Source organism: Balaenoptera acutorostrata, chromosome 15 (genome assembly GCF_949987535.1).
Source record: "Balaenoptera acutorostrata chromosome 15, mBalAcu1.1, whole genome shotgun sequence".
NCBI classification, from domain to species: Eukaryota; Metazoa; Chordata; class Mammalia; order Artiodactyla; family Balaenopteridae; genus Balaenoptera; species Balaenoptera acutorostrata.
The window spans coordinates 64,150,722-64,439,079 of NC_080078.1; the positions used below are offsets into that span (position 1 = coordinate 64,150,722).

The 288,358-nt window shown below is 43.5% G+C and overlaps 5 protein-coding genes and 1 pseudogene across 13 annotated transcripts; 3 read left to right on the plus strand and 3 right to left on the minus strand.

Moving 5' to 3' along the window:
* The first annotated feature begins 34,587 nt into the window (after window positions 1-34,587).
* CBFA2T2 (CBFA2/RUNX1 partner transcriptional co-repressor 2) lies at window positions 34,588-218,928 on the plus strand. 4 transcript variants are annotated; one of them, XM_057529427.1, is made up of 12 exons: window positions 34,595-34,769; window positions 40,689-40,791; window positions 164,020-164,163; window positions 167,643-167,884; window positions 187,217-187,306; window positions 191,531-191,712; window positions 192,616-192,869; window positions 195,740-195,825; window positions 196,764-196,959; window positions 206,758-206,826; window positions 209,728-209,918; window positions 214,188-218,928. In XM_057529427.1, exons 2-12 carry the CDS (start codon window positions 40,731-40,733, stop codon window positions 214,485-214,487), a joined length of 1,815 nt encoding a protein of 604 aa, XP_057385410.1. In that variant the 5' UTR covers window positions 34,595-34,769; window positions 40,689-40,730; the 3' UTR covers window positions 214,488-218,928. The 4 variants fall into 4 exon arrangements, with proteins under 4 accessions (XP_057385412.1, XP_057385410.1, XP_057385413.1 ...); XM_057529428.1 differs by having other exon boundaries at window positions 34,610-34,769; window positions 209,731-209,918; XM_057529429.1 differs by lacking the exon at window positions 40,689-40,791 and having other exon boundaries at window positions 34,588-34,769.
* A 1,892-nt stretch (window positions 218,929-220,820) lies between these two features.
* LOC103016112 (ATP synthase subunit O, mitochondrial-like) lies at window positions 220,821-221,858 on the plus strand (annotated as a pseudogene).
* A 4,957-nt stretch (window positions 221,859-226,815) lies between these two features.
* Window positions 226,816-243,720, minus strand: NECAB3 (N-terminal EF-hand calcium binding protein 3). 6 transcript variants are annotated; one of them, XM_057530059.1, is made up of 14 exons: window positions 243,503-243,720; window positions 241,442-241,466; window positions 239,768-239,876; window positions 239,427-239,483; window positions 238,764-238,789; window positions 238,471-238,568; window positions 230,321-230,457; window positions 229,597-229,715; window positions 229,395-229,474; window positions 229,237-229,290; window positions 228,593-228,730; window positions 228,347-228,480; window positions 227,739-227,830; window positions 226,816-227,641 (listed from the first exon to the last, which is right to left on the minus strand). In XM_057530059.1, exons 1-14 carry the CDS (start codon window positions 243,617-243,619, stop codon window positions 227,613-227,615), a joined length of 1,215 nt encoding a protein of 404 aa, XP_057386042.1. In that variant the 5' UTR covers window positions 243,620-243,720; the 3' UTR covers window positions 226,816-227,612. The 6 variants fall into 6 exon arrangements, 4 of the variants coding, with proteins under 4 accessions (XP_057386042.1, XP_057386043.1, XP_057386045.1 ...); XM_057530060.1 differs by having other exon boundaries at window positions 228,593-228,705; window positions 243,503-243,719; XR_009005519.1 differs by having other exon boundaries at window positions 227,596-227,641; window positions 228,347-228,424; window positions 243,503-243,719.
* Window positions 235,947-237,238, plus strand: ACTL10 (actin like 10). The gene has a single exon (XM_057528730.1). It carries the CDS (start codon window positions 235,947-235,949, stop codon window positions 237,204-237,206), a length of 1,260 nt encoding a protein of 419 aa, XP_057384713.1. The 3' UTR covers window positions 237,207-237,238.
* Window positions 243,721-245,127: 1,407 nt separating the features above from the next.
* Window positions 245,128-254,604, minus strand: E2F1 (E2F transcription factor 1). The gene is made up of 7 exons (XM_057530137.1): window positions 254,189-254,604; window positions 249,334-249,424; window positions 248,733-248,952; window positions 247,732-247,884; window positions 246,898-247,012; window positions 246,575-246,803; window positions 245,128-246,443 (listed from the first exon to the last, which is right to left on the minus strand). Exons 1-7 carry the CDS (start codon window positions 254,447-254,449, stop codon window positions 246,196-246,198), a joined length of 1,317 nt encoding a protein of 438 aa, XP_057386120.1. The 5' UTR covers window positions 254,450-254,604; the 3' UTR covers window positions 245,128-246,195.
* A 13,310-nt stretch (window positions 254,605-267,914) lies between these two features.
* Window positions 267,915-281,278, minus strand: PXMP4 (peroxisomal membrane protein 4). Its single transcript, XM_007193270.2, has 4 exons — window positions 281,058-281,278; window positions 276,729-276,791; window positions 272,363-272,561; window positions 267,915-269,006 (listed from the first exon to the last, which is right to left on the minus strand). Exons 1-4 carry the CDS (start codon window positions 281,168-281,170, stop codon window positions 268,743-268,745), a joined length of 639 nt encoding a protein of 212 aa, XP_007193332.1. The 5' UTR covers window positions 281,171-281,278; the 3' UTR covers window positions 267,915-268,742.
* Window positions 281,279-288,358: the final 7,080 nt, after the last annotated feature.

A 288,358-nucleotide genomic window follows, 5' to 3' on the forward strand; every position in this document is an offset into this window, starting at 1 on the left:
TGTGGCTCACGGGCTCTAGAGCACAGGCTCAGTAGTTGTGGAGCATGGGCTTTGTTGCTCTGCAGCATGTGGGATCTTCCCGGACCAGGGATCGAACCCGTGTCCCCTGCATTGGCAGGCGGTTCTCAACCACTGCGCAACAGGGAAGCCCCAGCTTCCATTTCATAATCTATAAAATGGGGATATTAAAATTACTATCCATGGGATTATTATGAGGAATAAATAATATTGGTAAACTGCTTAACACAATTCCTGTACTACATAATTAGCATTTAAAAATACGAGTTGTGGGGCTTCCCTGGTGGTGCAGTGGTTGAGAGTCTGCCTGCCAATGCAGGGGACACGGGTTCGAGCCCTGGTCTGGGAAGATCCCACATGCCGCGGAGCAACTGGGCCCGTGAGCCACAATTACTGAGCCTGCGTATCTGGAGCCTGTGCTCCGCAACAAGAGAGGCCGCGATAGTGAGAGGCCCGCGCACCGCGGTGAAGAGTGGCCCCCGCTTGCTACAACTAGAGAAATCCCTCGCACAGAAACGAAGACCCAACACAGCCATAAATAAGTAAACTTTTTTTTAAAATGTTTAAAAAAAATATATGAGTTGTGGAACTTCCCTGGTGGCGCAGTGGTTAAGAATCCGCCTGCCAATGCAGGGGACACGGGTTCGATCCCTGGTCCAGGAAGATCCCACATGCCTCGGAGCAACTAAGCCCGTGTGCCACAACTACTGAGCCTGCGCTCTAGAGCCTGAGAGCCACAACTACTGAGCTCACGTGCTGCAACTTATGAAGCCCATGTGCTCTAGGGCCCACATGCTGCAACTACCGAAGCCCTTGCGCCTAGAGCCCATGCTCCACAATAAGAGGAGCCACTGCAATGAGAAACCCACGCACCACGACGAAGAGTAGGCCCTGCTCACCGCAACTAGAGAAAACCCGCGCACAGCAACGAAGACCCAATGCAGCCAAAAAAAGCTAAGGAAAGAAATGAACCCATTTGTGAACCTTACCATCTAATAATGTTAGTCTGTGTCTTCTAAATAAACAGAAACCTTTTTTAAAAAATAAAAAATTAAAAAAAAATATGAGTTGTAATTATCTTGGAAAACAGGCATCAATCAAATAGCTTTAATTTAGAATGATAAGTATCAAAACAGGGTAGACACAAGTAAAACAAACCAAGCAACCATCTGACATATACATGACACTCGATAAATATATAGAAGAAAGAGACAAGGTGAGAAAGGAAGGAAGGAAAGAAGGAAGAAAGAAGGAAATACAGAATTATATATATGCATTGATATTTTTAAAATATGTGCTTGAAGATTGTAGGGCAACATGAGAAAACTGACGATAAACACTTAATAATAAATGAGAACTGCATTTTACTTGACTTTTGGAAGCTTCATTCTGAAGGTAGCGGGGCGGGCAGTGGGGATCAGGAGGGAAGCAAGAGACCACAGGGGAGATGAGACTCCTTTCCCAGAACCAAAGCCTGAAACCGGATCCTTAAAAGTCCCCCCACGTACTGCCCTGCTTTAAAAAGACTTAATAAGCCCCAGACAAACTTGGTGAGAAAAAGCCCTGAAACAGAGTTCCTGCCCTGGGAGACTGTTTTCTGTGGTTATAATGGGAAAGGAGGAAGAAGAGGGATGATGTGTGCAGAATAAGAGGAGGCTAGCAGAGAAGGAAGAAGGATGTAGAGTCAGAGAAAACAGTGGTGTATGCATGTACATATGTATATGTGTACATGTGTATATAGAGATGTGTATGTGTATTTTATGTGCGTATCTGTGAGAGAGACAGAGTGTGTGTGTGTGTCCATGGTCACACAGTATGGGCAATGCCAACCAGCTGTGCCCCTGTCAGTCCACCCCCAGGAACCCTGTAGCTGGAGGAATGCATTACCCCTCCACTGTGGTCAGCTGATGCCTCTCTGCTGTGGCTCAGAAATTGGCCTTCCAGACACATACACACAGGCCTGGCTCCCCACAAAACCCCAGGGCAGAGCTCCCAGAGGAAACCAGTTCACTCTCAAGGGATAGAAGAGGGGGGAAGGGAAAAGGAAGAAGAGAGGAGCCGATCAGCTCACCAGTCTCCAATTCCCACTGAAGGCCCTGCAGGCTCAGGCCCTTGGACCAGCAGTCTCAGGCCCTCATCTGAGATAAGGAGGCCTCCACGCTCGGGCTCCAAGGCAGGTAGCAGAGTTTTCAACACTCCTGGCCTCCGAGACCCAATGATGGAAGTAATAATGAGAGTTTACATGACCAACTGCTTAACATAACTGCTTTCGGTGGATCATCTCATTTAACTTTCAAGATAATCCTAGGAAGTAGGTCCTGTTATTATCTCTATTAGGCAGATGAGGAAACTGAGGTCCAGAGACATTTGGTACTAAGCCCAAGCAGTCTGGCACCAGAGCTCGCTGTGACACCGTACTGCACCCGAGGAGAAGTTTGGATCTTAGTGGAAGAGGTTTCCAAAATATAAGACTTGGGAATTCCCTGGCAGTTCAGTGGTTAAGACTCTGTTCTTCCACTGCAGGTGGCACAGATTCGATCCCTGGTGGGGGAACTAGGATCCTGCAAGCCACATGGCGTGGTCAGGAAAAAAAAAAATTATAAAAAAAATTTAAAATAGGGACTTCCTTGGTGGCGCAGTGGTTAAGAATCCGCCTGCCAATGCAGGGGACACGGGTTCGAGCCCTGGTCCGGGAAGATCCCACATGCCGCAGAGCGACTAAGCCCGTGCGCCACAACTACTGAGCTCGCGCGCCTAGAGCCCATGCTCCGCAACAAAAGAAGCCACCGCAATGAGAAGCCCGTGCACCACAATGAAGAGTAGCCCTTGCTCGCCGCAACTAGAGAAAGCCCGCGCACAGCAACAAAGACCCAACGCAGCCATAAATAAATAAATAACAAAATATAAGACTCTGTGGCGTCTTATGGGATGGAAACCAAACCAGGTGCTACCCTTATACACCATCTTTTATTTTTCCTTGCAGCCTTGTGAGGCAAGCGTTATCATCTCCATTCCGCAGGGGACGAAACCATGGATGAGAGAGGGAAAGCAATTTGTCCAAGGTCATACAGCTAATAAATGGCAGAGCCTGAATATGAACCAGATTATTTCTGATTCCAAAGCTTTGGCCTCTTCTGGGCTACCCTAAGATCCTAGTTAAAATCAGACTCTCAGGGGAATTCCCTGGAGTTCCAGTTGTTAGGACTCCATACTTCCACTGACGGGGCCCAGGTTCATTCTGTGGTCCAATCCCTGGTCAGGGAACTAAGATCCCACAAGCTGCAAGGCACAGCCAAAAAAAAAAAAATCAGACTCTCAGAATGTTTAGAGAATTCAAATTGTAGGCTTGTGGAATTTAGAATAAAGGAATGTTAGCAACCAAAAATCTTGGTGTTTAGGAGGGGCAACCCATCACATGTCACCAAGTCCAATTCCCCCACTTCACCCCAAGCAAGAAGTTCCTTTATAGCATCCCCAAGAGCTCCCCCTCTAGCCCATGCTTAGGTGCCTCCAGTAGTAGGGACCTCACATTTCCACAAGGTAACCCATTCCAGTTAAGAGGGCTCTCCCCGCCACCCAAGCCAAGTCAGGGAGAGGGGACCTCCTCACACTTTGTAATCTTGCTGTCTCTGTGCTGGAGACTCAAGGCTGCCTTTTTTAAAATGCCTGTTAAAATGAAAGCTGAGAGGACGTCTAATAATTCTCCCATAACCATCCTATTCATTTCCTTCACAGGACTCATAACAATTTGTACTTCATGCTTCATATGTTTGTTTAGTTGATTATCACCTGTCTCCCCAGTAGACTGGGCACCCACTGAGGGCAGGAACTCTGTCTACCTGGTTTATTGCTGTAACCCCAGCACCTAGCATACTGCCCAGCTCAAAGTAGATGCTCAATAAATATCTATTAAATGGATGAATGAATGAATGCATACTTCCTGAGGGAGTATAATAGGAGCTTGGGTCTGTGAAAGGTAAGTAGAGGGATGGCCTTCCAGGCTGAAGGCTGGGAGAGGGACTGAGCTCAGCACTTCATACCTTCAGGCAGGGCTCAATGATCTCCATCTGCTAGGGCAGGCACAGTATTACACACCATCAAAGCCCCAGCACAAGACCTGGTAAATGGTAAAAGTCCAGTAATGTTTGATGAATGAATACTGAATAGCAGAAAAGGGTTCTGGTTTCCACTTAAAAGGATGCCACCCACAGCTGGAATTCTTTCCTTCTTTCATTTATTCAACAAATTTTGTTTAGTGAGGCTGGGGTAGGTGTGAAAAATCACATCTTTTCTGATCAAACAGACTATTCCTGGGCCTCCTCTCTCAATCTGTCTGACATTAGTTCATTTATTTATTCATTCAAAAATATTTATTAAGTCTCTTGGGAATTCCCTGGTGGTCCAGTGGTTAGGACTCCATGCTCTCATTACCGATGGCCAGGGCTCGATCCCTGGTCAGGGAACTAAGATCCTGCAAGCCGTGCGGCACGAACGGGAAAAAAATATATATATTAGTAAGTCTCAGCCAGTCACTGTGCTAGGTGCTGGGGATAGTCCATGAACAAGATGTATGCAGTCCCTGCCCTAATGGAATCTACAGTCTAGTGGAGGAGTTCTTTATTAAGCAAGAAAACAAATCAAATAATTGCCAAATCTGATGTGTGCCTGAAAAAACTAGCAGGGGATAATGATGGAGAATAACAAGAAGGACCTATTGGAGAGTAGTCAGGGGAAGAGGTGTATTCAAGCTAAGACCTAAAAGTTAATGAGGAGCCAATAATGCTGAGAGGAAACAGCCTGTTGCAAAGGCCCTGAGGTATGAAAGACCTTGGCTTCTTTGGGTGGCTGTAGTTTAATGACCAAGGGAGAAAGTGCAGAGAGGTCACAAGAGCCAGATAATGCAGACCGCATGAGGCCAGGAAAGACAGCCAGATTTTATTCCAAGCTGGAGGGCACTAGAGGGTTTCAGTGGAGAAATAACATGGTTTGTTTTATGGAGTTACCTTTAATTTTTATTAAGTATTTAAAATATTTAAAATAATTAAGACATCTAGCTAATGTGTAAAGAATAAGAAAATAAGTAATTATATACTTAGCACCCAGTTTAAAGAAGAGAACATGATGGGGAGTTCCCTGGCGGTCCAGTGATTAGGACTCGGCACTTTCACTGCCATGGCCTGGGCACGGCCAAAAAATAAAAAGGACATGATCAATTCATCTGAGTCCCTCTGGCCCCCCTCCCTTATCACATTCCCTCTTCCCACATCCAGAGATTACCAATATGTGAATTTTGCTATAATCATGTCCTTATATTTCATTATAGTATTAATATATTCACATATGTATGAATACTAAACAGTCTATTGTTCAGTTTTACTATTTTTTAAACATTTCCCCTTCTACTATTTGGAAGTTATGTTCTCTAATCATACTAACTCCAATCTATGATCTTCAGTTACTCGCTCCCAAATTATTTGCTGTGTTTGTCTAGTATTTTAGTGCTCATTTTTCCTTAATCCCACAAATTAGATATCATGGTTGCTTTATAAAGTCAATGTCGATTCAGAGGTACCTACGTGTTCACCATCTTCTTTGCTCTTCACTCTCTTGCATCTCAGAATTTTCTTCTGGGATTATTTTCCTATTCTCTGAATTACATCCTTGAGAATTTCCCTTAGTGAGAGAGGGTATGCTAATGGTAAACTCTTTGTTTTTCTTTATCTGAAAGTGATTTTATTTTATTCTTTTCTTGAAAAAGAGTCTCATTGAGTAGAAATTCTAGGTTGGCAGGGTTTTTTTCCTCAGCGTTTTGTGGATATTCTATCTCTGTCTTCTGGCTTCCACTGAAGCTATTGAGAAGTCTGCTGTCAGTCAAATACTTCTCTTTGTAGATCATCTGTCTTTTGGGCTTCCTTCCGAAAACCAGTAACCCAAGTCTAATCGTGAGAAAAACATCAGACAAATCTCTATAGAGAGACATTCTACAAAATAGCTGACCAGTTCTCAAAACTGTCAAGGTCATCAAAAATACGGAAAGTCTGGGCTTCCCTGGTGGCGCAGTGGTTGAGAATCCGCCTGCCAATGCAGGGGACACGGGTTCGAGCCCTGGTCTGGGAAGATCTCACATGCCGCGGAGCAGCTGGGCCGGTGAGCCACAATTACTGAGCCTGCGTGTCTGGAGCCTGTGCTCCGCGACAAGAGAGGCCATGATAGTGAGAGGCCCGCGCACCGCGATGAAGAGTGGCCCCCACTTGCCACAACTGGAGAAAGCCCTCGCACAGAAACGAAGACCCAACACAGCCATAAATAAATAAATTAATTAAAAAAAAAAAAATACGGAAAGTCTGAGAAACTTTCACAGCTAAGAGGAGCCTACGGAGACATGACAACTAAAGGAAATGTGGCATCCTGGATGGGATACTGGAACAGAAAAAGGACATTAGGCAAAACTAAGGAAATCTGATTAAAGTATGAATTTTAGGTAATAATAATGTATCTACATCGGTTCATTAATTGTGTACCATAATAATATAAGATGTTAATAATAAGGGAAACTTGGTGTGGGATGTATAGGAACTCTCTGTACTATCTTCACAATTTTTTGGTAAATCTAAAACTTTTAAAATTAAAAGTTTATTTCATCAAAATTGATAGTAACCTTTTGATACATCATCTTCATATATATTAGTTCAATCAACATACCATTACAGCACTCATTTAAAGAAAAATAGAAGAATATTTTACCGGACATGGTTGAAGTAAAACTCTAAAAAGAGCCTTTGTGTGTCTTCAATAATAAAAGAAAAGGAGAGATAAAAATAACCTCTAGCTTATGTCAACATCAAACAAAAACAGTCAATTTATCCAATAAATATGTGTTAAGGTCTACTCTTATGGTTTAAGGAACTGCACCCTCAGATCACAAGGCAGAAAAATGCAAAACTTATATTTAAAAAAATTAAAAGTTTGTTTGAAAAAATAAACAATTCCAGTTTTATAGTTAGGCAATTCCTCAAGTGTTATAAAACATAGAGTTATCATATGATCCAGCAAGTCTACTCTTAGGTATATGCCTGAGAGAAATGAAAACATTTGCCCATGCAAAAACTCGTACATAATGTTCATAGTATTTTATTATTATTATTGTTACCAAAAGATGGAAATAATCCAAATGTCCATCAACTGATGAAATGGATAATCAAAATGTGATATATTCATACAATAGATTGTTATTAAGCAATAAAAAAAAGAATGAGGCACTGATACAGGCTACAACATGAAAGAACCTCAGAAACATTGTGCTAAGTGAAAGAAGCCAGTCACAAAAGACCACATATTGAATGATTCCATTTATATGAAAGGAATAAGCAAATCTATATCAATAGGCAAATTTTTAGAGACTGAAAATAGATGGGTGTTGCCCAGAGTGGGAGGCAGGGTGGGAAGATGAAGAGTGTCTATCAAAGGGTAAAGGGTTTCTTTTGGGAGTGATAAATGTAATGAAAATGTAAAATGAAAATCCAGTTAGATTATGGTGATGGTCACACAACTCTGTAAATATACTAAAAACCATTGAATTGTATACAAGTGAACTTTGTGATATATAACTTGTATTTCAGTAAAACAGTATTTATACAATTCCAGTTTTATTACAATTAAAGATTTACAATTTTCAGAACCAAAGATTCCACTGTCATACTTGACTCATGTCCTTCAATATGATAGAAAAGGTCTAAAATGGATGATACAATTACTCTTGTGCAATCATGTTTGAGATTTACATGTAGCAAGACTTCATGAATTGATAATCTCCTTTATTTTCAGAAGCTGTATGACTCAGATGTTGCAGAAATACTCGTGTATCAAAATAGGTTTTGCTATGGACTTCCCTGGTGGCTCAGTGGTTGAGAATCTGCCTGTCAGTGCAGGGGACACGGGTTCGAGCCCTGGTCCGGGAAGATCCCACATGCCGCAGAGCAACTAAGCCCATGCACCAAAACTACTGAGCCTGCGCTCTAGAGCCCACGAGCCACAACTACGGAAGCCCGTGCACCTAGGGCCGATGCTCTGCAACAAGAGAAGCCACCACAGTGAGAAGCCCGCGCACCGCAACTATGAGTAGTCCCCACTCTCCACAACTAGAGAAAGCCGTGCGCAGCAATGAAGACCCAACGCAGCCAAAAAGAAAAGAAAAGAAATAGGTTTTGCTATATCCCTTTCATTCTTAGCAGCTCAGTAGTGTATTTTTATATTTTACCTAGCACTTTTAGATTTTTTTCAGCAAAAGAGGTGTTCAGAAAAAAAAAAATTCAGAGTTACCTAATCCACTAAACTGCTCACTGATATGTTTTTTTTTTTTAATTATTATTTATTTATTTATTTATTTATTTTTGGCTGTGTTGGGTCTTCGTTTCTGTGCAAGGGCTTCCTCTAGCTGCGGCAAGTGGGGGCCACTCTTCATCGCGGTGCACGGGCCTCACTATCGTGGCCTTTCGTTGCGGAGCACAGGCTCCAGACGCGCAGGCTCAGTAGTTGTGGTGCACGGGCCTAGTTGCTCTGCGGCATGTGGGATCTTCCCAGACCAGGGCTCGAACCCATGTCCCCTGCATTAGCAGGCAGATTCTCAACCACTGCGCCACCAGGGAAGCCCGTCACTGATATGTTTTTAAAGGAACCTTCTGGCCACCAGATAGAATATGGACAATGTGCGGTGGGAGGTGAATTGGAAGCAAGGAGAGTATTTCACGAGGGAGGCCCTAGAGAGCCTCACTAGCCCTGTCTCCCCAGCCCAGTACTGGTCACTCACAAACAACCCTGTCAGTGAGCTGATGCTGGGGCCATATGGATTTCACATCCTAGTGCCACATCTGACAGGTGCCAGCAGAGGGCAGCAGAAAGCCAGGGCTGTAGTGTCCTGGGCAGGTTGGCCATCCAGCTCTGGTAGAAAAAAGATGGGAACCCACTGGGCTGGCCAAAAGGTTCATTCTTTTTTTCCATAAGATGGCTCTAGTAGCACTTAGCTGTCTTTAATTTCATTGGAAACAATTTTGTTAGATTGTATTGTGACAGCTGTCATATCAGCATGCATTAAAAAGGAAAAACATCAAAATTTGGTGAATTTTTGTGTAGTCATTTTTTTTTTTTTTTTTTTTTTAAGGATTTTCTTATTTATTTATTTATTTTTTATTTTTGGCTGTGTTGGGTCTTCGGTTCGTGCGAGGGCTTTCTCCAGTTGCGGCAAGCGGGGGCCACTCTTCATCGCGGTGCGGGGACCGCTCTTCATCGCGGTGCGCGGGCCTTTCTCTATCGCGGCCCCTCCCGTCGCGGGGCACAGGCTCCAGACGCGCAGGCTCAGCAATTGTGGCTCACGGGCCCAGCTGCTCCGCGGCATGTGGGATCCTCCCAGACCAGGGCTCGAACCCGTGTCCCCTGCACTAGCAGGCAGATTCTCAACCACTGCGCCACCAGGGAAGCCCTGTGTAGTCATTTTAATATTGAAGATGGAAGAAGAAAAGCAACATTTTCGACATATTATGCTTTATTATTTCAAGAATGGTAAAAACACAACTGAAACGCAAAAAAGATTTGTGCAGTGTATGGAGAAGGTGCTGTGACTGATCAAAGTGTCAAAAGTGGTTTGCGAAGTTTCACGCTAGAGATTTCTCGCTGGATGATGCTCCACGGTCGGATAGACCTGTTGAAGTTGATAGCAATCAAATTAAGACATGAATTGAGAACAATCAACGTTTTACCATGAGGGAAATAGCAGACATACTCAAAATATTCAAATCAAACGTTGAAAATCATTTGCCCCAGCTTAGTTATGTTAATTGCTTTGATGTTTGGGTTCCACATAAATTAAGCAGAAAAAAACCTTCTTAACCATATTTCTGCATGAGATTCTCTACTGAAACATAATGAAAACTTTCCTTTTTTAAAACAAATTGTGACAGGCGAAGAAAAGTGGATACTGTACAATAATGTGGAACGGAAGAGATCACGGGGCAAGCGAAATGAACCGCCACCAACCACACCAAAGGCCGGTCTTCATCCAAAGAAGGTGACGTTGTGTATACCGTGGGATTGGAAGGGGAGGGCTCTATTATGAACTCCTTCCCAAAAACCAAATGATTAATTCCAACAAGTACTGCTCCCAATTAGACCAACTGAAAGCATAACTCGACGAAAAGCATCCGGAATTAGTCAGCAAAAAATGCATAACCTTCCATCAGGATAACGCAAGACCCACATGTTTCTTTGATGACCAGGCAAAAACTGTTACAGCTTGGCTGGGAAGTTCTGATTCATCTGCCGTATTCACCAGACATTGCACTTTCGGATTTCCATTTATCTCAGTCTTTACAAAATTCTCTTAATGGAAAAATTTTCAATTCCCTGTAAGACTGTAAAAGACACCTGAAACAGTTCTTTGCTCAAAAAGATAAAAAGTTTTGGGAATATGGAATTATGAAGTTGCCTGAAAAATGGCAGAAGGTAGTGGAACAAAAGGGTGAATACGTTGTTCAATAAAGTTCTTGGTGAAAATGAAAAATGTGTCTTTTATTTTTACTTAAAAACCAAAGGAATCTTTTGGCCAACCCAATAGAATGGGGTGGGAATAGGGCATCCTTGAGATTGCCACTTCTGAAGCACTTTCTTCCCTTCCTCATGTCAGGATTACACATCCACTTTACAGATGATGATAATAATAATAATTATTGTTACCATATTATACCAGTAGCCGTTTATTGAACCCACCCTCCCTGCACACTCCTAACCTCCAGTCACAGACCCCACCAGTGGAAAGAGAACCAGTTTGGGGGTCAGGCAGACTGGGCTTCAACCCTGGCTCTTCCATTAACATCATGCTTCCTCTTTGAGTCTACTTTCCTCATCTATAAAACGGAGATAATAAAACCAAAGGCAGGAGGGCTCTGAGAGAATTAAATGTGCCTTGTATAAGGTGCCTGGCACATGGGAGAGACTCCATAAATTTTAATTCCTTCTTCTGGTTTCTGTAGATTGTTTTATTTAGACAAATGTTATTAATGTCACTTAATGGACATTCACTCTGTGCATACTCTGTGCCTGGATCTATCCTAGGTGCTTGAGGACACAAGGGTGGACATCCCAGATTGGCAGAAGCCAGGAAGGCACCCCTGTGTTAGAGTGGGTCCCCACCAAGTCCATCTGGATTAAGAGCAAGGGTTCCAAATTCCTGTTGCCTTGCGTTAAATTTGTGTTGCACCACTCAGTTTATGACGTTGGGCAGGTGACCCTGTCTCTTTGAGCCTCAATTGCATCATCTGTAAAATGGGGGATAGTTACAGTACCTAGAGGATCAAAGTGACATTTAAATGTGACAATGTACAGCAAATACACACAGTAAGTGCTCAGCATATTTAAAAACAGAATAGTGTCTAGAATTCCCTGGCAGTCCAATGGTTAGGACTCGGCATTTTCACTGCTGGGGGCCCAGGTTCGATCCCTGCTCCAGGAAATAAGATCCTGCGCAGAAGAAAAAACAAAAACAAAAAACAGTGTTAGACTGCCTTAAAATTACTTCTCCCCTGAGCAGTCCTTACTGCTCACTTTGGTCACCAACCACCTGCTCGGATTTACCAAAGCAGGCTGGTATCAGAGAGGAAGCAAAAACCCAGCACCTGAAGACTGGTTCCACCACCTACCCACTATGTGACCTAGGGCATTCATATGGCCTCTCTGTCCTTCAGTTTCCTTTCCAAAGAGTTGGGATTATAATAGTACCTACCTATTAGGGGTTTTGTGAGGGTTAAATGAAGATAATACTTAGAAACACAGTGTCAGACAGAGTAAGGGCACAATACATGTTCAATTACTGTTGCTGCTGCTGCTGTTGTTGTTATTATTACTGTGACTACTACTACCATGCTGTCTTCCACATCCACTCTGGCATCAACTCCTATGGATTCAACCTCCTCAAAGCCTCTCACAGCAGTCCCCATCCTCCATTCCTAGGTCTGGCCCTGCCTATCATTTCAGGCCTCTAATAGGGGTTTGTTAAAACACAGATTGCTGGGACTTCCCCGGTAGTCCAGTGGTTAAGAATCTGCCTTCCAATTCAGGGGACGTGGGTTCGATCCCTGGTCGGGGAACTAAGATCCCACATGCAGCGGGGCAACTACGCCCGCATGCCACAACTACTGAGCCCACTCACCACAATTAGAAGCCCGAGCACTGCGACAGAGATCTCACGTGCCACAACTAAGACCCGATGCAGCCAAATAAATAAATGAATATTTTTTAAAAACACACTGATTGCTGGGCCCCATTCAGTCATTAATAAATCCAGGGTTGATGAGGTGGGTCAGCAATAACCTAGTTTTCATTTTTAGCAAGTTCCCAGGTGATGATGATGCTGTGGTCCAAGAATTGCCCTTTGACAACCTTTGCTTCTGAGCTCTTCTCAGCCTCTCTGATTCAGGAGTCCCCCACCTAACCCTTCTCCCGGCAGGTGGCCTCAGATATGGGGTGACTTGGGGTGGAGATCATTCAATGAAGGTCAGAGGCTACAGGCTGGGGTATGAAAAGGAGATTGACCTCTGGTTCCAGGGTTTGTTCTTCACCCAGGAATCTGCTAGGGTAATCTGAAGGCCTGAAAATCCCACCCTCTGGTTCCTCTCCCACCCGCCTCCCCAACACAGACACACACAGAGCTTTCCCCTTGCTCCTCCTAATCATTCACTCCAGGAAGAGTCCCAAGCTGTGGAGGGGGCCCCCCTGGGCTCAGAGCTCACACACCCTCATGCTGTATCCAGAATAACCCTTCCTTCCTTTCCTCACAGATGTTTCATTCACCCTCCTCTCTGGTCTGAAATTCCCTCAAAAGCGTTCACTAGTAATTTTTCCAAATCACAGTAATTACCTCATTACTTTGATATTAATAGACTTCATTGGCATCAAGGAGCCAGTTGAAACATGCCCAGACCCTGTGTGGGGAGATGGATTCCAGAAGGCAGCCCCGCAGGAGGGCTGGCCCGGCTGCAGCCCTGTGCCTCAGCTCTGTTCACCTCCCCCACTCCTGCTCTTACCCACATCAGAGAGTATCCTGGAACCACAGATTCATGAGAAACAGCAGAGGCCAAACCATCCACTCCCCAGAGGCCTAGAGTCACCCAGCAAAGTAGAGGCAGCACCCAGAAGGAAACCCAGGGCTCTTGACCACCCAGAGCAGCCTTACTCCTTTCCTCCCCTCAGCTATGCCCCAAGACAGATCTGACTTGGGGACCCTCTGAAGCCCAGCCTGGATGAGGAGTCAGGGGTGACTCCTTACCTCCCCAAAATAATTAATACTTATTGAGTATAGCTCATAAACTCTCCAGGCGATAGCTTACTTAATCCTCACAGCCTCCTAGGAGGTAGCTGCAGTCATTTATTTAACCCATTTTACAAATAAGGAAACTGAGTCATGGCCCAGAAAAAGGATACACAGTTGTAATTGGGGGAGTGTTTGGGGAGGACTCTGGGCATGAATCAATCACCTACAGATGCCCTGGGGTCCTCCTCTCCCCACCTGAGGCTTTCTTGTCTCTAGCAGCACCTGCAACCTCTTTCTAGATTCCAGGACAATAATGAGATTTAGCTCAAATGTATTGAGGGCTAACTCTGTACCAGATGCTTTGCTTGTATTATCTTCCCTCTCCCTCAGGACTGTTCTCTATGATAAAGATTTAACTAGCCCCATTTCAGATGAGGAATGAGAGCTTAGGTGATCTGCCCAAGGACCCACTCTCAGTAACAGATCTGGGATTAATTCAGGTAGACTCCCAAGCTTATTCTCCTAACCATGAGACTCTTCAGCAAGCACCCTCCTCTGTAGGCTTCGGTTTCCCCATCTGTAGTAATCAGAGGGACCATCGGTTGAGGGTTCCCTGAGTACCAGGCACCAGTTTGCCACAATCCCTACATGGTCCATTGCACTTGATCTTATTAGTGCATTTGAATCTGTGACCTGTTATAACCACAGAGCAATACCTGCCTCGGTCATATCTGCCCACCCTCAGGTGGATGCTAAGTGGGTTTCCAAGTTCAAGGCTCTCCAGGAACATTGCTTGGGAAACTTCCTCCACAAATAGCATGGGGGAAGGGACAGTTTCGGCAGAAAGGCTACCCCGGGCAAGGCAGGCCAAGGCTGAGAGTGACTGGGCAGCCAGAGACTAGACTCGCCAAGCTGGTCAGGGCAGGGGTGTAGTATAGAGGATCCTTTGTCAGGCCAGAAGCTGCAAGGCTGCCCCATCCCCACCATCTGGCTCCAGCTCCAACCCAGTGATGCATGATGGGGAAAATGGGGGTGGGGTGCTGAGGGCTGCCCACCTGCTCTGCCTCCTGGGATAAACCAACCCAAGACATCCCAGGCCCATCTGGCCAACATATCCCTGAGCCCTGACTACCCCTGGGGACTCCTTTTGACAGGCTGAAATTGGCCGGGAGTGCGGCCAGTCTGTCAGGGTCACAGGTCACTGTTAATCTGCCAGAACAAGGGAGGGCGGGCAGGTGGGCAGGCAGCCAGTGTGGGCAAAACCCTGGCAGTTTCTGTCTTCTGCTCTGGTGGCCTTAGAGGGAGATTTTCCTCTTTTGGAGTCAGGGAGGTGGGCTAGAAAGAATACAGACTCTAGGAAAATTGCAAATGCTCATACCTCGCTACCTAGCAAATCCTCCTCTAGGTGCGGACTCCAGAGAAACTCTCACCCGTACGCTTAAGATGTCATTGCAGCTCTGTGTGTAATAGCTGAACATTGTCAATAACCTAAATGCCCATCAGTAGGGGACTGGATAAATATAAGAACCTAGACCATCTTCCTCACTGTTACTCAACTATTGAGTCTGAGAACTGAGACTCCCGTATGTCAATATGACTTGTTCCAGGAAATTCTTGCCTGAAAAGATAAGAATGTAAACTGGTAAATAACTCTGCTATTTGCCTCAGGAAATTCTTGCAAACCAATTTGTTTGGGCAAACAGTTTGCTCATCTTGGCAAATACCTCTCTTATCAGACGACAGACAGTTCTCTTCTCAAAGTTTCCAGAGCCTCTTAGGTGTCCACCAACTCTAAACTGTTGTGCCACAAACTTTGCCCAATTTCAATCTGTTTTCCACCTTAAAAGATTCACACTTGAGGGGACTTCCCTGGCGGTCTAGTCGTTAAGACTCTGCGCTTCCACTGCAGGGGGCGCAGGTTTGTTCCCTGGTTAGGGAAATGAGATTCCCGCATGCCTCCGGGCCAAAAAAAAAGATTCATACTTGAGCCCAGACCACCCCCCAACCCTATAAATATTCTTCCCTGATCACCCCCCTTTTGAGGCACTGCTAAGATTTCCTGAAGATAATATTCCCCCTTGCTAGAGCAGATTTCATAAACTCAGCTTTGCTTAATCAACAGTTTTTCCTGGTGGTCTTTCTGGATGAGCTGACAATAGACAAATAAAATGTGGTCTCTATAGGACAGAAAACTTTACAGCAGGTAAAGGGAATGAACTAGAAATGGATGGATCTTGAAAACATATGATGAAAACATATGTTTATGAAACATATGAAAACATAAGGCTAAGTGAAAATTCAAATTGCAGAAAGATGTGGGAAAAAATATGATGAATTATGTAACATTTTAAAACCCCACAAATAGGGAATTCCCTGGCGGTTCCGTGGTTAGAACTCTGAGCTTTCACTGCTGAGGGCCTGGGTTCAATTCCTGATCAGGGAACTAAGATTCTACAAGCCCGCGGCATGGCCAAAAAAACCCAAAAAACCCCACAAATAATATTGTGTATGATTTTAGGACAGACTCATATAAAAACAAGTACAAGTATAAAAACATGCACGGTGTCTATGGAAACCCAAAATTCAAGGCGTTTATGAAAACCAAACTCCCCTATGAGGAGGCAAGAAGGGCAGTGGGATAGAGGAGTAAACAGAGGGTTTAAATGGAAACTATAATATTTTATCACTTCTGTCTAAAAGGAAAACAAAGATTTAAAGAAACATGATTAAAAAGGGTAGTATTTGATTATTTGGAGAAATAGGTAATCAGGTGATTTTTCCTAAAATTGCTTTAAAAAATTTTTTTGTCTATTGGCCAGAAGCTTATTCTGTTTTATTTTTGGGCTGCACGGTGCAGCATACGCGATGTTAGTTCCCTGACCGGGAATTGAGCCCCTGTCCCCTGCAATAGAAGCACAGAATCTTAACCACTGGACTGCCACGAAAGTCTCTTTTTTTTCTTCCACAAGCTTATTCTTTTTTTAACAAAATTCTAGTAAATTATACATAACATGAAATTTACCAATTTAACCATTTTCAAGTGTGCAGATCTGTGGCTTTAAGTTCATTCACATTGTTACGCAACATCGCCACTATCTATCTCCAGAACTTTTTCATCTTTCCAAACTGAAACCCCACCTATTAAATAATAACTCCCCATTGATTGTCCCCTCCCCCCAGTCCCTGGCAACCACCATTCTACTTTCTGCCTCTATGAATTTGACTACTTTGTGTACCTCATATAAGTGATATACCATATTTGTCTTTTTGTGACTGGTTTATTTCATTTAGAGTAATGTCTTCAAGATTCATCCATGTTGTAGCATGTGCTAGAATTTCCTTCCTTTGAAAATAATAATATTCTATTGTATGTATAGATAACATTTTGTTTATCCATCCATCCATCAGTGGACACTTAGCTTGCTTCCACCTTTTCACTATACTGGACAATGCTGCTATGAACGTGGGTGTACAAATATCTGTTTGAGATCATGCTTTTAGTTCCTTTGAGTATATACCCAGAAGTGAAATTGCTGTATCATTGGTAATTCTATGTTTAACTTTTCAAGAAATTACCATGGCATTTTCCATAGCAGCTACATCATTTTCCATCCCCAACAGCAGTGAGTGCATGAAGGTTTCAATTCCATGTCCTCACCAGTCCTTGTTATTCTCTGTTTTTTGATAACAGCCATCCTAATGGGTGCAAAGTGGGATTTTTTTTTTTTTTTTTTTTGGCCGCCCCGCGTGGCATGCAGGATCCTAGTTCCCTGACCAGGGATGGAACCTGCACCCCCTGCAGTAGAAGCACAGATTCTTAACCATTGGACGCCAAGGAAGTCCCTGGGCTTTTTTTTTTTTTTTTAATGCAAATAATCTTGTATGCTATTCTGTATGAAAAGAAAGAAAGAAAGAAAGGGAGAAAGGAAGGGAGAAAGGAAGGAAGAAAGGGAGAGAGGGAAAGAAAGGGAGGGAGGAAGGACGGGAGGGAGGGAGGGAAGGAGGGAGGAAGGAAGAGAGAAAGAAAACATTTCCAGGAATTCCCTGGCGGTCCAGTGGTTAGGACTCTGCGCTCTCACTGCCAGGGACCGGGTTCAATCCCTGGTCAGGGAACTAAGATCCTGCAAGCCCCACAGAGCAGCCAAAAAAAAAAAAAAAGAAAACATTTCCAAATTTAAAGGAAGGAGGGCAGGTCAGTGCAGCATTGAACAAATCACTTCACCTCTCTGAGCCCCAATTCTGTCACCTCTGTCACCCAGGAAAATGGTGGAGTAGTAATCCCATTTCCAGAATTAAGGAAGTAACAGTTGTGCAGATGTTTGTGCAAAGAAAGGAATTTGGCCAGAAAGTCAATATGTCACCCTGAAAAACTCGGGGGACAGAATCTGCGTGAAGGAAATGGAGCCTCAGTAGCCCTCTACTGAGGACCAGGCACTTCCAAACTTTAAAGTCCTCCGCATTGTACAGAAAAGGAAGTGGAGGTGCAGCGGGTCCAGGGACTTGCCCATAGTCACACATGGCAAAGCTGGGATCTGACCCCAGAGCTGAAACTCTCAGCCCCTGCAATTCACTGCCTTGCGTGTGACTTTATCCTGATCCCAAGAGTTCAGTGAAATAGGGCCCTGTAGATCAGAAAGTCTGAGTACCTCCATGATAACAGTAACTAATATTTAATGAGCACTAGCCATGTGCCAGGCACCACACTACGCTCTGAATCCTCACAACCCCCATGAGTTGGTATATTTCCTGCTCGCTGATTTGCAAAAGGAGTCTCAGATAAGTCAGGGGATTTGCCCGAAGTCACATAGCTAATAATAGTGTCTGGTCTATATGGCTGTAAAGTCTCAACTGCCCCATCTAAGTGGAAGACTCAGGATTCGAACCCAGAACATCAAGGGCTCTAGCCATCAGGCTAGAACCCAGAACCCAGAACCCAGAACATCAGGACTCTAAGCCAGTGCACGTTCTTGGCACCCTCTGTCTCCCAGGGAATGAAGGGGCTCCTCAGACCATCTTTCCTGCTGTCCCCTCTTGTGGCCCTTCCTTCCTCCCAGCCCTGGGAGAATGCAGGGAGGGGCTTTGACTTTGAGGCTGGACCTGCTGAAGGTGCTCGGGCATGTGGGGGACCCACAGGGCCATGATTTCTAGGCCATCTCTGAGCCTCGGTGGCACCTTTCCAGGTTACAGATGCTTCTGCAGCTGTGTGACCTTCATCTTGGTCTTCTTGACCCCCAAAGCCTCCTCCAAGGCCCAGCCAGCCCCAAGCCAGGTAGGCTCTTGCTCAGGACCAGGTGCCCAAGTGGGGCACAGAAAGAGCCAAGTCTGCCCCCACCCCCCACCACGCACACACACCAAGAAGCGGCCCTGGGACATCCCCCCTCCAGACTCCCAGCTTCTGCTCCTGTCCCCTGCCTCTTTATCACCTCCTCCTTCTGTAATCAGCTCACACTCCAGAGAGGAATGAAGGCCAGTTTACGTCTTAGAACCAGGCTTTAGGCCACGAACCATTCTTTAAAAGCAGGGGAAAGAGCCCTGGGCTGGAATAATTATGAATAATTATTATTATAGTTTAAATAATTAAAATAAGGAGAGAACAACAATAATACCTGACCTTGAGAGGTTATCAGTGTGCTAAGCACACATTGTCTTATTTAAGCATTTAATTCTCTCAAGAATGCCGTGAGGTAAGACTGATCTGCTTCTGCTTTGAAAAAGTGAAAACCAAGCTCAGAGAGGTAAGGGAACTTGCCGAAGGTCACATACCTGCCAGGTGGTGAAGCCTAGAGGAAAGAGAACTGGTGACCTAAACCTTACCCTGCCTGATGCTTCCTTGGGGAAGTTAAACCCTCTCAGAGCCTCATCTTGCCCAGATGCAGAGGGGAAGAAAAGACAGAGAGGACAGAACAGGACCAAAGAAGCATGGGACCACACAGTTTGGTAGTTTGGTGTAGAGGGAAGCAGTATGCTAAGGACCGTAAGTGGAATCTAATTAATTAAGCCTAGAGGTAGGCACTCTTCTTCATCCCATTTCACAGATGAGGACTTAGAGGCATAGAGAGGTTAAATAAATGCCCAATGCCACATAGCTAATGGACATAGACTTCCATCGGGATCTGTCAGACTCCAAAGCCCTCACTCTGTGACTGTTACACCAGAGGTCAGTCAGCAAGTTCCTGATCCCAAACTGAAGGCCTTGAACTCTGTGTGAGGTTTGGATTTCTTCTCTCTAGATCGGCACTATCCAATACAGTAACAATTAGCTACATGTAGTTATGCATAAGGAAATAAAATTAACAATTCAGTTCCTCTGTCGCATTAGCCACGTTTCAAGTGCTCCATAGCCACATGTGGCTACTGACTACTGTGCATATATAGACCATCCCATCAGCCCAGAGGCTTCTATTGGCGAGCGCTGATCTAATTGTTGGGGAGGGAAGCCATCTAAGGGTACGAGCAGCAGGAATGTCACCAGGGCAGGTCTTTGTGCTGCCATCACTCAGGATTCAGGGAGGGAAACAGGTGGGTACCCAGCAGGTTGAAGTGAACAGGTTATGGTGAAGAGGTTGAACCCAGACGGCAGTGGGGGCAGAGAGGTGGAGGCAGTGAGGGAGCAGGGAGGTGGAGGCAGTGAGGGAGCAGGGAGGTATTCCCAAGAGTTTGGCTTTCCTGGAATCCCCTCCCCACCACTTGCTGTGTGGCTTTGGGCAGTGTGTGCATGCCACTTCTCTGAGCCACAGTTCTTCAACTATAAAATGGAAATAATAAAAGTACCAGCTGGGAATTCCTTGGCGGCCCAGTGGTTAGGGCTCCGAGCTTCCACTGCAGGGGGCACGGGTTCAACCCCTGGTCGGGGAGCTAAGATCCCTGCAAGCTGTATGGCACAGCCAAAAAAAAAAAGTACCAGCTGCACAAGTGTGAGTTTTAAAGGGATAATGTGGGTACAGCAGAGCTTCTCCTGTCTGTGATAAGGGACCAGATTACTGTTTCCAATCCATCCATCGACTGACATTAGGTAAAATACAATGAAAATGAATTATTCGAAAAATAAACACGTTTGGATGTCATAGCAATGTCGAATTGCCATGTAATTTTCTAGACATCCTGGGACTTCCCTGGTAGCGCAGTGGTTAAGAATCTGCCTCCCAATGCAGGGGACACGGGTTCGAGCCCTGCTTCAGGAAGATCCCACGTGCCGCGTGGGGAGCCACTAAGCCCGTGTGCCACAACTACTGAAGCCCGTGTGCCTAGAGCCCATGCTCCGCAACAAGGTTAGCCACTGCAGTGAGAAGCCCGCTCACCGCACGGAGAGCCTTCACTCGCCACGACTAGAGAATGCCTGCGTGCAGCAATAAAGACCCAACGCGGCCAAAATTAAATTTTAAAAATTAAAAAAAAAAAAGTTTCTAGACATTCTTCATTTCTTACTTATTTTGTTGTAACAAACACTTTAGGGACTAACACTACCCACACTTTGAGTAACAGTGATTATAGGTCACTTGGTTTCATGCCTGGCACGGTCAGTGGCAGCCACTGCTATTATTAATAGTAATATTGGATGGAACAATGAATAATAAATGTGGTGGGTGCAGAGAAGAAGGAGTCTTGATACCGTATTGTGGCTAATACTCACAAGGGGGAGAGGCAGGACCGAAGCCCAGATACAGTCACTCCAGAGTCCTCTCATTCAATGCAGTAGGGAGAAGGCTATAGGCTACAGGATTGATTGGAGGTAGACCTGGAATTGGGGCCTAGCTCAGCCCAGGTGTACTTCTGGGCTTGTTATTTTTAACCAGCCTCTCTGCTGATGAAACTGGTGTTATGACTCAAAGGTGGAGAAATGGATCCTTTTGCAATAGATTGTCTTACCAATTGAATGGCTGGGTGAGGGGCAGGTTCCAGATCCCAACCTCTCCACCTTCCTGCCACAGGACACTTGTACATGCTACGTGTCCTGCTCTCCTAGGCATTCTTCCTCCCTTCACCTGGTTAACTCCCATTAATCACTAAGATTTTTGCCACTCCCCCTCCCCAGCTGCTTTTGCAGGGAAGTTTCCCAACCATTAGAATTTCATGGCTTCAGAGTTCTATTAGTTAGAATTTCACAACCAGAGAATTCTATTGATTAGAATTTTATGGCACCAGAGAAGTACTGATTAGCATTCCATGGCCCCGGAATTCTATTACTTAGAATTTCATGACTTGAGAATGCCACTGATTCAAATTTCATGCTTAGTGTTCCAGTAATGAATATTTCCCCCAGATACCAACGCAGACTGCTCAGCCCTCCGCTCAAACTGTCACCTGCTCAGGGGGAGCCTTCCTTCACTTCCTTATTTCAAATTGTCTGTCTGCCACCTGCTCCTGTTTTATTTTTCTCCATGGCGGTGATCACGACTTAACAAATCAAATACATTACTTACTGCCCCCTGTAATAGAATGTAAGAAGATCCACAAGGGTGGGGATTTTTATCTGTCTGGTTCACTGTAGCATCCCCAGGGCCTAGAACAGTGCCTGACACACAGTAGATGCTCAATAAATATTTGTTGAATGTTTATAAGTGAATCAACTGCAGAATTAATAAACTGTTTCAATTATTACACCAAGTTATCACATAATAATTTTTAAAAGAGTGACCGCCCATTTATCCAACTACCTCTTCCAGCATGTTGCCTCTCACTCAATGCTTCAACTCACAATGGAGAAAAGAGTGCCTCTCCTTTCTCTGTCTTTCTCCCTATGACAGGGGTCTCAACTGAGTCAAGATCCAGGGTCTTAGGAGAGGGAAAGGAATTGAAATGAAGGGGAGACAGGGATGAGCTTAAAAGGGGATATCCTAACATCTGGAATCTATCAGTACTAATTTTCAGCCTCAGATGTTACTATCACCTCCTCCAGGAAGCTCCCCCTGACGGCCAGATTAACTTGGCTCTCCTTTGAAATGCTCTTCAACTTTCATGCACCCTGTCCACAGCACTCTGTACTATTTGTATTTAGAGACGAGCTGGGTGATTGACATCTGCAGATAAGGACCACATCTGCTTTGTACCTCATGCCAGGGCAAGTGCCTGGCACACAGTAGGTGCTCCAGACTTACTTGTGAAATGAATGTATGAACACCATATCACACTCCTGCTGGCAGAATGGAAAAGGACACGCTAAGGTCAAGGGGGTGCCAGAGGGAGAAAGACCCTCAGGAGACTGGAGTTCGGGTACCCAGCCTCCCTCTGGAGTCATCTCCAGGGTTAAGAGTAGGATAAGGGTGGGCAAATTTCTTGTATAACTGGATAGATAGTAAAACATAGCCTGCTGTTGTAGCAGTCGTAAACAATATGTTAACAATAAGCACGGATGTGTTTCCGAAAACCTTAGGGATGCCAGAATTTATAAACTTAATATGTCTCAGGTGTCACAGCAACAGTCTTACTTTGGCCTTTTCAACAGTTAAAAGGTGTAAACACTACATAAACAGTACAAAACAGCAAGCAGTCAAGGGCTATAATGTGCAGAACTCCAAAATAAAGTTTTAAGTAGAAAGTAAGGGTGAGAGATGGAAGTGAAGAAGGGACGTTTTTTGTTTAAATCTGCGAGGTTGGGCAAGTCACTTAACCACTCAGCCTCCTGCTCCTCCTTTGGAAAAGGGCAATAATGAAAGTCCTTGGTTCCCAAGGCAGACTTGAGGATTAACTGAGATAATGCCTTCAACTCCAGCCAGGCGGGCTCAGCGTGAGCCAGTGGGTTGCTATTGTTAATAATAATCATTATTATTACTACCAAGGGGACTTTGGGAGGAGCAAAGGGAAGGACATATGCAAATCCCACAGCATAAAGTCTGGCACCCAGAAGACCTCCATAGAAGCTCCTAACCTCCCCTGTCCTCCACCCCGCCTCCACCCACCCTAGGTCACAGGAGATAGACCTCCCCAGCATCCTCCACCAGACTCCCAGGCTCTCCTGCTCCCCACAGGCCGCTTCTGAGACAGAAAATGTGCCCACTGGCAGCTGGTGGGGTGCGGGGAGGAGGGTTCTGACCAGGTCCCCTGCCCATTGTCTGAGCATGCCGGCCCGCCAGCCAGCTGATGTCCTGTGTCCCGACACCAGCTGGCCCACCCCACCCCCACCCAACACTCTCTCCTCCCAGGTCCCTCCTTGTCACTCATCCTCCCCACCCCCCAACCCTCAGCCTAGAAAGAATCAGAATGTGACCAGAGAGTCTGAGCTTTTGTGCCCCAAATCGTAGGCTGATTTGCATTCCTTTAGCAATTTGCACACCCCATTCATTTGCAGAGGCTAGACTGCTGCAAAGCCAGCAGGGTTCTCGGGTTTATTTCATTTGCGAGGGGTTTTGAAAGGTGACTTTGGGTGTTCCCTTTTAGCCTTCAGCACTTCCTCATTCTGGGACTTTGGCCACTCAGATCCTTAGTTTCCACATCTGTAAAATGGGTACAATAACACCTTTCCTACTGAGTGGTTGTGGGGAGTGAATAAGGGAATGCATGCTGTGTACCTGGCACACAGTATGTGCTCAACAGATGACAGCTTCTTATTACTTAAACAGAGTAGCATCCTCATGTCCTCCAGAGCCAACTGTTAAACCTGTGCTGTCCCATAAGGTAACCACTAGTCGTGCGTGGCTATTTAAAATTAATTATAATTAAATTAAATTAGAACTTTAGTTCCTCAGTCTCACTAGCCACATGTTCTGGTGGCTGTCGTCCTGAGCAGCACAGATATCAAACATCCCCATTAGTGAAGGAAGTTGTATTAGACTGTGGTGATTCAAACCCTCTAATTCGCCCGAGCTTTTCTCCCTTTCCCTGGTAGGGCTCTCCCTTCTGCAGCCCTTCTCCCCTCCCCATCAAGGTAATGACCTTGGTGAATGGGTGTTCTTTTGTTCTCTGCACCTGGGCTAGAGGGTGGAGAACAGGTGTGGTGCTGTGCCCTGGAGCACCGAGGGGGTGGGCACAAATTGTCTGCGTGGTAAAGCAAACAGCTGCACCCAGCTCTGTCCCAGCCACCAGCAGGAGCGTTCATGGGCCCGGATGTGAATGAGGGAGGGGAGGCACAGGGAGTTTCTGTCCTCACCATCTCCCAGAGGCAGTTTAAGGTCACACAACACATCTGAGCCTCGGATGTGCAGTTTCCAGCACAGCTGACACCTGGGGAAGGTGCGCCAGATGGGAGGCCCGGAGTGCGCGGGGGAGGGGAAGATTAGCAACTTCTCAATGCCAAGGCTCAGCTGTATCAGAGACTGAATGGCATAAATAGGTCACATTCAGACTATTTCAAACTAGGTGCATCCGCTGTGGTCCCATGTCACCCCTGGAGTTTAACAACCATAGCAAGAAATGTGTATCTCCATGTAACTGTCTATTGGCATCCCCAAATTAACATCCCTAAACCAGAACTCACTTTTGTCTCCAGGATGTGTCTGTTCATCCCACAGCTGTCTCCATCTTAGGGGATGGCTGCCCCATCCTTCCAGCTGTCCCACCCCCAAACCTTCAAATCAGCCTTGGCCCTTCTCTTTCCTGTGCCCTACAAAGGAGCTGTCAGCAAATCCTGTTGGCTCTACCTTCAAAATATACCTTGAATCCAACCCCTTCTCACCATCCCCACTGCTTGGCAGCACCCTGGTCTGAGCCACCACTGTCTCCCTGTGGCGGCTTCCACCTTTGCTTTCCCCAGTATACCCATCACCCCAGAGGCATGAAGATCAAATCACTTGTCTGTACAAAACTGTCTAGTGGCTCTGAAATTCACTCAGAACAAAGTCTAATTCCTTACTGTGGCCTACTGGGGCCCCATTTGTCTGGCCCTAGTCCGCTTGCCCAGCCGTATACTACTGTCTTCTGTGCCATGCACACTCCTCCCTCAGGGCCTTTGCTCCTGCTACCCTCCACCAGGAGCTTCTGGCAGCTCTCTTACCTTCTCAGGTCTCAGGAATATAAATACCCTATTTGAAGAAGACTTTCTTTGTTACCTTCTATAAAACAGCACTCACACTACCACACACCTCCTCCCCACCCCACCTTTGACTTCTTTTCTTCTTCTTAGAGTAACTATCATGGTATCTCTTTATTTACTTGCTCACTGTCCAGCCATTGTCAGCATCCCCTCATAAGAATGGCAGCTTCATGGGGCAGGAATTTTGTCTGTCTTCTTCACTGCTGTATCCCCAGTGCTCAGGACAGTGCTTGGCACATAGTAGGTGTTCAGTGAAGGAAAGAAGGAAGCAAAGGCTCTGTGCTAGGAACCATGCTAAGCACCTATAATATGGTTACCTCATCTAAGAGCCATAGCCCTTAAGGTGGATACTGTTATCTCTGACTTTGCAAAGGTGGATACTGTTATCTCTGACTTTGCAGATGGGAAAATGAGGCTCAGAGGCAATGACTTGCCCCAAATCAGTAACAGTCTAAAAGTGTGTCTCTTGCACCACTCCCCAACCTACAATCAGAATTGACAGGGAGCTGTAAGAGATCAAATTCGTTTTTTTTTTTCCTGAACAATAGTTGAGGGAGGGACTTCCCTGGTGGTGCAATGGTTAAGAATCTGCCTGCCAATGCAGGGGACACAAGTTCGAGCCCTGGTCTGGAAAGATCCCACATGCCGTGGAGCAACTAAGCCCAAGCGCCACAACTACTGAGCCTGTGCTCTAAAGCCCGCGAGCCACAACTACTGAGCCCGTGTGCCACAACTACTGAAGCCCGCGCGCCTAGAGCCCGTGCGCCTAGAGCCCGTGCTCGGCAACAAGAAAAGCAACCACAATGAGAAGCCCGCGCACCACAACGAAGAGTAGCCCCCGCTCGCTGCAACGAGAGAAAGCCCGTGTGCAGCAGCAAAGTTCCAACACAGCCAAAAAAAAAAAAAAAAAAAAAAAATGTTGAGGGAGTTTGCCTGGTGGTCTAGTGGTTAGGATTCCAGGCTTTCACTGCCATGGCCCAGGTTCAATCCCTGGTCGGGGAATTGAGATCCTGCAAGCCATGCAGAGCGGACAAAAAAAAAAGAATAGTTGATTTACAATATTGTGTTAGTTTCAGGTGTACAGCAAAGTGATTTGGTTATACATATATATGTATATATCTATATCTTTTTTTCCAATTATTTTCCATTGCATTTTATTACAAGATATTGAATATAGTTCCCAGTGCTACACAGTAAATCCTTTTTGTTTATCTATTTTATATGTGGTAGTGTGTATCTGCTAATCCAAACTCCCAATTTATCTCTCCCCATCTCCCCGGACAGGATACTAAATTCTGAGTGCCCCAGGGGATTCCGTTGCAGAGGCAGGATGTCTGAGATCCTCTGCTCTGTGAGTGGGCAGCTTTCAATAGATGAATCTTTTACACATTCTCAGAGAAGGCTCTAAATCTCTAGATTTCTCTTCACTTTTAGTATGGCTTGTGGCCAATTGTTTAAAGGGGAAAAAAAAAAGCGAATCAGAGCCCTCTAGGGCATACTTGAAACATTTTATTTGCGTTCCCTTGCCTCAGGCTGGACATCCCTTCCCAGGGTCTCCAAGCAGCAGGCCAGCCCTCCCCACTCAGATCACTCACCCCACCCCCAACCAGCTGAAAGAGTAGAGAAGCGGTGAGAGGGAGGGGGCCACACGACATAGGACTTTACAGGTTCTGGTTGGAAGTTTGAATTTTATTTTAAGCACATCGATGAGTCTTGGAGACGTTTGTTTTAATTTTTTTTTGGCCACACTGTGCGCGGCATGTGGGATCTTAGTTCCCCCGACTAGACCAAGGATTGAACTCACACCCCCTGCAGTGGAAGTGCAGAGTCTTAACCACTGGACCACCAGAGAAGTCTTTGTTTTTAATTTTTGTTTTTAATTTTCGTTTTTAATTTTCAATTGAGGAAGAACATATAGAGCACAAATAAATCATGAAGGTGAATTTTCTCAAGCTGAGCACACCCATGTGACTGTGAGCACCCAGACTGAGAATCAGAATATCACCACCCCCAGAAGCCCTCCTGGAGTGCCAGCCCAGTCACTGCCCTTTCCCCACCCCACGGGTCACCACTTTCCTGACTTCTAACAGCATAGATTAGTTTCACTTATTCTTGGGATTTTATGTATAAATGGAATCACACAGTATATACTCTTTTGTGTCTGGCTTCTTTCACTCCACATTTTTTTTTTTTTTTTTGGCTGCATTGGGTCTTTGTTGCGCTCGGGCTTTCTCTAGTTGCTGCGAGTGGGGGCTACTCTTCATTGCGGTGCGCGGGCTTCTCATTGCGGAGCACGGGCTCCAGGCGCGCGGGCTTCAGTAGTTGTGGCACGCGGGCTCAGTAGTTGTGGCAGTCGGGCTTAGTTGCTCCGCGGCATGTGGGATCTTCTCAGACCAGGGCTCGAACCCGTGTCCCCTGCATTGGCAGGCGGATTCTTAACCACTGCGCAACCAGGGAAGTCCCTTTCACTTAACATTAAGTGAGATTCATCTGTGTTGTCTTTATAGCAATATTTTATTCATTGTCATTGCTATGTAGTACTCCATTGTGTGAACATATCACAATTTATCCTTCTGTTGACAGACACTTGGGAACTTACTGGTTTGGGCTTTTGTAAATAATGCTCCTATAAACAACTGTGTACATGGCTTTTCATGCATGCACATAAGCATTCCTCTCCAGTATCTACCTAGGTGTGGAAATGCTGGGTCACTGAACAGGCATACACTTAGCTTTAGCAGGTACTGTTTTCCTGAGTGGTTGTACCACTTAGACTTCCACCACTAGAATTCATGAGGGTTTTAGGTAGGCAGTGGCACAATCTGTATCCTAGTCTACCATCTATGCTATCAAATGTTTGTCACACTACTAAGTGAGCAAGTAGACCAGCACATGCCGAAAAGGAGGACAGTTCTGTCTGGGCCTGGCTGAACTCTCCTGAGAGGCATTTTCTTATCACACACTCTCCTGGGACCAAAGACCAGCCATAAACAAGAAAAGATCCCTGTCCCTAAAGAACTCACAGCCTATATGGGGGGTTTAAAACTGTGCTCCATGAGATCTTATGGGGTCTGTATTCAGTACAGAGACCTGTATTGTCTGGAGGGACCAGAGTACCTGGAGAAATGGAGGTAGAGAAACATGACAACAGTTAGACAGGACTTTGAGGCTATTCATCTCTAGGCCTAAAGAAGTCCCGGGGATCAATTTGGCCAAAAGCCTGGAGGACAGAGTGTTGTCTGGAGAAGACCAAGTGTGGCGACCTGAGATAAAAACAGGGATTCTGGAATCAGTGACTCCCAAGCTGTGTACAGGAATCACTCAACCCTGTTGAACCTCAGTGTTCTCATCTGTTAAAAGGGATAATGTGATAGCATTCAACCTAGCAGGACTGTTAGCTATGCTTTTTTTTTTAATATGTATTTATTTATTTGGTTGTACTGGGTCTTAGTTACAGCAGGCAGGCTCCTTAGTTGCAGGATGCGGGCTCCTTAGTTGGGGCATGAGAACTCTTAGTTGCAGCATGCATGTGGGATCTAGTTCCCTGAACTGGGATGGAACCAGGGCCCCCTGCGTTGGGAGCGTGGAGTCTTATCCACTGCACCACCAGGGAAGTCCCTGGTAGCTATGCTTTGAACTTTGCACTAGTACCTGGTACATAGGAAGCACTCAAGGCAGATCTTATAAAGTATTTCTGTGTGGCTGGAGGGGAAGGCATGGCAGGCAAGTTTAGAATGTGCACAGTCTTGAATACCATGATGAGTTTGAATAGTTTCTGTAAGGCAGTGACGAGCCAGTGAGGATATGAAGGATGCTAGAGAGTGAGCAGGGAAACTAAATAAGAGGTGACCTGTGGTCAGATCTTCTGACTCAAAGGACAGCTAGTGAAGGGAGAACTTAGAGGCAGGGAAGCTAATTAGGAGAACGTTGCAATATGCACTGTGCATTTTTGCAGGTATGACATATTTCATAATAAAATGTCTAAGAAGAGACCAAAATAAATAAATAAAGAGGTGATGAGAACCTCACCTTGGACAGGGAAGCGAGTATGAGGAGGAAGGCGTGGACTTAGGGGCATTTACTAGTGAAGTCAATGGGATGGTGGTTGGTTGTGGGGGTTGAGAGCAGCAAGCCTCTGTCTCATTGCCTGCAGGGCATGAGGTGCACTGCTTTGGGGTGGCATTCACTTCTCCTGTTGGGCACTTCTGAGTCTCGTAAATTTACTTACCCATCAGGGAGGGATATTGGCCATTAGCAATCTACCGTATTTTCATCTACAAATTTGGAAATGTTGTAAAATAATTGTAATACCCATTGTTAGGAGATGAGCATGCTCAACCACTACTGGTGGAAAAATGATTTGGTAAAACTGAAAATGTTGCTATTATTTGATTCAATAATTCCACTCTGAAAAACCTACTTTAAGAATCAGAAAAGAGGAAAGACTAATGCACAGTGATGTTCAATAAGGCATAATTTGTAATAGAAAAAGTAAAAAGAAAGAAGCAGCCCTAATGACAATTCACATTAGATTCTACCAAAAGTAGAATGACACCATTAAAGTGATGTTTATGAATAAATTTTAGTGACATGAAAAAATACTGATAGAAAAAATAATAGTGAAAAAAGGCTGGATACAGAAATGTATTAACAGTATGATCTCAATTATGTAAATATACCCATGAATAGAAAAAAGTTGAGAAGGATATGCAGTGAAATGGTGAGAACAATTTATTTCTCAGTGTTAAGAACTGAGTGGTTTTCCTTTTCTTCCTGATCTTGTTATGTAGTATACAAATTCCTCACCATGAGTTTCCTCACATTCCTCTCAATCATAAACAATAATGAATTTTAAATAATATAACTCGACTTGTTCATCTCTCCTTCTGGGAGCTCTTGGGCTCTTCAGCCTCCTATGGAGAAAAAGCCTTGCTTATTAGAAGAGTCCCAGCCATGCCAAATATTTCTCTGGTGCACAGATAGGCTTTCTAAAGTGTCATGACCATTTCAGGCTCCTGTTTACCCAACAAGGATCATATACCTTTAAATCGCTTCCCCTCACTGACTGTCATCTGGCCAGGCCTTGTGTTTATCCTACATTAGCGGAAGGGCATGGCCAGGGCAGATGGCAGGCAGCGAGCACTTCTCCCTGCCACCCATCTTTATCCTCCTTGTCACTAGTTAAAGAAAAACAATCCACTTGGTTTGGACAAGAAACAGCCAGGGTCCCCAGTAAATTTCCTTAGGTCTACTGAGTCTATGAATCCTTTAGAAAGTTGTGATAAGAATGTCAGAATTCAATTCAGTCACTTGAAACTAAGTTTCTGACTCAGGCAAACATTATGGTAAGTCTCTTAACCTCTCTGAGCCTCAGTTCTCTTGGCTGGAAAATGGAGCTGTTGCAAACTGAGCTCAAATTCAGTGTCTAAGGCACCTGGCCCTGTCTCTGCCTCTTAAATGTTAGTGTCCTTGACCCTGTAGGCCTTAGGTAACTGAAGGATGCTGATGCTTTGTGGCTCTGATCTGTTCCGAGAGGGCCTCTCTTCCCCACCTCAACACACATACACACTCCACCATGAACTAAGCAAGAATGATAAAGAAATAGAAAAGGTGGTGAGCTTGTGGAGAATGATTTATTATCTCTATATCTGAAACCCAACAAACTTAAGAAATCTATATGTTTGAAGCCAGACCTGCCCAGGTCTTCAGTAAGAAAGTTTTGTTTTCAAAAACAGTAGAATGTAGTATATCTCAAACAATGGAGTGCCTGGCAATAAAAAGGAAGGCAAACTACCAATAGATGCAACACAGATGAATCTTGAAATCATAATGCTGAGTGAAAGAAGCCAGAGAGTAGAGTACATGCTGCATGAGTCCATTTACATGCAATTCTAGAAAATGTAAACTAATGCATAGTGACAGAAAGCAGACCAACGGTTCCCTGGGCCCAGGTGCAGATGGAAGGATGGATTGCAAAGGAACAGGAGGAATCATAGAGGGGTGATAAAAGTGTTCTTTATCTTGTTAGTGCTGGTGATTTCTCAGATATATACAACTGTCAAAATTCATCAAACTGGACCCTTGAAATTGATGTGGTTCATTGTACATATAGTACAACTCAGAAAGTTGATTTTGTTTTTTTTTTGGGCTGTGCTGTGTGGCATGCGGGATCTTAGTTTCCCGACCAGGGATTAAACCTGTGCCCCCTGCAATGGAAGCAGAGTCCTAACCACTGGATTGCCAGGGAATTCCCAGAAAGTTGATTTTTAAAAGAGCAATCATAAGCGCTGGAGAGTGCAGGATGGGGAGTGACTGCTATTAAGTATGGGGGGTTTTCTTTGGGATGATGAAAATGTTCTAAAGTCAGGTTCTGGTGATGGTTGCACAACTCTGTGAATATACTAAAACCACTGAACTGTACACTTTATTTTATTTATTTATTTACTTATTTTGAATATTTGAATTTTATTTAATTTATTTTTTTATACAGCAGGTTCTTATTAGTTATTTGTTTTATACATATTAGTGTATATATGTCAATCTCAATCTCCCAATTCATCCCACCACCACCCCCCACCGCCACTTTCCCCCCTTGGTGTCCATACGTTTTGAACTGTACACTTTAAATGGGTGAATGTATGGTATATGAATCATACCTCAATAAAGCTGTTAAACAAAAAACAATCATATAGCTATAGTGATAGAAGTCAGAATAGTGGTGACCTCTGGGAGGAGTATTAACTGAAAAGGGACATTACAGAGCCTTCTAGGGTGGTAGAAAATGAGCTTTATCTTGATATGAGTGGTGGTTACAGGGTGTTAAGCCTGAAACAAGTCATCAAACTGTATGCTTGAGATTTGTGCATTTTGCTATATATGTACCTTACGCTTCAATTTTTTCACTTAAATTCACTTTTAAAAATTACATAAAATAACTTTCATTTTTAAAAATGTGCAGTTCTGTGAGTTTTGACAAATGCATACAATCATGTAACCATCATGACAATCAAGATGTAAAACAGTTTCATCAACTCTAGAATTTCCCCCTGCTCTTTTAAATTCATCCTTTACCCCACCATAAGATCTGGCAACCACTGATCTGTTTTCTGTTCCTATAATTTGCATTAAAAAAATATTCTATAAAGAAGATAATAGAATATGTAGCCTTTTGAGTCTGGCTTCTTTGAAAATCATTTGCTTTGTTGTGCCTGTCAGAAATGTGTCCCCTTTTATTGCTGAATAACGTTTGTATGATGAATGTACCACAGTTTGTTTATCCATTCACTAGATGAGGGACATTTAGATTATTTCCAGTTTTTGGTAATTTTGAATAAAGTTGTTATGAACAGCCATGTACAGGTTTTTGTGTGAACATAAGTTGTTTTTTTTTTAATTAATAAAATTAGTTAATTTAGATGTTCATATATTAGGCTTTAAAGAAATCTCCCCCCTAAAAAAAAAAGGGAACTTCCCTGGCAGTCCAGTGGTTAAGACTCCATGCTTCCCCTGCAGGGGGCACGGGTTTGATCCCTGGTCAGGGAACTAAGATCCTGTAGGCCATGGCCTAATTAAGAAAGTACTTAAACATAAGGTTTTGTTTTGGCTGCATTGGGTCTTCGTTGCTGCGCCCAGGCTTTCTCTAGTTGCAGTGAGCCGGGGTTACTCTTTGTTGCGGTGCGCGGGCTTCTCATTGCGGTGGCTTCTCTTGTTGTGGAGCACAGGCTCTAGATGCGAGGGCTTCAGTAGCTGTGGCACACAGGCTCAGTAGTTGTGGCGCACGGGCTTAGTTGCTCCGCGGCATGTGGGATCTTCCCGCACCAGGGTTTGAACCCGTGTCCCCTGCATTGGCAGGTGGATTCTCAACCACTGCGCCAGCAGGGAAGCCCCTGAGCATCTTTTTAAAATGTTTATTAGCTATTCAGATTTTCTGTGTATTGTCTATTCATTCTCTTTGTCCATTTTTCTATTAAATTATCTTATTTTTCTTATTGGTTTCACAGAGTTCTTCATTTATTTTGAATACTGGTTTTTTGTTGAATATGTTGCAACTGTTTTATCCCAGTCTTTTGCTTAGAAAAGACAAAGTTAAAAAAAAAAAAACTTTGGGACTTCCCTGGTGGCACAGTGGTTAAGAATCCGCCTGCCAATGCAGGGGACATGGGTTCAAGCCCTGGTTCCTGGTCTGGGAAGATCCCACATGCCGCGGAGCAACTAAGCCCCTGCGCCACAACTACTGAGCCTGTGCTCTAGAGCCCACAAACTACAACTACTGAGCCCGCAAACTACAACTATTGAGCCCGCAAACTACAACTACTGAGCCCGCATGCCACAACTATTGAAGTCCGCGCACCTAGAGCCCGTGCTCCGCAACAGGAGAAGGCACCGCAATGAGAAGCCCGCGCACCGCAATGAAGAGTAGCACCCGCTCGCCACAACTAGAGAAAGCGCCCGCGCAGCAACAAAAACCCAACGCAGCCAAAAATAAATAAATAAATAATTAATTTATATATTTAAAAAACCCTACAGCTAGTGTCAATCTTATTTAAAAAAACTTTATGGTATCTTTGTATATAGAAGAGTTTAGACATTTTAATCTCTTGTTTTAATTTTCATCCCTGTTTTTGAGACTTTGGGAGGCAGGATAGTTCAGAGTAGCTCAAATTACTGGGTCTGAAATCAGAAGCTCCTAGCTTCCAATCCCACCTCTGCTATTTGCTAACAGTAACCAGTGGGCAATGTGGTTGGTGGGAAAGCCCTTTCCGCATGTGTAGAGAAGGGAGAATAACTTCTCACCCTCATTGTGAGGATTAACTGGATGGAGTGTATAAAAATGGCTCAATAATAATAATTACAGCTACAGTTATTAATATTATGAGCATGACATTTTAGACATTTGGAAAACTGTAGGCCAGAAAGGGGAAGTGACTTGCCCAAAGACACACGCAAAGGCGACCAGATCTTAACCTGTACGACTCAGGTGAGGCATTGTGCCCTGCCCGCTAGGCCCCGCCCCCTAGGGCCTATGGGCCCAGGCAGCTGCCCTGGCCACAGCTGGAATCCTTGCGTACGAAGAGTGGGCCGTGCACGTGATGGGCGCGCGTGACGCAGAGGGGCGGGACTGAGAAGCAGGATGCGCCGGGATAGGGTGGTAGGTTCGCGCGGAAGGGGCGGGGCAGGTCAGGGGGCGGGGTTTAGTGGGAACCGATCCTGGGGCCGGGCTTCCGCGTGCGTTTGTCTGGAGGGCGAGAGCGCGCGGCGGGGGCGTGCCCAGCGGGTGGGGCGGGGCCAACTGGGGGGCGGGGCGGCGCGCGGCCTAACGGCGGCGGCTGTGGTGGCGGCGGCAGTAGCGGTGGCGTTGGGGTCGGCGAGCTTGGCTGTTACAGGTCCCGCAGCGGCGCCCGCGAGGGACCCGGGCCGCGGGTGGAGGAGGAGGTGCGGGGCGGCGGCGCTTGGCGATGGTGGGCGTCCCCGGAGCGGCCGCCTTCCAGCGTAAGCGGGGCGGGAAGGCGGGCGGCTGAGGGGGGCGTGTAAAGGCCTGCGGCTCCACAGGCGCGAGCTCCCGAGAGGCAGCCGGCGCGAGGCCAGGGTGGTAAACTGAGGCCCCAAGAAGGGCGGCGGATCCAAGGTCACGCGGCGGGCCGGGCCTTCCCGGGCTCCCGCGGCCGCCAGAGCGCTTCCTGCGCTGCTCGAGGGTTCGGAGCTCATGGCGTGCGCGAGTCTGTCGGGACCGCGGCCTCGGAGCCCCGGCCGGGCCGGCGTCCATCTAACTTGCCCGCGGACAAGGATTGTTTTGTTCTCCCTGTGCCGGGGCCCCTAAGTCCGGCCCTGGAGAAATATTCCACACGCCCAATTTCGACAGATGTGTGGCGGATGGTGGAGGAGGCGAGGATGGCCCCTTTGAGGGGCCTGTTGAGTGCAGGCTCAGGGGTCTGCCTTGGTTCACAGTCCGGCTCTTCTACTTACAGGCTGTGACCTTGGGTCTCTCTGAGCCTCAGTTTCCTCTTCTGCAAAATGAGGGTGTGAAGAGCATCTCCAACCCCTCCCCACCCTGGTTCTGGGTTTTGTGGGGCCCGTTAGGAGGCTTGACACGGACTCTGGCACATACACAAGCGTGAAAACTGTCATTATTGTAGTCGCTGATAAACCTCAACCAGGGTGAACCTCACTCGAAAAAGCTCGAAATTGGGCTCTGGTTGTGTGTGTGTTTGAGATTTTAATTTTATCTTAGATTAGTCCTGCTTTATGATCCAGTTGTTCTTCTTACCCCCATTTCTCCTTTTCAGCATTTATCTACTGTTCCGCCTAAAATTGTGAGATCCTTGGAGGAGGGGTGGGTCTCTTAATAATAACAATAGAATTTTAATTGTTTCTTGTTACAAGAGCCATAATAGCCAATATTTTTTGAGCAGCAGGCATTTTGCATTCTATTCATTTAATATTTATTAAATCACCTATTAAGTAAAAAGTACCATTTTGGCCCTGGGAGTATAGCAACAAACTAGATAGACCAAACTCAAGCTTTGAGTTTAGTTGGGGGGAGGGGAGAGAGACCTTAAATGAGGAAACAGATAAAACCATTTTGCATGTTTTCTCTCATTTAACTCTGGTAATGTAATTAAGAGTTAAGTATTTGCGTATGCCCATTTTGCAGAGGATGAAACTGAGGAACAGGAGCTTCCACACATAAAGGGGAGGCTTTACACAGCCTCTCTTCTTTGTTTGATGCCCCTTAAATGTTGGATTGAAGAAATGCAAAGTAGGTGCACCCAGCTAATGCCTCTTCATGGTCAAGTTTGCAGTTGCTGTTTTTAATGGTTTGATCCATTCCTCTTGGAGCTTATAACTAAAGAGAGGCAGACAGAGGTGACCCTTAGGTCTGACAAAGGTACACTATCTCTGTATACTGAAAGGACCTTTTATCTGAAGTTAAATTTTTTATGCCCAAATCTCTTTTATGCAGTTTTCAGTTTAAAATAAGCCCTGAAGTCCAATTTTTTTGGTTCTGTTATGTAACTAAGGTTTGTTTGTTTGTTTATTTATAGTGTTCCTAAGAGAATTCTTTATTACATTCCTAAGCAATGTGCTCAGTATGCTTTTTCTTTTAATTTGGAAGTAATAGTAAGTTGCATTAAAATGTTGAGAGACTTTTTAAAAATGAGGTTCTCATGATACAGTTAGATTCAACATTGACCATCTGCTAAGCACCAAGCCCTGTGCTGATGTAGGGCTTCCGTAGATGAGTAAGAGCAGACTCTTGCCTCTAGAAGCTTACCTATAGTCTTGACTGGCTGATGTTTTTAACTGAAACTAGGTAGAGAGAATGCAGGAGCTCAGAGTCCCTTGGGGAAATAGTCTAGAGTAGGGCCTCAGATGTTTTTAGTGTTCTTTGTATCAGTAAATATGGTTGAGTATGCACACATATTATGTGAATGTTTGTTTTAAATTACAGTGTAGACTGTATTATGTATCTTTTATAACGTGCAAAAATAGACATTTTACAAAAGGATGAACTAAAACAAATATAAGTAGAAGTTACAGTATTGTCTTTCCACCCCCAAGTGTGTGAATGGTAACAATGCCCCCTATGGTGGAGACCGTTGATCTTGTAGTCGGACCTTCCCCTCAACCCATGATGTCTGTTGAAATTAGTTCTGGAGTTGTGCTTAGGTTGAAATCTTGGGGTCCAGTCCTTACTAGCTTTGAGACCTTCAGCACTGCCTATCCTTTCTGTGCACTTTTATTTTCCTCATCTGTAAAATCGAGATGATGAGATTTCCTATCTTGTTTGCAGTTTTATTGTGAAGATTGATAATATGTACATATTGGTATAATGTATATCTTAATATATGTGAAGTAGTTACACTGGGCTTGACACACTAGTTTGGGTGCTGTTAGTGGCTGAGGATACAAAGATGACTTGGAATCTCACAATTTAGTAGGGGTCCTGCACAAGTACATGGGTAATGATACAGTGCTTTAAGTTCTCAAAGGCTTTTGGGAATGTAGAGTAGGCACAACTAAATGTTCTTCGAGGGTCCAAGTAAGGTTCAGGTAAGGAGGTGACATTTGAACCAGGCCTAAGAAGGAGAAGGGCTTTTTCCAGAAGGATGAGGCTTGAACCTTATTGGCTGAGGGTATAGAGTGGAAACTGGGAGGCTGTTGAGGGCTTGGTGGAGTAGTTCTCCAGATCTGGACCTGCAGGGAACCTGACTGAAGCTTGTATACCTTGTTAATAGATAAGTGATTTCGGGCTGGAGTTGTGCCTAGCGGTTGTGATGGCAAGGAAGCCTGTTCTAGAACTTTTCATTTTCAACGCACAACAGCTCTTTCGTCTCTGGTGGCACTCATTCTGCCTTCTTAAGTTATCTAAGAATGTAAACCCCTAAATATAAACTCCTTGAGGGTTATGATAGTATCTGCATTTTTGTGATTTTATTTTGCCTAGCAAGGTAAGTGCGAAGTCCATAAATGTGGAGAAAGGTATGTAAATCCTTGAACCTACAAAGAATTCTGAACAGTTACAAGTGGAATTATAAATGACCATACTCATTAATGAAAAGCTCACAAATATTTTACGGTAGATAAGCATCACTATTCAAAAGGGGTGAGAACTGTCATGTTCAGTAACTCTCTCTTTATCTGGCACTTACCCATTAGAATGAAAGAAGAGATGAGAAAGTGCACCAGAAAGACTTCTCTGAGGTTGAATTAGATGCCTTCTATTTGTTCCTCTAGGTCCACTCTCCGTCCTTTCCCACCCTGGGAAGCTGACTTACTTAGACGACATCAACTTGTTTCCTTCCCACCTGAGGTTATGGAATTTAATTACCCTGCTGCCTTCCTATGGATGTTGTCTCTGACTAAATGTGTCCCTTGATTGAAGATTGCTATTCTAAAGGTGGTTCTCTCTATGTGCATGATCGCTCCTTCTAGGTTTGGAAAGTGTGTCTTTACTTTGTTCCTCAGGCTTAGAGGTACTGTCACTAGTCTCAGGGTACTTATCCGAGCCCAACTCAGCAGATTTAAAGCAACAAATGCACTTGGAGAGGAGAGAGCCTACCCCAGGTAAGGATACTACCCCCAACGAGAGACAGGGTCTCATCCTTTCCTGTGGTCATTACCTGCTATGCCACATTGATGTGTTCAGTCATTTTCCTCCTAAACTATTGCATATGAAAAAAATGGAATAAGATTAAAAACACCCATAATCTGTGACCACACAATCAAGACTAGTTAAATTGCAGTTAGTAGCCTGTTTAAAAAGGCAGGGATGTACATGAGGTAGGTTGTTTGGCATAATGGAAAAAGCAGAATTTGGAGGCAGACTTTGAGTTTGAGGCCCCGTTCTACTGGGAAGTTATTCAACCTCTGAGACTCAGTTTGTTTGTTTGATCTGTAAATGAGGATAACTCCTGCCTAATAATAATAATAATAATAATAATAACTAGTATTGAATGTTTATTTTGGGCCAGATACCATGCCAGGCTTATACTCACTTTTGCCTTTTAATCCTTCACTCTTTTAGTTAGATATATATCCTCATTTTACAAATTTTATAGATTAGGAAATTGACTCAGATGTCATAGAGCTAATAAGTGACCAAGCCCAGATTAAAATCTAGATCTTTTGTGACTGCAGAGCCAGAGTTCTTAACATTAAGGTAGCTGCTGAAAGCTTTTAGACAGGAAGAGTGGTTTATTTATTTATTTGTTTTTAATTATTAGCGTTTTCCTTTAAGGGACATTTATTAGTTTTTAGGATGGATTTTTATTTATTTATTTGGCTGCGTCAGGTCTTAGTTGCAGCACATGGGATCTTTCTTTGCTGTGTGCGGGCTTCTCTCTAGTTGTGGTGCGCAGGCTCTAGAGTGCATGGGCTCAGTAGTTGCGGCGCGTGAGCTTAGTTGCCCCGCCGCATGTGGGATATTAGTTCCCTAACCAGGGATTGAACCCATGTCCTCTGCATTGGATGGCAGATTCTTAACCGCTGGACCACCAGGGAAGTCTCAGGAAGGGTGGTTTAAATGATAGTATACTGAATGTAGCACTAGGATAAAGATGAATTAATTCACTAAGTTCATACTTCCTCCAGGGTAAGGAAAACAGGAGGAAAGAGGTGGGGAAGTAAGATTTCTCACCTGCCGGTTTTAGCTTCAATCCTTAGTTTTTTTTTTAATTAATTATTTTATTTATTTAATTTTTTTTTTTTTTGGCTGCGTTGGGTCTTCGTTGCTGTGCGCGCAGGCTTTCTCTAGTTGCGGCGAGCGGGGGCTACTCTTCGTTGTGGAGCACGGGCTCCAGGTGCGTGGGCTTCAGTAGTTGTGGCTCACAGGCTCTAGAGCGCAGGCTCAGTAGTTGCGGCATGCGGGCTTAGTTGCTCCGCGGCCCGTGGGATCTTCCCAGACCAGGGCTCAAACCTGTGTCCCCTGCATTGGCAGGCAGATTCTTAACCACTGCGCTACCAGGGAAGCCCAATTCTTAGTTTTAGAGTATTGTTTTGAACCTCATTATAGAAAGTGATCACTCAATTGTAAAGATTTACTTAAAATCGCTGAAAGTTTGAAGGCTGAGGGAGAATCTCTGCCCTAGTTATAGTTTCTGCTTGAGTAAGATTAGGGCCTTACTAGCACTGTATTGACTGGCCCCATGTGCAATATGAGCTAGTACAGCCTGTCTCTGGGTTTTATTATGGCTGGTTAAGTAGCTTTTGCTTCTGTCTCTGGTTTCTCTCTCTGGCCCCTCAAAGGCCTTGAGGCTATCTGAAATTATAGGAGCTGGGGTATCATAAATTAAACTTGTAAAATGAGTCTGTAGCAGATATGTCAACTGAATCTGACTTTAAGTCCAGTTTAATTCTTTAAAAAAAAGTTTTTGCTAGATTTTCTGCTGGGCACTTTTCATGTATGTTATCTCATGTAATTCTTAGAACATCCTTGAGAGGGAGTTAGTATCTGTGTTTTACAGACGAGGAAATAAGGCTCAGAGAAGTTAAATAAATTCCCCTAGGTCACACAGTTAACCAGTAGCAGATAACACTATTACCACGTAGTTCAGTCCTGATATTGAATTCATTGAGATCTGAGTCCAAAACCCACTAGTTTTTACCTTCTATCACGTGGCTCCTTGTTTTTACTAGGTCAGCTAGAGGTTTTTAGACATGTGTTCCTGAGGATACCAGTGCTCCCTGAAGATACTTGATTTCCCATCATTTTTCTTCAACAACTTTCTTTCCCTAACATCTAAAATGTTCTGTGGATGGATATGATTTAAAGATTGCTGAATTAGATCTTGGTCTTGTTTAGAGGTATCCTGAATTGGCCTTGGTGATGAATTAAAAACAAAAAACAAAAAGGCAGCAGAAACTCTCAGCATATTTTACCAATTCATTCCATATGTTTCCTGATTTTAGCAGTGAAGCAGATGATGGCAATGAACATCAAAAGCCCAAGAAATGTCCGTGCTAATTTTACGTGGCCCTGTGAGGAGCTGTCAAATATGGATCATCAAATATGGTATATGGACTATGCAGTGAACCTTTACTTTGGAATGTGGCTCTTTAAAATATGATTCTACCCCTCTATTTTGTATTGCTGTAATTAAATGCAGAAATCAAAGTAAAATTCAGAGTTAACTCAGAGCTAGGTATCCTTCTGTCTGAATTGATAGCTTTGGAGTTGGCTAGACCTTTCAATTAAATTAGCTGATGGCAACAAATATGTAATCTGACCTCTGGAGCAACTCAAGTGAAATGTTAATACCAGGCATAGCACAGCTCCCTTGACACACTACTTTGACCTTTTCCTCTCTTACAGATGTTTCCCTTATTCCTTTGTTAACTTAGCCATCTTCATGCAGAGGTCCTGCCTGCTTTTAATTTTTCAAAGCCACATGAGAACAGACATTGAAATAGCACAGATTTATTCATTTTTACCTTATATCCCTAGAGCTCCACTAATCAAAATCACCATTTCCTCTAATTCACATATAATTTTTAGCTAGTTTACTGTCTGCTTACCACTATCCATCCTCTCCCCCTCCCCAACCCCCCATAAAAGCTAAAATACTAGTGTTTTTTTTTTTTTGGCTGCCTTGGGTCTTTGTTGCTGCGCGCAGGCTTTCTCTAGTTGCAGCGAGCGGGGACTACTCTTGGTTGCAGTGTGCGGGCTTCTCATTGCAGTGGCTTCTCCTATTGCGGAGCATGGACTCTAGGCATGTGAGCTTCAGTAGCTGCAGCACACGGGCTCAGTAGTTGTGGCTCACAGGCTCCAGAGTGCAAGTTCAGTAGTTGTGGCGCATGGGCTTAGTTGCTCCGCAGCATGTGGGATCTTCCCGGACCAGGGATCGAACCCGTGTCCCCTGCATTGGCAGGCGGATTCTTAACCACTGCGCCACCAGGGAAGTCCACGAGTGACATTTTTATCCACCAAAAATGTGGCAGGATTTTTTTGTCCTTAATATTGAGAAAGTATGATTCATTTTGTTTCCCTCTTGGGAAGTGGAGTCAACTTCACAGGGAGGAGGCAGGCAGAAAGCAAGTCCTCTTTATGGCCGAGATTAAAGGTAGAGGTGGCTTAGGAGAGGCAAGTTGAGTGGTGAAGGAGAGGTAGGGGGTGAGGTGATGATGGTCTTAGCTCCCCTGGTATTCATCCAATAGCTGCCTGGAGCTGCTAGGAGCTCAGGAGCTATAGTTTTCATAAGCTCCTCAATTTTCCCTGGATGGGTTGGTCTGCCTCAGTGGTTTAAACTATACTCTCATCTCTTCTTAAATATATATTACACCATACTGTGTTAGAAAAACACAAACATATTCAAGGATGGTGATCACATTATTTAAAAAACCACTTTTTTTTTTTACTCCTTTTTCTTTTTTTTTCAAACTTTGTATTTTGACATAATTTCAAACTTAGGAAAAAGTTGCAAGAATGTTATTAAAATTCCTGTATGCCATTCACTTTGATTCCCCAAATGTCAGCATTTTACTATATTTTCTATATTCTTTTTATACATGCATAGTATTTTTTTGAACTGTATTTTAGAGTAAGTTACAAATGTGATACTTCTTTACCATAAATAAGGTAATGTATATTTCCAATAAACTAGGACATTCTCTTATGTAACCACAGCAATATACTTACCAAAATCAGGAAATACAGGTTTGATACAACATTATTATCTAATATACTGACTTTATTCAAATTTTGCCATTTGTTCCAATAATGTTCTTCTTTAAAAATTTATTTATTTATGTATTTATATTTTATTTTTGGCTGTGTTGGGTCTTCGTTGTGGCGAGTGGGGTCTACTCTTTGTTGCAGTGTGTGGGCTTCTCACTGCGGTGGCTTCTCTTGTTGTGGAGCACGGGCTCTAGGCGCGCAGGCTTCAGTAGTTGTGGCACGCAGGCTCGGTAGTTGTGGCTCGCGAGCTTAGTTGCTCTGCAGCATGTGGGATCTTCCTGGACCAGGGCTCGAACCCGTGTCCCCTGCATTGGCAGGCGGATTCTTAGCCTCTTAACCACTGCACCACCAGGGAAGTCCCCCAATAATGTTCTTTTTAAAAAAATTTTTAATAAATTTATTTTTATTTTTGGCTGTGTTGGTTCTTCGTTGCTGCACGCGGGCTCTGTCTAGTTGCAGTGAGTGGGGGCTACTCTTTGTTGCGGTGCGCGGGCTTCTCACTGTGGTGACTTCTCTTGTGGCGGAGCATGGGCTCCAGGTGCGCAGGCTTCAGTAGGTGTGGCTGGTGGGCTCTAGAGTGCAGGCTCAGTAGTTGTGGCACACGAGGTTAGTTGCTCCGCAGCATGTGGGATCTTCCCGGACCAGGGCTCGAACCTGTGTCCCCTGCATTGGCAGGCAGATTCTTAACCACTGTGCCGCCAGGGAAGTCCCTTCATCAAACTTTTATCCATTGGTTGTAGCATCTATTGATGATGTTTGCCTGAGTCAGTTAATTACTCTGATAGTTGTGCTGTGGTTTTCTATCAGTCATTCTTCGCTTTTTAGTTAATATTCTACTGCAGAGCATTTTCTAACCCTTATTTGTATGTATTGGGTTGGCCAAAAATTGCCTTCGGTTTTTAAGTAAAAATAAAAGATACATTTTTCATTTTCACGAAGAACTTTATTGAACAACATGTTCACCCTTTTGTTCCACTACCTTCTGCCATTTTTCAGGCAACTTTATAATTCCATATTCCCAAAACTTTTTATCTTTTTGAGCAAAGAACTGTCCAGGTGCCTTTTACAGTTTTCCAGGGAATTGAAATTTTTCCATTAAGAGAATTTTGTAAAGATCAAAAGAAATGGAAATCCAAAGGTGCAATGTCTGGTGAATACGGCAGATGAATCAGGACTTCCCAGCCAAGCTGTAACAGTTTTTGCCTGGTCATCAAAGAAACATGCAGTCTTGCATTATCTCGATGGAAGATTATGTGTTTTCTGTTGACTCATTCTGGATGCTTGTCGTTGAGTTATGCTTTCAGTTGGTCTAATTGGGAGCAGTACTTGTTGGAATTAATCATTTGGTTTTTGGGAAGGAGCTCATAATGGAGAACTCCCTTCCAGTCCCACCATATACACAACATCACCTTCTTTGGATGAAGGCTGGCCTTTGGTGTGGTTGGTGGTGGTTCATTTTGCTTGCCCCACGGTCTCTTCCGTTCCACATTATTGTATTGTATCCACTTTTCATTGCCTGTCACAATTTTGTTTTAAAAACGGAACGTTTTCATTACGTTTCAGTAGAGAATCGCATGCAGAAATAAGGTCAAGGTTTTTTTCATTTAACTTATCTGGAACCCACACATCAAAGTAATGAACATAACCAAGCTGGTGGAAATGATTTTCAATGCTTGATATGGATATTTGGGTATGTCAGCTGTCTCTCGCGTCATATAACGTTGATTGTTCTCAATTAATGTCTCGATTTGATCGCTATCAACTTCATCTGGCCTACTCGACCATGGAGCATCCTCCAGCGAGAAATCTCCAGCACAAAACTTTGCAAACCACTTTTGACGCGTTCGATCAGTCGCAGCACCTTCGCCATACATTGCACAAATCTTTTTTTGCCTTTTGGTTGCATTTTTACCTTTCTTGAAATAATAAAGCATAATATGCCAAAAATGTTGCTTTTTTTTTTCCATCTTCAATATTAAAATGGCTACACAAAAATTCACCAACTTTGATAAGTTATTTTAAATATATACTGATATGACAGCTGTCACATACAATCTAATAAATTGTTTGGAATGAAGTTAAAGACAACTAAGTGCTACTAGACCCATCTTAGGGAAAAAACCGAATGAACCTTTTTGCCAACTCAATATTAATATGGATTCTTATTTTATGTAGCAGGTTATAATCTGTTACCATCATTATTTATTGTGTTTTTCACATTGTCCCAGATTTGGCAGTGGGAACCCCTTCAAGCTAGCTTTTGACAAGTTCCCAACATTCTTGGACCACTTCCTTACTTTTTGGCGCAAAAAAGATATTCCAGGCTTATCTTCCTACCTGAGCATTGGAATCAGCCATTTCTCCAAGGTGTTTCTCTCCTAATTCCGGTTAGTGGAGAAAATTATTTAGAAATCAAGATGTGGTTGTTGTGTGTGCTCATTGCTATGGGATGTCATTGCTTCCAGATCCTTTTAATGGGCAGAGCTAAAAAATCTATGTATATATGTACACATACATATATACACACGCATATATCTAAATTTCTATTTTTATCTATATGTAATAAAAACTGAAACTGAGCAAAGGGCTTCTGTGCCCATGGTGCAGAAAGCCAAACTCTGACAGTGGTAGTTTGCAGCAAAGTAAGGACTTATTGCAGGGCGCCAAGCAAGGGAGTCGGATCCAAACCCACCTGGTCTTTGAGTTAGGGTTTTTTCTTTTAAAGGGGAAGAACAAAGAGGCTGGGACTAATGTTCATTTTGTGACATTTCTTAATTGTAGTTTTGGGAGTCAGGATGTCTCTGGTTTACGATTCTCCAGCCAAAGTGATCCGTGGCTCGGGAGTCTGTTAGCTCAACTTGTGCTGGAGGAACAACCTGAGTTTGTATGTTTTTTTTTTTTTTTTTAATATTCCTGCATTTTATATTTATTTTTGGCTGTGTTGGGTCTTCGTTTCTGTGCGAGGGCTTTCTCTAGTTGTGGCAAGCGGGGACCACTCTTCATCGCGGTGCGCGGGCCTCTCACTATCGCGACCTCTCGTTGTGGAGCACAGGCTCCAGACGCGCAGGCTCAGTAGTTGTGGCTCACGGGCCTAGTTGCTCCACGGCATGTGGGATTCCCAGACCAGGGCTCGAACCCGTGTCCCCTGCATTGGCAGGCAGATTCTCAACCACTGCGCCACCAGGGAAGCCCTGTATGTTAATGATGATGTTTATAACAGCAGTTTTAGTTAATGCTGTTATCAACAATAGCAGTTTTACTCATCTGACTATGGTTGATTAGTGTTCAGTTAGCACAGGATTGAGGTCAGAGGGGACAAGAAAGGGAATAAATTTTGGATAGATTAATCATAATCTTGATAAGGGTACTTGGTTTCAGAACTGTGTGTTCAGACTAATACCTCCAATACCACAAACTTCGTTTAGCCTTTATCCTTTCCATATTTTTAAGTCCCTTCTCTTACCTAGGGATTGTAAGCCTGACTCACATAATCCACAATATATTTTACTTATTCGCCCAAACCTAGAATATACAGAAAATAGCTCCAAGATTGCTAACCCATGTTACCATGAAGTGCAGTTTGTAAACCTCTTTGATTACAGGTTTGTTTGTTTGTTTTTAGTCTGAGGGTATATGGTCAATATATTGTGTACAGAAGTTACTTTGGGGTAGCTCCTCAATGATTTAAGATGTAATTCAACCTACAGAAATTTGATGTATACTTTTTTTTTAGGCCATGCGGTGCCTTGCGTTACTTTAGTTCCCTGACAAGGGATTGAACCTGGGCCAGGGCAGTGAAAGCGCTGAGTCCTAACCACTGGACTGCCAGGGAATTCCCAATAAGTCTCAGTATTTCTGTTCACCTTTTGGAAGCGCATTTGATTGACTCTCAGCCATGGAGTGTCTTCCTTACCCTGGGTGAATAGTTTTTAAATTTTATATGGTTGTAGTAATTTGCAGCTGTTGACTTGCTGGTTTTGGCACATAGTGAAAATTTTCCTTTTTTTTTTCTTTCATGTAAAAAAGGCAGAGTGATTTGCTACTGAGTGGTTTGCCTTTCAAACTCTGAGTGTGCTCATTTCTCAGATATATTTGTAGGTGAGAACTATAGGTTTCCCTGTTTGGGGTTTTGGAACGGGGAGAACAGGAGGAATGAAGTAGGGGATGATGAATGAAAGTCAAATAATGGTGACTACCAGAGTGAGCACTGTCAAAATAATACTGATTCCTTAGAAAAGAGAAGTACCCCGTCTTTTGATGTTACCAACGAGCTTCTCCCAATACTGACTGAAAAAAAAAGAATGGTTTCTCTGAAAACATGGCATCCCTGTAAAACCTCCACAGAGAGGTTTAACCTAGCAGTTGTTAGGTGGTTTAGCTAAAATTTCTTAAGCAAATACTGACCCAAATTGAGTATAAATATTGTGATAATTAAGTATTCCTTTTTTTCTCCAGATGTGTAAATGGAGTAGTTTCTTTTTTCTTTCTCTTTTAGTCAAGTTTTTGAGCTGTAAGTTACGTACAGTAAAATTTACTCTTTTTAAGGGAACAGTTCTATGAGTTTTGACAAATGTATGCAGTTGTAATCACCACACCAATCAAGATATAGATTATTTCCATCATCCCCAAAAGATCCTTTGTGCTCCTTTCCCCTCATTTAGCAGCCCCTGGTAACTAGTATACTGGTTTTTGTCCCTCTAGTGGTTTCTCTCTCTTTCTCTCTCTCTCTCGCTCTTGCTCCTTTTTTCCCTTTTCCATGTCACATAAATGACACCATACAATATATAGCCTTTGTATCTGATATCTTTCACTTACACTAATTGTTTTGAGAATTGTCCATGTTGTATCTGTAGTAACCTTTTATTGCTGAGTAACATTTCACTTTGTGGATGTACCATGATTTTTTTTAAAAAATTAATTAATTTAATTTATTTTATTTTAGCTGCGTTGGGTCTTCGTTGCGGTGCGCGGGGTTCTCATTCCAGTAGCTTCTCTTGTTGCGGAGCACAGGCTCTAGGCACGCGGGCTTCAGTAGTTGTGGCACATGGGCTCTAGAGCGCAGGCTCAGTAGTTGTGACGCATGGGTTTATTAGTTGCTCCACGGCATACGGGATCTTCCTGGACCAGGGCTCACACCCATGTCCCCTGCATTGGCAGGTGGATTCCTAACCACTGCACCACCAGGGAAGCTCTTTACCATGATTTTTAAAAAATCTGTCTACCGGTTAGTGGACATTTGGGTTGTTTCCTTTCCTGTTTTGATGATTTTGAATGAAGCTCTAAATATTTATGCACAGGTCTCTTGTAGACATATGTCTTTATTTCTCTTGGGTAAACAGGAGTGGGATTGCTGGGTTCTATGGTAATTTCATGTTTAAGTTTTTAAGAAACCCTCAGAGTGTTTTTCAGAGTGGCTGCACCGTACCATTTTGCATTTCTAACCAGTAATGTATGAGAGTTCCATTTGCTTGTTGGGTGTTTCATTTTGTTTTGTTTTAGAATTAGGTGTTAAGGAAACAGTGTATCTGGGTGAAATCAATTTTGGTTGTCTAGTTGCTACTTATGAAAGGCATATTCTCTGTTTTATAATGTAGAGTCTCACACTGTTTGTCTTCTGTTGGAGTCAGCATGTTCATTTTTTAAAATAATTAATTAATTAATTTTTGGCTGCGTTTGGTCTTCGTTGCTGCGGGTGGGCTTTCTCTAGTTGGCGCGAGCAGGGGCTACTCTTAGTTGCGGTGTGCGGGCTTCTCATTGCAGTAGCTTCTCTTGTTGCGGAGCATGGGCTCTAGGCGCACGGGCTCAGTAGTTGTGGTGCTTAGTTGTGGGCTTAGTTGCTTCACAGCATGTGGGATCTTCCTGGACCAGGGCTCTAACCTGTGTCCCCTGCATTGGCAGGCAGATTCTTAACCACTGCACCACCAGGGAAGTCCTGGTCATTTCTTATTTATATATCATTAACAGAAATAATATCAACCAACACATATATGAGAACAATTTTCACACATTATCTAATTTTTACAGCAATCAAGTGAGGTAGGTGGTAGTATTCTCATCGTCTTATTTCATATAAGGTTCAGAAGCCAGGTGGTTTGCTCACTGTCACACAGCTAGAATGCCAGGGTGTGGGTTTTTGAGAGTTGGAGCTGTGAGGGGACATTCTGTTTCTCTTTAGTTAGAAGTGTAGTAGTTAGAAGACGTGGGTGCTTCCCAGTTCTTCCTTCTACCTTCAACTCACAAGCAGTGCAGCTTTGGACAATTCATATTTGGATTTTGAGTGTCTTATCATCTGTGAAATGGGGATAGCCGTACCGTCTCTGTCTACCTGACAGGTAATCACCTGACAAGACAAGAATCAATTGAGGGACTGTAAAAGCATGTTCTGGACACTATTTGTTATTACATGAGTGATTTTGTAATGCATGAATATATTTTAGAAACTTAAACAATACAGATAAAGTAAAAATCCCCTTCCTAGTCTAAGTGAAGCTGTTCATTTAACAACTGTATTGTGCTGCTGTTAGATGCAGGGATGGTGCTAACTGCTGTGGGGCTGCCAAGGTGGTTAAGATTCAGTCCCTGTCCTCAGAGATCTTCCAGCTTGTCTTTCCTTCTTTGTCCTAACACTTTGTTGATTGCTCTTGTAATGAAAGCTTTGACAACTGGATTTTAATTAAGTTTGGACAATGATTGTCCATCTTTTCCCCTTATAATTGATGCTGTTGGGGAGAGTTGTACTGGGAAATAGTGAAGCAAAGATTCTGGTTCAATTGGTGGAGGCAGTGAATTTCTTGGGAAGGAGATGGGATGCCAAACATGCCTCAGAGCCACTGAGCACATAGCTGTAGCTGTGGACATCAACACTTGGCTTGCTGTGAGCTTTCTATAGGTCTCTAAATAGTACATGCTAATTTTGGATTCTGAGGAGTGATTTGGTAAATAAGGAGAGTTTCCATTAAAACCATAGTTTTTAAATAGTAATTTGAAATCCTGAAATCAATTCCTGATTATTTTTACGTGAATGTTCCTTTTTTTGGTGTATTGTTTTAGTTTACTTGCCATTTCCACTTTGGTCTCTTTGTTCTCTTTACTTTGGTAATTGAGTTCAATGAATCATTTTTTTGAGGGACCTAATATTTGTATTCTACTGGAAAGAAGACGAACAGCTAATTATACTAGAAGGTGGACTATTAATGAATTATCATTACAGTGACTAAAAGTCATTGATTTTCTAAGATACTTTTGATTTCAAATACTCATTTACTTTCACATATATTTATTGAGCCCTTAGTACTGGATTCTGGGGAATATAAAGAGAATTCTAAGGCACTGGAGAAATTTAAATGTAGTTCAATGGTGGAGGGAGGAGCAGATTGATGTTTCAGTACCGAATGGTAAGCAGTAATAATAGCATGGTAAGAACCACCAAGGATAGGCATCTGACCTAATGCATGTGCATGTACGTATGGATGTGTTTCAAAAAAAGGCTTCTTAAAGAAGATGATGCCTGTCTTGAACCAAGTCTGTTTTTCCTTTCCAACAACTTTTTTTTTTTTTTTCAACTTTTTTTTAAAAATAAATTTATTTATTTATTTATTTATGGCTGTGTTGGGTCTTCGTTTCTGTGCGAGGGCTTTCTCTAGTTGTGGCGAGCAGGGACCACTCTTCATCGCGGTGCGCGGGCCTCTCACTGTCGCGGCCTCTCTTGTTGCGGAGCACAGGCTCCAGACGCGCAGGCTCAGTAGTTGTGGCTCACGGGCCCAGTTGCTCCGTGACATGTGGGATCTTCCCAGACCAGGGCTCAAACCCGTGTCCCCTGCATTGGCAGGCAGATTCTCAACCACTGCGCCACCAGGGAAGCCCTCCAACAACTTTTTTTTTTTTTTTTTTTTAACAGCCTGCTGTTTGACAGTATTTTATAGCTACTTTATTTATTTATTTATTTATTTTTGGCTGTGTTGGGTCTTCGGTTCGTGCGAGGGCTTTCTCTAGTTATGGCAAGTGGGGGCCACTCTTCATCGCGGTGCAGGGACCGCTCTTCATCGCGGTGCGCGGGCCCCCCACCACCGCAGCCCCTCCCGTTGCGGGGCACAGGCTCCAGACGCGCAGGCTCAGTAGTTGTGGCTCACGGGCCCAGCCGCTCCGCGGCACGTGGGATCTTCCCAGGCCAGGGCCCGAACCCGTGCCCCCTGCATTGGCAGGCAGACTCTCAACCACTGCGCCACCAGGGAAGCCCCATCCAACAACTTTTAAAAAAATTATTTTTGGACTGGCAGTGTATTTACATAATTGAACAACTAAAAGGTACAAAGGTTATTTACTGAACTGTCTGCCTGACCTCTGTGCTCCAGCCACACTTCCCCTCCTTGGAGGCAACTAGCATTACCAATTTCTACTGTATCCTTGCAGATATATTCCTGTGGGCCATATAATATCATAGATAAAAGAACTTCCTCATTCTGCATTGTATTTCATTGTATGGGTGCATAATACTTTTTTTTCCCCTACGGTCCACTACTGATGGACATTTACATGCCAGTCTTTTGCTGTTAGAAACAATGCTGCATAGCTTTGTAAAAAATGTCATTTCATAAATCTGTAGACTAAATTCCTAGAAGCAGAATTGCTTGGGCAAGGGGTACAATTTGTATAATTTTGATAGATGTTGCCAGATTACTCTCCATAGATGATATGTCAGTTTTTATACTTCTGCCAACAAAGTGAGTGACCCAAGTAAAAAAGGGGTAAGAGATGGGGAAAGCTAAGTCTGGGCCAGGTTTGGGGGGGATTAAAAATACGTATGTTATTAGGGACTTCCCTGGTGGTGCAGTGGTTAAGAATCTGCCTGCCAATGCACGGGACACGGGTTCGAGCCCTGGTCCGGGAAGATCCCACATGCTGTGGAGCAACTAAGCCTGTGCACCACAACTACTGAGCCTGCGTTCTAGAGCCTGCGAGCCACAACTACTGAGGCTGCATGCCCTAGAGCCTGCGTTCCACAACAACAGAAGCCACTGCAATGAGAAGCCCGCGCACTGCAATGGAGAGTAGCCCCTGCTCGCTGCAACTAGAGAAAGCCCGCGTGCAGCAATGAAGACCCAATGCAACCAAAATAAAATAATAATAATAATAAATTTTAAAAATGGAGGTGTGTTATTAAAGTATAAGTGCTCGGTGGAGAATGGCAGGAAATGAGACTAGAGAAGCAGACTGGGCAGGTTTATGCTTGGATTTTATTCTGTAGGTAATGCAGAGCAATAGAAAGGATGAGGGAATGACATAGTTAAGATTGTGTTCTAACTAGAGCACTCTGGTGGCCCTGTGCAGATGGATTTGAAGGGGGCAAGGCAAGAAGCAGTAAAAATAATTAGGTTAATGCAGTAGCTTTGTCAGATCATGTGTCTGAATTTTGGGTTTGGAAACTAAAGGGAAACAAGTGTGCTAAGGGAGAAAGAGGAGATAGATTTAAAAGAGGAAGAGCATATCTCACTGAAAGTAGCAAGAAAGGCTTCACTGAATAATAGTTGCATTTTGATGGATGGGTCCATCTTGGATTGGTAGATATGGAGAAATGGGATAAAGGAAATCATTCCAGGTCCTGATACTGGAATAAGCCAGGAGTAGGCAAACTTTTTCTATAAAGAGCCTAATAGTAGATATTTTAGGCTTTATGGAACATGTAATGGATTCTGTCACATATCCTCTTCCTCCCCTTTTTTTTTTCAACCCTTTAAAAATATAAAAACTGTTAGCCCATAGCCCTTACTGAAACAGGCAATGGGCAGGGCTTGTACAGGGGTGGGATGGGAAATGGCCTTAGTTACTGACTCTTGGAATAAGCAAAGGCCTCCAGGCTGGAAGGTGCAGGGCAAGCAAGAGTAAAGGCAGGTTCAGGCAGAGCTGTGGGAAACTTTGAATGTTAGGCTAAAGAATTTGTCCCCAGGTTAGACACATTGAGGAGTCACCTATCATATTGACTCTGGAGATGGTGACATTTTGCCTAGTACTATAAGCTTACTGTATTATCAGCTATAAAAGGCCTGGCTGGGAGAACTGCCTTGTGTAGACATTTGTATTACATGTAGTACTGCTGATGGAATGCCCAATACTAGCATGAAATACTGAGGTCTAACCCACTGACTAGGACTTTAGAGTGTTTTAGTGAGTAGCTTAACTCAGAAAGAATCAATCAAGTTAAGTAAGTAGTCAAAATTTCAGGAATTCTGTAGATACTGCTGAACATTTCTCAATTTTTTTTTTTATTCCAAGTTTTGAAGACTAGGAAATAAAATGTATAATTTAGCTGATTGTTTCATTAAACAGCTCCCCAACTCTATATAATCTCCAGGTGAGCTTCCCATTATTTTAAGCCTCTGGTTCTAGACAACTGGAAAACTGGTTTTCCTCGAAATGGGTGGATTGGTGGTGTGCTATCAGAAATACCTTGGGGAGTTATTAGAATATCAGTGTGATAGCCATATTATGATATATTCAGGGGGAGGATGTCTGGTATGTTTTTTGAAATGGCCTCTCAGGTGATTCTTTACCACGTCCACCCCATTAAGAGCCACTGTTTGAACCAGTTTCTGTCCTTACCTTATATCCAGTGATACTTGTAGGACTCCATCCCTCTATCTACCATCTATTATGAAGGAAGAGTTGAGATGTAACTTTGCTATCTCATAAAGACTGCTGTGGGAATTCCCTGGCAGTCCAGTGGTTAGGACTGTGTGCTTTCAGTGCCTTGGGCTGGGGTTCGATCCCTGGTTAGGGAACTAAAAATCCCGGAAGCTGTGTGGTGCAGCCAAAAAAAAAAAAAAAAAGACTGCTGACCTCTGTATATCTTTTGGCAGTGAGCATTACTAACTCATATTGTCAGTTTGCTGATCAGATTTTCCTAATGAACTCTGGCTTTATCTTATTTTCAGTTATTTTTTATTATATTTTGCCTTGGTGTCTTATAAGCTTTGTGCCTGTGTTAATAGAAAGTCAACTTCCTTCTTTTTGTGAAACTGCTTTTTATCAGCACAAAAACATAGACCATGATTAGGTACTCTGCTCTTGCTGCCCCTATGTTCTTGTACTTATTTTGAGCACTTTATGTACACGTAGTGGGTATGCAGATTTTTGTTGAGGCAAAGGAATGCTCTAAATATAGGAAAGCCAAAAGATAAAGGATCTCTGAGTTCCTTCTCATTCCACAGTCTGTGGGTCCATGAATTAAAAGGCAGTAAATCCTGAGGGAACCCTGATAAAATCCTCAGACCAGATTCTACCATACATGGTGTCTGACAATCTTTAACAATTGCTTGTTTGTTCCTTTTGGTGGCTATAGGTGAATAAGGTAACTATGCAGATTATTAGGACATGCAAAGTTTGGAGACAACAGTTGGGTCAAATTTATTTATCAGTCATCTTTTCTAATTAAGGCTATCATTTGCATTTTGAAGCAATTGAAATTCCCCAATTTTTTTTAAATTAATTTATTTATTTTTATTTATTTATTTATTTTTGGCTGTGTTGGGTCTTCATTTCTGTGCGAGGGCTTTCTCCAGTTGCGGAGAGCGGGGGCCACTCTTCATCGCAGTGCGCGGGCCTCTCACTGTCACGGCCTCTCCCGTTGCAGAGCACAAGCTCCAGACGCGCAGGCTCAGTAGTTGTAGCTCACAGGCCTAGCCGCTCCGCGGCATGTGGGATCTTCCCAGACCAGGGCTCGAACCTATGTCCCCTGCATTGGCAGGTGGATTCTTAACCACTGCGCCACCAGGGAAGCCCTCCCCAATTTTTTAAAGCACGTGTTGGTTGTGACAGTGAAAGCTGTAATGTGCAGTAATCAAAGATTTTTGATTGTAGCACATCTTCATATATGCAGATTTGGAACTAAGTGTGACAGGATTATCTGGGTGGTTGATAAAGGTTTATAAACTTAGAGGGGTCTATTTAAACTTCTGCTATCAGAAATAGGAAATTGGGATCCCATTAGGGCTTAATTGGTTTGACTCCAGTTTTTTAGCTTGAGGCTGCTGAAGAGTTAATTTATTGTGCAAGGGTTTGACCGTGTGTGGATCACAAATTTATTTTAAGGAAAGGATCTCTTTGTATGTTTATGCATTTGCCAGATCAGTCCTGTTTACATGTGAACCCTCTTCTCGATTACAGGGAAAACAGGCAGACAATCCATGCCAATTAAATACGAGAACATGACAGACTGATTTTGATCCTACAGATTAAGGGAGGAAACAGGGCTAAAGGTTTTATTAAATTTACCCTGAATGATGACATTGAAAAAAGAAACCTTTGGGGAAAGGTCTGTCGGTAACAAATGAGTAAATTTTTTTGCATTTAAATAGATCCTTTATGGACTTCCCTGGTGGCATGGTGGTTAATAATCTATCTGCCAAAGCAGGGGGCACGGGTTCGAGCCCTGGTCCAGGAAGATTCCACGTGCCGCGGAGCACCTAATCCTGTGCGCCACAACTACCGAGCCTGCGTGCCACAACTACTGAAGCCTGCGTGCCTAGAGCCTGTGCTCCTCAACAAGAGAAGCCACCGCAATGAGAAGCCCATGCACCGCAACGAAGAGTAGCCCCCTCTCGCCGCAACTAGAGAAAGCCTGCGTGCAGCAACGAAGACCCAACGCAGCCAAAAATAAAATGAAATAAATAAGTAAATAAGTAAATAAATAAATAAATAAATAGGTCCTTTGTCTAGGTAGGTAGTATTACATAGTGAAAAAGGATCTTTCGGTTGATTTTCTCAACACTTGGATTCCAGTTTATAGGTGACTGAAGATGTGGCTTTAACTAATCACCTAATCTTGAATTGTATTTTGTTTTTTAAAGAAATATTTATTTATTTATTTATTTATTTGGCTGCATCAGGTCTTAGTTGCGGCACACAGGTTTTTCTCTAGTTGTGGCAGGTGGGTTGAATTATATTCTAAATGAAAATAAATTTTGCTTATGGCTATTTATAGAAGGATGTTTAAAATAAATGGAATCGTGGCTTCCCTGGTGGCGCAGTGGTTAAGAATCTGCCTGCCAATGCAGGGGACATGGGTTCGAGCCCTGGTCTGGGAAGATCCCACATGCCGCAGAGCGGCTAGGCCCGTGAGCCACAACTACTGAGCCTGCGCGTCTGGAGCCTGTGCTCCGCAATGGGAGAGGCTGCGACAGTGAGAGGCCCGCGCACCGCGACGAAGAGTGGCCCCCGCTCGCCGGAACTGGAGAAAGCCCTCACACAGAAACGAAGACCCAACACAGCCAAAAATAATAAATAAATAAATTTAAAAAAAAAATTAAAATAAATGGAATCATTAGCTGTTTGGAAGGTAGCTTAATAGTGTTTCTTTTTCTCTGTAACTTTTTTTTTGGTAAACTTTTTATTAAACAAAAAATTCATAAACCATAAATGTACAGCTCAATGAATTCTCTCAAAGTGATCATACTTGTGTAACTGCTATCCAGATCAAAAAATAGAACATTAAGAGCAACTACTTCAGAAGCCCACCTCTCACCTGCCAGTTACTATCCCTCCCTGTCCACCAGGGTAACCAGTATGCTGACCTCTATCACCATTTGAACCTTTGGCTTAAAAAAAAATGAACGTTATATAAATAGAGTCATATACTATATTTTCTTCTATCTGGCTTCTTTTGTTCAACAATGACACATGTTCTTGTGTCAATATTTCATTCTTATTGCTGTATAGAATTCCACTATAAAAATATACTGCAATTTATCCATTCTGTTGTTGATGGACATTTTGATTGTTTCCAGTTTTTGGCTGTTAGGAATAATGCTCCAAAGAACATTCTTCTATGTCTTTGGGTATACATGCGTATGACTTTTTGTTGGGGATATACCTAGGAGTGGAATTGGAAGGTCATTGAGTGTGTATACTGCCAAAAGGTTTTCTAGAGACGTTGTACCATTTATACTTGTATCAGCAATCTGTGTGAATTTCATTTGTTTTACATCCTCACCAGTCTTAACATTTTGCTGAGTCCCTCTACTTTGTATAGGTATCAGGGATACAATAGTGAACAAAAGGAAGTCTCCTCTCATAGAGTTTGAAATTTAATGTGATGAAAAATATATTTTATACACACATGTTTAATATATTCAAGTGATGATAAAGTGTTAAGCAGGTATGTTGGACAGAGAGAGGAGGGTGGTAGGGAGTGCTGTTAGACACAGTAGTTAAGAAAGACTTCTCTGATCAAGTGACATTTGAGCAAAGACCTGGAGAAAATAAGCTAGCCATGTGGATATCTGGGAGAGGAACAGTCCAGGCAAAGGGAATAGCAAGTGTCAGAGCCCTGAGGTGGGAGCATGCTTGATGTATTCATAAAACAGCAAGGAGGCTAGGAAAACTGAAGACATTGTGAGTAAGGGCAATAATGGTAGAATCTCAGAAGGTAAACAGGGACAGAGCATGTGGGATTTTAAGAGTCAAGGAAAGGATTTTGGATTTTCTAAATGACGTGGGAGACCATTGGAGGGTTTTGAGCAGAGGGAGTGACATTATCTCCTTTACCTTTTGTTTTGTTTTTTTATTTGGCTGCGCCAGGTCTTAGTTGTGGCACGTGGAATCTTTATTGCGGCATGCATGTGGGATCTAGTTCCCTGACCAGGGATTGAACCTGGGCCCCCTGCATTGGGGGGAAGTCCCTATCTCCTTTACTTTTTAAAGAGGTCACTCTGCTCTTGGAGAAAACACTGGTGGGGCAAGGGTGGAAGCAGGAATGTGAATTCAGAAACTATTATAAATAAAAGTAAGACAAAAAAAAAGAAATTATTGGTGTGGGCCAAAGAGGGAGGTTGGTGGTTTGGATCAAATATTAATGGTGGAGGTAAGGAGAAATAGTTGGATTCAGGATGTTTTGAAGGTGCAGTGGATAGGATTTGCCCCAGTGGATTGGCTGTTGGCAGGGGGAAGGTTGTGTGTCAAGGATTACTCCAAGATTATTGACTTAAATTGCTAATTTACTGATTTGAGAAAGACTGGGGAGAGGGTAGAAGTCACCAGGTAGGTTTGGGCTGGGATGGAGAACCAGGAATTTGATATGGGACATTTTGTATATGAGATATCTATTAAATATCCAACTAGAGATGTTGAGTAGACAGTAGGATATATAAATAACATGGTGGGTGGGACATCCCTGGTGGTCCAATGGTTAAGAATCTGCCTTCCAATGCAGGGGACGCAGGTTCGATCCCTGGTTGGGGAACTAAGAGCCCACATGCTGTGGACAACTAAGCCTGCGTGCTGCAACTACTGAGCCTGCACGCCGCAACTACTGAGCCTGTGTGCTGTGGAGCCTGCACGCCACAACTAGAGAGAAGCCCGCGTGCCGCAACTAAGACCCTATGCAGCCAAATAAATTAAAATAAATAAATAAATAAATAAATAACATAGTGGGTGAATTCCCTGGCGGTCCAGTGGTTAGGACTCTGAGCTTTCACTGCCAGGGCCCAGGTTCAATCCCTGGTTGGGGAACTAAGATCCTGCAGGTCGCATGGCATGGCCAAAAAAGTAAAAAATAAATAACTTGGTGAGTGAAAATAGAGGTTGGACCTAACATGGCCTTTGGAGTGATGTAGAGGGAACATATAAATTCTCTTTATCATATGAATACTTGTAAAGCTCATTATTTGGAATTTAGGTTATGCAGCCTTCTGTTTTTGTGAGAGCTATTTGACAAGGAAGTAAAATATCAGGAAGTTTAAAAAAATTTTTTTTTAAATTCATGTATTTATTTATTTATTGGCTGTGCTGGGTGTTCGCTGCTGCTCGCGGGTTTTCTCTAGTTGCGGCGAGTGGGGGCTACTCTTCATTGCTGTGCGCGGGCTTCTCATTGCGGTGGCTTCTCTTGTTGCGGAGCACCGGCTCTAGACAAGCGGGCTTCAGTAGTTGTGGCTCGCGGGCTCTAGCGCGCAGGCTCAGTAGTTGTGGCTTGCGGGCTCTAGAGTGCAGGCTCAGTAGTTGTGGCGCACGGGCTTAGTTGCTCTCCGGCATGTGGGATCTTCCCGGACCAGGGCTCAAACCCGTGTCCTCTGCATTGGTAGGCGGATTCTTAACCACTGCGCCACCAGGAAAGTCCCAAAATATTAGGAATTTATTGAAAAGGTTCTTGGGTACTTCTTTGAAAGATCTGTGACTGAAATTTAGTAGACTTTGTATAGATTTAATCTGGTCTACCATAGTTTTTATTGTCTGTTATTCTTGTGTAAAATGATCATTGCCATAGTGACCTTAGAAGCTCTATATGACTGTTAAGTACATTGTGAATTATCTGAAGAAAGAAAGCTTTACGCACAGTGTTTCACATTATATTTATAGCATATTTGTAATATGTACCTAATTTGAAAAATAATGTTTTACATGGGGATTTCACGTAGATTATTTTATTCAGTGCTCACAATAGGCTATGAATTGTACTATTGCCATCTCCCATTTTACAGCTGAGGAAACAGAGGCTGCATGGATAATGAATTGACACTCAGGGCATGTCTCTCTGGTTAGATAGTAGAAACAAGACCTGAACCCAAGTCCTAACACCACAGAACCATACAGACTAACTCTGTTAGCTACCATGTTCCATTTCTCTGCTATGCTGAATCTATGATAATTTATTATATAGTATTCTGCTTCAACACTATAATTTTTGAAAGATATTTTACAAAAGTAATATAAGACATTCTCATAAAAAAATTTATAGCAAACTACAGTAAAAAGTAAAAATTCCATTTCACCTCATCACTGAAAGTTTGTGTGTATTTCCATACTTCTTGGAATACCTTTACAGACATCTGTAATATGCAAATGTATAATGTTTTTTATAAATGGAATCATAATATTTTGCAGAGGCTTTGTAATTTCCAGTCAGATGAGAAGTCCTCAAAACCATTCTGTCAGATCTTTGCTTTAAAGATGAGCAAAGACATTTATCTCTTCTGTTATTTTAAGTACCTTGGAACAGGTTTTATGAACGACTGCAACATTCAATATTGATTTGTTCAGTGTTAGTAGTGAGATGCCTTTAAAGGGATCACACCTTTCATTTCAGAGAACTTTCCAAATGCTCTTTAAAAAAGGCAGATATATGATCAACTGCTTCATGAGGTTGCCAGGAATCATTCAAATCCTTTTCCCGTTCTCAGAAAGTGCATGGTCGTCCATTTTGGAGCAGTTGGCTCTTGCAGATGCACCTATTACCTATAGTTGTAGGAGATAATGTCTCTCCATGTGTCTGATGGTAGAAAAAGGAATTAATGAACCTGTAGCTAGACAGAACTGTGCTGGAAGTGAAAATAGGTCCTTTCTGCTATTGATGACATAGAAAAGAAAAGCTTCAGGTGGATCAAACTCCAGGCCTAAGTCATAGAAGTCTTGCCAGTTTTCAGCTCATTAATGCCATAAGATATTTTGGTGATTATTTCCACCAGTGTAAACTATTACATACGACAGATTATGCATTTTGCTTTTATTTATTTATTTATTGGTTTTTTTAAAAAAATTGAAGCATAGGTGATTTACAATGTTGTGTTAGTTTCTTGTGTACAGTAAAGCGATTCAGTTATATATATATTCTTTTTCATATTCTCTTCCATTATAGTTTATTACAAGATATTGAATATAGTTCCCTGTGCTAACAGTAGGACCTTGTTTTTTTATCTATTTTATGTATAGTAGTTTGTATCTGCTTATCCCAAACTCCTAATTTATCCCACTCCCACCCCCTTTCCCCTTTGGTAACCATAAGTTTGTTTTCTGTGTCTGTGAGTCTGTTTCTGTTTTGTAAATAAGCTCATTTGTATCATATTTTAGATTCTGCATAAAAGTGGTATCATATGATATTTGTCTTTCTCTGTCTGACTTACTTCACTTGGTGTGATAATCTCTAGGTCCATCCATGTTGCTGCAGCATTTTGCTTTTAATATCTAACTTTTAATGATGTACTCACTAAATTCCCATTTTGTTAATATTTGCATAAGACCTTCTCTGGGCCAGTCAGTAGACTAGGTAGACATATTGGGGAGATAATGAAGTAGGCTCTTCTTGGAGACAGGACAAACCAAACAGGAAATGAATTTGTATGTATCTCAGAATTCCAGAGTAATGAAGGTGAATTAATACCAAATAACTGGTAAACATAGGCTTATAAAATAACGATTAAGAAGGGAAAAATAACTATGCCGTGTACACTTCGGTGTGCATCCAGAGCATCTGGGAAGCTTGTTAAATGCAGCTTCTGGGACTTCACCTCCCAGAAACTTAAATGCTGGAGTTTGGGGTCGGGTCAGGAATCTGCGTTTTCACCAAGCCTCCTAAGTAATTCTCTTTTAGGTGGTCTAAAGACTACTTTCAGAAACAGTGCTTCCGAGTGTCTAAACCTGACAAAGATCGTCTAAATCTAAATGGAGAAAGCATTACAGGGAGGAAAAATTATTTTGATATAGGACACTTTGTGGTAAAAGTGATAAATGCTAATGTCTGAGAAAGTACTAGGAGAGAGATTAGTTATTAACTGACTAAGGTAGGGAGGAGGAGGGACTGATGTTTGACTTTACTTTTTGCTCAAGGAATACATCTTTACTTTGACTGCCTTTTATTTTATATACCAGGTAATGCTATGTTGTCTTTGCGTAACCAAGCTCTCATATCTGTAGTTCTCTATATTCCTGGGACATCCCTAATTTTCACTATTTCATACCATTTTGTCCATAAGTTATCAAAATATTCTAAAAAGTATAACTTGCAACATTCAAACAAACTCAGGACTGTGACATAAAATCATTTATCACCTCATGAGTGTTTATTTATTTGTTCAGGAAATAATCAGTGTTTTTAGTTTACCAATATTGATGAATCTTCCTTAATGGGGAGAAAATTCCTTTGAGGATTTAAGTAGAGGTTGAGTTAATTTAAGGTCCCGTGGGGAAAATAAAAAAAATCTCTAAATTGTAAAGTTTCTTAAGCATAAAACTAGGAAGAAATTCTCATTTTTCACATGCTGTTTATTTGGCATTATCCGTCATTCAGTACATTTACTGTTATTGACACTACCATTCTTAATATGAAGCACTGACTGCTGGGAGATGATGAGCTCATTTTACTAGGATTATCTTCCTATAAATGTTCTTTCTTAAAAATTATAAATTAATTAATTTTTGGCTGCGTTGGGTCTTTGTTGCTGCACGCCGGCTTTCTCTAGTTGCGGTGACCGGGGGCTACTATTTGTTGCAGTGTGTGGGCTTGTCATTGCGGTGGCTTCTCTTGTTGTGGAGCACGGGCTCTAGGCGCGCGGGCTTCAGTAGTTGTGGCTCAGGGACTCAGTAGTGGTAGCACGGGCTCTAGAGCTCAAGCTCAGTAGTTGTGGCGCATGGGCTTAATTGCTCTGTGGCAAGTGGGATCTTCCCGGACCAGGGCTTGAACCCATGTCCCCTGCATTGGCAGGCAGATTCTTAACCATTGTGCCACCAGGGAAGTCCCTAAATGTTCTAAATTAAGTAGTTTGGGAAGTGGTTATTGATAACCAAATTTGTAATCTAGGTTTGTCACACTTTTTAACAGTTCTTTGGCATTATTACTGTAACTTCTTTAACATTGTTGTATTTGTGTTTTGGAGATGAAAGGCATATTTTAACATCCTATAGTTGAATGACAGTCTTAATTTGGGCAATTAGATGAAAATGCTGACCTGGGCTTGCCTGATCGGCAGCTAGGATTGTTTTAACCAGCTGCATGGAATAATAGATGTATAGAACCAGGTGTTTTACTTTAACTGAGGCTGTGCCATCTGTGGGAGCAGGTGGACAGATTCTGTGTCATCAGGGAAACACAGCTGGTGAGACTTAGGAGAAGAGCTAATTGATTGCTTTTCCTCAGCTCCGGCTCTCTCCAGTCACGTACATTTAAGCACAGGTTTTACCTGTGCACAGGTGTTGCCTTTGGTCAGTACAACAGCAACAGCAAAAGTAAACAAAAAAAGTGTACATTTGACTGCTTGTGTATTTTTTGGGTTGGCACTGAGAAAGATAATTTAAGGCTTTTAAAAATACATTTATTTATTTATTTATTTGGCTGCATTGGGTCTTCATTGCTGCACATGGACTTTCTCTGGTTGTGGAGAGCGGGGGTTACTCTTTGTTGAGGTACACCGGCTTCTCATTGCAGTGGCTTCTCTTGTTGTGGAGCACAGGCTCTAGGCGCATGGGCTTCAGTAATTGGAGCCCACGGGCTCAGTAGTTGTGGCACGTGGGCTTAGTTGCTCCGCAGCATGTGGGATCTTCCCAGACCAGGGCTCGAACCTATGTCCCCTGCGTTGGCAGGTGGATTCTTAACCACTGCACCACCAGGGAAGCCCAATCCAGTGGTATTTCACAAAGAAATAGCGAAGTGAGTGAGCCAATTGAATATAGGGAGCAACCAGTTATGTACATAATTTCAGCTCATCTGGGACTGCAAACTAAAAATGAACCTGTATTACAGGGTTGTTTCAGAAACAATCATTATACCACTGGGCTGCATGAAGGGAGCTAGGAGTTTGCTCTATCCTACTTAAGGTTCAACTTAATATTTATGTACCTCAGTTTAAGAGATATATGTGAACAGCATTTGAGAGGGTTCAAAGAAGATCCCCAAATATGATTAAGCAAAAGAAACTCCAGTTGAAAGGTTCATGAAGCTGTGCCTGATGAAGAGAATACATAGTGGATTGATAAGCCTTTAAGGATTGTTTTGCAGAAGTTGGCTATTTGTATACCTCCCCACTTTAGAACTAGACAGGAGCAGACAGGCAACATCAAATTTACCTTAGCCATGAGAAAAGTTAAATACACTTTGTCTATTCTGGGACTAGCAGGATCATTGTCACTCAGGAGCTTGTTAAAAACGCAGAATCTCAGGCTATGTCACGGACCTACTGAATTTGCATTTTAATAAGATTTCCCCAACTGATTCATATGTACATTAATGTTTGAGATGTACTAGGTTAAACCATAGACTTTATTTTATTTATTTTTATAAATTTATTTATTTATTTATTTTTGGCTGCATTGGGTCTTCACTACTGCGCATGGGCCTTCTCTAGTTGCAGCGAGCAGGGGCTACTCTTCGTTGCGGTGTGTGGGCTTCTCACTGCGGTCGCTTCTCTTATTGCAGAACACAGGCTCTAGGCGCGCGGGCCTCAGTAGTTGTGGCATGCGGGCTTCAGCAGTTGTGGCTCGCGGGCTCTAGAGTGCAGGCTCAGCAGTTGTGGCACTCGGGCTTAGTTGCTCCATGGCATGTGTTGCTCCGTGGCATGTGGGATCTTCTCGGACCAGGGCTGAAACCCGTGTCCCCTGCATTGGCAGGCGGATTCATTTGTTTATTTATTTATTTATTTATTTGGCTGCGTTAGGTCTTTGTTGCTGCGTGTAGGCTTTCTCTAGTTGTGGCGAGCTGGGGCTACTCTTCGTTGCAGTGCATGGGCTTCTCATTGCAGTGGCTTCTCTTATTGCGGAGCAGGGGCTCTAGGTGCGTAGACTTCAGTAGTTGTGGCACACGGGCTCTAGAGCTCAGGCTCAGTGTTTGTGGCGCACGGGCTTAGTTGCTCCGTGGTATGTGGGATCTTCCCGACCAGGGCTTGAACCCGAGTCTCCTGCACTGGCAGGTGGATTCTCAACCACTGCGCCACCAGGGAAGCCCCTGTACAGGTATATTTAATTTTTTTGATTCAGAGAATTATGTGTAGTTCTGTGCCTGGCACATAGTTGGCATTTAATGGAAAGTGGAATGTTTCCTAATAAACCTCAAGTAAGATCTTTTATTAAGAAAATCAAAACTGTCCTGCCATGAGTTATGTGGGCTGAATTCTTGGTTGGGTAGGAAAGAAGGATGTGGAACCTAGGTAGGCTAGGTGACCTTTAGATGACTTTTTTTTTTTTTTAATTTTATTTTTATTTATTAATTTATTTTTGGCTGTGTTGGGTCTTCGTTTCTGTGTGAGGGCTTTCTCCAGTTGCGGCAAGTGGGGGCCACTCTTCATCACGGTGCGCGGGCCTCTCACTATCGCGGCCTCTCTTGTTGCGGAGCACGGGCTCCAGACGCGCAGGCTCAGCAATTGTGGCTCACGGGCCTAGCTGCTTCGCGGCATGTGGGATCCTCCCAGACCAGGGCTCGAACCCGTGTCCCCTGCATTGGCAGGCAGATTCTCAACCACTGCGCCACCAGGGAAGACCCTAGATGACTTTTTAAAAGTTCCTTCTTTTGTTCCCTTTTTCATAATATTGTGACTTTTGGATCCTTGAAGGCTTGCTGGAATTCAGAATCAGGATTTGAACAGAGAGGTGGGTTCCTCACTCTGTTGATTATGTAACCATCTACATGGGTACGGCTTTGGAATCTAAAGGGTTTTCAGACTGGGTTTTTGAGTGATTGATAACATTTCTCTCCCTTCGTTGTTGTTGTTTCTTCTGGAACTTGTTTAGATGGGCATGCTACAAACTTGCAAATGTTCTCATTTTCAAATTTAAAAATTTTGTTGCAAATTCATTTTAAGTTTTTTTTTTTTTTCTTATCCAAATGTTCCATTACACACTTAAAAAAATAAGGCTCTGTCTTAATAGGAGAGAATTGCGCGCTTAGAGGAGGGCTGACTTTATGCTTGCTTTGCTAGAAGTGAACTGGTTAAGTTACACCCAGGTAATAGTATGATAAGGCACAATTTTTTTTTTGTATTAATTTGAAAAGAAAGTCATAAGTATGATTGCTGTGCATAAGTCAGAAACTAATGTAGAAAATAATGTTTTTTTGTAAACAGCTTTATAATAGATATAATTCAAAGATATAATTCACATACTATACTCTTTTAAAGTGTACAATTTAATGAATTTTAGTATACATACAGGGTTGTGCAACCAGTGCCACTGTATACCAGGACATTTTCATCATCCCCAGAAGAAACCCCATACCCATTAACAATCACTCTGCATTTTCCCCTTTCCCATCCCCTAATCTATTTTCTGTCACTGGATTTGTCTGTCTGGACATTGCATATAAAGTGTTAGAAACACTCTTTGTTTGGCTTTCATTATAACTCTTTTCTGAATTACTTGTCAATATTTAAAATTGGGAAAAATACAATATTTTGTGACTTTGTAATAAGCCTTTTGTGACTGACTTCTTTCACTTAGCATAATGTTTTTGAGGTTTATCCATGTTGTAGTATATATCAGTGCTTCATTCCTTTTTGACTGAATAATATACACTGTATGGTACAGAGTCAGTCCTCATTATTCACAGATTTCTGTATCTGTGAAACTGCCTACTTGCTAAAATTTATGTATCCCCAAAACAATACGAGGTGGTCTTTTGTGGACATGAGCAGAGTAGTGAAAATTTTGAGTTGCCCAGCACTCACATTCCCATCTGAAGTTGTACACGGTAACTCTCTGCCTTCTTGCTTCAGCTCTCATACTGCAAACAGGTTCTTTTCGTGGTCTGTATAGTGCCACATTTTTGTATTTTTCTGCTTTCTGCTTTTTGTTGGTGATTTTACTGTTTAAAATGGCCCCCAAGTGTAGCACTGAAGCGCTAAGATAAGAAGACTGTAATGTGCCTTAAGGAGAATATATGTATGTAAAATAAGCTTTGTTCCGGCATGAATCATATTGCTCTTGGCAGTGAGTTCAGTGTTAATGAGTCAACAGTATATATTGAATAAGATGTCTTTAAACTGAAACACATAAAGCAAGGCTATATATTGATCCATTGATGGAAATGTTGTGACCAGAGGCTTGAAGGAACCTAACCCTGTATTTATTTCCCCTAGGAGCAATGGTTTAATATTTGCTCATTCAGTGATTGCAGCAGCTTTATGGAACACAACTGCCGAGAATAATAAGTATCTGGTATGCCACATTTTTACTTAAATATTTATCAGTTGGTGGATATTTGGCTTGTTTCAACTTTCTGGCTATTAAGAATAATGCTGCTATAAACATTGTGTATAAGTTTTTATATGGACATACATTTTCTGTTCTCTTGGGTATATACCTAGGAGTGAAATTGCTGGGTTATATGGTAATTATGTTTAACTTTTTGAGGAACTGCCAGATCACTTTGGAAGAGTGGCTGACTATCTTACATTCCCATTAGCAGTATATTTGGATTCCAGTTTCTCCACATCCTCCTCAATACTTGTTATTATCTATCTTTTTTTTTTTATTATAGCCATCTGGTGGGTTGGAAGTGGTGTCACATTGTGGTTTGATTTGTATTTCCCTAATGGCTAATAATGTTGAACATCCTTTCATGTGTTTATTTATTTACTTATTTTTTAAACTATTTATTTGGTTGCACTGGGTCTTAGTTGCGGCAGCTGGTCTCTTTAGTTGCAGCAGGCAGGCTAGTTGCAGCTTGAGGGCTTCTTAGTTGTGGCTCGCTGGCTCCTTAGTTGTGGCATGCAACCTCTTAGTTGTGGCATGCGATCTCTTAGTTGCGGCATGTGACCTCTTAGTTGCGGCATGCATGTGGGATCTAGTTCCCTGACCAGGGATCGAACCTGGGCTCCCTGCATTGGGAGCACGGAGTCTTAACTACTGCGCCACCAGGGAAGTCCCTCATGTTTATTGTCCATTCGTATATCTCCTTTGGAGAATTTCTAGTCTTTGCCCCAAGGATAGCTTTATATATATATATATATATATATATATATATATATATATATATATATATATATACATATTTTGGCTGTGCCACACAGCTTGCGGGATCGCAGTTCCCTGACCAGGGATTGAACCCAGGCCATGGCAGTGACAGTGCCGAATCCTAACCACTAGGCCACCACAGAACTCCCAAAGATAGCTTTTAATGAAACCAAAACATCTATTTGATGAATAAATTTATTTTACGGCAAAACTAAAAGTTTTAAATTGTCAAGAAACCAAATTCAGAGTTATAAATTAGCTTCTTACAGGATATTGATAGATTATTGTGGATACTCCTGCCTTTTTTCTATAAGGTCAAATAAAAATTTCAAATTGAGTGTACTAAAGGAAGTATACATCTTAAAGCTATATTTCCATGTGAAGGAGGACTGTTCTCTGAATACAGTTTTTTTTTTTTTTTTTTAAAGCTGTTTTGGTTTTTTTTTTTTTTTTTTTTAAATTTTATAGCTACTTGATTTATTTATTTATTTATTTTTGGCTGTGTTGGGTCTTCGGTTCGTGCGAGGGCTTTCTCTGGTTACGGCAAGTGGGGGCCACTCTTCATCGCGGTGCGGGGACCGCTCTTCATCGCGGTGCGCGGGCCTTTCACTATCGCGGCCCCTCCCGTTGCGGGGCACAGGCTCCAGACGCGCAGGCTCAGTAGTTGTGGCTCACGGGCCCAGCTGCTCCGTGGCATGTGGGATCTTCCCAGACCAGGGCTCGAACCCGTGTCCCCTGCATTAGCAGGCAGATTCTCAACCACTGCGCCACCAGGGAAGCCCTGAATACAGTTTTGAGAGGAATTTAGCTCAGTCTGCTTCTTTGTGGTTGGAAGGCTTAGAAAGTTCTCCCATCTTACTCATCTAGCTTGCATTGCAATATTTAGGATAAGAGTTGGGCCACAAAGCCACATACTCAAGTGAGTGCAGGTGTGCATTTGAATGATGCACATCTCCACGCTTGAATAAAGCAGATCTCCACACTTGTCATTATCTGAGTGTGTGATCATTCCAGTGTTTCCTAATTTTATAGGATCAATTGACAGTAAGCTGCTTTTTTGTTCAAGTCGTCAGCTATATTACAAGACTTGTGGGATCATGTTGAGCTAGCTTGTATGTATATTTGGTAAAGTTTGCTAAATCCAGGAGCCTTACTAATAAAATTGTTCTCTTTTATCTTCTAGATACAATTATTATACCTCATGTAATTTGTACATGTTGTATTAGTGTGTGTTTTCTGGTAATTTCAATTTTATTCCTCTGAGTTTGGGATATTGTGATTTGTCCAGATTTTAAAAACCAAACAGGGCTTCCCTGGTGGCGCGGTGGTTGAGAATCCGCCTGCCAATGCAGGGGACACGGGTTCGAGCCCTGGTCTGGGAAGATCCCACATGCCGCGGAGCAGCTAAGCCCATGAGCCACAACTACTGAGCCTGCGCGTCTGGAGCCTGTGCTCCGCAACAAGAGAGGCCACGATAGTGAGAGGCCCATGCACCGCGATGAAGAGTGGCCCCCGCTCGCCGCAACTAGAGAAAGCCCTTGCACAGAAACGAAGACCCAACACAGCCAAAAATAGATAAATAAGTAAATAAATTTATAAAAAACAAACAAACAAACAAAATATATTTATATTTTTCATGAAAGGCAGAGAGCTAGGAGTTCTTCGGAAGACAAGGTTCTCATATCTTAAGAAGCTTTATACCTTTTGAGAGGTGTACGGCCTGTGCACTTAAGTAATTGAGACAGGTTAAGATGAGGACATATGAATGGAATAAAAGAGATGATCAGTAGAGGTTGAATGTGGAAAATGTCATCTGAATCAGGCCTTGAAGGATAGCTTTCAAAGAGCAGATTATGAGTGGAATCCAGACTTTTTTGATTGGCTTGATTTGTTCGGTTGGCTGCTTTTCCCTCTGCTTTGAATCAAAGGCTCCCAGATGAGGACTTTATTATCAACCTTTGACTCAAGTGTAAGTTATATTTCTGCCCCCAATTCTTGTGTGTAGAATTAGGACCTTATGACTTATAAGTGGCTTCTTAAGCTGCTCTTATACCTTTTTGCCAGGGTTGTGTGTATAACTATGTTCAGTCTTCCTTAACATGTCCACTCTTGGGGAATTTGCCCAGGAACTAACTTAATCAGTCTGTTCCATCCAATAATACCAAGGTATATCCATACTTGGGCTCATGGTGCCACCAGTTGGCTGGTGGGAGGAAGTGTTTTAATCTTTTCTTTATCCCACTGGGAGTTTGCACTGCCCTCGGCCTAGTTATTTTCACATTATGACGTTTCTCTCACATTCATGTTCTTTTTAGTAACCTTCTATTCCTCTTTCAACTTTAGTTTTATTACTGTAGGACATCTTCCCATCTCTCCTGTTTACTTTGTTCTCTTTGTGAGTTAAGAAAAAGTAAAAGAAAAAAACTAGGCATAAGATTACTCCCAGTATCTTTGTATCAAGAAAGAAGAAAGCAGTCATATTAAAAAACATTTTTTTTTAATGAAAATAGAGAGTCACATATGACCTAGGCCATAGTTCCTAGTATAGGGGAGAATGTTAGCAAAAGCTCAGAGGTGGGAAAGCGCAAGATATGCGTACAAAATGACAAATGCTCTAATTTAGGCCAAAATGTATCTCACATACTGCACATACTTTTATTGTGTAACCTCCTGATCTTGTGTCTGGGGATTTTGAAAATGCATTTTTGTTGGATTATTGCCCCACTAGGAAAAAATTTCAGTCTGTTGCAGTTCCACATTTAAACTGTTTCATTCTGGATTCCTCATCTTTGGACCTTTCTAATAATTTCTGTGGTCACACTGGGTCTGTTCTGTTCCTGTGCTAAGTGAAAGCACACAATCACAAAACTGTGTAGGCATAAATGAGAGGCATATGGGAGTGGTGTAAAAGGAACTCTAGGAGCCTTCATATGCCTGGGTGGGCAAGCTAAACTAATAGCTCCCAGCAGTTCTTCTGAATCAGACATCGTGGAGCCAAGAGTCTAGCATTTGGAATTCCACTGCCTGTGCAAAGTGTCTGTCTTTTATCCTCCAAACCACCATTTGTTAAATGGCTAATGACCCAGTGGACCTGTTGACAACAGAGGGGGGAAGCTGGCAAAGATCAAGTTTAAAGGGAAAAGCAAAGAAAAGTTCAAAGGTAGAAAAGTCAGAGCAAAAAGGGGGTTTGATCATATCTTCACCTACCCTTTATTATTATTTTTAACAATTTATTGTGCAGTATTTTGAACATACACAAAGTAGACAGAATAATGTAGTAAACTTCCATTTATCTATCCCCACAGCCCCAGTAAGATGCAATTACCACACTTAATTAAGGGAAACCAGAAAGAACTCTGGTGAGCCTTGGGTTTGGTCTCCAGGCCTCTTTAGGTCTTGTCACCTTTGGCCTTATGCCATCAGACTCCTCTTTCCCCTGTTGTAGCACCTGCTATGTATAGAACACTGCTGAGTAGGAAAGTACTTAACTTCTAATAGCTTAAGAAACTAAGTGCTGTTGTTCAAGTATAGTTATGAGGGCAGAAAAGTATAATTAATTCTATCAAGGGAGTGCAGTGGAGAGGACTTAGGAGGGTTTTATTGAGAAGGTGGCATTTGAATTTACTACAGAAGGGTGGGGCATGGGGGTGTGGACTGGATCCCTGATCCAGATAGCAATGTAAGCAGTCTGTTAGTTCTTTTCACTGGGCTATTTAGAACATGACATTTTTGTTACATTTCTAACACAAGATATATTTTAGGTGAGCTTTTCCTCCTTGCTTTAAGCAGTTTAGAAATATAAGTCAATTTCAGATATTTTTGGCTAAACTGTGTGTCTCCTTGAATGCTTATTAAGATGAATTATACAAGGTGTGTTAGATTCTTTTTAGAAATACCATTCAAAGCAAGCTGAGCCAAGTTTGATTGTCTGGACAGGACCTATGAGAGGATGTGGGCTTTGTCTGGGTCTCTTGTTTCAGTTGTATTTATCAGTGAAATAAGCCAGGAGAGCAGTCTGACTTTTGCATTTTGAAAAGCTGACAGGCCAAGGGGAATGCACCATAAATAGTGTGTTATAGATTAATGAGGTATTGAGGTAACCCAGCACCTTATTCTGCCTTGTGCTTTGTCTTCTGTTGTTTCTCAAGGAATGATTCCTCTTTGTGTTTCAGATCCATGTTTCTCACTGCCTATAGATGATGTTTGGCTTGTTTCACTGTCTTCTCATATCCAACTTTTTCTAACTGCTTGGAATCATCAGGGATCTACTCACTCACTCCTGAACAAACAGTGCTTCTGCCTGACTCTTTCTTCTTAAACTTTTATCACTTTTTTCCTTACATATACCTTGTTTTGTTCTTTTACTTTTTAAGCAATTAAGGTATAATGGACATACAATCAACTATAACATATTTATTTTTATTTTTTTAAAAGTTTTATTGCAATTTTTTTACTCCTTTTTTTTTTTATTCAAACAGAAAGTCACAAAAATTATAATCATCCTCATCAGTTCACTCAGTCCCATGTAATTAATTTTTTTTTCATCTTGATCTTTTGTTAGCACTTTTATGAATTCATCAGTTTTCCATTAGAGTTCGGAAAATGCTTATTCATTCAGTGCAGCAGTATAGTCAGTTACCAGAAACCTGTGCTTGTCAGAGTCTTTTCCATGAATTCCTTGCAGATGAAACCCTTTTATAGGAACATTTTTGCAAAAGCATCAGAGTACACCCAGAACTGTCTGTAAATGACAAAAGACTTAAAAATGACCACGGTTAAAGATTTGATGAAAGTTCATAATAATGCAATTGACAAGGAAATTTAGTTATTTCTGAGATATACATTTTAAAGTAATAAATAGAATTATGACTTATAACATTATACCAGAACATATAAGATTTTTAGGAATTTCATGTAATGTCTGAAACATTTATATTAACATATTTCCATACAAATAACCCAAAGAAAGTTTAGTATTAGTTTTTTTTTTAATTTTTAAATTTTATTTTATTTATTTTTTTATACAGCAGGTTCTTATTAGTCATCAATTTTACACACATCAGTGTATACATGTCAATCCCAATTGCCCAATTCATCACACCACCATCCCCACCCCACCCCCCGGCTTTCCCCCCTTGGTGTCCATATGTTTGTTCTCTACATCTGTGTCTCAACTTCTGCCCTGCAAACTGGTTCATCTGTACCTTTTCCTAGGTTCCACATACATGCGTTAATATACGAAATTTGTTTTTCTCTTTCTGACTTCACTCTGTATGACAGTCTCTAGATCCATCCACATCTCAACAAATGACCCAATTTCGTTCCTTTTTATGGCTGAGTAATATTCCATTGTATATATGTACCACAACTTCTTTATCCATTTGTCTGTTGATGTGCATTTAGGTTGCTTCCATGACCTGGCTATTGTATAGTGCTGCAATGAACATTGGGGTGCATGCGTCTTTTTGAATTATGGTTTTCTCAGGGTATATGCCCAGTAGTGGGATTGCTGGGTCATATGATAGTTCTATTTTTAGTTTTTTAAGGAACCTCCATACTGTTCTCCATAGTGGCTGTATCAATTTACATTCCCACCAACAGTGCAAGAGGGTTCCCTTTTCTCCACACCCTCTCCAGCATTTGTTGTTTGTAGTTTGATTTGTTGTTTGATTTTCTGATGATGCCCATTCTAACTGGTGTGAGGTGATACCTCATTGAAGTTTTGATTTGCATTTCTCTAATAATCAGTGATGTTGAGCAGCTTTTCATGTGCTTCTTGGCCATCTGTATGTCTTCCTTGGAGAAATGTCTATTTAGGTCTTCTGCCCATTTTTGGATTGGGTTGTTTGTTTTCTTAATATTGAGCTGCATGAGCTGTTTATATATTTTGGAGATTAATCCTTTGTCCGTTGATTCGTTTGCAAATATTTTCTCCCATTCTGAGGGTTGTCTTTTCGTCTTGTTTATGGTTTCCTTTGCTGTGCAAAAGCTTTGAAGTTTCATTAGGTCCCATTTGTTTATTTTTGTTTTTAGTTCCATTACTCTAGGAGGTGGATCAAAAAAGATCTTGCTGTGATTTATGTCAAAGAGTGTTCTTCCTATGTTTTCCTCTAAGAGTTTTATAGTGTCCAGTCTTACATTTAGGTCTCTAATCCATTTTGAGTTTATTTTTGTGTATGGTGTTAGGGAGTGTTCTAATTTCATTCTTTTACATGTAGCTGTCCAGTTTTCCCAGCACCACTTATTGAAGAGACTGTCTTTTCTCCATTGTATAGCCTTGCCTCCTTTGTCATAGATAGTTGACCATAGGTGTGTGGGTTTATCTCTGGGCTTTCTATCTTGTTCCATTGATCTATGTTTCTGTTTTTGTGCCAGTACCATATTGTCTTGATGACTGTAGCTTTGTAGTATAGTCTGAAGTCAGGGAGTCTGATTCCTCCAGCTCCGTTTTTTTCCCTCAAGACTGCTTTGGCTATTCGGGGTCTTTTGTGTCTCCATACAAATTTTAAGATGATTTGTTCTAGTTCTGTAAAAAATGCCGCTGGTAATTTGATAGGGATTGCATTGAATCTGTAGATTGCTTTGGGTAGTATAGTCATTTTCACAATATTGATTCTTCCAATCCAAGAACATGGTATATCTCTGCATCTGTTGGTATCATCTTTAATTTCTTTCATCAGTGTCTTATAGTTTTCTGCATACAGGTCTTTTGTTTCCCTAGGTAGGTTTATTCCTAGGCATTTTATTCTTTTTGTTGCAATGGTAAATGGGAGTGTTTCCTTAATTTCTCTTTCAAGTTTTTTCATCATTAGTGTATAGGAACGCAAGAGATTTCTGTGCATTGATTTTGTATCCTGCAACTTTACCAAATTCATTGATTAGCTCTAGTAGTTTTCTGGTGGCATTTTTAGGATTCTCTATGTACAGTATCATGTCATCTGCAAACAGTGACAGTTTTACTTCTTCTTTTCCAATTTGTATTCCTTTTATTTCTTTTTCTTCTCTGATTGCCGAGGCTAGGACTTCCAAAACTATGTTGAATAATAGCGGTGAGAGTGGACATCCTTGTCTTGTTCCTGATCTTAGAGGAAATGCTTTCAGTTTTTCACCATTGAGAATGATGTTTGCCGTAGGTTTGTCATATATGGCCTTTATTATGTTGAGGTAGATTCCCTCTCTGCCCACTTTCTGGAGAGTTTTTATCATAAATGGGTGTTGAATTTTCTCAAAAGCTTCTTCTGCATCTACTGAGGTGATCATATGGTTTTTATTCTTCAATTTGTTAATGTGGTGTATCACATTGATTGATTTGTGTATAATGAAGAATCCTTGCATCCCTGGGATAAATTCCACTTGATCATGGTGTATGATCCTTTTAATGTATTGTTGGATTCTGTTTGCTAGTCTTTTGTTGAGGATTTTTGCATCTATATTCATCAGTGATATTGGTCTGTAATTTTCTTTTTTTATAGTATCTTTGTCTGGTTGTGGTATCAGGGTGATGGTGGCCTCATAGAATGAGTTTGGGAGTGTTCCCTCCTCTGCAATTTTATGGAAGAATTTGAGAAGGATGGGTGTTAGCTCTTCTCTAAATGTTTGATAGAATTCACCTGTGAAACCATCTGGTCCTGGACTTTTGTTTGTTGGAAGATTTTTAATCACAGTTTCAATTTCATTACTTGTGATTGGTCTGTTCATATTTTCTATTTCTTCCTGGTTCAGTCTTGGAAGGTTATACCTTTCTAAGAATTTGTCCATTTCTTCCAGGTTGTCCATTTTATTGGCATAGAGTTGCTTGTAGGTTGTCCATTTTATTAGCATAGAGTTGCTTGTAGTAGTCTCTTAGGATGCTTTGTATTTCTGTGGTGTCTGTTGTAACTTCTCCTTTTTCATTTCTAATTTTATTGATTTGAGTCCTCTTCCCCTTTTTCTTGATGAGTCTGGCTAATGGTTTATCAATTTTGTTTATCTTCTCAAAGAAATAGGTTTTCGTTTTATTGATCTTTGCTATTGTTTTCTTTGTTTCTATTTCATTTATTTCTGCTCTGATCTTTATGATTTCTTTCCTTCTGCTAACTTTGGGTTTTGTTTGTTCTTCTTTCTCTAGTTTCTTTAGGTGTCAGGTTAGATTGTTTATTTGAGATTTATTTTTTAAAGTTTTTTCTATGTATCTTTTTTAAAAAATTTATTTATTTACTTTTGGCTGTGTTGGGTCTTCATTTCCTTGCGAGGGCTCTTCTCTAGTTGCGGCAAGTGGGGGCCACTCTTCATCGCAGTGCACGGGCCTCTCACTATCATGGCCTCTCTTGTTGCGGAGCACAGGCTCCAGATGTGCAGGTTCAGTAATTGTGGCTCACGGGCCTAATTGCTCCGCGGCATGTGGGATCTTCCCAGACCAGGGCTTGAACCCATGTCTCTCCTGCATTGGCAGACAGATTCTCAACCACTGGGCCACCAGGGAAGCCCCTTTTTGAGATTTTTCTTGTTTCTTGAGGTAGGCTTGTATAGCTATAAACTTCCCTCTTAGAACTGCTTTTGCTGCATCCCATAGATTTGGATTGTCGTGTTTTCTTTGTCATTTGTCTCTAGGTATTTTTTGATTTCCTCTTGAGTTCTTCAGTGATCTCTTGGGTATTTAGTAACGTATTGTTTAGCCTCCATGTGTTTGTGTTTTTTACGGTTTTTTCCCTGTAATTCGTTTCTAATTTCACAGCGTCGTGGTCAGAAATGGTGCTTGATATGATTTCAATTTTCTTAAATTTACTGAGGCTTGATTTGCGACCCAAGATGTGATCTATCCTGGAGAATGTTCCGTGCGCACTTGAGAAGAAAGTGTAATCTGCTGTTTTTGGATGGAATGTCCTATAAATATCAATTAAATCTATCTGGTCTATCGTGTCATTTAAAGCTTCTGTTCTTTATTTATTTTCATTTCGGATGATCTGTCCGTTGGTGTAAGTGAAGTGTTAAAGTCCCCCACTATTACTGTGTTACTGTTGATTTCCTCTTTTATAGCTGTTAGCAGTTGCCTTATGTATTGAGATGCTCCTATGTTGGGTGCATATATATTTATAATTGTTGTATCTTCTTCTTGGATTGATTCCTTGATCATTATGTAGTGTCCTTCCTTGTCTCTTGTAACATTCTTTATTTTAAAGTCTATTTTATCTGATATGAGTATTGCTACTCCAGCTTTCTTTTGATTTCCATTTGCATGGAATATCTTTTTCCATCCCCTCACTTTCAGTCTGTATGTGTCCCTAGGTCTCTTCTAGACAGCATATATATGGGTGTTGTTTTTGTATCCATTCTGCAAGCCTGTGTCTCTTGGTTGGAGCATTTAATCCATTCACGTTTAAGGTAATTATCCATATGTATGTTCCTATGACCATTTTCTTAATTGTTTTGGGTTTGTTTTTGTAGGTCCTTTTCTTCTCTTGTGTTTCCCACTTTGAGAAGTTCCTTTAGCATTTGTTGTAGAGCTGGTTTGGTGGTGCTGAATTCTCCTAGCTTTTGCTTGTCTGTAAAGCTTTTGATTTCTCCATCGAATCTGAATGAGATCCTTGCCGGGTAGAGTACTCTTGGTTGTGTTTCTTCCCTTTCATCACTTTAAGTATATCATGCCACTCCCTTCTGGCTTGTAGAGTTTCTGCTGAGAAACAGCTGTTACCCTTATGGGAGTTCCCTTGTATGTTATTTGTTGTTTCTCTCTTGGTGCTTTCAATAATTTTTCTTCGTCTTTAATTTTTGCCAATTTGATTACTATGTGTCTTGGCGTGTTTCTCCTTGCATTTATCCTGTATGGGATGCTCTGTGCTTCCTGGACTTGGGTGGCTATTTCCTTTCCCATGTTAGGGAAGTTTTAGACTATAATCTCTTCAAATATTTTCTCTGGTCCTTTCTCTCTCTCTTCTCCTTCTGGGACTCCTATAATGTGAATGTTGTTGCGTTTAATGTTGTCCCAGAGGTCTCTTAGGCTGTCTTCGTTTCTTTTCATTCTTTTTTCTTTAGTCTGTTCTGCCGCAGTGAATTCTACCATTCTGTCTTCCAGGTCACTTATCCGTTCTTCTACCTCAGTTATTCTGCTATTGATTCCTTCTAGTGTAGTTTTCATTTCAGTTATTGTATTGTTCATCTCTGTTTGTTTGTTCTTTAATTCTTCTAGGTATTTGTTACGCATTTCTTGCATCTTCTTGATCTTTGCCTCCATTCTTTTTTCCGAGGTCCTGGATCATCTTCACTATCATTATTCTGAATTCTTTTTCTTGAAGGTTGCCTATCTCCACTTCATTTAGTTGTTTTTCTGGTGTTTTATCTTGTTCCTTCATCTGGTACATAGCCCTCTGCCTTTTCATCTTGTCTGTGTTTCTGTGAATGTGGTTTTTGTTCCACAGGCTGCAGGATTGTAGTTCTTCTTGCTTCTGCTGTCTGCCCTCCTTACTGAAATTTTTTGACATTTAAAAAATTTTATGTATTTGGTTGCACTGGGTCTTTTTTTTTAAAATAAATTTATTTATTTTATTTATTTATTTTTGGCTGTGTTGGGTCTTCCTTGCTGCACGCGGGCCTTCTCTAGTTGCGGCAGGCAAGCGGGGCTACTCTTTGTTGTGGTGCACGTGCTTCTCATTGCATTGGCTTCTCTTGTTGCAGAGCATGGTCTCTAGGCGTGCGGGTTCCAGTAGTTGTGGCTCGCGGGCTTTAGAGTGCAGGCTCAGTAGTTGTGGTGCCCGGGCTTAGTTGCTCTGCGGTATGTGGGATCTTCTCCGACCAGGGCTGAAACCCGTGTCCCCTGCATTGGCAGGTGGATTCTTAACCACTGTGCCACCAGGGAAGTCCCTGCACCGGGTCTTGGTTGCAGCAGGTGGGCTCTTTAGTTGTGGCATGCGAACTCTTAGTTGTGGCATGCATGTGGGATCTAGTTCCCTGACCAGGGATCAAACCCCGGCCCCCTGCATTGGGAACACAGTCTTAAGCATTGTGCCACCAGGGAAGTCCCCCAACTATACATATTTAAAGTGTACAGTTTGGTGAGTTTTGACATGGATATACCTGTGAAATCATCACCACAATCAAGATAGTGAACATGTCAATCACTCCCCAAAGTTTTCTTGTGCCCCTTTAATACCTCCCTCTCCAAGCAAATCTGCTTCTAGCAAATCTGCTTCTAGTAAATCTGCTTATAGATTAGTTTGCATTTTCAAGGATTTTACATATATATTTATATTTTATATAAATGAAATCATACTGAGTATATACCCTCCCTCTCTTCCTTTCTTTCTTCGTTTGTCAGGCTTCTTTCATTCAGCATAACTATTTTAAGATATTGTTGTATGTATCAATATTTTATTCCTTTTTATTGTTGTAGTATTCCCTTGTATGGATATATCACATTTGTTTATTTATTCACCTCTTAATAGATGCTTGAGTTGTTTCCACTTTTTTGCTATTATAAATAAGGCTACCTTTGTAAATATATAGGAGTGGCATGGCTGGATCAGATGATAGATGTATAACTATAAGAAATTGCCAAACTATTTTTCCAAAATATTTTCAAGTGTATTTGCCATCCATATTTCTTCTGTGGGGAAATGTCTGTTTAAATCTTTTACCCAGTTAAACAAATTGAGTTGTTTATTTTCTTATTATTGAGTTTTCAGAGTTCTTTATATTTCTGGGTGTAAGTCCTTTATTGGCTATATGGTTTGCAGATATTTTTTCCCAATATGTGGCTTGTCTTTTTATTCTATTAGTGGTGTTTTTTGAAGAGTAGAAGCTTAAGAATTTTTTTGAAGTACAATTTATTAATTTATTTCTTTTATGGGCTGGGCTGTGCTTTTGTTGTCATATCTAAGAAATATTGGCCTAACCCAAGGTTGCAAAGATTTCCTTTTATGCTTTCTCCTAGCAGTTGTGTAGTTTTTGTTTTTACATTTAGGTCTATTATCCATTTTTAGGTCATTTGTCATGTGGTATGAGGTATACATCAAAGTTCAGTTTTTTTGCAATGAATATGTAGTTGTTCCAGCAGCAGTTTGTTAAAAGACTATTCTTTCTCCAGTGGATTGCCCTTATACTTCTGTCAAAAATCAGTTGTCCATATTTGTGTGGGTCTATTTCTGGACTCAGTATTCTATTGATATGCTTGTCTTTATGCCTCTTCCACATGATTTGATTTACCATAACTTAAAATCTGGTAGTGTTAGTCCTCCAACTGTACTTTTCTTTTTCAAAGTTGTTTTGGCTATTCTAGGTCCTTTGCATTTCCAGATAAATTTTAGGTTTTTTGTTTTTGGCTGCACTGTGCAGTATGTGGGATCCTAGTTCCCCAACCAGGGATTGAACCCACGTCCCCTGCATTGGAAGGTGGAGTCTTAACCACTGGACCACCAGAGAAGTCCCCTCCAAATAAATTTTAGAACCAGTGTGTCAGTTTCTACAAAAAAAAGCAAGCTGGGATTTTGCTTGGGACTACATTGAATTTTTTTTGGGTGTGTGGGGGAGAATTGACATCTTAACTATATTGAATCTTCCCATCTGTGAACACAGTATATCTCTCTTTATTTAGGTCTTTGTTAGTTTTTCTTAGCAATGTTTTGAAGTTTTGAAGTATAGGTCTTATACATCTTTGTCAAATTTATCTCTTCACAATTTTTGAGAACATTGTAATTTTTTTTTAATTTCAACTTTTGATTGCTTATTGCTACTATGCAGAAATAATTGATTTTTGTATGTTGATCTTGTATCCTACAACTTTGCTAAATAAATTCACTTATCTTAATTGTAGATTTCATTGGATTGTCTACACCATCTGCAACTAAAGACAGTTTTACATCTTTCCAAGTATCACTTATTTTACTTCTTTACTTCTTACCAACATTTTCTATGTTGTCACCATCTCAGAGTCTGTCCTATTCTCTCTTGTTATCTTTTTCATCCTAGCCATTATCATATATCTTTTTTTCTTTTTAAATTACTTGGACTTCCCTGGTGGCGCAGTGGTTAAGAATCTGCCTGCCAATGCAGGGGACACGGGTTCGAGCTTTGGTCTGGGAAGATCCCACATGCAGCGAAGCAACTCAGCTCGTGCGCCACAAATACTGAGCCTGCGCTCTAGAGCCCACGGGCCACAAGTACTGAGCCTGCGTGCCACAACTACTGAAGCCTGTGTGCCTAGAGCCTGTGCTCCACAGCAAGAGAAGCCACCGTGCACCGCAATGAAGAGTAGCCCCCGCTCACCACAACTAGAGAAAGCCCGCGCGCAGCAACAAAGACCTAATGCAGCAAAAATAAAATATAAAATAAATAAATAAATAAATCTTAAAAAAAATATCACTTAATGGCAAGTTGCCCTAATACCAGACATTCTTCTCTCAACAGCTATCTTGCTTGTGGCTGTGAAAACTTATCCTCAGAAAACACTGGTTTCATTCTGTTCAAGGCCATAGGTATCACTTACATGAAGTCCTAACTTACTTATCCCTCCACACTGGGATCTTTCCCATACTGCTAATAATTGACATCTGTGTTCACCAGTCTGACTTATTCCAGTCCATTTTCCACCTAAAATAATAGATGGGGGTAGTGAGCGTCAGAGCTGAGACTGAGAGATTTGGTTTGAATCCCTGCATTGCCACTTAATATCCATGTAATCTTGTGCAGGGTCCTTATGTACTATGTGATTGTCTGTAGGAAGAGAATTAATACAAGGTCCTCACAGTGTGTTCGAGGATTAAAAGAGCATAGTAATCCTAGCTGTGTGCTTGGAGCACACAGCTAAAATATGTGAGCACTGAGTGAATGACTGCTTGCTTGCTTGTTCTATTTCTGTACTGCTGTTGATGCTGTTTTCCCATCTTGGGGTACCCTCATCGCTTTTCAGGTCCTCTGAATCCTTCCTCATGTTTCAGGGTCAGTTAAGTCTGATTTAGTTATTCATTTCCCTCCGTTCTTTTTTTTTCTTTTTTCTTTTTTTTCTTATTTATTTATTTGGCTGCACCAGGTCTTAGTTGCAGCACACAGGATCTTCGTTGTCATATGCAGGATCTTCATTGCGGCATGTGGGATCTAGTTCCCTGACCAGAGATTGAACCCAGGCCCCCTGCATTGGGAGCATGGAGTCTTAACCACTGGACCGCCAGGGCAGTCCCTCCGTCCATTTTTTACATCCCTGTTGAGTTGACTTCTTACTAAACTTAAGGACTGGCACTCTTTTGAGCAGCTTTGTATTCCTCAAAATGCCTTGCACAGATGTATCATAGGTGCAAAAATAATTAGTTGATTATATGGTTAATTTAAGAACAGTGCAACAAAAATACTTCATAAAGTTTGTTGATTTTTTGGGGGGCGGTATGTGGTTAAAGTTTCAGGGGGAAATAAAGTGAATTTTATATGATATAATGGAAATGGTAGAAATATTTTTATCTGATTAAAGGTAGCTTTAAAAGAAATAACTTTTTTCTTTTTTAATTTTGATTTTGTTCATCAAACAGGGTCATTCATGCATCAGAATGGAAGTTTGGATAACTAAACCATTTTTCTCTTTGTGCGACTTCATAAACATTTTAAAAAATCACATTGTTTCAGCTGAAGTAGACTGTTTAGTACTTCTTCAAGGATAACATATATGTGTATATAGATACAGGTTAAAAATGATAACTGATTAATGTGCATGGAGAAACAGCCCCTATAACACATGTTAGTTGAAAAACAGCTTAAGACTTTGCAGGTTCCATTAAGAAGTTCTGTGGTGAGATTATGCTTATCAGAAAAAGATTTCTTGGGCTATTGAACATTTTAATTTTAAAATAAGGGGATTCAAAACCAGAAGATGATACAGTTACTTTTGTCTTGTTAAATATCCACAGTAGTCATTCTAAGCCATTAGACCTTTCCTTAGTGTTTCGTGTGTTAATAAATAAAATCTTGATATGCAGAATACCTGTTGAAACACCTAACTGGTATAAGGCTGACCAGTAACTCCTGATCACCATTCACATTGTATCCTAGAGTTGTGCTCTAGGGGGTGCTATTCACATAGAATATAATGTAAAAAGAAACCCCTAGAGTTGTGCAAGTAGGAGGTATTAGCTTAATGCCTTTGGCTCTAATAAGTGAATAAAACAATTTGAACACTGCTGTGAGCTAGAGTTTAAGATGCACTGTGGGACACTGGAAAGAGTAATTTGTTGGCAGCCAGGAGATCTGGGTTCTGGAACTGGTCACCGGTTGACACCTAGCCTTCCCCATGGTACCACAAAGAACTCTGATTAGGTATCTCTTTAGTGGCAAATATTTTGGATTTAGGTGATGGGTTGAAGTCAGGAATGAGGTCCAGCACCGAGGATACTAAAGGTGGCAGAGACATGTGGTTGTTGAGAGGTGAAGTGATTAGAAACAGTTTAGGGCAAAGTTAGGCTCATGATTTTGGTGTGGAATGTGAATGGAAATCCAAACACCTGCTCCATCTCCGTTGGCTGGAGACTGACTGGTTGTCATCATTCTTAGATTATACTACAGGTACATGAAAAGGACTTTACTAATAGCTGAGCAAGGAAAGAAGAGAAGCAGGGCTCAATTACCTTAGGTCTAGGCCTTCCTAAGGCTGAGGATGAGTTCCTGCTCCTGCCCATTGCTCAAGCAGTGGCTTGACCGTGGTAGACAGTATGGCCTATATGTTCCAGCCTAGGTTTATGCCCAACCGCTTTGATATATTCACTGCATGAAACCCCTTTTTTTCTGCTTGTTCTTTCCATTTCCCTCGGTTATAGGTGCATTTCTCCCTACTCATCTGAACTTAGAACCCATCTGTATTCTCCATGAAGCATTTCTTGTTCTTTGTTTAGTGGGAAGAGACTTTTCTTGTCATTTTTGGTAATTTTTACATTATATCAGATTATTATATGTGGTGCTGTGTATATGTTTATTCCCTACTGTATTGTCATATTGAAGGCAGGGACTTGGACTTAAATATCTTTGCATCTCTCAGTGCCATGATTTTCTCAAATTTAGTGTACAGAAGAATCATCTTGAGAACTTGTTAAAGTTTGGATTCCTGACCTCCTCCTTCCCATTCTGATTCATTGGATTTGTTATGGGCCTGGGAACATGCATATTAACAAGCTCCTTGGGAGAGTTTAGGCAGGTGGGCTAGGGGCCCATATGGTTTACAGCATCTAGCCCAGTACATTGTCTTGCTCTTCACAGAGCATAGTATGATCAGTTGATTAACTAAATCAGTGGTCAGTCAGAACGAGTACTCATTGGTATGTCTGCTAGAAGTGATCTTAAAACCTGTCAAGAACTAGATTTATTTTTTCCTGGCTACCTAATATCCTGTAGATTTTTGTGAGTTATATGAACTCTTCTACCCTCAGTTTAAGCTGCCCGTTGACTTTATTTTTTAAATTTCTGATTAGTCTTTCAATTATCCTATGCAAAAAACTAATTGTAGACATATATGCATTTGAGTTTTGTCTTTAATCCTATACGTCTTTTAAAAATAAACTATCTATGGGACTTCCCTGGTGGTCCAGTGGTTAAGACTCCGCGCTTCCACTGCAGGGGGTGTGGATTTGATCCCTGGTCGGGTAACTAAGATCCCACATGCCGCGAGGTGTGGCCAACAATAAATAAATAAACAAACAAACAATCTATAGCATGACTGTCTTACAGAAAGCAATACTTTCAGTCTTTGTAGGAACTAACAGAAGAAGTCTTTCTTACTAATTCTTAATTTGCCCCATTAAATTGTTAATTTCTATGGATACATTGTTGTATTAGATGTATGGGAAAACAAGTATATACTTAAGATTTTTTGGTGCAGTGTGGGTGCTTAAGGTAAACACATAAAATAGGTAAGAGAACACTTAAGGCAGTATGTGATATAGGACCAAATGAATAGTCTGTGAATAGTAAAAGTAAGTGATTACTGGAGTTCAGAGAAGAGGGAGAACCTGGGAAAGGACTAAACCTAGGACGTCTCCAAGGAGAAGGTAACAGGGGCTGAACCTGAAGGTGTTTTGGAATTTGATCAGAGGAGTAGGGCATTCTTAGAGGGAAGAACATATGAAGATTCATTTTATAGATGAAAAAAACGGAGGCTCAGAAAGGGAAGTGAGTTTCAGATGAGGTACTGGTTCCTGGACCACTGTCTTTCTCTTTGTTCAGCACTGGGAGGTTTCCACTGTTACCAAGTAAAAGACAGCTAGTATTAAGATAACCAAGTGTCAAAGCACTGATAATTTCCAATTTTAATTGTGAGAATCTGAAAGTTTAGAACCAAATTTTTTTTTGTACAAGAATTATGAATTTGACAGAGTTCATCTTTCATTAGTACATATCTAGTTTGATGCATTTTCAACAGTATATTTTCAGAAGTAAAAGAGAATTTGAAATAATGATTAAATATAATATTTTGCATTGTATATTCCTTGAAAACATTTATTGTGATGAGTACATGTCTGACTTTCCTAGGAGGTGAGGATATCCAGTAGTCAATTCTTAGTTCTCATCTTACTACAGGAATTAACCCAATTGATCACTCTTCTTGAAACACTGTTCATTTGGTTTCTAGAGTACCACCACACTCTGTTGTTTTCCTCCTATCTCATTGGGAGGCTGTTTCTTCTCAGTTTCCTTTGGTGGTTCTTTCTTTTCTTTCTGATCCCTTTATGGGCTACCCACTGCCCAGTGTTCAGGCCTTGAATCTCTGTCTTTATCTATACTTAATTCCCTTCATGAACTCATGGCTTTAAATACTATGCTGACAACTCCCAGATTTATATCTCCAGCCCAGATCCCTTCCCAGAACTCTTGATTGGTTTGTCCACTTGCCTACATGACATCTTCACTTGGATACCTAACAGATATCTCAAACTAAAAAATGTCTAAATCTGAACTTCTGATCTTCCTCCTCAAGCCATGTCTTCCTTCAATCTTCCCTGGCCTTTAACCAAAAACTTTGGAGTTATTCCTGGCTTTTTGTGTGTGTGTATTAAAATACATTTAACATAAAATTTACCATCTTAACCAATTTTAAGTTCAGTGGTATTATATACATTCATATTGTTGTTCTGCCTTCACCACAATCCATCCACATAACTCTTTTCATCTTGTAAACTGAAACTCTATACCTTTTAAACAATAACTCCCGATTCTCTCTGCCCCCTAGCTCCTGGCAACCACAATTATACTTTCTGTCTCTGTGATTTTAACTACTCTAAGTTCCTCATATAAGTGGAAGCATATAGTATCTGTCTTTTTGTGAGTGGCTTATTTCTCTTAGCATAATGTCCTTAAGAGTCTTCCATGTAGCATATTGCATAATTTTCTTCCTTTTTAAGGCTAAATAGTATTCCATTGCATGTGTATACCACATTTTGTTTATCCATTCATCTGTCAATGGACACTTGGGTTGCTTCCATGTTTTTTAGCTATTGTGAGTAATGCTGCTATGAACATGGGATACACATATCTCTTCAAAAGACTCTGCTTTTAATTCTCTTGGGTATATAACCCCAAAGTAGAATTAATTGCTGGATCATATGGTAATTCTCTTTAATTTTTTGAGGAACCTTTACAGTTCTCCACAGTACCATTTTACATTCCCACCAATAGTGCACGAGAATTTTGTATATCCTCTTTGGAGAAACGTCAGTTCAAGTCCTTTGCCCTTTTTTGGATTGGGTGGTTTGTTTTGTTGTTGTTGAGTGTTAGGAGTTCTATATATATATTCTGGATATTAATCCCATATCACATATTTGCATTCTCCCATGCTGTGAGTTGCCTTTTTACTCTGTGGATAGCGTCTTATGATGTACAAAATTTTAAATTTTTATGAAGTCCAACTTGTCTATTTTTTCATTTTGTTACCTAGCCTTTCCTTTACCCAAAAACCTTGGAATTTTCCTTGACTTTTTTTTTTAACATTGAATCTGTTAGGAGATAATGTTTACTTTACCTTAAGAATATATACAGAATCTAAATAACATCTTAACTTCACTCCTCCCATTCTGGTCCAAACCACCAACACCTCTGACCTGGCTTATTGGAGTTACATGCTAGTTGTTTTCCCTGCTTCCATTCTTGCCCCTCCATCTGTTTTGAACATAGCAGCCAGAGTGATCCAATTTAGTCAGGTCTTGTAAATTCTCTGCTTAGAACCCTGTTAATGACTCCCATTTTACTCAAGATAAAACCAGAGATTTTAAAAAGACTTTCAAGCTTTCTGTGATCTACACCCCTACCTTACTACTCCCCCTTGACCTCTGAACTCATATCCTACTACTTTCCCAGCTCCAGCCACACAGATCTTCTTGCAGTTCCGTTTGTTTTTTAAAAACTGGGTGTGAGGCCCAGCAGTCTTTTTTATTTTTAAATTTATTTAAATCTATTTTTATTTTTTAAAAATATTTATTTAATTTATTTATTTGGCTGCGCTGGGTCTCAGTTGCGGCACGTGGGATCTTTGTTGTGGCATGCTGGATCTTTAGTTGTGGCATGCGGAATCTTTAGTTGCAGCATGTGGGCTCTTAGTTGTGGCATGGGGGATCTAGTTCTCTGACCAGAGGTCGAACCTGGGCCCCCTGCATTGGGAGCACAGAGTCTAAACCACTGGACCACGAGGGAAGTCCCTTGCAGTTCCTTTTGAATACTCTAATCCCCATCTTATGTCAGGACCTTTACCTAGACTGCTTTTTGTTCACCTATCCTATGGTTCATTTCTTTACTTCCCTTCTCAATGAGGCTAACCAGGCAACCCTATTTAAAACTGCACTCCTGGGGCTTCCCTGGTGGCGCAGTGGTTGAGAGTCTGCCTGCCAATGCGGGGGACACGGGTTCGAGCCCTGGTCTGGGAGGATCCCACATGCCGCGGAGCAACTAAGCCCGTGAGCCACAGCTGCTGAGCCTGCGCGTCTGGAGCCTGTGCTCCGAAACAAGAGAGGCCGCGATAGTGAGAGGCCCGCGCACCGCGATGAAGAGTGGCCCCCGCTTGCCGCAACTAGAGAAAGCCCTCGCACAGAAACGAAGACCCAACACAGCCATAAATAAATAAATTTATAAAAAAAAAAAAAACTGCACTCCTTTCCCCATTCCCCATTGCCAGCTTATCACCTTCTAACATACTATATGTTTTACTTATTTTATTGTCTGTTTTCTCTTCCTAGAATGTAAGTTCCAAAGGGGACAGGGATTTTTGTCTCTTTTGTTTATTGATGTGTTTCCATTGCCTAGAACATTGTCAGGCACATGGTAGATGTTCAGTGAATATTTGTTGAATGAATGAATGAGTAAATGAATAGAATAGGAAGCAAAGTAGACATGTGGTCTCTGCTCTCATGCAGATTTCAGTTTGTGGTTTGCTTTCTCCACATGAAGTTATCCACAATTTCTGTATTTTTTTGTTTGGCTTAAATATTTGTAATTCAAAATCTTTGTGAAATTATAGACATTTAAGCTTTGGGAAGCAGTGTTTGTTACAAAGAATGATATCTTGAGTTATGTTTTGAATGAAATGAAAACTATAAAGCATTAAAATACAAAAGCCATGTGCCAGAAAAGGTGATGACGTGATTAATTTTTGAAAAATACTGTTAAGTCACTTTGGATCTTAATTCATTGCTGTGGACTTAATTACATAATGTTCAATTTCCTTGCAATGAAAAGCAAATTCTTTGGCTTATAAAGGGGACTCACAAACCAAATGATTTTTAGCTCTCATTAGGGTTATTTCTTTATCTTTTTGTAATCTACCATTAAAAATCCTAAATTTCATTTAAACCCAAAATCCTATGGTAGAAATTAAATATGCAAGACTTTTGAACAAATATCTAGTGTTGAAGCAAACGTAAATAGTAGATATCAAATTGATGCCAACTGAGGAAATATGATTAGACTTAGTCAATAAATAAATCTGTTAACATAGTCTGCCATGTGCCAATTTAAATAATGAAAGCATTACTGTAGGAGGATGTTTTGTTAAATGTCCTACGAAGGCCTGTGTCTTCTGTGTAAGCCTACCATGTGGTAGACACTTAATAATAATTGGGAAATAATAAGACCGAACTTTTTGTCTCTTAACTTTTTTATCTGAGGGAAGAGGTATTTACTTGTACATAAAACTTTAATGGGACGGCTAACATATCTTGCCTGTTAGTGACTGACACACTTTCTTTCCTTTGTCCTGAATATTTGCTGTGGTTTCATAATAGAACAAACATTTCTATTTTGACGGTTTTTATACTTAAAAAATTACGAGAAATAGTGAAGGTTATAAAACCTGGCATTAGCAGCCATACCCTAAAAACTAAAGGAAAAGGAATTTTCGGTTGATACGAATTTTGAATTTCTGTTTGTTTACTCTGAAAAATTACTTTAGCTCACCACTACCTGTTTCAGTGTATTTTCTTTGCAATTAAAAGTTTACCACTTGTGGGCTTCCCTGGTGGCGCAGTGGGTAAGAATCCACCTGCCAATGTAGGGGACATAGATTCGAGCCCTGGTCCTGGAAGATTCCACATGCCGCGGAGCAACAAAGCCTGTGCACCACAACTACTGAGCCTGCGCTCTAGAGCCCGCAAACCACAACTACTGAGCCTGAGTGCCACAGCTACTGAAGCCCAGGCGCCTAGAGCCTGTGCTCTGCAACAAGACAAGCCACATGATGAGAAGCCCGTGCACCACGAGGAAGAGTAGCCCCCACTCACCACAACTAGAGAAAAGCCCGCACGCAGCAACAAACACCCAACGCAGCCAAAAATAAATAAATAAATAAATTAATTAATTAAAAATAAAAAGTTTACCACTTGTAATAGTAAAGGAAACTAAGGCTTACATTTTCTCTCTGTTTAGTTTCGTTTCAGAGCCAGAATTTGTTAAAAGTATGAAATCCCAGACCTTATTAAGTGAGTTTTCAGGGAATGTGATAAAAGTCAAATTTTATATGAAAATGTGGAAGAATAAATGGCATGAACTGAAGAATGTGTAGGGTTTTCCAGCAGGATGTATGAATTATATATTTATCTCTATATTCTATAGTTACTTTATAAAAGTAGAAACTATTATTAACCGTAATATTTTGTGTCTCCAACTGAGGTGTTGATTGTGTGCTTGAAATACTGAATGATTCAGTTTTTCTTATGTGTCATGTTTCCTAAGCTGTCAAAGACAGGAAATAAAAAAGACTACTTGGCAGAAATTTGATTTAGGTGTATGTAAAAATCTGTATGGTCACTCCGACATTTGAGTGAAGGAATTCCAACAAAACTAGTTGTAAAAAATTTCTTTGAAGTGAATATTTTCCCACTAACTTTTTAAAAAAATTAATTAATTAATTTATTTTTGTCTGTGTTTGGTCTTCGTTGCTGCGGGTGGGCTTTCTCTAGTCACAGCGAGTGGGGGCTACTCTTCATTGCGGTGTGCGGGCTTCTCGTTGCGGTGGCTTCTCTTGTTGCGGAGCACAGGCTCTAGGCGCGTGTGCTTCAGTAGTTGTGGCGCACGGGCTTAGTTGCTCCACAGCATGTGGGATCTTCCTGGACCAGGGCTTGAACCCGTGTCCCCTGCATTGGCAGGCAGATTCTTAACCACTGTGCCACCAGGGAAGTCCCCTCCCACTAACTTCTGATATAAAACCAGAAACACTTTCCTGAAGGGTAAAAAGCAGAAATAATCCCAATATATAAAGTGGGAAATTTATAAGGAATGTAGCATCTCTGGATTATTCTGCTTGTTGTATAAGTGCTAGACTTATTGTGAGTTTTTAAAAAATTTTTTTAATTATTATTATTTTTTTGGCCCTGCTGCACTGCACGCGGGATCTTAGTTCCCCAACCAGGGATCGAACCCGTGCCCCCTGCAGTGGACGTGCAGAGCCCTAACCACTGGACCGCCAGGGAATCCCACCCCCACCCCCACCCCCGTCGTGAGGTGTGTTTTTTTGTTTCTTTTTTGTTTTTTTTTCTTACCATTGTGAGTTTTAATCTTTACCTGTATGCTCGCTTTTACCTTGAGAACTGGGAGTTTAGATCTCTTTAAATACTTGTGTGGTCTTTGGACTTTAATTTCCTCTAGGTAATAATAGACAGGCTTCCACAATAGGTATACTTATCTTAATAAAACTCATATTTTAGGCTTTTCAACCTTAAATTTGAATACATGAATATATAGATGTATTTTTTTAAAGTCTTTCTAAACATGACATCAAAATCAGGCAAACTTGTTTAGGGTAGAACTTCTGAATGGTGGAGTAAGGAGCTTGGCAAATCCCTTCCCTCCAAATTTTTGCAGTTAAAACTGGGCAGAGGGACTTCCCTGGTGGCGCAGTGGTTAAGAATCCGCCTGCCAGTGCAGGGGGCATGGGTTCAAGCCCTGGTCTGGGAAGATACCACATGCTGTGGAGCAACTAAGCCCATGCGCCACAACTACTGAGCCTGTGCTCTGGAGCCTGCGTGCCACAACTACTGAACCCCGCGCACCTAGAGCCCGTGCTCCGCAAGAGAAGCCACCGCAATGAGAAGCCTGCACACCACAATGAAGAGTAGCCCCTGCTCGCCGCAACTAGAGAAGGCCCGCGTGCAGCAATGAAGACCCAATGCAGCCAAATAAGTAAATAAATAATTAAAAAAAAAAAACTGGGCAGAATTGTTTAAAACAACTATTTTAAACTTGTACTTGTTCCCAGCAGCATTACTCAACCAAAAATTGGAAACAATCCAAATGTCCATCAGCTGGTAAATAAACAGAATGTGGTACATCCATCAATAGCAGTAAAAAGGAATGAATATTGATACATGGATAAACCTCAGAAGCATTGTACTTGAGTTAACAACAGTCAGATACAAAAGACCATATTATGATTTCCATTTATGTGAAATGTCCAGGAATGGTTAATTTATAGGGATAGGAGGAGCAGATAGTGGTTGCCTGGGGCTGTGGGTGTTAAATGGGATTTCCTGTAAAGGGACAGAAGGGATCTTTGGGGAACAATTGAAATGTTCTAAAATGGAATTGTGGTGATGGTTGTACAACTGTATAAATTTACTAAAAATCATTGAATTGTATGTTTAAAGCAGGTGAATTTTATGGTATGTATACTACTATACCTCAATAAAACTCTTATTTTTAAATGTTGGCTTTTTCCCCCCATTCCAAAGGAGTGGCCCAAGTATAGCACATCTCTGCAGATGGCATTTACTTAGATGGTTGCTTTCAGCTTATTTAATTCAGGTGTTCTGAGAGCTTGGGGCCAGCAGGAGATAGAGCACTGGCTTTGTTAGTTACGGTTCATATTACGATCTTAGGCACATCAAAGCCACCAACTTTGTTTTTTTTTTTTTTTTTTAAGCTTTTTTTTTTTTTTTATAGCTACTTTATTTATTTATTTATTATTTATTTTTGGCTGTGTTGGGTCTTCGGTTCGTGCGAGGGCTTTCTCTAGTTGCGGCAAGTGGGGGCCACTCTTCATCGCGGCGCGGGGACCGCTCTTCATCGCGGTGCGCGGGCCTTTCACTACCGCGGCCCCTCCCGTTGCGGGGCACAGGCTCCAGACGCGCAGGCTCAGCAATTGTGGCTCACGGGCCCAGCTGCTCCGTGGCATGTGGGATCTTCCCAGACCAGGGCTCGAACCCGTGTCCCCTGCATTAGCAGGCAGATTCTCAACCACTGCGCCACCAGGGAAGCCCTGTTTGTTTTTAAATTTGTAAAATGGGATTCAATAAATACCTGACTTAAAACCTGGCAAGAATTTGGACATTCAGTTTTGTTATTCACGTAAGCCTGCTGAAAGATAGTAAGAGGTGCAGACCTAATAATTTGACAAGTGTAATGTTCCACCTTCTTGCAAATAGGTATATACCCCTAGGATGAATGATACCTTATTTAGGACAGGGCAAGGGTAGCAAAAATGGTCAAAATGTTTGGGAAAACCAGATCTAAGCTAGTAATTTTTAATAGTTATTAGCAAAGTAGTCTTGAAATTATAAAAAGTTCTTATCATTTCAAAAAACAGTAGCTTTCCCATAAAAATTCTTGAAGAGAACATAATTTGATTTGACTACATCATATTTAATAGGAATTTAATCCAACTTTTCAGACCTTATCCTCCCTTTGTCCTATTTTAATTAAATGAAGGGATTGGATTTTTTTTTTTTTTTTTTTTTTTTGGCCGCACCACATGGCTAGCAGCATCTTAGTTCCCGGGATTGAACCAGGGCCCGAGGTGGTGAAAGCACCGAGTCCTAACTGCTGGACCGCCAGGGAACTCCCAAAGGGGTTGGATTACATTCTTTTTAAAGTTAATACTCTGTGCTTCAATCTTGTTACATTATTTTTGAAGCAAATAGGATATTTCAGTTCATCTAACAAATAAACATTGAGTATGTTGATCAAGACATACCCCTTGCCCTCAGAGAATAGTAATAGAGACTCGAGTCAACAAATCACTGAAAATCTTAAGTACTAGTGTCATATTAGGTACTCTCAAGCTACATGGACAGCACTACGAGGCATCCATTTTCAACTCTGCTTGCTTGAGAATCATTTCTCCTAAAGGGAAAGCCCTTGAGATAAGTCTTCAAAGACGAATCCTTTTCTAGGTATTTAGTGAAGAGTTTATTTGAAGTGTTCTTAGTGAAGGAAATCGGTTGGTAGTCTGATTTGAGTAGAATACCTGGGTATCATCCCTCATGCCTTAAAATATAGGGTTATATGTTGGTTTATTCTAGCAAATGAAAATTCCTGCTTCATTTATTTTCTGTTCCTCTGATCCATCAACTTTAAAAAATCTGCTATCACAATTAAATTGAATTCTTGATTTTAAATGATGATACACAGCTGCTGCAGTCTGACTTGTGTAGCATGAGGGCTGATGACTCAAACGTCAAGAGAATTGTTTGTTTTGTTTTCAAGATCACTTGTGAATTTGATTGCTTCCCTGTTTTTTTTTTTAAGTTGACACAAAATTCTTCCAAGCTTTGTAATGGTAACTATGTAAAGCAAATAATCAGCAAATTACGAAGTCTTTAATAACTAGTAAAACAGGAATCTATCTATACGTAGTCACGTGAACTGGAAAGTTAGACTATCTTGTTTCTGGAGAGCTTCCAAACCTCTCTTTCATTTTCAGGTGATTTAACTTAATGATGTTACTAGACTACATGGAAGATCAGTTTAAATAAGAAATAGAAACAAAAAGAAGTTTAAATAAGAAACAAAGATATAAGGGACCTCATAACACCTAGTCCCATCCTCTGATTTGACAGATGGAGAGGGTTAATGATTTAGATAATATACTTAGTAGTTGAATTGGAACAGTTACTCCAGGCTTTTTCTATAGTATTGTAAGAGAAAATTAGTATCTTTTAAAATGTTTGCTGTAAATGACCTAAAAAGGAGGACACTTCATAGTCTGATCAGCTGTATATTTCAAACTTTAAACATTTGTTGTCGGAACTTCCTTGGTGGTCCAGTGGTAAAGAATCCGCCTTCCAATGCAGGGTTTTTTCTTTTTTTAGATGATTTTATTTTTGTATGGTAGATGTTAAAGAGGTGATTTTTAAAAAGACTGGTGTTAAAATATTTTTTCATTCAAGATATAATCTTTAAGATTGTTAATTTTCTTATTATTTAATAGTATATGTTTTTAATTTCCCCAATTTAACAAGTACACTTGTACTTTTTTTTTTTTATAAATTTATTTTATTTTTTTTTATTTTTGGCTACGTTGGGTCTTTGTTGCTGTGCATGGGCTTTCTCCAGTTGCAGCTAGCGGGGGCTACTCTTCGTTGCAGTGCCCGGGCTTCTCATTGCGGTGGCTTTTCTTGTTGTGGAGCACGGGCTCTAAGTGTGCGGGCTCAGTAGTTGTGGCTTGCAGGCTCTAGAGTGCAGGCTCAGTAGTTGTGGCGCATGGGCTTAGTTGCTCCGCAGCATGTAGGGTCTTCCCGGACTAGGGCTTGAACCTGTGTCCCCTGAGTTGGCAGGTGTATTCTTAACCACTGTGCTACCAGGGAAGTCCCTGTTTTTGTTTTTAAATGAGAAGTTCAAGAAGATTCCAAATATGCAAGTAAAGACTATCCACGATGGGGCATTCCCTGGCTGTCCAGTGGTTAGGACACCGCGCTTTCACTGCTGATCCCTGGGCAGGGAACTAAAAATCCCAAAAGCCTCGCGGCATGGCCAAAAAAAAAAAGACTGTCCATGATGAAAAGCAAGTTGACTGTAAGCATCAGTGTTTATTAATTTTGTTATTTTTTTGACATCATCGTTTGAAGGTCTAGAGTCATCTTTATGTGCTGGATAAGAGATTTGATCTGATGAATCCAACTCAGAGGTCTGGATCTCAAGCATATTTGTAGAATCATTTTTATGCTTCTCAATTTTATATTATATATTTACTTTATATTTAGGTTTCTTATACTTTGTCTTTTAGCAGTGGCCCATTGTCAGTATGAAATAAACATTATTACATGACTAAAAATAACAATTTAAAATAACTTAACGTCGGGACTTCCCTGGTGGTCCAGTGGTAAAGAATCTGCCTTACAGTGTGGAGGATATGAGTTCGATCCCTGGTCAGGGAACTAAGATCCCACATACCAAGGGGAAGTAAGCTTGAGCGCCTCAACTAGAAAGCCCATGTGCCGCAAACTACAGAGACCACGCGCTCTGGAACCCGAGCACCACAACTGCAGAGGCCACGTGCCCTGGATCCTGCACGCCACAACTAGAGAAGAGAGAAGAACCTGCATGCCACAAGTAGAGAGAAGCCCGAGTGCCGCAATGAAAGATCCCGCGTGCCGCAACTAAGACCCAATGCAGCCAAAAATAAATAAATAATAAATCTTTAAAAAAATAAATAAATAAAATAACTTAATGTTCAGCACCACCATGGCAGTAGTTGTGATCATCAGAGTAAGAAACCAAAGGAGAAACTGTCATGAGCATCTTCATTAGAAATCCACGGACTGCTACACATGTTCACCTAATACCCACAACAGAGTTTTCAAACTTTTTTGTTGTGAATGGGGACTTTTTTTCTTTTTGATAAGTGCTTATTTGATATAATAGAAAACTTACAGTAAGTTGGAAGAATCATAAAAGAAACACTTGTTCACCAGTTGTTTACATTTTGCCCCATTTGTTTTATCATTGTGTATTATATGTATATAATTTTTTTAAACCACTCTGAGAGTAAGTGGAAGAATGCCCCTTTTGCCCTTGAATACTTAAATGTATATTTCTGAAAAACATTCATTCTCTTACATAGCCACATTGTCAAAATTAGGAAATTTAATATTGATGCAGTTCACAGACTATATTCAGATGTTATCAGTTATCTCAGTAATGCCCTTTAAGCTCCTGTACCCCAATCCAATCCAGTCCAATCCAGGATCACACACTATACTTGTCATTGTCTTGTTAATCTTTTCTTATTCTGAAACAGTTCCTCAAGGCTGCTGCCTCCGCCTCCCCACTTTTTTTTTAAACTTTCTCCCTTTTCTCACCTTCCCTCCCTCCCCCTCTCTTTCTTTCTGTGTTTCCATCTTTTCAGTCTTTCTTGACCTTGGCAGTTTTGAAGAGTACAGAATGTCCCTTAGTGGTCTGATGTTTCCTTATGATTAGATTTGGATTATGAATTTGGAGCTGAAATGCTCTAGGAGTAAATACTTCATTTAGGGAGGTGTATGTTGTCAGTTTGTCCTAATATTGGTGATTGATGTTAAATATTAACCTTGTTCATTTTGTTAAAGAGAGTGTCTGCCAGGTAGCTGCATTGCAAGTTACTATTTCCTCTTTGTGAACAATAAGTAACTTGTAGGATATAACTTGAGACAATGTGTATATATCCTGTTTTTCATCAACTTTCTATTCACTAGTCTACCATGGTGATTTTCTACTTCCATCATTCTTTCTGTATTTATAAGTTGGCATCTACTAGAAGGAATAGCTTTCTTCTTGATTGATTGATTGATCTTTTAAATTCAATTTTTATTTCACATATTATGCTTTTTTAAAAAATATTTATTTATTTTTAATTTATTTTTGGCTGCATTGGGTCTTCGTTGCTGTGCATGGGCTTTCTCTAGTTGCGGTGAGCGGGGGCTACTCTTCGTTGCAGCGCACGGGCGTCTCATTGCGGTGGCTTCTCTTGTTGCGGAGCACGGGCTCTAGGTGAGCGGGCTTCAGTAGTTGTAGCACGTGGACTCAGTAGTTGTGGTGCACGGGCTTAGTTGCTCCGTGGCATGTGGGATCTTCCCGGACCAGGGATCGAACCCATTGCATTGGCAGGTGGATACTTAACCGCTGCACCACCAGGGAAGTCCCCACATATTACACTTTAATCCATTATTCCCATTTATTTTGATGCTCAAATTGTCTCACAGTTGACCATGGTAGCCCCTTCTAACTGGCATCAATATCTTTTTGACATGTCCCCATCATTTCTGAGTAGTCTTTTATTTTCTTCTACAAGGTGTTGCCTGCATATCTTGTATTTTCCCTGCCCTATCCATTTCTCCAAGGAGCCCTGGTTTTAGTAGAAAATGTGGTTTAGAAATCAGGATCTGGATATAAGATGTGGTCATTGCTTCTAGACCCTCTCAGCAAACAGCCAGGAAGAATATGTATGAATTTGTTTGTGTGTGTATTTCTATGTCTATATGTTTTTACTATAAAAATATATAATGTAGTATAATAAAAAAATATAATAACCATGGGTTCATATTGATACCTTCAATTCAAATCTAACACCCAGGGGCATATTCTAATTTTCCTATATAGGAGGACATTAAAATTAAATTAAATTAAAAAATCAACCCCTTTACAAATTTTGTTGTAAAGCAACCAACTGAGCATCTGTGTTCACTATTCCTGGTAGATTGCACTGTCATCCTTTATTTTTAAAAATTGATGGTGTATCAACTCATGATGTAGTCAGTGAGATAGATGAATATGTTGGTACCACATTAAACCTCGTGTCAGACTTTAATTTGTTTTGTCTGAGATACTTTAAAAAACTGTCCCAATCAGTCTGCCAACTTCACCCATAATTTGGCACAGTGTTTAAAGAAATCGCTGTCTTTTTTTTTTTCCACTTTGTATCATGGAAAATATAAAACAGACCTAAAAATGGACCCTCATGTACGTAAACACCATGCTACAATAATCACCAACTCAGCTTCTCTTGAAGGAAATCCTAGACAGCATATAAACTTATCAATAACAATTTCTATGTATCTCTTAACAGATAAGGACTTCTTAAAAATATAATTACAAATATTATACTTTAAAAAGTTTAAAATAATTTCTTTTTTTTTTTTAAAGATAGTAGTCATCTTTTCTTTTTAAAATTTATTTATTTATCTATTTATTTTTGGCTGTGTTGGGTCTTCGTTTCTGTGCGAGGGCCTTCTCTAGTTGCGGCAAGCGGGGGCCACTCTTCATCGCGGTGCGCGGGCCTCTCACTGTCGCGGCCTCTCCTGTTGCAGAGCACAGGCTCCAGACGCGCAGGCTCAGTAGTTGTGGCTCACGGGCCCAGTCGCTCTGCGGCATGTGGGATCCTCCCAGACCAGGGCTCGAACCCGTGTCCCCTGCACTGGCAGGCGGACTCTCAACCACTGCGCCACCAGGGAAGCCCTAAAATAATTTCTTAATATAATTAAATATCTAGTGAGTCTTAAAATTTTCCCAGTTATTTCATAGGGTATTTTTTATAAATTTATTTATTTATTTATTTTTGGCTGTGTTGGGTCTTTGGTGCTGTGTGCAGGCTTTCTCTAGTTGCGGTGAGTGGGGGCTACTCTTTGTTGCGGTGCGCAGGCTTCTCATTGTTGTGGCGTCTCTTGTTGTGGAGCACGGGCTCTAGGCATGCAGGCTTCAGTAGTTGTGGCACGTGGGCTCGGTCGTTGTGGCTTACGGGCTCTAGAGCTCAGGCTCAGTAGTTGTGGTGCACGGGCTTAGTTAGTGGCATGTGGGATCTTCCCGGGCCAGGGCTCGAACCCGTGTCCCTTGCATTGGCAGGCAGATTCTTAACCACTGCACCACCAGGGAAGCCCTCATAGGTTATTTTTTACAGTTGGTTTGTTCAAATCAAAATCCAAATAAAGTCCACATATGCATTTAAGTCTTTTATTTCTCTTTTAATTTATAGGTTTTCCTCCAACTCCCTTCCTCTGTCTCACCTTTTTTCCTATAAATCTGGGTGGTTTGCACTATAGATTTCTTCACATTCTGGACTTTGCTAATTGCACTCTCATGCTGTCATTAACATGTTCCTGTGTCCCCTCAATGTCCGATAAATCAGTTGTTAGATCTAGAGGCTTAATCGCATTCAGATTTACTTTTTTTGTCATGAATACTTTGCAGGTGGTGGTATACTTCCATTGGGAGGCACATTAATATCCATATATATCTCATCTTACACTGGTGGCAATTGATTCATTACCTAGATTAATTTTTTTCATTAGGGATTTGCAAAATGAAGTACAGGCATACCTCATAGACAATTGCAGGTTCGGTTCCAGACCACTGCAATAAAGTGAATATCGCAATAGAGCGAGTCGCACAAATTTTTTGGTTTCTCACTGCATATAAATGTTAAGTTTACACTATGCGGTAGTCTATTAAGTGTGCAGTAGCATTATGCCTAAAAAAATGTACATACCTTAATTTAAAAATAGTTTATTGCTAAAAAATGCTAATCATCACCTGACAGTGCAGGATTGCCACAATCATTCAATTTGTAAAAAAAAAAAAAAAAAAAAGTATCTGCAAAGTGCAGTAAAATGAGGTATGCTTGTATATATAATTTTTTCATTTCAGTTGGATTATTTCAGTAGGGATCAGTTTTCACCAAGTATTTGTTTACCTAGAGGTACAGCTCATAAGAAAGCAGGTAAAATGCTTGATACACTAATTTCAGAATAATGAATTGGTTCCCTAGTGTCCTTGAAAAGGTGAACAGTTAGTTTTTTTATAAGTACCATTATGAAGTCATGAATTTAAACATTATGCTGTGTTTCAATCCATTGCAGTTATTATTTTTTACTGATGCTTAAATTATCCCATTGTTGTTAGTGCGATCCTCTTCAAGTTGGCTCCTAAGTCCCTTGGACGCAACTCCAAAAGACTTAGATAGCTTAATTGATTTCTGATATGACAAGTTTTGTATATTTCCTGCCCTATACCTGGAGTCAACTGTTTTTCTAAAGAGCCCTGCTTCCTTTTAGTGGGAAGAAGTATTTAGGACCCATAGTCTGGGTGCTAGAAGTGAAAGAACCATCTGTTTTTCCTTTTTAAAATAATAATAAAATTTTATTCTCTCCTGTAGTTCGTATAGGTCAGAATTCCAAGGTAGTTTAGCTGGGTGTTATGTGAACAAGTTGATGCTGGCATTGCCAAGAGATTTCAGTTCTTCACCATGTGGACATCTTGGGGCTGCTTAAGTCTTTATGACATGGTGACTGGCTTCTCCCAGAGCCAGTGATCCAGGACAGCCAGTAGCATCTTTTGATTCATTTTTCTACTAGACAATAGAATATAGTGCTCTGGCTGTGAACCCAGAGTACCTGGCGCTGGCACTCACTAGCTATGTCCATTAAGTAATCAAGTTATATAACTCGTTGTGCCTTACTTTCCTTAGAGATAATGATAATACTTAGAGGCTCTATAATATAGGGTCTTTGTGAAGATGCAGACAATTAGAACAGTCTCTGACACTTAGCACGCATGGTAAGCACTAAGCCTGCTGCTCTTGCTACTATTAGCACCATCACTGGGATGAACTAAAGAACCGAAACCTAGTCAGTAAGTTGCCCTTGGCAGAAATAGTCTTTCTTCTTATTTGCCAAAAATTGCCATGACAGAAGAATTGTTTACAGATTCCAGATATCCCAAGTATGATAGAAGACTAAGGCTTAGAGAATTATAGCCACACCTATTTGATTATGTGCATGGAGGATCTTTCATTCCTCATTTGTGTTCATAGAGATTTTAATGCAGATATGTATCAATATAATGTGACCAGGAAGCAGCCAAACACTCCCCCTGCCCTTTAACTTTTTATTTTAAAATGTAGATTTTCAGGGAGTTGCAAAAAAAAAAAAAAAAAAAAAATGTAAAGGCGGTCCAGTGGACCTTTCACCCAATTTACCTCAGTGGTAATATCTTGTATAACTATAGTACAGTATCAGTTTTCAATGATCAATTTTCATTTAGCAGAAATTGACTGAGCAGCTATTATCTGCTAAGTATTTGGAGGGATAAGTGATTAACTCTGACCTTGAACAGTTTAGTCCTCTCTGGGTTCTCATTGTTATAGTTCTAAATATATATGTTGGCTCTTCATTGTTGAAACTTGAATTAGCAGCTCCTTTAATGTTAAACATTATGTTATTTCTCACATTCATATTTGCCTTGTTTTAAAACAATTTTTTGCATTGTGTCTCCATCTTTCATTTATAATCTTTACAGCATCAGAACCATGTTGCCTGCATTGTCTTAAATTTTAATCACGTGCCGGTTTTGCAGTGCTACCAAGTCTGGATCTGAGAGGCAGCTTGTGTGAATCATTTACATATATTTCTGTTAATACTCCCCAAATTAATTTGCAACTTTACATTTTTCATCCAGTTACATGTTCATTTTTAATAATTCATTTTAAGAAGGACTTTTCATATGCAGGATTTTAAAACTGGCTCAAAGAGCAGAAGCTATTAAACAATAGCAGAAACCAGAGAATATGTAGGACTTTAAATAGTAATTGTTAAACATTTGAATGTTCCCAAAAATATGAGTCCGTGTGTCAGTGTGTGTCTCTACATGTTATTCCACTAGGGACTTGCACAGATAGGTTTTGCACAATATCCTTGCTGTTATTGTCAGCCATAAACAAATTACACGTATTTAACAAGTTAATGTCAGATTGGCCAGGAGCCACTAGGAGGTGTGTACTTAGTGACATCAGCTGGCAAAGAGCCCTGGTAACAGAGAGGGTTGGAAGGGTAGTGGAGGGAGAGGAAGCAGGAGGGAGGGAGAAAAGGAGAGAGACAGAGAGACTGACTGTATCTGGGGATTCTGGCAAGGTGAAGAGCTGGTCTGTTTGGCAGGACCTTCCCATCTGGGATCCATCTGTGTTTCCCTGGAATGGGACAGGCAGCTCTAGTCAGTGAGAAATCGCAGATGTGAGAGAGCTGACACATGTCCAGCTAATGAAAGAAGGAAGAAGGCTGGTCTCAGATTGGGCTTTGAAGATTAGGAGGAGAAGAAGAGGAGCTCTTATATATCTGTTTCAAATAAATTTGGTATATTTTAAGAATCTGGATTGTTATAATCTGGGCATTTGGGGTAAGTACCTTTTGATTTAATTTTGGGGGCTAAAGTGGGCAAGGCTCTGGCTTTCAAAGCTTCTTATTTCAGATTATGATGATAAGAATGTTTTTTTGATATTTGATGAGAGTTCAGCCTTTAGCTACTCATTGTTATTTTGATGCTTCATTTTGTTCATATTTCTGTATCATTTTTCATTTGCCACCTTTACATTTGAATGCCGTGCTTTTTTGAATGGAAAATTTAATCAGATGTAACATATGAATTCTATGGCTAGGAAAGTAGTCCCCCAAATATTTCTTTAAGATCTTCTACAGTGAGTCTTTCTGTGATGTTTTGAGGGAAATTTTTTTCTCCTTTAGTATGCATAATACAAATAGTGTTTAAAAAGATGGCTCATAAAATACTCTTTCTTATTGTCACATTTTATTTCAATGTATTCGGGCGAATTACAACTAAAAGATATTATGCCTAAAAGATAATTTTAATGTATTTAGCTCTTTTTTTCTTTATTACATCTTACTGCTATCCTCTTTTCTTCTGTTTACTTCCTACATGCAAAATAAATAACATCAACAAACCTGACTTGTGAGTTTGGAGTAGTTGTGTGATGCAGTAGATTCATGTGCACATAGCTACTGTGTTCTATTCTATAGTCCTTGTTAGTTTGTGATGCATAATTTAGACTTCTGCTATTTCTGTACGTTGCATTCATGTTTTCCAGACTTCCAAATCCAGACAACTATGGGAAGAGTACGGGTTTGGGAATTATGCATACTATACAGCCATTATTTGCTAGTTCTCTAATCTCAAGCAAGCTTATGTCATTATTGGCGAAGTTCGTCTGTCACATAGAAGGCATACAAGTTAGTTTCAGAACTTTCTAGATGTTCAGTATTTTGCTGTGATTGGCTCCTAAACCTTCTGCATTTTTAACCTCAAACTCTTAGGCTAAGAATGGGTCTTATCTATATAGTTTTCAGGATACTTTCCTCTCACTGTACCTACCTCCTAGATCATTTATATCTGTTATAAATGTTATATGCTCTCTTTGTTAAGTCTCACTATGATTGTAAATGATTTAGAAACGATTCTAAGTATTGTAATGCAAATGAGCCTGTCTTATTATAACAGAACAGAACTTTGTTTAAATTGTATTTTTTTCCTTTACAATTCAAATAGGAACTTTAAAAAATATTTTTATTCCTTAAAATTCTTCAGTCTTCACTTATGTCAGTTGGGTAATTATTTTAAGAGAACAGTACAATACTATTAATTTTCTTCCTTCAGTTTTGCAGTCAGGTTTCTTGAGATGGGGGGAGACTTTTTAAATGAGTATTTTCTTATACCCAATTGACTAAATGATTTAGTAACAATTTCGAGTTTCTTTTTTGATAGGTGCAGTGTTCAGAATCTTTGGAGACTTGTCTGAATATTTGAGAGGATATAGGATTTATATTGAATTTACATGATACTCTTTCAATGAGCAAGCACTTTTCATTGTACTCTAGGAGACATGCTCCTAGGTTGAGTTGGGAGAAAAAGACTTAATGCTGAAGTGTAGACTTAATGCTGAAGTGTCAGGTATACTGTGAAGGGATTTGCATACTGCTGCATGTCCTTACTAAGAATACTTTGATGCTAGAGTTTCAAGAAGCATAAGAAATGATAAATAATATGCATTTTAATATGTGGAGTTACCCTGACTGCAAATAAAGGTGGTTTATTTTTTTTTATTTTTTATTTTTATTTTTATTTTTATTTTTTTAAAGATTTGCTGATTGATTGATTGATTGCTATGTTGGGTCTTCGTTTCTGTGCTAGGGCTTTCTCTAGTTGTGGCAAGCGGGGGCCACTCTTCATCGCGGTGCGCGGGCCTCTCATTATCGCGGCCTCTCTTGTTGCGGAGCACAGGCTCCAGACGCGCAGGCTCAGCAATTGTGGCTCACGGGCCCAGCCGCTCTGCAGCATGTGGGATCCTCCCAGACCAGGGCTCGAACCCGTGTTCCCTGCATTGGCAGGCAGATTCTCAACCACTGCGCCACCAGGGAAGCCCCAGTGGTGGTTTATTAAGAGTCCTACTAGGACCACACAGTTCAGGAGAATAGTTGCTTATTACTAAGGCAATAATCAATATATATATATTTTTAAATAAATAAATTTATTTATTTATTTATTTATTTATTTTTGGCTGTGTTGGGTCTTCGTTTCTGTGCGAGGGCTTTCTCCAGTTGCGGCAAGCGGGGCCCACTCTTCATCGCGGTGCGTGGGCCTCTCACTATCGTGGCCTCTCTTGTGGCAGAGCACAGGCTCCAGACGTGGAGGCTCAGTAATTGTGGCTCACGGGCCTAGTTGCTCTGCGGCATGTGGGATCCTCCCACACCAGGGCTCAAACCCGCGTCCCCTGCACTGGCAGGCAGATTCTCAACCACTGCGCCACCAGGGAAGCCCCAATAATCAATATTTTTGACTTGAATACGGGAGATAATCGTAGTACTTTCTGAAGACTATTAGAGCCTTCACGAAACTTTCCTACTGTGGGGACTTCCCTGGCGGTGCAGTGGTTAAGACTCTGTGCTTTCAGTGCAGCGGGCACGGGTTTGATCCCTGGTTTGGGAACTAAGATCCCAAATGCCGAGTGGCACAACCAAAAAAAAAAAAAGCTTTCCTACTATGAAAAGAGGAAACCTCCTAAATTGGCTTCCAGGGATGACCCAACCATGGGTTTTTCATAGCAAGGGGCCATGTTGGATTGAAGGTATATAATACAATAATGTCAATAGGCTAGAGATGAAGATAATGACATTTAAATTGCATCTTTGGAACATAAAGAAAGAGTGCTTTTGAGTTCGAATGAACATACTTTATACAAAACTGAAAGAATACAAGTGGATCTGAAAGATCAGTTGGGTCAGTTCATTGAAGGTTTTTTAAGGCCACTCAGTGTTCGTAAGCCCCCAGTGATAACCTATTGAAAATGTTAGGATTGAAAAGGATCTTAAGGATAATCTAGTCAATTGCATTGTTTTATAGATAAGCAAAGTTGAGGGAAGGGTAGTAGAGTGGTAAAAAGTCTGCCTGGCCTAGAGTTCATTAACCTTAGTTGGTAGCTGAGCTTGGACTGGAATTGTATCCTGAGTTTCCAGGACGTTGATTTTACAATTTTTCATTGCCCGTTATGTGTGATAAGATGGTAAGGGATAAAAAGTCTTCTACAGGAAGTAAAATGTACATGAATGCATGAATTGGATAAGTCCTGGGAATTACTGCCACTCAAGAGAACCTTCAAGAAGAGAAGAATTTAGGACAGGAAGGATTTGGACACCTCGTTTTTTGGAAGAAGCACAGTGGGTAGATGGAAAAGTTCACTTTGCATTAGATCCCAGTGCCTTAAATCAGACTTTGTTAGATGCATAGCTACATGGTGTTAATTTCTACTGTGTTTTCAATTATGCCTAGCTGTTGTTGCTGCCTTTTCAAATCCAAGAGTAATTGTTTGCTTCTGAGATAATTATTATTATTATTATTTTTTATTTATTTTATTTATTTATTTATTTTTGGCTGTGTTGGGTCTTTGTTGCTGTGCGCAGGCTTTCTTTAGTTGTGGTGAGCGGGGGCTACTCTTCGTTGCGATGCGCAGGCTTCTCATTGCGGTGGCTTCTCTTGTTGTGGAACACGAGCTCTAGGCACACAGGCTTCAGTAGTTGCAGCATGTGGGCTCAGTAGTTGTGGCTCACGGGCTCAGTAGTTGTGGCTCACGGGCTCTAGAGCGCAGGCTCAGTAGTTGTGGCGAACGGGCTTAGTTGCTCCGTGGCATGTGGGGCCTTCCCGGACCAGGGCTCGAACCCATGTCCCCTGCATTGGCAGGCAGGTTCTTAACCACTGCGCCACTAGGGAAGCCCTGAGATAATTATTTATATACATAATACTCCCCTACTCCTTTTTTAAACTTATGATTTATACCAGGAGCTCTAATTTAAAAGGTTTCTACTAAGATGGACTGTGTGGGTTGTTTAATTTTCCCTCCAAGTTCAAGTCAATAAATACAGGAATTAGTGGTGGCTGTGTCTTGCAGAAAAACAACCCACTATAACTGGTTTTTATATTCTCACTGGTTGATGGGGTTTCCAAACAGTGTTTAACTTTTAAGACCTATGTGGCGTCATATTTATGCTGGGAAACGTAAAATGCATATGGATTTACTTTTCTAAAGCATGCCAAAACCTGCAAAAGCAACTCTTTGTGCTTTGTTTAAAGCAACAGCTAGTAGAAATCCTGTTATCATTCAATCCTGAGCAGCTTGTTAGGGATGCCTGGCAAGGTGGAGTGCAATTCTGCATAGAATATATATATATATACATATATATATACATATATATATATGTGTGTGTGTATATATATATATATTTACATGTATCTGCAGTTGCTTCTCATGGCTGGAGTTCTGAAGTAAATAGAATATGTATTTTCATGTGGTTATGGTAGTTAGGACAGGTGGAGGAAAGGCAGTGAAAAGATTATGTGTAGGCTTTGGCATTAGGCTGTGTAATCATGAGCTAATTTAACCTTCACTACTAATCCCCAATTTTCTCACCTGTAAAATGGGAGTAAAAATAGCAGTTATTGTGGATTCTAAGAATTAAGTTAGAAAGTAACAAGCATGATACTCGCTTCATAAATACTCAGTAAGATTTATCTTTCCATGTGATTTTTTTCAGTCCCCCTAACATCAAAGTCACAGTAACTAAAGATTTAGTTAAAATGTGACTCTTGCATTTTCAATAAGCCCCTCTTCAAACTGAAAGGGAACCAACCCTGCTTCCTTAACTAATTCTTAGTCATGGGAGAAGGGTGCGTGGAGAGAATGCAGCAGCCTTAAAAACTCAAACCTGTTGCTGTGTGGCAAGCTGTTAATGTTTAGGGACCTTGTGTTACTTACCCTGCTGGAAGAGCTGGGGGATGGGCCGCTTTGAAGGGTGACAGATGTGCCCTCTGCTGCCGGCCGGCGCGTGCCGGCTCTGTCCCTCTGCTCCCAGCACCAGGTGCAGCCATTGTTCTGGCTGGTCTCTCTTCATCTGGCCTCGTCTGTTACTCTGCTCTTTCTAGCTCATTGTTTCTGTAGGAAATTAGCATTAAAAACCCATCTGAAACCTCCATGTCCCTCAACTGCAGGTGACTGTTACTGGCCCCAGCTGCCACCCTTGCGCTTGATTACTTCCATATGGGTCTGTGCAAAGAAGTAGTAGCCATTTATTGATTTCCACCACAGCCCCCACCTCTGTTACTCAAAGTGTGATACCCTGAAATCTATTAGACCCCCAGTTGGTACTGCAACTGTGATGAACATTTTACAAGCAAAACTAATTATACCCTCTTTCTCCCCCTTTACCACTTCCTACCTAAATATTAAGTGTAAAAAACCAGAGTGTCATAAGTGGAATAGTAAATTTTTTAAATGTCTAGAGATAAATCTCTTTTTGAGTAGTAAACCTTTTAGACTTTGGATGGGCTTTTATGGAAAATTTTAGTCATTGCTTTAAATATTTCCTACCACACCCATAACATTCAAGCAAACCATGGCCCAGTAGGCCCCTAGGGTGGGGGTGGGGGGGACACAAACGTTCTGGTTATCTGCTGTTTGGTTTATTAAATTTAATCAGGGCAGGCAGTATGTTAGTAAAGGGGCCTAGTTTTAAGTGATTATATGTTTTGTGGAAAACTGAGTGCATTTAGAATTAGTTAAGTCCTCTGGTTTTGCATTATTTTGTTGTTTGCCCCTCTGTGTTTGCACAAATGGTTGTTCCAGTTTAAGTACTCCAGTAAATACCACAGTGGGGGAGGTTGGTGTCCTAGACTTTTCTTCCTTCATCAGTAAACAAATTAAGTGTTCTATTTTGGTTATTGGACTAAATCAAGATTAAATCTCAAACAGGTTACCAGACATAAAACACTAAATCAAAATTTTTACCTTGACAAAGTCACTACTCTTATCAGTAAACAGAATCTGGTTCTGGCAGCCTTTACAAGTAAATAGCTCAGAAAAATCAAGGGGGAGGTAATTGACTAAGATAGTTTGACTGTTGAGTATTTAGCTGTGCCAACCCAGTCTTAAAGTAAAATCTTGAATTCACAATATTTCAAATTAAGTTATTTAATAATTTTGATATATAAAGTAACAATTTTAGTATTTCAAATTTAGCTTTGTGGTGCTTATGTCATAAATAATTCCAGAACGTAAGGCCATTTCTGTTGGAGAAATGTCCTTTTGCCTTTCTTCCTTTTCCTTTCTCTTTTGGAATTTGGAGTTTTAAAAGTTCCTAGAGCCCCTGGCAGCCAACATTTTACCTGACAGCTCCTTTGGAGGCAAGCCTCCAGGTAAAGCTGTGTGATTACATTTAGAACGGTTTAGGATTTGTCATTTTTGAAGAGTCTTTGGAGAGCTTTTAAGTTTGTCCCTCATTTAAGCAGTGGAGAAATGGAAGATTAGAGACCTCAGGAAAGGAGAGTTGAGATTTGAAACTAAGTCTTCTGACTCCAAATTGTGGTGCTAGTAAAAGTTAGGACTGATTGTAAGCATGATATTGCTGCAGATATTATTGTCTTGAAGTACGTGCATGTATTCTTAGTTTTTCTCCTTGGCGTTCATGAAGAACAGGATTTTCCTTCAGTGGCCTGTCTGAAGAGAAATATGATTCTTCTTTTACTCTGTCATAGGAAAAGGAATTTGTGATCTAGTGTGAGACAAATTTTCTCTTCATCCCTTTTAATGATATAAGTTGTCCTATGCCATTCCCAACACCAGTGCCATGATAAAGCTGACAGTAGCTTTGTTTTTGAATGAGAGCTGTGATTTCAAAAGCAGTGTTCTTTGGTTGCCCCAAGTAGAGAAGCATCATGGCAAATGGCCATGTGTGCTTTTATTGCCCAAATCACATTTATGGTAGAGATTCTTTTTTTTTTTTAATTAATTAATTAATTAATTAATTTATAGCTGTGTTGGGTCTTCGTTTCTGTGCGAGGGCTTTCTCTAGTTGTGGCAAGCGGGGGCCACTTTTCATCGCGGTGCGCGGGCCTCTCACTGTCGCGGCCTCTCTTGTTGCAGAGCACAGGCTCCAGACACGCAGGCTCAGCAATTGTGGCTCACGGGCCTAGTCGCTCCACGGCATGTGGGATCTTCCCAGACCAGGGCTCGAACCCGTGTCCCCCGCATTGGCAGGCAGACTCCCAACCACTGTGCCAGCAGGGAAGCCCTTATGGTAGAGATTCTTTACAGGGCTGGGATTGGGGAGAGGCAACTGAGATGCCTAGGTGAAAAATTTGAGGCACTCACTCCCAGGGTTGGCCCTGCACTTAAATTTTGGGACCTGGCACCTCACTTTCTTTACTCCTGTCCTGGCCCTGCTCTTCAGTAATGTCTAAAGTAGGAAGAGGATGGCAGACTTGGTGCATGCAATTGATCTGTTTATTTTGGAAACTGAATAGAATTAAAGTGTTTCCCTGTCTTTCCAGCCAAGGGAACAGTCTTTAAAACTTAATGTTTTGAAAGTAGGTCTGGGGGCTTCCCTGGTGGCACAGTGGTTGAGAATCCTCCTGTCAATGCCGGGGACATGGGTTCGAGCCCTGGTCCGGGAAGATCCCACATGCTGCAGAGCAACTAAGCCCGTGCGCCACAGCTACTGAGCCTGCACTCCAGAGCCCGCGACCCACAACTCCTGAAGCCCCCGCACCTAGAGCCCGTGCTCTGCAACAAGGGAAGCCACTGAAATGAGAAGCCTGCGCATCACAACAGTAGCCCCACTCACCACAACTAGAGAAAGCCCTCGCACAGCAATGAAGACCCAACGCAGTCAAAAATAAATTAAAAAAAAAAAAAAAAAGTATGTCTGGAAGAGGGGCAGGAGAAGCTGTGATTTGTCTTGGGAATTTTGGTTTGGGGAGTCAGTTTTAATTACTTTAGTACACATTTCTGATGGTCCTTCAACTTTTTTGGTTTCTTTCTTTCTTTCTTTCTTTCTTTATTGATGACTGTGTTGGGTCTTCGTTTCTGTGCAAGGGCTTTCTCTAGTTGCGGCAAGTGGGGGCCCCTCCTCATCGCGGTGCGCGGGCCTCTCACTATCGCGGCCTCTCCTGTTGCGGAGCACAGGCTCCAGACGCGCAGGCTCAGCAATTGTGGCTCACGGGCCTAGTTGCTCCGTAGCATGTGGGGTCTTCCCAGACCAGGGCTCAAACCTGTGTCCCCTGCATTGGCAGGCAGATTCTCAACCACTGCGCCACCAGGGAAGCCCGGTTTGTTTCTTTTTAATGTACCACTTTATTCTGTTTTCTTACATTTTGCAAAGACAATATATATACTTAATTGGATAAATGAAAATAGTGGGCGAGTGTGAGGATAGACGTTAGAGGATATTCCACACTCCCATATTTTCTGCTCTTTTGAGGGTGATTGCTTAATATCCTTTAACTGCATTCTGCAATCTCATCTTCCTGTGGCTTTACTCATATCGCTGTTGACTCCCAAATTTATATCTTTAAATCATATTTGTCTTTTGAACTCCAGAATCATCTCATCTCACTGCCTAATGAACATTTCCACATATGTTAAACTTGTTGATTGTGTTGTTCAAGTATGCTCTAGCTATAGTAATTTTCCAATTTTATTAGTTTTTAGGAAAGATGTGTTAAAACTTTCCACTATGATTGTGTGTTTTCCATTTCTCTTTGTAATTCTGTCAGATTTTGTCTTGGAATCTGTGTTGTTGGGTACATACTTTGTCCAGGATTATTATATTTTCCTAATGAACCATCCTTTATCATTTAGATAATGATGTTTTTGGTCCTCAATAGTGCTTTTTGAATTAAAGCCTATTTTCTCTATTATGAATATTGCTAACTCATTTGCCTTTTTCATCATTTTTTCTTAACCATTCAGTATTTTTATGGTTTTTAAAATTCTTTTTTCAATATTTAAATATTTCAGTATTTATTTATTTGGCTGCGCTGGGTCTTGGTTGCAGCACACGGGATCTTCGTTGTGGCGTGCGGGATCTTAAGTTGCAGCCCTGTGGGATCTTTTTAGTTGCGGCATGCAGGATCTAGGTCCCTGACCAGGGGCTGAACCTGGGCCCCCTGCATTGGTAGCATGGAGTCTTAACCACTGGACCACCAGGGAAGTCCCAGTATTGTTACGGTTTTAACATGGGTCTGGTGAATATCAAATACGCAGATTTTTGTTCGAATTCAATCTAAAAATATTCTTTTACTTGGTAACTTTGGTCTGTTTATTTTCAATGGGTTACTATCATATTTGGACTTATTAGTATAATTTTAGGGTTTTTTATTTTCCTTTTAGTTCTGTTCTTTCCTCTTTTCCTTGGAGACTGAAAAATGTGTTCTGTACTTTTTTTGGATGTTACATTTCCATTATTTTGATGGTTATTCTTAAAATTTTAATATGTATACTTAAAGTCTAAAACATAATTCACACACACTTTTCTTTTCTTCTTTTTAAACAGAGATCTTAGAACACTTCAAATTCAACAACTTCTCTTCTCAGTATACTACAACTGTCTAGGATTTTATTTCCACTTTGTGTTTTATACTCACCCCTAATCAAAAGAAAATTACTGTTATTATTCTTATAGCTAATATTAATTTAGGTTTGCCAACATATTTATCAAATTATCTGCTCATATTTCATCATTATTATAATTTTTCCTTTTAGGTTAATTTTCCTTTCTGCCAAACTACCTCTGTTAATAGTTCTTAGAGAAACAGTCTATTAGTGGTAAACTCTTTCGTTGGTCTGAAAATATTTTTCTTTCACCTTTACTTGAATGATGGTTAACTGAGTTTTAAATGGTAAAGGCTAATAGTTATTTTCCATCAGCACTTGGGAATGGTGATTTCTGTTTTTCTGGAGATGTGAAGTCTGCTTCCAGTCAAGTTGGTTTTTGTTCCTTTGTTGGTTCTATTTTTTTTCTCTCTGTTTGCTTTTAAGATTTTCTTCTTGGGCTTTGGTATTCTGCAGTTATACTATGGTGAGGTTAAGTTGTGGATTTATTTCGTGCTCAGGACTTAGTGTACTCCTTTAATCTGAGGATACAGGTCTTCAGTTCTGGAAAATTCTTGTCTATGATCTCTTTGAATAGTGTCTCCTTTCACCACTCTCATTTGCTCTTTTATCTCTTTCTAGATTTGTCCTAGATATGTGTAGGACCCTCTTACGCTATTCTGCACGTTTCCTATGCTTTCTTTTCTGTTTGTTTTTTTTTTTAATTTTTGGCTGCGTTGGGTCTTTGTTGCTGTGCCCGGGCTTTCTCTGGTTGCGGCAAGTGGGGGCTACTCTTTGTTGTGGTGTGTGGGCTTCTCATTGCAGTGGCTTGCGGAGCACGGGCTCTAGGCGCGCGGGCTTCAGTAGTTCTGGCATGCGGGCTCTAGAGTGCAGGCTCAGTAGTTGTGGCGCACGGGCTTAGTTGCTCCGTGGCATGTGGGATCTTCCCGGGCCAGGGCTCGAACCTGTGTCCCCTGAGTTGGCAGGCGGATTCTTAACCACTGCATCACCAGGGAAGCCCGTCTTTTCTGTTTTTTACTTTATGTCTTTGTACTGCATTCTAGGTGATTTCCTTAGCTCTATCTCTTAGTACTCCTTTTTTTTTTTTTTGAGCCACACCACGTGGCATGCAGAACTTCCCTGAACGGGGATTGAACCTGTGCCCCTGCAGTGGAAGTGTGGAGTCTTAACTACTGGGAAGTCCATCCTTCATTTTAAAATTCTGTCTGATATGCTCTTCAAAATATGCACTGGGCATTTGCCTTCTAGAAATTTTATTTAATTCTTTTACAGATATGCTTTTAAAAGGAACCTGGGTACTGTTCTCTTATTTTCTTTTATCTCCTTAACCACCTTTTAAATATTAGATTAACTGAGGTATAATTTATGTACAGTAAAATTCACCCTTTTAGTTATACAGTTTTATGAATTCTGACAAACACAGTCATGTAGCCACCACCACAGTCAAGGTATAGAACATTTTCATTACCCCTCTAAAGTTCCCTTGTGCTCCTTTATAGTCAATCCACCTTACCCTACCCCCTCATCCCAGCCCCTGGCAAACATTTATCTGTTTTCTCTCCCTATAGTTTTGCCTTTTCCATAGTGTCATATAAATGGAATCAGACAGTATGTAGCCTTTCTGTCTGACTTCTTTCACTTAGCATAATACATTTGAGATTCATCCATGTTGTTGCATGTGTCAATAGTTTATTTTTATGGCTGGGTAGTATTCCATTATGTAATAAAGTGACTAACCTTTCCAGTTTGTCTTGGTCCTAGAAGACCCCTCAGTTTTGCTATTCTGTATAAGTTTTAGAATAAGGTCTGTAGTTTAGATAGTGATATTGTGTTAACGTTAATTATTTTGGCAATTGTACTGTGGTTATAGAAGTGAATATCCTAGCTCTTAGCAATTACACACTGACATATTTAAGGGAAAGGGGATATGATGTCTTTAGCTTACTTTCAAGTGGTTTAGACAAAAAAGTAGGTAGGTAGGTAGGTTGAGTGAGTGGTTGGGTAGGTAGGTAGATAATGATAAAAATTAGTGAATCTGGGTGATGGGTATCAAGGGAGTTCTTTGTACTATTCTTGCAAGTTGTGATTATATTTTAAGAAATGTTGTTAAATTGGGATAAAAGAAATGGAGTACTGGGCAATTGATAACATAAACCAAAAAAAAGAGGGTATGATAGCGAATGGTCAGTTTAGGGCTGTCTGAAGAAGTAAACTGAGCCATTGTCTGAATTACAGTAAACAAGTAGCCTACTGGATATCAGATGGAAGAATATTTCAGACAGAGAAGAGCCTTGCAAAGAGGTCTTATGGTGGGAATACTCTTGATATGTTCAAAGAATAGAAAAATGGCTGGCATAGTTATTGACGTAGTAGATGATGAGAAGAGGATAAAGAGGAAGTTAGAGAGCAGGAGACAGCTCCTGTAGAGCTTTGTAAGCCAGGGGGAGGAATTTGGATTTCATTCTTAAGAGTGAAGGCGTTATCGATGGGGTCATAATGTGATCTGATTTATATTTTATTTATTTATTTATTTGTTTGTTTATTTATTTTTTAATTTTTGGCTGCGTTGGGTCTTCGTTGCTGCACACGGGCTTTCTCTAGTTGTGGCGAGTGGGGGCTACTCTTCGTTGCAGTGTGCAGGCTCCTACTTGTGGTGTCTTCTCTTGTTGCAGAGCACGGGCTCTAAGCACGTGGGCTTCAGTAATTATGGCACGTGGGCTCAGAAGTTGTGGCTCACGGGCTCTAGAGCACAGGCTCAGTAGTTGTGGCACAAGGGCTTAGTTGCTCCGCGGCATGTGAGATCTTACCAGACCAGGGCTTGAACCCGTGTCCCCTGCATTGGCAGGTAGATTCTTAACTGCTGAGCCACCAGGGAAGCCCTGATTTATATTTTATAATGATCACTATTCCTATGGTCAAGAGAAGGAGTTATATGGGGGGTGACTGAAAGCAACAAAACCAGAAGTGAAAAATAAGTTTGGATTATGTTCATGGCATCAGAGATAGAGAGGAGATGATTTTGTTATGATTTGGAGGTAGGTTGAGTTTTCCAAATTTGTTGATGCATTGTATGTTGCGGGAGGAAAAAGAGTACTTTCAAATTGTCACATTTGTCCTCATTGTTATTCATCCATTCATTTAAATATTTATTAAGTGCCCATTGTGTGCCCAAGCTCTCTTCTAGGCATTGAAGTTACATCATTGAATAAAGCAAAGACCCTTCCCTCAGGGAGATTAAATTCTACTGGGAGAGACAGATAGTAAAGATGTTTAATAAATAATATATATGTAGTCTAAAATATATATGTTTTATATATTTTAAATGTTTGATATATATGTTACAAAAATGAGAAGTGCTAAGGAAAAAGGGAAAGACTTTAAAAAGTTCCAGGTTAAGTTGAGGCAGGTATATAAAAGGATAGTTAAGGAGGGTCCTTACTGAAAAGGTGATGATTTTGAGAATGCAAGAAGGTAATGAATATAAAAGGTTCAGCACTTTTATGTGGCACATTGTGCCTCTCACCTTTTGAGTACTTATTATGAAGACTGAGGATGATAGTTCTTTACAGGGTACAGTCTTGACTCTACCTGTGATATTGTGTTCATTTTTTTGAGCATAACGAAGGAATCGCCAAATGAGAGGCTAAAGTATTTGGAGTAAGGCTTTCAGAACTGTGGGTCTTGGTGCATGTGGAACATTCATAAATAGTAGGAGAGTAATTTAATAACAAAAATACACTCTTCTCTAAAAACAATTTGCAAGGTCTTTTTGCTTTGACATTCATCTGTATCCAAATGGGATTTGAGGTGGCATACAATAAAAGACATTAAAAAGAAGGAGGATCAAGAGCCAAGGAATTTGGAGAAGGATCCTAAGTGGAACCAAGTTGTTGCCACTTAGCCCTGCTCTAAACTTTTAGCTAAAAAAAAAAAGGAAACCCCTGGGTTTTTATTTACCTTGTTCTCATCATCTGATTAGAGAACGCATACTTAGGAGGAGAGCCTTTTATCCTGGCATAGTGAATCAGGAAAGGTGTGCCATGAAGCGATGATACTCAGGTCAGTTCTTCATGCATGAATAAAAGTTAGCCTGGAAAAGGTGAAGAGAAGAGTCCCAGTAAACTATGAGGTCAAAAGTGGAGTATAATAAGACTGGAGAGGTAGTCAATGTCTAGATTATACAACGTACCCTATGCTGTAGAAAATAGCATTAAGGTTCTTAAAAAAAATTTTTTTTTTAAAGCAGGAAAGTGTGACTTGTTTGGCATTTTTGATGATGGAGGCTTCTGGGCAAAAGGTGAATTTCAAGAGGGCAGTCTTAGAGTCAAGAAGACCATTTTGAGATTTACTGTAGTCTAGGCAAGAGATGGTGACGGTCTGAATATTGCTTGTTGTAAGTGGAGTAGAGAGGGCCAGAGGATTTGAACTTGGCAGGGAGTGGGAGGATGATGCAAAGTAATGATTGATTTTAGTGTTAACATTTTTTAAAAAAATAAATTTATTTATTTATTTATTTTTGGCTGAGTTGGGTCTTCATTGCTGCACGCGGGCTTTCTCTAGTTGCGGTGAGCAGGGGCTACTCTTCGTTGCGGTGTGTGGGCTTCTCATTGTGGTGGCTACTCTTGTTGTGGAGCATGGGCTCTAGGTGCGCGGGCTTCAGTAGTTGTGGCGCGTGGGCTCAGTAGTTGTGGCTCGCGGGCTCTAGAGCGCAGGCTCAGAAGTTGTGGCACATGGGCTTAGTTGCTCCATGGCATGTGGGATCTTCCCAGACCAGGGATCCAACTCGTGTCCCCTGCATTGACAGGCAGATTCTTAACCACTGTGCCACCAGGGAAGTCCCCTAATGATTGGTTTTAAGATACAAATGAAAAGACTGAGCTGATCAGTTGTTTTTAATGTGGCCTATAAAGGGTTTTGTGCTTTCAAAGGGAGGTTTAAAAGGGTGAATAAGCTTGGGTACTGTATGTATTTTGTTAGATATTTAGGGGTGGTAAAATAATTTCTAAAATATTTCTAGCAACTTTATTTTCATTTTAATCTGCAGGATGAAAAAGTAAATTCTAGGGTTCTTTTTGATTAAATTAGCACACCATATGGTGTTTACACAGACTGACTGCTATCCGAGGTGGCTGTGTTATTTTTCTCTTTCAGGATATAATCCTTTACCTGATGCCATGTGCTGAAACATTTATTTTCTAGTGAACAGTATGTGAAGCAATTATTCTAGTCATTGTATTTTTTCTTGATGCCTCAATTGATGTTACCATTTGTGTAGTGTTTAACCCTACTGGTCTATTAGTTTAATATTTTTAAAAGTGAAATCTTTTATACAGGTTTTTTTTTTTTTTTTAAAGGGGACTTAATCAGTGAAGGCAGTTTACAAGTAGAGGGTTTTTTTTTTTTTTTAATTAATTTATTTATTTTTGGCTGTGTTGGGTCTTCGTTTCTGTGCGAGGGCTCTCTCTAGTTGTGGCAAGTGGGGACCACTCTTCATCGCGGTGCGCGGGCCTCTCACTGTCGCGGCCTCTCTTGTTGCGGAGCACAGGCTCCAGATGCGCAGGCTCAGTAATCATGGCTCACGGGCCCAGCCGCTCCGCGGCATGTGGGATCTTCCCAGACCAGGGCTCGAACCCGTGTCCCCTGCATTGGCAGGCAGATTCTCAACCACTGCGCCACCAGGGAAGCCCTATACAGGTTTATATAGTGCTTTCTAACCTTTTCATATCATAGCACACAGAGAAATTGATAATTTCTGATTGGCCATCCCAGGCTGAGTAAATCAATATCTCAGTACACTCGTAATCATTCATACCTCTCCGGTGTTTCTTGTCACCACACAGCTTGGGAAGTTCTGCCTTAGTAGAAAAGGTATAGGAACCTTTCTGACTGCCTTTTTGTTTTGCTGCTGTGTGTGGCTTATGAGATCTCAGTTCCCCAACCAGGGATTGAACCTGGGCCATGGCAGTAAAAGCCCAGAATCCTAACCACTAGGCCACCAGGGAACTCCCCTATATTGCATTTCAGTTAACCAAAATTAGCAAAGAGTTACAGTCTATAGTGTGTTTCAGATGTGCTAGGTAGGTGCTGTGGTTATGACAATGAAGAGCTCAAGGGATGGACTAATGGAGAGAGACAGGCACAGAAAAAAATTACGGGTGGTACGGTATGACAAATGACATCTTATAAGGGATGGTGTTTATAAGGGGCTGTGAGAATGCAGATACGAGAGAGTTTAATTCTGTCAAGGTGCAGTTGAGGAGTATCTGTGAGGGCTAATGAAGAGGTGAGGTTTGAGTTGGACCTTAAAGTAGGAGTTTCCAAAGTACCTGAGACAGGGAAGGCAGAGCAGTTTAGGGAGAGGGGACAGCCTGTTTTATAGGCTTTATGCCTGTTTAATTTCTATCAGAGGACTCTCTCTTAATGTATAAGAAGTAGATATTGGAACTTAGAAGTTTGCTCTAATGGCAGGCATGGTTATCTGCCCTGCCAAAATGCCCATCTATTTTCCATTTATGTTGGTTGGATTCAGCCCCACTATAATACAGACTTATATTTGCATTGTGCTTTTAATTTTCAAAGCTTTTTATCCCCATAATGGCCCCCCAGGGGTAGGAAATAAAAAACAAGTGGTAGTATTTTTATTTTTATGGAGGAGAAAACTGAGACATCATTATCATATCAGCATTTTTGTTTTTCAGGCATGGTCATTAAGAAGCAAGAATGTAGACGCTTGAAGAGAAATTCCTCTATGATGCCTGTCAGTTCCTAGATATGGTCTTTTTTCTTTGCTTAATTACAGAGGGTACTGTCTAAGAGGAAGAACCTCTCTCAGTCCTCTGGGCACAGCCATAGTGCTGACTGCTAAGGCACTGACCAGGAGGGAGCCAGCAAGGCAGACAGCATGGTTGCTGATCACAGAGCTAACAGCCCGACATCTGCAAGCTGCAGCTGTAGCCTTCTGCTACAGCATATTCATATACCTGCTTACACTTGGTGAAGAATCACCGAGTTTGGAGGAAAAATGTGACTTAAACCATTCCAAACTTATAGTTTGGATATATAAGAATATATTAAACTTATAAGAATATGTCTCTAGGACTTATATTCTGTATTGGGTGGAAGTTGTCCATGAGATTCCATAGTTGGTAGTTGTCCCAGTTCATTTATTGCCATGTTTATTCCATCTTCCCTGTACCAAATTTAGTTTAATGCCAAAATAAGATTGAGCTGTCTTAACAGATGAATTGAGTAGGTGCTGATTGCGTCACTGAAATGTTTGCCAAAGAGATTTTATTTTCTAGTTGGTTTCGATCTGTTCTGTCCTTCATCCTCTCTTGGAAAACACAGTAGAATACCTGGTCATGTTTTTAGGGTGTCATTGTGAAAACAGTCATTTCAATGAGCAGTGATGGCTGTTGAACCTTTATATTTGTGCCTATACAGTGTAGTTGTCCATTTTTCTAGAGGTACCTGAATTTTTGGAAAATAGTGAAGGAAAGAACTTATTGGATTGTTAATTTTGAGGAGCTGTATTGGGAGGAAAAAGATGATCTTGCTGTGGAGCCAACAGTTTCAAAATCATGAAAAGTCCATTCTTTTGACAGAGTGAGCCTGCTTCATCAGAAGTCTCTTGATTGTCAGTTGAGAACATAAGTGGGTTCCTACATAATAGCTTTTACTTTTCAGTCTTCTAACTTCCCCAGGATCCACTTCAGCTATAGATTCTCTACAATTACCTTCATATATTTGTGAAGAAAGCAAGAACTGTAGAAGAAAATGAAGTCTCTGTGCTATGATCAATGTTCATTTCTTTTATCTTATTAAATTCTTTGTCGCAGTGTACAAACCTCATTGAGTCTTTTAATAATTCATTCTTTCAGCATCATTCAATTTAGATTTCTTTTGCTATAGTTATGGGCTCTGGAGTCCAGCAGAGCTGTCACTTACTCTTTTTTGTGGTGGGCGGTGGGGGGGACCTCGCCACGCGGCTTATAGGACCTTAGTTCCCTGCCCAAGGATTGAACCCAGGCCATGGCAGTGAAAGCCCAGAATCCTAACCACTAGGCCACCAGGGAACTCCTGAGTGGTTATTTCTTAACTATATGGCATTGGGCATAATGTAACTTCCTTACAGCCTTAGTTTCTGGTTGAGAAAAGTGGTAATCATGATGGTATTTCCTATCGTTTTGGTGTTGTTGTGTAAATAAAATATTTAGAGAGGTGTTTAGTACCATTCTTTGCACATGTTATCATTTACAAATGAATAAATGAAAAGAGAGGATAATGGGAGCTATTGTTATTGTAGTTGCTTCCTGACTTGTACTGATTATCCTTCCCGGCAAGAAAGTCTTGCTGAACTCAAATACTGGGGAAATTGTAAACCTGATTCCTTACCAGTATGGATTAAGAAAAGTGTTTAGTGTTCATGGGCATCTGAAGAAAGGCTTTTAAGTTGGTTTTCCTTTGTTATCAATTGGTCACTTTTTAGTCATTGCTAAAGTAGATGGCTGCATGATACAAATAACATGAAAATATCACAAGTTAATATAAGAATAATACAAACAGTTGCAGAAACAGCAACATAAGACCAAAAGTAAATGGCCTCTCTCCCGCCCCACTTTTTTCCTTTATAGCTGACTATTTAGGTGTTTGTACACCTAATTCAAATTTTTCCACATCTCTAAAATTTTGTTATGTTTTCAAGGCAATTTATGTGATTGAATTTACTTAGAGTATTAGTTTCCTTGGACTTCCCTGGGACTTCCCTGGTGGTCCAGTGGTAAAGAATCTGCCTTCCAATGCAGGGGATGCGGGTTTGACCCCTGGTCGGGGAACTAAGATCCCACGTGCCGTGGGGCAGCTAAGCCCACACTCCACAACTACTGAGCTCACATGCCTCAACTAGAGAGCCTGCGTGCCGCAAACTACAGAGCCCACATGCCCTGGAGCCCATGTGCAGCAAAGAAGAGCCCGAGTGCCACGGCGGAAGATCCTGCAGGCCTCAACGAAGATCCCACGTGCCGCAACTGAGACTGGACGCAGCCAAAGAAATAAAGAAAAATAAATAAATTTTTTAAATAAATAAATAAAAATAGGTCCCAGAAAAGTGGTAAAAAATTGAGAAGTAAGGTCTAAGAATAGAGAACTGGGGCCTAAGTTGAATATGGAAACAAGATAAACAATTTTTATTTATTTGTTTGTTTTTGGCTGCATTGGATCTTCGTTGCTGTGTACATGCTTTTCTCTAGTTGCAGCGAGTGGGGGCTACTCCTCATTGCGTTGCACGTGCTTCTCATTGCAGTGGCTTCTCTTGTTGCGGAGCATGGGCTCTAAGCACACGGGCTTCAGTAGTTGTGGCATGCGGGCTCCGTAGTTGTGGCTTGCGGCCTCTAGAACGCAGGCTCAGTAGTTGTGGAGCATGGGTTTAGTTGCTCTGCAGCATGTGAGATCTTCCCGGACCAGTGCTCGAACCCCTGTCCCCTGCATTGGCAGGCGGATTCTTAACCACTGCGCCACCAGGGAAGCCCAAACAACTCTTATTTATTTGTAAAAAGAACCATTATCAGTGGGATTTTATTAAATGGACTTCTGCGCACCCATTTGCACTTCCTTCCTTTCGAGCTTTCGGCACTCTCTCCATATTGCAACGTTGTCGAGTTGCTGTACTCTGTAGCATCCCAAAAGGCTGGCACAGCAACTCTCTGCTTGCATTGCCTACAGCTATCATCCACCGGGGCCAAACACATGACACTGTAGTGTATTTCCAGATGTCATTCGCTCTGTTTGGATGACTTGGAGCTTAAAGAAGGGTATTTGCTCTTGAATAGGAGAAAAATTGTTACTTTGGCATAAGGCCCACCTTGGCACCATTCCCACATCTGTTATTGATTAGAAGTGAATGCTGGTTAGTCAGAATGCAAGAGTGCTGGTCTGATTATCAAGCTCACTCTTCAGGGTGAAATACTGCAGGAAATCTCAAGGATGGCATAAACTGGCTGAGCAGAAGATCTGAAAGACGACCCTTTTATAGCTGTTGTACAGAGACTTGATGTACAGAGATACCATGGGTGATTTCCACATGCCAAGAGGATATCATAACATCTGCATGCAGAAACTGTCCTTAGAGGGGGCAGTGGAATAGTTAGTGGAATGCTTTCTTGCTGATTTTAAAAAAATATATAATTAACGTAAAATAAAACGTGCAGATAGTGTGTTCAATCCATTGAGGTTTTTTTAAAATTAATTAATTAATTTATTTTTGGCTGCGTTGGGTCTTCTTTGCTGCACGTGGGCTTTCTCTAGTTGTGGTGAGCGGGGACTACTCTTAATTGTGGTGCGCGGGCTTCTCATTGCTGTGGCTTCTCTTGTTGCAGAACGCGGGCTCTAGGCGTGTGGGCTTCAGTAGTTGTGGCACGTGGGCTCTAGAGCACAGGCTCAGTAGTTGTGGCCCAGGGGCTTAGTTGCTCCACAGCATGTGGGATCTTCCCAGACCAGGGCTCGAACCCGTGTCCCCTGCATTGGCATGCGGATTCTTAACCACTGAACCACCAGGGAAGCCCCTCCATTGAGTTTTTAATAGTTGTCTACTCTTGTGTAACCATAGTCTTAAAGTTTACAACATTTTAATTTACCAGAAAATTTCTACTTATCTCCTGTAACCAATATTTCATTTCTCCTCCTGTATTTCCATTTCATGTAAATGGAGTCATATAGTGTGTATTCTTCTGTGTTTGGTTTTTCTGGTTTTGAGTTTCATACATGTATCAATAATTGCATGAGTCAATGGATCATTCGTTTTTAATGTTGTAGTATTCCATTGTTTGGATGTACCTCAGTTTATCCAGTCACCTGTTGATGGACATTTGGGTTGTTTCCAGGTTTTGGCTGCTATAAACATTCATGTAATTTTTGTGAATATATGTTTTAATTCCTCTTGGGGTGGAATTTTTTAGTCATTGAGTAGATGTATGTTTAACTTCATAGCAAACTGCTAAATAGTTCCCCAGTAGTCCAAAGTAGTTGTACCATTTACACTCCTACCAGCAATTTATGAGTTTTGTATGCTCCATATCCTTAACATTTAATCTTTTTTTATTTTAACGATTTTAGTGAGTTTGTGTTAGTAGCTCACTGTGATTTTTAATTAATTAATTAATTTATTTATTTATTTATTTATGGCTGTGTTTGGTCTTCGTTGCTGTCTGCGGGCTTTCTCTAGTTGCGGCAAGTAGGGGCTACCGTTTCGTTGCAGTGTCCAGGCTTCTCATTGCTGTGGCTTCTCTTGTTGCGGAGCATGGGCTCTAGGCACGCAGGTTTCAGTAGTTGTGGTACATGGGCTCAGTAGTTGTGGCTCATGGGCTCTAGAGCGTAGGCTTAGTAGTTGTGGCTCACGGTCTTAGTTGCTCTGCGGCATGTGGGGTCTTCCTGGACCAGGGCTCGAACCCGTGTCCCCTGCATTGGCAGGCGGATTCTTAACCACCGCGCCGCCAGGGAAGCCTGCTCATTGTGATTTTAATGTGCATTTCCTTGATGATTAATGATGTTAGGCACATGTATGTATTGGACATGGCTGTGTCTCCCTTTGTGAAGATATATTAATCTATTCCATTTGCACAATATGTGTTCAAATCTCATTGTCAAAAGGTAGGTTATTTGTGTTTTTATTGTTGATTTGTCAGTATTCTACATTCATTCTAGGTGTGAGTCCCTTGTTAGATACATGAGCGTTGAATAATTTTTCTTATGTGTGGCCCGTCTATTATCTTAATGGTGTCTTTTGATGAACAGAAAACCTTGATTTCATGAAGTCTAATTTATCAATGTAAATTTTTTTCTACTTTTTTTGTGACCTGCCCAAGGATTCTTTGCTTACCATAAAGATATGAAGATATTCTCCCGTTCATTTTCTAGGAACTTTGTGATCCTGGGTGTTAGTCTATGATCCATTTTGAGCTCATGGTTGTTGATGGACTGACATAGGATTGAGATTGGTTTTTTCTACTCAGGTATCAAGTTCCAGTGATATTTCTTAAAACGGTTTTTCTTTCCCCACTGAATTGATTTGGCACCTTTACTAACAACCACTTGCCTTTGAGTAGTTTGTCCTTTAACCTCGTTCTTTTTTGAAGTGGTTTTGACTATTCTGTATCCTTAACATATCATGTAAATAACTTCTTAGTGTCTGTCCCTTTTGTCTTTTTGTTTTTTTTAATGAAGAGATATTCTTGAATTTCTAAAACTTTTACAAAATTGAGACTATACTTTTTATGTAGTTGCAACGAAAAGTTGCAGAGTAATGAATGCTATTGCACGGTATAATCTCTTTAAAATATAAAGACATGGAACAAATTATTTTAAAATAGAAGAGTGCTTTGGGTTATCTCCCATTAACAAGCAAAGCTAACATTTACTTTGTTTTTATTTGGAATTATTTATTTATTATTTTTAGTTTTTTTAACATCTTTATTGGAGTATAATTGCTTTACAATGGTGTTAGTTTCTGCTTTATAACAAAGTGAATCAGCTATATATATACATATGTTCCCATATCTCCTCCCTCTCCTTATCCCACCCCTCTAGGTGGTCACAAAGCACCGAGCTGATCTCCCTGTGCTATGCGGTGGCTTCCCACTAGCTATCTATGTTACATATGGTAGTTTTATTTGGATTTAAATCAGAGTTGAAAAGTTCTGGTTCTAATTTCCCATCCAGATTGTTTTTTAACTTAATAGTCGCATTATTAGGAAAATTCGATCACTCTGTATAAGCCACTAAGAAATGCCTAAGAGTTGACTTAAACAAATTTTAAAAAATTAAATAAGAAGCAAGTGTGTACTGGACTTGGCACTGGGAATATAGCAGTTATTGAGACAGTCACGGGCCCCAACTTTCAAGGGGCTTACTGTACAAGAGGCAGAGGCTGGTCTCTTCTGAAAAAATAAACAAATTATGCATTTGGGGCCTTGTGATGTGAACAGAAGTTTTTTTGATGTTCTTTATTATGCAGCAGCTGATAGAAGCATCAAAAATATCACCTAAGGAAGTGATATTTTTTGCCATTTGGGTAGAACTTATATCCAGCGTACAGATAACATTGCAGTTTTTTGGGTTTATTTATTTATTTATTTATTCATTAATAAAGTTTTTTTTAAATTAATTAATTAATTTATTTATTTTTGGCTGTGTTGGGTCTTCGTTTCTGTGCGAGGGCTTTCTCCAGTTGCGGCAAGTGGGGGCCACTCTTCATCGCGGTGCGCGGGCCTCTCACTATCGCGGCCTCTCTTGTTGCGGAGCACAAGCTCCAGACGCGCAGGCTCAGTAATCGTGGCTCACGGGCCTAGTTGCTCCGCGGCATGTGGGATCTTCCCAGACCAGGGCTCGAACCTGTGTCCCCTGCATTAGCAGGCAGATTCTCAACCACTGCGCCACCAGGGAAGCCCAATAAAGTTATTTTATTATTTTTTAAATTTTCTCTGCATTGGGTCTTCATTGCTGCACACGGGCTTTTCTCTGGTTGCGGTGAGCGGGGGCTACTCTTCGTTGTGGTGCGCAGGCTTCTCATTGCGGTGGTCTCTCTTGTTGGGAGCGTGGGCTCTAGGTGCGCGGGCTTCAGTAGTTGTGGCACACAGGCTCAGTAGTTGTGGCTCGCAGGCTCTAGAGCGCAGACTCAGTAGTTGTGGCGCAGGGCTTAGTTGCTCCGCAGCATGTGGGATCTTCCCGGACCAGGAACCAGGGCTTGAACCCATGTCCCCTGCATTGGCAGGTGGATTCTTAACCACTGTGCCACCAGGAAAGCCCTGGTTTTATTTTTTAATGAAAATATGTCCTGAAGCCAAGGTATACAGCATGAACATTGGAATGAGTGGGTATCTATGTCTGTGGTTTTCTTTGCCCATTATGTAGTTTCTTGGTATTATTCACCTTCTAAATTCTTTTTTACAAAGACTTGTTTTATACTATGATTGGTATTGTATCTCAGGTTCTTTGTTTTTGTTTTTTTAATTTTGGTTTTTGTTTCATTTTAATCCAGAGGAACCAGAGGTGTTAGCCTATGTTTTAAAACTCACATTTGGTAGTGGTACACACAGCCGTCACACTGAGTAATTGTCAAGTCACTGTGAGGGTTTCTTTTGCTTACTAATCTGTAGGTATAAATCTGGGTTTTAACCACATGCGATTGGTAAAAATTAGTTCTTGGGAGAGTTTATGCTGTGTGGGCCATCTGTTCCCTGTTCTCAAACACAGAAGGAAAAGTTAGCCTTTAAATTTTCAAGCCATTGAACTAAGATGTATGTTGGGCAGGTAGGCTGAATGAAGTCTCCAGAGGAGACACTTATAATTTGGAATCTGTGGACATCCCTGGATTTGGTTGCAGAAGCATTAGTGTATGTGGATATACTCTTCATTTGGTGGACAGGAGTCTTCATTTTTAGCTGATTGTCAATGGTAACTATGAGCCAAAACAGGATCTTAAGCTGATAATACAATATGATTTGATTGTTTTTATAGGATTCAGCCAAATCTTCAGTTTTGTGTGTGTCCCCACGGCGTCTCTACTTGAGGTTCCCTCCTTTAACTCTTATCACCCAGCTACACCATGGACTCCTTGAGGGTTAGAATTGCAGCTTTTTTTTTTTTAATATCTTTATTGGAGTGTAATTGCTTTACAATGTTGTGTTAGTTTCTGCTGTACAAGAAAGTGAATCAGCTATATGTGTACATATATTCCCGTAACCCCTCCCTCTTGAACCTCCCTCCCACCTTCCCTATCCCACCCCTCTAGGTGGTCACAAAACATCGAGCTGATCTCCCTGTGCTATGCAGCAGCTTCCCGTTAGCCATCCATTTTACATTTGGTAGTGTATATATGTCAGTGCTGCTCTCTCACTTCGTCCCAGCTTACCCTTCCCCCTCCCCGTGTCCTCAAGTCCGTCCTCCACGTCTGTGTCTTTATTCCTGCCCCGCCACTGGACAGCTTTATTTTTGTATTCCAAGCACTTAGTCCAGTGCTTGGGTCATGCTAGCCTTTTAGCGATGATTGGTAAAATGAATCATCATGGTAACTTCTTGCTTTACGAATGGTAGCACTATTATTAAAAACAACTTCTGTTTTTTCCACATTTTCTTCCAGTTTTTGCCTACAATTGTGTATACTTTTTAAAAAATTATTTATTTTTGGCTGTGTTGGGCCTGTGTTGGGTCTTTGTTGCTGGGCGTGGGCTTTCTCTAGTTGCGGCGACCGGGAGCTACTCTTCATTGAGGTGCGCAGGCTTCTCTTTGCAGTGGCTTCTGTTGTTGAGGAGCACGGGGTCTAGGTGCGCGGGCTTCAGTAGCTGTGGCGCATGGGCTTCAGTAGCTGTGGCACACGGGCTTCAGTAGTTGTGGCGCACGGGCTTAGTTGCTCTGCAGCATGTGGGATCTTCCCGGAGCAGGCTCGAACCCGTGTCCCCTGCATTGACAGGCAGATTCTTAACCACTGCGCTCCCAGGGAAGCCCCTGTGTATACTTTTTATATGTTACTTCCATGAATATATAGCATGCTCTTTCCCTTTACATTATATCAAGGCCTATTCTATGTTGTCATTATTTCAATAGAGAAGTATACTCAGAATGTGTATTGTTTTCATCACATATCAATATTTCCATTAAATTGTGTTGCCATTTACCAGTCCTTTATACAAGAACACTATTGTACTAATTTGAGAAATCAGTTGTTTCAGTTTAGTTATTACGGTAAAGTTGTTCTAGCCACATGGTATTGGGCTTTTCCCAGGGCTGGAGACCAAGTCCCACAATCTTGTCTGGGTCTCATTTTCTTTGGACAGACTGCCTGTATGGCTTTTCTAGTTTAAAGTTCTTCAGCTAATTTTGTAAACCTTATTTGGGGAGAGGTAACTATTTTTATGAACCAATATTTTGAATGTAATGTTTGGTTTTAAGAGGTTTTAGGATGTTTCTTTCTTTTTGAGTTGAGTATGTTTATATGATGTCTTCATATTTTATGTTTAGTAAATCATAGTAAATTTTTTAAAATCACCTTGTTTCTTTTGTTTTTTTTCGGCTGTGCTGGGTCTTCATTGTGGCACACAGGTTCTTCTCTGTTGCGGCGTGCAGGCTTCTCTAGTTGTGGCATGCTTCGTCAGAGCTTGTGGGCTCAGATCCCTGCGGCATGTGGGATCTTAGTTCCCCGACCAGGGATCGAACCTGCATCCCCTGCATTGGACCCTGGACCACCAGGGAAATCCCACCTTGTTTCTAAAAAGGATAAAATTATATACAGTTGAGAATGAATTATTTGTTGAATTTAAATAATAAATCATAGAGGGATGTTGCTTGGATAATTTAAGCCCTAAGTTACCTTGTTTGGATTTAGGTGGTGACCAAGTCTCTCTAAGCAATGCATTTTGAAACCATTTCATCAGATGTATTCTTTCTGCAGGGAGTTCTACTGTAACATGCATTCATTTCCACCCCCAGAGGACAACTGTCTCAAAATGCTGTAAGCACTTTCCTGTACCCCCTCTTATCCCACTGTACCATGCATTTAGTTATGGACTCGCTCTCTATTTTCTCTTCTTGATTGTATACTCTAGTCTTTGTCATTGGTTTTTTTTTGGTGGGGGAGGTCGACATCACTGGGGTTTAAGTGTCGTTTTTGGATTAGAAGATTTCTCCTCAGCCCATTAGGTAAACTCTAGCCAGCTTCTTCAGCTGGCTTCTTGGTAGGAGCAGTAGCGTTAGTAACAATAGTGGATGATATTGATGATGATGATGTTGGTATGTTTTGTAAAATGGTTTGTAGTTTAGCACAGGATTATTAACTTCATTTCCTGATAATAGAACAGGTTGGAAAGAGGGGCAGACTTAACTGCCTATTTTACATAGACAGTGAACCACTGTTTTAGATGTGCTTATTTGTTTAAGCATTTACTGTATACCAAAAAATGATATCCTGTAAACTCACAATGTGGTTTTGACAGGTTAACTGACATGCTTTTGGTCATACAACCAAATTACTGGAATTATAACCTAGGGCTGTCAGTCTAAATTAAGAACTTTTTTTTTTCCTGTAGCCGCACCCCTCGGCATGCAGGATCTTAGTTCCCCGACCAGGGATCGAATCCCCGCCCCCTGCAGTGGAAACATGGAGTCTTAACCACTGGATCGCCAGGGAAGTCCCTAAGAACGTATTATTACCCATCTATGCTGCTCAGGTGTAGAAGGACTGGGATCTAGGGTGTCTGACTTTCCAATCTTGGTTTTTCTGTCATGCTTTCTATTTCAAATAATCTGTCCCATTGTTCCCTGACCCTATTTGTCAAAATTTTGGTTTCAAAAATGAGGTCACTGTAACTAGATCATACTGCTTGTGTGTAAAGGAAGACTTAACATGTTAGGAATGCTTGGCAGCCCAGTGGGTGTCTTATAATTCTTCTGTAGAAAAGAAGATCTAGTGAGAGAGCAAATGATAATATTTTATAAGCAATGTTCCAAAAGAATTCAAGGAAATTGGCATTTACCTGCTAGCTCCACCATATCTTCTGTTCCATTTTTATGTTCCTTTCCATACTGTGACCATGTGTATCAATTTTTTAATAAATAATTGTAATCATACTGCATATATAATTTTTGTAGGAGGCTTCCCCCCCCACATAGTTTTGTACTGTATGCATTTCCCAAGTGTTGAATGATCTTCATAATTATAATTTTTAATGCCTTCACAGTTCACATTGACATGCAGTTCCACCATTTAATTAACCATTCCTTTGTGGCATAAATTGCTTTTTCCCTTGAGTTATTTTCTTAAGAACAAATTCCCAGGAGTGAGGTCACACAGTCAAACGGTATGAACGTTTTTCTGGCAGAGAAGTCATTTTTTAACCCCACTAACTGAATGTTGATACTTTGAAATATGTTTATTTCTGTGCTTTTTCTTCCCAGTACATTAATAATCAGATACTGGAACTAATGGAAGATAACAAGCATATAGATAGTCCAGATAGCCTTACAGTTTGAACTGGAAATACATCAGTATTTTCTCCCAAAATTCACTATCCCATTTTATTATGCTTTGGCAGAGTGATGGAGGACTGGCTGAAGAAATGTGGAGAAATTGATGTTAAAACCTTGGCTGTGGCAAATTGAAAGTTAACTTTAGAAGAAAAGCTTAACAATAGAAGAAAAGCATGATTACTCTTCATGGTTAATTATTGTAATATAGATTTAATTCTTTTGTCCTTTTTTCCATATCAGTCTCTATTTGATTATTTGCCCCACTTCCCTAGAAAGGTAGCTACTAATTAATGGGTATGGTACTTTACATTATGCAAAAGGACTGCCAGTATATGCTCATGTAATCCTATCAATATTGCGATTAATTATTATTATTTTTATCGCTTATTTTAAAGATGAGTAAACTGAGGTTCCTAATGATATTGGTTCTTGGCCAAGTAATGGAACCTGCTCATCATATCTTTCTCTGAAGGTTTTAAGCAGAGACTGGATTCATGAAAGTCATTCATATCTTATAGCAGATTCTTACATTGGGCATGAATTCAAAATAGATAAAATCTTAAGATCCTTCATGGTCAAGAGTTTCTAAAATCAAAAGTACTTTGACATAGGGACTCATATAGAGAGGGAAAAATAGAAAAGCAGCTCTGAATCAGGAAAGAGTCCTGTCCCCACAGAGGTATGTATTTTGACTCTTAATTTTTCTTTTCCTTAGAAGGTTCATAATTAGGGCACAGAAATTCAGGATTATCTTAGTTTGGAAGCTATGTACTTGATTGCTAGCTTCCTAAAAGTATATAGTAGAGTCTCCTAGAATTGTCTGTACCTAAATCTAAACTTCACTACTAAACTGTAATTAATACTCCTTGCCTTTGTTGATTGAAATTAGTTTTAATTACATTCTCTTAAGTGGACCTGTATGGAAAACATCTTAGATGTTTCCAAGACCAAAAGTTGAATTATTTTACATGTATTTCATTTTAACTTGTCATGTCTTGGCTGTTTTGGCATTTAAAGCCATTAATCTTAACTCAACATTTCTGTCCCAAGGCAAATGAGAGGCAGATGCTCACATCTGGACTATTTGTTCCAAACATTGTTTCATTCACATAGTTTAAATTACGTTAGAAATTTTAATAGTGATGAAGTTAGGAATTTAGAGTGAATGATTCAGTCTTCCCATTGAAAGGGAAGATTGAAACTTATGATTCAGTGTAGACATATAGACATAACTCTTTTTGTTGTTGTTGGTATTTTAATGTAAAATATGCATTTTTGGTCTGTGTTTTAGCTTTGCATGTGTTAATTAAAATGATGAAGTTATAGAAGAGAAAGTGAACATTTTGAAGTATTGTCAGTAATTTCAATGGAAATTTAGTTGTGAATAAACAAATATACATATATTTTTAAAAATTACCATTGCCATTCAGTTCATATTTCTTTCTTGCTCCTTTATTTCTGGCCTCTTTGAAAGACTTATAGTGCATTATCTGTTTCTTTATTCCTTGGTTTATTATAAAGAATAAAACTATTTAAGAGTAATACAATACACCCTAATCAAGCAAGTGATTCCATAATGCAGGTATGGTTCAACATTAAGGCACTTAAAGGAGGAAAAAAAAAAACCCATTTCTATAAATAGGTCCCTTCCCCTCATAAAAAAGTGTTTGATTAAACTGAAGGCCTGTTTCTAATAAAAACAAATAAAAAGCAAGTTAGTGGTTGATGAAAACTTCAAGAGTGTAAATACAAAATGTATGGCTTTAATTAGAGCTGAAAACTTAAAGATAGTGAAGAAGAACAGAGGACAGCTTGGGGCTGTGAGAGATGCACAAATGAATGAATCTAATATAGAGCCAGGGTTGGAAGTCGAATGCCCAGGCACAAAGAGCACAAGGAGGCTGAAGAAACACCCCATTTAGTCTTTATCTGTTGTGGGGCTATTAGTCTGATACCATTTCTGCTAAATGCATCATAATGAAGCATCTTGTTTGCATATGCATCTTATTACATTTTTCAAAGATTTAAGCCCATAAAATGATCGCTTACATGAATTCTCTTTATTTTGAACTTACCGTCTGAAAGGGAACAATAAACCAAAACTATCCTACCTTTGTGTTTTTTTTTTTTTTTGGCTGCACCACTGCATGGCATGTGAGATCCTAGTCCCCACACCAGGGATCAAACCAGGGAATTCCCAAAACTGTCCTACCCTTAATTGATCAACCCAAACACTGTGAGGTCATTGTTATCCAGATTTCTCTTGAAATGAATTTGTCTCTGTGGCGTGGGGTTTATGCTAGATTTTTCTATTTTTTTCCTTTTTTTAGTTATTTCTGAGATATACATTTTATTTATTTATTTATTTTTAATTTATGGCTATGTTGGGTCTTCGTTTCTGTGCGAGGGCTTTCACTAGTTGTGGCAAGTGGGGGCCACTCTTCATCGCTGTGCGCGGGCCTCTCACTATCGCGGCCTCTCTTGTTGCAGAGCACAGGCTCCAGACACGCAGGCTCAGTAATTGTGGCTCACGGGCCCAGCCGCTCCGCGGCATGTGGGATCCTCCCAGGCCAGGGCTCGAACCCGTGTTCCCTGCATTAGCAGGGAGATTCTCAACCACTGCGCCACCAGGGAAGCCCTGAGATATACATTTTAAAGTAATAACTAGAATTATGACTTATAACATTATACCGAACATATAAGATTTTTAGAAATTTCATGTAATGTCTGAAACATTTATATTAACATATTCCCATACAAATAACCCAAAGAAAGTTTAGTATTAGTTGTTTTTGTTTGTTTGTTTGTTTGTTTGTTTTATACTGCAGGTTCTTTTTTTTTTAATTTATTTATTTATTTATTTATTTTTGGCTGTGTTGGGTCTTCGTTTCTGTGCGAGGGCTTTCTCTAGTTGCGGCAAGCGGGGGCCACTCTTCATCGCGGTGCGCAGGCCTTTCACTGTCGCGGCCTCTCTTGTTGGGGAGCACAGGCTCCAGACGCGCAGGCTCAGTAGTTGTGGCTCATGGGCCTAGTTGCTCCGCGGCATGTGGGATCTTCCCAGACCAGGGCTCGAACCCGTGTCCCCTGCAGGTTCTTATTAGTCATCAGTTTTAAACACATCAGTGTATACATGTCAATCCCAGTCGCCCAATTCATCACACCACCATCCCCACCCCACCGCGGTTCTCCCCCCTTGGTGTCCATACGTTTGTTCTCTACATCTGTGTCTCAACTTCTGCCCTGCAAACCGGTTCATACCATTTTTCTAGGTTCCACATACATGCGTTAATATACGATATTTGTTTTTCTCTTTCTGACTTACTTCACTCTGTATGACAGTCTCTAGGTCCATCCACGACTCAACAAATGACTCAATTTCGTTCCTTTTTATGGCTGAGTAATATTGATTGTATATATGTACCACAACTTCTTTATCCATTCATCTGTCGATGGGCATTTAGGTTGCTTCCATGACGTGGCTATTGTAAATAGTGCTGCAGTGAACATTGGGGTGCATGTGTCTTTTTGAATTATGGTTTTCTCTGGGTATATGCCCAGTACTGGGACTTCTGGGTCATATGGTAATTCTATTTTCAGTTTTTTAAGGAACCTCCATACTGTTCTCCATAATGGCTGTATCAATTTACATTCCCACCAACAGTGCACGAGGGTTCCCTTTTCTCCATGCCCTCTCCAGCATTTGTTGTTTGCAGATTTTCTGATGATGCCCATTCTAACTGGTGTGAGGTGATACCTCATCAGAGTTTTGATTTGCATTTCTCTAATAATTAGTGATGTTGAGCAGCTTTTCATGTGCTTCTTGGCCATCTGTATGTCTTCTTTGGAGAAATGTCTATTTAGGTCTTCTGCCCATTTTTGGATTGGTTTGTTTGCTCTTTTAATATTGAGCTGCATGAGCTGTTTATATATTTTGGAGATTAATCCTTTGTCCGTTGATTTGTTTGCAAATATTTTCTCCCATTCTGAGGGTTGTCTTTTCGTCTTGTTTATGGTTTCCTTTGCTGTGCAAAAGCTTTGAAGTTTCATTAGGTCCCACTTGTTTATTTTTGTTTTTAGTTCCATTACTCTAGGAGGTGGATCAAAAAAGATCTTGCTGTGATTTATGTCAAAGAGTGTTCTTCCTGTCTTTTCCTCTTAAGAGTTTTATAATGTCCAGTCTTACATTTAGGTCTCTAATCCATTTTGAGTTTATTTTTGTGTATGGTGTTAGGGAGTGTTCTAATTTCATTCTTTTGCATGTAGCTGTCCAGTTTTCCCAGCACCACTTATTGAAGAGACTGTCTTTTCTCCATTGTATATCTTTGCCTCCTTTGTCATAGATTAGTTGACCATAGGTGTGTGGATTTATCTCTGGGCTTTCTATCTTGTTCCATTGATATATGTTTCTGTTTTTGTGCCAGTACCATATTGTCTTGATGACTGTAGCTTTGTAGTATAGTCTGAAGTCAGGGAGTCTGATTCCTCCAGCTCTGTTTTTTTCCCTCAAGACTGCTTTGGCTATTCGGGGTCTTTTGTGTCTCCATACAAATTTTAAGATGATTTGTTCTAGTTCTGTAAAAAATGCCACTGGTAATTTGATAGGGATTGCATTGAATCTGTGGATTGCTTTGGGTAGTATAGTCATTTTCACAGTATTGATTCTTCCAATCCAAGAACATGGTATTTCTCTCCATCTGTTGGTATCATCTTTAATTTCTTTCATCAGTGTCTTATAGTTTTCTGCATACAGGTCTTTTGTCTCCCTAGGTAGGTTTATTCCTAGGTATTTTTTTCTTTTTGTTGCAGTGGTAAATGGGAATGTTTCCATAATTTCTCTTTCAGATTTTTCATCATTAGTATATACGAACGCAAGAGATTTCTGTGCATTAATTTTGTATCCTGCAACTTTACCAAATTCATTGATTAGCTCTAGTAGTTTTCTGGTGGCATTTTTAGGATTCTCTATGTATAGTATCATGTCATCTGCAGACAGTGACAGTTTTACTTCTTCTTTTCCAATTTGTATTCCTTTTATTTCTTTTTCTTCTCTGATTGCCGTGGCTAGGACTTCCAAAGCTATGTTGAATAATAGTGGTGAGAGTGGACATCCTTGTCTCATTCCTGATCTTAGAGGAAATGCTTTCAGTGTTTCACCATTGAGAATGATGTTTGCTGTGGTTTTGTCGTATATGGCCTTTATTATGTTAAGGTAGGTTCCCTCTATGCCCACTTTCTGGAGAGTTTTTATCATAAATGGGTGTTGAATTTTGTCAAAAGCTTCTTCTGCATCTGTTGAGGTGATCATATGGTTTTTATTCTTCAGTTTGTTAATATGGTGTATCACATTGATTGATTTGCGTATACTGAAGAATCCTTGCATCCCTGGGATAAATCCCACTTGATCATGGTGTATGATCCTTTTAATGTGTTGTTGGATTCTGTTTGCTAGTATTTTGTTGAGGATTTTTGCATCTATATTCATCAGTGATATTGGTCTGTAGTTTTCTTTTTCTGTAGTATCTTTGTCTGGTTTTGATATCAGGGTGATGGTGGCCTCATAGAATGAGTTTGGGAGTGTTCCTTCCTCTGCAATTTTTTGGAAAAGTTTGAGAAGGATGGGTGTTAGCTCTTCTCTAAATGTTTGATAGACTTCACCTGTGAAGCCATCTGGTCCTGGAGTTTTGTTTGTTGGAAGATTTTTTCTTAAATTTATTAATTAATTTATTTAGTTTTGGCTGCGTTGGGTCTTCGTTTCTGTGCGAGGGCTTTCTCTAGTTGTGGCGAGCGGGGGCCACTCTTCACCACGGTGCGCCGGCCTCTCACTGTCGCGGCCTCTCTTGTTGCGGAGCACAGGCTCCAGACGCACAGGCTCAGTAGTTGTGGCTCACGGGCCCAGTTGCTCCGCGGCATGTGGGATCTTCCCAGACCAGGGCTCGAACCCGTGTCCCCTGCTTCGGCAGGCAGATTCTCAACCACTGCACCACCAGGGAAGCCCTGTTGGAAGATTTTTAATCACAGTTTCAATTTCATTACTTGCGATTGGTCTGTTCATATTTTCTGTTTCTTCCTGGTTCAGTCTTGGAAGGTTATACCTTTCTAAGAATTTGTCCAATTCTTCCAGGTTGTCCATTTTATTGGCATAGAGTTGCTTGTAGTAGTCTCTTAGGATGCTTTGTATTTCTGTGGTGTCTGTTGTAACTTCTCCTTTTTCATTTCTAATTTTATTGATTTGAGTCCTCTTCCCCTTTTTCTTGATGAGTCTGGCTAATGGTTTATCAATTTTGTTTATCTTCTCAAAGAAATAGTTTTTCATTTTATTGATCTTTGCTATTGTTTTCTTTGTTTCTATTTCATTTATTTCTGCTCTGATCTTTATGATTTCTTTCCTTCTGCTAACTTTGGGTTTTGTTTGTTCTTCTTTCTCTAGTTCCTTTAGGTGTAAGGTTAGATTGTTTACTTGAGATTTTTCTTGTTTCTTGAGGTAGGCTTGTATAGCTATAAACTTCCCTCTTAGAACTGCTTTTGCTGCATCCCATGGGTTTTGGATCGTTGTGTTTTCATTGTCATTTGTCTCTAAGTATTTTTGGATTTCCTCTTTGGTTTCTTCAGTGATTTCTTGGGTATTTAGTAACGTATTGTTTAGCCTCCATGTGTTTGTGTTTTTTACGTTTTTTTCCCCTGTAATTCATTTCTAATCTCATAGCGTTGTGGTCAGAAAAGATGCTAGATATTATTTCAATTTTCTAAATTTACTGAGGCTTGATTTGTGACCCAAGATGTGATCTATCCTGGAGAACATTCCATGTGCACTTGAAAAGAAAGTGTAATCTGCTGTTTTTGGATGGAATGTCCTATAAATATCAATTAAATCTATCTGGTCTATTGTGTCATTTAAAGCTTCTGTTTCCTTATTTATTTTCATTTTGGATGATCTGTCCGTTGGTGTAAGTGAAGTGTTAAAGTCCCCCACTATTATTGTGTTACTGTCGATTTCCTCTTTTATAGCTGTTAGCAGTTGCCTTATGTATTGAGGTGCTCCTATGTTGGGTGCATATATATTTATAATTGTTATATCTTCTTCTAGGATTGATCCCTTGATCATTATGTAGTGTCCTTCCTTGTCTCTTGTAACATTCTTTATTTTAAAGTCTATTTTATCTGATATGAGTATTGCTACTCGAGCTTTCTTTTTTTTTTTTTTTTTTTAATTGTATAGCTACTTTCTTTCTTTCTTTCTTTATTTATTTTTGGCTGTGTTGGGTCTTCGGTTCGTGCGAGGGCTTTCTCTAGTTGCGGCAAGTGGGGGCCACTCTTCATCGCGGTGCGGGGACCGCTCTTCATCGCGGTGCTCGGGCCTTTCACTATCGCGGCCCCTCCCGTTGCGGGGCACAGGCTCCAGACGCGCAGGCTCAGTAGTTGTGGCTCACGGGCCCAGCTGCTCCGTGGCATGTGGGATCTTCCCAGACCAGGGCTCGAACCCGTGTCCCCTGCATTAGCAGGCAGATTCTCAACCACTGCGCCACCAGGGAAGCCCTCGAGCTTTCTTTTGATTTCCATTTGCATGGAATATCTTTTTCCATCCCCTCACTTTCAGTCTGTATGTGTCCCTAGGTCTGAAGTGGGTCTCTTATAGACAGCATATATATGGGTCTTGTTTTTGTATTCATTCAGCAAGCCTGTGTCTTTTGGTTGGAGCATTTAATCCTTTCACGTTTAAGGTAATTATCGATATGTATGTTCCTATGACCATTTTCTTAATTGTTTTGGGTTTGTTTTTGTAGGTCCTTTTCTTCTCTTGTGTTTCCCACTTAGAGAAGTTCCTTTAGCATTTGTTGTAGAGCTGGTTTGGTGGTGCTGAATTCTCCTAGCTTTTGCTTGTCTGTAAAGCTTTTGATTTCTCCATCGAATCTGAATGAGATCCTTGCTGAGTAGAGTAATCTTGGTTGTAGGTTCTTCCCGTTCATCACTTTAAGTATATCATGCCACTCCCTTCTGGCTTGTAGAGTTTCTGCTGAGAAATCAGCTGTTACCCTTATGCGAGTTCCCTTGTATGTTATTTGTCGTTTTTCCCTTGCTGCTTTTAATAATTTTTCTTTGTCTTTAATTTTTGCCATTTTGATTACTGTGTGTCTCGGCGTGTTTCTCCTTGCATTTATCCTGTATGGGACTCGCTGCGCTTCCTGGACTTGGGTGGCTATTTCCTTTCCCGTGTTTGGGAAGTTTTCGACCATAATCTCTTCAGATATTTTCTCTGGTCCTTCCTCTCTCTCTTCTCCTTCTGGCACCCCTATAATGTGAATGTTGTTGCGTTTAATGTTGTCCCAGAGGTCTCTTAGGCTGTCTTCGTTTCTTTTCATTCTTTTTTCTTTAGTCTGTTCCACAGCAGTGAATTCCCCCATTCTGTCTTCCAGGTCACTTATCCATTCTTCTGTCTCAGTTATTCTATTGATTCCTTCTAGTGTAGTTTTCATTTCAGTCATTGTATTGTTCATCTCTGTTTGTGTGTTCTTTAATTCTTCTAGGTCTTTGTTAAACATTTCTTGCATCTTCTCGATCTTTGCCTCCATTCTTTTTCCGAGGTCCTGGGTCATCTTCACTATCATTATTCTGAATTCTTTTTCTGGAACGTCGCCTATCTCCACTTCATTTATTTGTTTTTCTGGGGTTTTATCTTGTTCCTTCATCTGGTACGTAGCCCTCTGCCTTTTCATCTTGTCTGTGTTTCTGTGAATGTGGTTTTTGTTCCACAGGCTGCAGGATTGTAGTTCTTCTTGCTTCTGCTGTCTGCCCTCTGGTGGATGAAGCTATCTAAGAAGCTTGATGGGAGGGACAGCTGGTGGGTAGAGTTGACTGTTGCTCTGGTGGGCAGAGCTCAGTAAAACTTTAATCCTCTTGACTGCTGATGGGTGGGGTTGGGTTACCTCCCTGTTGGTTGTTTGGCCTGAGGCAACCCAACACTGGAGCCTACCTGGGCTCTTTGGTGGGGCAAATGACAGACTGTGGGAGGGCTCTCGCCAAGGAGTACTTCCCAGAACTTCTGCTGCCAGTGTCCTTGTCCCAGCGGTGAAACAGAGCCACCCTCGCCTCTGCAGGAGACCCTCCAACACTAGCAGGTAGGTCTGGTTCAGTCTCCCCCCGGGGTCACTGCTCCTTCCCCTGGGTCCCAGTGCACACACTACTTTGTGTGTGCCCTCCAAGAGTGGGGTCTCTGTTTCCCCCAGTCCTGTTGAAGTCCTGCAGTCAAATCCCACTAGCCTTCAAAGTCTGATTCTCTAGGAATTCCTCCTCCCGTTGCCGGACCCCCAGGTTGGGAAGCCTGACGTGGGGCTCAGAACCTTCACTCCAGTGGGTGGACTTCCGTGGTATAAGTGTTCTCCGGTCTGTGAGTCACCCACCCAGCAGTTATGGGATTTGATTTTACTGTGATTGCGCCCCTCCTACCGTCTCACTGTGGCTTCTCCTTTGTCTTTGGATGTGGGGTATCTTTTTTGGTGAGTTCCAGTGTCTTCCTGTCAATGATTGTCCAGCAGCTAGTTGTGATTCTGGTGTTCTCACAGGAGGGAGTGAGAGCACGTCCTTCTACTCCGCCATCTTGGTTCCTCCTTGATTTTTCTATTTTTATTTCATTTGCTTGTCAACAGCAACCCTAACAGCTGGACAGTATTCACTGCATTTTATAAACAAGGAAACAAACTTTTCAGGAGGAACTATTCCTATTATTAAGGAGTTAGAAAAGTAGCAGAGCCTCAATTTGAATACAGATCTGTCTGAATCTAGACACCATGTTTTTTCTATTACTGTGTCATATTTCTACATCAGAGCTGTCCAAATGAAATATAATGCAAGCCACATAGGCTTATAATAGGGGGCACGTATGTAAAATTTTCTTGTGGCTTTATTAAAATAAAGAAAAGAAACATGAAATTACTTTTAATGATATATTTAAGTTAATATACTATGTCTAAAAGATCATTTTAACATACAGTCATTATAAAAACTCTTGAGATATTTTACATTTGCTTTTAATTTTTAATTTATTTATTTTGGCCACACCACATGGCTTGTGGGATCTTAGTCCCCTAACCAGGGATTGAACCCAGGCCCTCGGCAGTGAAAGCATGGAGTCTAACCACTGGACCACCAGGGAATTCCCTACAATGGCTTTTTTAGTACTAAATCTTCAAAAGCATTGTTTTACTTACAGCCCATCTCAGTCTAGATCAGCCACATTTCTAGCACTCATTAGCTACATGTGGCTAATGGCCACCACGTTGGGCAATACAGCTCTATATTATGAAATCCTATGCAAAAACCTACACTTAGAAAACATGTGAATTTGTGCTAAGTTGTATAATGTATAGAAGGAATCATTGCCTTACACATGGATTCACCAGAGGCTTTCTCTAATAATTAAAATTTAGTGCATATTTTGACATGACTCAGGAGCACATTTGCTCATAAACTCAAAAATGCTTGTAATCCCATTGTCTTGCCCACAGAGAGCTTCCACAAAGTAGTTAAATCATCAAACTCTAAGCTAGTTTGTTTTTGTTATTGTTTTAAAGTCCTTGTTACCTCAGAAAGAGGGTTTAATAAGTGAACTGTTAGAAACCAGATTGAATCAAACACATAGAGCTCCATTTTTTTCTTGGCTTCTATGTGTGCAGCAGGAATATAAGGTTTAGTGGGTTTGCACAAACACTAGTCTTTTGATTCGTCATGATGAGATAGTTTTCTTCAAATATTTAACGATGGTAAGACTCCAGAAGACAGAACTATTACCAGTTAGTGACCATTGCCAAGAACTACTTCTTCATTATCCAGCAATGGCAGGTGTTGTATTTGCTGATGTAGGAAGATGATACAGTGATAGAAAAAACAAGGTCTCTGGATTCTTAACAGATCAGGATCCAAATTGAGGCTCTGCTACTTCTCTAGCTCTTTGATAGAATAGTTCCTCCTGAAACGTCTGTTTCCTTGTTTATAAAGCGCTCAAAGTTACCTCACACAAGCTGGGTGTCAGCCAGTCAGGGAGGTTGTCCAGGGGCTTCTCATCTTGGAAGAGAGCTTGATCTTTGATCCCTGGTACTCCTAGGTCTGCAGTTTTTGTGGTTGTCTACCCCAAGGCAGAAACTGATGTCTTCAGACAGGGGAAACATGAATCAATTTTTCAAATATTAAGAGACATGGAACCAAGTGGAGCCCTAGCATTGGAAAGCGCTTTTTAAAGTTTGTAGAATAAATATGTACAGAAAAGAAAAATATTTGTACATCCAAGTTAACTGAGCATGGTAATGTGATTTAGAAAAAAAAACTTTTAAAGTTACAGTTAACTTGGTGGTTACCTTACTGTTTGGAAGATGGGACTGGGCACATATGTCTTTGCACTGGACAAACATTATTACTTAATAAAATATAGTTAAAATAGCAAAAGTTGACAGCTTTTAAAATTTAATATTTTTCAGTCTGAAAAGAGTAACAGCTGTGTATATTTGGGGGAGGATGAATCTGGAGAAACATAGCATCTTTGGGATGGAAAGGCCTATGGAGAAGAGAGTTATATGAATGAAAGATTTGTTGTCTGCATTAGTCTGTGATATTTCCCAGCAATTTAAAAACATAGACATTCAGCTTCTTTATAGTTAACACAATTAATGGTTTCATGATTTAATATAACATTACACTGTCTTCATTATATGTGATGATACATTAATAGTACTTGTATTTTTGAGGAGTGATTTTTTTTTTTAAGTGATACTGATGGGGTTATATAGCTCTATCTTCATACTTGCTTTGTCTCCCTAGTGTCAAGTAAACTGGTATGAATTTTCAAGATGAATAGGACAGTCTCTGGCCTAGAATTAGAGTAAGCATAACTTGCTTATACTTTTGCTAGTAACACAACAAAACTAAATAGCATAATTACCTTTTATGTCCCCCACCCTTCATCAACTAACAGTTATTATGAAACCACTACTCTTGCTTGGTAGTGTCCTAGGCATGGTGACAGATGATGAAAACAGGACCAACAAATGGGAACAAAAGCATTGGGGAAGATTTTAATGTATCTAGAGAAGGAGGAAGGAGTTTGAGGAAATGGAGACAGAATGACCATGACTTACAGGAGAACCTCCTAATTGGGATAGGGATATAGAACTGTTCATGAGAATGGTTGCTGGTGAGTATCAGAGTTTAGTGACTGAGAGCCACGAAGGCCAGTCTGAGGAACAAAACACAACAGAGAATGGGGATTCTTAATGAAATAGGTACCTGCTAGGAAAGTGCAGAATAGGTTGAATCCCAGAGAGAGTCCAGTTAGAGAAATGAGAGACTAATCTAAGGCAGTGGCTCTTGAGGGTAGAGAGAGAGGGTTGAAGATGGGTATGAAGACGTAGAAGTAACAAGGTTATGGCTGACTCACTGGAAATGGGGAGGTGTGAGAGAAGATAATTCAAGTCCAGCCAAGCTTGGGGGCTGTGTCACTTTTGATTATTGTGATTTGGTGTTGCCTACTCTAGGCGCTGGAGATATGGTAAAGAAATAGAAAAGGCCATTATTTCCCCAAAGATGGGATCAATCAAGCAAACTAAATGCTTGCTTGATTGGTGCAATGGTAATAAGTGCAATGAAGAAAATAATGGTCATGGGATGATCTGGTAGGGAGAGTAAAGAGTAACTTAGGGAAGCTCCCTCTGAGGACATCTGTGCTGACATCTGAATGATAAGGAGTAAGCCATTCAACAACTTGGGGGAAACCAATTCTAGGCCAAAGGAATAGCCTGAGTTAAGGCATTGAAGTGGGAGTTCTCAGGGCACTTGAGAAGTAGAAAGAAGATCATCATAGCTAATGCATAGCAAGGGCAGGACAGGAGGACATGAGTTTGGACAGATAGGCATGGGGTAGCTCAGCAGTTCTCAAATTCTTTGGTTTCAGGATCTCTTTCCACTCTAAAAATTGTTAAGGATCCCCAAAGAACATTTTTTTTTTTATGGAAGATACACACTCCCATCAGAAATTAGAATAGATTTTTAAAATATTCCCTTAAAATAATCCCATTACGTGTTAATATAAACAAGATTTTTATGAAAAATATCTTTCAAAGCAATAGAAGAGTGGCTCTGTTCAATAGTTTTGCAAGCCTCTTTAATGACCAGCTTAATGGAAGATAACTGGATTCTCATGTCTGCTTCTGCATCAAGTCTCTTATAGTATCATTCATCAAGTAGCTACTGGAAAAAGCCACTGTGTACTCATAAAGGAGTAAGAATAAAGAAGGCAGATAACCTGTGGTGATGATAATGATGATGATAATGATGATAATGGCTTTGACCCTTTAGAACCTCCAAGGGTTTCCAGAACACACTTTGAGAACTTCTGGGTAGATCATTGAGTCTAAGCCAAGGTAGAGTTTGTATTTTATTGTAAGAACAGTGGGAAGCCATTAGAAGAGTTTAAATAGATCTGTGACAAGATCTAAAAAAATCAGCACTTTGGCTGTTACATGGAGAATGGATTGGAAGGGACAAAAGCAGAAGGAAAAAGAATAGTTAGGAGACAGTTGCAGTAGTAGAGGTGAGAGATGACGTGGCTTGAGCTAAAGTAGAACAGTGGAGATGGGATAAGTAATATATTGTGATATATTTTAGAGTTGACCTGTCAGGATTTACTGGTATATTGTTCTAGAACATTCTGTGTCCCAGAGAAATTGTAGCACAGATGCATCAGCAGGTGGAACCAGAGACACCTGGGTTTGAATCTTGGGAAAGCCATTGATTAGCTGCGTGAGAAATTCATTATTTCTCCCTGTCTCCAGAAAAAAACATGTAAGAAGGATTTTATGTGACTGAGAAGACTGGAGTTGGCTTGTTCTCTGACAGTCTCAGTTCTCTGAGTTAACCTGACTTTGGCTGCATGTGTTTGGCCAGGGCAGTGATTGCCACACAATGTTAAGAGGTTGAGATTTAGATTGTAGTAGGGGTAACATTCACCTCAAGGCAAGATGCTAATCAAATGTAATTTTAAGTTATTCTGTTCATGTGAGAAATATTAACTTGGTGGAGACTTGAAACAGATGGTGTGCAGTTAGAATGGATAACTATATTATTCCAAATAAACATTTGTTGGATCTGGGAAGAAACAATCCATTTTTCACTTTTCCCTATTTACATTATCAAGTCAGCTGTGTTGCTGCTGCTTTTAACTTGCATTAAGGTTATCAACACAGTTTTGAAGTTGGCAGGCAATTACAACATATCTTTAAATACTAAAATCATTAGCATTGGAAGAGACCCTTTAGTTACTTTCAACATATAGTGGTATAATGATTGTTAATACACTCCTGATAGATAGCTGTCTAATAATATCTGATACTTGAATAGTGTAACAGAGCACTTTCTTAGTTGTTACTTTATTGGCCTTTCAACACCTCCCTTCCTCCCATGTTACAGATGAGGAAAGCAGGACTCTGGAGTGACTTGTGCAAGGTCCCAAAGCTGATAAATTGGCAGAACAATCAAGATTCAAGGTCAAATCATCTAGTTTCATGCCTACTTCTTTCTTCTACAATAGCCTGCCTTCTACTCTTCAAGGACTTAAATTTCCAGCTGGTTTGGAATTTGGTCCATTTGTCAAACTGCCCTTTTCTTCTTATCTTTTGCTACAAACTAGCCTTTTCATCTTTACTATATATTCTGTTTCAACTAAGAGATAGTCTTAAATTGGGAGAGGAAGCAAGATTATATATTAACTGTTTTATCTGTCCTAAAGCCTTTAGCCATTGTGCTTGACTTGTCCCAATTAAGTTCTGGAGGGAGAGTTGTGTGCAGTCTCTTAAATGCTTTTGTATCCTTTGCCACAAATAATATATTTGTTCTAACCTTCTTTGTAATTATATTCTTGCTCGTTGATGCTTTGACAAAGCCAAAGTTTTAAAATACTTGGTTTTGCAAGGTATTTTCTTTTTTTAAATTTGTTTTGTTATTGAAGTATAGTTGAATTACAGTGTTGTGGTAATTACTGCTGTACAGCAAAGTTACTCAGTTATACATATATATATACATTCTTTTTCTTTTTCTTTTCCATTATGGTTTATCACAGGATATTGACTGTAGTTTCCTGTGCTATACAGTAAGACCTTATTGTTTATCCATTCTATACCAGTTTGCATCTGCTAATCTCAAATTCCCAATCCAGCCCTCTCCCAACCCCTTCCCCCTTGGCAACCACCAGTCTATTCTCTATGTCCCTGATTCTGTTTCATAGATAGGTTCATTTGTGTTATATTTCAGATTCCACATGTAAGTGATATCATATGGTATTTGTCTTTCTCTTTCTGACTTACTTCACTTAGTATGATAATCTCTAGTTGCATCCATGTTGCAGCAAATGGCATTATTTGGTTCTTTTTTTATGGCTGAGTAGTATTCCACTGTATATATGTACCACATCTTCTTTATCCATTCATCTGTCAGTGGACATTTAGGTTGTTTCCATGTCTTGGCTATTGTGAATAGTGCTGCTGTGGGCATAGGGGTGCATGTATCTTTTTGAATTATAGTTTTGTCTGGATATATGCCCAGGAGTGGGATTGCTGGATCATTTGGTAATTCTATTTTTAGTTTTCTGAGGAACCTCCATACTGTTCTCCACAGTGGCTGCACCAATTTACATTCCCACCAACAGTGTAGGAGGGTTCCCTTTTCTCCACACCCTCTCCAGCATCTGTTATTTGTAGACTTTTTAATGATGGCCATTCTGACCGGTGTGAGGTGATACCTCATCGTAGTTTTGATTTGCATTTCTCTAATAATTAGCAATGTTGAGCATCTTCTCATATACCTATTGGCCATCTGTATTTCTTCTTTGGAGAATGTCTCTTTAGGTCTTCTGCCCATTTTTCGGTTGGGTTGTTTGTTTTTTTTGTTGTCAAGTTGTATGAGCTGTTTGTCTATTTTGGAAATTAATCCCTTGTCGGTTGCATCATTTGCAAATATTTTCTCCCATTCTGTAGGTTGTCTTTTTGTTTTGTTTATGGTTTCTTTTGCTGTGGAAAAGCTTGTAAGTTTGATAAGGTTCCACTTGTTTATTGAGAGGTATTTTCTTAATCATAGGTCTAATCTCTATAATAACCTAAACAGCTAGAATGTATTCCTATATGAATAATTGTATATTTAATCTTGAAATTCACAATGCCTACAGTTTGGAAGATTATACTCTTTACTTGGCTTCTGTTTTTTTCCAATTTCCCTGGCTGCTCATTTTCTTTCTTTTTTTCTTTATTTTCTTCTCTTTTTAAAAATAATTTATTTATTTATTTATTTATTTTTAGCTGTGTTGGGTCTTCATTGCTGCATGCAGGCTTTCTCTAGTTGCGGCAAGCGGGACTATTCTTCGTTGTGGTGCGCGGGCTTCTCATTGCAGTGGCTTCTCTTGTTGCGGAGCATGGGCTCTAGGCGCATGGGCTTCAGTAGTTGTGGCTCTCAGGCTCAGTAGTTGTGGCTCATGGGCTCTAGAGTGCACACTCAGTAGTTGTGGGGCACGGGCTTAGTTGCTCCGTGGCATGTGGGATCTTCCTGGTCCAGGGCTCGAACCCGTGTCCCTGCATTGGCAGGCAGATTCTTAACCACTGCACCACCAGGGAAGTCCCTCCTTTCATTTTTATTGAAATATAGTCAACATACAGCTCTGTATAAGTTTAAGGTGTACTGCATATTGTAACGACTTGACATAGTGCTGCTCGTTTTCAGTCTCCTTTTTTATAAATTTATTTTTTTTAAATTAATTAATTAATTAATTAATTAATTTTTGCTGTGTTGGGTCTTCGTTTCTGTGCGAGGGCTTTCTCTAGTTGTGGTGAGCGGGGGCCACTCTTCATCGCGGTGTGCAGGCCTCTCACTGTCGCGGCCTCTCGTAGCGGAGCACAGGCTCCAGACGCGCAGGCTCAGTAGTTGTGGCTCACGGGCCTAGTTGCTCCACGGCATGTGGCATCTTCCCAGACGAGGGCTTGAACCTGTGTCCCCTGCGTTGGCAGGCAGATTCTCAACCACTGCGCCACCAGGGAAGCCCCAGTCTCCTTTTTTAGTTTCTTCTTATCTTGTGTGATCCCCCAAATTAGAGTACTTAAAGATCAGTCCGTGAACCTCTACTCTATACTCACTTCCTCTAATATATCCAGTTTCAAGCTTTAAATAGCATCTATGTATCATCAATTGACAACTTTCCCACCACAGGCCTCATCTTCAGACTTTTATATTCAGCTGCCTGTGTAGCATCCCCATTTGAATATCTACTAGGCATTTCAAACTTTGTCCTTATCTCAAACTATACCCCCCACCCCCCATCTTTCACATTTTCCCCCATCTCAGTAAATAGCAATGCCATCCTTGCAGTTGCTCAGGCTAAAAACCTCAGAATTACTCCTTGAGCTCTATCCTCAGCAGTAGGATACCTTGTAGATATTCAACTATTTTCAAATGAATGAATGAGAGAATACTAAAATTCGGTTCAGGAAAAGCTGCTCAACCTCCTTAACCTAAGTATGTTTTTCATCCCTTCCCATCTTCACTATTATAGGGCAGAATTATGTCCCCTAAAAATCTATATGTTGAAGTCCTAACCCTCAGTACTTCAGAATGTGAATGAATTCGGAGGTAGGGTCTTTAAGGAGGTAATCCTTAAAGGTAAGGAGGTAAGTTCAACTGAGGTCACTAGGGTTGGCCCTAATCCAATATGACTGATGTTCTTATACAAAGGGAATTTGGACACAGGTATCTTCAGAGGGGAAGACCATGTGAAGACACAGGGAGAAGAAAGCTACTTACTAGTCAACAAGAAAGGCTCCAGAAGAAACCAACCCTGACAACACCTCAGACTTCTAGCTTCCAGAATTGTGAGAAAATAAATCTCTGTTATTTAAGCCACCTAGTCTATGATACTTTGTTACGACAGCCAAACTAGTATACCAAAAAGAGCAGGTCCATAAAAATCAGCTATACTCTTTTTCATATTCCAGTGTAGGAAAGTAACACCTTTCTTGCCATGTTCTTTTTTCTGTCCTCCTTTGTTGTCTTACTCATATTTTCCCTGTGAATGGTATTGTCCTAAAAAGGCTTTGATAGATAGAAGGTGGACATGGGTAACTGAGCCTAGCTCTCCAGAACTGGGAGCTGAAAACATCAGCAGAGAAATGCAAAGCAGAATGTTCTGTGAAACAGTATGGACAAATTGCAGAACGTGGGAAATAGTGAGAGTGAGGAGCTTGTAAACATGTTATAAATCTTTGACTTTATGACTAATCCAAAGAAACTGATTAGTAGCTTGAAGAAGAGGATCTGAATAAACTATCAAAGTATGAACAAATATTTAGTGTATAAATAGTCATTATCCTTTTTTTTTTAAAGAAATATGTATTGAGCTCAGTTGTTAGGTTTTGTTTGTTTAAATATTTATTTATTTGGCTGCCTCAGGTCTTAGTAGCGGCACGCTGGCTCTTCGTTGCGGCGTGCAGGTTTCTTTCTAGTTGTGGCACGCAGGCTTCTCTCTAGTTGTGGCATGTGGCCTTAGTTGCCCCGCAGCGTGTGGGATCATAGTTCCCCGACCAGGGATCGAACCCGCGTCCCCTGCATTGGAAGGCGGATTCTTAACCAGTGGACCACCAGGGAAGTCCCGTCAGTATCCTTTTTTAAATTTATTTTCTATTGAAGTATAGTTGAATTACAATGTGTTAGTTTCTGGTGTACAGCAAAGTGATTCAGTTATACATATATATTTTTTCATATTCTTTTCCATTATGGTTTATTATAGGATACTGAATATAGTTCCCTGTGCTGTACAGTAGGACCTTGTTGTTTATCCGTTCTCTATATAATAGTTTGCACCTGCTAATCCCAAACTCCCAATCCATCCCTCCTCCTCATTCCTTCCCCCTTGGCAACCACAAGTCTGTTCTCTATGTCTGTGAGTCTGTTTCTGTTTCATAAATAAGTTCATTTGTGTCATATTTTAGATTCCACATATAAGTGCTATCATATGATATTTGTCTAATCAGTCAACAAGTCCTATTTATTGTAACTGTAATTATTTTTGAAATTTATCCCTATTTTTCCATTCCTATTGCTACTCCTATCTAAGGCCACAATCATCTCCCACTATAATAACCTTGTAGGTAGTCTCTTCCTGCATTATGATCTCACCATTTTCCCCATCGCAGCTAGTGATCTTTCTTTTCTTAGGAAATATTTCAAGTTTGCAAAGTAAGAAAAAAGCACACTATAACAAACACTCATGTACCCACCCTTAGCTTTGTCAAATTTTAATGTTTTGTCTTATAATTTGCTTCAGATCTCTTAACGAAGTGAAATGTTAGAACTACAATTTGTGACTCTGCCTGATTCCATTCCTTTCCTTCCCTTTGCATTAGTCAGTATCCTAAATTTGATGTTTATTATTCCCTTGCTTTTGCAAAATATTTTACTACATATATGTATGTAAATGTATCATATGTAAATCAATCCCTTATCATATATAAATTTAAAAATGGTTTTAATGGAAGTATCATACTATCCATATTTTTCCTGCAACATACTCTTTTTACCAAATATTTTTACATTGTTTTGGGATTTATCTTTTCGATACATAGAGCTCTGGTTCTCTTATTTTAACACTATTGACTGTTTCATTTCTGAATTAGCCGCAGTCATCTATTCTCTATTGCTGGACATTTAACATGTTTCTCTTATATGTAAATTTTAGTAATTGCTCATCAGGTTACACCAAAAGTCTTGCTGGCATGTAATAAGAATTGTATTGAATTTATACATTAAAATGAAGAGAAAATATTAGTGATAGTAAGTCTTCCCATCCATAAGCACGATAGATCTTTCCAATTATTTGTCTCCTTTTATGTCTTTCAGTCTACTTATGTTCTTTATAAAGGTTTTATATATCTTGTGTTAGGTTTATTCCTAGGTGGTTTATACTTTTTGTTGTATATTCATATCTTTTTGAAATTACTGTTTATTTGCTGGTGTATAGGAATGTAATTAATTTTTAAAATATTGGACTTTTATCTAGCAACCTTGCTGAACCTGCATGTTAATTCTACTATTGGGTGGTAGAGTCTCTTGGTTCTATATAGAAAGTCATCTTGTGTGTACAAAAGGATAATTTTATTTCTTTCTTTCCAATCCTTGTACCCATTACGGTTGGTTAACTGTCCTGCTGCTATGGCTTGACTCTTGAGTAAATATTGAATAGAAGCATTGATACTAGACATCTTTATCTTTTGGAGTTGAAAGGCATTGCTTACAATATTTCACCAATAAGTATATGGGTTTTTAGAGGAGACCCTTTATCAAGTTAAGGAATTGATCTTCTATTTCTAGTTTTATTCACGCTCATGAGTGGAATTGGGTTTTAGTGAATGCTTTTCTGTAATTATAGAGGTGATTTTAAGGTGGGGTTTTGGGAGGGAGGATTTTTAAAAATTAATTTTTATTTGAGTATAGTTGATTTACAATATTTTTTTTTAAGATTTTTAGAAATTTCATGTAATGTCTGAAACATTTATATTAACATATTTCCATACATATTTCCATACAAATACAAATATAAGATTTTTAGAAATTTCATGTAATGTCTGAAACATTTATATTAACATATTTCCATACAAATAACCCAATGAAAGTTTAGTATTAGTTGTTTTGTTTGTTTTTTTATACTGCAGGTTCTTATTAGGCATCAGTTTTATACACATCAGTGTATACATGTCAATCCCAATCGCCCAATTCAGCACACCACCATCCCCACCTCACCGCAGTTTTCCCCCCTTGGTGTCCATATGTCCATTCTCTACATCTGTGTCTCAACTTCTGCCCTGCAAACTGGCTCATCTGTACCATTTTTCTAGGTTCCACATACATGCATTAATATACGATATTTGTTTTTCTCTTTCTGACTTACTCCACTCTGTATGACAGTCTCTAGATCCATCCACGTCTCAACAAATGACTCAATTTCGTTCCTTTTTATGGCTGAGTAATATTCCATTGTATATATGTACCACAACTTCTTTATCCATTCGTCTGTTGATGGGCATTTAGGTTGCTTCCATGACCTGGCTATTGTAAATAGTGTTGCAATGAACATTGGGGTGCATGTGTCTTTTTGAATTATGGTTATCTCAGGGTATATGCCCAGTAGCAAGATCAGTCATTTGTATATCATTTGGGAATTGTCCCTTTAAATCTTTCTGTGCATTCTTAAAATTGGATTGTTTGTTATTATCAAGTTGTTAGAGTTACTTATATATTCTGGGTTATCTCTGTGTCTGGTGTCAGATGGCACCCGTAGAAGATACAGGAAAGAGAGATGACTGAGGAGGAGATAAGCATAATCATGAAGCCAGTGATCCTTCACAGGTATGCTGGTCATCTTTGAGGTTCTCCTTTTAGGTCTGTCTGATTTTTGGAAGAACATCAGGTAACTAGCCTCCTATTTGCAACTCCTTAGCTCTGACTTCGTGTTGTTAGTGTTCTGTCTTTAAATAATTTTTTTCTGTTTTAGGGTAATTTTCATATGTTATTTTCTTTCAAGGTCAATAAGTAGAAGTCTCTTTATATACAGTCTTAAGAAAACAAAAACTTTATTCAGATGAACCACTTCAGTGGATGTGGGTTAAAAAAAAATGTTTTATAGGCATAGAAGAAAAAGTAAACTAAGAATTAGATGGTTGAATTTTTACAGTTTTTTAATCAATCATAGCAGAGGTTGGGAAACGATGGCCCACTGCCTGGTTTTGCAAATAAAGTTTTATTGGAACACAGCCCAGTTCTTTGTGTATTGTCTACTGTACCACCACAGCAGAGTCGAATACTTGTGACAGAGACCATATGGCCCAAAATGCCAAAAATATTTACTATCTTGCCCTTTGCAGAAAAAGTTTGCTGATCCCTGAGCTGTAGGAATGTATTAGATAAATTAATTATCCAATGTAGCGGCCTGAACCAAGATGGCGGAGTAGAAGGACGTGCTCTCACTCCCTCCTGTGAGAACACCAGAATCACAACTAGCTGCTGGACAATCATTGACAGGAAGACCCTGGAACTCACCAAAAAAGATACGTCACACCCAAAGACAAAGGAGAATCCACAATGAGACAGTAGGAGGGGCGCAATCACAGTAAAATCAAATCCCATAACTGCTGGGTGGGTGACTCACAGACCGGAGAACACTTATACCACGGAAGTCCACCCACTGGAGTGAAGGTTCTGAGCCCCACGTCAGGCTTCCCAACCTGGGGGTCCGGCAACGGGAGGAGGAATTCCTAGAGAATCAGACTTTGAAGGCTAGTGGGATTTGACTGCAGGACTTCAACAGGACTGGGGGAAACAGAGACCCCACTCTTGGAGGGCACACACAAAGTAGTGTGTGCACTGGGACCCAGGGGAAGGAGCAGTGACCCCGGGGGGAGACTGAACCAGACCTACCTGCTAGTGTTGGAGGGTCTCCTGCAGAGGCGAGGGTGGCTCTGTTTCACCGCTGGGACAAGGACACTGGCAGCAGAAGTTCTGGGAAGTACTCCTTGGCGAGAGCCCTCCCACAGTCTGTCATTTGCCCCACCAAAGAGCCCAGGTAGGCTCCAGTGTTGGGTTGCCTCAGGCCAAACAACCAACAGGGAGGTAACCCAACCCCACCCATCAGCAGTCAAGAGGATTAAAGTTTTACTGAGCTCTGCCCACCAGAGCAACAGTCAGCTCTACCCACCAGCTGTCCCTCCCATCAAGCTTCTTAGATAGCCTCATCCACCAGAGGGCAGACAGCAGAAGCAAGAAGAACTACAATCCTGCAGCCTGTGGAACAAAAACCACATTCACAGAAACACAGACAAGATGAAAAGGCAGAGGGCTACGTACCAGATGAAGGAACAAGATAAAACCCCAGAAAAACAAATAAATGAAGTGGAGATAGGCGACGTTCCAGAAAAAGAATTCAGAATAATGATAGTGAAGATGATCCAGGACCTCGGAAAAAGAATGGAGGCAAAGATCGAGAAGATGCAAGAAATGTTTAACAAAGACCTAGAAGAATTAAAGAACACATAAACAGAGATGAACAATACAATGACTGAAATGAAAACTACACTAGAAGAAATCAATAGCAGAAAAACTGAGGCAGAAGAACGGATAAGTGACCTGGAAGACAGAATGGGGGAATTCACTGCTGTGGAACAGACTAAAGAAAAAAGAATGAAAAGAAACGAAGACAGCCTAAGAGACCTCTGGGACAACATTAAACGCAACAACATTCACATTATAGGGGTGCCAGAAGGAGAAGAGAGAGAGGAAGGACCAGAGAAAATATCTGAAGAGATTATGGTCGAAAACTTCCCAAACACGGGAAAGGAAATAGCCACCCAAGTCCAGGAAGCACAGAGCATCCCATACAGGATAAATGCAAGGAGAAACATGCCAAGACACATAGTAATCAAATTGGCAAAAATTAAAGACGAAGAAAAATTATTGAAAGCACCAAGAGAGAAACAACAAATAACATACAAGGGAACTCCCATAAGGGTAACAGCTGTTTCTCAGCAGAAACTCTACAAGCCAGAAGGGAGTGGCATGATATACTTAAAGTGATGAAAGGGAAGAAACACAACCAAGAGTACTCTACCCGGCAAGGATCTCATTCAGATTCGATGGAGAAATCAAAAGCTTTACAGACAAGCAAAAGCTAAGAGAATTCAGCACCACCAAACCAGCTCTACAACAAATGCTAAAGGAACTTCTCTAAGTGGGAAACACAAGAGAAGAAAAGGACCTACAAAAACAAACCCAGGGGCTTCCCTGGTGGCGCAGTGGTTGAGAATCTGCCTGCCAATGCAGGGGACACGGGTTCGAGCCCTGGTCTGGGAAGATCCCACATGCCGTGGAGCAACTAGGCCCGTGAGCCACAATTACTAAGCCTGCACGTCTGGAGCCTGTGCTCCGCAACAAGAGAGGCCGCGATAATGAGAGGCCCGCACACCGCGATGAAGAGGGGCCCCCACTTGCCGCAACTAGAGAAAGCCCTCGCACAGAAACAAAGACCCAGCACAGCCATAAAAATAAATAAATAAATAAATAAATAAACCCAAAGTTTAAAAAAAAAAACCCCAAAACAATTAAGAAAATGCTCATAGGAACATACATATGGATAATTACCTTAAACGTGAATGGATTAAATGCTCCAACCAAAAGACACAGGCTTGCTGAATGGTTACAAAAACAAGACCCATATATATGCTGTTTATAAGAGACCCACTTCAGACCTAGGGACACACACAGACTGACAGTGAGGGGCTGTAAAAAGATATTCCATGCAAATGGAAATCAAAAGAAAGCTGGAGTAGCAATACTCATATCAGATAAAATAGACTTTAAAATAAAGAATGTGGGCTTCCCTGGTGGCACAGTGGTTGAGAATCCGCCTGCCAATGCAGGGGACACGGGTTCGAGCCCTGGTCTGGGAAGATCCCACATGCCGTGGAGCAACTAGGCCCGTGAGCCACAACTACTGAGCCTGCGCATCTGGAGCCTGTGCTCCACAACCGGAGAGGCCGCGACAGTGAGAGGCCCGCGCACCGCGATGAAGAGTGGACCCCACTTGCCACAACTAGAGAAAGCCCTCGCGCAGAAACGAAGACCCAGCACAGCCAAAAATAAATAAATTAATTAATTAAAAATAAAATAAAATAAAATAAAGAATATTACAAGGGACAAAGAAGGACACTACATAATGATCAAGGGATCAATCCAAGAAGAAGATATAACAATTATAAATATATATGCACCCAACATAGGAGCACCTCAATACATAAGGCAACTGCTAACAGCTATAAAAGAGGAAATCGACAGTAACACAATAATAGTGGGGGACTTTAACACTTCACTTACACCAACGGACAGATCATCCAAAATGAAAATAAATAAGGAAACAGAAGCTTTAAATGACACAATAGACCAGATAGATTTAATTGATATTTATAGGACATTCCATCCAAAAACAGCAGATTACACTTTCTTTTCAAGTGCACATGGAACATTCTCCAGGATCGATCACATCTTGGGTCACAAATCAAGCCTCAGTAAATTTAAGAAAATTGAAGTAATATCCAGCATCTTTTCTGACCACAACGCTATGAGATTAGAAATGAATTACAGGGAAAAAACCGTAAAAAACACAAACACATGGAGGCTAAACAATACGTTACTAAATACCCAAGAAATCACTGAAGAAACCAAAGAGGAAATCCAAAAATACTTAGAGACAAATGACAATGAAAACACAACGATCCAAAACCCATGGGATGCAGCAAAAGCAGTTCTAAGAGGGAAGTTTATAGCTATACAAGCCTACCTCAAGAAACAAGAAAAATCTCGAGTAAACAATCTAACCTTACACCTAAAGGAACTAGAGAAAGAAGAACAAACAAAACCCAAAGTTAGCAGAAGGAAAGAAATCATAAAGATCAGAGCAGAAATAAATGAAATAGAAACAAAGAAAACAATAGCAAAGATCAATAAAACTAAAAGCTGGTTCTTGGAGAAGATAAACAAAATTGATAAACCATTAGCCTGACTCATCAAGAAAAAGGGGAAGAGGACTCAAATCAATAAAATAAGAAATGAAAAAGGAGAAGTTACAACAGACACCACAGAAATACAAAGCATCCTAAGGGACTACTACAAGCAACTCTATGCCAATAAAATGGACAACCTGGAAGAAATGGACAAATTCTTAGAAAGGTATAACCTTCCAAGACTGAACCAGGAAGAAATAGAAAATATGAACAGACCAATCACAAGTAATGAAATTGAAACTGTGATTAAAAATCTTCCAACAAACAAAACTCCAGGACCAGATGGCTTCACAGGTGAATTCTATCAAACATTTAGAGAAGAGCTAACACCCATCCTTCTCAAATTCTTCCATAAAATTGCAGAGGAGGGAACACTCCCAAACTCATTCTATGAGGCCACCATCACCCTGATACCAAAACCAGACAAAGACACTACAAAAAAAGAAAATTACAGACCAATATCACTGATAAATATAGATGCAAAAATCCTCAACAAAAGACTAGCAAACAGAATCCAACAACACATTAAAAGGATCATACACCAAGATCAAGTGGGATTTATCCCAGGGATGCAAGGATTCTTCAATATACGCAAATCAATCAATGTGATCCGCTATATTAACAAATTGAAGAATAAAAACCATATGATCACCTCAGTAGATGCAGAAGAAGCTTTTGACAAAGTTCATCACCATTTATGATAAAAACACTCCAGAAAGTGGGCAAAGAGGGAACCTACTTCAACATAATAAAGGCCATATACAAGAAACCCATAGCAAACATCATTCTCAATGGTGAAAAACTGAAAGCATTTCCTCTAAGATCAGGAACAAGACAACGATGTCCACTCTCACCACTAATATTCAACATAGTTTTCGAAGTGCTAGCCATGGCAATCAGAGAAGAAAAAGAAATAAAAGGAATACAAATTGGAAAAGAAGAAGTAAAACTGTCACTGTTTGCAGATGACATGATACTATACATAGAGAATCTTAAGGATGCCACCAGAAAACTATTAGAGCTAATCAATGAATTTCGTGAAGTTGCAGGATACAAAATTAATGCACAGAAATCTCTTGCATTCCTATACACTAATGATGAAAAATCTGAAAGAGAAATTATGGAAACACTCCCATTTACCATTGCAACAAAAAGAATAAAATACCTAGGAAGAAACCTACCTAGGGAGACAAAAGACCTGTATGCAGAAAACTATAGGACATTGATGAAAGAAATTAAAGATGATACCAACAGATGGAGAGATATACCATGTTCTTGGATTGGAAGTATCAATACTGTGAAAATGACTACACTACCCAAAGCAATCTACAGAGTCAATGCAATCCCTATCAAACTACCAATGGCAATTTTTATGGAACTAGAACAAAAAGTCTTAAAATTTGTATGGAGGACTCCTGTTGGCACAGTGGTTAAGAATCCGCCTGCTAATGCAGGGGACATGGGTTCGAGCCTTGTCTGGGAAGATCCCACATGCCGCAGAGCAACTAAGCTCGTGCTCCACAGTTACTGAGCCTGTGCTCTAAGAAAGCCTATGAGCCACAACTACTGAATCCCGCGCGCCTAGAGCCCATGCTCTGCAACAAGAGAAGCCACCACAGTGAGGAGCCCACACACCAAAACGAAGAGTAGCCCCCGCTTGCTGCAACTAGAGAAAGCCCGCACGCAGCAACAAAGACACAACGCAGCCAAAAATAAATAAATAAATAAATTTATTAAAAAAAAAAAATTTTTGTATGGAGACACAAAAGACCCCGAATAGCCAAAGCAGTCTTCAGGGAAGAAAACGGAGCTGGAGGAATCAGACTCCCTGACTTCAGACTATACTACAAAGATACAGTAATCAAGACAATATGGTACTGGCACAGAAACAGAAACATAGATCAATGGAACAAGATAGAAAGCCCAGAGATAAACCCACGGACCTATGGTCAACTAATCTATAACAAAGGAGGTAAGGATATACAATGGAGAAAAGACAGTCTGTTCAATAAGTGGTGGTGGGAGAACTGGACAGCTACATGTAAAAGAATGAAATTAGAACACTCCCTAACACCATACACAAAAATAAACTCAAAATGGATTAGAGACCTAAATGTAAGACCGGACACTATAAAACTCTTAGAGGAAAACATAGGAAGAACACTCTTTGACATAAATCACAGCAAGATCTTTTTTGATCCACCTCCTAGAGTAATGGAAATAAAAACAAAAATAAACAAATGGGACCTAATGAAACTTCAAAGCTTTTGCACAGCAAAGGAAACCATAAAGAAGACGAAAAGACAACCCTCAGAATGGGAGAAAATATTTGCAAACGAATCAACGGACAAAGGATTAATCTCCAAAATATATAAACAGCTCATGCAGCTCAATATTAAAAAAAACAAACAACCCAATCCAAAAATGGGCAGAAGACCTAAATAGACATTTCTCCAAAGAAGACATACAGATGGCCAAGAAGCACATGAAAAGCTGCTCAACATCACTAATTATTAGAGAAATGCAAATCAAAACTACAATGAGGTATCACCTCACACCAGTTAGAATGGGCATCATCAGAAAATCTACAAACAACAAATGCTAGAGAGGGTGTGGAGAAAAGGGAACCCTCTTGCACTGTTGGTGGGAATGTAAATTGATACAGCCACTATGGAGAACAGTATGGAGGTTCCTTAAACTACTAAAAATAGAATTACCATATGACCCAGCAATCTTGCTACTGGGCATATACCCTGAGATAACCATAATTCAAAAAGACACATGCACCCCAATGTTCATTGCAACACTATTTACAATAGCCAGGTCATGGAAGCAACCTAAATGCCCATCGACAGACGAATGGATAAAGAAGTTGTGGTACATATATACAATGGAATATTACTCAGCCATAAAAAGGAACGAAATTGGGTCATTTGTTGAGACGTGGCTGGATCTAGAGACTGTCATACAGAGTGAAGTAAGTCAGAAAGAGAAAAACAAATATCGTATATTAACGCATGTATGTGGAACCTAGAAAAATGGTACAGATGAACCAGTTTGCAGGGTAGAAATTGAGACACAGATGTAGAGAACAAACATATGGACACCAAACGGGGAAAGCCACGGTGGGGTGGTGGTGGTGGTGTGATGAATTGGGCGATTGGGATTGACATGTATACACTGATGTGTATAAAATTGATGACTAATAAGAACCTGTTGTATATTAAAAAAAATTTTTCCAATGTATTTATGAACGTGGAATGGAAAAATTTGTTTTTCAATCCCTATTGCAGTATATAGTAAAGCATTATTTTTGTTTTAGTTGGGCTCTGTCTTCAAGGTCCCTTGTAAAATATTTTCTGTTAATTTCTTGAGTCCTTTTGCCTCAGTTTTTGTTGAATAATAAATTATCTGTCATTGTAAACAATTATTCCTGGCCATCTCTGCATATGAAACCTGGATGTTGTTAGAAAGTTGGATGCGTTGTCAGGTTTGTGGCCGAGCTACAAGGATGGGAAATGCTCATCCTTAAGCATATCCTATGTCCATAATCAGTTTAACCAGCCTTATAAGCCTGTAAGTGCAACAGTAATTTTGATGTTCTTTCCACTATCTTTAACAGGTTAAAATAGTCAATTTTGGAAATGCTTCTTATATGACAGTTACACATTTAGAACATTTACCTATTCTTGGCAGTGGTTAAAGAGAAATTGTGGTCAAGAAAATCTTTTTCCTGATTTTTCCCTTGGTTCTGATCCCAACTTTAGGGGCACCATTCAAAGTATATCCTTCATGCTTTTTGTCATTATGTGCTGCCTGGAAAGCCCGTGTAGCATTTCCAGTAAACTACTTAATTGTCTGTAGAGACATTCCTGGCCTTCATGAGTAAGTCATGCTTCTACTTCTTTATTTTCTTAGTATTTTGTACACATTTAAATGTATCTCTCTTTCCTGTAACTCAGGGCCCTGTCTTCTTTATCTCTTTGCCAAAGTCTGGCACAGGTCAGTCAGTAGCATGGGATCTAGAGCACCTCAAAATTCAGCCACAAATAATTGGAAACAATCCAATTCATCAGTAGAGAATTGTTTAAATGAACTGTGGTACATCCGCACAATGGACTATCATGCATTTGTTGTTTTTTTTATTAGTTTTTATTGGAGTATAGTTGATTTACAATGTTGTGTTAGTTTCTGCTGTACGGCAAAGTGAATCAGTTATACATATACATATATCCACTCTTTTTTAGATTCTGTTCCCATATAGGTCATTACAGAGTACTGAGTAGAGTTCCCTGTGCTATACAGTAAGTTCTTATTAGTTCTCTCTTTTGTATATCGTAGTGTGTATATGTCAATCCCAATGTCCCAATTTATCCCTTACCCCCATCATGCATTTGTTAAAAAGAAAAAAAAAGGTTGTGGAATTAAGAATTTCAGGACATACTGTAAAATTATGAAACGAAACAAAAAACCAAGGAGTAATATAGTTTGTATGTGGTATGGATCAGTTGCCTGTTGGTCTGTTGCTATAAGAAACCATGCTAAAACTTAGTGGCCTAAAACAATAAGTTTTTTTTTGTTTTTTGGCTTATGAATCTATGAGTCGGGAAGTTCTCCTGCTCTTGCTTATGTTCATTGATTCATATGTCTACAAGCAGTTAACTACAGATCAGACTCATTAGGTTAGGATCTTACATGTTTGGGGATCAGCTGGCCTTAGCTGGTATAACTCTTCTCTGCTCCATGTGGTCTCATCCTCCTGCAGACTAGTCTGGATTTGCTTTCATGGCAGGGTTAGCGTTCCGAGACAGGTATAGAACCAGCACTGTGTCACTTCCATCACATTATATTGGCCAGAGCAAGTCAGGGGGCCTGGCCAGATTCAGGGGAATAAGGGGATAGATCCCATTTCCTGAGGCATTGCAAAAGGCATGGTGCCATTCTTAGGGATGCTCAGTTTAATGTAATTATGCTGTCTTTGTATAAATGGGGGTGGGATAAGAATTTATTTTTGCGTTTGCTCATTTGTACAGAGAAAGAATGGATGGATACACAAGAAACAGATTAAAATGATTACGTATGAGGTGGGGTATGTAGGTATAGAAGCAGGGAGTATTTCTTTTTATATCATATATTGATTTTTGAACCACATAAATGTATACTTATACATACATACAAAAAAGAGAATTATCTACCTAGCCTCTGCCCCCCAAAATAGTTCTCTTTAAACCATCATGATTATTTCTTAGTTAGGAATATGATTTGTTTTAAAGAAATGGTAATGGCTTTCTTGGACACCCTGTTTGAAATGATCAGTATTTCTGTACTGTGCATCTGAAAGATCTATATTCAGCTTATTTTCCTCAGAGATTATAATCAGGAGCACTTGACCATATCTTCTTCTACCCAGAGTTTAGCATAGATAAACATCTCAATGGCCAAATAAAATGATTCCTTCTAGTAGATTGTTAATCTGATTCAAGTAAACATGTAAGAGTGTCTACTGCATTGTACCAGCCATTATTACGTATATTACATACATATCCCTTCCCAATAACCCTGTGTTGTAAGTATTACCCTCAGAGACAGATGAAGAAAACCATAGTCACACAAGTAAGTGATAGAGCATCCTTCACATCAAGCTCACCTTCTTTCACCTAAACATTCTTCCCACTTGCAGCCCTGGGAGTTCCCCTTCTTTCCAGTTGTTTGTGGGTAGCCCTTCCCCTCACATAATTGCATTTTTCTTCTCTCATATTTATGCCTCTTCTATTTATTGTTCCTTTGTCAACCTCAAAGTAATTTTTTAAAAACTGTAATGGAAAAGCAGTTCATAATGATTTGTAAATGCTCTCATTTGTGGGCAGTTTATCATACAAGATTCTTCTCAAGTAGCAGTTACCTAGGATGTTTATGTTTGTGTTTAGTATTACTTTCTCTTAAAGCTACAGAATAATTTTGCTCTTTTGCTTCATGTTTGATTCTTCAAATTCCTATGTGGGAAAAAAAATCACACTGCCCTCACACAGGTAACTGTTTATTATTTTGTTCTCTCTTTCATCAGTTTTCTATTTTTATGACATCCATAGCATCTTGCACAATGAAGAGGTAAAATCATTATCCAGACATATTTTTCCATGTTTGTCCCTCTTCTTTAGCTCAAGTTGTTTGGCTTTATGTTGTTAGGTGTTGAAGCATCAGTGATCCTGCAAATTCATGTGGTCATATTTCCGTATATATCCAAATATTTAAAATAACCAAAGCACGGTTATAGAGTGACTAAATTATCAGTTACTTTGAACCTTAGGATCTATGTTTAGCATCAAGTTGAACCTTTCTGATAAAACTAAGGGTTAATTTAATTTTCTAGGACTGAATACTTTGTCTCTTTGACGATTCAAGCAGTGGTGTTTATGGGCTGAAGTCACACTTAAGAAAAAAAAAATTTCTTCTCTTTGAACTTCAAGTTTCTCTGGAATTGAAAAGAGCTCAAAATTTCATTGGTTCTTTCAAGGGATCCAGGTAGATGTTTTATAAAACCTCAGTTTTATAAAAATTCAGAAATGAAGTCACTTTAAACGTGATGGCATAAAGGAATGCATTGGCCACCAAGCAGAGGGTTAAAATGCCTGCTTTGGAGTGTACTCCTTATTTACCATCTGAGCAACTGCTGGATTTGGCAGTTTATAAACCAGGATAGAGCTCTCACATCATGAAGTGCATTCTTGCCACCCAGCTTCCAACAAAAATATCATCTTACATTGTACTTGGTAATTTTGCAACTGTTGATTCTTGGATCATTCCATACAGTATCTCTGAGGTCACATGGATTGTTGATAGTATACACATTTTCTTTGGGGAACAAATGTTAATGTTAACTTGGACATAGTCATAAGGCTAGTTAAGTGATAAAATCAGGACTTGACACTAGTCTTCATGTTTTCTAATCATCATTATTCTTTATTGAGTACCTTCTTTATACCTAGCACTAGCCTAGGCATTATCTTTAATACTTATATCAAAGTGAGGCCTGGAAAGGTGAAGTGATTTGATAAAATTCATACAGATTTTATCATTCAGTGATAAAATCGTCATTAGAATGACGATTCACACCAAACCTCTCAGTCTCTGTACCCATACTTTTCCTACTAGACAATGGTTGTTGCTTGAAACATGAGGAATGATACTAGTGTTGCAGGTTTGTGAGTAGTGACTTGAATAAGAGATAGGTAGTTTTAACCTAATATAAACCGTACTCTGGAGTCTGGGTTTTCCTCAGTTTCTAAGCTTTCAGTTGGTATATAATTCAGTGTTTTGCAGTTGGGCTGCTCTTGAGTTTTTCATTCTGCCAAGTGCTGACTGCTAAAACACATCTCACTGATAAGCCCTCCTCAGGCCTTTGGCGCCCTTGCTGTAAAGGCAGGTGGTCTGAAGAAAGGCTCCCCCTAGGTTGTTGCACGCTATACACAACACATAACAGGGCAAGACAACTGTTAGTTCTTTCCTTCTTTTCTCCCCCCACTCTCCAGAAAGCTGGGTCCCAGATGGAAGAGCTGGAAACATGTCAACTGTTCTCTGAAGGGCATTGAGAAAACACTGTCAAGAAGAAAAAGGCAAACGCAATAGCTAATTAGTTCACTAATCAGATGGGATGACCGTCCATTTTACAAAGAAAATGTCCTGGACAGAGATGGGAAGGGCTGGCAGAGTGTGCTCACATGGCTCTCAAAGAACTACACATTTTTGTCAGGGGATTTGTAACTTGGGGGCATTGCTGCCCTGATTGACTTTATATATTCATTATATCTCTTCCCAAAATGTGACCACTGCAAACTAAGGCATAAAAATAATATTTGGGGATGTTTTCCTCTTGAGAAAGTGTCCTTGAATGTGCAAAGATGCGCCTTGTTGCCAGTGTCATGAATCCTTTTATATGTATTGTGTTTATAACTATGATCTCAGTGAAGGAAAACTTTGATTCAACATTCTCATTTGAACCTTTGGTCTCCATTTCTTGTACTTTACATTGAATTCAGCAGTTATTGGAGAATAAACACAGGGTACTTAAAGGAAAAGCTTGGAATTACTGAGAGGAACATAGCTCAATTTAAAGGTGATTATGGTAGCCCTGGCCCTATTATTAACGAAGTAGGTAACAAGTTCCCTTTAATGGGAAAAAATAACTTTTTGAAGATATTAGAACATTACGCTTCATTATCAAGTCTTCTTCATATTAGCTCAGACCTAATTCTAACATCAAGTTAATCTGCCTAATCTGACTTTATGGGATTTGTTGCCGTCGAGTGTTATCAAACAGCTGCTTATTATGAATTGTCCTCATAGATGAAGTAGCCTGTGCTTAGCTTAGGGTCAGCTCTACTTTTCTGTTTTTTGGACAATATACATAGTAAATGGCATGCCTGGTATCAGAGATGTTGACTCCACTTCATTTTTCTTACTTAGAATAGTTGATATGTATAAACATGTATTTCATCATTTGTAGTAATTTATATACAACTGACTGATTCTATTTCCATGGCATGCAGTTGATGCTTACTTGTCTGGACAGTCCCACATTAGCTTTTTTCCCCCCTACTACTTCAGTTAATTTGTAAGAAGTCAAGAAAGAATGCCGTTGAGATAAGCTGAATTTATAACCTGGTTTCTTCCTTTCTCAGCCACTCTCCTCACTGTTAACTCTCATGTCACATCATCCCTTGACCTTGCTGCCTTGTCTTGGATTCCTAGGATTGCCATAACAAAGTACCATAAACTGGGTAGCTTAAAACAACACTATTCTCTCACAGTCCAAGAGGCCAGAAGTCCAAAATCAAGGTATCAGCAGGGTGGATTCCTTCTTGGCCTCAGAGGAAGAATCTCCTGTCTCCTAGCTTCAGGTGTTTGCTGATAATCCTTGGCATTCCTTGGTTTGTAGATGGCAACATACCAATCTCTGCCTCCATTGTCACATGCGTTCTCTCTGTGGGACTATGTCTGTCTTCACGCAGTAGACTTCCCTCTGTGTGTGTGTCTGTCTTTTCTCCTCTTCTTATAAGGACATCATTCATACTGGATTTAGGAACTACCCAGATAATCCAGGGTGATCTCCTCCCCTCAAGATCCTGAACTTAATTATATCTTCAAGGACATTTTTTCCAAATAAAGAAACATTCACAGTTCAAGGAATTAAGAGGTAGACACATTTTGGGGGGCCACCATTCAGCCTATTATACTAAGTAAGCATCTTCTTCACTACTCAGTCCTCTAGATAAATATGTTGGTATTTCAGATTGTTGTCACTATTTTTATTTAATAGAAAATTCTGATTTCCATTCCTTTTATTCTCTACAGTTGGTGCTGACAAAAGGGTGCCAGCAATGCCTGGATCGCCTGTGGAAGTGAAGATACAGTCAAGATCCTCACCTCCCACCATGCCACCCCTCCCACCAATAAATCCCGGAGGACCTAGGCCAGTGTCATTCACTCCTACAGCATGTGAGACCTCTTAATTACTTGGGTTTGTGGTTCACAGTGACATTTGGATCTAAATGAATGTCATTAAGCCTTCTATATATACTACTCAACATTTTCAAAATGGCTGTTAACACACACACGTGTATCTTGGTTGTTTCTTTTCTAAGTTGCTTTTTCCCTCTGAGAATAGTACATAGCTGATTTAGGTATTTGGAAATTTAGTAGTCTAAATATTTTGTTTTCATACTTTTTGGCTTGTAATTATCTATTTTAATTTCTTTGGCTCTAAAATAATGAATTTTAATTATTATATTGATTAATAGGATTCAAAGTAAGTTTCATAAAATGATTGAACTACTCCAGGACTGTTATGGTAAGGCTTTTTACAAAAAAATTGATTATTTTATTAGTTTACTAGGACTGCTGTAACAGAATACCAAAGACCAGGTGGCTTAAATAACAGAAATTAATTTTTTCACAGTTCTGGAGGTTAGAAGTCCAAGATCAAGATGTCAGCCGGTTTGGTTTCTTCGGAAGCCTCTCTCCTTGTCTTGCAGATAGCTGCCTTCTTGCTCTGTCCTCTCATAGCCTTTCCTTGTGCATGTGCATCCTTGGTGCTTCCTCCTCTTCTTATAAGTACAACAGTCATATTGGATTAGGACCTAGGCAGATGACTTCATTTAACCTTTAAGGGCCCTATCTCCAAATATAATCACATTCTGAGGTACTGGGGGTCAGAACTTCAACATAGGAGTTTGGGAGTGGGATACAGTTTAGTCCATAACAATTATATTAGACAATGAATAAAAGTTGTTCAGCCTTACTAGTCACCAAGGAAATGCAAACTAAAACCCAATGTAGTACCACATACACCCACAAGAATGTTCAGAATGAAAAAGAATATCAAGTTTTGGTGAGTATGTGTGGAGCAACTTGAACTATCATACATTGTTTATGAGAAAAATTTTTAGTAGTATCTACTAAAGCTGAATTTCCCCAAACCCTGTAACTCCACAAATTTAGTCCTAAAACCTCAATTTAAAAAAGAAGGTTTAATTATTTATTGTCCCAAAACATTTGAAATTGAGTAACTGGCAGCTGTAAAAATTTGAGCCAAAGTTTATGAAATGAAGTTTGATATCCTTTTTTCTTAAATTGTATTTTTTATCTCAAAGTTAAACAGCCTTAGATAAAGATACTATCTTGAAGTGAAACAGATTTAAACCCAGGATGTCATTCAAATTTCAAGATATAGACAGTAGTGTGTGTGTGTGTGTGTGTGTGTGTGTGTGTGTGTGTGTGTGTGTGTGTGTGGTCAACCCTTTTGACCCCCATATTTGACTATTTAGGGATGAATATGTTTTATTTCAGAAAATGTGATCATACACTTTCACTGAAGAAATTGTAAAACAGCCCATGTAAGTGTCAGGGTGGCGAAAAGGTGGCGAAAAGCATAGTGATATATATTTTTACAGGTTGCTTCAAAAGAGGGCAGCTCTCCAATGGCAATGAACCTTTCTGTGAACACAAAGAAATGATACACCATTGCAGCTGATTTTCTGTATTGCTGAGGTTGAGTGTTGAGCCTTCCTTTCCAGTAGCTCTAGCGTCCTTTACTGGAAGACACAGTAGAGACACCCTCTTTTTCTCAGCCTGTTAACCTTTTATGCAGTGAGCCATACACATACAGCATACACAGTTCATAACAGCTTAGCTAATTATGATATACACAGATGTGTGTTCAATCAAGAAGTAGACAGTTTTTCAAGGCAGTATAAATACAGAAAGAAATAAGTATAATTTGGTAAGTAAAATAATGGAAGCATGTACTTGGGCAGCACAAAGGAAAGTTATTAAATCTAGTAGGAGCAGTGGAGTCTCTCAAATAATGCTTCTTAATACAGGTGATATGTTTTTAGACTTAGTTTTACTTTCTTAAATTTTCAAGCCTGGATATGATTAAATGAAAAATCTATTGACACTTAGGCACTAGGTAATTTTATTTCATTCATCAGGGAAGAAGGCGCTTTGCCTCCAAGAACATAGCTCTAGAGTTGTGTTCCAAATTAAAACTACAAGAAATGACTGTTAAGAACAATGGGCAGGGACTTCCCTGGTGCTGCAGTGGTTAACAATCCACCTGCCAATGCAGAGGACACAGGTTCGATCCCTGGTCCTGGAAGATCCCACTTGCCACGGAGCAAGTAAGCCCGTGCCCCACAACTACTGAGCCCGCGCGCCTAGAGCCCATGCTCTGCAACAAGAGAATCCACCTCAATGAGAAGCCTGCACACCGCAACAAAGAGTAGCCCCAGCTCGCCACAGCTAGAGAAAGCCCACATGCAGCAAGAAAGACCCAATGCAAATAAAAATTAAAATAAATATATAAATTTATTAAAAAAAGAAAAAAGAACAACAGGTAAATAGGAAAACCGTAATTAATCACATGTATTATAATTTGAGCAGAAATATAGAATGGAAGTGTCCCATATGGTATCTAGAAAATGCTGTATTGAATGACCAAGAATTTGGCACTGTCAAGGCAGGGAAAAACTGATTTTGATGGACATGAATATTCCGAGTGGTCAAAGAGATATATATCTCATTGCAGGAATAGGTCAATAAACCTATAGCCTAGAAAAAACATTTCTCACATTAACACAACTCTCTGCTTTCTGATTATCTTGTTCAAATGCTATATATATATTTTTTAATATAAATTTATTTATTTAATTTATTTTTGGCTGCATTGGGTCTTTGTTGCTGCGTGCGGGCTTTCTCTAGTTGTGGCGAGCAGGGGCTACTCTTCATTGCAATGCGTGGGCTTCTCATTGCAGTGGCTTCTCTTGTTGCGGAGCACGGGCTCTAGGTGCACGGGCTTCAGTAGTTGTGGCATGCGGGCTCAGTAGTTGTGGCTTGCGGGCTCTAGAGTGCAGGCTCAGTAGTTGTGGCGCACAGGCTTAGTTGCTCTGTGGCATGTGGGATCTTCCCAGACCAGGGCTTGAACCCGTGTCCCCTGCATTGGCAGGCGGGTTCTTAACCACTGTGCCACCAGGGAAGCCCCCAAATGCTATATTTTAATTGACTGCTTAGATTATTTGGAAACCTGAGGTTGGGAAGGAGATGTCACATAAAAGATGGGCATGAGTGTCCAGTCATTGGAAATACATATTCTACCAGACTCCTCTGATGCAGCCCATTGCAAGAAGTCTTAAAAACTACCCATTCCTCCCCTTGGCACCTGTAGAATTTAGATGTCCCTTCTCTTTGCTCTTGTAGCACTCATACTCTTCTAACACTTTATGTTATTCTGTTACCATTTTTTACCTGGCAACCTGTCTCACTATAAAGCAACATTGTTGAGGGCTGAAAACGTGTCTTGTATACTCTTTTAACATGTGATTTACAAAGTTCAAATGAATAAATGAAGGCAAATGCAAAAAAAGAAGAAATTAACAGAGATCCTTATGTTTTGCACTTAAACCAAGTCTTTCTTTTAGTGAGCAACGGCATCAACCATTCTCCTCCCACCCTGAATGGTGCCCCCTCACCACCACAGAGATTCAGCAATGGTCCTGCCTCTTCCACATCATCTGCACTAACAAATCAACAGTTGCCAGCCACTTGTGGTGCCCGGCAGCTGAGCAAGTTGAAACGTTTCCTCACCACTCTGCAACAGTTTGGCAATGACATCTCACCTGAGATTGGGGAGAAGGTGCGGACTCTTGTTCTAGCACTGGTGGTAAGTACATCACTGTTGACAGCTGCTTGAGTATATGGCTCAGAACTGAAGCCAGCAGAGAAGTTGTACATACTTCTCCTCATTCCCTAACTTGTAGCAGTGTGGCAGATTCTACAGTCTAGATTAGTTTAACTTGTATAATAATGTTGAATCATGGATTTCAGTTGTGGATAATGTTTATCAAAGAAACAAAAGCAAAATCTATAACGTTTACCGTATTGTTTCTTATGGTATCAATTTAATTCCGATAAACAACTTTGAATTTCTCTTAAAAGTGAGTTTCAACAGGCCCGCTGAGGTTCAACTAAGTTTTGTTCCTTAATATATTCAGTGACTGGTGCATTGTTTCCAAACCAGAGAAAAAAGACAAATGGTTTAATTTTCAAGGTAATTATTTGTGAAATTACAAGTTTTGTGGTCTAAATAAATAGTATCAAAGGGATTACATTCTTCAGCTCCTCATGCAAATACAAAATAAAAATTAAAATTTCTTTAGGATTTTCAAGGAACACATTTTTTTTCCATACTGACTGGCGAATCCATGATATAAGGTAGTGATCTTCTTACATTGACAGCTGGGAGGGGTTTGACTCTTAGTGTATATAAGGGACAAGCTTCCATTTCTTAATGTTTGTAAATTGAATTCCTCAAGATTTACCTCAACTAAAAGCACACTGTGCTCCTACGTATTACCCTCTGTATGTGATAAAGATGAATCACAGTACTAAACTTTTACCAGGCAGTTCTCAAAGTGTAATTAGGGACCCCTAGGATTTCTCGAGACCCTTTTTGGAAGTCCAGGAGGTCAAAAACATTTTCATAATAATACTAAAATGTTACTTGCCTTTTGACTCTTATTCTCTCATGACTGTATTGTGGAATTTTATAGAGGCTGCATGACATAGGATGTTGAAACAGGTTAAATGCAGAAGCAGATTAGGAGAATCCAGCTCTCTTTTATTAAGCTAGATAGCAGAGAGATTTGCAAAACTGTACAAACAGTGCCATTCTCCTTACTACATTTTTTAACCATTTTTAAAAATTGAAGTATAGTTAATTTACAATGTTGTGTTAGTTTCAGGTGTACAGCAAAGTGATTCAGTTATATTCTTTTTCAGATTCTTTTCCATTATAGGTTATTACAAGGTATTGAATATAGTTCCCTGTGCTATAGAGCAGGTCCTTGTTGTGTATCTATTTTATACATAGTAGTGTGTATCTGTTAATCCCAAATTCCTAATTTATTCCTTCCCCACTTTCCCTTTTGGTAACCATAGTTTGTTTTCTATGCCCGTGAGTCTATTTCTGTTTTGTAAACAAATTCATTTATATCATTTTTTTAGAGTCAACATTTAAGTGATAATTGGAATTCCCTGGCAGTCCAGTGGTTAGGACTCTGTGCTTTCACTGCTGTGGACCATGGTTCAATCCCTGGTTGGGGAACTAAGATTCTGCAAGCTGTGCCACACAGCCAAAAAAAAAAAATTTCAGTGATATCATATGCTATTTGTCTTTCTCTGCCTGACTTACTTCACTTAATATGATAATCTCTTTCTAGATCCATTCATGTTGCTGCAAATGGCATTATTTCATTCTTTTTTATGACTTAGTAATATTCCATTGTGTGTATATGCTGCGTCTTCTTTATCCATTCATCTGTCGATGGACATTTAGGTTGTTTCCATATCTTGGCTATTGTAAATACTGCTGCTGTGAACATAGGGGTGCATGTATCTTTTCAAATTATAGCTTTGTCCAGATATATGCTCAGGAGCATATGGCAACTCTATTTTTAGATTTTTGAGGAAACGCCATACTTTTCTTCATAGTGGCTGCACCAATTTACATTCCCACCAACAGTGGGAATGTAAAAGAAAAAGGAGGTTTCCTTTTTCTCCATACCCTCTCCAGCATTTATTATTTGTAGACTTCTTAATGATGGCCATTCTGACCAGCGTGAGATGGTACCTCATTGTAATTTTGATTTGCATTTCTCTAGTAATTAGCAGTGTTGAGCATCTTTTCATGTGCCTGTTGGCCATCTGTATGTCTTCTTTGGAGAAACGTCTGTTTTGGTCTTCTGCCTATTTTTTTTTAATTGGGTTGTTTGTTTTTTTGATATTAAGCTATATGAGCTGTTTGTATATTTTGGAGATTAACTTCTTGTCGGTTGCATTGTTTGCAAGTATTTTCTCCCAGCGTGTAGATTGTCTTTTCATTTTGTATATGGATTCCTTTGCTGGGCAAAAGCTTTTAAGTTTAATTAGATCCCATTTGTTTATTTATTTTTTTATTTCCATTACTCTAGGAGATGGATCCAAAAAAGTATTGCTGTGATTTATGTCAAAGAGTGTTCTGCCTATGTTTTCCTCTAGGAGTTTTACAGTATCCAGTCTTATATTTAGGTCTTTAATCCATTTTGGGTTTATTTTTCTATATGGTGTTAGAGAATGTGCTAATTTCATTCTTTTACATATAGCTGTCCAGTTTTCCCACCACCACTTATTGAAGAGACTGTCTTTTCTGCATTGTATATTCTTGCCTCCTTTGTTGTAGATTAATTGACCATAAGTGCATGGGTTTATTTCTGGGCTTTGTGTCCTTTTCCGTTGATCTGTGTGTCTGTTTTTGTGCCAGTACCATACTTTCTTGATTACTGTAGCTTTGTAGTATAGTCAAATTAGGGAGTGTGATTCCTCCAGCAGTGTTTTTTCTCAAGATTGTTTTGGCTATTTGGCGTCTTTTGTGTTTCCACACAAATTAAAATTTTTTTTGTTCCAGTTCTGTGAAAAATGCCATTGGTGATTTGATAGGGATTGCATTGAATCTGTAGATTTCCTTGGGTAGTATGGTCATTTTAACAATATTCGTTCTTCTAATCCAAAAACAAGGTATATCTTTGCATCAGTTTGTGTCATCTTCAGTTTCTATCATCAGTGTCTTATAGTTTTGGGGTACAGGTATTTTCCCTCCTTAGGTACATTTATTCCTAGGTATTTTATTCTTTTTGATGCAGTGTTAAATGGGATTGTTTGCTTAATTTCTCTTTCTGATATTTCATTGTTAGTGTATAGAAATGCAACAGATTTTTGTATCCTGCAACTTTATTGAATTCATTGATGAGCTCTAGTAGTTTTCCGGTAGCATCTTTAGGATTTTCTGTATGTAGCATCATGTCGTCTGCAAACAGTGACAGTTTTACTTTTACTTTTCCAGATTGGATTCCTTTTATTTATTTTTTCTTCTCTGATTGCTGTGGCTGGGACTTCCAAAACTATGTTGAATAAAAATGGCAAGAGTGGGCATCCTTGTCTTGTTCCTGATCTTAGAGGAAATGCTTTCAGCTTTTCACCATTGAGTATGCTGTTAGGTGTCGGTTTGTCATATATGGCCTTTATTATGCTGAGGTATGTTCTCTCTGTGGCCACTTTCTGAAGAGTTTTTATCATAAATGGATGTTGAATTTTATCAAAAGTTTTTTCTGCATCTGTTGAGATGATCATATGGTTTTTATTCTTCAGTTTGTTAATGGTGTATAACATTGATTAATTTGTGGTGATCATGGTGTATAATCCTTTTAATGTGTTGTTGGATTCTGTTTGCTAGTATTTTGTTGAGGATTTTTGCATCTGTGTTTATCAGTGGTATTGGCCTGTAATTTTCTTTTGTTTTGTAATATCTTTATCAGGGTGATTGTGACCTCATAGAATGAGTTCGGAAGTGTTCCTCCCTCTGCCATTTTTTGGAATAGTTTGAGAAGGATAGGTATTAACTCGTCTTTAAATTTTGGTATAATTCACCTGTGAAGCCATCTGGTCTTGGACTTTTGTTTGTTGGGAGTTTTTAAGTTGCTTATTTAATTTCTTTTTTTTTTTTAATTTTATTTATTTTTGGCTGTGTTGGGTCTTTGTTGCTGCGTGCGGGCTTTCTCTAGTTGTGGCAAGCGGGGGCTACTCTTTGTTGCAGTGTGCGGGCTTATTGCAGTGGCTTCCCTTGTTGCGGAGCACGGTCCCTAGAGCACATGGGCTTCAGTAGTTGTGGCTCACAGGCTCTAGAGCGCAAACTCTGTAGTTGTGGCTCACTGGCTTAGTTGCTCTGCGGCATGTGGGATCTTAACTGGACCAGGGGTCGAGCCCATGTGCCCTGCATTGGCAGGCAGATTTTTAACCACTGCGCCACCGGGGAAGTCCCAGGTTGCTTATTTAATTTCATTACTGGTAATTGGCCGGTTCATATTTTCTGTTTCTTCCTGGTTCAGTCTTGGCAGATTGTACATTTCTAAGAATTTGTCCATTTCTTCTAGGTTGTCCATTTTTTTGGTATATAGCTGCTCCGAGTAGTCTCTTAAGATCCTTTGTGTTTCAGTGGTGTCAGTTGTTAACTTCTCCTTTTCTGATTTTATTGATTTGGGCCCTCTCCCTTTTTTTTCTTGATGAGGCTGGCTAAAGGTTTATCAATTTTGTTTATCTTTTCAGAGAACCAGTTTTTAGTTTCATTGATGTGTTCTGTTTTTTGTGGTTTTTTTTAGCCTCTACTTCATTTATTTCTGCTGTGATCTTTATGATTTCTTTCCTTCTACTAACTTTGGGTTTTGTTTGTTCTTCTTTCTCTAGTTGCTTTAGGTATAAGTTTATGTTGTTCATTTGAGAGTTTTCATGTTTCCTGAGGTAAGCTAGTATCACTATAAACTTCCCTCTTAGAACTGCTTTTGCTGTGTCCCATGGGTTTTGGATTGTTGTGTTTTCGTTTTCATTTGTCTCTAGGTATTTTTTAATTTCCTCTTTGATTTCTTCAGTGATCCATTGGTTGTTCAGTAGCATGTTGTTTAGCCTCCATGTGTTTGTGTTTTAAAAGATGCTTGATATGATTTCAGTTTTCTTAAATTTACCAAGTCTTGCTTTCTTGCCCAGCATGTGATCTGTCCTGGAGAATGTTCTATTTACACGTGAAAAGAATTTGTATCCTGCTGCTTTCAGATGGAATGCCCTATAAGTATCAATTAAGTCCATCTGGTCTAATGTGTCATTTAAGGCCTGTGTTTCCTTACTGATTTTCTGTCTGGATGATCTGTCCATTGATGTAAGTGGGGTATTAAAGTTCCCCACTATTATTGTGTTACCATCAGTTTCTCCTTTTATGTCTGTTAACATTTGCCTTATAAATTGAGGTTCTCCTATGTTGTGTGCATATGTATTTACAATTGTTCTGTCTTCTTCTTGGATTGATCCTTTGATCATTATGTTTGTTTGTTTGGGTTTTTTTGGCCGCACTCCTTAGCTTGTGGGATCTTAGTTCCTTAACCAAGGATTGAGCCCAGGCCCTCGGCAGTGAGAGCACGGAGTCCTAATTACTGGACCTCTAGGAAATTCCCAGTCATAGCCATTTTCTTTCTTTCTTTTTTCAAAAAAAATGTTTGTGGGCTTCCCTGGTGGCGCAGTGGTTGAGAATCTGCCTGCCAATGCAGGGGACGCGGGTTCGAGCCCTGGTCTGGGAAGATCCCACATGCCACGGAGCAACTGGGCCCGTGAGCCACAACTACTGAGCCTGCGCGTCTGGAGCCTGTGCTCTGCAACAAGAGAGGCCGCGATAGTGAAAGGCCCGTGCACCGCGATGAAGAGTGGCCCCCGCTCGACGCAACTAGAGAAAGCCCTCACATAGAAACGAAGACCCCACACAGCTAAAAATAATAAATAAATAAATTTATTTAAAAAAAAAATGTTTGTTTATTTTATTTATTTGGTTGCACCAGGTCTTAGTTGCGGCAGGCTTGTTCCTTAGTTGTGGATTGGTGGCTTCTTAGTTGTGACACACAAACTCTTCATTGCAGCATGCATGTGGGATCTAGTTCCCTGACCAGGGATCGAACCCAGGCCTTCTGCATTGTGAGTGCGGAGTCTTAACCACTGCAACACCAGGGAAGTCCCCACAGTCTTTATTTTAAAGTCTCTTTTGTCTGATATGAGTATTGCTGTTCCAACTTTCTTTTGATTTCCATTTGCATGGAATACCTCTTCCCATCTCCTCACTTTCAGTCTGTATTTGTCTCGAGATCTGAAGTGAGTCTCTTGTAGGCAGCATATATATGGGTCCTGTTTTTGTATCCATTCAGCAGCCTGTCTTTTGGTTGGAGCATTTAGTCCATTTACATTTAGAGTAATTATTGATATGCATGTACCTATTGCCATTTTGTTAATTGTTTTGGATTTGTTTTTGTAGGTCTTTTTTCACCTTTCTTCTTTTGTTCTCTTCTGTGATTTGATGACTATCTTTAGTGTTGTGTTTGCATTCCTATTTTTTTTTTAACATTTTTATTGGAGTATAATTGCTTTACGATGGTGTGTTAGTTTCTGCTTTATAACAAAGTAAATCAGTTATACATACACATATGTTCCCATATCTCTTCCCTCTTGCGTCTCCCTCCCTCCCTCCCTATCCCACCCCTCTAGGTGGTCACAAAGCACCGAGCTGATCTCCCTGTGCTATGCGGCTGCTTCCCACTAGCTATCTATTTTACATTTGGTAGTGTATATATGTCCATGCCACTCTCTCACCCTGTCACATCTTACCCTTCCCCCTCCCCATATCCTCAAGTCCATCCTCTAGTAGGTCTGTGTCTTTATTCCCATCTTGCCACTAGGTTCTTCATGACCTTTTTTTTTTTTTCCTTAGATTCCATATATATGTGTTAGCATACTGTATTTGTTTTTCTCTTTCTGACTTACTTCACTCTGTATGACAGACTCTAACTCCATCCACCTCACTACAAATACCTCCATTTCGTTTCTTTTTATGACTGAGTAATATTCCATTGTATATATGTGCCACATCTTCTTTATCCATTCATCCGATGATGGACACTTAGGTTGCTTCCATGTCCTGGCTATTGTAAATCGAGCTGCAATGAACATTTTGGTACATGACTCTTTTTGAATTCTGGTATTCTCAGGGTATATGCCCAGTAGTGGGATTGCTGGGTCGTATGGTAGTTGTATTTTTAGTTTTTTAAGGAACCTCCATACTGTTCTCCATAGTGGCTGTATCAATTTACATTCCCACCAACAGTGCAGGAGTGTTCCCTTTTCTCCACACTCTCTCCAGCATTTATTGTTTCTAGATTTTTTGATGATGGCCATTCTGACCGGTGTGAGATGATATCTCATTGTAGTTTTGATTTGCATTTCTCTAATGATTAATGATGTTGAGCATTCTTTCATGTGTTTGTTGGCAATCTGTATATCTTCTTTGGAGAAATGTCTATTTAGGTCTTCTACCCATTTTTGGATTGGGTTGTTTGTTTTTTTGTTATTGAGCTGCATGAGCTGCTTGTAAATCTTGGAGATTAATCCTTTGTCAGTTGCTTCATTTGCAAATATTTTCTCCCATTCTGAGGGTTGTCTTTTGGTCTTGTTTATGGTTTCCTTTGCTGTGCTCCTATTTCTTTTGTGTATGTATAGTTATTATAGATTTTGTATAGCAGCCTGTATATATAGGTTTTTGTATAGCAGCCTATATATATATGTGCTTGTTTTAAGTTGCTGATCTCTTACTGTCAAATGGGTTTTAGATACCCTGCATTTGTACTCTGCTTCCCTCACAATTATTGTTTTTGATATTATATTTTACATCTAATTGTTCTGTGTGTTTCTTTTTTTATATATAAATTTATTTATTTATTTTTGGCTGCGTTGGGTCTTTGTTACTGCACGTGGGCTTTCTCTAGTTGTGGTGAGCAGGGGTTACTCTTAGTTACAGTGCGTGGTCTCCTCATTGTGGTGTCTTCTCTTGTTGTGGAGCACAGGCTCTAGGTGTGCAGCTTCAGTAGTTGTGGCACACGGGCTCAGTAGTTGTGGCTTGAAGGCTCTAGAGCACAGGCTCAGTAGTTGTGGTGCATGGGTTTAGTTGCTCTGCGGCATGTGGGATCTTCCGGACCAGGGCTTGAACCCATGTCCCCTGCATTGGCAGGCAGATTCTTAACTACTGTGCCACCAGGGAAGTCCGTTTTGTGTGTTTCTTAACTGCTTATTGTGGATACAGAAATTTTACTACTTTTGTCTTTCAACCACCTCCCCAGTAGCTTTGTATATGGATGATTTCCTACCTTTATTGTATATTTGCCTTTACCAGTAAGCTTTTCCATTTCATAATTTTCTTGTTTCTAATTATGGCCTTTTCTTTTCTGCCTAGAGGAGTTCCCTTAGCATTTGTCATAAAGCTGGTTTAGGGTGCTGAATTCTTTTAGCTTTTGCTTGTCTGTTAAGCTTTTGATTTCTCCGCCAAATCTGAATGAGAACCTTGCTGGTTAGAGTATTCTTGGTTGTAGGTTTTTCTCTTTCATCACTTTAAGTGTATTGTGCCACTCCCTTCTGGTCTGCAGAGTTTCTGCTGAAAAAAATCAGTTGATAGCCTTATTAGGAGTTCCTTTGTGTGTTATTTGTTGCTTTTCCCTTATTGCTTTTAATATTCTCTCTTTATCTTTAATTTTTGTCATTTCGATTACAGTTTGTCTTGGTGTGTTTCTCTGCAGGTTAGTCTTGTATGGCAGGGGTCCCCAACCCCTGGGCCGCGGACCAGTAGCAGTCCGTGGCCTGTTAGGAGCCGGGCCACACAGCAGGAGGTGAGTGGCAGGAGAGTGAGCTAAGCTTCGTCTGCCGCTCCCCATCGCTCACATTAATACCTGAACCATCCCATCACCCACCCCGCCCCCTGTGGAAAAATTGTCTTCCATGAAACCAGTCCATGGTGCCAAAAAGGTTGGGGACTGCTGCTGTATGGGACTCTGCACATCCTGGACTTGGGTGACTATTTCCTTTCCCATGTTAGGGAAGTTTTCGGCTATTATCTCTTCACACATTTTCTCAGGCCCTTTCTCTCTTTTTCTACTCCTTCTGGGTCCCCTATAATGCAAACATTAGTGCACTTGATGTTGTTCCAGAGGTCTCTTACACTGTCTTCATTTCTTTTCATTCTTTTTTCTTTTTGATGGCAGTGATTTCCACTACTCTGTGTTTCAGCTCACTGATCCATAATTCTGCCTTGTTTAGTCTACTGTTGATTCCTTCTAGTGTATTTTTCATTTCCGTCATTATATTCTTCACTTCTGTTTGGTTGTTCTTTATATTTTCTAATTCTTTGTTAAAAACTTCTAGTTTATTGCTCTCTGCATCCATTTTCCTCCCAAGTCCTTTGATCATCTTTATGATCATTACTCTGAACTCTTTCTCGGGTAGATTGCCTATCTCCACATCACTTGTTCTTCTGGGGTTTTATCTTGTTCCTTTGTCTGAAACATTCCTCTGTCACCTCATTTTTTTTAAATGTTTATTTATTTGGCTGCACCAGGTCTTAGTTGCAGCACATGGGATCTTCATTGCCATGTGCGGGATCTTTTACTTGCAGCAAGCATGCAGGATCTTTTTTTTTTAGTTGCGGCATGCGGTGTCTTTAGTTGTGGCATGCAAACTCTTAGTTGCAGCATGTGGGATCTAGTTCTGTGACCAGGGATCGAACCCTGGCCCCCTGCATCCAGAGCGTGGAGTCTTAGCCACTGGACCACCAGGGAAGTCCCTGCCTCATTTTGTCTAAATTGCTATTTGTATTTTTATGTATGTGATAGGTTAGTTACGTTTCTCAGCCTTGGAGAAGTGGCCCTCTGTAGGAGATGTCCTATGTGTCCCAGCAATGCACTCCCCTCTCATCACCCAAGGGCCACAGGCCAGCTGGTCCCAGGGTAATGTCTCACCTCCGTTTGCAGACTTGCAGCAAAAATCTGTATCCACCACAAGTGCTTGAAGTTATTGCCTTTTTGAAGAAAAACACACTTCTGGCAGCAAATTGCATCTCTTGTGGAATCTTGCTTAACTTCAGTACCGCAGCCAATGCCATGCTGCACCAAGTCTGTATACTACAATTGTGAGATAAGTACAGTTATTTTGAAATGAGTTAATAATAAATATTGTTTAAATTCTCAGTTTTAATTTCAGATATAGTGATTATCAATAGATGTAACCCATATTAATTAGAGGGATTATGAGACTAAAATGTTTATGAACTGCTGCTTTAAAATATGACTCAGTATTGTACAGAGGAAACCACTTTCATACAAGGCAAAGTGCAATAAATGACTTTTTCATCATTTGAGATTCTATCCCTATTGTTTTGTATAGCTGTAGGTGGTTCATTGTCATTGCTGTATAATGTTTCATTGTAGGAATATACCACAGTTTATACTTTTTGATGGACATTTGAGTTGTTTATATTTTGAGGCAGCATCAGGGGTCCCCCAGTACCACCCCCATGTCTTGAGATTTGCTAGAATTGTCCGGACTTGGCGTATAGTTGTGCTCACAGCTAAGTGGGTTTTTTTTTGGCTGCGTCAGGTCTTAGTTGCGGCCCACAGGATCTTTGTTGAGGCATGCGGGATCTTTCGTTACAGCGTGCAGGCTCTTCATTGTGGTGCACAGGCTTCTCTTTAGTTGTGGCATGCAGGTTTTCTCTTCTCTAGTTGTGGCGCGCAGCTTTCAGAGCACGTGAGCTCTGTAGTTTGTGGCACACGGGCTCTAGATGAGGCGCGCGAGCTCAGTAGTTGTGGCACGCGGGCTTAGTTGTCCTGCAGCATGTGGGGTCTTAGTTCCCTGATGAGAGATCAAACCTGCGTCCCCTGCATTGCAAGGCGGATTCTTTACCACTGGACCACTAAGGAAGTCCCTAAGATTTAATACAGAGGCATAATAAGGACACACAGCTGGATCAGAAAGGTGAGAAACACAGTTGGGATCCGGAGGAATCCATATATAGGCTTCCTTTTTCTCCTCTATGAACGGTCATAGAGTTCACTCTTCCCCAGCAGTGAAAATACAACAACTTATGTGTGATGTTTCTGCCCAAGGAACCCCATTAAACCCTCAATGCCCAAGGTTTTTCCTGGAGTCTGGGCACATAGGCACTCTTGGCGTAGCACCTATGAAACTCCAGACTCATAGAAGGAAAAGTGGTATTTAGCATCAATCAGAGTTTGTAAAAACAGTACCACCATCCATTAGGGAAACTTTTTGTTTGTTTGTTTGTTTGGGGTGGGAGTGGGGTCCCTTTATTGGTCAAATTTTAGAGTACTATGGAAAAGTCTTTCTGGCTCTAGACTAATAAAATTGGCCTTAAATGTCAAAATGAGTTTGAACATAATTGGAAGCAAAGTAGCCATCAGAATGTTATGCCAATTCCAGCAGCAAATTACTTTAAGTAGAGTCTGCTTAATTTCAAGAGTAAAAGAAAAAAATGACAGCTCATTTGCATGCGTGCACTCGCGCATGCACACACACACACAGAAAGTGAATTTTTTTCTAGCTATGAAAGAATATGTAGATGTAGCCAATCATCTCTTTTAAATGGCTGTGCTTGGGTTAATGTTTCTTTTTTTTTTCCAAATTTTTAAAATTGTGTCATCATGAGGAGGTGGTAAAATACGTATAGCACAAAATTTACCATCTTAACCATTTTTAAGTGTACAATTCAGTGGTATTAAGTATATTCATTGTTGTGCAGCTATCACCACCGTCCACCTTCAGAACTCTTTTCATCTTTCAAAACTGTAACTCTGTGCCATTAAGCAATAATTCCCCATTTCCTTCTTTCCCCAGCTTCTGTCAGCCACCATTTTACTTGACTACTCCAGGTACCTCCTATTAGTGAAATCACATAGTATTTGTCTTTTTGTAGCTGGCTTATTTCACTTAGCGTAATGTTGTCAAGGTTTATTCATGTTATAGCATGTGTTACAATTTTTTACCTTGCAAGCAGGCTTTCCTAAGGTTAGCAGTTGTAGACCAGCTGTGTTAGCTCTTTTCTGTACAGGGGCCATTACAAATAATGAGCATTTTTATTTATGGTACATGTGTGCAAGCACTGCACTGAACAATGGAATTGTGATTTCATAGGGTATACATGTATATAAATTTAGTATATAAGGTCAAATGGTTTTCCCAAGTTTTATACCAATTTATAATCTCACATACTGAGATTTTCATTCAGATCAGCGTCTTAGTCCTTTTAGGCTCTTAAAATAGAATACCATAGACTAGGTGGTTATAAACAACCAGTATTCATCTCTCATAGTTCTGAAGGTTGGTAAGTCCAAGATCAAGGTGTCAGCAGATTTGGTGTCTGTTGAGAGCCCACTTCCTGGTTCATAGACGACCATCTTCTCACTGTGTCCTCACAGGGCAGAATTGGCAAGAGAGCTCCCTGGTGTCTTTTTTATAAGGGCACTAATGCTATTCACTAGGGCTCTGTCCTCATGACCTAGCCACCTCCCAAAGGCCTCACTTCCAAATATCAACACATTGGAAATGAGGTTTCAACATAGGAATTTTGAGGGCTTACAAAAACATATAGTCTATAGCAATTGATATTGAAACTATAAATATATTTGGAGACAGTACAAGGTGAGAAATGTTTGTTAAATTTAATATCCATTCATTGTTAAAAAACAGCAAACCAATTATAGCAGGAACTTCCTTAATCTGATGACAGTTGTATGTATAAACACAGAACCTTTAGCAAGCCTATGCTAAGTGGTGAAATTTCAAAAGCTTTCCCTCTGATATTAGGAACCAGATAGGATCTCTTTTCTCTTCACTGTAATCCTGAACATTATAGCCTAGCAAATAAGATACAAGGATTGGAGGGACTTCCCTGGTGGTCCAGTGGATAAGACTCCATGCTTCCAATGCAGGGGGCCCAGGTTCAATCTTTGGTCAGGGAGCTAGATTCTGCATGCATGCAGCAACTAAGAATTCGCATTCTGCAACTAAGAGTCCACATGCCGCAACTAAGAAGTCCACTTGCCCAACTAAGAAGTCTGCATGCTGCAACGAACATCCCACATGCCCCAACTAAGACCCAGCACAGCCAAAATAAATAAATAATACATAAATAAATAAAATATTTTTAAAAATATATAAGGATTAGAGAAACATAAATAAAACTGCCATTATTCATGGATAAAATGATTGCCTTATGTGTATTGCATTTGAGCTTACCAATCCGTTATTTTTCCTTTCTTTCCTTTCCTTTTTCTTTTTTCTTTTCTTTTTCCTTTTTCTTTTTCTCTTTTTTTCTACCATCTTGTTGAAAACTTTGTCTAATTTGGAGGAGAATTAACACCTTTAGATTATTATATTTCTGTATCTGTGAAAGCCTTATTTGGTCTTTTTTGTTTTATAGATTTATTTTTATTTATTTCTTTATTTATTTTGGCTGCTTTGGGTCTTCATTGCTGTGCATGGGCTTTCTCTAGTTGCGGCGAGTGGGGGCTACTCTGAGGTGTGGTGCAAGGGCTTCTCATTGCGATGGCTTCTCTTGTTCGGAGCACAAGCAATAGGTGCGCAGGCTTCAGTAGTTGTGGCTCGTGGGCTCTAGAGTGCAGGCTCAGTAGTCGTGGTGCATGGGCTTAGTTGCTCCACAGCATGTGGGATCTTCCCGGACCAGGGCTTGAACCCGTGTCCCCTGTGTTGGCAGGCGGATTCTTAACCACGGTGCCACGAGGGAAGCCCTTATTTGGTCTTGTATTTATGAAAGGAATCATTAGGATTTTGGCAGGCATATGTAAATGGAACAGTCATTCCATGTGGAGGAGACTTCATTAGCAAAGTCAGAAAAGGCCACACAGTTAGGTAGCAAGAGTTTAGTTCACCTGTGTGCATTTGGTGTTTCTGGTGTGTAAGAGAAGAGGTAAGGTGCTGGTGGTCCTTAACTGTACCAGGAAGCAAGCGTGGCAATTTCCACTGCAAGGTAAAGGTAAATGTTTTGTACTCTGGCTACTTATTTGGAGAATACACATTCTGGAAGGTAGTTTTATACCTTAAACTAGACAGTTCCTTTGACCTACCAGTATCTCTCCTTGACATTCATCCTAAAAAAAATATAAACAATGTGCACTAACATTATTTATAATGTCCAAAAAATTTGAACCACCTGAACGTTCTATAAAAGCCTGAGTAAATGACAGTACCTCAGTTTAATGGAATATGATGTAGTCATATCAAGTCTGGTTCAGAGGTATAACAGAAAGGTATACTTCTTCCTATCCCTCCTGACAAATACAGCAAAAAAACAATGGACATTATGTATAAAACAAAAGTAAGAAGACTCTGAAAGATGGAGAGAAGAAGGCACATTGGCTAGTGACCTTGAGACTCAAGGAAGTGCACAGCAGTGAGTTCCCTTGGCTTTGTGCTGTCATCATATATCCTGGACTGTGGTCTGGAGAAGCCAGTATTATGGAAATACTAATGAGCACAGACAAAAACCAAACAAACCAAAACCCACAAAAAAAACCCCCACATCTTTCTAGCCAAAGGACTAGGAAAGGAGCAACCAAGCAAGATACAAAACTTTTGGACAAAAATCACTCTGTGACAGTCAAACACCTCAGGAAAAAAACCACAATAATGTACACCCTTCCCCTTCCCCTATGAGGCCTATTGGGGAGCCTGAGCTCCCACCCCTGCCCAGCAGTAAGGAACCCCTCTTTCCTTCTACAAGTCAACAGAGGTTGAGTGGGGAGCCTGGGATTATACCCCACCTGACAGCATCAAAGATTCTTCTCTTCCCAATGGCACACTATCAGAGGATGCCTTGAAAATAGAAGGCATAGATAAGATCTGGAGTCTTACAACATAGAACCCAAAACATCCAGGATACAGCAGAAAATCACTTGTCATACCAAGAACTGACCATCTCAAGTGGAATGAGAAAAGGTAACCAACAAACATCAGTTAAGATGACCCAGATGTTTGAAATATGTGACGGGTTTTGAAGCAGCCATCATAAAAATGCTTCAGTGAGCAGTTATCAACACAAATGAAGAAATACAAAGCCTCAGCAAGGAAATAGAAGATGTAAAGAACTAAATGGAAAGTTGAGAACTGACAAATATAATAATGAAATTAAAAACTCAGTGATGGGGACTTCCCTGGTGGCACAATGGATAAGAATCTGCCTGCGAATGCAGGGGACATGGGTTCGAGCCCTGGTCCTGGAAGATCCCACATGCCACGGAGCAACGAAGCCTGTGAGCCACAACTACTGAGCCTGTGCTCTAGAGCTGGTGTGCCACAACCACTAAACCTGCATGCCACAACTGCTGAGCCTGCGCACCTGAAGCCCATGCTCTGCAACAAGAGAAGCCACCACAAGGAGAAGCCCGCACGCCACAACAAAGAGCAACCCCCACTCACAATGACTAGAGAAAGCCCGTGCGGCAACAAAGACCCAATGCAGCCAAATAAATAAATAAATAAAAATTTTTAAAAAACAAAAAAACAACTCAGTGATGGACTCAACAATAGACTGTAGAGAACAGAGGAAAGAATCAGTGAACTTGAAGCTGGAATGATAGAAAACTACCCAATCTATTCATTGGGAAGTCCACTACCCAATCTAAACAACATACAGAAAATAAGTAAAAAAACATGAACAGAACCTCAGGGATTTAAAAGAGTATAACAAAAGATCTGAGTCACAGTAGGAGGAGAGAAAGAATGTGGGGCTGAAATAATGCCTGGAAAGTTCCCAAATTTAACAAAAGATCCAAGCCTACAGATTCAAAAAGGCTGAGCATACCTCAAAGAAGACATCCCATCCCAGGAATTCCCTCGTTGTCCAGTGGTTAGGACTCCGAGTTCTCACTGCTGAGGGCCCAGGTTCAATTCCTGGTCAGGGAACTGGAATCCCACAAGCTCTGTGATGTGGCCAAAAAAAGAAACAACAAAAAGACATCCCATCCCCAAAAATCTTGAAAGCAACAGAGAAAGCATCAGTAACCATGGATGCCAGAAGGAAGTGGCATATTTTTCAAGTGCTGGGAGAAAAGATTGTCAACCCAGAATCTTGTATCTATCAAAAGTATCCTTCTGGAATGAAGGGTAGAAGGATCAAAATATTTTCACATGAAGTAAAACTAAGAGAATTTGTCTTCAGCAGACCTACACTAAAATAATGGCTAGGGAATTCCCTGGCGGTCCAGTGCCAGGCTGTCACTGCCAAGGGCCCGGGTTCCGTCCCAGGTCGGGAAACTAAGATCCCACAAGCCGCAGGACACGGCCAGAAAAAAAAAAAAAAGTAAGGCTAAAAGAGCTTCTTGAAACAGAAAGGAACGATAAAAGAAGGAGTCTTGAAATATCAGGATAGGTGAAGGAAAAATGGGAAGAGTAAAAATATAAGTAAATACAATAGACTTTACTTCTCTTGGGTTGTCTAAATTATGTTTGATGGTTGAAGCAAAAATTATAACCTTGTCTGTTATGGTTGTCAGTATATATAAAGGAAATATTTAAAACAATTATTATTATAAACCAGGGAGGATAAAGGTAGATAGGGTTTCTATACTTCTTGGTCTTGATTTCAGTGGTGATAACGTGAATGTACACATGCCATAAAATGGCATAGAACTATACACACATATTACCATGGTAGTTTCCTAGTTTTGATATTGCACTATAATTACATAAAATATAAACATTGGGGGAACTTTGGTGCAGGATACAGAGGAACCTATCTGTGCTATTTTTTGCAACTTCCTATGATTATCATTATTCCAAAATCTTAAAAGATTAAAAAAAATTTTAGTCTGGTGGCCTATCTATACCCATTGTCTTGTAAGATCTCTGTAAGTGTTGCCCTTAGGATCCAGTGGACTAGATTCCCCTCATACTTTGCATTCTTACATTCTGTCTTCCTCAGAAGCATCTTTCTCAAGGCTGCACTTTCACTTCTTCAGATGGCACTTCTATAAAGCCTTCCTTGTCCCCCTATGTCTGCATGCCAGTAGTGTCCTGCACACATGTACTGTGATCATACTGTAATGAATAGCTTACTTTTCAGTTTTCCCACTAGACTATGAAGAAACAAACAACTATGCTCTTATTTATTAAGTAATTGAATGAGAGGGAAGGATAACAGAACAATGGCCTATCTTCCCTCTCGAATAGAGGATTGCCTGGCATCTATAGTATATATAGCCTTGAGTCCGTTTCTCTAACTTAAGTTAATCTTTTCCCTCCTTTGTCCATCCATAAGAAAACTTAGTCATTTCCTTTAGTCTTTCCATAGATTTAATCTACTTGTGTTTACTGTTTGAGGCCTGATTGCATTATTTGTAGTAGGGAGTGAATAGCATTCTCTTACACTTAATTTTTATTCCTGATTGCCGGTAGAGTTGGTTGCATTGTATACCTGTCATTTACTTAAAACAAGCACTCAGCTAAGGTTTAAAAGAACATTTTTGGTATGAAATGGGGTAAACTGTACAAACATTTTCATTTAACATGGTTAAATTTGATACACTCTTTTTTCCCAAAGGGAAATATTTTAGTTTTTTCTCAACATTGTATGATACATTTGGAAAATCCAACATAATTTCACATCCAGAAATAACTACTGTTGTAATTGTCCTTCCAGACACTTAAAATGCTATATAAATGTATGTGTGTTATTTTCAAAAATGGATTGTTAGAATATACTGCTATGTTCTCTGGTTTTTCACTTAGTATATTATAGACACCTTTCCTCAATGCATACAAATCTGTCCCCCACCTTAAGCGTTCTGATGTATGATGGTATTACGATTTTTTTTTTTTTTTTAAACCAGATTGGGACTTAAACCCATGGTCTTTTTTTTTTTTTTTTTTTTTAATTTATTTATTCATTTATTTAATTTTTGGTTGCATTGGGTCTTTGCTGCTGCACGCGGGCTTTCTCTAGTTGCAGTGAGCGGGGGCTACTCTTTGTTGTGGGGCGCAGGCTTCTCATTGCGGTGGCTTCTCTTGTCGCGGAGCACAGGCTCTAGGCGCGCAGGCTTCAGTAGTTGCGGCACACAGGCTTCAGTAGTTGTGGCTCGCGGGCTCTAGAGCTCAGGCTCAGTAGTTGTGGCGCACGGGCTTAGTTGCTCCGCGGCATGTGGGATCTTCCCGGGCCAGGGCTCGAACCCGTGTCCCCTGCATTGGCAGGCGGATTCTTAACCACTGCGCCACCAGGGAAGCCCAGTATTACGATTTTTAATGCAGTTTTGTGTTGAGGACCTATATGTTTTCCATTTCTTCTTGTTAAGAAACAATATTTTGCTGATGAATAATTTGTGTGGTACATGTTACATCTTTGAACACTTGATGACTTTATAAAAATAAATCCTAGAAGTCATCATTGTTCTTTCAGACAAGCAAGAATTCAGATTGATGTTTTGTTTTTTGTTTTTTGTTTTTTTTTAAGAGGGAAGGATTTTTATTTATTTATTTATTTATTTATTTATTTTTGGCTGTGTTGGGTCTTCGTTTTGTGCGAGGGCTTTCTCTAGTTGTGGCAAGCGGCGGCCACTCTTCATCGCGGTGCACGGGCCTTTCACTGTCGCGGCATCACTTGTTGCAGGGCACAGGCTCCAGATGCGCAAGCTCAGTAATTGTGGCTCACGGGCCTAGTTGCTCCGCGGCATGTGGGATCTTCCCAGACCAGGGCTCGAACCCGTGTCCCCTGCATTGGCAGGCAGATTATCAACCACTGCGCCACCAGGGAAGCCCTGATGTTTTGTTTTGAACTTATTATTTTGCTGTGTTTTAGGGAATTGAAGTAAAAATAAAAATATTTTGTGAACTTTGAAGAAAATATTTGTATTGGTACATTCCTCTTAGCAAAGGAGCTGAGAATCTTAGGTAAAAGAAGGACCTGAAAAAATACAGGGGAAGTGCTAATAACTTTCATGGGAATACTAAAATCTAACCAGTGGAAGTCTGCCCATTTGGAGGTGCTCTGATTTGCAAACAGACCACTGGAAGGTAGAAGGCATCTTTTTTTGTTGTCAACTTCTGATTTAGAAGATTTAGGGAACTGATGCTAGGAGGTAGGCAAAATCAATGAAGAAATGAACTTCTGAAGACATGAGGCTCCGAGTCATTAAGTTGATATCCTGGACTGATTTGGGAACTGTTCAGCTGGAAACACTGTAAGCTTGGTTACCTGTACCTGAGGTGACTTGTGATGAACCCCTCAATACAAGGAACCTGAGTGCCTCTCTTCACGAGAGGAAGGCAATGCCCTATTCTGCCCAGGCTGCTGAGCAGAGAGGGGAATTTGTTAAATTTGGGATAGTAGAGAAGAAAATCAAGGAGGCTGAATTTCTTTCATAAAGGAAACAGAATTTGGTTAACCTTTGAGAGGGATTTGAGTTCACAATAGTGCTCTTGGAGTTATCCTTTTCCTTATTATTTCAAAGGGTTCAGCACTATCAGATTTACGTTAGAACACTGTCCAGTTTTAGAAGTTGAACAATGCTATTTATCTTTTCAGAACTCAACAGTAACAATTGAAGAATTCCATTGCAAGCTCCAAGAGGCTACAAACTTTCCTCTTCGTCCTTTTGTTATTCCATTCCTCAAGGTAATTTTTATGAGATTACTACTGGAATGTAATTTATCTTCAACATTTCCTCAAGATCTGTTACTGATCCCTGTTCTATGATCTACATCAGGGCAGCTTGCCACATTTTATATCTGTATTTTATTTGGGGCTGCTACAGAAGTGTGAGTGGTTTGCGAATAAGCTTTATGCTTGATGAGATGAGAGTTGCAAAAGCCTTGAGTCGTGGTCTGTATGCAGACACTGTTGGCGACACACAGAAGGAGCAGGTGGGGAGGCAGGAGCAGGAGTAGAGTGGGATGGAGGTGCGTATGGCATGGAGGTTGGGCTCTTAGCAGAGGAAGTAACTGGACACAGTCTTTTGGTTGTGGCCAGGGGGTGAAGAGTGTGTGTTATTGGGAGGAGGCTCTCAAAACAGAGGCCTTTGTAAGTTAGGACTAACCCTTAGGACAGGAGCATGTGGGAAGGCAGTGTTTACTTCTCTCCTCCCCCCAGTTAGTCTAGTTTCTAATTACGTCCTCTGGAATTAACGTCCCCTGGAACATAACTTTTGGGGACACTGTTTAAAATTATTATGCGTACCTGATAGGTGAGCCACTGTTAAATTTATATATAATATGCTCCTTAAAAAAAAAAAACTTTTTATTTTGAAATAATTTCATGCTCACAAAAAAGTTTCAAGATGGTACAATAAAATTCGCCTTCTCCAAATGTTGATATTTTATCACATCTGCATTATTATTCTCTTTTCTTTCCATTTATTTTTTCCTCAGAAATGTTTCAGGGTAAGCTGCAGACATGATACATCTAAATACTGATACTTTAGTATAATTATCAAATCAAGAAATTAACATTGATATTTATAACACTATTATCTATAGACCTTATTCATATTTCACTAGATGTCCCACAAATGTCCTTTTTAACAAAATGTCATTTTTTTTGCTCCTGTATCTAATTCAGGATCACATGTTGGATTACATTGTCATATCTCTTCAGTCCTTTTTTTTTTTTTTTTAATTAATTAATTAATTAATTTTTGGCTGTGTTGGGTCTTCGTTTCTGTGCGAGGGCTTTCTCTAGTTGCGGCGAGCAGGGGCCACTCTTCATCGCAGTGCGCGGGCCTCTCACTGTCGCGGCCTCTCTTGTTGCGGAGCACAGTCTCCAGACGCACAGGCTCAGTAGTTGTGGCTCACGGGCCCAGCTGCTCCGCGGCATGTGGGATCCTCCCAGACCAGGGCTCGAACCCGTGTCCCCTGCATTGGCAGGCAGATATCTCAACCACTGCACCACCAGGGAAGCCCTCTTCAGTCCCTTTTAATCTGGAACAGCTTCTCAGTCTTTTATGATTTGGACAGTTTTGAAGAGTACAGGATAGTTATTTTATATCATATGTTTCAATTTGGATTTTTCTGATACTTCTTCATGATGAGAATGAGGTTATGCATTTTAGACAGAAATAGCAGGTAGGTGGTATTACTGCATGCTATCAGGAGACATAGATGTTAATTTGTCTCATAACTGGTGGTGTGGACTTTGATCAGTTGGTAAAGGTGGTGTCCACCATGCTTTCCCACTGTAAAGTTACTATTTTTCCCATTAAACAATTTTTAAAAACAGGTAACATTATGACTCATACAGATTTTAAAAAATGAACCTGTGTCATAGATTTTATTTAATTCATTATTAATGAGGGAATCTGTAAGGTGTTATAACCTGTTCAGGGGAGAAGCCAAAGAACAGACATTATAGGTCAGGATTATTGATAAGAATATGCAAACAAAAGTAAATCTTCTGCAGTGGGCAAGGGAAGTCTGTAGAACCTCTATGCATGTAATTTTATGCATGTTCATAGACAAGTTTTTTGCTTTGCAACCGGTTATGTGTAAGTTGCAGTCCTATAAAATAGGTCAAAGGCAATGAGTGACTAGAGTCAGATAACAATGTATTCTAGACCAGGCATAGTCTGTAAACTTATGACCCGTATCCAGCCCACCACATTGTTTTGCAAAGCCCTGGAGATGAACATTTGTAATTGATTTGGTAATTTGGAACACTAACGTTGAACCCCAAATAAGCTAAAAATGTTATCCTCAATCCCTCCCTATCAAATGAATTCTATTCTTTCCATTAGTAGTAGACTATACAAAAAAAATGAGCTCAATTTTTTTATATTTTGACTTTTTAAAAAAATTTATTAATTTATTAATTTATTTATTTTTGGCTGCGTTGGGTCTTCGTTGCCACGCGTGGGCTTTCTCTGGTTTCAGCGAGCGGGGGCTACGCTTCGTTGCGGTGCAGGGGCTTCTCTTGTTGCGGGGCACGGGCTCTAGGTGTGCGGGCTTCAATAGTTGTGGCATGCGGGCTCAGTAGTTGTAGTTTGCGGGCTCAGTAGTTGTAGTTTGTGGGCTCTAGAGCACAGGTTCAGTAGTTGTGGCACACGGGCTTAGTTGCTCCACGGCATGTGGGATCTTCCCGGACCAGGGCTTGAACCCGTGTCCCCTGTGTTGGCAGGCAGATTCTTAACCATTCTGCCACCAGGGAAGTCCCTGTATTTTGACTTTTGTCAGTACAGTATTTGTAGAAATTGGTTTTCTCTCTTTTATATGAGTACTCACATAATATCTTCAGTTTTGTCTTGACAAAATAAATATGCCCCTTTTACCTTCTTTTACTTTACCTTTATTTCCTAAGAAAGTGTAATGCATCAAAAAGATGGGTCACCTTAACTGAAATACTGATTCTGGTTTTTTTTAAACTTTTAAAATTAGAGCGTTATAGACATGCAGGAAAAGCATAGGTCTCAGTGCACAGCCTGTGTTGGGCTCTGTTCTGATGGCATTGACACCTTGGCCTCTCAGAGCAGTCTGTGGTGCCTTTTTCAGCCTTGAAACAGCTGTGTGTTCTATCTTGGTCCCTTTTCTGTGCATCAGAGCCAGTAGATAGTTATTTCCCCAAGACTCCAGAATCAGAGAGATTTGGGAAATTTGTGTTAATAGGAAAATGATTAGCATATTTAAAAATTCATCAGAGGACACATGTCACAAATGTAAAGATCTGACATGATTTTTTTTTCAATTAAGTTTTTACAGTTGCTACAAGATTGAGGTTATAGAACAGACTTAAAAGTGTTTTATATCATCAAATTCTCTATTCTTAACTCTCGTTATTTTGGAAAACAGCACGAGGTAGGTTGTTCTGGCAGCTTTTTGGCTAGCATTTGGGTTTTTGTCAATTTATTTCTGCTTTAAAACAGTCACTAATTATGGTGCCTGCTAAATTAACTGTTGGTAAAGGGATGACTACTTGCATGTATTAAACTCTTCTTTTACTTTCTCATCTGTTTCCCTTGGGATAAAGACTTATTGTGGGCTCAGTCTGAGTTGTTTTTAAATTTGGGGGGAAATATAATTTTTTTAATAAATATGGGGAAAGTTTATTTTAAATATGAAGGACTTAACAGTTAAGTTTAAAGATGCACAGGGTTTTTTGTATGATTTGTCTTGTTAGAGGTTTAAGTTTGAGGAGAAAGAAAAATAATCAGTACGTAAATAATTATCCTTTTACAAAATAAGGAAACATGCTCAGTGGTGCACCACAATAAGAAATATTAGATTCTGCCCACGGGTTACCTGTGTATACTCAGATCCTAGACTAGTCTAAGGTTTGTTGCCTTCATTTCCATCACTCCTGTTACTTTTTTCAAAACCCCATGTTCCAACTAAGCCAGAATAGTCACTGTTTCTGGAATTCCATGGCAGCTGTAATAGAGAACAGGAAGGCAAGGTTGACTAGTGCTATCAGAAATGGCTTAGATTCACAAGAGAGAAACCTGGACTTAAAATGATAAAGGAAAGACTGAATTCCTCCTACTCCCATGTAGGCATTACTAATTCACTAACTAACTGAAGTCTTCAAAAATGTTTAAGTTTTTAAATCATTATGTTCAACAAAGCTTTATTGAGCTTTGACTCTGTACTAGGCCACAAAGGTAATAAAGCATAGTTTCTTCCTTAAGGGGATTTACATCTTGTGGGGACAAGAGACAAGTTAACAGTAATTCAAGTTCAGTATAGTGGATGTCACTTTATTCAGAGGGGGGCATATGAAAATTAGAATGACAAAGAGTGAAGGGCTTTTGTTTTGTGTCATCTTGTTTGTGAAAGCCTTTTGAGGTGCTGAGCCCTGTGTATAGGGCCCAACACTGGGAAAACTGCCTTCCAGCCCCTACCTCTTCTTTTCAAGGCGAACCTGCCTCTGCTGCAGCGAGAACTGCTGCACTGTGCTCGGGCCGCCAAGCAGACACCATCCCAGTACCTGGCTCAGCATGAACACCTTCTGCTCAACACAAGTATTGCATCCCCTGCTGACTCTTCTGAGCTGCTCATGGAGGTGCATGGAAATGGAAAGAGGCCCAGTCCAGAGAGGTGAGCAGAGAAGAGCTTTGTCGTCCTTGCTTTTCTGGAACCACTCTGAGCTTTCCCTTTACTTGTGAAAGAAAAACAACTTGATTACTGTGGTGATATGTAGGGATGGACTCTTAGTTTTGCTTTGTCCCAACATCAGGTGGCAATATGCTTCTCAACTCTTTAGATGACTCTGTATACCCCTGCTGATAAATTCTACTTTTGAGCATTCTGTGGGTCCACTGCTCCAGAACCATGAGAAATATAATCTGTTCAAGGCATTTTTTTCTGATACGTGAAGTCTTGTAAAAGTATAACAGTTAATGAATCAGCTTTACTTTGAAGATTGAAATTATATTAATATAATTTATCCTGGAAATTTATGTATGAGTATCTACCGCTATTTTCTATGGTTTGTCAAGGAAGCAACATTTTAATAACAGTGGAAAATTTGTTACAATTGAAGCAAATGACTAAAAACCCTACCAATTCACAAGCGTATTAATTATGTGAGCCTTTTTTCTCCCATATAGAGAATTGTCTCTTTCCAGTACTGACCTCCACAGTAGCAAATTTGACCTTGAAACATTTCTAAATATAGTTGAACCCATAATCCTCCATAGTCCTATCACATAAGAAAATGCTGTCATCTTAGTTTCTCCTTTGCTTCATGAGGTTGAGATGTTTCTGCTTGGTTATGGATAGATTTGACCTCTCTTTTCATGCTGGGATAAATCAGTAATTTCCATTATCTGCCTGGCCCCTGAAGACATTTCAGTTCATGCCTCATCTCAAACCTTTTCTTATCATCTTCCTGTTTGTGAAAGTGCATAGCACAATACATAGCACAAAGTAGGTGCTCGGGCAGTGTTTGCATGAACACTTGTTGACAGGCTCAGACATGTACTTCCCATTCTTCTACAGGCGGGAAGAGAGCAGTTTTGAAAGAGATACAATTCCTCCTGAGCCTCCTGCCAAGAGAGTGTGTACCATTAGCCCTGCTCCCCGGCACAGTCCTGCCCTTACTGTGCCCCTCATGAATCCTGGGGGCCAGTTCCATCCTACTCCTCCACCTCTTCAGCACTATACCTTAGAAGATATTGCAACTTCCCACCTATATCGTGAACCCAACAAGATGCTAGAACATCGAGAAGTTCGTGATAGACACCACAATCTTAGTAAGTGGCATAAGCAGCATGGTAATGATTTAAATTCAGATTGAATCCATGGGTTTCTTTCCTGCTCAGTGATAAAGCAAAATACTATCATCATTGCTTTTTTCCACTGATAAGCTAAAACAATATTATACATAAAAAAGAATGTTAGAGTTATAGTATTCTCATTTGAAATTGATCTCAATTCATACCTTGTTGCTGTTATCATTATATGATAGAAGTAGGCTAAACATATTTTCGGAAATACACAATGAAGCATTTAAGAATAAAGGGATATTACTTATTCTGATATGGTTCAGAAGAAAAATAGAGAATGACAAAGCGAATGAGGTAAAAATATTCACGTTTAGGAAATCTGGGTGAAGGGTGTGTGAGAATTCTTTATTCTTGCAACATTTCTGTAAGTCTGAGTTTATTTCAGAATAAAATGTTTTTAAAATTAAACAAGAAAGTTGTAAAACATGTGGTCTTAAGAGGTGAAAGTGCAGAGACATTTAGGTCAGAGGTAAGGCATACCTAAATTTAAATCTTGGCTCTGCATTCTAACTAGCTCTGTGATCTTATGCAAGTTGCTTAGGCTCTCTGTGCCTCAGATTACACATATCTAAAATGGAGAAGGACTTCCCTGGTGGCACAGTGGTTGAGAATCCACCTGCCAATGCAGGGGACACGGGTTCGATCCCTGGGCCGGGAAGATCCCACATGCTGTGGAGCAACCAAGCTGTGTGCCACAACTACTGAGCCTGCGCTTTAGAGCCCGCAAGCCACAACTGCTGAGCCCATGCACTGCAACTACTGAAGCCTGTGCACCTAGAGCCCATGCTCCGCAACAAGAGAAGCCACCGCGATGAGAAGTGTGTGCGCCACAACAAAGAGTAGCCTCTGCTCGCCACAACTAGAGAAAGCCAGCACACAGAAATGAAGACCCAACACAGCCAAAAAAAACCCAAAAAATTTATAAAAAAAAATAAAATGGAGAGAACACCACCTCCTGTGCTGGGTAATTGTCACATTTGGACTGCCTGGCATATGCATCCTCAGTAACCATTAAATTTAAGAAAAAACAAAAAGGCCCCTAGCAGACCTCACCCGAGATCAGTTTTGAACAAAGCTCCTTGTCAAAACTCAAATAAGGTTACTGTAGAAGGTTCTTTGTAGTTTAACTGCTGAGATATGTCAGAGCAGAGAACCAAAGGGCTGCTAGTTTCCAGAATTGGCCCTGCATTTCCATCTGTGGGTTGCCCTGTGGATAAAAAGTTGCAAAACATTTGCCTGTCCCCCCTTCTGACTTAGACTCACTAGCATCTTTCAGAGGCTCGGACCACAGTAGGTCCCTGGCTTCATGCAGTAGTAGCTGAATGGTGTGGGCCACGACAGCAGTGGTGTTCTCAGCTGCCAACATTTACTGAGTCTTAAGTACTTAGATTGTGGTATATGTACATTATCTCTTTTAATCCTCACACATAGGATTCCATGGAGTTTATGCCTTTTTATACATGATGACAGAACTATGGCCAGAATCACATAGCTAGAAAGTGGCAGAGAAAAGATTCTGACCCCAGTTTTCTGATGCCGAGAGCTTGGGTACATTCCCAGTGTGCTATGATGGCTCCCTTAGCAGCTGTCCTGTATGGTTCTTATGTTAAAAATTCGCCTTCCTATTGATTTCTTCTATATTCATACACATTTTTTGCCAGTTGAATTTGTTACCTTCTAAGAGAAGTATGCTATAAACTAGCTAGAACTGCATTTTGGTCAGATTTTCCTTGTATTTCTAACAGTTTTAGAAAAAGGTTTTTTCATTTTGAAGTGTTCTACTTGAAAGACCTTTAATCCTCTACCTTGAAGGTTTATTTTACAGTCAGTCATTTGCTTTCCAGGCTGGTTATAGATTCCTTAATTTTCCCCAGTCCCCTTTTGAAAATGTATGCCCTAGTACAGTAGTTCTTACCAAATCATTTCCCACCCCCCACTTTTAAACAAATAAACTGTAACACTCCCCCAATTTACTCTCCTAAAATGAAATTTATGGATACTATAGCCTACCTTAGTCCCATAATTTTAGGATCAATATTCTAAAGTATAATACATAAGAAAGTATTTTATAATATATTAGTGCTCAGGCATGACTACACAAGAAGATATGATGAAATAAGCAGATGGTTGCACAAATACAGAATCACTATGAATACAACAGCTATAAATTCAGACTGATATCAGGTGTGTTACATTGACAGTTCAGATACTATGAGCAGTGTTGCCATGTGTGACATGATTTTCAAAGTAGTGGATAATTCAGTATATCCTTGATTCACACAGTCATTGCATTCATGCAAATTTCAGTAACGTATATCAAAAACCATGCAAAAAATTATACCTTGGTTAATACTAAGTTGTTTCCAAGTACTTGTACAGCACCAGCTCTGTTTGTGGTGGTTAAGCACTTGCATTGTGCCACAACCTTACCAACATTTAGTATGATTGACAATTTAATATTTTCCAATATATAGATGTGGAACCATCTTAGTGAAGATTTTATTTACCCTGTGTGACTACGTATAAGTTTGAATGTCTTTTTATATGTTTATGGATCATCTGTACTTTTTTGTCTGGGGCATACCTATTTATTTATTTCTATTACCTGTTTTTCTTTTGGGCTATTTGTCTTTCATAATTGATTTGTAGGAGTTTTTTAATACATTCTGAATAGTGATTTCTGTTGGTTTTATGTCATTTTGTGGTTATATATCATTGTGAGTCATTGGCCTTAATAGTGTGCTCATAGTTGGTATGAATGTATTTGTATTTACTTGGTAGAATTCTGTTTACTCTATTCTTACCTCTATCTTCAAATTTAATCTAATTTCTAATAGGTCTAAATGGAGGCTATCAAGATGAGTTGGTAGACCACCGTTTGACAGAAAGGGAATGGGCTGATGAATGGAAACATCTTGATCATGTAAGAATCTTACAGTGTATAGTTTTCCTAACTACTTGTTACTTTTAATTCTTAATGTTACTGAGAGTAAGAGTGTGTATGCTTGAAGTGAACTAACCAGAGCTACAGTGTCTTTGCAATAAAAGCTGATTTATCTACTACTGCCCCAGCTAGAGAGCTAAGAGTAACTCCCAAATCTTTGTAGTGGGGTGATCACTTGAGGTCATAACCAAGTGAAGCCATGCAGTATAATGGTTAAAAACATAGGCTTATGAGTTTTAGGACCCAGCTTTGCCACTTCTACCTCTGTGATGGGCAGGTTCTTTCACCATTTTTAGCCTCAACTTTTATATCTTAAAAACAATAATGCTATATTATTTGAATTCATGGGGGTTGTAATGATATGCAAGGTGCTTATCACAGGGCCTGGGATAATAAATGGAGTGTTAAATAAATGGAGCTTCTCCAAATACAAATGAGAATTAGTACACTGGCACAGAATGTAAACTCTGCCCCATTGGAAAAGAGAGTTTCCCCTCTCACTAAAAAGGGAAGAGAAGATGTAATACCTGCTTGAAATATACATACAGTAGCTTTTCCTTCCTGAGTGATGTTGTCTCTGAATGTAATTCTCTGATTCCATTCTTATGTAAATCTCCTGCTTTAGGCAGAGATATAATGTGTTTTCACCATAGTCTTTAAAGAACCATATTGTGATGAAACTGGCTGCTTCAACCATGATGAATCCAAAAAGTATTATTTTGAAATCTTAAAAATTGTGTGTATATATTTAAAGAGAAATAATAAGAAAGGCTTTCAAATATAAACTTGATATTGCTAAATCTGTAAGCTTCTTAAACCTTTATTCTTTATATTTTGTTTACCTGTCCTTGATTTTCAATGTTGATTGTATGAATGTCCTCATCCCATGGCTCTGCCTGACTTCTTTCCTGGCTCAGGCCCTGAACTGCATTATGGAAATGGTAGAGAAAACAAGACGCTCCATGGCAGTCCTGAGGCGCTGTCAGGAATCAGATCGTGAAGAACTCAACTACTGGAAAAGACGATACAATGAAAACACAGAGATGAGGAAAACAGGGAGTGAGTTGGTCTCCAGGCAGCACAGTCCTGGGAGCGCAGATTCTCTCAGCAATGGTAAGGGGAGAATCACTTCAGTTGACAAGGGAGGCTTTTTATATATCTTTGTTGTTGTTGTTGTTGTTGTTTATTTTTGAGACTTTTTATATTTTACTTTAAAAGGAAGATGGTACTAGATTGTGGAATTAGAAAGACCTTGGTAATTATAAAAAATATGTCAAGGACTCAGTATTTGGCATGTTCAAGAAATACTCTCTTCCCCACATAGAATGAGAATGTTTGTCATTTGGTTCTGTTTTCAACTCTATACTGTATATAAGTTCTGAGTGATGATCAAAGAATGTTTGGATGTTAAATTCAGCCTGGCTGAATGTACTTGGGACTCTCATGTACATCACATTCATTCCTCACGGTAGCCCTAAAAAGCTTCACCTCAGCTTCCATCCCCCTTTCCCCATTCCCTATCTAGAAAATTACCATTTATTAACCTCTGCCTGGACAAAAAAATGAAAAGTTTTACTGTACCAAGCTGGATTGTGCCTTCCTGCCTTTTCCCACCCTGAAGCAGCAGAGATATGAACAATTGTTGAGCTCTCAATCCAGGATACATCCAGGACACCACAGATATTCCTCCAAAAATGTTCCCTCACATTGACCTAGTAACTGAAAAGGCACCCTATCCAAAGGCATGGCTAAATGAGGGGCCACCTGTGATCAGACTCTTTCCCCACCCACCCACTTCAAGCTCCCAGTTTTCCCCAGGGAGAATGACTCCTCTTATGGCAAACCTAGCATATTCCACAGAAGACAGCCATTAGTCTCAAAAAGACTACCAAAAAAATTGAGGAAAAGACATTGGTAACTAAGGGATTCCTCTCCCCCACCCTACCCACAGAGGTGACTCTTGAGCCAACCATAGATTAGCAACATTGTGTGGAATATCCAGCACAGCAGGACATCAAATACTTACAGTACAATTCTTTTAAAAGGAACCTCAAGCTAATTCTCAGGTATCTCTCACCATCTGAACCTTCACAAATACTCCCTGTCACAGCTCACAGAAACTTACCCTAACTTCACCACCCGAATCACAAACCTTCCATCGAAGCTCTGCAAGTGAGAGGGCGTAGAGTGCAGAGTGAGCGTGGTCCTGAGTCGGCTCTTCTCCAGCCAGGACTGCAGGTCTTGCTGGTGTTGTTTAGAAACACTGCTTTGCATTGAGGGTTTAGCTAGGGTGACTATGGCTATCGTCCTGTCGTAACTATTACCAGCACATCTCTTACTCTCGAAAATGAGGACAATTGGGATGATAAATTATATTGTCACTACAGGTTTACCTCTTCATGGATCCTAGGGTTTCCTCCTCTCAGGTTTCTCAGGGCACTGTCAATCTGTCTGACTTAAACAGTATCTTTCAGTATCTTTATGCATATTATACATATTTAGTATTTTTATTTCATTGTTTATTTCTCTTATAGTACGTTTGTTGCATGCATTGTAGAAGGAAATCATAATATCCTAAACAAGTGAGCTACCCAGTGTGGACCAAAACCACTCCAAAAACTACTTGTTACTGGTCTGTGATGATACGAGGAGCTTGCACAGGATGGATCAGGCACCGCTTGCTTCACTCTAGGAAGAGACTGCTACACTAAGCAGCTCACTTAGAGACATCGTTGTTTTGCTTGCATTCTGCATAAGCTCCTTATCTCTTCAGGGACTAATAACGGTTTGCAGATCAGCACTTTGAGCAGCACTGTCTGTACTGGGCAGTGTTTGGGGGCGTAGCACACAAACATACTCACCAGTGACTTTTCAGTAGTTAGATAAGTAGTGTTTTAAATGTTTGACGTTATATAGAAACCTCTGGTGGATTGTTATTTAAGTATTTAATATTTATGTGTTTTGGTGATTTAGAGAGAACTTGAATGGACTTTGGATGACATTATTATTTTCCCCATTTAAAATAATGGAATGTAGGTTTCCTCTGTCTGAAAATTTGTGGTTCACAGTATTTTCAGGAACAGATTTTGGTCAGGGATTCATGAAAGGAAAGTATTTTGGTATTTTATTTAAGCACACATAAATAAGTATGAAAACAATAAGGAAAAACAAGAAAATGATTATCACAGAATTCCAGAGAATAGTTTCCTCTGGGTGGGTATGTGGCATGGAGGATGTTGATGTTGTAGAGTGCAGAGTGAGCTCTAATCATCTTTATCAGCTATTAGGACAGGATTACAAGTCCAGCTGGCATTATTTAAACATTACTATGGCTTACACTACTCACTTCTTGGGGATTTGGGGTTGCCAAAAGTGTTTTCTATCTTAATCTGGAGGTTTTTGTGTTTTCACTTTATAATTTTTCATTAAATTGTACATTAGTATTTTTATGAACTTGTTAGCATCTAATATTTTGCAATTAAAGTTTTGTTTTTTTTAAAAAAAGGAAAGAAACTGACTCAGCTATCGGTTTTCCCCAGTTATTCCTGAGAATGAGAGTCACCTGGGTGTTTATTAGAAATACACATTCTAGACCTTTCCCTGGAGGTTATGATTCAAGGACCCAGGAATCTGAATATGTATATATATATATATATGTTTAATGAGTCCAATAATCAGGCAATTTTGGGAAAGCTGCCTGCAATTAAGTCCACAGTCAAGGGGCTTTCATGGAGCTTTTTAGTGGCTTGCAATCGTATGACCAAACTGTAGAGGTAAGCCTCTAATAAAGGTGGAGACCAAAATCAAGAAACAGAAATGTGAGTTAACAGCAGCTTCTCAGAGAAAGGAAAACTTTAAAAAAATGTTGTTAAAAAAAAAATGTTGTTAATATCCATAGAGAGAAAAAGATTTTTAAAAACCTAGAGGATCCATCAAACTCATATCCAAATCATGAGTTTCAGAAACAGTGAACAGAAAGGAAAAATAAAATAGTTACTGAAATTCTTTTTAAATTTTACCCAGAACTGAAAGACAGCATTCCAGCTTGAACCAGTCTATCAAGTAAACAACACAGTGGAAGAAACAGATTTACCAATTAGCATCATTGAAAGCTGGAAGACAATGAAAGGAAAATTATTTTAACCTAGAATTCTGTATGCAACCAAAACAATTGTTAGATTAATAACCCACAATTTAAGGGGAAAAAAAAATGCACCTCCCATCTACCTTTATCATGGTGTTTACCGCATTTGGGTAGGATGTGCCCCAACACAGGGAAGTAAACCATAAAGTGGAGAAAACATGGAATTGATAAAACAGGATGCAACCGAGAAAGAGAGGAATGGAATCCCTGGGATATTTGGGAGGGTCCCAAACAACAGTGGGACATTCCAGGCTGATACAGTCCAGAAAGCAGCCAGTTCAGACCGGAATAGCCCATCAGCTTGCTGGAGATTTTTTCTAGAAAAGGAAATTTATAAAATATTTACACCACAGGATGAGAATTTGAGATTGGGTTAGAAATAATTACATAAGAAACTTAGCACATGAATAAATCAGTTATTAGCTCTAAGAAAAACAAAAACTTGTTCAGGAAGATAAAAAGATTCATAGAGGGACTTCCCTGGTGGCGCAGTTGTTAAGAATCCTCCTGCCAATGCAGGGGACATGGGTTCGAGCCCTGGTCTGGGAAGATCCCACATGCTGCGGAGCAACTAAGCCCGTGCACCACAACTACTGAGCCTGCACTCTAGAGCCTGTGCACCACAACTACTGGAGCCCACGTGCCACAACTACTGAAGCCGATGCGCCTAGAGCCTGTGCTCAGCACCAAGAGAAGCCACCGCAATGAGAAGCCTGCCCACTGTAACGAAGAGTAGCCCCCACTCGCTGCAACTAGAGAGAAAGCCCGCGCACAGCAACGAAGACCCAACACAGCCAAAAATAAATAAATAAATAAAATTTATAAAAACAAAAAAGATTCATAGAATATGAACCACATGACTCAGCTGTGATTAGCATTTACATTGAGTACTGTAAATGTTAACTATTGATGTAACAGAATTTGAATATATCTCTGTTTGGGGGAGGGGAAGGAGAAGGAATTGTTATTGTGTCTGGTGGGCTGGGGGGAGGTTAAAAGAGAATGAATTCTTTCCTTCTGAAATGGCTAATCAGTCAATAATGCCTGCAACTTGAAAGATCAAGATGTACCAATATCGGAAGAATCAACTAAAAAGGACACTTTACCATTGTTACAACAGAAAATATATATATGACCTACAGAGAGGTGACGCTCCTAGTGTGGTTTGGGAGACCTTAACCATGAACACTGGGTTCTAAGCCAGGCACTTTTCTTCAGTAGTTAGCCCTGGATACCCCCTTAGAACCCATCTAAGGACCTTTGGAAAACTCCTGATGCCCTGGCCCCACCTCCAGAGATTCTGATCTAATTTGTCTGAGATGGGACCTGGTCTCCAAGAGCTGAGAACCATTCCTTTATGTACATTATCACTTAATTCTCAGAGCAACCTCATGAGGTAGCTATCTTTTTCTTTTTCTTTCTTTCTTTTCTTTTCTTTTCTTTTCTTTTCTTTTCTTCCTTCCGTCAAACTGTATGGCTCATTGTAGAAAATACAGAAACATAAAGAATTTACTAGTTTATCATCCCACTGAAGAGTTTTGGGATGTGTCTGAGAATTCTGGATTACAACTTCGTATTGATTTCTTTGAAAACATAACTTCATATTAAGCATGTTTCTCACATCATTGAGGATTTTATGAATATAATTTTAATGACTATACTATAGTATTCCACCATAGAAATAAGCTATAATTTCCTTAAGCCATTCCTGTTGTTGAACATTAAGGTTTTTTTGCTTGTTGTTTCTTTTTCAGTGAATAATGCAATATTTAAAATCTTTATATGTAGGGATTTTTCCTTTAGGATATATCCTTAGTAAAATTAATGGGTTGTGGATACAGACATTTGTGTTCATTTGATCTTGTTTTATTTTGATGGATGGGATAGCTAATATGGGGTCAAATCTATCATTTTCTTTATGGTTTTCCTTGACCTTGATCCCTACCCAAGGCACAATAAATTTCATCTATATTATATTCAAGTTTTGTGTGTTTGCATGTTAGCTATCCAACTTTTAATTCTCCAGATAGTTTAAATTTTCCTACCATCAGTTGATACCCATCCTTTATCTATTAAAATGAAGTAATTATCAGATGCTAATTTGGTTAAATACTTCAATCTATTTCCTTCATTGATCTTTCTGACTATATTAGTTATCACTTTTAGTAATAATAGCTTATGTGGGCTCTTACTATGTTCCAGCCAGTGCTAATAAGCCTTTTACCTGTGTTTTCAAAACTGCCTATTGAGATATAGGAACTACCATTAGATTTATTTACAGATGGCAAAACTGAGGCTTACATAAGTTAGAAACTTGGCCAAAGTAGTCCTACAGCTATTATGTCAAGATTGTAAGTAGGGGACTTCCCTGGTGGCACAGTGGTTAAGAATCTGCCTGCCAGTGCAGGGGGCACGAGTTCAAGCCCTGGTCCGGAAGGATCCCACAAGCCATGGAGCAACTGAGCCCGTGTGCCACAACTATTGAGCCTGCGCTCTAGAGCCCACGAGCCACAACAACTGAGCCCACACACCGCAACTACTGAAGCCCACGTGCCCTAGAGCCCGTGCGCCGCAACTACTGAGCCCACATGCTGCAGCTACTGAAGCCCACACGCTCTAGGGCCTGCATGCCGCAACTACTGAGCCCGCATGCTGCAACTACTGAAGCCCGTGCCTCGCAACAAGAGAAGCCACCACAACGAGAAGCCCGCGCACTGCAATGAAGAGTAGCCCCCGCTCACCGCAACGAGAGAAAGCCCGTGTGCAGCAACGAAGACCCAATGCAGCCAGAAAATAATAATAATAATAAATTTTTTAAATAAATTAATTAATTAACTTAAAAAAGAAAGATTGTTAAGTAGGACATTCTATTCCAGAACCAGCACACAATCTTAGTGATTATGATAGCTTCCCAATATAATATCAAACTTATTATTATAGCTTCAGAATGTGTTTTAATATCTGGTAATGTTATATCCACTTCATTTTCTTGGGTGTTTTAATTTCTTTATTCTTTAAATGGAATTTTAAAAAACGAACTGCATTGCAAAAATGTCCAGCATTACGGAAACATATAGATTGTGAAAAATCTTATCCCCACCCACTTTTTCTCTCCTCTCTTGGGCTCACTTATTAGCAAATTAGTGTGTTCTTAAGGAATTTTCTATGCCTATACTTAAAGATAACTTTTCTCAATTTTTTGTTTTGAAGTTTTTCAAACGCAAAGAAATATTAAAAGAGCAGCACAGTGACCAATGATGTGCCCCATACCTAGATTCACCAGTTTTTCACATTTGCTTTCTCTCTTTATAGATGGGTAGATAGGTAGGTACAGTCTCCCCTAAACCATCATGATACTCCTCCTTAAATGCTTCATTTTGTTTCTTCTAAGAACTAGAGCATTCTCTCACAGAAACACAATACCATTAGTCCCCCACTTCTGATCCATATATTTGCATTCTCTGTCTGACCTTTGATTAATAGCCTCTGAAACTCTAGTTTTCTTAGTAAATGAGCTGAAAATTTTGGCTTCTGGAAATACCATGAAAATGTCCCTAGTTTCCAGGCATGTCCTGACTAAGCCGAGAAGTTCCTTTAGGGTCATTTGCATCCTCCCCTCTTACATCTGTCAGAGAAAGAAAATACTGATGACTGGACAGATACAAAGTTGATGACTGAAATGAAGTGGCTTTTCCTCGTTCGTCAAGGCTTCCCCATGTCCACACAAGTAAGCAAGTATTTCTTCTGTCATTTAACACCAATGACAGCTTATCTAGACACTCAAACTCTTTTCCTTACAGATTTTCCTTATTTAAGACTTAGTTGACATTGATGAACTACCTTCTCCTTAGCTTGTGTTACTTTGCCTCTTCTAGTCCTAGATTTTTCCTTGTATTTATTTTATGGATCTTGGGTTTCTAGGTATTTGACAGATGGCCACATGAGTCAGGAACTTACCTATGTGGAAAAGAGTTCATTTCTTCAGTTTTCTTGGCAGTGGTGTTAGCACTTCCTAGAGATCTCAGTCTCACAAAAAGTACTAATACTATCAAAATTTTAAGACATATGGGGTTCCCTTTTGGGGTGATGAAAATGTTCTGGAAATGATGGTTGTACAACATTATGAATGTACTAAATGTCACTGAATTATACACTTTAAAATGGTAAGTTTTATATGTATTTTACACAATTAAAAAAAAACAACTCGGGGCTTCCCTGGTGGCGCAGTGGTTGAGAATCTGCCTGCTAATGCAGGGGACACGGGTTCGAGCCCTGGTCTGGGAAGATCCCACATGCCGCGGAGCAACTAGGCCTGTGAGCCACAACTACTGAGCCTGCGCGTCTGGAGCCTGTGCTCTGCAACAAGACAGGCCGCGATAGTGAGAGGCCCGCGCACCGCGATGAAGAGTGGCCCCCACTTGCCGCAGCTAGAGGAAGCCCTCGCACAGAAACGAAGACCCAACACAGCCAAATACATAAATAAATAAATAAATAATAATTAAAGGTGCTAATAATTTAAAAAAAAAAAAAACTCATTATCCCCTCAGCTCGGATGATACAGAAGTAGGTTCTCTGTGCTGATAGCTTTTGAAATAGGAGAGATTCCTTTCCTATCCAAGACCAGTTTGCAGCCAATTCTCAGGCATTCTTATAAGGACTAAAGTGCCTCTGGCAAACATTTCATGCCAGGCTGGCCTCCCTTGCCACACTGGGTGTTCCCCCTGGTTCCTCTTTGCACCATGGGTTGATGAGTGTTCAGAACATAAAATCTACTTTTCAGATTAACCTCAACAGAGCATAAGAAAGTGAGTAAGTCTGCTAGCACTGACTCATTTTAAAAAAGTTTTTAAAAACTCAAATTACCTTAATTAGTTTTCATACTTTATAAAACAATGAAAACATTTCTTATAAAACATTATGTCTTATAATCACAATAGATATATATGTTAAAGTCACCCTCCACCCCATGCTTTTCCCAGCAACAGTGTATTTGAAATACACTGTTCCAGATCAGAGTATTTTATTTACTAGTTGCTTTTTTTTTTTTTTAAAGTTTATAAGCATTTTAAAGGAAACTTCCTTAAATCACATATAAGGATTCAGAGTTGGCAAGAAACAAAAGCCGTATTCTGTGACCGACAGAAAGCAGTTGCCAGAGAGCTGAGCATGATGGATACAGTTAAATTGGATACAGACACAGCACATACACGCATGTATATGTGCATAAATATCGACTCTTACGTTTATACATTTGTTTTTAGGGAAGTACCTTAAAAATACCTACATGTTTGTAGTGGGGAAGGACATAGAGATAAGTAAAAAGGAAGTGAGGCTTGGGCTTCCCTGGTGGTGCAGTGGTTAAGAATCCGCCTGCCAATGCAGGGGACACAGGTTCGAGCTCTGGTCCAGGAAGATCCCACATGCCGCGGAGCAACTAAGCCCATGCGCCACAACTACTGAGCCTGCGCTCTAGAGCCCACGAACCACAACTACTGAAGCCCACGCGCCTAGAGCCCGAGCCCCGCAACAAGAGAAGCCACCACAATGAGAAGTCCGCCCACTGCAACGAAGAGTAGCCTCCGCTCGCCGCAACTAGAGCAAGCTGCGTGCAGCAACAAAGACCCAATGCAGCCAAAAAATAAATAATAAATAAATAAATAAATTTTTTTTAAAAAGTGAGGCTCACTTTTCATCTCACTGCTTTGAAATACTACTAATATTTGAGGCACGCATGTGTTTTATTTTTTATTGAAATATAGTTGATTTACAATATGTAAGTTTAAGGTATACAACATAGTGATTCACAGTTTTTAAAGTTATACTCCATTTATAGTTATTATAAAATATTGGCTGTATTCCCTGTGTTGTACAATACATCCTTGTAGTTTATTTACTTTATACATAATAGTTTGTACTTTTTAATCCCCTACTCCTATTTTGCCCCTCCCCACCTTCCCTATCCCTACTGGTAACCATTAGTTTGTTCTTTATATCTGTGAGTCTGTTTCTTTTTGGTTATATTGACTAGTTTGTTTTATTTTTTAGATTCCACATATAAGTGATAACATACAGCATTTGTCTTTCTCTGTCTGACTTATTTCACTAAGCACAATACCATCCAGGTCCATCCACATTGTTGCAAATGGCAAAATTTCATCCTTTTTTATGGTTGAGTAGTATTCCTGTGTGTATATGTACCACATCTTTATCCATTTATATGTTGATGGACACTTAGATTACTTCCATATCTTGGCTATTGTAAATACTGCTGCTATGAACATTGGGGTGCATGTATCTTTTCAAATTAGTGTATTCGTTTTCTTCAGATATATACCCAGGTGTAGAATAGCTGGATCATATGGTAGTTCTGTTTTTAGTTTTTTGAGCAACTGCCATACTGTTTCCTACAATGTCTGCACCAATTTACATTCCCACCAACAGTGTACGAGGGCTTCCTTTTCTCCACACCCTCACCAATGTTTGTTATTTGTGGTCTTTTTGATGACAGCCATTCTGACAGGTTTGAGGTGATATTCTGGTTTTGGTTTGCATTTCTCTGATGATTAGCAATGTTGAGCATCTAAAAATTAAGTGTACTGTTTATGATCTGATTTTATTCCTTGTCGGAACATTTTTTCCAGTAAATGAATGTATACGTTTGAATCTGTCTACATGGTGAATGAGAGATCTGATAAGTTTTTCACAAAAGTAAAACATGTTAATTATAGACAGCTTCTGACCCTATGCTGTTTCTCTCTCTTCTGTAGATTCTCAGCGGGAATTCAACAGTAGGCCAGGAACAGGATATGTACCTGTGGAGTTTTGGAAAAAAACTGGTATGTCTGTCTGCTTATAGGTCACATGTGCTCACTAATTTATATGAGTGTAGAGCACATATTTGGGGGAAAGGTGGTTTTCTCATAACTTCCTCTTCAAAGAGCTCTAGGCTCCTGCCTCTCCCCCTTCAGCTTGGCCCACCTTCTGGACTGCCTGTCATGTTACCTGCTGATTAAGAATTTGGAGTGACTCCCTACAATCCATCCAAGTCCTTATCACCCCCTTCTACTGGGAGGCGTTAAGTAACCGACTCTTCCTTCCCTATTTATATGCCCTGTTTCTGGGTGTATAGCTTAATTCATTTCTGCCTATTCTCGTCACTGTGTTGTCGTGCTCCCACATTTGGTTCATTCTGCTCTTCCTTTCATCTTCACTGTCTCTAGCTGCATCACAACTGTTCTGGGTAGGTGTCATTTTCTACAAGAATAAGGGAGGGTAGGAACTGCTTGTTGTGTTAAGACAGGGGATTACACTAACCTCATATCCCTAATATTACCTTATCCAATACTAGCCTTCTTTTCCTTCTTGCCTCCCTTTCTCAGTGAAATTTTTGTAGTCCAATATACAGTTTTTGGTTTTCTTTCTAAGATAAAATTTATTTCTACAAAAAAGTTAATACCCAGTTGATATCAAGACCATAATATAAACAGATGGACAAAAGATAGGAACACACACCTCATGAGAAAAACAAATTAACCATGTTGCAAAATGTTTATTCTCACTGACAATCAGGAAAGTACAAGGTAATGCAACCCTGACCAATTAGCCCCCAAAGTCTTTAACACCTAATTACTGACAAAATTTTAGAGGAACCTGTTAATGACACTAAATAATTCATCAGAGATTTATATATGAAATTATTGTGTTACCAACCATGAACACATGGAAATTTTGAAATCATTTCTCACTGGCATGCTTTTGAATCTTAAAAGGGAATGATCCAGGGACTTCCTTGGTGGTCCAGTGGTTAAGTTAAGCTTCTACTGCAGGGGGGGCACGGGTTCAATCCCGGGTTGGGGAACTAAGATCCTGCATGCCACACGGCACGGCCAAAAAAATAAAAATAAATTTAAAAAATAATAATAAAAGGGAATGATCCAGATTTAGACACGCAAATTGTTAAAAAGGCAGCAGTATGTAAAAAGACACTGTTTTTAGTGTATTCTTGGAGCAAGGGAGAGGCAACCCAGGAAATGCCCACATATCCATGAATGGTAATATGAATTTTATAGTGTGGCACCACAACAGAATATCATCTTACCATTAAAAATAATTTGGAAAACTACATAGCACCTTGGAAAAATCTTTGTAGTTGGAAATGGGGATGTGTATATTATACGACCAAGAAGTAGAATTGTGGGAAATGAAGATAGTAATTGTAAAGGTAGAGTGAAAAATTACCATGCACAAGATCTCTTTGGTAACTAGTGATTTTCTACTTGAGAGGTAACCTTTGGTTAACTATGGTTAAGAGCCTAACTTTGGCGTGGGCCAGCTAAATTTGAGTGCTTGTTCTGTGACAGTGCCATCTGTGACCTTAGATGACCTTCAGCGAGGTAGATTTCCAAACTATGATTCTTACTGATTCATCTTTAAACTGAGAAGATAAAATACACTTAGGAGCATTTTTATGTTGGCTCAATAAGAGACACTCAACATCTACCTGGTAAATTAAAAGAGGTCTATGAAAGGTAGCTGTGGTGGGCCACAGTGGACCTACCTGCGTGGACACCAAGAGTTAAGGAGTGGAGTCAGTGTCTGATCAGCTCAGCATCATCCTTGACCTTTAGGGTGAAAACTTGCTTTTCTTGGCTGGAGCGATATGATGGAAAGTTCTAGGATGGCAACACTGTGTTTAGACCTCTTTTGAGCCTAGGCCCTGTGCAAGAGCCATGTGCAAGCAGTAAGGGAGTTTCCTTAGGCTTCTGAGTTGTCCAGTTTTGTGGACTCAGTAGGGAGGTCATTCACACTGGGACTTAGGACTGAGGCTCAAATGCATAGCATATGTCATTTGGAGTGTACATCCTATAAAACCAAGCAGGGCGGTGGTGCTGGGAGGAACTGATCAGGAATCAAGTGGGGTGATGGCAACTGGACAGGGCTTTGGAGGCCCAGGGCACCTAGCAGCCCAGAACTGTATCTTCAGGCAACATTTCTCTACTGAGTTCAGTCTCACATACCTAACTGCCTCCTGGTCATTTGTACCTGGATATACCTCAACCTTCTCACTTGCCTTCAACACCAGCATTTTGCTTACTATCTGTTTCATTGCATAGCAGTTCCATTATTCGCCTTTACCTCCACCTCCAGACCCTTAGATGTACCAGCTTATTCTATCTCATCCCCTTTTCTGTGCCACTTGCTCCTGCCTAAACTCAGAGTCTCTTTTTATCAGCCAGATTATTGCCCCAACCTCTCAGTTGGTATCTCTGTCTTCAGTCTTTTGTCCATGCATAGAACCCTTTAGGGTTTCACATTTTCTTTAGAAGAAGGGCCAAATTCCTTAGCGGGGAATGCAAGACTTTCTAAAAATTCATTTCCACCTACCATCTCAACCAAGACACATTTTCCTGATCCTCCTCTGCCACTTACAGAGCTGACCACTTTTCCCCTTGGAACTGTTGTCTCTTACACTGACATGTATCATGGCACCTCAGCCACCTTTATACTTGATCACAGTTGTGAAAATATGGATACATCTTAGTCACCGAGGTCTCCCCAGCCCCTAGCATGAATGGACAAGTGAGGATAAGAATAAAAGTGAATGCTATGTCATAAGTTCATCCCTGTGTATTTTTAGAAAAGTCATCTGGTTTCACCTCTGTCCCTTCTTAGAAACGATGTGGAGTGGGAGGGGAAAGATTTCTCGGCCAGTTGATTTTACTGTCACTTTCTTCTAGAAGAAGCTGTGAATAAGGTGAAAATTCAGGCCATGTCAGAAGTACAGAAAGCCGTTGCTGAGGCAGAGCAAAAAGCCTTTGAAGTGATTGCTACCGAGAGAGCTCGGATGGAGCAGACAATAGCGGATGTCAAACGGCAGGCCGCAGAGGACGCCTTTCTCGTCATTAACGAGCAAGAAGAGTCGACGGAGGTCAGAGCATTGTTGGGCTGCGGGCTGGGGCTGGGGCAGCTGGAGTGACCAAGCCCACTGCTTTCCTCTCAAGTGCTGGGTAGTAAGGGCCAACAGTCCACTCTTGAGCTAGATGATTATGATTTTTATTCAGTACCAGAGAGGTTTGTTTCTCAATTATTATATTCTTGTATATTGGCTCATTATATTGGTTTAAGTTTTGAAAACTCACCCTAAAGACAGAGTTTGCGGACTTGCGTGACAGCAGTGGCCACCACTGCCTGAGCGGGCCTGCTGTGTGCCAGATGCAGAGCGAAGTGTGTGTGTGGTCTTTGTGGTCCTCACAGTGACCCTGTGAGGCGTGGGTGTTGTTGGAGTCCAGCTTTACAAATGAGGAGACTGGGGCTCAGGGAATTTGACGTAATCCCACATCGCTGAAGCCAGAGTAGGAGAAAGGAGGTGCAGGGTCCTGTAGCATCCGATCTGTTTACAAAAAGGATAGTCCTTTCATGGATTGAAGTGACAGATCGGGCAGGCCTGCCTGACTGCCTAGTGCCTAGGGCCCCAGAGGACACTCTTGTACCATAATGGGGACAACAAACTGAAAAGAAAAGGCATGTGACAAAAACATCATAACAGTCCTTTCGAATGTAATGAGCTTTTTCTGTAACTTTCATTTTAGTCACTTTTCAGCTTTAAGACAAACTTTAAGTCCTGAAACAAGCCTGTTTCTGTAAGTAGGTAGAGCCCATCTAGTCTTTGGGATATTCTCTTGAAGTTATAAAGAACTGAGATTTTTTTGTTGGTTTTTTAAATGGCAGAAATTGTATTTTCTCATCCTCTTTAAACGATCTTTTTCAGTATTACAGTGTTAAGCATGGCAATGTGAAGATGAAAATGCCTAAATATCATGTTGCCATTCACAGAGGATGTGGAAAAAGTCCTTATTGTAGCACTCCCAACTGAATTGTGAGAAAATATTTCCTTTAACTCTCCCCTTTTCCTTCTCCCCTCCTACTTTTTGCTGTTGTATATTTAATTCCTTATCTATAGCCATCCATATCAATACCTATATTTGTCCATATTTATCTACTTTTATATCTATGTTTATGTCTTTCTCTGAAGAAAGAATGTAACATTTTGGCTAAGAGCATGAGTTCTGGATCTGGATTGCATGGTTTAAATCCCAGCTCTCCATTTATAGCATTGTGCTTTAAAGGAGCTAGAATTTTAAACAATGCACAAAGAGGCTTACAGGTGAGGCACACACCAGCATCCATCCCAGCAAACTTCCTTCCAAAACAGGGGCAGGATAGCAGGGCCTAAGCTCTGAGTAATTTTGTGTTGGACCAGGAGAGCTGATTTCCTTCCATTTCATTCAGAAAGCTCTACTTGACATCTAGAGGTATCCCTGGAGTTTTTCATCCATCCTGTGAGAGGTGGTTTGGTATAGCGGAAGGAGCCCAGGAACCCTAAGTGCTAGTCCCAGTTCCCCTCACACTGGCAGCATACCCTTCAGGAGTCAGTCTCCTTCTCTGTATAGTGGGTGTGTAGCAGCCCCTGTCCTGCTGGTCTTATACTTTTTAGGAAGATATAATTAGATCATGGTTGTGGAAGTGGTTTTGTTTTTTTTAAAATAAATTTATTTATTTTATTTATTTATTTTTGGCTGTGTTGGGTGTTCATTGCTGCGTGGGCTTTCTCTAGTTGCAGCGAGCGGGGGCTACTCTTCGTTGCAGTGCACGGGCTTCTCATTGCGGTGGCTTCTCTCGTTGTGGAGCACGGGCTGTAGGCACGCAGGCTTCAGTAGTTGCGGCACGCGGGCTCAGTAGTTGTGGCTCGTGGGCTCCAGAGCACAGGCTCAGTAGTTGTGGTGCACGGGCCTAGTTGCTCTGCGACATGTGGGATCTTCCTGGTCCAGGGATCGAACCTGTGTCCCCTGCATTGGCAGGCAGATTCTCAACCACCGTGCCACCAGGGAAGCCCCTATGGAAGTGTTTTTAAACTGCAATGCGCTGTTTAGACAGAAGGGATTTATGATGTTGTTAACGACATAGGTGTGTAAGCTGTGGCAGCTCTTGCTCTTGCAGAACAGCTGCCTCCTCTGAGGCCAGACTGAAGTGTCTCCCCTGGAATGCCTCAGGTAGAGGGATGAAGTGAGAGGTCCCCTTCTGTCCCCAGCCTGGATTTCCTGGCAAACATAATGGGCTAGCAGTTGACTATAAGATAGGAATCATTTTTCCTTTAGGCCAGGTTTGAAATAAGGTCAGGGAGCTCTGGGATGGGTCCCAAGGATTTTGACAAGCCCCAGGTCATTCTGATACAGGTGTTCCCTGGGCCACTTTGAGTAATAACTGGCATAGACTGATGGCCCATGCTTGACAAAGGAAATTCTGGAATCCCATCTCTGACTTCCTTGGCCAGTAACTCAGAAGGTTCATAACCTTACCCATTAATTACAAAGGCCTTTTTGGCCACATGCATTGCTCCAGCTTTGACAAATGCTGATTTGAAGGGTGACTACCACAATAAACCTTTTGTCATGTTTCTTGGCAAAAAGGCTTTTGGTGAAATCAGGGAAAAGCCACAGAGACAGGGAATGTAAAGTGTCCTTTTCACCCTGGCTTCTCTGACCCTAACCACGTTGTTCCTGCATTTCTATGATCCCACCTCTGTGGGAGGCTGTTTATCTTGTTTCATTATATCCCATCAGTCATGTAATAAATATTTTAAATGTAATGGTGGCCAAGGTGAAAGCACCATTGGTTTAATACTGTGCCCCAATTTGAGATGTTCTTGCAGACTTGGACAGAGGGAGTAGAGGCCAATGTTTCCACAGCAGCCCCATGAAGGCAACTGAGTTCTTCCCCACAAGCAATAATGTTCTACCAAAGCATTGTTTGGAGTCAGCCTGTCAGGCTCCAAAGTATGAAATTCTCTGGAATGTAGTTTGCTTGAGGATCTTTAATGATCCTCAGAATTACTTCTGTCCCGTTTTGGTCCTCCACTGTTGGTGTTGGCAAGGTTGGGGCGGTCCTTAGAGTGTATTTCCTGAGAGGCCTGTTGTGTTAGAAGGGAATCTGCAGTCCTTTCTAAGGCTTTTTGAAACTAAACTTGTACATTGGGTATAGCGGAGGCAGGCGGTCCAGGTTCCAGGCTTTGCATAGCCATGTGATCATTTTATAACCTCAGACAAGTCCCTGCCTACTGGCCCTCAGTGTCCCACCTATACAATGCAAGAGGTGGGCGAGGTGGCCTCAAGGTCCTTCTTAGCCCTTTTCAGTTGTTTTACACTTGAGCAAGTGTTCTGATTTCATTGGGAACAGTATCTTTCTTCTCTGAGTGTCAGGCCAGGCCTCGTGATGGGCTTCTGCCATTCTGGAGAACTTGCAGGGGAGAGGGCAGCTGGCTGACTGATCAAGTCCTTCCTGACACCTAAGAAGAAAGACTTGCTTTCCTGGTAGCTTCACCTGACCAATGCCATAAGGCTCTTCTCTTATAAGTGGGTCATGGAGACCTCAAGTGCAGAACACTCATGTGTCACTAGTGAAGTCCTCACAGGAACCTACAGGGAGGAGAGTACCAAGGGGCAGGTGCTGGGAGCTTTCCTCTAGGAAAGTGCAAAGAATAGTAGGAAAACTCCCTGATGTAGACCTCAGGGCCTTAGGTTCTAAGGTATTGCAGGGGGCTCCCACAAACAAGCCAGAAATATTCCCATGATCCTCAGCCCACCTCTGATGAGATACGTCACTGAAAGGAGAATGAGCACAGAGAGAGTAGCACAGCTTCCCACACTCCTGGTCACTCACCCAGGTCCTCTGGCAGGTGGCTTTTTTAAAGATTAGGTGTTGTCAGTGAACACAACAAAGGTCATTTCTCCATTGGGAAGGGCAAGGAAGAAAACTGTCTAAGCACCTGTGTGGTCTTGGAATAGATAGCTATGATGGGGGAACCCTGGGACAGAATTTGGTTTGGTCGTTGAGGATTAAAATGTGAGTCAAAACAATGAGTTGATGCCTTTAGCAGGACTTCCAGCTGCCCTACGATGTCTTCACATACCCCTCATCTCACTGTCCCATCAGCCCAGGATAGGTAGTTTTCCTGTTGTACAGATGAAGGAAACTCAGAAAGCAGATTAACAGTAGAGGCAGGGCAAGCACAGGTGTGTGCAGCTCCAAAGCCCACTCTCTCCCCGTACAGCCCCACCTGCTGTTTTACAGTGCAGGTGACAAGTTATGACAAGCCTGCCTCCCAAGATCCTAGCAGCTAACGGATGCCTGTGTCTTGCAGAACTGCTGGAACTGTGGCCGCAAAGCCAGTGAGACCTGCAGTGGCTGCAATATCGCACGATACTGCGGCTCTTTCTGCCAGCATAAGGATTGGGAGCGCCACCACCGCCTCTGTGGCCAGAACCTGCACGGCCAGAGTCCCCACAGCCAGAGCCGGCCGCTGCTTCCTGGAGGGAGGGGCTCCGCAGCCCGGTCCGCCGACGGCAGTGTGCCAAGTCCAGCCCTGGACAAGACCTCGGCAACCACCTCGCGCTCCTCAACGCCTGCCTCTGTGACAGCCATCGACACCAGCGGACTCTGAGCCCCAGACTCACTTCCCCCTGATGACCTCACAGCACGACAGACTCTGCACGGGAGGCTGGCTGCTTGAACCAATGCAAGTAGCTGTCGGGTCATCATCAAGAGAAGTGGAGGCAGGAAGACTTCAAGCCCCGGCAAACACTGCTCCCCAGCCTCTCCAGACACTTGCCCCAGTTTCCCGTCTGTGTCCTTGGGGGAAGTCATGTGCACACAGGTAGCTGGCTGGAGCTGCCTCCTCCATGGCTTCCTGGTTTGTTCCTCTCCCAGCTGAAGCTGGGATGGCCGGCCACTTTTCTGTGTAGCCCGCCAGCTCCCCTCCCTGCCTCGTGAGGCAGCAGGCTGTCGAATGTGCCCAGCCAGGCTGGAGGCAGCTCACCCCATGTGCTGTCCCCTACTCCATCGTCCTCCCACGGCAGAGGCCTGGAGACTGATAGCAAGCTGGGAGGAGGCCTCTCTCCCAAAGCGAGTTCCCCTTGCCCCTAACAGCTCTTTGAGCCCCATTTCCACCCTCAGCAGGTGCCACTGATTGGTCCCGTGGGGACTTGGGCAGGCAAAAAGCAGCACTCAGGACTCCCTCCTCGACCCTGCTGTTCAGACTTAAGATTCTCAGAAACCAGAGGAAAGAAGTCACCATTTCAGTAAAAGCACCCATAATAAAAAATAAAACTTCCACCAAGCATCAGAGATCATTTTGGACAAGATTTTCTAACCTGGCTGGCTATTTTAGTTTGGGACCCATTTTTTTTTTCTCTTATTTGATTTTGCTTATGCAGAAAATAGTTTTCAGCGCATGGATTGGTCTGAGGGAGAATGAGACTCAATTGTGGATAGTCTGTTCCCTCTGAGCATGCTGGCCAAACTAATATCATCACATTATTGAATGGATCATCTATTGGACATGCAGAACCTTTTGTCACCACTTGGCTCTTTGCACAGTCGTCTTGTTCTGTGTCCTTTTATCTCAGACCACGCACGTCCAGATCACTGCGTGGATCTTCTTCCCGTGGTCTCTATTTGGCGCCTCTGAAGCCGTAGTTGACCCACAGGATGCGATGTGGTGTGGCTACGACTTGCCTCACCAGTCAAGGCCTGGTCACTTCTGAGCAACCCTTTTGGACCTGAAGGAATTCTTCAAACCTTGTCATTATGTCCTGTATCAATTTATTATTGGGCATACAATCTGTTTCCCTTCTCTTGTTTTTGTAGGTACCTGCCCTCTTTGAGCTAAGAGAGCTAAGTTCTGTGAAATGTGACCACCATTTGAGAGAGCCTGACCAATTTTTCTTCCTGTCTTCAGGGAGTTTTCCAGCTGCTTACCTAGCTCTCCAAACATGACATCACCTATAGTCCCTTTAAAACGTTAGGAACTGCCACACACGTTCTTCCCTGGCATTCGAGTTTTATTGGGAACCCAAGGACTCTGACCCTCCCCCACTCCACCTCCAAGCCTTCAGTGCCCTCTTGCAGCAAGGAATCCGTTAGGGTGGCCCTCCTCCCGCTGGCCCTTGAAAGCTCAGCTTTAGATGGCCAATTTCTGTGCATTGACCAGAGTGAATTGAAAGCTCTCAGTAAGGTATCAGCATAGGTAACATTGTCCTTACATATAGGTGTATCTTACTTTAAGAACTTTAAGTCCCTAATTTACCTTACCCAAGGATTTTCTGTCTTAAAGAAAACTCAGAACAAGGCACCTTTAAAATACCTGGATTTCCGCTACATAAAGTAAGACATCCCCAGAAAAAGAATAACAGAATAGTCACTTTATTGTGGAACTCCTTAAGCTGTAGCCGTTGGGGTGTCCTGACTAACAGAGATGAAATCAGAACCCCAGACAGGAGTTGCCTACATTTCCCTGAGACACGGAATGTCCCCTGAGAGGAGGTCACTGAGCCTATAAACCTGTTGCAGCAAGAGGGTGTCTCGTGGTGTCCACTGGGTCTGTCCTCAGCTCCCTTTTTCATTGGCAAGTTGGATGAACACCTAGGCATGTTCTTTAAGTCTTCAGTGACCACAGGACTAACCAGGGTAGCTCAGGTTTTTTCGGGTTGGAATAAAGAGCCAAAACCAACCGAATACTGTTCATCAGGGCTCGATGTCAGACTCTACAGGTAAGGTTTAGGATTAGTGTGCAGGTAGGTCCTAGCTGACTTTTGTGGAGTGTGGTTCCAATGACAGCTTAATTTTCAAAATTTTTGTAATGCTCTTCTAAACGGCTTTGCTCATGTGCTACCCAGAGGCCAAGCTGAAAACTTAGGCAGTGTTCCACACTGCAGTTCAGATCTCAGGCCTTTTGCTGTATTAATTTTGGTCAGTTTCACACATAGGTTGCTAGGGCATCTGTCCAAGACTTCCTATTTAAACGTAAACAATCCCTTTCTCCACCTCCCGCTCTTCTGAAATTCTCCAGCTCTCTGGTTAGGAGGAGAAGGGACACTGTCTTGGGATGGGGTGAGGGGACTGGAGGGGCAGGGCTGAGTCCAGGTTCCCCACTTGGTTTCCCGTGTCTGCTGATAACCACTCCAGCTGCCAGGTTGAGGCTTCCCCCTTTCATTTAATTAGATTTAAAATATCTTAATATACTCAGACTGCTTAGAGGATCAACCTTTATAGTTTGAGGGGACAAAAGAAGACATAGTGGTGGTACTGAAGGTATTGTCAGGGCAGTCATAGGCTCTTCAATATTATCCTAGAAACCAAAAGCAGATGTGACAAGTGATGGGATATCATTGTCCTCTCCCAGGTGAGGAATGGTTGCAGGAACCAGAGAAGACCAGAAGGGGCCAACATGGGAGCCGTCTTTAAATGTTCTGAGGGAAGCTTGAGGGCTGGATCCTCAGATCTTCAATCATGCTTTGGGGCCACACTGCCTGCACCAGGCCTGACTCCACCCAGTGGTGAAAACAGACTCAGGTTAGTTCTACCTGCTCAGGAATAGGCAGCCCTCGTCCTGAGCTGTGAGCACTCCACTTGGGAGCGTCCTTGCAGCCCCCGGGATGGGGCTCAAGCAGATCTGCTCAGGCACAGCCATGCGACCCTGAGGTCACAGCAAGTGCATCTTCTCTTAGTGCTGAGTCATGTATGTCTCTCAGTGGATCTAAGACTGGAAACAAGACCCATCTCCCCAGCATGGGTCCATGCCTGGCATCGGCTGCAGTGGGCCCTCTGCAGTGTGGATGACCTTTGTACATCTGGGCCAGTTGGTCCACCAGGAGCTCCTCACTTCTTGGTGTCAACATGAGCATCCTCAGCTTCTAGACAGAAAATCTACACTTTACTTTGTACAGCCTTGTCCCAAAGTCAGATTGATCCCCAGTGCTGTCACCTGCTTGCAAAGGGTAGACCTTGTTATGGGTAGTTCCAGAAGATATCTCAGCAAGTGGGCTTGAAGTTTCAACAACACAATTGGAATTGTGTGGTCGTGAGTTCTTCGGGATGAAAGCATAAATAATGACCAGGTGGCTGTTTGTCCTGGAAATTGTAGATGGGATTATGGATTGAGTAAATCATTTAAAATAGAACTCATCTTGGAGGCTTTCTTCAGCACTGGTTTCCAGGCTCCCAGGTCAATAGACCAAGCCAAGTTTCTTAGTTTTTTTTTTTTTTTTTAAAGCTATTTACAGAGAACTAGGTGGTGGCAGGTTTGAACCAAATGTAAGAAAAGCTAGAGAGACCTGGACTGTTCCAGCATGGGCCAGCCGGCCAGCTGTCGGGAAGGAGTCCTGCCTGGGGTGGAGTGGGGTGTTGTACAGGGCGAGCTGTTGAATAGTGCCCTTCCAACTCTGTCTGTAGTTATTGTGAAACCAAAATGTTGACTACCTGCCTCTTTGCCCACGTGCATTGACATGCTCAATTCCAAAGATGATGGTGCAGGCGACCTTTTCCATCATGAGCCAGGAGAAGGTTGAGGCCTGAGGACGGACCTTGCATCCGCCCTTTGCCTCCACAGCCCGAGATGGAGCTTCCCCTGCTACCCCATCTGGTTAGACCCACAACTGCCCAGTGTACACTCATTGATGCTTATACCAAATAGGGCATGTGCGGCTGACAGCTGGCAGGGACAGCACCATCCCTGCATTGGATTTGGCAAGAGAGAAGCAGCAATAAGCATTAGGCGAATGGCTGAAAGTGCCGTTGGGCTAAGAGGCTTTCGAAGTTCCTGATGAGGCTACAAAAGCTCCGTCCATAAAAGAAAGCCAAGAATGTAAATAAATCAAAAACTAAGCTTCCAAGCATGGTTTTTTAAGGGGGATGATGAATGTGAAACCACCCACAGGATGCGGTAGAATCGGTTTTTCTGTGCTTTGTCATTCTACTATGATAGGAACTTTTGTTACTTAACTCTGTGCATAACTTATTTAATGTACTGTATAAATGAACCAAAACTGTTAAATATGTATTTAGTTTGTTCTACTTAAAGTAGTCAATAAAAAGGCTATATTCCTTTTCTGTCTCAAGCTGGAATGGGACTAGGAGGGAAGGTGGTGCATGCGGTTCTGTAAGACGTCCTGCCGGCAGGCTTCTGCGTCCCCTCTGCCTTGTTCCTCGATCTTCAGAGATGGGGTGGGGCTCCACTGGTTCTTGCTATGGCTTGAGAGCACCCAGGGGAATGAAAGCAGGAGGTACTGCTAAGAAGGCGGTTCCAGCTTCTGGACCTCTGGGAAGCCAAGTGCCAACAACAGCTACAGATAACTCCCAACTCTGTCAGCTCTTCACCATTAAGTGATCTTTTAATGAGGAAAATACAACCACAGAAAGTTTGAAAAATAGGGTAGTGGATCTGTAGGTACTTTTTTCTAATAACATGTTATTTCCTTAAACGTTTTTAACATACCTGGACTTGGGAATATTCATTCATTTCCTTTTTATACTGAAGCTAAATCATAAGTTCACTGTTGCCTTCACATTTATTTGCTTAATGGTTTAATCAAGGCCATAATTTTCTGTTGTTTGTTTTGCTGTGCCACGCGGCTTGTGGGATCTTAGTTCCCCAACCAGGGATTGAACCCGGGCCCTCGGCAGTGAAAGCCCGGAGTCCTAACCACTGGACGGCCAGGGAATTCCCTCAAGGCCATAATTTAACTCTTCACCTCCTGTTGGGCAGTTGGATTGCTTTCATATTTTCCCTAACATACTGAAGCGAACATCTTCCTTAGCATGATTTATTTCTTTGGGATAATTTTGCAAAGTGGGATTTCTAGAACTGAACATTTCTTGGGTCCCTGAAGCCTGTGTTCAAATTGCTTTCCCTGAAAGCCCACCAGCTTGCTGTTCCTCCAACAGGACCCAAGTAGTACTTGCATGGCTCTGAGGTGGTCTGACCAGCTGTGACATGACACAGGTTGCTGCAGGCACTCCTGTGTGTACCTGTACGTATGAAGTCTTGGGCTGTCAGTCCAGTTTCCTAACCAGTGACCTGAGGCCTCACTTCCCAAGGACCTGGCCCCAGCCTCACTCCTGTCACCCGAATACCCATCTCTGGCCTCAGCCCTAGAACTACTTCTGAGCAGCCTTGCGCAAGAGGCTTGTTGGCACCATCTGCTTCACAGGCCCCCAAAATGCAAAGGGAAGGGTTGGTTACTAGATCTCAGGGTAGGGAGGAGGATGACCTTGGCCTTGGCCCTAGAAGGCAAGGTGTGGGTTTAGCTGTTTCGTGCAGATGGTGCCAACTGCCAGTTTTTCTCAACAGCTGCCCAGCGCTGCAGTCCACCATTCAGCAATTACAGGATCTCAAGCCTCGTGACTGTCAGTCTAGCACAAAAGCATATTTGGTAGACAAGTCAACAATCCACAGTCTGCCTTAGCCCTGGAAAAATGATCCCAGGGACTTGGGATAATATAGTAAAATACCATGTTAAATTTGCTATATAAATAGGCTGAAATTTTGCCATTATCATAAAACACCTGGATGCCAGATAAATTCTAATGAATTGACTTTTTTTGCTGAGGTCACAGATGAGAAAGTTTAGGAAATCCCCAAGGGACAGAAAAAAAGAGTAAGCTGAAACCACAAAGGTAGTTGGGTACAGTAGAGGAAAACTGCCTGGGGGCAAAAGAAATTCCAAGAAGTCAAGAGTTGGAGGGATTAACTGCCCCTAGGGGGACTGTGGCACTAAGCTTTGAGCCTGTACAAAATAGAGAAACAAAACGGGGACCTCTCCATAAAGCAAGGGCACTGGCTTTGGCCTCAGTGAAAAGGCAAGCAGGGAAAATTGACCTGTCTGCAAAGGGAACTGAGCAGAGAACATCTCTCTGGCCCTGCTGGAAGAAAGAGAAAAACTGACCAGAGACTGCTCTTATGTCTGCTCTCTCCTGGAGCTGAGGTTCAGATTCTCATTACTCCAGAGGTCTAAGAATCCCTGGACTGAGAAATTAAGATGATTCCAGGCTTGTATCTCCTGGTATCTGGCAGAAGCAAAAATGCAAATCCTCCAGAGAAAAATATTAAAATATAATCATATTATTACATATCAACCAAGTATAAATTGTCCAAGATAGTTACTAAAGTTCATGTCCAAGCAAATAAGCCGCTATGAGCAACAGTCAGCAGGAACAAAAAATTAACTCAGCTCTCATCTACTCAGGTTTGACCCACAGCCGCCCAGGAGAAGAGGCTGCCCCAGCAGTGCCCAGGCTCTCCCAGCAGGTGCGATGCTTCAGCACATCTGTGCTCAGGCCATTCATCAAGCCTGTGAGGCCACCTGTTCAGATATATGGTATCAAAGGTCGCTATGCCACTGCTCTTTATTCTGCTGCATCTAAACAGAATAAACTGGAGCAAGTAGCAAAAGAATCGTTGAGAGTAGGACAAATCTTGAAGGAACCTGAAATGGCTGCTTCTATTATGAATCCCTATGTAAAGTGTTACATTGAGGTGAAAAGCCTAAATGACATGACAGCAAAAGAGAGGTTTTCTCAGGACTTCCCTGGCGGTTCAGTGGTTAGAACTCCACGCTTTCACTGCCAAGGGACTGGGTTCGATCCCTGGTCGGGGAACTAAGATCTCCCAAGCCGTGCACGGCACAGCCAAAAAAAAAAAAAAGGTTTTCTCCCCTTACATCCGGTTGGATCAGTTTGCTTGCTGAAAATGGTCGCTTGAACAATACCCCTGGAGCCATAGTTCTGACTTTCCTACTATGATGAGTGTCCAGAGTGGAGAAGTACCTTGCAGTTACCACTGTACCTCCTTTAGATGAAGCCACTCTTGCTGAATTAAAAACGGTCCTGAAGAGCTTTCTAAGTAAAGGCCAAGTGTTGAAACTGGAAGTTAAGATTGAGCCATCAATCATGGGTGGAATGATTGTCCGTACTGGAGAGAAATATGTCTTCAAAAACCAAGATTCAGAAGCTGAGCAAAGCAATGCAGATTTTCTAAGTGTTGATTTTCTGTCAGTGAAAATTCTTAAACTTGGAGCAACAATAAAATGCTTCCCAACAGGAAAAAAAAATTGATTTAGACCCCTGGGACTTCAATACTGTTATTATCAGATACAGAATATAAAATAACTATGAAACCTCTAAAGACAGTGCTGAAAAAAATTAGCAAAAAGTAAGAGACTAAGGCAGATTTGCAGATAGAATTCTGGAAATTACAATCATTGAAATAAATAGTGCACTATTGAATGGCAGATTAGATGAATTAAAATGAGTGAAGCATTACTGTATGAGAAGGAGATGGAAAAAAAGGAAAGAGTTGTTCCTTTTGGAAGGCAGGTTTCGAGGGAAGAGCCCTTTCAAATTTTACCAAGGAGGCTGTCAAGAAACTTACTGACTCAGTATAAAGGGAAATAATTGGCCTGAGATGATACAATCTCAGAATGAGCAAACATGCATCTATCTGAACTCATCCTGCCTGTCTGTGCTTGTTTCTGGTGCTGGAATTTCAAGGTAGTGAGTTGGATGTATCCCCTCCTCCACATCCTCTCTCCCAAGACCATGGGGAACCAGCAACAAACCACCCCCCATTCTCCAGGGCGGCTTCATTGCTTGGTGCCGGGCGCCCTCTTGTGGAAAGAATCAGACCTGCTACCTCTGCTGCCTCCATCCACAAGCCAGATTCCCATCCAGAGTGCACACCCCCAGCACCTTTTGCCTTCCCCTTGCACCAACCTTTTCTGAGGCTGCCTATCTGCCCCATGAATTCAACTGACTTTCTCTGGGTGCCTCCTAGGGAGTTGCAGAAATGATGAGTACTCAGCACCCGCACCACCTACCTTCCAAGGGGTGAGCTCTGAAAAGCCCACATCAGATCCACCCTCCACCTTGTGCTGTGCTTCCATGGCTCTTCTTGCTGCCCCATCTGCCATCCTGCAGCCCCAGGGCTTGGCCTCACTCCCTCCTTTGTTAAAGCTGCCACCGTCCTCCAGCGTTTCCATTACCAGAGGATGCCTGAAATTTTGCTCAGCGATGTTCACGTTTGATGGCAAGTAGCTCTTGGTACCAGAGAGTAGATCCAGTTGTGTGATTCAGAGCAAGCACTTGCTTGCTGAGCTTCTGCTTCTTCATGTGTAAATTGAGGATGCTAATGGTGCCTACACCACTGGGCTGTTATGAGGTGAAATGTGATCATATGGGAGTCACCCTTAGCATAGGGCTTAGCACCCAGGAAGCCCCTGTAAACAGAGGCTGCCATCACAACCTGCTTTTCTTTCTCTCTGCCAATATGTGATGTCCTTGAGGATTCACCTTTGTCCCAGCATCCCGCTGGGAGCCTGATGTCTTCCTCAAGTAGTATTTGTTTTGAGAATAACTTTTTTTTTTTTTTTTGCCGCACCGCGTGGTATGAGGGATCTTAGTTCCCCGACCAGGGATCGAACCCATTCCCCCTGCAGTGGCAGCGCAGAGTCCTAACCACCAGACCGCCAGGGAATTCCTGAGAATAACTTCTTGAAGGCCTTTTGTTTCGACCCATCAGGGTCTGTGTTAAGGGGATTTGGTGTGCATATTTCTCTCTGAGAGCAGGAGGGCAGTGGCAGCCACCTAGACTGTTGCTGTCTCTCCAGCACCTGGCCTGGCACTGACCCAGTCCCTAGGACAGGTTTTGATGTATGCAGGTGAGTCACCAGCACAGGTGGGAGGAAGGTGAGGAGGCAGGTGCAGGGAGTGGGTGAAGGGGTAGAGGTGGCAGCTGGCAGAAGGAGCCAGGATCTCCCAGCTTCAGTACTCTGCCTGTCCTTGACCTGGGTGCTGTCACCAGCCCTGGACATTTTGCCATCCCCGGCACCTGCCACAAAGCAGGTGCCCAGTGGTTGTTTTTTTGCTTTTTGGTTTTTTTTGATTTATTTATTTTTGGCTGCGTCGGATCTTCATTGCTGCATGCGGGCTTTCTCTAGTTGCAGCGAGCGGGGGCTACTCTTTGTTGCAGTGCGCAGGCTTATTGCAGTGGCTTCTCTTGTTGCGGAGCACGGGCTCTAGGCGCGCAGGCTTCAGTAGTTGTGGTGTGCGGGCTCAGTAGTTGTGGCTCGCAGGCTCTAGAGCGCAGGCTCAGTACTTGTGGCGTACGGGCTTAGTTGCTCCGCGGCATGTGGGATCTTCCTGGACCAGGGCTCGAATCCGTGTCCCCTGCATTGGCAGGCGGATTCTTAACCACTGCGCCACCAGGGAAGCCCCCCCAGTGGTTGTTGAAATGAGCTGAAGAGCCAATGAGAGCGGGGCACCGAGGGCAAGAATTGGGAAAGGTGACTCAGACCTGATGGCTTTGACCTGCTACTTAAAGGCTAAGGAGGCATTTCTTTTTTTTTTTTTTTTAATTAAGTTTTCTAGCTGCATTGGGTCTTTGTTGCTGCACACGGGCTTTCTCTAGTTGTGGCGAGCGGGGGCTACTCTTTGTTGTGGTGCGTGGCCTTCTCATTGCTGTGGCTTCTCTTGTTGCGGAGCATGGGCTCTAGGCACATGGTCAGTAGTTGTGGCTCGCAAGTTCTAGAGCGCAGGCTCAGTAGTTATGGCGCACAGGCTTAGTTGCCCTGCGGCACGTGGGATCTTCCCTGACCAGGGCTCGAACCCGTGTCCCCAGCATTGGCAGGCAGATTCTTAACCACTGCGCCACCAGGGAAGTCCTAAGGAGGCAATTCTAGAGTGGATGGGGTAGAGGATGCGAGGGAACAAAGTTCTAGAGGGGAGTTGCAAACCTAGGGACTGAGGTTGGGAATAGCCCAGCTCAGCTGGAGTGTTTTAGGGGGATGAGGCTGCACATAATGCGAGTGGGTATTGATTGCTAAGGGCCTTGAATGCCAAGTCAAGAAGTCAAACTTGATCTTGGTGCTAAAGGTAGGGGGCTGCCATTGAAGGGTCTTAGCCAGAGGAGTATGGTCACCACGGTGATGTTTTGAAAACCCCTTCTTTCTGTTCCTTTATGGGGAATGGACTGTTTCGGGATGGAGTACAGAAGGGAAGCCCAGTGAAGAGGCTGCCATAGTCTTTCAGGCCAGAGATGATGGTGGCCAAGACCTGGGGGCCTGGGGGATGGCAGCATGGAAATGAATGTGGGCTTGTGAGAGATAGGTAGACACACCTAAAGGCCTGGGGCCCTCAGTACCCCCGTAGCCCCAGCTCAGATCTTTCTTCTCCCTGTAGCTGTAACTCCAGGCTCCTGTCTGCAGCCCAGCTCCACACCCGCCCACAGCACTCCCCTGTCTGGCAACCCCCCGCCTCCCCGTTACCTGCAAGACATCATTCAAACTCCCTCTGGCCTGGCCTCCCCGCTCACCTCCAATCCCTTACACTCTGCAGTTCCTCCTTCTGCTCCCTTTGTCCGCAGCATTCTCCCTCCCTGTCTGCCCCTCACATCTGTGTGGAGACTGCTACACTATTCTTTCACAGCTCAAACCCAACATCACCATCTCCAAGAGGCCTTCCCCAACCCTGTAGGACTGACACTGTCCCCTCCACCTGCAGGACCCTCCCTGGCACCTCCAAGCCTTCAGCAAGGAAGGGAAGATGCAGCCCATCTTTTAAAAAAAGTGTTAACTCTCAGAACTCCATTGCAGGGTGAGATGAGAAAGGCAAAGGGTGGCACCCATTTAAGAGGTGTCAGCTTGAGCTTAAGAATTTCAGCATCTTTGTTCAAAGAAGGCAATGGGAAGATTTTAGTTTTGAGGGTTTGCTGTTGGTACTGTTTTCATAAAGGAAACAGAACGGAAGGAATTAGAACACAGGACAGAAAGCAGGATTATTTCCTCCTGGATGGCCTTCTTCTCTAGCAAAGACATACTGACACCTCCTCCAGCCACCCAGACCTGAGAGAGTCAGGTGCTGGCAGCACTTTCTAGGAACTGCCAAGAGTCTAGGAAGTGGGGTGGCATGGTGCAGCCTGGTGTAGTGCTGGCCGAGGAGCCCCCAGGGACCCCTGTGCTGGTTCTTTGGCCTGGGTGGCTAGGCCAGTGGGAGCAGCTCTGTCTGTCTCTGCCAAGTCTGAACTCCTACAGGGGTCACTGGGGAGAAACCTCCCAGACTAGGACATCTACCCTGAGCTGCCTTCCTGGCCATGCCTCAGGGCCCAGCCACGACCTGGCACCACCAGGGCAGTCAAGCACATTGGTGAAATGTCACTCAGCCCACTGGCCAGTCACCCCTTAAAACCTACCACAGCTTCCTCAAGACGAAGTGCCTTTGAGGCCCTGCTGCCTCCCCGCCTTGGCCTCAGCCCGCCTCTGGGCTTCCTTCAGTTCTATGAGGCAAGCTCTCCTCCCCCTCAGAGCCTGAACCTGTGCATTTCTTCTGCCTGAAAACTCCTGACCCCAACACCCTCCAGACCAGGTCAGAGGCCAGCCTCTGCCCTTGTGGTGCTACGTGCCTCCCCTTTAGAGCCCGCGTCCCATGTCGCCACCTCTCACCTCCCTCCATGTTGGTCACCTCCCTCCACGCCCCAAGTCCCTTCCCCCAGGATGGCTCAAAGGAGGGTCCACCAGTAGCTGGTAGGACCGACTCAGCCATTGTTCTCCTGGAACTGCCCTATGGCTCTGTCAGGTGGTAGGGGTGGTGACAAATCCAGCCTGGAAGGGCGGGGGAGGTTCTGTCTGGGGACAGGTCTTCTCACAGGGATCGGCCATGCTATTTGGGACCCTGAGGGGGCTCTGTGGCCTGTCCCCAGCTCCATACCACACCCTGTTGGCAAAGGAAGGGGGGGTGAAGCTAGAACCCCCAGGATCTGGGGTGGATTAAGGCAGAGCCCATGTCCATTCTCCTTTCCCAGGAAAGACCCTAGAACCAGGGTTTGTGGGGTGAGAGGAACCTGAATTGAGGAAACCTGGATTGGCCATGATTAAGTTCCCACTATCAGCAGGAATGGGGGCCTGGCCTTCTTGCCAAGGGAGAGAGAGGACACGATGCCAGAGGTGACTACTGCCTTTATTGCCTCTGTGCTGGGGTCCTGGGCTGGGGTTCAGAGGTATCTGGGGGCAGCAGGTGACTCTGGAGCCAAATTATTGCTACTTAGCAAGGTCACCTTGGGGCTTCCCATAGTGCCCTTAGTATGGGTGGGCATGAGCATGCAAATGATATGCAAATGACATGCAAACCAACCCAGGATCCTGCAGAGGGCTCTGGTGCAGCCACAGGTGCTGAAAGAGTCAGGAGCCTGCCAGCCCAGGAGGGTGATGGGGACACCCAGGTCCTTGCAGACTGCAGACTGATCCAGCCCAGCCTCGGGAGTCGAGGTTCGGGGGTATGGACAGTCCCTGAGCATCAGCCCTGGTTCTGCTGCTGGTTGGGGAAGAGCAGAAGCCTGGCCCCAAGATAGCAAGCAGAAAGCAGGCACCCACCAGGTAGCCAGACAGCCCAAGGCCCACTCAGAGAGGGAAGGGACCTGCCCTGGGTCACACAGCAAGGCAGGGGCAGAGGGGACCAGAATCCAGGCCTCCTGAGCCAGACAGATGCCAGAGTGCCTCAGAGGCCAAAGCTATGAGCAATAAAATACACTGTTAAAGAAAGAAATACAAAGCAAGCAGCCCAGTCCCTGATCCCTGGGCTGAGAGATTCTCCGCCAGCTGGCTCTGGGAGGGGAAGCCTCTGAGAGCCAGGCCCCAGGTATAGGAGGTGGCAGCGTTCTTGGTCTTGAGCTGAGCTGACCAGTCCAGAAGCTCCAGAAGGAGACAGGCAGGGCTCCAGGGTCCTTGGCTTATGCAGGTCAGGCTCAGTTATTATTCATAATCCACCAGGATGCTGAGGGTCAGAGGTGGGGAGTCAGAGGCCATCAGGTGCCCACTGCCCTTCCCACCAGTTCCCAGGGCTGTGGAGAGCGTTGGGAGCTGAAGCCCACCTGGGAAGAACACAGTGGTGAGGGTGTCTGGAGCCTGCAGGTGGTCAATGAGGATGCGCTGGAAGGCCTTACTGCAGGCGGACTGCTGGTGCCTGGGGAGGGCCGCAGAGTGGACCAAGGCTGGAACTGGTCCCCAAGGATCAGGACCACATGGTTAAAAGCTCCCCACTCCCACCCAGTCCTGCTGCCTGGATTCAGATCTGAGTCCTTCCTCATAGTGGCTCTGAGCCTCAGTTTTCTCCTCTGTGAAATGGGGACAATAGTGTCCACTTCACTGAGATACTGGGAGGATTACATGAAATAACACACAAGGCATGTGGCATAGGCCCTATGCCATAGGGTGTGGCCCAGTGGTAAAGGTGTGTATTCATTGAGCACCTACCTTGTACCTGGCACTGTGTTCAGTTCTTTACATGTCATCTCATTTAGGTGATAAGAGGATGGAACTATGATCACTCCCAATTTGAAAAGGAGGCCACTGGGGCTCAGAGGGGTAACTCTCCTGAGGTCACACAGCCAGTGAATAGGAGAGGATGATTTGAACCCAGGCTTGACTCACTCCAGGGCACATACTCAATAAACATTAGCTGTTAGACCACCACTCATACCTTCTCCAGGAGGCCTCATCCTGCCAGAACTCGTACAGGGTGAAGGAGGCATTGTCCAGCATCTTCTGGGCAGACACACTGCAGGGCCAAAGAGACGGCCAGGCCAGGCCTGGGCTGCCACCACCTCTGCCCACCTAGCCAGGGGTGTCTAACGAGAGCCCTGGCCCAGGACGCTCAGTCCCAGCATTCCTCGTGCTCACCCCCCACCCCGACCCTGGCCGGCCCACCACCCGGCTGAGGACTCACTGCAGGCAATGGCTCTGGGCCCCTGTGAAGTCCACGTAGCAGCACAGGGCATGGTGGAAGTCCTGCAGGGCTTCCTCTGCCACCTGCACCTGCCTTTGGGCCACGAGGATGTGCTGGCAAGAGAGGCAGCCTGGTCAGCTGGGGTGGGGTAGGGCAGGGCATGGGGTGAGGGACTGCTGTGGCCTCCAGGACGACCCCGCCCTTCTTGGCCTGCACCAGACCCAGCCAACCCTGAGGTCGGGCTCCTGCCCCAGCCTGGCCCCCAGCTTCCCTGACTCCATCCTCCTCTTCCCATCGCCAGGGTTGCTGCCTTGATCCAGCCACTGTCCCGCTCTCCTGCAGTATGGCACCCCCTCCTCCTGCCCCCTTTAGCCTCTGTCCGCACTGCTCCAGACCCAGCTTTCAGAACTGTAGACAAGGGACACTGACGCCCAGGGAAGGACAGGGTTCTGCAGGGTCACAGAGCAAGGGCCAGAACCCAGCACCTGCCTGCCAGGCCCAGGGGACAAGGGCTGGGTCAAGCCTGGAGAAGGGGGCATATGTACAAGACAGAGGCTGGGGGCAGCTGGCCCCGTGAGCCTCCTCACTTCATGATCTCCTCCCGGACTCCCACACCCAGCTGCCTGCCCCTCTCACACACTCACCGAGTTGGGCCCCTTGGTAAACTCCTCTTCGTGCAGGGGTTCCAGCCGGGGGGCCTGTGAGGGACGCAGAGCGTGGGCCAGTTCCCTGGCGTGTGCCTGGCTTGCGTGGATTCCCAAAAGGTCCACAGGCACAGGGTACTGGCCACACGGCCACTCACCTTGCACTCCAGCTGGTCGATGAGCTCCTGGAGACGGTTGATCTGGAGCCGCCAGTGCATCTCAGCCTCTGAACTCTGCCCTGGGGGTCAGGCACGGGCCCCCTCAGGCTGGGGGCTTCTTGGGATGAATTGAGGGAAAGTGGAGGAGCAAACACTGGGGCCCTGGGGGATGCCGTGCCCTCCCATCCCACCGCAGGCACACCTGTGTCAGAGGAGCCAGGAGACCAGGTGGGTGACCGACTGACACTCCGCAGGGCCCTGCGCCCTGCCCGCCGGCTGCCATGGGGCCTGCTCTGCACCTCCACCCTCTCTTCATCTGACCTGAGGGGAGTGGAGGGTCAGCCCACTGCTCCCAGACTCACGGGGCCAAGCACTGGGGCCCCAGCACAGGCCTGGGTGGGTAAGACAGGCTTCCCGGGACACTGAGGCCCAGCCTCAAAGCCAGCCACCCCTGCTCACCCCCTCTTGGCCTCCCTGCCTAAGAACAAGAATTTGGGGGCTTCCCTGGTGGTGCAGTGGTTGATAATCTGCCTGCCAATGCAGGGGACACGGGTTCGAGCCCTGGTCTGGGAAGATCCCACATGCCGCGGAGCAACTGAGCCCGTGAGCCACAATTACTGAGCCTGTGCGTCTGGAGCCTGTGCTCCGCAACAAGAGAGGCCGCGATAGTAAGAGGCCCACGCACCGCGATGAAGAGTGGTGCGTGGGCCTCCCCGCTTGCCACAACTAGAGAAAGCCCTCGCACAGAAACGAAGACCCAACACAGCCATAAATAAATAAATTAAAAAAAAAAAAAGAATTAAAAAAAAGAATTTGGGCTCCAGGATGCTAGAACGTGGAACATGATAAGAGCTGAGGGCCTTGACACATGGAGATAAGGGGCATTCATGAACCGGACCCGCAGGTGGGCAGAGCTCCTCACACACCGTGGGCCATGGGCCTGGGCCTCCAGGGTATCTGACGCCCCCTCCAGCGAGCTCTGCAGGGCTTGGAGCTGGCTCACCGTCTCCCGCAATAGGAAGCGTGTCACAAACTGGTCCACCTTGGAGGCTCGCTCATACTCCTGGGGGCAGAGGGGGCATGGTCAGCATCTCCTGGCTCCAAGCATGTATTTCTGAATGGGGAGCTGCCCCCTGAGCCCCATCCGCTGCTCATCAGAGCAACAGTGGCAGCCTAAAGAGCAGAGGACATGCAGACCTGGCATAAGCAGAAAGGCGCTGGGACTCAGTGGGGAGCAGACCCCGGACCCCCTCCTTGTCTGGGCCTCGCCTCTCTTACTGGGAGGTATGAGGCCAGCTCACAGAGAAGCATCTGCCATTCTCTGGCCCTCAAGGCCCTTTCCATGTTGGGGCTCCCACCTTCAGCCAGTGAGGCCGCAGGCACAGCTAGACTGGGCTGGGTGGGGTGGGGCAGGGCAATTTTGACACATGAGGCAAAATGACAGTGTGATATGGCGCCATACTCACCAGCTGGCCCCAGACTCACAGTCTTAGTATTCATTCATTCATCCATTCATTCATTCACTCATCCATGCAACAAACATTTACTGAGCACCTCTTACTAGGAGCTGCAGATACAAGATGGCAGGTCGCTGGCCTCACACACACACCCCAGCACTGATCCCCATCTACACTGCCATTTCCCCCCAGCCCTTGCCAAGGCAGGCAGAGACAGGGAGGCCCACCATGTGCCAGGCCCTGTGCTGCCCACCTGGAATGCTCAGAGACTCCCCAGCTACCTTCATCTCCTTGTGCCTCAGTTTCCTCACCTATAAAACAGGGATGGTAATAGCCATCTCACTGAGCTGTTGAGAGGCTCCAGTGAGTTATCTCCTACATAGGGCTCAGCCTAGTACCTGGCACATAAGTTCTCAATAAAGAACTGCCATTGTTTTTATTGTCAAACATAATACTAACAAGAAACCTGCCCACTCCACCTACACACGCAGTACAGGGTGGGAGTCCTGGGGAGCTGTGGTGCCCCCCTCCACAAGGGGCTCCAGAGGCACCCTACATCAAGGGCTTCGTCTTCTGCCCATGACCTGCCTCAATTCAGCCATCAGATAGGCAGGGACAGAGTGGGGGCTGGGACCTCTCATTCTCAGACAGGCCAGTGGTTTCTCCAAGCCTGATCTCTAGACTTCCTGGCCGTTCTTTGAGCTTCCTGAAATCCTTCCAATAAATTCCCTTGCTGGTGCTTAAGATGACTGATCAGTTTCTGTTGTTTACAACCAAAGAACCTGGCTGACACAAGCACCCATTCTGCGTCAGGCCCTGTTTCTAAGCAGAGTTACATTTAATCCTCGTAATAATTTACAGGAAACATAATTGACCCCGTTTTGCATATGAAAAGACTGAGGCCTACAGAAGTTGATTACCTTGGCCAAGGTCACACAACTAGTTAGCGGCAGAGTCAGAATTCAAATCCAGGTCACAGAAATTCCTCTCCTCACCACTAAGCACCTTACAAGCATCGCCTCACTTATGTCATTAGCCCAGTTTTACAGCTGAGAAACCAAGGCCAGAAGTCACAGACAGAGTAAATGGAGCCGAGATTGGCCCGTGTGTTCTGGGAGGAGCAGCTCGGAGCCTGGAGCTTGTTAGGTCGACCCATGAGGTCACAATGTGGTCTCCCTGGGACAGAGCCGGGGCAGGGGACCCCCAGCCAGAGGGCAGGGCAGAGGCAGCATGGGCCGGGCCCCTCAGTGGTGACCAGCCCTGCCATGGGAAACAACAGTTCCCACAAGAGGACCAAAGTGCCCAAGCAGGCCCGCAAGGAGAGGCCACCTGACATGGACAAGGCCTGGCGGAAACAGCAGTTCTTCAGCCACCTCAAGTGGAAGAAGCCGAGTGTGAGTCCCAGGGGGCAAGGGGCAGATGGAGTTCAGGGGACCTGGACAGGTGGACAGGAGGGGATGCTGGGACTCTAGGCCTCGTGGGGCATGGACAGGGTTAGAGAACCCCTTCTGAGGATGAGGATCCCAGGAACCCACGTGGGTGTGGATGGGGTCCTAATAACCCAGAAGGGAGAGCAGGTATTCCAGAAACCAGGAGGTGGATGAGACTTGGGAGCCTAGGAGGGGGAGCAGGAGGGGATTCTCCCAACCCTGGACAGATGGGTGGAGGTCCTGGCATGGCGAATCAGCCCTAGCTGGTGCCACTGGGGCTATGGGCACAGGGAGTTCCCTTATGCCCCCTTTCCATTGCCCCTCCTCAAGTGGACAGAGGCCCTGGACCGGGGCCGGGGTGGGTGAGGGTCTCAGCATCGAGGCTGGGAGGGCAGGCAGCGGATTTCATAAACGTGACCGGAGTGAGGTCTCAGGAGGTCAGCCTGGCGGGGGCGGGGGTGAGGGTTTCCAGAGGGGAGGCAGGGTTCCAGGCGAGGGGGGCAGGGTGCCTGCCTCCCCCACTTCCCCCTGCCAGGGCTGGGAGGATGGCAGGAGTCCCGGAAACGTAGAGGGGGCAGGGTCCTGGGAGACAGAACCCGGGTGGGTGAGGGTCCCCAATAGGAAGGTGGGGCGCGCTCTTTCCCCTAACGCCCCTGCCCCACCCCCAGACCAAGATCTTGCTGCTTTTCCCCCTGGACAAGCGGCAGCAGCTAGCCGAGGCGACGGCAGGCCCCGGCGCGCGGCCCAGGCGGCCGGGTGAGGACGCGGCGGCGCCCACGTTGCAAGGTGCAGGCGACGGCGCTGAGCGGCGGGACGGCGCGCAACGAAGATGATCCTAGTCAAGCTGCTGCTGCTGGACGCGCGGCTGCAGGAGGAGGGGCGCCGCGTGGCGGGTGGGCCCGGGGGCGGGCCCGGCGCAGGGGGGCGGGGCCAAGGCCGCGCATGGCTGGCAGTGGCTCAACGCCCGTCTGCTGACCGAGAGCAAGGCGGGCGGCTACGCGACCCTGCCTAGGAGCAGCCGAGCAAGCGGCGCCGCGGCCCTCGCCCGCGGCACTGAGTGCCTGGCCCGGACCTCCGGACCACAGTCCATACCAATAAAGAGCGCATAGCAACCCTGGCGCTGTAGCCCTGTCTGAGGCATCGGGGCGTAGAGCTGGGGTGGGGGAAACTTAGGGCCTGAGCGAGACGGGGGAGAACAGGCGTATTGAAGGCAGAGCCACAGCTATGGCCTGGAGACAAGGCTGTTTTTGCCTCCTCCCTTCTTGTGACCCAAGAGTCAGAACCCCTATTCCGGGCTGGCGGTGGTGGGGGCGGGGGCACCCTGCCACAGTGGAGGGAGGCTGCTCCTCTCCCCTCCAGCTCCAGGCCCGGGTCAGATCCTGACGGCTTTGCAGGCCCAGTGGAAGAGAGCTTGGGCAAACCCAGGCTTGGCCACGCTAGGAGGAGGGGCCTGCTTCCAGCAGAGGCCAGGCAGCTCCAAGAGTCTCCAGCACTCACAGGTCCTTCTTAAGCTGAGGGAAGGTCCCAGGCAAAAAGCCACCACCTTGGGGAAAGAACTGTGAAGGTCTCATGGTCAGCATAGTTTGAGCCTTAGACTCACGTTCTGCCTGTGAGAGCACCCAGGAGGAGAGGCTGGGGTCCCTGGTCCTCTGACCCCTCCCTCCTAACCCACTCTCCTTGGTAACCCCCAAGGCACCTCAGTCACTTGTCTCCCAAATCACCCTGTCCCATCCTCTTCCCCACATTGCAACCAAAGGCTTCTTCCAAACCACTGATCTGTAGGGCAGTTCACGCTCCCGCTCATAAGCTCACACTGGTTCTCCGCTGCCCACAGGGAAACACCCAAACTTATTACTGGGATGTACAGGTCCAGACCCCCAGCCTCGGTCTTCGTCTCTAGGGCTTCTTAGTGACTTCCACCCTCACCCCTGCTCTGGCCATATTGCCACTTGTGGTCTTCAATTCGAGGTTCACCTCCCTAATTCACCCACAAGAGGCCCTGCACACTTTCTGTGGGCGGAACCCAGCTGCTTCTCTCTCTCCTGGGTCCCAAACCCAGCTCCAGACCCTACTCCCTCCAGCCCTGCCAAACCTGCAGCCTGCATTCCACTGGAGACCAACATCAGAATGCCCCCTTTGGGGGCAGATGCAGCAGGAGTGAAGGTCCCAGTTCACTAAAACCACAGGCACAGCTTCTGCTGAAGATACACTTTTGTCAGTGTCAACACGACATCACCTGCATCAGGCTGGAGGCTGTACTACCCATAGCATCTCCCCTGCTGCTTTGTGAGAACTGACCCTTTCCTACCATCCACATGGTTACAATCAGGGCAACCACGTTCCTCAATGTGGCCACACCTCCTAGCATAAGCAATTGGCCCAAGCTGGTCCTATCAGCCCCTTCCCTGGGTCTGTAATTTAGGAGCTGTAGGAGACTATGTTTTCTACAGGAACGTGCACAGGCTGAAGCCAGTCTTGAGAAGAATATAAACAGAACACAGAGCCAGTGCACATCTTGGGTCCCCCACAGGCCGGCAGTCAGGCCCTGATTCCAGTCTTTTCCTAAAACCTGATTTCATCCTTGCCTTGGTATCCAGTAAGACATACAAGATCCTTGTGATAAAAGTCCGTATTTTAGCTTAAGCTCACCGGAATGGGTCTTCAGCTTGCAACCAGAATGATCCTAAAGAGAATAAAGAGACTCTGCAGAGACAAGACGTGGACTATTTCCTGTGTGTGAGGACGACCGCCTTTCGGAAGAAGTAACTGAGCCCAGAGAGAGATTAGGACTTGCTCAGTGCACAGTGAGTCAGCCTCAGAACTGAGTCACAAACTCAGGTCCACGTTTGTAAGCCCCTGAAGGTAGGATCCCTTTGTGGGCTACCTGGGCCCTTGAAGGCTAAGCACACAGAGATCTTCAGGGGGGCTGGAGATCCATGATTAAGAGCTTTCTCTTCAGCGTTGAGAAGGAAGGGGCCGCACATTTGGCCAGCGCACATCAGATAATCCGAAGTGGTTTGGGGAAGGAATCAAATTGGTTGGACTGAGCGGCTGAGGCCAGACCCCTGGATGTCAAAATCACTGCCCTTGACCCTGTCCCAGGAGAGAGGATGGGTCTGGGGCGTTTTCATCAGGGTAGAGGCTGCGAAAGCACAGCAGGTGCTGAGAACTGAGGTCACAATGAGTCCAAGTTCTTTTCCTTCCTTCTCTGACCACCCCCTCCCAACTCCACGACCAGGAGCTACAATACTTCTGTCAAGCTCAGTTGAGAAGTGCCAGGAGACCGCCAGGGTCTCAAGGGCTGGGCTGGACTCCTGGGTCCCCAAGGGGGATATATGTCCGGAAAACATTGCCACAAGGCCCCTTCATTCTCAGAGCTGCTCCTGGAGGCTTCTCAATCTCTTAAAGTGGCCCTCTCATCATCCACCGCAGCAAGGGATTAGGGGGCGGAGCCGCACCGCCCAGGCGAGTCCTCGGAGAGGGGGTGGGGCCTTGAGCCCGAGGAGGACCAAGAGGGACTGAGCCAGAGCCCAGTTAGGGCGGAGACTGACACTTGAACCAAAGGTCGGGCCTCAGGCCCAGGGTCGGCGCCAAGAGCTGAAAAGAGACCTCCACTCCGGCCAGAAGAGTGGGACTTAAGGACCAGAAGGCGGGGACGAAGGCCCATGAGGCAGAGCCAAGAGCTGAAAGGCGGGCCTCCATCAAGTCCAGCTGAGGCGGGGTTCTCACGCCGGGGGCGGAGCTTTGGGCTGAAGGGCGCGGCCGGCCCGAAGGTGGCGTCGCTGTCCGGGAGCCACCGGGTACGCCGGCTGTCCTCGCTGGGCCGCGTCGCGGTGGTGGTGGACCAGGGCTCGGGCTTCACCAAGGCGGGCTTCGCGGGCGAGGAGCAGCCGCGCCTGGTACTGAAGAGCTCCAGCCTGGTACCCAGCTGGGACCGGCCCGTGCTGCCCGGGGCGCCCGGCTGCGAGCTGGCGGGCGGCGTGGCGCGGGCGCACCCCATCAAGCACGGCGTGGTGGTGGACTGGGAGGCGCTGGAGGGGCTGTGGGAACGCCTGCTGGTGGGCGGCCTGCGGGTGTGCCCAGAGCAGTGGCCGGTGCTGGTGAGCGACTCGCCGTCGGCTCCGCCCGCGGGCCGCGAGAGGGTGGCTGAGCTGCTGTTCGAGGCCCTGGCAGTGCCCGCGTGCCACATGGCCAGCACCGCGTTGCTGGCGCTCTGCTCTGTCGGCGCGTTCAGCGGGCTGGCCTTGGAGGCGGGCGCGGGCGTGTGCCACGCCACACCCATCTATGCGGGCCACTCGTGGCACGAGGCCACCTTCCGGCTGGACGTGGCAGGCAGTACACTGTCGCGCTACCTGCGGAACCTGCTGGTGGCAGCCTGCCCCGATCAACGACTGTATGCCCTGCCCCGCAAGGTCATCACACAGCTCAAGAAGCACTGCTGCTATGTGTCGCTGGACTTCGAGGGTGACCTCCGTAACCCTGCCCGCCACCATCCTGTCAGTTTCTACTTAGGCAATGGGTGCTCTGTCTGCCTCAGCAGCGAGCGCTTCCGCTGCCCGGAACCCATCTTCCAGCCGGGTCTGCTAGGCCAGGCTGAGCCGGGACTGCCCACCCTGGCTTTCCGGGCACTGCAGAGGATGCCCGCAACACTACGGACACGGCTGGCCAACACCGTGGTGGTGGCCGGTGGCTCCACGCTTTTCCCTGGCTTCACTGAGCGCCTGGAGATGGAGTTGGAAGCCCAGTGCCGGCGGCATGGTTATGGGGCACTGCAGCCTCGCCTGGTGGCCAAGCCCGGGCGTGGCACAGCAGTGTGGACAGGCGGCTCCATGGTGGCCTCACTGCGTTCCTTCCAATGCCACTGGATGACCCGGGCCATGTACCAGGAATGTGGCTCCAGGCTGGTGCACGAAGTGTTCAACTGACTCATGTTGGACTGGAGGGGGTGGTGCCACGATGGGGGGGTGCAGAGGCAGACACCTGGCAGGCTGAGCTGCAGCTCTGTCAGAGGCATTGAGTGCCAGATAAAAGGCTCAGTGATTGGAGCTGGCAGAGTCGTGTGGTGTGGCAGAGTCGTGTCCCAGACCCCCACCCCCCATTTACAAGCTGGAATTCCCCAAGAGGGTCACCCTCTACCCCTTTCTGGGCCAGGAGGAGGTGGTCAGGACCCCTGGGGCCCTTACTTTGACCTGCAGTTTGAATCCCCACTAACCAGTGCCAGTTCAGAGAATGCCAGTCTAGGGGCCCACCCCCAGGGCCGTTTCCATGGCAACAAGGAAGGCGATGCCCCCACTTGTGTCCAGGCCACAGATATGGAAGTCATCATAACATACCAACCCCTCATCATATACCATTTGGATTCCCATCCCATGCCAGGCCCCAAGGGGTGACCCTTTGAAAAACTACTAAATCCCATGTGAAAGCAACCAGAAGGGGAAGCCCTGTCCTCAGCTGATCATCAACTTGCTGAGAGCCTCAAAGTGAGGTCAGGCACAATCCCAGGCCTGCTCACTGTTCCCTCCTCACCCGCTTAGGTGGAGACATTTCTTATAAAGAACACAAAGGGAGGGGTGCCTTTCGATGTTTTTAAAATACCATCCAAGGGCCTGGAGCCCGGGCCGTGAGCACTGTTTATGCTTGTGCACACGTGTCCATACACAGACACAAACACATGGGTGCACACATGCCTGCCTACTCACGCATGTCCTTAGGCTGCCGCCCCAACCAAGCTCCACACACCAGCATGAGCCTCTGGATGTGTGTGAGCGTGCCCTCCCCCACAGCCCATCCCTGCTGGGAGCTGGCCTTCATACCCCACAACAGTTAGGTCTGGTCAATAATAAAAACAGCAGCAGCAGCAGCTCCAGGTGTGACGTGGCTACTGCGTGCCAGGCAGAGGTCTCGGTGCTGGGAATGGAGTAGAGAACAAGACAGACAAAAAGCCCTGCCTTCATTCTCGTTTAATTGTCACAACAAATGTCTGGAGGTAGGTTCTATTATAATGCCCAGTTTACAGATGAGGAAACTGAGGCCCAGAGAGGTAAAGATGCACAGCCAGAAAGTGGGAGCCAGGATTAGAACCCAGGCCTCTAGCTCCACAGCCCTGAGCCCAGTGGTGGAGGCTGCCACAGCACAGCAGACACCCCCTGCCCTCATTTTGGGCCCCCCACCATCAGCCCCTCCACTCACCAGCTTGGTGGTGTCCATGGCAGTGAGCACTGCACAGTTCAGCGACTCCAGTGCAGCCAGCACAGGCCGATAGACGCCCAGGTGTTCAGAGAAGTAGTCTGAGGGCAGAGGAGGTGCTCAAAGGTTCCCAGACCCCCCCGCCCCATTTACAAGCTGGAATTCCCCAGCAGCCAACCAGGCCTCATACCCTGAGCCCAGCCGATCCTGTTCCATGGGACACCAGCAACAGCCTCTCATTCACACCCACCTGCCCAGGGGTCCCGGGAGACAAGAGCTCCCATGGGCCTACTCACCACACAGCTTCTCCGTTTCCAAATTGCTACAGGGAAAAGAGAAGGCACCCTTCAGACCTGCTGACGTGGGCCTGGTAAACTGGGACTTTGAAGCCAATGTTCCTCTCCTCTTCCTGCCCAGCTCAGGCTGACAAGGAGGCAACTTCTGACTCCACCCCAGGTTAAGTTGCTCAGTGGACAGAGAGGGGGAGCACGGGTACTATCAGCCCGCCAAACACTCTCTGAGGGCAAAATTTCAGTCCCACTGTCTGCCTCCAAGGGGGTTTCAGGCCGGGGAGGCAGATATGAACACAGGCCAGAGAGGAGTGGTTAGAGCTGGGAAGGGGGAGCCAGGTCCCAGGTCTGCGGAAATGCAGAGAAGGCATGAAGTATTACTTGGTAGGTCAGGGAGGGCTTCCTGGAGGCGGGGCTGCCTAAGTTAGGCCTTGAAGGAGAAGAAATCTGACTGGAGTATCTGGTGGTGGTGAGGTGGTAGCACTGCAGACAAAGGGTCCAGCCCAAGCCTGAGAACATGGGAGGGCATGGGAGCCTAGGATTTATTCTAAGGAGATGGGGGGAAGGGAAGTGAGAGGGAGGGAGAGCTGTGTATGTGTGTGCACCCATGTGAGGAAGCAGGAGAGAAGGCAAGCAAACTCGCACTAAGGCCTGTAGATGTGGAAGCACCTGCATCCATGGGTGGAAGCAGGCGGGGCCCAGCTGTCCCCAGGCATCCTCTGGTCCCTGCAGGAAGCGAGAGTTGGAAGAAGGGGCACCTGTGGGCTGAACCATAGGTGGTGACTCAGGCCTGGCTATTTTGGGGTCCCAGCTGGAAGCAGTGTGATGAGCAAGGCTGGAGCCAGGGAGGGGGTAGGTGGGTGGGTAAAGTTGGCACCGAGCCCTGGCACCCCTCTCCCTCTGCCCCCCTCATCCTCCATAAGGAACCAAAGCAGCAGGGGACACAGTGGGGTTGGGACAGCCTGGCCTCACATCTACACGCGGTGCACACATCCCCCTCGAGTACTCACTCAGCGGGATGCCCATCAATACTGCTGAACAGCTCTCGCAGCTCCCCGGGGCTGAGAACCCCATCGGCAAAGTAATTCTGGAATTCTTCAAATGAGAGCTTACCATCATCTGGGAGGGGGGAGGTGGGGGGACAAAGAGCAGAGTCAGTATCCCTGACCCTGGCTGTACCCCTGCCACAAGATCCAGGCCCACTGAAGGCTTTGCATCATCTCACGACCACCCAGCCAAGTGGAATGGGATTCTGAGCTTGATGGGAGGCCTAGCCATTGGGGACAAAAGGGCTGGGGTCCCCAGAGGTGCCCACTTAAGGCAACAGGGCCCACTTTGCAGGCACCCAAGGGACAGGGCAGTACACATGTGGCACTGGGTACGGACTCAATGTTTGCCAAATGAAGAAACAAATGAACAACAGCCTGGGTCACAGTCAGATCATGGCAGGGCCAGATGTCACTTGGAGGACTCGGGGCTGGGTGTCTGCCCCACATGCTGGCCTGTGGCTCCAGGGTGGAGGGGACCTCCGTGCTCTGGACCCAGGCCCTTCACAGAGAAGCCACAGGGAGTCAGATAAGATTTTCCTAAGAGTGGAGCCCCTGTAAGTAGCAGCAGGCTGGCTCAGGAGGGAAAGACCTCCCCAACACAGGGGACATGTAGCAGAGGCCTAGAGCTTTACCTGTGAGGTCTCTAAGCAGATGGGGTGGGGAGAGTGGAGCTGGGGGAGGGTCTGAACTTCCCCAGACAAGATGCTGTGATCCAAATGAGACCATGTGCCCTCATCAACCGGTTGGAACAAATGGTCTCCACCAATTTGAAGAGACCCAGGGAGAAGGGGCAAGGGGTGGGGACACAATCCTCTCTCAAGGAGGCTGAAACATAAACAGGTCTGAAGCCCCCAGCTGAAAGTGAGGTCAAGGCTGACGGGCTGTCTCAGCTCAGACCCTCCACTGGCCAATCAAGGCACCGTGGGCTGCTCTGAGTCATCTATGCGCAGCAACCTGCCTGCAGGGTCCCCTAATGGCTCCTGCTTTAGCTTTCAAGGTTTTGCCAGACCAGAGTCAGAGACTGCCCAGGACTCAGGGCAGGAGGAGCTGATTCCCTGGACCTAGCTTTATCCTGCCCAAGCCCTCCCTGTGTCCAGATGGTTGGTAATGTGGAAAGTTACTGAGCACTCTAAAAATCTAAGATAAAATCCCCCACAGGGCCTCATCTCCATGACCGCACCCTTCCAAGCCCCTCACACAGGGAGCCTGGGACCAAGCATCACGTTAGACCTGGGTTCAAGGCCCACCACCTCAGGCAGCCTGCTTTACCTCTCTGGGCCCCTGCTCCTTTGTCTGTGAAATGGGGTGAAGAATTCTCACTAGCTTGCCGTTGTGAGGACAACATAAGGTCATATATGAGAAGTACCCCTCAGTGTGCCAGGGCACTGCATGAAAATAAGCCCCCACCTCCAGCCTCTGGCTAAGTTACATGTCCTCCACTCTCCATCCTGCCAAACTTGATTCAAAACAACACTTCCTCCGAGAAGGACACCTGGGTTCATTCTCCTGATTTGGGTCCTCTCAAGATTTTTCTCCATTCTAGACTGTGCCCCCAAACCCCCAAACCTCCCCTGAGCCTACCCGATGTCCGTCACCCGTCCCCCCACTGTGGGACCCAGGGGAAGCCACACTCACCATTCTTGTCTGCTCTGCGGAAAACCTAAAGGACAAAAGAGCATGGATGGGAGCTGGGAGCTGGGAGGCAAGAGGCCCCCACCCAACTCAACAGAGCCCCAGATGGCTGGCCTGCCCCCTGCGTCTCCCTTCCTCCTGCCCAGCGTGGTCCCAGCTCCCTGCCCAGCTCGGCCCTGCAGGAGCTTTTCCAGCAAGGTGAGCACAGGAAGAGCACACAGCGGGCCCCACTGCTTGCTCACTTCTCCTGGGGGCCTGGCCTTGTGGGGGGTGCTCCAAGCCAGCTCTCTTCACCTTCACCTCCCACACCCAGAGTCAGTCCCAAGTTCTGTCTGATGCATCAGCCCTCGAACGGTCCCAGCTTGAGGAAGGTGGGGAGATGGGCCAAGATGCGGCCTGAGTATCCTGGGCACCCATCCCAGACCTGATCCCCAACTCTGCTGTGTGGTTATGGTCTGTCACAGACTCTGCCCACTCCGGGCTGTGTCTCTGTGAGCTTGTTGAAGACCCTGACATGCAGGCAGTGGCTAGTCCTTTCTTTGTGGGTGCCTACTTTCCCACTAGCACACAGGGGAGCAGCCCAGGGTTAACCCTTCCAGGGCTGGGGCTTCCTATGAGGCCGACTCAGTATGAGGGTCTTGGGCAGGCCTGTGTGCGTGTGTGTGTGTGTGTGTGTGTGTGTGTGTGTGTGTGTGTGTGTGTACGTGCAAGGGTGGACAGACTGTATTCATGGAGAAGCAGACAGGAAGGGCAACAGAGGCAGCAAGAGTGGAGCAGAGTCAAGACTTGGTCCCTGTCTCCCCTAGGGACCAGAGACTCCCAGGTCACCCAAAGCAGCCCAGCAAATAGGAGACCAGCAGGCCTGGCAAGGAGGGGCAGGCCAAAGCCTGGACAGAGAGCCCCTATCAGCTCCAGGTCCTGAATACCTCTTCCCTCTGGCTGTTTTCTTGGGTCAGTGAGGCTCGGGATGAATGTAATCCCTAGCCAGAAGCCTGACTCAGAGAAGGTCTGCCACTGGCTCGGGGTCCACACAGCAGCCCAGTAGCCTGGAGATACATGGGGGTGAGAGTGGGGGAGGGGTACTAAGCTGAGAATGAGGACACCTAGGGCCACACCCTAGTGTGCCCCTGCCTCCATGTGTGATCTCAGACATATCCCTAACCCTCCAGGCCTTGGTTTTTCCATCTGGGAAGTGGGAGGGTCAGGTCCCTTCCAGCCGGGAGGACTGTGGCCAAGTGCTGAGTCACTAGGGACAGTGGGGAGGGGGCAGGAGTATAGCCTTAAACTGGCAGGGACCTCTGGGAGTGGGGGAATGAGAGGCACAGGACGGGCTGAGGGCTGGGGTGAAAGGTGGGGAAGGGGCTCAGGGCAGTGACCGAGGTCGGGCCAGGCTGCTCCACGCTGGTGTCCATAGGGGCTGCAGGGCCACCTGCCAGTCAGGAGAGGGTGTACAGACCACAGAGAATGACTATGGGCAGCCCCGACCAACTGTGGGGTCCTTGGGTTGGATCTAAGGGACTCTGGGGTCAGCACCAGGTCAGGAGTCAGGGTACTGCTTCCTCTTCCAGGCCCCCCTGCCTGGGTCAACCCGGCCTCGGGGCACCGTGACTGCTCCTGTGATCAAGGGTCGACAGCCCGCCCCCCGCCCCCAGCCAGACACATACATGGGGTGGTTCTGGGTTGGGGGGCAGGAGGGACAGTGACACTGAACCAGAGACAAGGAGAGATAAGGAGAGAAAGAATGAGAGACAGAATGGGACACAAAGGCTGCGAGATAAAGATAAGGGAGACACACGGAAACAGAGACAGCAGGGTCAGAGAGAGATAGTGAGAGAGGCAGAGACCCAGAGGCAGAGGCAGGGTCCCCAACAGACCTGGAGGAAGAGAGACTGACATAGAGACAGGGAAAAGCAGAGTGAGAGAGCCGCAGAGACGGGGACAGGCAGAGAGTGAGAGAGTGCAGGGAGACACAGGGAGAGATACGACACAGACCTGGAGAGACACCGCGAGAGACACCACCCCCAGGGCCACAGCGCCGGCGTCCCCGGCCCGCTCCCCACTCACGTCTTGGAAGAGCGCGTGTCCTGCGGGCCCGGCGGCCGGCGCGGGCGCGGGGGGGCGCGGGGGCTCCGGCGCAGGCGGCCGGATCAGGCACACGGTGAGCAGCCCCGCGCACGCCATGGCGCCGCCACCCGTTCGGCTCCGGCTCTATGCGGCTGCGGGCTCTGGACGCCACCGCCGCGGACTTCGGGGGACAGGAAGGTGGGGCGCCCGCCCATCGGCGCCGGCGCGGAGGCTGAGGGCCCCGCCCCCCGCGGCTCCGCCCCCGCCCCCGCCCGGAGGACCGCCGAGGCCCCCTCCCAGCCCGGCCCGCGCGCTGGCCAGTCCGACAGCTCGGCACTCCGCCAGCCCCTTTCCAGGCCCTCAGCGTCCCCGTCTGGAAAAGGGGAGCAAACGCCAGCCTTTAGGGTGGCAAGAGCCGCGCCATGCAGAATTCCAACCACCGTTCACCTCCGCGACTCCCCATCTCCCAGAGAGGCGGCCACTGCGGAGTAAGGAGCCACCCAAGGGGTCATTTGCACCGGGTAAGGGCTGAGCGAATGACGACCAGCGTGGAGTACTACACAGCCAGGAACAGAACGGGAGGGGCTGCGCGCGCCCACCGAGGGCAGGTCCCGCACCGTTACAGGGTCAACAGAGCAAAGGGCAGGAGCACAAGCGCGCCACCTGCTGGGCAAAACCCGCAAGTGGCTTCGCCTCTGCACGTCTGTATCTTCTGCAAAATGGGGGTAAGGGTAGACACATCGTACGATTGTTGTGGGAGCTGACTGACAGTGAAGGGCTTAAAATAGGGACTGGCTCAGGGAAAGCCCACCTAAGGGTTTGCTAAATAGGTCCGTGTGGACCGTCTCCCAGTCACCCTCCCTTCCACTCTGAAGCTCTACTCGGGCTTCTCTTCCCCCTCGCTCTTCCGTTCTGGCCCCCTCTTCAATCCATCCTCCATACAGCAGCCAGAGGGAGCTTTTAAAATATAAAACAGGGCGTGTCACTCCTCTCTCAGACTCACCAGGGTCCTTGTCCCCTGAATAAAGCCCAAGACTGAACGTCTCTCCACCCTGGCCCTCACCTCAGGATTCCAGCCACACTGGTTTCTCTCAGGTCCTCAGGGCCCTGGGGGCCTTTGCCCATGTGGCCCTCTCCTGCTTGGTGTGTTCTTCCTCTTCCTCCTCAGTTAATTTCTTCTATCCTACAGCTTTAGGTCAAGCACCACCTTTTCCAGGAAGCCCTCCCTGATCCTCTCATTTGTTTGTCTCCTCCAGCAGGTCCTGAGAGCTCCATGAGGGGAGGGAACGCGTGTCCCCAGAACCTGACACGGAATCAGCCTGTTGTAATTATCTGTTGCATGTTTACAAATGTCCAGAAACATCTGGAAGGAGCATAGCAAACTGATCAGAGTGGCTCCTCTGGGGCTGGAAAAAGGAAGGGAGTTCATTTATTACTTTGTCGGACCAGTTTTTAAATTAGGGTAAAAAAGGTGATGAAGCCTACCTTTCTCGGGGCAGTGAGGCTCAAATAAAATGAAGCCAGGCAGGGACAGGGAGAGGGAAGTAGAGAATGGGCATTTTCCCAGCAATCTTGACCTCTCCCACCCTCACATTTGCTCCCAGTACATAGTCCCCAAACCGGGCCCAGACATCATCAAAATATTTATTAAAACCAAAGCAGAGGGAACAGAGCTGTTAGGAAGGCAAATCAAAGTGCAGATTGGAGGGTGGGGCAGAGCAAGAAGTGGCGTGGAAGGGGCACTTCAAATGCCACAGGAGGGGCCCCTGTGGTCTGGGCTGGGGGGGAGGCCCTTCACCCCACCCCTCCCGCCCACCCTGTCAGTGAAGGTCCCCCACTCACCTCTCCCATCTCACATCCATCCTGGGGGCAGCTGGGGCCCTGCAGTGACCCCGTGGGGAGAGACCACCCCCTTGATCCACCCATGGCTGTCAGTCAGTCAGTCTGTCTCCCTCCCTCACTTTCCCAATAAATAAACCATTCAGGCCTCAGCTCCTTCAGAGTGGGGCAAAGAACAGCTCAGGGACCCCTGCCCTCGCTCAGGGGTAAGGGAGTTGCGGCATCAGCCCCGCATCCCTCCTACCCTTTGCTGATGCCCCAAGCTTGCCAAAAAGGCCTTGATAAATAAATAACGCTCCATTAAAGCTTCGATCAGAAAAACCTTTAAGACGACAGAAGTGCTCTCGCGGTCCTGCAAACGAGCAGGCCAAGGCCTCGCCACCCGGCCCGGTCAGCACGCAGGATTCTGGGGGCAGGTGGCCACCCTGGGCCTCGTGGGGCCCCTGGAGCAAGGAGACCAAAAGTGCAGTTAGAGCCCCCGCCATGCGCACACATGGGCTCATGCACACACACGTGGACACACTGGGGCGTGTTTTCAGTGCACACACAGATGTGTTCACCTTCATTCCCCGGTACATGCACACACACATGCTCACACACCACTCACCCCGTGTACACACGTGTCGGGTGTTGGGTGCATGCACATACACACCACAAACAGAATCCTTCCCTTCCTGGCTTGCTCAGCCTCCTGGCAGTAGCCAGACTCCAGAGCTAGAAGCTTCCGGAGGTAGGGGAGAGGGGTATAAATTAAACGTTTCCAATTGGACTAGGAGGACGGCCAGGGGCAGGGGGCTCCAGGGCTGCAGAGACAGGGTGGGCATCCCAGGAGGCCCTGGTCCCCCTAAGCCCCGTCAGAAATCCAGGGGAGTGAGGTCCCCAAAGTCACAGTCGAAGAGGTCTCTGATGCCCTCGCCCTCCTCAAGGCCGAAGTGGTAGTCGAGGGCCTCGTGCGGGGGGGACAGGCTGATGAACTCCTCGGGGAGGAGGCCGGCAAAGTCCTCCCGCACGTGCTCCAGGAGCGAGTCGGCCGCCACCAGTGGGGACAGGCGGTCCTCGTCCATGGGGGCCTGCAGGCTGCCCATCCGGGAAAGCAGAGGTTCTGGGGAGACGGGGGAGCATCACAGGCCGGGGACGCCCCGGCGGGGAGGACAGAGGGGCTGTCACGCCTGCCCGCCCACCCACCCGGGAGAGGGGGCCCCACCCCGCCCTGCCCACCCACCCTTCACCCACCTTGCTCCAGGCTTAGCAGGGACTGACTGGGATCCGTGGCAGGGGATGAGGGGGGAGATGATGATGGTGGTGGTGGCACTGTGGTGGCAGGGTCAGCTGCCCTCTCCTCCTCCCCAGAAGCTGCACCCTGGGACGGGGTCTTCCCGGGGCTGATCCCGCCCGCACTCTCCTCAGGGCACAGGAAAACATCGATGGGGCCTTGTTTGCTCTTAAGGGAGATCTGAAAGGTCTGGGTGAAGGTAGCAGGCACAGTAAACTGAGGCTCAGCTAACTACCAGCCCAGCCCAGCCTGTCCTGGTCCAGTCTAGACTCCCAGGTCTCACCTCTGAGGAGTCCACGGCTTGAAGCTGGGTCTCGGGAGGGGCCTTGATCACCATGACCATCTGTTCTGCAGGGTCCGCAATGCTACGAAGGTCCTGGCAGGTCACGTAGGCCAGGGTTGGTGGAGTCAAGGACCACATGACCTTTGGCCTTTGGGGGCCACCCACCCAGACAGCTCATAAGGCAGAGCCCATACCTGCTGAGTCACTCCTGTCCTCTGCATCTCCCACTCCAGGGCCTGGCACATAGCTGGTACTCAATCCTATCTCATGCCCTTGAGCCTCAGTTCCCACATCTGTACAATGAGACCACTCTCTACCCATCAGATCTCAAGGTAATAATGGCTGCCTGCAATAATTTCATATAAATTACATAAATACAGGCTTGGTACTGAGAATTTACTCTGACCCATGACCTTGCTGTCAATTAGTTGTTATCTCCAAAATGTATAAACGTAATTTGGGTATTCACTTAAAAAAAAAAGCTTATTTTAAAATAAAGTTTCTATTTTTGTAAATAAAAGACAAATAAAAACTTATATCTCTAACCTTGAAGCTACAACCAGGTACCGAATCACTGTATTAAATAAATGTTTGTTATCGGTATCCTAGCTTTTCTTGTTTTAATCTGTGCAACTTTGGAATAGGATTATTTTCCCCTTTTACAGATGAAGCTGAGACTCAGAGAGTAACTTGTCCAGTGTCACACAGTGACTAAATGCTGGGCCAGGACTGGTATCCAAAGCCAGAACCCTCTCCTGAATCCAGGGCCCAGGGTAGCCTCTCTATTCCCACTTGGATGGGGCCACGGTCACCCTCCAGGCAGTTCAAGGATATCGCTGGCTGTCAGCATCCTCGGAAAGCAGACGCAGCTGCGTGGTGCAGATGTGGATCAGGTGGTCCAGCTGCCGCTCGCTTTCCTGCAGTTGCTGGAGGTCCTGGGTCAATCCTTCAAGCCGCCCACCGATCCCCACTGCTGCATGGCTGCCTCTGCCGGGAGGCAAAGGGAGGGTTAGCAGCTCCTGGCCCCTCTTCCCAGGAGGCGTGACCCTCAGCAGAACAGTCTGCTGCTGCCTCTGTTCTGTAAGACCCAGGCGAGCCCTCGCTCCTCTTGGCCTGGCTCCTCAGCTGGGAAACAGCAGAGGGCTGAAGCTGGGCTCCAAGGCAGACTGGCTGGGTTCAACGTCGGGCCTGAATGTCTGTGAACATCCACGTGTCCCTCATAGGGGGCTGGATAAGTAAATGGGGACAGACATGCCATGGAATACTATGCAGTTGTGTAAAAGGACAAGAATGCATTAGATGCAGACATGGAAGCATTTCTAAGACATGTTAAGTGAAAAGAAAAAAAATGATGTAGAATGGAATATCTACCGATAACTGAGAACACAAATGTGTCAGAGAGGGGAGTAGGATGACCGGGGAAAGAGGTGAAAAGGGAGAAATAAAATAAGAATTAACAAGAATAAAACAGCTGTGTTAAACAATCTCATCAATGGCAACAGAAGCCAGAACAATGGTCACCTGGTGGTATGAGGGGTGGACTGTGTGGGGAGGGGCACAAGGGAACTTTCTGGGGTGCTGGAAATGTTCCTTATTCTTATCCAGATGGTGGTTACCCAGGTGAAGAAATATGTAAAGTTGCATTGAGCTAGATAGGTAAGATTTGTGTTCTTCCCTGCATCTATCACCTCAGGGAAGCCAGCTTTCCTCTCTAAACCTCGGTTTGCCCAGCAGTAAGACGGCGATCCGGGCAGTCACAGTGGTATCGCTATCAGCTCCTCCGGGCTGGCCCGGCCCCGGGCCTCTGCCCACCCTCCTGTTTGACTGGTACCTACAGCCACTGGATGTGGTTCTTGGACTTCTTGGCGATGAGCTGGATGCCCTCGAGGACGTTGGTGATGTCGTAGATGCGCCGTTTCTGCACCTTCAGCACCTCAGCTGCCCAGTTCAGGTCGACGACACCATCGGCCGAGCGGCTCAGCAACTCCAGGAAGCGCTTGGTAGTCAGATTCAGCGATGTTTCATAGCGTGACTTCTCCCCTGGGGATTTCACACCTGGGGGCCAGGCAGGGTAGGGTCCCTCAGCACCACCCCCACCCCCCAGACCCTGCCAGGCTGGCCTCCCTGGCAGTGCAGGGCAGGAGGACTGGGGGATGGGGCTGGGGGGCAGATGGCTCCTTCCCCTTGGTGAGGCCAAGCAGGGAGGCCCTGTGGCTGCCTGCCAACCACAGCATTCCTCTTCCGGCTGGGGAACTCCCCACCCCCCAGGGCTTGGGGAAGCCATGCCAGGCGGCCACTCCAGCTGCCCCTTGGGGCCCCCAGAGGCCTGGCTCAGGCCCAGGCCTAACAGACCAGAGCTTAGTGTGCAAGCATGTTTGTCTGTCCACAACCTGGGTCCAACCAGGAGGCCTGCCCTAGCCCAAGCTCAGGGGGTACCTTTTCCTGGGTGGCGGCCTCTGCCCCGAGCTGGCCCACTGCTCTCGGCCAGGTACTGATGGTCAGTTTCCAAGTCCAGCCTCCGCTTCACCTACGGCATAAACAACGGGAGGATGCCCAGTAACCAGGAGAGTGGGGCCACAAGAGACCTGGCTGAGGGCCTGGTGCTCCCAGGCCGCCCCCTGCCTCAGTCTCTCTCCCAGGATGCCCAAGTGTGTGAGTGAGGGGGAGGTCCCAGGGGACACAATCCTACCCCATAGGACAGAACACTCAACTGGAAGGCAGAAGTTCAAGCCCCAGTTCCACCACTACCTTCTTGGGGGCATGTGGTAGTTGGCAAATTTTTTGATACTCCTCCTTTCAAAAGATGGAGCCTAATTCTCCTCCCCTTAAATATGGGCCAGATCTGGTAACTTGCTTCGAATGAACAGAATATGGTGGATGTGTGTCACTTCTGAGACTGGATCATACAGGCACTGGAGCTTCCTCCTTGCTCTCTTTATTGGATCATTCACTCTTGGTGGGAGCCAGCTGCCATGTCATGCAGGCACTCAAGTAGCCCGAAGGACAGGACCAAGTGGCAAGGAACTGAAGTCTCCCCCCAACAGCAACACAGGTAAGCTCAGAAGCAAATCCTCCAACCCTAGTCATGCCTTCCGACGACTGCAGCCGGGCCAACATTTTGGCAGCAACCTCAGAAGAGGCCCTGAGGCAGAAGCACCCAGCTAAGTCACCCCTGAATTCCTCACCCCCAGAAACTGTATGATAATAAATGTTTGTTGTTTTAAGCCATTAGGAAACAGGTCCTCTGAGTTAAGTCACTGCCTCTCTCTGGTTTCTGACTGTCTGTGAATATGGCAGCACAGTAATGGCCCCATTTTACAGATGAAATAACTGAAACCCAGAGAAGCTCACGGTCATACCGGCAGGAAGTGGCAGAGCCAGGATTCCTGCCCAGATGCCCTCTGATTTAGTTACACCACTCGAGGATGGAGATTGCCCTGGAGGTCTCACAGGCATCTCCACTGCATCCTGACGTACCCTCCCCTCCCCCACCCACAGGGTTTCCTGAGCTAGAACCTGGTTCAGCCCCACCTGCTGCCCTCATCACATCTAGCTGCCAAGAAATCCTGTCACCACAGCCACCAGCACCTCCCATCTGGACCAGCTGTCTTCCCATTGGTCTCCCTGCCTCCATCTGTCCCCCTCCACCTTAGTATCCTCATCTGCCACCAATTCTCTACAAGAACTTCTGCTGAGACATCTTTCTTCACAAACCTGTGTCTCCAAGCCTTAGCTCATGCTGGTCCCCTCCCTGGTTTGCCCTTGCCTCCCTCCCTCCTAATTCACACCAACGCTTCCCCCCCTCTGTGGGCAGGCATCTTACCCATAACCTAAGCCTTTCCGATCCCACAAGAGAAACTGAGCCTCTTCTCCCTCAGAACTGCCTCAAACCCAACCTTTCCCCACATGGTCCCTCGCTACAAATTTCTGCAGATGCGTTTGTCTCACCCAGAAGCCAGGGAGCCCCTCAGAGGCGGGCACTGGGTCTGAGTAGTCTCTGTACACAGGGTCTGGGCATCAACAAACGTTTGCTGAATGAACCACCCCACATGTTGACGGACCCCGACACTCCCTCTCACGCACACACTCGTGGATTCCCTCAGGGATCCGCGAATAGAAGAGCTAACACGCACTGAGTGCTTCCTGTGTACCGAACACAGCTAGGTAACTGCTTTACCTGCGTGCGATCATCAAACCCTCCAACCATCTTGCAGCAGGTGCTCTGAGGACTTCCACTTCCTGAGGAGCCTGCACCTCGGAGAGGTCACGTAGTGAGAGGCAGAGTCAGGATCTAAACCTTAGTGGGCTGGGCAGAGGCTAGTCCAGAAGCCAGGCCCCCTAAAGCAAAACCAGAATGTACCCCCTCTCCAGCCTTGCCCCTAGGGCCTGAACCCTAGTATGCTCCAGCCGACCGCACCCCTTGCCTCCTTCCTGCTCCCCATAGGGGCGCCCACCCTGAAGGCAGGTCAATGCCACACTCTAAAACAAGGGCTCAAGCAGATGGATGCCCATTTCTGCTGCTGCTCTCTAGAGATGCAGGCACAGGGACCCAAAAGGCGGGGGCGAAGACAAACAAAACATTGGTGAAAAAATCTGGATGACTCAAACACCTATCCACGGGAGGGGACACAAAAACTGGTTCATCCAGCCTCTGGAATACCACGCTGCTGTCAAGAAGGACTGAGGCAGGTTGATACAGAACCCTCCCAAAGACATATTGACAAGAAAAACATAACGCAGTGCATTTATGTGATCCCTTTTGAGGATAAAGGGCTCATGAAACCATTTCCTCTGGTTCAGTTGCTATTACTATAGAATCCATTTCAGGGGTGACCTCTGTATGGGAGGGAGGACCATGAGGACCATGTTGCCTTATCTCTAAAGTGTGGATGATGTGCTGCTGGAACACGGACATAAAGGAAAAACTTCAATTTCTAAAACTTTAGAAAAAGAAAGCTGTCACAACCACCTTAAAAAAAAAGCAGGCTCAGGAGGAGAAAAAAGGAAAAATGGATGGGGCTGGGATCTTGTCCCCCTCAACTTTCTAGCCTTTTAACTCTTTTTCTATAGTAAATGTGTATTATGTTAAGTTTGTTTTTTAACAGCCATGACAACAGGGTAGAGGTGGACAGGAGGGGCCAGGAGGAATGGCTGAATCGTGCAGAGACTTGTATGCAGGAGGTACTCAATGAATGCTCACTTGTTTCAAGGACTGCCCCAAACAAATGCTAGAGCAGAGGGTCAGTGGAGGCCACAGCTCAGATGGCCAGTGGCTACCCACAGGTACAATGTTAGGGGGTGTTGGATGGCAAAAGCTGGGCCTATGTTTCTGGACTTCAGCTCCAAGACCGCACCAGCCCTCACCCCTGCCCACGGCAGAAAACGCGTACTGTTCGTTAAGTACTGTGAGGGCAGAGGCTCCTTACTTGCCTGTGCCTAGAACCTCATAGGTGCTCACTAACAACTGTTGAATGAAAGGAATGCTCAGGCCCAATGAGGCTGCCCCTGACACCACTGGGGGTGGAGCAGAGGGCATACGTCCTCAGCCCAGTCCCTGGCTGTCCCTCTGAGCCTGAAGCTCAGTTCCCCAAGGGCAGGACCCACAGCCCTGGGCCTGCTAGGTACCTGTCAATCAGCTAAACTGGAGGCTACTTGTCCAGGCCCCAAGCTGGTACCCACAGGGACAGGTTGCTGGGGTACAGGAGATGAGCCAGGTGGCCCACCCCTGGTACAACTTCCATCCCTCTCACTCATTAGGAGGAAGGGACCCTGGGCTTCCTTCAACCTCTATTAGCATCTCCAGTATGCAAGGCATCCCAGCAGTTAACCACTCAGGAAGTCTGGATTGGTCCCACCACTCACTAGCTGACTTACTAGGGAATGTTCTAACATCTCTACGCCTCAGCTTCCCTATCTGTAAAAGGGGAAGGTTGTTGAAAGGGTTAAATGAGTTAATTGGGTAAAGTGCTTGGCACAGGGCCTAATACACAATACAGTCTCAAAACAATGGTGCCTGCTATTGTTATTATTAGCATCTTGGTGATTCCGGAAGGAAGGCCACACTGGGCAAGGGGCCAAGGGGGTTGGGGGAACCTTGCCGGGACGCCTCAGGGACCAGCTGCCACCCAGGCCATCAGCAGTTGGGCGGCTTCCACCTCCTTGCCCTGGGCCCTGCCTCCTCCCACAACTTGCTCCAAGCCCTATGCGGAGACCCCATCCTGCCTGGCCAGCCCCTGCCTGCCCATCCATGCCTCACCTTCACCCACAGGTTGTGCCAGTCAAACTGGTCTCCACGCCCTGTCCTGGAGCCCACAGGACCAAGCTCCAGGGCTCCACTCCCTTCTCCCCCTGTAATTCAGCCACTTCTTTTGGGCCCCCTAGTCTGAACTGTCTTGAGCCTCTTGCTGCTCAGGGAGCACTTTATCAAGGCATCTCCCTGGGGCATTTACTCTCTCCTGGCACCGGGGGCCTCCCCTCCAGCTCCCAGAGGCCCAACCCACCCAGTACTTCCACTGGGGCCCAGGGGTCTGCCTGCCTGATTAATGAGGTTCCATGGCAACCAGGGTCTGGGAGGGTGGAGGATGGCAGATGGAAGGACAGGCAGAGGGAGGGGATCAGCAGCTGGCCCAGCCACCCCGCCCCTGCAGAGAAGGCCTCCCAGCCAGGCGGCCTGTCCCCAGAGGCCCGGAGGGCCCGGCCTGCACCTGGCAGTCCAGCATCGAGGCAGGAAGGAGGGTCTCCTCCGTGGCTCTTCCACGGTCTGGTCCCAGGATGCCCCCCTTGACCTCCCCAAGCAGCCATGCCCACGACCCAGCCACACGTTCTGGTCTGAAGCCAGCAGGCCTCAGTTCAAATCTCACTTGCAGCCTTGTGACCAGGGGGCAAGTCACTTCCCCTCTCTGGACACAGTTCAGATGGGCACAGTGACAACACCGAGCTCACAGCATGGATGTGAGTTTTAGCTGCCTTGAAGTCTGCCAGAGACCTGGCATGCAGTCAGCGATAGCTGAATACACGTGGGGCCATTATTATCACTGAGTCTGACCCTCGAGCGTCTCTGGAGAGGAAGCTGAGGCCCAGAGCACAGAGCAGCAAACAAGGACTGGCCCGAGGTCACCCTGCACCCCGGGGCGGGGCCCGGAGGACCAACCCAGGCTCGGCACCGCCCAGCCCGGGCGCGTCAGCCCACCCTCCCCCGCCCCAGCTGCCGCCGGGCCAAACACCGCGCCCCGCCAGGGTCTGCGCGGGGGTCCAGGTAGCGCAGTCGGCCCAGTGTCCCTGGTGTCCGTACCGGCGGGCGGCCGAGCGCGGGGCGCGGCGCGCTGGGTGTGGGCCGGGGCGCCTGCGGCGTGGCGAAGAGCAGCAGGTCGGGGTCGCGGGGCCCGGCGGCGGGCGCGGCGGGGCCGGCGGGGGCCGGCGGGGCGCTGGCGTCCTGCGCCGTGGAGATGATGACGATCTGCGAGGAGTCGAGCAGCCGCAGCGCGCCGGCCCCGAGGAGGGCCTCCAGCGCCGGCGCGCAAGGGCCGCCCGTGGGGGCCCCGGCCACGGCCATGGCGCTCACGGCCCGCGCGGCCCGGGTGGCAGTCGGCGGCGGCGGCGCGGGCCCATGGCGGCAGGCCGAGGCGAGGACTCGATCCCGCTCCGGATCCCGCTCCGCCCCCGGCAGCCGCTGCCTGCAAAGTCCCGGCCACTTTTACGCGCCAAATCCTTTTTGCCGCGAAAGAGCCACGAGCCGCCGAGCGCTGCCACCATTGGCTGTCCGGACTGTGACGGAGACGACGGCGACGGCGCCTATTGGCTGCAGCGCGCCGGACCTGCGGCAGGGGGCGGGACGGGGCGGCGGCGCGAGGCGGTCCGGCCAATCGCAGGACGGGGCGCGCGCAGGCTTTGTCGGGGCGGTGCCAGGCGCGTTCGCACTCCCCCCCCCAAGAAGGGATGACCCCTGTCCGAGGAGGGGGGCACCCAACCGCTCCCCGACGTACCCCGTCCTGCTGATGCCTCTAAGTGGAGATAGAATGTCCGTTCTGCATATCTCTCCGTCAGCTGACCCCACGTGACCCCCAGAACCCCCACCTGTGGCCCCAACACACTCAGGTCAGATCTCTAGAAACTGCCCCTCCTCTTTTCTGGGTTCTCACCTCCAAAACCCCAGCCACATCTCCCTTCCTCAACTTGCCCCACCAATGCCATTCACTTTCAAATTCTGCACCTACCCTATCCCTCTCACCCAGAGTCCAAGCAGAAGATGGGGAGGGATGTCTGACCCAATGCAGCTTGGGGCTTTTCTACAAGCCCTCCTGTAGCTGGAATCTCTTCAACATCCTATGCACAGCTTCTGCTTAAACTGATTCATTCACTCATTCATTCAACAAACGTTTTGAGAGCCTGCTCTGTGCCCCATTCTTGACTCCTGGCCCTAAGGAACTCACAGTTTAGTGAAAAGGGGAAGAGGGAAATAGGTAACAAATGTTTACAATATGATGTGGAATTTCCACTATTAAAGTAATTCCAGGGGTCTTCCCTGTGGCGCAGTGTTAAGAATCCGCCTGCCAATGCAGGGCACACGGGTTCGAGCCCTGGTCCGGGAAGATCCCACATGCCGCGGAGCAGCTAAGCCCGTGGGCCACAACGATTGAGCCTGTGCTCTAGAGCCCACGAGCCACAACTACTGAGCCCTCCAGCCACAACTACTGAGCCTGTGCGCCTAGAGCCCATGCTCCACAACAGAAGAAGCCACCGCCATGAGAAGCCCACGCACCTCAATGAAGAGTAGCCCCCACTCGGGCAACTAGAGAAAGCACGCGCGCAGCAATGAAGACCCAACGCAGCCAAAACTAAAAATAAAAAATAAATAAATTTAAAAATAATAGTAATAATAAATAAAGTAATTCCATGTTAGATCTAACAAAGGGAGAAGGTGAGTGTGCTGAGCATGAAAATGCATTTAATCCGGAGGCCCTGGGACCTCTCCATCAGCACTGACCAATATTGTCCTCTCCTCTGTGCCAGGCTTTGTGCCAGCACTGAGGGCAGAGATGTGAAAGGTTTGATGATTTCTATGAACTTGCCTGCCATCTGGTGGGGATGACCCATCAAAAGAAAAAAAAAAAAGTAGCTAAGACGCAATCAAGAATGGGATCCCTAGGCCCGGCATAAACATCACTTCTTCCAGGGAGCCCTCTGCTGTTGGAGCTGCTCACTTCCTCCATTGCCCAGCCTGGCCTCTGTTCTAGCACTGAGTGCACAATGGATTTCTCTATCTGCCTCCCCTATCAGACTGGGAGCTCCATTAGGGCCTCTTCCCAGCACTGGCCTGGTCCAGAGCAGGTGCTGAGAAGGGTTATTAAAGAAACAGGCTGATGCCAGAGGCTACCTGGAATGCAAAGAGAAGGCCCTGGTTCTCCAAGAGTAGTCCTTAGGCCCCCGGTTTCAGAATCACCTGGGTGCTTGTTAACTATGGGCCCACCCCAGCCCTGCCAACTTGGAATCTAAGTGCCTAGGAATCCTCATTTTCACATGCAACCCCCCACCCTCATTCCAGGTAATTTTTATGCATGTTCATATTTGAGAACAAATTGGTATTCCTGTATAACCAAAATGTGTGGGGCAGCCTCAAATTACAGCCCCTTGTGGACACTTCTTAGCCTCAGTTTCCTCATCTGTAAAATGGGCTTATTGGGCTTCTCTGGTGGCGCAGCGGTTAAGAATCTGCCTGCCAATGCAGGGGACACGGGTTCGAGCCCTGGTCTGGGAAGATCCCACATGCCGCGGAGCAACTAAGCCCGTGTGCCACAACTACTGAGCCCGCGCTCTAGAGCCCGTGAGCCACAACTACTAAGCCCACATGCCACAACTACTGAAGCCCACGCGCCTAGAGCCTGTGCTCCTCAACAAGGGAAGCCACCACAATGAGAAGCCCGCGCACTGCAACGAAGAGTAGCCCCCACTGGCCGCAACTAGAGAAAGCCCGCGCACAGCAACGAAGACCCAACACAGCCAAAAATAAATAAATAAATTTATTTTAAAAAAAAAGGTGGGGGGCTTATTGCCCTGGCGCCTTCCAGGGTTGCCATGTGGATGAAAAGTATAGGTGTTTCATAAACTATGAGGTGGTTTAGGAACGCAGCAGGAGTTTCCTAAGCAGTTTGTGAGATTACTCATCGCAAATCCCAGACTACGTCAGCACTAGAGGGGACCAGAGAGACTAAATAAGTCTCTCACTTATGGTACAGAATGGAAAACTGAGGCCCATTCAGAAGTGAAGCCAGCCAGTGATAGAATCTGGCCAACATGGATTCCCAGCCCTGGGCTCGGCCTGTCCCCCTCCTCTCTCCCTAGTTAGAGAAGCTCCCATAAGAATGGTAGGTCTCGGGCTTCCCTGGTGGCGCAGTGGTTGAGAATCCGCCTGCCACTGCAGGGGACACGGGTTCAAGCCCTGGTTTGGGAAGATCCCACATGCCGTGGAGCAACTAGGCCCGTGAGCCACAACGACTGAGCCTGCGCGTCTGGAGCCTGTGCTCCACAACGAGAGGCCGCGATAGTGAGAGGCCGGCGCACCACGATGAAGACTGGCCCCCGCTTGCCGCAACTAGAGAAAGCCCTTGCACAGAAACGAAGACCCAACACAGACAAAAATAAAATTAAATAAATAAATAAATAATGATAATAAAAATAAAGGAATTCCTTTAAAAAAAAAAAAAAGAAAGAAAAGGTATTTAAAAAAAAAAAAATGGTAGGTCTCATTCTAAATAGCCAAGCCAGATCCTGACAAGAGGGTGAGAGAAGCCAGCAACATTCCCACTCCAAAGGTAATTTCCTTCCTTCACACATTCCCAAAGGGTCTCAACAACAGTAACATTCACTCTGTAAAGCCCTCTCATGCCCAATAGTCATTCAACAAACATTTCTCGGGCACCTGTTATGTACCAAGCACTGTACTGGTTGCTGGAGAAGGAAGACAGATACTACTGCCCCATTTTATGATGAGGAAACTTGAGACCTAAAGGGCATGAGCTTACCTAGCGGATGAGAAAGCTATTATTCAGGCTCGGTGAGGCCAAAGCCAGGGGTTCTTCAAAGCCCTGCCCTGCCCAAAGTATTCAAGTACACAACCTCCCAGGTAGAAGCAGGTGCCCTCCTTCCCACAATCCTTCCTGTCCTGCTGCAGCAGAAAGGAGTGAAGAGCAGAATTCCCAATGTGAAATCCAGGAAGAGATACAGGCCTTCTGTATCTATTAATACCCACTTGAAAACAGCAAAGGCCTGATAGATAGAGCCTCTTGGCCCCAAGCCCGACAGATCCTGATAAGGCTGTTCTCAACAGTTCTCAGGCTGGTAGGCTTCCAAAAAATCCACAGTTACTGGGCAGCCACTTCCACTGATGATCTCCTTTCAACCTGATACTCTCATAAGTGAAGCTTGTTTATCCACATGGTGCAGGATGGAGGCTCAGAGAGGGGCACTTGCAACTCAAGGTCACACAGTAGAATAACAGTCTCCCACTGTAAAACCCAGGGCCTGCCCTTCATACCCACCACCCTCTGTAAATACCCCAGAACCAGGCTCAGGGCTGTCAAGATTATAATGTGTGGTTTCCAAAACGTATTATGGTGGATAGTGGCTTAATTAATAGGTGCTCACCTCCATCACCACCATCACCAACTCCTTACTCCAGAGGAGTCCAAAGGAGTGGAAGCTCCTGGGCCCACAATCCTCCACCTGAAGACATCTTTCCAAGAGGCAGGATGGTAGAGTGATAGCATGGGCTTCTAAATCAGGTGGATGTAAACCGGAATCCGAGTCTGTGTGACCTCAGGCAAGTCAATTCACTTCCTCTGAGCCTCAGTCATTCAATCCACAGATATTTACTGAGCACTTACAATGTGTCAGATATTGTGCCAGGTGCTAGGGAGACAGTTGGAAGCAAAACACTCATCTCTGACACCTGGAGCTCACAGTCCAGTGGGAGAGTCAGAATTATTTCTATGTATCTGCACAATATGCTCATTAAGAAGTTTGACAAGCGACACAAATAATTCAAAGCTATTTATTCCACATACACCACCTCCCCTAAACGTACATTCATAGCTTAAAAAAAAAATCTCCAAACATGAACATCCCATTATGATAAGGAGAAATGATTCTGTCGTGACTTAATTTTATTAAGGGGCACAGAAGCATCCATTGTTGAGTTCTGGCAGAAGGAGGTGGGGAGTTTTATGTCTGCAACGTTACATTCATCTTGAATGATCCCTTGTCACTACACTGAATTGTTTGACTGACGGTTTACCGTCCCTGGAGTAAACCGTCACTGTGCCAGTTCTGGCTGTGTCTGTCACTGTGCCAGTTCTGGCTGTGTCTGAGCACAGGCCTCTTACCCATTCGGGAGGCCGTCTAACATGGGAGCAAGCCTTGGGAGTCAGGCAGACCCCAACCATGTGGCTTGGCCAGATGGGTAAGTGATTTACCCCACTGAAGACCTTTGCTTGCCTCATCCATGGAACAAGGGGCAAAGGCTCCTTGACAAAATGGGTGTCAGGGTTAAATGAGAAAACAAGACAAGCAGAGTTTGCAAACTGGCCCACAGGTATGATTTAATTTACCCAGATTATTTTTTTCCTGAATTATGAATTAGTTAAAAAAATTTTTTAATTGGGAAATGCTATATAAAAATTCAAATATCTGGCCTTAACAAAAACCCAGTAATATCTGGCAATACCACGCAGGCCATCAGGGTGCTGAGCAGTTGCTGTCCCCCATTTAGCCAGAGCCTTGACCCTCCAGGCCACAAGCGTCCCTGCCTGGCTTGTCTCACTCAGTGACCTTACTTGCCCTGCCATTCTGGGTACCTGGGTTTGCAATCCCTGATGCCTGTGCCTGGAACAGAGTAAGCAGCCAGTAAATGTTAACTACTATTAGTGACATCATTACAGCAGCAGCACAGCTCCTCTGCTTTGTGGGTAGCTAAAGAGAAGATATGGACGTGGCAGAGTAGGGAAAGTGGGTGTTCACAGGGCTTAGTGCCAGCCAGCAGCTGCCTGGCTGTGTGGCCTTGGCCAAGTCCTCGGCCATTAGCTGGTCCATATGTTCAGTGGGGGTGGGCCAGAAGGTCCAAGGTCAATGGAAGTGGATAGGCCTCTGGTTGATAGGCGAGCCTCCTTTCCCTCGAGCCCCCATTATTCCATGAGCTCACGCTCTGGGGACCCCTCTCCTCTCCAAGGCTCGCCCAGTGCCTCTTCCCTTCTCTCCATCACTCCAGCCTCTGCGGAGAGATTATGCTTTTCCAAGGAGAGGGGAGAAAACCAGACACAGTGGCTATGCCTGCCCTGACCGGCGTGGAAGTGAGGGGGTGGGGAGCCCTTAGAGCACAGGGGCTCTGTTTTTTCATCTGTAAAATGGGGATGGTAATAATAATGATAACAGTGTTTACCTGATAGGGTTGTTGGGACATTAACTGAGTTATTACAGTGCTTAGGGCAGTAGCTGGCACATAGAGAGCCCTCAATAAATGTCAGCTGTTACTAAGAATGAAAGATGAATCACTGGAGCAGCTTGCCTACATCTCCTCCCGATTTTTCCAAAAGAGAAAAGAAAAAAACTCTTGTTAGGCTGCAGAACAGGAGAGTTTTCAAGCAGCAATCCCTGCACTGCCTCCCAAACTCTATTAGGTTCAAAGGCAAGAAGAAAAATACATTTGGAGGGCAATGAAGTGGGTAGATGAGACAATCCCATATTCCACTGATCCTCAGACTTTTTTTTTTAATTAGTTAATTTTTAAATTTTTTGGCTGCACCATGCAGCATTCAGGAATCTTAGTTCCCCAACCAGGGATCGAACCCGTGCCCCCTGCAATGGAAGCACAGAGTCTTAACCACTGGACCGCCAGGGAAGTCCCCTCTCTGACTTTTTTTTCATACTTAACATCTCTGAAATTGAAGGGCATCACACAATCAGTGGCATGTCCATTTTTAGTCGGCAGCTCTTTTCTTTCTTAGGGGCTCAAGATAATGCTGTGCCTCATCTTGGATGGCATCTTAGAAGTCAGGAGATACGGTGAATGAAGAGCGCAGGGCTGGGCCTGCCCCGTCAGAGGCCCTCATTGTTCTCATCACCTCCAGCCTCACCAGCACTTTTGAGGCTGGCCATGGTGGAGTGAGCCGCTTTTCTTTCTTTTTCTCATTTTCTCTCTGACACCTGCTGACCTGCATTTGGCCTCCGGGGTGACAGGCACATGGCAAATGCGGTCAGGGAGGGGAGTAGGGAGAGCTCAGGATGAGAAGAGAAAGGCTTTTTATCATATATTAAGATATTCAGAGAGCAGGAGCCAGAGATATTCTCTCTCCCTTTTTTTTTTTTAAACAACAACAAAAAAAATCCCTGCTGGAAGCCGGAGTTATGTATGTGCCAAACAGGCCAGGAAACCCAGCAGGCCTCCTGGAGCTGGCAATGAACCGAAACAGGGGCATTGTGTCCAGGCCACTGGCTGGCTGAGGGGCATTGTTAGGGCCTGGGCCTGTCTGGGAAGAGGGGGGCAGAGGGGGCAGGGGGACTGTGTTCCCATGACTCCCTGGGGAGTAACAACAATCGGGACCAGCTGGGAAGCTCGCATGCCAGGGGCCCGGTGGGCGGGTGGCCGACCCCAGAGGGGCAGTGGAGGGCCGCAGGGGGCTGCGGAGGCGAGGGGGGGCAAGGTCAGGGCCTGTTTCTCAGCTGGGTGGGGGTCATTTGCTATACGCCTCTCTCTCATCCCCCCACCCAAAAGCCCTGGGCCACTGAGGTGCTCTCCAAATGACACCCCAGATGTGCCCACTTCTCTCCACCCCGCGGCCCCCCCCAAACCTGGTCCAGGCTGCCATGCTCTCTCACCAGGACCACTGTCTGGCTTCCTCACTGGATCCTTGCTGGCAGCCTGGCCCCCTACATTCTGTTCTCCACACACAGCTCAAAGGATCTTTCCAAAATGTAAATCATATCACATCACTCTCCTGCTTAAACCTGCCAAAGGCTGCCTGTCACACTTAGAAGAAAACCCAAAGCCCTCACTCTGACCCACGAAGCCTGCCTGATGGGCCCAACCAGCCTCTGGGACTCCATCTCCAACACTCCAGTGAGCCCCCGCCTGGCACTCTGTCCCAGCCACGCAGACCTCCTGCCAGGCCCTGGGATGCTGTCAGCTGTTCCCCTCTCAGGGCCTGTGCACTTGGCAGATCCTCTGCAGGGTACACCTTTCCTCTACATCTTTGCATGGCTCTCTCCTCATCATTTGGGTCTCAGAGCAAACAGCACCTCCTCAGAGAGGCCTTCCCTGGAAAACAGACCCTGCCGTTCTCCTCCCAAGTTACTCTATTACAGTGCCTGTACTACTGACTTCCTGGCATCTACCACTCTGAAATGACCACATCTGCATATTCATTTGTCAGTCTTCCCTCCCTGGACGGTAAGCCCCACGTGAGCAGGAACTGGCTTCTTTCATTGCTAAATCCTAGCCTCCCTGGACTTCCCTGGTGGCGCAGTGGTTAAGAATCCGCCTGCCAATACAGGGGACACGGGCTTGATCCCTGGTCCAGGAAAATCCCACATGCTGCGGAGTAACTAAGCCTGTGCACCGCAACTACTGAGCCCGCATGCTGCAACAACTGAAGTTCGTGAGCCTAGAGCCCGTGCTCCGCAACAAGAGAAGCCACCGTAATGAGAAGCTCGTGCACCATAACAAAGAGTAGCCCCCGCTCGCCACAACTAGAGAAAGCCCGCGTGCAGCCAGAAATCAATCAATCCGTCCTAGCCTCCAATATCACCAGGTACCTAGTACCTAGCAAGAACTCACCCAATATTAGCTATTATTTTTACTATTCCTGTGCTCAGGGCTTGGTAAACAATGTCAGCTGCCACAGGGGCAGGCTGGGAGGGTCACTCTCAAGCAGGAGTTCTGAATCTGTGATCCATGAACCCAAGTTCCATGAACTTGGACAGGAAAAAAAATTACACCTATATTTTCACTAGTCTCTAACTGAAATGTAACATTTCCTTCAATTTTAAATGTAGGCAACAAACCAGAGGCCAATTAGCAGCAACCTGGGACTTTACCTCCAAGAGAAATCACAGCTTCCATATCATTATGTGATTTCCATATCACAGCTGCCACAGGGATCTTGAGATACTATTTATGCTTATTGCACCTGTGAAATCTTGGTAGTTTTTGACCTGCCACTAGATCTTGTTATCTAATGTGTTAAAAAAAGAACACACATTACAAGGGACTTCCCTGGTGGTCCAGTGGGTAAGACTCTGTGTTCCCAATTCCGGGGGCCCGGGTTTGATCCCTGGTCTGGGAACTAGATCCCACGTGCTGCAACTAAGAGTCCACATGGCACAACTAAAGACCCTGCATGCTGCAACTAAGACCTGGTGCAGCCAAAGTAATAAATAAATAAATATTTAAAAATATTTAGAAAAAGAACATACATTATTAAATCACAAATTTAAAAAATATTTTGATAATTATTTCAATATTCAATATAATTGTTGTCTTTTGTAATCCTATTTTATTTTATGGGTTTTAAAAACACCATTCTTGAGAAGGGTCCATAGGCTTCACCAGATGCCAAAAGGTTTCATGACCCACATAAAAAAGGCACCCTAAAAAGGAGTGTCTTAAAAGAGCTGATGTGGGGAATTTCCTGGTGGTCCAGTGGTTAGGACTCCTCGCTTCCACTGCCAGGGGCCCAGGTTCGATCTCTGGTCAGGGAACTAAGATCCTGCAAGCCACGCAGCGTGGCCAAAAAAAAGAGCTGACGTGGTCTGACCTTGATCCCTCTCTTAGCTGATGTCCAGCCCACGAGGAGAGGCTGAAGGGGGAGCCCAGAAAAGCAGGGGGAGCAAGGTTTCTGACAGAGACCCCACGACCTGCATTTCAGTGCTGCCTGGCCCCGTCTTATTTATGAAATCATGAGCACACAGGCCTGTAACAGAAAGCAGGGCGCCCTCTCTAAAAGCAGTAGTCAGAAGACAGCCCAGCTTTTCCTCTGTCCTCCAGCTGGACCCCTACAGCCTCCAGCTCCCAAGGGTGAGTCCTGTAGGAGGCCTCTGGTTAAAGTTAACACCCTCTCACCCAAAATGCTTTTCAAGGCTGAAAGAAGACACCCCACATCCCTATGAATCTGGAACAAGACAAGGGGAGGAAAAAACGTAACATTTCTTTTTATAAAAACCCTCTAACTTGTCACAGAAAGCAACCCATCTGAAGTCACAGACTGTTGGCTCCAGGAGGTGGGGCACTGGTTTAGGAGGGTGTCAGGTTTAAAGCCTGATTCTCATAAACACAAAACACACTCAAGGGAGTGGGAGAAGCGAACAACGTGGACAGAAACGCCATCTCCAGGATCCTTTCTGGAGCCTGCGAAGTGGAAGGCGGGAGCCGCGAGCATCACAGGAGGTGGATTCTTGGCGCCTCGGCCTGTGAATCATTGCTCTCACATGGGTTCCCTGAATGACCTCTGATTTGGGAGTGGAGCAGCAGAAGGGCCCCAAATTCACTTCGATGTTGTGCTTCCCCTTTCACTTGGAGTTCTGTGGACCTGAGTGTTGGGCATCATCTACGACAAGGCTCGGGACACCTAGGGTGGTTCATGCTGATCTGCCCAAGATATTTGGGGACTGGAGGGTGGAGCTGTGGGGGGCGGGAATTGGCTCAAAGAAAGGACTCACTTTTTTTTTTTAATGATACTAACATTGACTTTTTTTTTTTTTGGGGCCACGCGGCTTGCAGGATCTTAGTTCCCCGACCAGGGATTGAACCAATGCCCTTGGCAGTGAAAGCACAGAGTCCTAACCACTGGACCGCCAGGGAAGTCCAGGACTCACTTTCATGTCAGATTATTGATCAAAGAGAAACCAAACATGCAGAGGACAAGGAGGAAATGTCAAAGGGTTCCTGAGATGACAGTGCAATGTACAAGTTTCTTATAAGACAGAGATGGGTGGTTGTGCAGAGAATGTCTCAGGAAGGCTGCACTAGAAAGTGCTGACAGGTGGCACCCCTGGCTGGGGTGGAGGCAGGTAGGTGGAGCTGGGGTGCAGAGGGAACTTGATTCTTCCCTGTTACACACTTTTTGTACCACTTAAGTTTTGCACTATGTGTATGCATTATTGAATAAAAAATTTTGTTTACAGCTTTGCATTGTCAAGAGACCTCATAGGAACGTAGCAGGTGCTTAATAAATACGTTAAAACACTGTGCTGTTTCAGGAACTAGCATTTATGGAGCACGTACTGTGTGCCAAGAGCTCTCCGGCAATCCCCATTTTCCAGGTCTTGCAGAAATGGAGGCTTGGCTAGGAGGAGGCTGAGTGGGGACTCCTCCTAGGAGCCCGGGCTCTGCGCCTGCAGAAGGACCACACCGCCTCCCCCCTGGAGTGAGCAGTTGGAGGCACCAGATGCTTTGGCAGGATCCAGAGAGATGCCATCTGTGAGGGGAACCTATTCTTACAGAGCAGAGACAGTGGGTAGTGGAGCTGGCCAACCCCCAGCGGCAGTGGGGGGATGTCAGGAGGGCAGGCAGCCAAGGCTTTTACCTTCAGCTGAGGGTGGGGTAGGACAGGCTAAAAAAGCAGGGTGTCTGCAGTCCTCAGGGCCATGCTTTCTTTTACATTTGGTTGATATGTTGGAAATAACAGCAAACCTTTACGAGTGCTTACTTCATATGCTATCATATCATTTAATCCTCCAGACCACCCTATGAGGTGCGCGCTATTAGAATGCCTATTTTACAGATGACAAAACGGAGGCCCAGAATGGTTAAGTCACTAGCAAGGGACCAGCGAGGCTGGAACTGAGCCCAGACACTCTGGTTCCAAAGCTTATGTCCTTAACCACCACTTGTGCTGCCTCTCAACTCACTGCACCAGAGGCCAGTTTTAGTTTGGGTTCCCCTAATCGCAGACCCCAAGACAAGGATTTGAGTGCAAGTGGTTTCTGTGGAAAGTGGTTCAAAGCGCTGGTAGGGGCATGAGGAAGGGAGACAAGGAGGAAGTGTCATCACACAAGTGACCACTGTGGGCAGCCAGAGCTCAAGTCTTGCTGGGGTATTCTGGGAGCCAGTGTGGAGCAGGCACCTCAGTTATCCCACCCAGTGATAACTGGGCGAGGGGTGCAGGAGTCGGGGTAGTCATCAGTCACTGGTGGAGGGCTGCTCCCAGGATGTGTTAATCCTCTAGCACTGCAGGTTTGCTGCAGGCTGGCAAAGCAGGTGCCAAGAGCAAGTGAGGAGCCCTCAGGCAGAAAGACTCAGGGTGGCAGTTGGGTGGCTTGTGTGCACTGAAGTGGTAAGTTAGGCAGGATATGGGTGGGGCACCGCAGCATCTGCGACAAAGCCCACTTGCTGATGGCCACCCTTTCCCCTCCCCATAACCTTGGGATCTCATTCAGCCTCCACGGAGTGAACTAGAGAAACTTCAAGATCCCCTCCTCCAGGCCTTCAGTACAACACTGTGCCTGAGAACACGCAGTTAGAATCAGACCGAATCCCACCTCGATGACCTAACAGCTCTGTGACTTAGTTTCTTCCTTTGTCACATGGGCTACTGGTTGGCCCCATATCATTCCCTACCACCTTGTTATGCAAGGTGTAGCTCAGAACAGCAGCAACAGGAATCATCCAGGAGCCTGTGAGAAATACAGAAATCTCAGGCCCCACCCCGACCCCACTGAATCAGAATCTGCATTTTAATAAGGTCAGTGACTCATGTGGATGTTTCTACTAGTGATTTTCTTTTTTCTTTTTTTAAAATTAATTAATTAATTTTTGGCTGCGTTGGGTCTTCATTGCTGCACGAGGGCCTTCTCTAGTTGCGGTGCATGGACTTCTCACGGCGGTGGCTTCTCTTGTTGTGGAGCAGGGGCTCTAGGCACGTGGGCTTCAGTAGTTGTGGCGCCTGGGCTCGGTAGCTGTGGCTCACAGGCTCTAGAGCACAGGCTCAGTAGTTGTGGCGCATGGGCTCGGTAGTTGTGGCTCACGGGCTCTAGAGCACAGGCTCAGTAGTTGTGGCGCACGGGCTTAGCTGCTCTGCTGCATGTGGGATCTTCCTGGACCAGGGCTTGAACCTGTGTCCCCTGCATTGGCAGGCGGATTCTTAACCACTGAGCCACCAGGGAAGTCCATAATTTTCAAAATATAAAAAGAGATTGAAGTATGCCTATTCAAATTGGTGGTCCATGGACCAAATCTCCTGGAGACCTGTTTGATCTGTCCAGCTTGGTGGTTTTCAAAAATCAGTCTGGCACACGAGTCTCCAGTTCCACACGTCCCTGTCACTCCCAACTGCATAGCACCCAGAACATTATCATTTATGCCACTTGCCAGGCCCCTATAGGCATTTGAGTTTGCACCCCTATAACTAGCTAACATTTGCATAGCATAGTTTAGGTTTCTAAATTTAAAGTAAGGCACTGAAAAAAACATGAGCTTTGAAATCACATAGATCTGGGTTCAAACCCTGGTTTGGCTGTCATACTATTAGTTGTATTACCTTGGGCAAGATACTTCTCTTCTCTGATTCTCAGTTTCCACATCTGTGAAATGGAGATCCAAATACATACCTGCAAGGTCTTTGAATGGATTAAAAATAATTAGTGCAAAGCACCCAAGAGGAAGTAGGAGCTCACTACATGGATGTAATTAGTAGAAGCAGCCGTTGTAGTTACACAAGTCCAATGTGGACACCAGGTATTACTATGATTATCCTCATTTTACTAGAAACTGAGCCTCTGAGAAGAACCTTCCCCAAGGTTACACAGTGGTGGAGTGGGGACTCAAACCCACGTCTTCTAGCTCTATATCTGCACTGTCCACTAGAATTTTCTGCAAGGGTATACTATATCTGTGCTATCCAAAACAGTAGCCAGTAGCCACACGTGGCTACTAATAAGCACTTGAAATGCGGCTGGTTGAAATTGAGAAATGCTGTAAGTGTAAAACACACACCTGATTTTGATGACTTACTACAAGAAAAAAGAATGTAAAATATCTCAGTAACTTTTATATTTATTACATGTTAAAATGATAATATTTTAGAAATACTGGGTTAAAAGATATGATTAAGGTTTATCTCACCTGCTTCTTTCCTCCCCACCTTTTTTTTTTTTTGGCCACACCCCACGACTTGTGGGATCTTAGTTCCCCAACCAGGGATTGAACCCGTGCCCTTGGCAGTGAAAGCTCGGAGTCCTAACCACTGGACCACCAGGGAATTTCCTCCACTTTTTAAAAAATGTGGCTACTAAAAAAATTTCAATCACGTCTATGACTCACATCGTGTTTCTATTGGACAGTGGAAACGCTAGAGCTTCTCCAGTAGAACACCTAAGACGAGGAACTGAATATTTTCTAAAAACGCATTTGCAACCCACTGCCCACCAGCCAGGAGCCCTCTGTTCCAGAAGAACGGTCGGAAAACATACCCACCAGAAAGAGACTTCAGTGCCCTCCTCTGAGTGCGATGACCCCTGAGGCCCAGGGTGGGGTGTGACTTTCCCTGGTCTCACAGAGTCAGCGGCACAGCTGTCACCGCGCCCAAGTCTCCTCAGCCTGATCTGGCGGCTCGTTCCACCATTCAAGAGTACCTAATGGGGTCTGAAAATCAGTGCTTTCACTTCGGCAAATGGAACCCCGGGCTAATAAAAGAGTCTGAGACCCCGGGTCTTGAAAAGGCCGGATCCCCTGGGATGATTCGCACCCCGGGTCTTGAAAAGGCCGGATCCCCTGGGATGATTCGCTGATGGAGCCAATCTCGAGCTGAGCCCGCCGGAGGTGACTTGGGCGCGGGAGCCTCCATGAGCACCTTGGGGCCAAGTTACTCGGAGGGGCGCCTCTTGCTGTAGATGAGGAAGTCCGAGAGGTCGTGCCACACGTTGCTGTCCTCGTACAGGTAGGTCATGGAGGACTGCAGAGAGGGCTGCAGCGTGGGCCGGTGGTACTCGAAGAGCCACAGGACCAGCCCCCACAGCAGCCCGGTGAACAACGGGAACGGGTCCCACCTGGGCTCAGGGATGTAGCCCTTCCCCACGCCCAGGCGGCACAGGGCAAACAGGAGGCGTGACATCAGGTACATGTTGATCTGAGGGAGGGAAGGACAGGGAGGTGGGGGTTACAGGTGGGCCCAGCCACCGGGAACCTTCTGCCACCCTGGGGCGCCACCTGCGCGCCGGGTGACTTGAAACAGTTACGTAGCAGGCATTTAAATGTGACTGTTGATGGCTTTAATTTATTATTCTTTTTCATTAAAAAATCTGAAAAATGAATATATTTCCATGGCTCGAAACTAAAAGGTAGCTCGACAACAAAAAACGCAATCCATAAAAGAAAAAAATTAATAAACTGGATTTCATCAAAACTCAGAATTTTTCCACTGTGAAAGCCCATGTGAAGAGGTAGAAAAGAAAAGCTTGACTGGGAGAAAATATTTACAAACACATATCTGACAAAAACTAGTATCTGGAATATTTTTAGAAACTCTCAAAGCTCAACAGTGAAGAAAGAAACAATCCAGTTAGAAAATGGACAAAAGACACAAACAGTTATTTCACTGAAGAGGTTACACAGAAGGAAAATAGGCACATGTAAAAAGGTTCAACTTCACTAGGCATCAGGGACATGCAAATTAAAACCACAATGAGATAGCACTATACACCTATCAAAATGTCTAAAATTTGAAATGTAATAAACCACATGCCAGCTAGGATGTGAAGAAACTGGATCATGCATATATTCCTGATAGGAATGTAAAACAGTACAATCACTCTGGAAATGCTTCAGCAGTTTCTTATGAAACTAAGTATGTATGTACCATATGACCCAGCAATCGCACTCCTGGGTGTTTACCCCAGAAGTGAAAACTTATGCTCACCAAAAACACGTACAAGAATGTTCTGAGTAGCTGCATGCCTAATAGCCAAAGACTGGAAACAACCCAGATGTTCTTCAACAGGTATATCCATACCATGGAACACTACTCAGCAATGAAAAGGAATGAACAGCTAATACATACAGTAACTTGGATGAATTGCCAGGAAATGATGCTGAGTGAAAAAAGCCAATCCTCAAAGGTTACATACTACAATGACTCCATTTATATAACATCTTTTTAAATGGAAGTATAGTTGATTTACAATGTTGTGTTTGTTTCAGGTGTACAGCAAAGTGATTCAGCTATACACACACACATATACATATATATGTATATATATTCTTTTTCAGATTCTTTTCCATTAAAGGTCATTACAAGATATTGAATAGAGTTCCCTGTGCTATACAGTAGGTCCTTGTTGTTTACCTACTTTATACACAGTAGTGTGTATCTGTTAATCCCAAACTCCTAATTTATGCCTCCCCCACCACTTCCCCTTTGACAACCATAAGTTTGTTTTCTATGTCTCTGAGTCTGTTTCTGTTTTGTAAATAAGTTCATTTGTATCATTTTTTTAGATTCCACATGTAAGCGACATCATATGGTATTTGCCTTTCTCTGTCTGACTTATTTCACTTAGTATGATAATCTCTAGGTCCATCCATTTTGCTGCAAATGGCATTATTTCGTTCTTTTTTATGGTTGAGTAATATTCCATTGTATATATATATATACCACATCTTCTTTATCCATTCATCTGTCAACAGACATTTAGGTTGCTTCCATGTCTTACAAATAGTACTGCTATGAACACTGGGGTGAATGTATCTTTTCAAATTAGAGTTTTCGTCTTTTCCAGATATACACCCAGGAGTGGGATTGCTGGATCATATGGTAATTCTATTTTTAGTTTTTTAAGGAAACTCCATATTGTTCTCCATAGTGGCTGCACCAATTTACATTCCCACCAACAGTGTAGGAAGGTTCCCTTCTCTCCACACCCTCTCCAGCATTTGTTATTTGTAGACTTTTTGATGATGGCCATTCTGACTGGTGTGAAGTGATACCTCACTATAGTTTTGATTTGCATTTCTCTAATAATTAGCGATGTGGAGCATCTTTTCATGTGCCTGTTGGCCATCCGTATGTCTTCTTTGGAGAAATGTCTATCATATAACATTTTTGAAATGACATCTTTGAAATGACAACATTTTTGAAATGGAGGTCAGAGCAGCTTTTGCCAGGGGTCAGGGAAAGGAGGGGAGAGGGAAGGAGATGGGTGTGTCCAGGATTCCTAGACTTTGGAAGTTCACAGGCAAGTGAAATTTCTATCAAAAAAACAAAATTGGGGAAACTTTCCCAAAATACAAAACGCTCATATCCTTAGATTCCACAATTCCATGTCTAGGAACTTACGGACAGACTAACATAAGTACAGGAAGATGTCTGAACAAAGATGTAGACTGCAGTGTGTGTGTGTGATGGCCAAAGGCTAAAGAGCCCCTAAATGTCCATCCAGAGGAGACTGTGAAATCAAGGCTGGTCCATCCCATCAGCAGAGGGCTCTACTGATGTTATAAAGGATAAGGGACTGACAAGAGAGGCCTCCAAGATACACTGACTGTTACATGAAAAAAAACGTAGTATGATCTCAATTGGTGGAAAACTCCTACTATGTACACTGACACAAGCACAGACAAGTTCTGAAAGGCTACACAATACACAGTTAAAGCGACTGTCTATATGTATATGTATAACTGATACACTTTGCTGTGCAGCAGAAACTAACACAACATTGTAAATCAACTATACTCCAATAAAAATTAATTTTAAAAAAGTGACTATCTCTGGACAGTGGCTGGACAGTTGGTGGGGGACAGGAACTTTCTTTTCAGTTTATTTTCTAATTTTATCATGATGTATCCTAAGCACCCAGAAACGTGCCAGGCACATAGGGGGTGCTTAGTTTGCATTATTTAAAATGTGAAAATAAAATATTATTTTTATAATTTAAGAATATTTAAGAAATTTGAGGGAGGCAAATTGGAAAGACTGCCAACTTTTGTATTGCCCAAGAAGGATGCTAAAACAGGAGCAGCAGCAATGATTAGCATTTAGTTTCATCACCTCATTAAAAAACAGAACTTTAACCCAGAAAAAAGGGCAAGTTACAGAACCAGAGACAATTCTTTGAATGTATTAAGTTTTGTTTTATGAAAATCTTACTCCAGGGTCATGTTTTTTTCTCACTTCACTGCAGAGTGGTGTTTTGTGCTTTTGTTTTCTTTTGTTTTGTTTTTTCAAATCTTTGCCCCAGAGAGCTGCACACACATTGATTTTGGAAATCATGGAATTCCAACAAGGCACCTGGTTAACAGAGCGGGAAACTGAGGGGGAAGTGACCTTCCCAAGGTCACACAGGGACTGGTGAACCACAGACCCTCGGACATGGAAGGGAACCAAGAGCTTGTCTTCTTTGACTCCCATCCCCAACTCTATACCTGAATCCTGTCCCACGCTCCACCTCCACCCCTCTCCCCAACCCACACCCAGCAGAGGGCCGTTACCTGGCTGTTGATGTTATTGTTGTTTCCAAACACCAGGACGCCCCCAAGGAAGGCAGCCACGAATGAGTGCACCTGGTAGGTCTCGCCCTGGAGGTGGGACTGCAGGGCGCAGAGACCCTTGTAAGTGAACACAAAGCTGGCCAGGTTCCGGGAGTGAGTGTACGTGGCCTGCAGGATAGCCCACAGCTTCTCCCGGAGGCTGCACAAACACAGGGAGCCGCCATGAGTGCAGGCCCAGCCGCCCCCAGGGCACTCACCCACCTGGCACACAAAACTGACCCAGGCAAGGAGCTCATGGGCTGATGCTCATTCAACCCCAGGCCTCTAGGCTCCATCTCCTTGGGGCTGCTCCCTCACTAGATTCCGGCCTTGACTCCACGCCACTTCCTCCGAGAGGTCTTCCCTGACCACTCTACATAAAAGAACACCCATCGTATTCTGTTCCCTTACCCAACTTTTCTTTTCTTTCATAGCTCTTATCACCACCTGACATTTATATACTTGCTTATTATCTCCCACCACTCCCACCCCATCCTAATGGAAGCTACCAGAGAGTGGTGTCTACATCTGGCTTGTTCATCCTCAGCCCCCAGTACAAGGCCTGGCACATAGTAGGTGCTCAATAAATATTTTTTTTGGAGTGAATATGTGAAGAAATGAATGAGCGAGTGAGTATGTACTATGTGCTGGATCTGGGGATACAAGTCTGAGAAAAAAGAGATCTGCTTGCTGCCCTCATGAGGTTTATGATCTAATGGGAGAGGGAATTATGAAATGAATAATCACAACACAAAGGTCAAACTTTGACCTTGACAAGACATGATCCTGGGGTGTGAAGAATGAGGAGTCAGTGAGGTCAGGAGGGGAGAGGAGTTGCATCCCAGGCGGTGGATCAGCACGTGCAAAGGTCCTGAGGAGGGACAGAGAATGGCGAGTAAAGGAACAGAGAGAAACCATTAAGGCCTGAGCAGAAAATATATGGGGCAAAAGCTGTGGGGGAGGGGCGGGGCTATGCTAAGTTTTGTCTTTATCCTGAGAGAAGCGAACATTTAAGTAGGACAGATGATTTGATTTATCTTTAAAAAATCACTAGGGGGGCTTCCCTGGTGGTGCAGTGGTTGAGAGTCTGCCTGCCAATGCAGGGGACACGGGTTCGAGCCCTGGTCTGGGAAGATCCCACATGCCACGGAGCAACTAAGCCCGTGAGCCACAACTACTGAGCCTGCGCTTCTGGAGCCTGTGCTCTGCAACAAGAGAGGCCACGACAGTGAGAGGCCCGTGCACCGCGATGAAGAGTGGCCCCTGCTCGCCACAACTAGAGAAAGCCCTCGCACAGAAACGAAGACCCAACGCAGCCAAAATAATAATAATAATAATAATAAATAAATAAATAATTAAAAAAAAAATCACTAGGGGGCAGTGAGGAGAACCAGGGAGAGGAGCAGACTGTATTCTGGGAGATCAGTTCAGGGCAGGCAAACGCAAGGGCCCTCAAGGCTGGAGAAGGACCTTGAAGTGTGTCTTCTGGGACGTGTGGAAGTCTGCCAGGTGAGTGGGGAGAGCCAGGAGTCAGCTGGTTCTCACACCATAGGAACATGGGCCCAGCACTGACAGTTCTAAGGCAAGCTGGATTTCCCACTTGTCAAGTGTTGGCACTAATCCTCCCTTCAAAATGTTTCTAGAATCTGAACACCTCTCACCTCCACTGCCACCGTCAAGGTCTGGGCCACCACAGTTACTCAACTGGATTATTGCCACAGCCTCCTACTTTACACCTACTTCTGCCCTTGACCCCTAGCAGCAAACTCTTCACTCTCTCACTATTAAAAGATAAGTCAAATAGTGGCATGTCCCTATACAAATTCTTAAAACAATTTCCTGTTTCCCTTAAAGGAAAAGCCAAACTCCTCTCTATGACCTAAAGCTGGACAGGATGGGCCTAGGTTACCCCTGTGACCTTCCTCTCTTTGTTTTCTCCCCTGCAATCCCTCTGCTGCAGCCTCCTCAAACTCACCAGGCATGATCCCACCTCAGGACCCTTGCACTGGCTGTTCCCTTGGCCTGAAACACTCTTTCCCTTGATACCCACTTGGCCAACTCTTCCATCTCCTTCAAGTCTTTACCTGAATGTCACTTTCTCACTGAGGCCTTCCCTATTTAGTTCTGCAGCCTGCCCCTCCTCCAGCACTCTGGATCCCCTTTCCCTCTTTCCCTGCTCTAATATTTCTTTCCCACAGCCCATACAATCTTCTAACATACCATATACTTTCCTTATTATGTTTATTTTCTGCTACTCCTTGCTAGAATGCAAGCTTTACAAGGGAAGTGATCATTCTCTGTTTTTTTTCACTGCTGTATCCCCAGCACCTAAAAACAGTGTCTGGGGGCTTCCCTGGTGGCCCAGTGGTTGAGAATCTGCCTGCCAATGCAGGGGACACGGGTTCCAGCCCTGGTCCGGGAAGATCCCACATGCTGCGGAGCAACTAAGCCCGTGCGCCACAACTACCAAACCTGTGCTCTAGAGACCGCGAGCCACAACTACTGAGCCAGCACGCCAAAACTACTGAAGCCTGGGCGTCCTAGAGCCCGCGCTCCGCCACAAGAGAAGCCACCGCAATGAGAAGCCTGTGCACTGCAACGAAGAGTAGCCCCTGCTTGCCACAGCTAGAGAAAGCCCACGTGCAGCAACGAAGATCCAGTGCAGCCAAAAATAAATAAATAAAATAAATAAATTTATTAAAAAAAATAATAATAATCTTTGAGTGTCTGGCACATGCTCAATAAATATTTACTGAATGAATGAATGAGTTCAATTTAAAAAAATGATTCGGAGGGCAAAAACTAGAACAAAAATAAATTTAAAAAAGTAAAAATACAGGGCTTCCTTGGTGACGCAGTGGTTAAGAATCCGCCTGCCAATGCAGGGGACACAGGTTCGAGCCCTGGTCCGGGAAGATCCCACATGCCGCGAAGCAACTAAGCCCGTGCGCCACAACTACTAAGCCTGTGCTCCAGAGTCCACGAGCCACAACTACTGAGCCCATGCGCTGCATCTACTGAAGCCCGCCCACTCTAGAGCCCGTACCCTGCAACAAGAAAAGCCACTGCGATGAGAAGCCCGCGCGCTGCAACGAAGAGTAGCTCCCACTCGCCTCAACTAGAGAAAGCCCGTGCGCAGCAACGAAGACCCAACACAGCCAAAAATAATAAATAAATAAAAAGGAATAAATAAATAAAAAGGAAAAATACATAAAGAAAAGATCTTACAGGGACTTCCCTGGCGGTCCAGTGGTTAAGACTCCATGCTTCCACTGCAGGGGACGCAGGTTTGATCCCTGGTGGGGGAACTAAAAATCCCGCATGCTGTGCAGCATGGCCAAAAAAAAAAAAAAAAAAAATAGAAAAAAATCTCGCAAGCAAGCTGGATTTGAGTAATAGGGTGTCCACGTGTGATTCTTTTTTTTTTTTTTTTTTTTTTGGTTGTACCAGGTCTTAGCGGTGGCAGGCGGGCTCCTTAGTTGCAGCATGTGTGCTCCTCAGTTGCGGTTCACGGGCTCCTTAGTTGTGGCCCATGGGTTCCTTAGTTGCAGCTCACTGGCTCCTTAGTTGTGGCACATGTGCTCCTTAATTACAGCCTGCAGCCTCCTTAGTTGTGTCATGCAAACTCTTAGTTGCGGCATGCACGTGGGATCTTGTTCCCTGACCAGAGACTGAACCTGTGTCCCCTGCATTGGAAGGCAGATTCTTAACCACTGAGCCACCAGGGAAGTCTCCCATGTGTGATTCTTATAAGCTCCAGATGAGGCTACATACATTAAAAACTAGACCACAAAGTGATTTCTGAGAAGTCTCTTGAGGGAAGTTATGGGAGATCAGAGGAAGGCCAAGAAGTCTGAACAAGGGCAGAAGGTAGGTCATGAACAGTTTTCCTGAAAAAGTGATCCTCAGAGAACTGGTATGGGTTGCTAGGAAGGAAATAAAGGTGGGGTGGAAGAGGAAAGGGCATTCCTGGTGAGGGGTACTGCATGAGAAATGTAAGGAGGTAGAACCACATGTGGCACATGAATGAATGGCAGTGAGTCTTGGTGCCAAGGGCACCCCAGGGTGGACGTGGGGGAGTAGGGGGGATGCCCCTGAGGTCAGGCTGCAGAGGGCCTTGAAGGCCACACCTGGAAGCTGGGCTTCTCTGGAGGACAGTGAGGAGCCAGGGGAACTTTCGAGATGGGATAATAGAATCAGACTTGTACTTTAGGAGGTGGTGGTGCAGACAGGTTAGACCCAGCTAGGAAGCTACTGCAACAGTCCTGGCACTGAGGGGTGACCACATTCTCTCCCAGTTTGAAGGGTGTGCAGAGGGGATGGGTACCTGCCACTCCGGAAGAGAAAGGTCATGACCAGTGCGTGAGGGGCCCGGATTTTGACTCCATAGCTGTAGAAACAAAAGAAAACAGTTACTACAGCACCACTGAATCAGTTTCTTTCTGACTCCCTGTGCCCCCTCCCCATCCCTAATCCTGACATCATTTTGGGAGGGAAAATAATGCTGGCTTTCAAGTTAGATCTGGGTTCAAAGTGGGTAGTACAGGGACTTCCCTGACAGTCCAGTGGTTAAGACTCCTCACTTCCAATGCAGGCAGTGCGGGTTCGATCCCTGGTGGGGGAACTAAGACCCCGCATGCCACGTGGTGTGGCCAAAATAAAAAAACCAAACCAAAGTGGGTAGTACAAAGGAAATAATATTTGGTGCCAAAGCCCTGCCCTGTTTTGCTGTATACACTTGGATAAATCATTTAACATCTCTGAGCCTCCCTTCTCCCATCAGTTAAAAGTATTCTCCATTTCAGAGTTGCTTCTGGCAGTTAAGGACATAGCGCATGTAAAAGTTCCTAATTCAACCAATATTAGTGTCTCTGCCTTTCTTTTTCTTCTTTATTGGACTTCTCCTCGCCCCACCAAGTTCTCCTGCTGTCTGGCCCCAATCTTACCAGGCTACAAGGTCTAAAAATCTTTGGCAGCCTCCTTGAGACAAATGTCATGAGCCCCATATTGTTGTCATATGAGTATCTGTGAGGCTTGCTTGAAACAGCAGAAGACTGAGAGCAAACATGTGTCCATCCACAGAAGGCTACTGGGTAAACAAATAATGGACCCAGCAGTCAGTGGAATGAATACCACACAGCTGTACAAGAACGAGGTGGCTCTATATGTGCTCTATGCTTGGTTAGAGCAAGGTGTGTAAACTTCTAAAAAGTTCTAACTTTTTATGCCTTTTGTGAATATGCTACATAATTTTCAAAAAATAAGTCAAATAAAAAATATGATCAAGTGACAGCAGTGTTACTGTAGTGGTGGCCACACTGAATGGCTTATTTTCTCACTGCCTAGCTGTGGGCCGGGCCCTCATCCTGGCCCCAGCAAGCTCTCTGCCCCACCTCCTCAAAGTCATGTCCCTTTCCCCTGAATAAAGAGACCCTCGGCCTCCTCCAGCTGGCCAGGGCTAAAAGGCTCCTTCCTTATACCACAGACACAAGCAGAACAATGCCCCCAACTCCCTACATCTGCTTGGCCCCCTACCCAAACTCCTCAAACTCAGGTGGGAGCCACTTACTACCACTCACAGGATCACTCTGCATCTTGAAAAATGGGATGCCCTGGATTAAAAAGGATTTAAAGGATACACAGGTACAGTGTGATATCCTGGAAGATCCTGGTCTAGACAAACTTGCTATAGAGGGCATTTGGGGGACAACTGGAACAATTTGTCTATCAACTGGACAGCAGTCAACATTATAGGATTATGATTAATTTCTTAAATGTAATTACGATAATCTAGCCATATAGGAAAATGCTCTTATTTTCAGAGATGCACATTGATATATTTAGGAGTAGAGCATCAAAATGAGTTACATTTTACACAGTTCATACGTCTCAGTTCTCAGTCATCCAAGTCGGCCTCCCTGAATGGATGGCCTCTCTTGACAAACAGCACATTCTTTTCCACCTCCAGGCCTTTGTTCAAACCATTCCCTCTGCCTGAGATGCCCTTAATCTCCCACAGCAAATTCCAACTCAGCCTTCAAAACGGCACCATCACCTCCTCTGTAAAGCATTCCTGATCATCTGGTATTGTCATGGTAATTTAATCATCAGTCTCCCCACTTTGACTCCAGGTCCTTACAGATGGGCCTGGGCCCACTGACGTTATCTCAGGGCCCACCCCACCCTGATCACACCAAAGCAAGACTGATATGATCTGGCCAGACCCAGGGGGAACCACCTTCTCCCTGACTCTGGGTGCCCATGGAAGCCAAGAGCCTGGCATTGAGATCAGGTATCCTCGGGTTTGAATCCTGGCTCTGACCCTGACTAAGTGACTTGACCATGAGCAATGAATCTTCCTCTCTGAGCCACAGTCTTCTCATCCAGAAAATGGGGACAATGGCAATTCCAACCTTGCACATTCATTCATTCAGTAAATATTTGAGAGCCTGCTGTGTACCAGGTACTAGGAATATAGCAAGGAACAAAATAGATTAAACTGGGCTTCCCTGGTGGCGCAGTGGTTAAGAATCTGCCTGCCAATGCAGGGGACACGGGTTCGAGCCCTGGTCTGGGAAGATCCCACATGCCGCGGAGCAACTAGGCCCGCGAGCCACAGCTACTGAGCCTGCGCGTCTGGAGCCTGTGCTCCCAACAAGAGAGGCCGCGATAGTGAGAGAGGCCCGCGCACCGCGATGAAGAGTGGCCCATGAAGAGTGGCCCCCGCTTGACGCAACTAGAGAAAGCCCTCGCACAGAAACGAAGACCCAACACAGCCAAAATAAATAAATAAATAAATTAAAAAAAAAAAAAATAGATTAAACTTTCTGTCCCCATTGTTGCAACAAAAATAGAAATGAGACTTTTCTGATAGACAAGGAAAATAAAGTAACAATGAACAGCCTGGGGAAACAGCATAAACAGGCCTGAAAGAGTTAATCAATCCTAGTTTTATTTTAACTGTTACTAATCTGTAGTGTCTGTAACTAGATTTGTCCTTCACAAAGCTAACCTCTAACATTCTCTGACACTATGTGAATTACATCCTGTACCTATCAGTCCCTAACTCTGTGTTAATTACACACTGCCCCTAACACTCTCTGATCCCACATGTGAATTACATCCTGCACCTGGTATTTACACTCCCTGCACTCCCTTGTAGCAAATCAACCCTTGTAACCTCTGCATTTCAGAAAGAAGGTCGCAGGCCTACAACCCAGAGGCCAACAGACCCAATTACCAAACAGACTCAATTACCAGGCTGCCTGAGGCCAGCTGTGACTGTTTGGAAATAATGCAAGAAAAAGATAAATGCAAGACCTTAATTACTTTGAGCCTTATCACCTACCAGACCACGAGGCCCGGCTATATAACCTTGCCCTTATTCCCCAGAGAAGGGGGGCACAGTTCTTGAGGTGCTAGCTGGCTGTGTTTCCCCTTTGCCTGGCAAAGAATAAAGCTTCTTCTTTTCCTCCAAATCTCTGTCTGTTTCTGTTTGGCATTGGTGCACTGAGAGCCAAGATTTTTGGCATCACCATGAAGCTCACTTTCCAGTGAGAAAAACAATAGAAAAACAGGATACATAAGTGAACTACTTAGTGTCAGATGGTGGTAAGTATTATGGAGAAAAATTCAGTAGGGAAGGAGGTGGGAAGTTCAGGGATGGCTTCATTGAGGAGGTGACAATCAGAGGCCTGAACAAGGTGAAGGAGTGAGCCAGTCAGACATCCATGTGAATAGAACAATAATTACAGCAGCCAACAGTTATATACATACCAGGCACTGTGCTAAGCATTTCACACATACTGACTCAAGCCTCTGACAGTATATAAGTACTATTATCAGCCCCATTTTATAGAAATTGAGGCTTAGAGAGGCTAAAAGACTTGCTCAAGATCACGCAGGTAAGGGGCACCAGGATTCAAACCAAGGTGGTCACATCCACACAACCATGCCATGCTGCCACTAAAATGCCAACTTCAAGAGCATGCAGATCTTCCGTTTGTTCTCTGATGCGTCCCCAGTTCTGGCACAGTAGGCTCTCAATAAATGATAGATAGCTGTTATGCATGAAGTTCAAAGGAAGCTGAGCTCCCGTCCTGGCACCAGCCAGGGGAAATGACCCCAAGACCTCTTCTGCAGGTCTTCAATTTGCTCAGCAAATATTTGCAGCTTCATTTACATCACGACTGAGGCTTATCAGGAGTCCCCTGTGCCAGAAGGGACTTACAGAATTGAGAAGCGGCATGAAAGCCCACGCGCAGCTTAATGGAGGGAGCACAGAGAGGCAGGGCCGCCGGCTGGCTAGAGGCCAGAGTCCAGCTTCCCATTAGACCCAAGGGCACACAGCGGCGAAAGAGGGGAAACTGGGCCCAAATGAAGGGAGACAGGGGCTGCATGGGAGGCAGTCAAGGCAAGAGGTCCAGGTTGCAAAGCACGGAAGACCCAGAAACAGCGTAGTGGGAGCCCCGGCTCAGAAGGCGCTCGGAACCCAAAATCCAGCGCCCACTGCGCCGATATTGGACACCGAGAGACCTAGGGACACACTAGGGCTCCTCAGGGGCGCACAGCGCGGCGGCGCCGGCCCCAGAACCCGCTTCTCCGACCCCATCAGATCGGTCCTTCAGCCCCTGCCCCGCCCCACCGCCCGACTCACACAGCCCCGTTCCGGAAGCCCTTAAGCATGGACAACGCTGCGTGGTAGCGGCGCTTGCGCAACAGTGCGTTGATCGCAAGGAGCAGAGTCCGCAGCTGCGGCGGGGCGGCCATAGTGCGGGCGGCGCGCGGGGTGGCGGGCACCGAGCAGGACGGCCGCCCTGACTGCTCCGGGCTCCTCCTGCTCAACCCTCAGCGCCGGACAGTGCCGGGCAGCGCAGCCGCGTCTTTGCGCCCATAAGATGCGTCTGCTGTCACTCATACAAGGAGAGCCAATCACAGGACTCACTCATCTCACCAGGGGAATGGGACGCAAGCACACTCCCGAATAGCGGTCTGATTGGAAGAGAGGGAGAGCTTGTAATCAGTCACAGTGGGCTCCGCCCGATTCGACTTAAAGAAGGTTAGAAACTTGCTCCTGGATTTGTCCAATCAGAAAGCGCGTTTCTCTCGGGCTTGGAGAGAGGTGTGTCACCTGGGAGCTTGGAAGGAAGTTTCCTAAAAGAGGAGCTGCCCTCCCTAGAGTTGGGATGGTGGCACTGCGGGGAGCCAGGCCTTATCTTTACACATGACAGTTCTGATTGGTTAACATTGATCATAGCGATCTTCTCAGACCATAAATGCCTTGGCACCCTTTGGGTTTCCATTTATTCTTAAAAACCAAACTCCTTCCCACGGCCTGCCAAGAGAAGACTCTGTATGATCTGGCCCTTGCTTCCCTCTCTAACCTCATTCCCACACTCTCCCCTCCTCCCGTCACTTGCCTCCTAGGTCACTCCTCTCCAGCAAAACTAGCCTCCTTGCTGTTCCTCGAGCGTGACGCTCCTGCCTCAGCGCCTTTGCACTTCGATTTCCCTGCCTCGTATGCGTCACCCCAAGTTCTTCCCATAGCTGGCTCCTTCTCAACCTTCAGGTTTCAGCTGAAATGCCACCTCCTCAGAGAGGTCTTCCCGGATATCCCATCTAAAGTAGCACTGCCCACTCTCTGACTCATTACCCTCTTTTATTTCCTTCATAGAACTTTACACTCTTTGAAATTATTTATTTGCTACATGTTCATTGTCCACTGCCCTTACCAGACGGTAAATTCCATGAGGGCAGAAACCTTGTCTGTCTTGTTTTCTGCTGTAACTCCAGTACTTAGCACATGGCAGGTGCCCAACATAGGCTTGTTGAGCAATATAGTTCTGGGTTATCTCCCAGAACATTGAGGGGTGACATGTATGATGTCACTGTGTGGAGTTGTTCCTGGATAACAGTTACACACTGAGTGGTGGCTGTGATTTGTGAGGGTGTCCCCTGGTACATGGGCCATCTGGTATTTATCTGTGACATTATTGCCTGGGTCAGTGTCAGAGGATGTGGTCAGAGGTCAGTGAGGAGGAATTATGCTGGGCCTTTTTTATCATTACAACTGGATTTTCTTTTGGGGGGGTTAATGGTGGACTAATTTATTCAGTTAATCTTCCCTCTGAAAATAGCAACATTAGATAAAATATAAGAATATCCTCTGAAAAACACTGAAATGCTTAAAAGCCTGGGGAATGCTCAGGCCAATTATTAGGTGAAAACTGGTAACCAGATATTTAACAAGAAGATTGGAATATTGGAGCACCAAAGCTACTTATGACATGAGGGCTTTTGCTAATATTGAACCTGTGGGTTTCAGTTCATCAACCACAGAGGGCAAGAGGGACAGAAGTGAAAGTCCAGGGCCTGTCCAAGGTGGGGAGTCTAATAGAAGAATCTCCTCACATTAGGCTGAGACCCCAAGGGTCTCACCCTCGAGTTTAATGTGATATGAAGCTGCACACTCCACACCACGAGCCCCAAGGGAGTTCAGAAAAGGTTGCCTTGATATTGAGCAGAACAGTTGGAGGAAAAGGAAAGGGGAATATTTTAAAGCTCTTTCTTAGGGAGTTGTGACCATTGATGAGTCCTTTTGTGCCCCAGGGAGTAGAGCCCAGTAGCCCAAGAATTCTCAAGCCATAAACTGGGAACCTAGTTTGAAGTAACAACTGGATTGCCCCTAGTTATCATTGGAAGTGACTGGAAGTGCCCCCAAAACTTTGACAAAAGCAAATGCAAAGTCTCTCTGAAGAGGGCACATTTATCAATATCTTTGCCTTCAAGGAACCACCACAAATAATTTTTCAAGGTGAGACCAGCACACAGTCAGAGATAACTAGGAACCCAAGACTTCATGAAGAAAAAATAGATACAACAGATGGGAGGAACAGATAAACACAGACTTCAGGTACTGTAATTCACAGCCACAGGTTTTAAAAAATTGTGCATATAAGATTTAAAGTTAGAAAATAGCTACAGAAAACAGAAAATTATTATTTTTTTAAACATGGAAAGTTTGAAAAGGAACCAAACAGAACTTCTAGAAACATCACCTGATACTCCCATGAAGAATCAGTCACCAATCCCTGACACATGGCCGAGGATTAGGAAAGGGTGTTTCGAAACTATTTGGTTCGGCAAGTACTTCCTGAGTGCACTCTTTTGCTAAGCCCTTTCTCACAGATATTAAGAAATTTCTGCCCTCAGGGAGCCCAGGGTAAAGAGTCACCATATGGGAACACTTACCATTGCCTGGTGCCCCCCCCCCCACCTTTTAAAATACTTTTTCGGCTGCACCTCACGGCATGTGGGATCTTAGTTCCCTGACCAGGGATTGAACCCGCAGCCCTGGCATTGGAAGCGCAGAGTCTTAACCACTGGACCGCCAGGGAAGTCCCCTGGTGACCCTTTTTAATTAATTTATTTTTGGCTGTGTTGGGTCTTCGTTTCTGTGTGAGGGCTTTCTCTAGTTGCGGCAAGCGGGGGCCACTCTTCATCGCGGTGCGCGGGCCTCTCACTATCGCTGCCTCTCTTGTTGTGGAGCACAGGCTCCAGACGCGCAGGCTCAGTAGTTGTGGCTCACGGGCTTAGTTGCTCCGCGGCATGTGGGATCTTCCCAGACTAGGGCTCGAACCCGTGTCCCCTGCATTAGCAGGCAGCTTCTCAACCACTGTGCCACCAGGGAAGCCCCCTGGTGATCCTTTTTAATGGTATATAACTCTGAGTTCCTCAGGGTTTGGCCTATTTCTTCACCTTTGCCCAGTGACATTGAATTTATTTATTTAATGAGCACCTACAGATTATTAAGTGTATGTCAGGAGTTGTTTCCTAAGTGCTTTATTAACCATTTCATTCTCATAGCAACCGTATGAGGTAGGTACTATAATTATGCCCACTTAACTGATGGGAACTAAGGCAGAGAAACAAAATAACTTGCTTAAGATGATTTCGCTAATAAGTGATGGATCCCGGATTGGAATTCAGCCCCTTGCTCCAGAATCTTTGATCTTAGCCACTGTATTCATTTGCTAGGGCCTCCATAACAAAATACCATGAACTGGGTGGCTTAAACAACAGACATTTATTTTCTCACAACCCTGGAGGCTAGAAGTCCAAGATCAAGGTGTCTGTAGGTTTGCTTTCTTTTGAGGCGTCTCTCCTTGGCTTGCAGATGGCTGCCTTCTCACTGTGTCCTCGCATGGTCACCCCTCAGTCTATGTGTACATCCAAATGCCCTCTTCTTTTAAGAACACCCGTCATATTGGATTAAAGCCCACCTATGTGCCCTCACTTAACCTTAATTACCTCTTTAAAGGCCCTCTCTCCAAACACTGTCTGAGTAGTAGGGATTAAGATATCAACATATGAATGGTGGGGGGCACAATTCATCCCATAACAACCACCACATTTTGCTGCCTCCTACCTATACCAATGAACCTAACAAGATGTCAGGGTCCAGCGTTGCTTTGTGTGTCCTCAGTTTCTTCCACTTAAGGCTGGGAGTCTGGTTGAAGCTGCTCATGATTTCTCCCCTCACCATGGAGAAGTTAACTTTTCTAGGGTGGCTGGGGCACTCACTGTGAATGGGAACACTGGGCATTTCCCAGACTTTCCTTCTTCCCTGCTTGGCTCCACCCCTGGAATTGCCACATTATTTACCACAGGAGTCTCTGAACTGTGACTGGATTCGGTTCAGTGCCAACGTGCTGGCCCTAAGGGAATGTGACATAGGACTGATAGATTTTGGTGGAGGAAGAGATGGAGGTGAGTGGAAAGTTTGGAGCAGGGGGCAGCCTGACTGGAGAGCCTGCTGGAGGTAGGGTCTATATCCCTGAAAGCTCATTCAGTTGTTCCATCCGTCAAGTAGTCAGTCAACAAGCATTTCCCAGGTTGCCTCTGTGCCAAGCTCTGATGGTTGCCTCCATCCAACCAGAATGGATGAAGCACTTCCGCTTAGAGGGCTCCCTATTGAGGAGGTAGAGAAAAGGGGAACTTCCAATGGCTGAAGAGTATCACATGATCCCTATCATAGGGGTAGGGGTGGGAGAACAGCATTTTAGTAAGAGAGAACAGCATGTGCAAAGGCCTGAAGAGCAGATAAAAATCAATATGTGTATATGCACCTGGATGTATCAAAATACAGCCCTGCCCTTCCTTGGACTTACGATGGGGTTACACCTGGATAAACCCATCGATGGTGGAAAATATCATTAAGTCGAAACACCTAACCTAATGAATATCATGGCTAAGCATAGCCTACCTTAAACGTGCTCAGAACACTTACATTAGTTTACAGTCGGGCAAAATCATCTAACACCAAGCCTATTTTATAATAATGTGTTGGATGTCTCATGTAATCTATTGAATACTGCACTGAAAGTGAAAAGCAGAATGGTTGTCTGGGAGCAGAACGGTTGTAAGTGTATTGGTTGTTCAGCCTTGTGACTGCACGGTTGACCGGGAGCTGTGGCTCGCTGCCGCTGCCCAGCATCATTACAGATCGCTAGCCTGGGAAAAGATCACAATTCAAAGTTTTTCTACTGAATGCATATCACTGTCAAACTATTGTAAAGTTAAAAAAATAGTAAGTTGAACCATTGCAGGTCAAGAACTGTCTGCACATGGAAAGCTTCCAAGGTCTGGATTAGTGGAATCTTTTAATCCATCACCCTCAGAATAAAACCCACACCCTCTGATACAGTGTCTGGTCCAGAGTAAGGGATGAATAAATACATAATAATAGACATCATATTGAAAGGGAGGGGAATAATGATTAGAGAATTTCTTGGAGGACATTTGATGCAGAACAGCTCGGGTATCCTATGTGAAGACCAGGCCTCGTCACGGTTATATTCCTGCAAGACCAGTCATGTACTATGTAAAGTAAAAGCAGTAACCAATGTCAAAAAAAGGATCATAAATTATTTTCTCTTTCTACTCAAGAGACTTTAATCAAAGCCCACATCTCTATACTTAATATGAATATATCTGGATGTCAGCCCTTTAGTGGTTACAAAGTTTTTACAAGTAACCTAATGTAATTCTAAAAGACACATCATTTTGACTCATACTTAAATTTGTGAGAGTATTACAGCCAGAGAAATAAATGATACTTTAGCCCTTAAAAAAAAAAAAACCCACACCCTCAGAGCGGCCCTGTCTATCTCTCCAACCTCATCCTCCTGTTCCCATACATTGCTTATTATCCTCAGTTGCCCCTTTACAGTCCTTGGCTTCCTTTCATTTTGGCCTCAGAGCCTTTGCACTTGCCCAAGATGATAAAGCTAATAAGCTCTGCCTTTTTGTTCCCTTTTGTCCATCTGATCCCATCTCATTTTTCAGGTCCGCCTCCTCAGAGAGGCCTTCCCTGACCTGTCTAAAGTAGCTTCCCCTCCTCCCAGAAAAAAATACTTAAAGTCATAGAACATGTCTCCTTTTTTTTTCTTGCTTATAGCCCATCTCACTTGCATCTCACTATGACTCCATGAAGGTAAGGATTTTTGTCTTTTCATTCATGGCTGCATCCCTAGCATCTAGAACAGTGTCTAGCCTACAATAGGTCCTCAATACCTATTTTTAAGTTAATTAAATGAATGTGAATGTATTAATATATTACTTGAATAATTTAAAAAACATAAGAAAGTTATATTGAGAAACTCTTGCCGAGAAGACATGATGAGAATCTGTGGCCACTGGATCAATGGGGATGTTAAAAGACGACAGGGAGGAGGGAACCCTGACCTTACTCTTGCCAGACAGGCAATGGGAAGGGGGGCTCGAAGTGGGCCCTGGGTCTCAAAGGTTCCCAGGAAAAGAGGTGGGGCATGGAGTCTGGGAGAGGGGGCGGGTTCTCTGTGGGGGACATTTGCTCAGAGCTAGCTGTGCAAGGGGGGGTATAGGAAGGGGAAGGGTGCTGGTGGCGGAGGGGAGTGGTGTTCAGAACAGGATGGGGGGTTTGTGGTAGAAATGCACCTTTAGGCAGAGGGTCTTTGAGACAATTTATCAGGAACAGTGGCTAGCAGTGTCCTACAATGACAGTGGAGCTTATTGGAACAGATACATATTTTTTAATTTTAGGAGTTATATATGTAGTGAATATAAGAAAATGAAAACTGTGATTTTTGTGATGGTTGCTTTGGATGAGGCTAAAATAATTATTAAAAAAAAAACCCAATGAGAATGTTTAGAGTCAACGTGGTAGTCCAGTTGTAGGAGGATATGGCTATGCTCGTGGGAGAGATCATGATTGTTGGCACCTCCATGGTTCCCCTCTCCTTCCCGTGCACACCCCAACTCTTCCTTGTGGCCCAAATGTACTTCTTTGAAACTACATCACACCTTGAAATTACACAATTTTTAAGATTTAATGTCTGTTTGCTCCCCCTCACCCCTAACTCCATGAGAAAGGACCACTGTATTCCTGGAGCTATTATAGGACTTGGTACATAGTAAGTCCTCAATGAGGGGCTGATGGAGCATAAAGGAAGATGACAAAGGGGTCTGTGTGTGATGGGGGATCCAAATGAGGGGCAGGAGGATCCCTGAGAGACCTGAAAGGGCTTTCAGTGAGGCTGGGCTGGGGGTTGCTGAGGTGGATATTGGGGGTTTATGTAACAGAAATGGGGTCCCCGAGAGGCAGGGATGAAGGTCTGTGGGAAGAGGAAATGGAGGTTCCTAAAGGGTGGAAATGGGGGGGTTACGTAACAGCCAAGAGGAATCTCTGAGATGATGGGGGATTAAGACCAGGCAGAGATGGGAGTCATGTGAGGAGAGGCTGGTGGCTCCCAATGGGTAGAGATGGTGCTCACTGTGGGAGGGGGAATGAGAAGTTTATGACAGGGGATGGGAATCCATGCTGCACAGCTGGGGCAGGAGTCCTGTATTTGGTGGAGATGGAGGTGCGACCGAGTTGAGTGGTCCAGGTGAGATGGGAGTGAGGGTTGGTGTTGCAAA

Excerpts from the sequence above, each read along its gene's own strand:
- CBFA2T2 (XM_057529427.1), top strand. The coding sequence starts at position 40,731 with ATGTCCGTGCTAATTTTACGTGGCCCTGTGAGGAGCTGTCAAATATGG. Across the intron at positions 192,870-195,739 it reads TGATAGACACCACAATCTTA|GTCTAAATGGAGGCTATCAA; the intron begins GTAAGTGGCATA and ends AATTTCTAATAG. Across the intron at positions 209,919-214,187 it reads AGCAAGAAGAGTCGACGGAG|AACTGCTGGAACTGTGGCCG; the intron begins GTCAGAGCATTG and ends TGTGTCTTGCAG.
- ACTL10 (XM_057528730.1), top strand. The coding sequence starts at position 235,947 with ATGAGGCAGAGCCAAGAGCTGAAAGGCGGGCCTCCATCAAGTCCAGCT.
- NECAB3 (XM_057530059.1), bottom strand. The coding sequence starts at position 243,619 with ATGGCGTGCGCGGGGCTGCTCACCGTGTGCCTGATCCGGCCGCCTGCG. Across the intron at positions 241,467-243,502 it reads GACACGCGCTCTTCCAAGAC|GTTTTCCGCAGAGCAGACAA; the intron begins GTGAGTGGGGAG and ends TTTGTCCTTTAG. Across the intron at positions 227,831-228,346 it reads GATGAGGCCTCCTGGAGAAG|GCACCAGCAGTCCGCCTGCA; the intron begins GTATGAGTGGTG and ends GGCCCTCCCCAG.
- E2F1 (XM_057530137.1), bottom strand. The coding sequence starts at position 254,449 with ATGGCCGTGGCCGGGGCCCCCACGGGCGGCCCTTGCGCGCCGGCGCTG. Across the intron at positions 249,425-254,188 it reads CCGCGCTCGGCCGCCCGCCG|GTGAAGCGGAGGCTGGACTT; the intron begins GTACGGACACCA and ends TTTATGCCGTAG. Across the intron at positions 246,804-246,897 it reads AAGCCGTGGACTCCTCAGAG|ACCTTTCAGATCTCCCTTAA; the intron begins GTGAGACCTGGG and ends ACCTTCACCCAG.
- PXMP4 (XM_007193270.2), bottom strand. The coding sequence starts at position 281,170 with ATGGCCGCCCCGCCGCAGCTGCGGACTCTGCTCCTTGCGATCAACGCA. Across the intron at positions 272,562-276,728 it reads TTTCTCTTCCGGAGTGGCAG|CCTCCGGGAGAAGCTGTGGG; the intron begins GTACCCATCCCC and ends GTGTTTGTGCAG. Across the intron at positions 269,007-272,362 it reads ACAATAACATCAACAGCCAG|ATCAACATGTACCTGATGTC; the intron begins GTAACGGCCCTC and ends TCCCTCCCTCAG.